Source organism: Lingula anatina, chromosome 9 (genome assembly GCF_051362555.1).
Source record: "Lingula anatina isolate TDL-2025a chromosome 9, LinAna3.0, whole genome shotgun sequence".
Taxonomy (NCBI): Eukaryota; Metazoa; Brachiopoda; class Lingulata; order Lingulida; family Lingulidae; genus Lingula; species Lingula anatina.
In genome coordinates, this window is record NC_141775.1 from 10,236,201 (window position 1) to 10,451,430 (window position 215,230).

Below are 215,230 nucleotides of genomic sequence, written 5' to 3' on the forward strand. Positions count from 1 at the left end.
CCGAGGTCATTGTCGAGTGCGGAGACATCCGAGTAGTTCCGAGTGATAGAATTGGGTCGATCATGTTTGACAAACCACAGGCAATACCTGACTATTTGCAGTATGTCTGAATTACACTGTAGAAGCATATATAAAAAGATGATTCATGCTGCACTAAAACATCTTCGTTGAGGTGAAAATGATTTTCAAGTTTAAAGAATATTATTTAAATAAGGTGCATGAATAATGAGGTGAAAACGTGTTGTGATTGCGTTTTGTTGTGCCATTGTGTTTTTATGTTCGTGCATCTAGTCATGTCATTGCGGTGTAAAGACAGCGTTCAGTTCATTCTCAGATAAACTGGCACCGTAAAAAACTCTTCATTTTCAGACTCTGGTTGAGAAAATTGTAATGAAAATAAGCTTATACTTTATCAAGGCGAGTGTAAAAGTAAACCCAAAATAATTTACATATTCCTAGTGCCTTTTTGTTTGTTTATCTTAAAGCACCATCGTGTAAATATTTTGTGTTATGTCTTATACGTTTTTATATTCACAAATGGCTACATAAAATGTTTTTATTATTTCTCATTCTGTCTTGTATAATTGTATGTACTTATTGCATGTACCCAATTAGCTAACACCTGCGAGGCATTTAAAAAGATACAATGGCAATGGGATTTACCAAAGAAACTACGTTACATGAGGTTTTCAAAAATGATGTGTTACAAGTCTATGTCTTTCAAGCCCACAGTGCAATTGATTAGAAAATAATTGAGGCCTGTCCTTATATTGTATTATCAGTTCTTGACAGATTTCATAAATGCAAGGTTTATTTTCGACTACTTTGTGGTAATTGGAAGACCATTTCATGTACTACCACTTAGTGTATTTCATGTTGTGGGGATAGTATTGAACACAAGATTTAATAAGAGAACATCCTTATATCTTTACCTTTCTTTATTCTTTACCTTTGCAGCTGAGATTTTGTGGCAACGAGGAAGGAAAACGAATAGACACTGAGGCCTATTTTTAGTGCTACGTTTAATGGTTTAACAGAGCTAAGGTGCTTCTCGTCTTCTCGCCAACTTTTTCAGCATTGCGTTTGTTGAATGCGTGGCAACGTGTCTATGGACCAAATCGCAACTGCAGCATTTGACAAAAATGTAGGCAAATGGGCATGAGTATGAATATGAGTAAAATAATAGCTGAAAAAATAAATAGAAAACCTAAACCCTATACAATAAAGTTATGTATGAATGAATAAAAAGAATTAATCTCAGTGAATATGAATGACAACTACGTGCAACTATTATGCATGAAATTGTATGAAATTCGAAGTATGTGGTGAAATAACAAAAAGTTTCCGAATTGTTGCCAGGAAACATGTGCAGGGTTTGTATAATGGTCAGGTAAAAGGCGTGAGTTGAAGCTTTAAGCTGCTTCATGGGTCTATGGCATTACATGGATGGTTGCACCATTTTTGTTCAGTTAAATACATCACAAGAATGCACAAAATGTAATCGTTTGTTGATTTAGGAAGATTTAAACACCGAGTGGGCGACAGGCCTTTTTTAAAAGATTTTCGGTCAACAAACTCACCAAAAGGTCTTGTTTTTTGATAATAACCCAACCGCTGTTTGCACGGACTGGCAACACAAACGATAGGTGGACGAATATACCTGTAAATTACGCGCATTGAATCATAAAGATGTTGTGACAAATGACGCGCGGGATTTATTATTCATTGGTACCCGTCGCAGTGCAGTGATTTTTTTTTCACAATTTAAATACGTTACTCTGGACAGTTTTATAGCGTTGGGGGTATTATAGTAGTCAGAAGCAATATTCTTTTGTGGAAAGGTTCAATATTCTTAATTCTATTAAATTTACAAATGAAAACATGCACTTGAAATACGTGGGACGGACCAGGTGTTACTTGACCCCCTCTTGGTCGCAAAAACAAACTATTCTTGATGATTTAAGTTTACCTAGACAGTGGAATGGGCATGGAAAACTGGTTTTAAACTTTATTAGGGAAAACATGGAGAGTAGGCATAAAGAGATCAAAGTATAAAGAAAATAAACACGCAGACTTTAAAAACATGCAAATACCCTCACGACAGAGCGTTACGCTTACATTGATAATATGTAATTGTTGAAACTCAATCAAACATTTCCTCAAAGAGTATATATGTTGTTTTGATACAGAATTGAGTGTTAACAAGCAGAGTATCTTAACTAGCCATCAAAAGTACTAACATGCAAATACAACGTTTTTAATGTGGCTTTGCTCATTCTGTCAACGTAGTCTAATTAAAAACAAGGTCACGCCAGACATCAACATCTTCTATAAATTCTACATTTCATACCACAAGATTATAATGTATTTTGTTGTTTACATCTTAATTACGGATCTCAAGCCAGTTTAGATTTGTCTCAGTTGAAAAAGTGCATAGACGTGTGTGAGTTGTATTGATAAAAATGTCACATTTAAACGAATAGTCTCTTGTCACGTATTTTCAACATTTAGCAGAATAGTTGCCAGGGAACATGTGCATATGTTTAAACGGTGCTAAGTAAAAAAGGCGTGAGTTGTAGTTTTCAGATGCAACATCAGTCCACGATATCACATGAGCAAGCGCACAGTGACGTCACCCAACTGAAAACCGTGACGTCGGCAGTCTTGACTGATTAACTGCATGGGCCCAGGTCATCAATCTTAACTGACCCACTGCGAGCATTCATGCCGTCATAGATCCCCTCCACGCTGTACTTGTAGCTGTTGCCGTTCGCAAGGTCGATCTGCATGTTAGCCTTGTACTCCGTGTCTATGGAGTCGGCGTACATGGTACCTGTGGCATACAGCTTCCGGTTTGGAGGGCACTTGATCGGCCATTCCCACGTGCGCTCTTCGGTGTTTGTAGTGGACCTCCCGTATGAGGCACTCGCGGTGACCTTCCAGGTTGAGCTGGCCTCTACGTCTGCAACCTCTGGGATACCTGCGGAGACCGTTGTCTGCAAAGAGTACTCCAAACCGGTGGTAATGCTCCACTGTCGCGTAATAGTGACGGATCGGGTACCCTTCACGGTGTAGGTCTGTTCTACGGACGATTCATTTGTGATCCTCTGGTGGACAACGGTGTCTGGGACCGTAGCGACAATCTCCATGTCCAGATTCGGGTAAGTCACGTCCACAAGGCGTGCCTGCTTAATTGGATGCAATATGGCAAACCCCAGACAGTCGACGTCCTCGCCCCCGGCGCCGAACATTCCGCAGACGATGCCGGAGCCCACGTCTGGCCAGTAACGGCCGTCCTCATCCAACCAGCGAGAGAAGATTCCCCAGTCGCGCCCTTTGTCCGTCTGCAACCAGATGGCACCGAGACGATGATTCCCGCCTGAGCTGGTCTCTCCGCTGGCCTGGATGTTAAGCTTGGTCAGCTTCTCGCCGGTGTTCAAGCGGAATTCGCTGGAAGATCCAGATCGCTTTCCAACAAGGTGAGACTTCCCATCGCTCATCCACATCTCCACTCCACGGATACGCCAATCGTCTTTCCAGGCTTTTAGCTTGGTCATGATGGCGCCATCGTCCAGCCTTACGTACGTGAACGGCGTTCCCCCATTTCCACCAGAGGCCTGAAAAAGTAAGTAAGGGTTCAGTTCTTAAAACAAACTAATTTCATTTTTGGTACTTCACTTCCGGTGCAGCCCTTAGCGACCGACCACGACTGAGCATTTTAAACACCAACGACATCACTACACATAACAATGAGTGGTGATCCGCACTTTAGGGCCGTAGCCTCCGGGGGGGGGGGGGGGGGGGGGCAGGGGATTTGAGGTGTAAAAAAAAAAATAATCGCAATTTCTGACTTCTGATTGAGCAATAAATAACAGTTAAAATTCACCAGAATGCTGTATTATACATACAGATTTTAAAAATTTTCCACATCGTGGGAGGGGGACACCCCCACCCTTCCCCATCGGGGGCTTCGCCCCCTCGTGTCCGCTTACTGCCCCCCCTGGCATTTTGCTCAGGCTACGGCCCTGCACTTGCACCAGTAAGGTCAACAACCTGTTGATAACCCTGCCTTCACCATTATCGAGCCCCTGGAATGGGCACAATATGCAGAAAATAAATTCATTTGTAGGCCCCAGAGAGATACGCTCCTCTTGAAGTTGTTTTGTTTTAGGTCTTACCTTTCTATTATCATAAATGGCTCTCATTTTTTACTTAATTGTCAACTATTTTTTACTTAGACCTTAGGATTATCCCGCCAATTTTTTTTTTACTAAATATAAGCAATTTGCCCTTCTTGCAAATCATTGTTCGTTCCTCTCCTGCACTAAAATTCGATGTTTTCTACAATGCCTAATAAAACAATTTAGTTCTGAAAGACTTCCTACTTATTTAGACTTTATTCTATCTTCCTAAACATTTAAATTAAAGAGGAAATATAAGCTTTTGTTTTATCGTTTAAAGTGTCTGAATTGGGATAATAAAGTAGCTATGTAGGGTATGTAAACACAGAAAACATGAGATAATTTCAAATGCATACTGCATATATTTAATGGTCTTGTTTTAACAGACTTACGGTAACTCAATACCGAAAACCAGAAAAACTCATATTGCCCGTTTAGTTCTCGTGCCCAATGCAGAAGCATCTCCACTTTTCGTAAACTTAAGCTTTTCAGCAGAAGGGGCTAGAAATTCTATTTTTGCAACAGTTTTTGACTAGAAAACCTTTAGATTTGTGGATTGTAACCGTGCTTTCTTTTTTCAAAGTGAAAATTGTGCAGTGTGAAAAAAAAAGCGCAGTGCCTTGGCTAAATTGCCGTTTCATAATAGCTACAAATTATGCAAGGAATAAATACACAGTGGCATTTTTCTTAAAGACCAATTTTTGCGAGACGCACCGATAATTAAAATACATAGAGTGTGGCAGTGATTACATACCTGATTAGAAGTAAAGTATCTCTTGTCAATGTTACTGAATTCTCTCAAGTGAGGCATCCTGAAGTAGGTATCTGTTGTGCCTTGGTACTGGGTGCACTTGGTGTCTTAACCGAGCAGACAGCGTTCGAGGTAGGAAGATATGAAGGAAGGCGTTTGCTTTTATACATGGCTTCCCCGCCTACCTGTGTACAAAACGCACTCTGATTGGCTGCGTGGGTTGGCGTTGGCGTTTTGACTGTTGTGTCTTTGGCGTATCTACTCTGTTGTATTGAGCAAAAAATATTCTGATCACCATGTTTTCAACCTCTTTTTGTTTATATTTCAGGTCACATGTTAAATAGGACATCAAAGTGTGTGTGTGTGTGCGCGCAGAAGCCTTAATGCAATGAATCCGTCATCCGATAATAAATAAATAAATAAATAAAAAATAAATATGGATCCGCTTGTTAATAATTATACAAAAAATTACTTACAATAGAGTTTTTTTAGGGGAAAATACCGTGCGTCTCATAGAAAATACCCCTATATTGTCCTAATACCGTGCATACTGATTCAGTTACTTGCCCCCTCCTCTGCTTGCCCCCAGGCACGTCCATGAAGAGTGACGGAAGAGGTTGGGTAACTCTGTTCTATCATTTCTATTAGTTTTGCCCCATGCAGTGTTATTTTGGTCTCTTTGGACTCGGAATTGGTCACGCCGCAGGTGATTAAACTTAGATCTGAAATATTGCATTAAAATGCATATACTCATAAAATATTTATTCAACACAATTTTCCATATCAAATTTGGTCAATTTCGTACTAATCTTGGTTAGCAGAAGCCCCGTTAAATAAATAAAATGTCCCTTACAATTTGAGGTTGAAACTTATTGAGGAAGCGAATGTGGTAAACACATTTAGCGATGAAGACCAGGCAACATCATGTCAAATTTTGTCGAAATGAACATCCCAGATGAATGTTTATCAAATGCAAGTGAACGTATAAGACGTTTACGTTGCAACGTGTCCATAATGAACCAAATCGAGACTGCAGCATTTGACAAAATTAGAAGATAAATGAAATGATATGAGTTAAATGAATATAAAATATTAAAACTTAATACAATAAATAAATATATGAAAAAAAAATTAACCCCAACGCCTGTGAATTACAACAGTAAAGTTTTTCATGCAAGCAGTGCGTTTTAAATATAAAATAAGAAATAAATAAAATGCGAGGTTTGTGTTGAAATAACGAGAGGTCTCTGAATAGTTGCCAGGAAAACATGTGCAATATTTGTATTGTGAAAAGGTAATAGGCGTGACTTGTAGTTTTATGCTGCAACATGGTCTATGACATTACAAGGATAGTTGCACTGCAAGACATACAGTGTAACCCAGAAACACCCACGGTCAGATTTGTTTAATAAAATAAATAAGGCATAGTATGTAGTCGTTTGTTGATTTTAGCAAGGAGTTTCACTCCTTGATTTTAGAAAGATTCAACTACCGAGTGGGCGGCCGGCTCTTTTTAATTTCTTTTAAGATGTCCAGTCAACAAGTTTATTTAAAGGTTTTATTTATTTATAATGATCCAAGCACTGTTTGTACTGATTGAAAACGATTTAGAAGGACAGGTGGGTGAATTTTTCTGTTAATAACGTGCATGGATTCATAATAATGATGTGAAATGAAGCGCGGACTTATTTTTCATAAGGCCTCTGTGGGCAGTGCAATGTACAATTGAATACACAATTCTAGGTATCTTTATAACGTAGGTGGTAGTATACAAAGCAGAAACATTTTTCTTTTGTGGAAAGGTTCAAAACTCTTCATATTATGACATATACAAATTAAAAACATGCACTGAAAATAAATGCGTGGAACGGGCCAGGTGTTACTCTGACCCCGCCCACAAGCTAAGCGTTCTTTATGGTTTAAGTTTACCTAGACAGATGCGTGGGTATGGATAAACACATGACCGGTTTTTAAACTTTATTACGGAACGCATGGAGAGTGGACACAAAGAGATCAACTATTAAAAAAAATAAATAAACATACCTTCCCGACAGAGCGTTACGCTTACAATCATAATTTGCAATTGATGAAACTCATCCAAACGTATATCAAAGTGTATGTATGTTACTTTGATCTTGTCACAAACTTAAGCGCTTACAAACAAGGCATCTTGACAGGCCACCAAAAGTATTGACATAAAATGTTTTAAATGTTTCTTTTTTCATCTTTTCAACGTGGTTTTATAAACAAGTTGTTTACATTTTAGTGATGCATCTTAAACAAACTTATATTTTTCTCAATTGAAGAAGTACATAGACGTGCGGGAATTCAAGATAAGTTCCTTTGTATATTGTATCCCGCGAGGCAAATATGATCGTTGCATTAGTCTTTTTTTTTTTCAATTTTACCTGTAAGAACAAGGCAATCCTATCAATCATAAACAAAACACAATAGTATTTATAATTGCAAGTTGCCATTGTATTGTAAACAAATTTGCCCTTATAATTAAGCCAAATCGAAATTTGAGCGTTCACAAAACACACAGATCATTAACAATGAATGACCGCCAATTGAAAAACTGAATGCAACAAAAATCTATAAAGAAATAATAAAATTGTTCAAGCGCTATAAAATATTTGGATATGTATGTTAATGCTTGAACACGCTGCTTGCGTACTTGTTGACCTGCTGAGGTTACATGACACAATGACATTTTTATTCAGTTTTCTAAGTCAAACAGAGAATGCCTTTAAGCGAAGCGGTATGCCGCTTATTTGTATTAAACAAGGGTGGTCCCTTTTATAAGTTGAAAACGTTAAAGTATTAGCTTACAACAAGGGGGGGGGGGGGGTACGTATAAGCAATCAGCAAGAAATAACATCCACAGCTAGATAAATCCCAACCTATTACATATATATATATATATATATATATATATGTGTGTGTGTGTGTGTGTGTGTGTGTGTGTGTGTGCTTTACTACACTAAACTGTAGTCAACATTCACCAAAACACCATTCACATTCAACATAACCATCATCTACGTCCAGTTGTGTCCTGTAGGGCAGTCTGCACTATTCTTGGTCATCAAATACTTCAACATAAATCAAATGTCATTATGTTTATATGGTCGGAAACTGCATAAAATCCCGAACAAGGTTAATATTTATGGGGGTGACCAGGCAACATTATTAATCAAAATGAACACCACAATGTGAAAGAGGCATAACTGTTGACCAGTTGTGAGATTCCAGAACATGTTTTCATAGATGTTTGGAAAATAAGATTCCTCAAACTTCGTCAATGCAAGTCAGTCAGCCTATAATATTTATTACCGACATAAGGTCTGCTTTGGTGCTACGTTTCTTTGTGTATCGATTATTGGGTTCTCTTAGATTCCCTCGATTTTTTTCGCCATTGCATTTGTTGTCGATTGCGTTGGAATTTATCATGTTTATCATATGGACCGTGCCTCAACTGCAGCATTTGACATATTTCATGGATAAATGAAATAATGACAAATAAAGGCTTTTAATAGTGAATGAATACAAATAATAATCAAAATAAAAAGAACATATGATAAATAGATAAACTGATACAAAGAATGAATTCAACAGACACAATTCTGAAAACAAAAAGCAATTTGCAAAGAGGCATATAGTTCGTAGACACGCATTATGTATAAAATGCATATAATCAATCGTGTGGAGTTAATCACAAAATACATCATATTTAAAGCTTCATGTGCTTTTATTCTACAACCAAAGAAGAAAAACATTAAAATATTATTTAAATATGAAGTGTACCCTATATGTTAATTTTTCATGTACTCAAAAAGATAAAAATGACATCCCTGCGCCTTTTACAACATAAAGAAGCATGGAATCACATGGGGGTACATTTGACTTTTTGTTCTGTCCAATTAATTGATATACAAAGAGTTTAGTACCTATTATGTACCTCTGATCAAGCCAACGTGTCCTTTGCAAATATATATATATATATATATATATATATATTTTTTTTTTTAATGTAAGATCGTCCTCAATTATATGAAATCGTAAGTGGGGTCATGGATACAGTTTTCGATGTATAATAAAGCTGAATGTTCACATTTTCTAGTTGATATACAGGCACTGGAAGTTCTTTCTTTACGTCATTGGTACCGTTTTGGCTAATAGGTTGACAGTCGAAAGATAATGACGTCTCCAGGATTCGGGATATAGCCATCAACTCCTAGAATTCAAGAAGAAAATAGCTTAATTGACTCGTTTGCTACGACACGAGTCGTATGCACCACATCTTGCAAGGTAAATTAATTTTGTCATTCATCCATTTATACCTGACTTTTATATCTATATTTTAAAATTAAATAAAAGCAACTACATGTGTGAATCAGACGCCAATAAAACATAAAATATAAAATAGCTAGAGGTTTTTAAAATATATTATTCTAAATGATTGACAAAATATTAAAAACGTATGGATAGAAGCATAGTAAAGGCATTATTAAATCAATCAATCAAATTTATTGACTATGCAAACAAATAAACGAAGCAATTTCAAATAAGCTAGATAAGATTAATTAAGGAATAAAGTTATAATTGAACCAAAAATTATAACATACTATGAATTGATCACAAACTAGTGCGGGTGCAAATATTTATAAACAAATAGCATACATACCCACTTCCAGTGGGGTGTCCGGTGCCTTAAGAATTTGCCAATATGTTCTCTTCTCTGGATCCTCCGATATGCCGTTAATCTCGGTGATGTAGTGACCAAGGGAGGTGTCCTTGGCCTTGAAACTGAAAACAAGACCGACGAGATTAATTATTTACCAGTGTGATCGTTGATCGCAACCTTTTTTTCGTCGTAATTTTTAAAAGATGCATTATTTGATATCATTGACAGAGTTATAAACTTATATCAATTTAATTGACAATTTTTTGACATGTATAAAGTCCAGATTTATTACGCACTGTGCAAGTTAAAGTACATTTCTGTAAAACGAAAGGTTTAAAAGCAAAAGGTTTAAAACCCAAATGAAGGAATTTGTTTTTGTTATTTCGATATTTAATTAGCCTTGGAAAAAGTGAACGTAATAGAAATATTGGAAAATCAAGCAGCCTACCTGAAATCTGATACACTGTCCTGAAGAATACCCATGGAATCGTACAAGGATGATCCTACTGGAACGGTCACATAGTAACTCTGGTTTTCACTGTGTCCTTCTATATTAGCAACTACCTGGATGGTGAATGTGAGTTGTGTGGGAGTTGTGGTCGTAGTTGGCGGAGCTTGAGTAGTAGTGAGCTTCTGACAGATATTGATGTCTCCCAAATCAGCGTATGATTTGCCAGCAAGGGCGGGGAGAACCTGATTGGCAGCTGTCACTCCTCCAAACGATCCATCTGGCTCTGTTAAATTCAAGAGTGCAAGTAAGCTGTCCATTAGCTACAATTATAATCTTTACTTATGATCTAACATAATGCCTCAAAATATAAATAAATTCATAAATAGAATAAAATAAAAAATATAAAATAAATTGTCACATCTCAGTAAAATGTTTTATAAAATACATATTTTTACCCCTTATGCATCAATGAAATAAGGAAAGTCTTTACTTACGTTGATAGGCCAAGAGGGTAAGTTGAGCTTTCTTCTTGATCAGTTTTCGACTGTTTTCATTATCTGCGTACAGAGCCTACAATAGCAAAAAATATCAATATACATTTACATATCATTACGTACATGTGACGTCACAGCAACAGCAGAAGCAGTGGACTGACTCCGTGTCCGTGGTGTCTAAGTAAAGGCTTTTTTTGCAATAAAATTATCTTGTCGTTTAATAGTATCAAAACAACCGCCTGGTTCGATATTTTAAAAAGTTAAAAACTATTACGACCTCGACCTTTGCACTGTATTGCCTTACAGGTAGTTCTATACCTGAACAGCCAGTCCGGTAGTGTATTGGTTGCCAAATGAACCATCCGGTTTGATATTAGACAGAATATACTGGACCCCAGTATTGATGGCAGGTATGACGTCAGATGCCCCAGTCCGGTCTCTCACACAACACAATGCAATCACTGATATTGCAGCTTCATCTGGAAACAGAGACAGACAACGGAAGTGAATCGTTTGCCAAAGAGAATTAAAAAACGAAAGTGAAAGTGTATGGAAAAAGGTCAAGACGGTGGCTGAATTTAAACATGTAAATCAATTGGTTAAGTAACCAAACAACCATAAGAACAACAACAAAAAAGAATAAAAGAAAAATGACTATCACAACAAATGTTAAAAAGAAAAAAATATGATAAAAATATGACATTACCAACTCCGAAAGTATAATTCCCCGCTCCATCCAGAAGACGTTTGTAGTACGTCTCGTTTATAGCACCAGAGTTGCACAGAGCTAGCACAGCCCAGCTGTAGGCGAAATTGTGGTTAAAGTAATACTTGGGAAAGTTGTTCATTTGGTTCATGAGAAGTTCTATAAGGTTATGGTCATAGAAATTTGCCGGGTTTTGACAGGTAGACACAAGGCCGTTGATGAACTGGCCAAGTTTTCCGCCATACCAGGCGGCAGTGTCCAATCCTGGGTAGCTGCAAGAAAAAATATTTATCATTCTTATTATTCATTTATTTATTTATTAGCTAATCAATTAATTAATCACTTAAAATAATTCTTATTATTACTAATTAATTATTGATTAACGCAGCATTATTTGTTATTAGACAATAAACTAAATATTTAGCCAATAAATTGACTAAGCAAACCCAAGTAAATCCCTCCATAACTTTTTGCATAATTTTGCTAACAAACACACAAATAAGTAACTAATAATTAACAAAAAATTAATAAATGGTCATCACCAAAATATTATCAGTTTTCAGCCCTTTTCAGATCTAGCCTGAAATGTCATCAAAACCCAACGATATATCTTTTTGACTTACTAGTAGACTCAGTAACTGGCCGACAAATAAACAAACGGAGGTAAAACACTTCCTGGACGAAGCTTACTACCCAGTACAAACTGTTACTGGTCAGATATCAACGTACTTGCTAATAGCTGCCAGGAGAACCAAATTCATTTCTTTGACGCTGGCGACGGTGTTTGGCTTATCGGGATTATACCAGCCACTTCCTTTAGCCAACTGAAGCGCCGTGATGGCCTCCGCCTCACTTCGCATTCCCCAACCCCAATCTTCATTTCGGTTCTTCAGCAGCCATCTTATTCCTTTCTCTCTCACTTTGAATTTGTAAATATTGTCGAATTTATCTTCATGTAAATGACGAGATCATAGTAAATTGTAACAATAATTGAGTGAAAGTTTGAGTCTTGGAGTTTATCAGTTATTGGAAAACGCATTGCCTCCTTATGACATTGCTGGTTGGCCGGGGGGGGGGGGGGTGTCGTGTTTTTTTCCTTACTCCTTTATGTCAGTTTTAACATCCATATAACTTATCTCACCCGAAACATGCTGTTATGTTCCATGTGTGATATGTTATATGGATGATTATTGCGTTGAACAGAAATGACGTGGTCTTCAGTGGACGCAGGTGGCAAAAAGCTATAGATCAACAGTTAATTACGCTTTTCATTCGAACTTTAAAATATTCGATGCACTTGTTGTTAAATACCGCGGTGATTAAAACACAAATGCTAATAAGACTCTTCAATGATATTTGAAAATACATAATTTGGATAGCCTAAACAATCAGAACTAACTACATCCTGTTGTAAAATAGGTCGGTTTTATATATAATTAAAGTAAAAAAGCGAAATGTAAATCATACATTTATTACCTCGACTTATGTAAAAATGTTATCTATGGTAAATCCTCACTTGAAAACAAAGCCATTGCACGCAAATATTTTATATAAGTCAGATATCAATATCCACGGTTTGCAGTAGTGCAACTAATGAAAATGACTTATGAATATCACAATATCACACTTTACTTACCACCTAGGCAATGCACGGATACCAAGGTGCATAAAACTGCATACAAGATCTTCATGGCGTTCCGTTTTCTTTTCACGTTGGTTCTTTACCTGCAAGATTCTAGAGCCGTAACATACGTAGACCACTGAATGATTTCCTTTTATACCTTACGTAGGCCTAAATAAGGAGTCACCTGATGTCTTTATCATCAGTTAATTTAATCATATTTTAAAGAAGGAAGTGAACTCTGAACTGTATATTAAATGCGTATGGATTCAGAATTCTTGAAATGAATCGAAGGATATTCCTTCCTACGTTTCTTTCTGTCACAGATTTTAGTTGATTGTTGGGGGAACATCCAGTTGCTTCGGTTCCATCATCTTATTGGCTGGCCGTGTTATTACGTCTGATCGTGGAACATGGACTCATTTGATTTGTGTATAATGTAGATATTCCTTTCATTATATCGTAACTGACAGGGTTTCTTGTCGTTCTCTGTCAGTCATATGGCAACTGGCTGCGCGAATGAAGATATTCAGGACAGATCGAGTGAGCTGAGATGACTTCGAGTTTGCAACCTTTGCGGGAATCCAAGAATTTGCATTATTTTAACCATAACTGCCTAGAACAAAATTACAATATAGTACAGACTCCATTACTTCATCAATTCGATTTAAAACTCAGTGGAATAATCTTTGAACAAGCTGCTTAAATTGACTTGAAAAACATAACAATACGCACTGCAATATAATAAATCTAGGATCGATTCACATAACCTAACTTCTATATTATGCTAAGAATTAAGAGACCAAGTAAATTTCTTTCTGCTCATTATTTCGAACTTAAATCTCCTTCCCTTCTTCAGTCTTCATACATTATTAAAGTGTTTTCATCATTTGCATATAAAGCATCATTGCTTTAAATCATGCAGAAGAAGAGATTTACATGTATATCACCATACTTCAACACATTGAAAGGCATCAATATTTCCTCTCTTATCATTAAGGCCAATTTATTTTGGAGAGAATAATTGAAATCTCACATATCATTACATGTACCTTGCATACTTTGTCAAAGTCACTTAAGCTATCTGTCACTGTGAAAGCCTATTTGTGGTCTGGGAGATATTTATACATAGCAACATACTGGAGTGATACCATGGAAAATGCATGCTCTTCTATTATTGTGTAATATTTCAGTTGCAAAGCTGATATGAGTTGAACTGAAAGATGTTGCATTATTTTATTTAGTAAATTCTTTAAAATGTCTTCCCGAGCAAATGTAACATTTAGCATTATAATTCAAATAATTCTGAAAGGTTTAGTAAATCAAAGTATTTCATTTAAACTCCTTCTGTGCATGGTGTGTCAGTATGAAGGTGGTGTGTCAGGGAAGAAAGACAATAAAATGTTGGGTTTCCAAAAAGCTGAAATGATAGTAATAAGAAATGAGTATTCATTTTGCATCTTTTGGTTAAAAAATTAAATTTTACAAGACATGTTCTAATGTGCATATCAGTCGGCCTGCAAATAGTTTATCTTGCCAATCCACAGTGATGTAAGCCGTGTGGGAATTTGCTCCATCTTGCTGGAACCATTTGTCCCCTCCCCACACGCCACAACGGGTAACAATCCCCTCCCCCCCCCCCAAATAATTAAGCACCGGAATGTTACCCTCTTTATTGACAGTCACTGTCTCACCAACACCATGCTGAAATCAAAATAATCTGATAATGACCTTTATGTCTCCTCCATCCCAGTGCATCACAAACTTGCATAGTCCCGTTCAAAGCAAAAGAGAATGCAACAAATACTATCGGATGTTCGTGATTTGACCAAACAAGGCCGCGTTTATTATATAAACTCACTATCCTAATAATTTTAACAATAATAACAATGTGGCAAATTGTTGCCTGCATTAAATGTTATGGCCTTAGGGATAAAAATTAAATATGAAATATTAAATAAGACTCCTCATCCTAAAAATAATGATGTGACGAGTCAGCAAAAGTTATCATTTCCAAGCAATTTTGCAAAAATTTCGTTTGTGGGGTTGCAAAGAGGCCCCCACCGACCTTTTTTGAGGTTGCAACCCATGGGGAGAGTGCAATAGCATCTGAAGAACTTATCTGGTACTCCAAATGGAGTTCTTTCTGCTGACCTGTCCCGCAAGAAGATGCAGTAGTATCGAAGTAGCAAAGAGGCATTAACGCAGTAGTGGTGTGGAGCATATTTGCAGTAGAAATGCAGCATAGCCTACTGCTATTCTACTTCAAAAATTACATAGGGTTGTACAGAGGAGGAGCATTAATGCAGTAGATTAGCAGCATGATAGAAGCATGTTTCAAATATGCTAATTAGCTCCCCAATCGAAGCAGATTTGAAGCATGTTTGCAGTATGATTGCAGTAGTCTACTGCGCTGGAGTATCTACTTCGTTATCGTGAGGGGACCTAATAGAGTGAAAATGGCTTCATCATTGAACTGCACATTCTGGAGAAAAAAATCTGACATCTCTTCAGTCTCGTATTCGAACCACATTAATAACATATTTTTTAAAGTTATTTTTTAAAACGAGATACAGATAGAACACTCATTTCAATTGTTATTATTTAAGTCTTTAAGAAAAGTCAAGATTTGATTGTCCTTTATTTCTGGTTCATAAGCCATGAGTGTGTATAGATGAGTCACATTTATACCGACACATCTGTATAGGCCTAAATTTTACAGAAATGCTGAGTAACAGAAATGTAGCGGCTCTGGCTGATTGAGCTGAGGCTCTGACTAGATTGGCTTCAGGGACAATATGTCACTAACTGAGTTCAAAGTATCACAAATTACACAACAAGTTAATGCATACTGAAGTTTACACGTGTGACAGCATTTCCACCGGCGAATCTAATACATGTACGTAAAGAGAAGGATGGGCCTATTTTAGACACCTTTCACACTTACTCCCTACAAACACCAGAGTAAGTGGAGCTCAGGTCAGACTGCCCCTGAAGAAGGCCAGCCCTGAACTTTTTGAACCAATGGACACATCATCATCATCATCATTAAAAATAAAAATACACTGAGAAATAAAATGGCACAGGCGTCTCACGTGCAATAAGCTGCATATAAAATAAAGCTGTCGTCTTACCACAAACCTAGGAGGTCAGACAACAGCTGATGGAATTAAATCAAACTACACTTGCCAATACTCCAGGCACTCTCTAGATACTTAATATTGCGCAACAATTTCATATAATACCGAATAGTAACAGTAATTGTTTATTACTTAGATAAGAAAATGTTCATCCGTGTAGAATCTTATTTTGTAAGTCTTTGCCACTAACGTTACCGACATGTGCGTGATTACCACCCAGACACTCTGCTATAATTCGAGTGTAGCAGTGCCTGTTTTCAACGGCCATATGTTACCAGCTCTGTTTTCATCGTACTCTTTTTTCCATCTGAAGCTTTTTGGTAACCGTAGGTAAGATATGATGAAATTAGCTAAGACGTCGCATATTTAATGAAGTAAATGAACCGCAAACCTTCTATTTGCAAAGATACTTTAAACATAAAACCCCAATACTTAAATAATTAAATCAGCTACTATTTCTTTTCCTTATGTCAAGACGACAAAAATCAAACACGAAAAGCATAACGCTGTGTATAATGGTGGATGGACTATTTGTTAAAATTATTTCAGTAGCAATATATTATTTTCGAATATAATGAACCAGAAAAGCAAACCGTTCTTCTTTTAGTGAATATTTTCATTTACAAATGGGCACCATGTGCCTTCAAGCTACATGTGCCTGTTCTCGTGTGCTAACAGCCGCTGTTTTTTTTAACTAAAATTTATTCTCCATTTCAGAGTATATACAATTAAAATAAATCATGTTGATAGAAAAAATACCACAATATAAGATTTTTTTCTTCTCTAAATTCATTTAGATGAATGGTGGCCAGGGAGAAATTTACCAGTAGCAACATACTCCAGAACAGTGCTATTATAATGAATACTATTTATGAGGCTGATGAAATGAACTGAATACTATGATACTGCTCACCTTGTGAGCACTTCAAACTGGTGCATATGTATATGAATGTAGTATTAGTACCTTTCGGATTACTGGGGAAATATAATAAACCAAAATGGATTATTTTATTGATAAACCTTATGATAAAATTGATATTTTACAGAAATAAAAATATTGTTACATCAAACTGATTAGACTGCGTTTGGGACCAATGTTGCAGAGTATTACGTCTAAATGAATTCCTTTAGATTTGAAAATTACTAGTGTCTTCTATGCTTGCTCCTAATAGCACTGTATATTTAGCACTACGAGTGTACGTGTACATACAGACACTATTTAGTGGCATTTAATCTTCTTCCTTCCAGATAAGTTCGGTATTAAAGCCTATAAAATTAAATAGCACAAGGTACCTCAGGACTTCACCCGTGCATGCGTGGCAGGTGAATATGGCCAATTAGTATGCTGTCCCAAGCCGGTTCCTCTCCTGGTGCCGTACATACCCAGGTGTAAACGAGAGTTTACTGTAGGAACCTTCATCCAGAACTATGAGAGAAGCGCTGCCCTCTACCTGAGGTCATGGACGTTTAAACATTGGCTATCACCATAATATATTGAGTCTCACCATATAAATCAGCAATTGCTGCTCCGTAAGATTACGATAGATGGTAATTTACATTAAAAGAAAGTAAAAATACAGACTATAAAAACATGGACTTGCACGTTTAAAAGGGCAATTTAGGATGAGTGAAATACACACAAACATTTTAATGATTAGTATAATTTATTCGATAATTTCACACTAAAGGTGCTTATCATATGAACCAAATCTCAACTACAGCAATTGGCAAAATAAAAACATACACTGTGTAAATGAAAAAATAGGAGTTGATATGAAAATGAATAACTAAAAAAGTAAAACAGGATATGAGAAAGCTATAGATGAATAAATATAAATAGTGAAATAGCCACAGTTTTGAAAAAAAAAACGTGATGACTTTGATATACAAATACACCTATGTCCCCAAAGAGAGAGAGAGAGAGAGAACCAATTTTAATTTTTTTTTTATTCTTTTAATCTAAAGCCAAGGGAGAAATAGGCCTACATCATCTACATGTATGTATATATTATTCATATTTGACTTACACTCAATGTCATGCACTCCATATAACAGTTGAAATTCCTGCGGCTTAAAAAAAGAGGAGAGCATACACAAATAGATACATTATTGATACACGAAGCATTTAGACCTCGGATAGAGCCAAAGTATATGTGTTTCGGGGGAAGTCAAAATTCAAAAGAAACGATCCTCAAATTCAAAATACCCCAAGACAAGGTCACGATACTATTTGTGCTGTGCAATTTTTCATGAACTTAGCATGTTTTTCATATACAGCAATCTGCGTCGTTAACCACTGGTCCTACGCCCATGGCCAGTAAATTTTTATGGCTAGTAGATTTTTCAGAATATGTGAATTAAGTGGCCGGACATGACTATAAGAATCTGAAGTGTAGCTGTCGCCTAATATTTCTGAAAAAAAAACTTCAACAAAATCAACGTCTTGTCATTACAAACATTCATGCAGTAATGGAACATGTCCCTGTCTGATTGATGTTTTTAATCGGACCAGTGAATCATGATTTGGACCAGTAGATTATAGGTAAGTAGTGGTCCGAAAGACCATTAAGTTCAAAGTTTATGGCACAAAAGAGACTGAATACAGGCGCTGGAAGATCATTATTACATATAACACTTTGGCAAATAAATAAATAAATATCGTGGAGAGTCGAAAGATAATGAATTCAGTGGGTTATAGCCGATGTATTCAATGTCTAATTGATATACAGGTACTTGATGATCTCTCATTTTGTAATTAGTACCAGCTAGCTAATACTTAGACAGTCGGAAGATAATGATATCTCTGGGTTTCGGGATATAGCCGTCGACTCCTAGAATTCAAGAAGAAAATAATTAAATTATAATTCGTTCGACATAAACACCAGTGTATGCATAACTAAATATAATTTAAATGATTACTAAAATATATAGAATGTATGGGTAAAAATACATGCATAAATAAATCCATGGAGTAGCAATTGATTGAATATACAAACAAATAAATGAGGCAAATTCAAATCAGGTAGAACAAATAGATAAAGAAATACATTGACAATTGTACTAATACCTATTACATATAAACAATGTATCCAAAATTAGCACGGGTGCAAATAAAAAAGAGATAACATTTCGGTTACATACCCACTTGCAATGGGGTGTTCGGTGCCTTAAGAATTTGCCAATACGTTCTTTTAACTGGATCCTCCGATATTCCGTTAACCTCGGTGATGTAGTGACCAAGGGAGGTGTCCTTTGCCTTAAAACTATAGGCAAGATCAATGAAATTATTAATTTACCAGCTTGATCATTGATCACAAAATACTGTTTCGTCGAACGCTACAGTGTTTCGATGCCAATGCATTATTTTTATTTCAATAACGGACTAATTAACTCATTTCAATTCAATTCAATTACACGTAATTCCTGTACTAGTGCATGTATTTTGTACGCCATACATAAGGTCCAAATGTATTACGACCTGTTAAAATTTTGGTACATATCTGTGGAAAATCGCAAAATAGTGTAAAGATTTCACCCAAATGAATGGATTTGTATTCTCATTATGCTGTCATTAGCCGAAAAAAAAGTGAATTTCATATAAGAAATTTGAAAATCAAGCAGCCTACCTGAAATTTGATACTCTTTTCTGAAGAATATCCATAGAGACGTACAAGGATGATCCTATTGGAACGTTGACGTGGTAACTCTCTTTTTCATTGTGTCCTTCTATATTAGCAACTGCCTGGATGGTGAATGCTAGTTGTGTTGGGGTTGTAGTCGTACTGGGCGGACCTTGAGTAGTAGTGACAGGGGGCGTGGCCTTCTGACAGATCTTGATGTCCCCCAAATCAGCGTATGATTTGCCAGCAAGGGCGGGGAGAACCTGATTGGCAGCTGTCACTCCTCCAAACGAACCATCCTGTTCTGTTAGAATCAAAAGGCACAAATAAGCTGTGTATCATGCTACAATTTTAATTTATCCTTACATTCTAACAGAATGTCACAAAAAGTAGATAAAATAAATTGTCAAATATCAGTTTAATGTTATATAACATATATATTATTCAGGGGCGAAGCCAGAGCTATTTTCTGACAGTCTTCCAAATTATCTTTGTTGATCCATGTTCCATTTTTGACCGTACTTCCGACAGAAAAATAAAATACCGGTAAATGCAAACTCGAAAAACTGACCGTCTCCCGGAAGACCCAGAAGACGGCCTCAATCCGCTCCTGTTTTTACCCCTTATGCATTAAGAAAGTCTTTACTTACGTTGATGGGTCAAGAGGGAAAGTTGAGCTTTTTCCTTGATCTGATTTCGACTGCTTTTATCATCTGCATACAGAGCCTAAATAACAAAAGATTTGAGCATTCAGAGCACAATACTTACTAATTTTGTGCATGAGCCCTGACAGGAAAAGGCCTTGGGAAAATTCCGTATGATCTGTGATATCCCATTCAATTATTATTTGCAATTAGATTAGTTTGTCTTTTACTGGTATTCAAACAACCATCTGGTTGAATATGAACATTGGATTAATGTGAAACATGTCATGACCTCGTCATATTTTACACTGAATAGTTTTAGCTGTATACCTGAACTGCCAGTCCAGTAGTGTATTGGTTGCCAAATGAACCATCCTTCTTGATATTCGACAGTATATACTGGATCCCGGTGTTGATGGCAGGTGTGACGTCAGCGGCCCCTGTCCGGTCTCTCACACAAGACAATGCAGTCACTGATATTGCAGCTTCATCTGGAAACGGAGACAGGAAACGGAAGTGAAATCGCTTGCAGAAAGGGACGAAAAATGGAAAGTGTAAGTGTAATAGAAAGCAAAAGATTAAGAAGGTGGTGGATTTGAACATGTAAGCAAATTTATTAATTGAACAAGCAACCATACGACCAATAAGGCATAAAATAAAATAAAAAGACAATCATGCACAAAACGATATTAAATGGAAAAATATATGATAAAAAGAAGATGACATTACCAACTCCAAAAGCATAATTTCCAGCACCATCCACAAGACGTTTGTAGTACGTCTCATTTATAGCACCAGAGTTGCACAGAGCTAACACAGCCCAACCGTAGGCGAAGTTCTGGTTAAAATAATACTTGGGAAAGTTGTTCATTTGGTTCATGAGAAGTTTTATGAGGTTATTGCCATTGAACTTTGTCGGATTTTGACAGGTAGACACAAGACCGTTGATGAACTGGCCAAGTTTCCCGCCATACCAAGCGGCCGTGTCCAAACTTGGGTAGCTGCAGAAAAAGTTACGCTTGATTCATTTATCTATTCATTCATTATTTATAAGTACGTGTATGTTATACAAATTAAAGCAGATACTATATATGGTGAATGTATATATTAAGAAGGCACTCAGAGAACGCAGACCTATCCATGGCAGCTAAATTCGTATTCTCGTTAATCGCTTATTTATTATCCAATCAATCAATCAATCAATCAATCAATTCTAATTAGTACTATTTAATAATTGATTACCTATTTTATTAAGTCAATTCTAAGAATTATTAATTATGTGACAATTAGCTAAATAATTAGCCAAGAGATTAATTAAACTAAACCACCAAAATATAGCGCAATAAATTCCTCAATAACACTTTGTATAATTTTGGTAACAAGCACACAAATAAATAACTTATAATTAACCAATATTTGATTGATGGCTCATCACAAAAATCTTGTCAGATTTTAAAACGTTAGGCCTTTCTGACCTTTTCTAAAAATTATCATCAATATCCATAGATTTAACTTTTTGAGTTTGGCTGGTAATAATGGACAAGACATTTAAAAAGACAAACGGAGGTAAAACAACCTCCTTGACGAAGCTAACTACCCAGTACAAACTGTTACTGGTCAGATATCAACGTACTTTCTTATAGCTGTCAGGAGAACCAAATTCATTTCTTTGACGCTGGCGACGGTGTCCAGGTTGTTGGGACCATACCAGCCATCTCCGTCAGCTAACTGAAGCGCCGTGATGGCCTCCGCCTCACTTCGCATTCCCCAACCCGACTCGGCGTTTCTGGCCTTTAGCAGCCATTTTATCCCATTCTCTCTCGCCTTGTCAATGACTGAATTGGTAAATATTATCAATATACGATATGCAATTTATGTTCATGTAAAGGAAGAGATCACAGTAAATGTTAACAGTTACTGAGTGAAAATCTGAGCCTTGCATTTTATCAGTAAAAGGAAAATACATTGTCTACTTATGTGTACCAACATTGTTGGTTGGCTGGGGGGGGGGGGGGGGAGGGGGGGGGGCTTTCCCTTGTTTTTTCACTATACTAATGATGTCAGCTCTGACATCCATATTACTTATTTTGTACGAAACATGATGTTATGTGCCATGCTTGGTATTTTATATGTATAACGTTGAACACAAATGACGTAGACTGAAACGTCTCGGTCGACGACCAAGGCAGATGACAAAAAACATATAACAACAATTAATCAGGTTTTTTATTTGAACACAAAAATATTCGCTGCCCTTGTTAAATAACGTGGTGACTCTAAAACACAAACGCTGAAAAGACTTTTTAATGATATTTGAAAATATAAAATTTCGCCTAAGCAACCAGGAACACAGTTATCAGAATTAACTTCATCCTCTTGCAAAATGGGGCGCTTTATATATATATATATATATATATATATATATATATATGATTAAAGTTAAAAAGAGAAATATACATTATAGATTTGCCACCTCGATCTGTATAAAATTGGTATCTATGGTATATCCTCACTTGAAAACAAAGCCAAATATCAATACCCAATGTTTGCACTAGTGCACCTAATAAAATTGAAATATGAACATCACATTTTACTTACCACTTTTACACTGCACGGACACCAAGGTGAATAAAACAGCATAAAAGATCTTCATGGCGTTCTTTTTTTTTTTTTTCACGTCGGGTTTTGCCTGCAAATATCTTTGCACAAAGGCCTGTACACGTACATAGACCAGTGAATGGTTTCCTTTTATACTTTTTAAATTGGATGTGCAAATGAGGAGTCACCTGATGTGTTACGTATATATTTCAGAGAAGGAAGTGAACTCTGAACTGTGGCTGAAACTGTGTGGATTGAAAGGTTTTCAATTCCTAGGTTTCTTACTGTCCCAGCGATTAATTGATTGTTTGGGTGAATGCCCATTGGTTTTTGCTTGATCGCCTTAATGGCTGGCTATATTTTTTCCGTCTGAATGTGGAGCATGAACTATAGTGATTGGTGTAGACCATACCCTAGGTTCTAGATTTCGGTAATGCCACCCTGAGCTTCAGAGCTGACTTGACACTAACCTTTTCACTGTAGCCTATCTCCATCGTGTCAAGTAACCTCTGACGAAAATAGTTTGACCTATTTTATATAAGCCAATCGAATCCATGTTTCAAAATTTTTCACCAAAGTTTGGTGAAAACGCTGATTGGTTGATCGTCAATCGGCAATCCTCGGCTGATTCCGCAAGCTCCATACTAACAACATAGTTATTGTCGAGTGCGGAGACATCCGAGTAGTTCCGAGTGGTTCCGAGTGCATAACCGTACACAAAGAAAGCATGGAGTATATCGGAATATTGAAACCAGAGCAGTATGATGCCCTGCATCATTATCTACTGAGGGATGATGTATTTTGCGTGCTGCCCACAGGTTACGGCAAGTCCCTGATATTCAGCCTTATCTTTGATTGGTCCGGATTTGAACAAAGCGCGCTTTGACTCGTTCGCGTTCATTGGCTAGATCGTTCAATGAGTCATTGAGTGCGGGCTTTAAATTTGATTGGCGGGCAGCGGGGGCACTCGAATCTGGTCAGAGGTAACTTGACACGATGGAGATAGGCTACAGTGAAAAGGTTAGTGTCAAGTCAGCTCTGAAGCTCAGGGTGGGTAATGCCAGCTCGATCTTGATTTCAAATGTAACCTACATCAGCAACACCGATTCAAGCCACCACTTGCATACTGGGGGCGTGTTAGGAAAATTTTTGCCTGGGACACTTCCATATTTGGCAGTGACATGTCTTGTACTTAATAGCTACGTCCAGTTTTTAGCTGCCTTTCCCGCCTTGAGCTGCCGTCATCTCGTCAGATGACACAAAGAACAAAGAAGCAAAATGGCTGATTCGGAGTTTGAAGTTTGAACTAAGAATACTTGCAGTCGGAAATCAATGCCACATTACAAGCACCTTTCTGCTTTAAAACCTTTTGGGTGTGTAGCCATTGCGTAATTCTTACACTGGTATCTGCCATAGCTGTCAAACTTGACAAACAGCAAGCCCGTGATAGATATAGGGAGCAAGCTAGCTTTTTAGTGCTCTGACAATCAGGGTAGTAGACTATAGATAAGAGTAAATTTATCTCGTAACTCACAAGGTTTGTTGTTGTTCTCTATCAGTCATACGGATACTGGCTGCGCATAGAAAGGTATTCAGTACAGACCGCAGGCGCTGAGATGACGTCAAGTTTGCAACCATTTTGTAAAATGAAGGCAACTTTCCAGATGTTTAAATAGCTCCTGAACCCACATCCCCAAGAGTTCCCACAACATGAACTCCCAGTTTCAAAGTCAGTATATCTAAAACGAAGAAATGATATTTGATTTTACCAAATCTTCTTAAAATGAAAAAGTAATCTCCTGAGAACATACATGTATGAAGAAAATCTGCATAATTAACCCATTTTAAACTATCTGATCTATTCATATTAGTATCATTCATTATGTGATAATACAATTTTTAACGTTGTCATATGTACCACAAATTGCAACTCTAATCAAGATGCGTTTATCTTGGTACTCCCTGCTATCGGATAAGTTATTCTCTATACCTAGTGCATTATTTATAGGTGATAAGATTATTGCATTGTTTTCAATTAAAACAACACGATCATTTGTCATGATTCTCACTATCTCGATCAGAAGTAGCAACCAAGCTAATTCGGCCGTAACGAATACATTTCTGTGATAAAATTGTACTACAAAGAACAATGCAAAATTCGAATTTTAGGCCACTAAAGGGGGGGGGGGGGGTCAGAATAAGATGATATAAAAAGCATAAAATGCATAAAACATGTGACAACAAAGTAAAAGATGCTTTAGAAAGGGTCCGGGGTAGTCAGTTATATGTAGATTAATGCTGTTTCATCTGAAGCTTTTTGACGGCATTTTAGGAGCTGTTATTTAAAGTATGAGGGAAACATTAAAGTCGGTGCATATTCAACAGAGTGACGCTGTGATGCATTGTCATTTGTTTCTTTTCATTTGCATATAATTGAACTGTTTCACAAGATAACACCGCTATTTAAAGCATAAGTTTCTATTTCCATGCCTGTTATCATATCCCTTCTGATTTTATGTCACTCGTATTCAGTTTACCTTTTTTTCAGCACCCCTTCACACATTTAAATATTTCCCGGTTAATTTTTGTACCGTTTTTTATTTTACCGTGCACTGGGTCGCACTCACCCTGGTATTACATTGTGTAGCTTCACATTTCGAGTCTTACTGAATCTCCTTTTAGCAATCTAGGTAATAGCCGTAGTTATCACGTAGACTGGACAAGGGTCATAATTTGACACTGAATTATTGTGACTTTGAAATAGGAGTCCTTTTTTTTTGCACCGAAATATCTGGCGATTTTGGCCATCGTTGACAACACGTGTTAATTTTACAGCTTCTCTGAGTTCAATCAGACGTTTATGACATACAGGATAGATTAGCAAAGTCTAATTTCAATATTTTGCTAAAAATTAAGAAATCAAGTTAAATTCTTTCTGCTCAGAATTTCTTCAACTACCCATTTTTCTTCCCACGTCCCCATAATTTTTTTGCTCCTTTATCATCATGTAGCCAGCTGATAACATCGTGAAAACGTTATTTGTTATTTGGATTATTACTTAATAGGCCTATTTTAAATAATCACACGTTACTGCAAGGAAAGACACAACAGCCTCCAACAGCTCCATACATTTACAAGGGGAAGTGTTAGGCCAAATTGTTGAGTCTTGTAAGAAACTTGTTATGGGATCGTATACATGGGGTCGCAAAGCATTTTTTCTGTGACAAGTTTGAACAGCTAAACGTGGTGTTCAGCGGCTCCACGCGTTTAGGACTTCTACACCTATAGCAGCTCCATATGTTTAGCAGCCTCACGCGCTTAGCAGGGAAAGTGCTTAGCCAATGTGCTTAGCTTGTGATAGACTTATCATAGAATCATATGCCGGTGAAGCTAAACACATAGCTAAACGTGTAACACTGCCACTTCTGTGAAACGCTTGAAAAGCTATACATGTTTAGCTTTTACACATATTTCTAAATGCGTATAGGTGCCTAACGTGTGTTGTATGTATTTAAATGCTAAACACTGTTTTTACAGTGTGTATTAAATAACAATAGTGTTCTTCTAGCCAGCAGAAAAAAATTACATGTGCATGTATGCAAATAAAGTCAAACTCTCTTTACTTCATGCCACCCTCGTAGTCATTATACGTTCCTTCAACAAATAGCACTTTATATATATATACCCCCTCTTGTCATTAACGACCATTTGTTTTAGAGAGGATGTTTGAAATCTAACATGTCACAACCTTGTGTATGATTTTCAAAGTCATATAAGCTATCTGTCACCATGTTGACCTATTTGTGGCCTGGGATATATCTTACATAGCAACATACTGGAGCGATACCGTGGAAAATGCATGCTCTTCTAATACTGTGCATTTGCTAAGCCGATATGACTTGGACTGAAAGATGCTGCTACCTTCACTATGTAGATTCTTTAAAATGTTTTCCCTTGCAAATGCGACATTCAAATAATGCTGAGAGGTTTAGTAAATCAACATATTTAAATTAACATATTTTCATTTAAACTCCTACTGTGCATGGCGTTTCAGTATATAAAGCTAACTCATCTACACACTCATGACTCAGGAACCAGGAAAAAAAAAGACAATATTTAGCAGCATTATATCTTCAAAGCCTATTAAGTTAAACAACACAAGGTTACTCAAGGGTTCAGTACGATAGCACTTTTCATCTACCAGTAGATTACTAGAAACATTTTTAGTGTGAAGGTCTACTACGTTACATAATGAAGTAGAGAGAACAAATGCTGCACCAATATCACGTGGGACGGGCTAGGTATTACATTGCCCCCATCTCAGTTCTTCAGATAAATCGTTCCCAATTGATAAAACCCACCTAGACAGGTTAATTGATAGGGGATTAACACAAAGAACCGATGCTTGAATGTCCGAATGGAGTGTGTTCTTAAAGAGAAACTGAATATTTAATCAAAATAAACCCACTTAAAAAGTAACTTATTTCTTATGTAAAATCTACTGAATATTTTTAATTGATTTTTGACTTAAGATAGAATTATTATTATTATTATTATTATTATTATTATTATTATTATTATTATTATTATTATATTAGTAACTGAATGTTAGAAAAGAGAATTTGGGATGATTAAAATAAACCCAAACATTTTAATATACTATACTAGAGTTAATCGTGTTGCAACTAAACGCTATTATTGTATGAACCATATCTCAACTGCAGCAATTGACAAAACAAAAAACTAAATGAAATAAATAGGAGTTCATATGAAAATGAATGAATAAAAAATTGAAATTTGAAAACAAACGACTGACTTCTCAATATATATGAGCACACCCTTTTGTAAATTGTGTGTAAATTTGGTGGTTGGTAGTGTCCATTCAATTTAGTGAACATTTCTTTGCCTCTTTGGAAATCTCAGTAAAATATTGGATTTGAATAAATGGTATAAAAGTGGATATTTTCACCGCTGTTTTGTATTTTCTGCATGATTAATCATCTTAAATATGGTATATATATAATAAAGAGCACTGATCTTGACAATTTACATCTCTGAGGTGACCATTTGTAGACAAAAGCATATGAAATGGGGGTGGGATAACCTTACTGACCAATGCTGTATATTATTATTCATATTTGATTTATACTCTGTATATTTTAATATAAATTAAATTAAAATACCACGTACTCCAAAACAAAGTTTCAAAATACAAATATGAGGATATCATACATAAGGATTTTATTTGCTCTCTACTTTATTGATGCACAAAGCGCTAAATCCATGTATCTCTTCTCAATATATATGAGCACACCCTAATGTTAATTGGAGCAAGAAAATATGTATTTATAACATGGTCCTCAGATTCACGATACTGTAAGCGCTTACGCATAGACAAGGTCTACATTATGCTAATGATATGTTTTATATACTCCATGTGTAATTCATATACAGCAGTTTACGTCGTTGATCACTGGTTTTATGCTCACGGCCAGTATAATTTTGTTTTGACTAGTAGTTTTTTCAAAATATGTGAATTTAGTGGTCCGACATGGCTTTAAAATTTTTCATTTTATTTTTGTGAAATCTAGCTGTTAAATTATGTCACAAAGATCTTGTTATTACTAATATAAATGCAATAGTGGAAATATCTATGTCCAGTGCATCGTGATACATTTTAGGTAATTATCGCCCGTGAGCCAAATGACACAGATCAGACTGTATACAGGCACTGGATGGAAGACTTTTATTATCAATTTGGCTAATACGTGGAGAGCCGAAATATAATGACATCTCTGGCTTTTGTTACATTCGTGGAGCCGATGTATTCAATGTCAAATTGATATACAGGTATACATGTAGACGGTTGGAGAGTAATAGTGTCTCTGGGTTTCAGGATATATGTCTTATTTATTTACAGGTACCGGGTGATATTTCAGTTTGTCTAATACTTAGACAGTCGGAAGATAATGACATCTCTGGGTTTCGGGATATAGCCGTCCACTCCTAGAATTCAAGAAAAAAATAATTAAGTTAACTACTTAAATCATAAACAATAGTGTATGCATTAATTCACTGAATTATTTATAGTAAACATTTACCTTTTTATCCAAGTATACCTGATTTTTTTATGAAAAATTAGTAAAGAGATCTACAAATATGAGACAGACACAAACTAAATATAAAAAAGTTCAAGTAGCTATACAGGTAGGTACTTATCAGATATAATTTAGATGATTACTAAAATATACAGGACATACAGGAAAAACATAAGCATTAATAAACCAATTAAGTAATAGGCCTAACTAATTGAGTAAACAGACAAATAAACTAGATAAATTAAAATCAAGTGCAACAGATTGATAAAGAAAAAAAAATTGATAACTGAACCAACAACTATAACATATAATGGATTAATCCAAAATTAGCACAGGTGTAAATATCAATTAAGAGATAAAATTTCGGTTACATACCCACTTGCAATGGGGTGTCTGGTGCCCTAAGAATTTGCCAATACGTTTTCTTATCTGGATCCTCCGATATGCCGTTGATCTCGGTGATGTAGTGACCAAGAGAGGTGTCCTTAGCTTTGAAACTAAAGGCAAGATCAACGAGATTAATGAACGAGCTTGGACATTGTTCGCAATTTTTTCGTCATGATTTTTTAAAATATAAATGTGACTCAATGCCATTATACATTATTTGATTTCATTAACAGACCAATAAACTTATATCAATATTATTCACTTCAAAGAGCACACACAGAACAGCTGACTAACAGATCCGCGGTTCATATATTCGCTTCAATTCATTTATGAATTGGTACATGTATTTAGGCGTGCATAGGGTCCATATTTATTATGTCCTGTGCAAATTAAAGCAGTACATTTCTTTAAATGTATATGTTAAAAGACAAAATATTTAATCCAAATGAAAGAATTTGTTTTCGCCATTAAGCTGTCATAAACCGTGAAAAAAGAGAACTTTATATTAAAAAATTGAAAATTAAGCAGCCTACCTGAAATCTGATACTCTTTTCTGAAGAATTTCCATGGAATCGTACAAGGATGATCCTATTGGAACGGTCACATAGTAACTCTGGTTTTCACTGTGTCCTTCTATATTAGCAACTACCTGGATGGTGAATGTTAGTTGTGTGGGGGTTGTGGTCGTAGTGGGCGGAGCTTGAGTAGTTGTGACAGGGGGCGTGGCCTTCTGACAGATCTTGATGTCCCCCAAATCAGCATATGATTTGCCAGCAAGGGCGGGGAGAACCTGATTGGCAGCTGTCACTCCTCCAAACGATCCATCCGGTTCTGTGGAATTAAAGGGCACTAGTAAGCTATGTATCGAGCTACAATTATAATGTATCCTCGCAATGTAAAAGGTTGTCGCAAAAAGTTAATAAAAGAAAGAAATTGTCACAACACTGTTAAATGTTATACAAAAAATACATTTAACCCCATATGAATTCAGAATTCAGAAAAAATCTTTTCTTACGTTGATGGGCAACTAGGGTAAGTTGAGCTTTCTTCTTGATCTGTTTTCGACTGCTCTTATTATCTGCGTACAGAGCCTACAATCACAACGAACATATAAATACACGCGCGTGAGCGCAGATTCAGGCATTTATAACACAATGCTGGCTGATTTTATACATGAGCCGTGACAGCAAAAGCGCTAAGAATTACCATATGTGTGATAACCCATTCAATTTATTAACTGAATTCAGATTGTTTTGTCTTTCACTGGTATTTGAACAACGACTTGGTTCAATATTAACATGGAAGCAATGTAAAAAATGTGGGAACCTCGTCATATTTTACACTAAATAGTCTTAGTTGTATATACCTGAACGGCCAGTCCAGTAGTGTATTGGTTGCCAAATGAACCATCCGGTTTGATATTAGACAGTATATACTGGATCCCGGTGTTGATGGCAGGTATGACGTCAGCGGCCTCGGTCCTGTCTCTCACACAAGACAATGCAGTTACTGATATTGCAGCTTCATCTAGAAACGGAGACAGGATACGGGAATGAGATTTCAAAGTAGAATAAAAAACCAAAGTGAAAGTGTATGAGAAAAGCTCAAGACGGTGACTGGGTTTAAACATGTAAATTAATTGCTTAAATAATCAAACAACCTTTCGGCCAACAGAGCAAAGAATAAAATGAAATAAGACAGTCAAGCCCAAAAATGCTAAAAAGACAAACATGACAAAAAATGCCATTACCGACTCCGAAAGTATAATTTCCAGCACCATCCACAAGACGTTCGTAGTACGTCTCATTTATTGCACCAGAGTTGCACAGAGCTAGCACAGCCCAGCTGTAGGCGAAGTTCTGGTTAAAGTAATACTTGGGAAAGTTGTTCATCTGGTTCATGAGAAGTTCTATAAGGCTATGGTCATAGAAATTTGCCGGGTCTTGACAGGTAGACACAAGGCCGTTGATGAACTGGCCAAGTTTCCCACCATACCAGGTGGCAGTGTCCAAACCTGGGTAGCTGCAACAAAAAGTTTTATTGATTAACGTATTTATTTATTTATTTATTTATTTATTTATCTGTACTTGTCAACCCTGTTTAAAAAACAAACCAGGTAGAATTATATCATACAATTTATATTTTAATAAAATAGTTAAATATTAAATATTAGTTAAAACTACCCAGTATATACTGCAGGAAATGTTGCACTTTATTGATCAATTTATTTCTAGACAAGTGAATAGACAATTAAAACCAAATAGAATCTTAGACCATAAATAAACCACCCAGCATTTAAAAATTATTAAAAGTTGGTTGTCAGATATCAACGTACTTGCTAATAGCTGCCAGGAGAACCAAGTTCATTTCCTTGACGCTGGCGACGGTGCTTGGCCTTTTCGGATTATACCAGCCATCTCCGTCAGCTAACTGAAGTGCCATGATGGCCTCCCCCTCACTTCGCATGCCCCAACCCCAATCTTCATTTCGGTCCTTAAGCAGCCATCTTATTCCTTTCTCTCTCGCCTTGTCAATGTCTGAGTTGGTAAATATTATCGATGTATTATATCAACTTTATATTAGTTTAAATGACGAAAATTTAGTAAATGTGTGCGTGTGCATGTGTGTTTGTGTAAGGATTTTTAGATACATGTAGCATTAGGCGCATGGCAAAGTCAATGGTAAAAATTTTCTTAAGTGTCACTTATTGTGCGTAGTCATTCTGACTAAGAAAATAGGTATTTTAACGTTTGGTTGCAAACGAGTTTTCACAAGTCATATCACTCAAACTAATGTTTAGCACTACTCTTATTGATGATAATTCTATTCAGTTAATACATATATAGAGAATAAATATGAGATATCTTAAAGTAAAATAATAAGGTTGGGCCGCAGTGTCTGGAGGCAGTGTTGTTGATGTTAGTTTTTAAAATTGTGCATTCCCTGATTTGAAAGTACAATCAGGATGTCATCAAAAATGTTAATTTTTACTGATACATGCAAACTTCCGTCAATTATGGCATAAAGAGAAAATAAGTTATAGGTAGTCGTCGCGTAACTACACGCAAGAACGTAAAAATATGCTAGTAAGCAGTTGTTTAATCTTTACTCTAAATGTGCATTCTTTTCCATATTATCAACGAAGACACACGCCTGATTCTCATTTCAAACACCTTTTGATCATGTATCCCAGCTGTAACATCTTAATATTTTATCCGAAACACGATGTGTATACAGATGTGTATAGTATGTAATAGGAACGTGCTACTTTGTGAAAAAAAAAACACGTGGCCTGGGAAGTCAAAGTCACAAATGTAAACAAATGTGAAAAGCCGTATACCCTCAATATATATATATATATATATATATATATATATATATATATATATATATCAGGGTTTCTTTTCGAACATCATAGAATTGATCCACAGGCAAAAAGGACATGCATTAAACGTTCCTTAATTAACTGGTCTGTTATACAGTATTGATATAGAATAGCATTTTTTCTTTCCCACATATCAAGATTTTCATTAATTTAATGTCATGGGAGTGTACATGTACATGTAGTGTTTGATTAGTTCTCCAGCTCAGCGGAATCATCGTGTTTTATTGGTAAATGATTACCATATATTTACGATTTCGGGCCGAAATCTGTTTTTTAAAGAACGTGGTGAAAAAATTCAAGTGTTGAAAAGACTCGTCCACGATAATTGAAAAAAAAAAAAATAATAATGGTAGCAAAGAGGGGGCAGTTACTAGTAGTTGTTGTATCCTCTTGTATAACGGGACATATTTATACAGTAAAAAGAAAATGTAAAGGTATATGCATTATATATCATAATTTTGCCACATCGGCTTTCATACAATATTTCTTCCTGTGGTTCATTTTAGATTGAAAAAATAAAAAACACTGCATACAAAATATTCGATTTATATAAATTAAATATCAATATTTCTGATTTAAAAATTACGGTTTGAACTAGAGCGTCTTATTCTTCTTACCACTGGGACAAAATATGGTGAATCCCAAGGTGCATAAAAGTGCGTAAAAACCCCTCATAATGTTCCACTTTTCTTTAACTCCGGGTATATGCCTGCAAATATCTACACTCAAAACACTGACGCGCGTTGATCGGTCTGTAGCTTTCTTTTATACCTTTCAAAGAGGATATGCAAACGAGGTGTCACCTGATGTGTTATCTTTTAAGCCCCCTTTACACTGGACGGCGTCCTTTCTGCGTCCCTTGGTACGGCCCCATTTGAGAGTAAAAAACATTTTTTGCGCCAACAACTGGCCGATCATTGAGCATTCATTCTGCAATTGCAACCAAAGGGATGCTTGTGCCTCCTTTTTACGACCATAGTGATTCCAGATTCATTGTCGCACAAAGGACGCAGAAAGGGCGCCGTCCAGTGTAAATGGGCTTTAAAGGAGGTTTTAGAGAAGGAAATGAAGTCTTCACTTTGTCATAAACGTATCCGTATTCAGAATTCACTCAATTATAGGCGGTGACAAACAGTTTTGCTTCAATTTTTCAATTCTTACTCCAGCAGCTATTAATTGATTATTTGATGAAAAATCAATTAGCTTGGGCTTGATTACCTTGACGACAGGCTATGTCGTTGTAATCGATATTGTTTCGATCAGTCTGACCGTCATGGGAGCATGACGTGTTGATTCGTGTGGATATGACTTGCATTATATTGAAACTAGCAGGGTTTGATGTCGTTGTCTTTATTCCACTGTCTGTCCATCTTTCTATCCACTTATCTGTTTATCTGCCCTTCCAATTACTTACCTTACCAACAAACCTATCTACTCATATCTATAGATCGATCGATTTATCTATCTTTTTATCAATCCATTTACTCAACCATTTATCTAACAATTTTCTCTTTCTACATATTTGCACTCTGTCATATAATTATTGTTATTTTAAAGAACATCACTACAGATAATGGCCCTTTTTATTTCGCCGTCAGAAAAGAAAATATATAGGCATGATTTCATACAGAACATAGTAATTTCATAAACCACACAGTCGATTCTTTTTATTTTAAGTCGGTCGGTGTTAACGCAAATAACACTAACATGTTTATACGACATCGTTTGGAATATTTCTTTTACCGCATCCCGGATCTTTGAAGTCACAGTTCCACAGAAATGGATCACGTTTAACAAACCACAGGTAATAATCAGCTATTTTTGACTGAATTTCAAGGTGAATAATTTATATAAATATATATGTGATTCATGACATACTTAACATTTTTGTTGAGGTGATAATGCGTTTCAAGTTAAAGAAAGAACTATTAACAAGGTGCATAAATAGTGAGCGTGAATAACGTGTTGTGATTGCGTTTTGTTGTGTCATTGCATTTGTTGTTTGTCGTGCACCTGGTCATCATCATCATCATCAAGTGTCAGGCCTGGTGGAGGCATCGACGATCATGGTCCTCTATATAGTTTACTCTATTTTCAGTCGATTGGATGATCTCGTTATTGTACAGTTGTTGATTTGTTGCGAAGGCATTATAAAGACCATAAATGTATGATATTCCTCGTCTTCCTCTACTTCTTCCCTAAATTTTGAAATGGCTTAGAGATTTCATTTGTCTTTTTCTGATTATTTTGATCAATGAGAGTTGTATTCCTGCAAGTTGTAACCCTTCTTTATTGGTCTTTCTTTCTGTCCAAAATATTCTCAACAATCTTAGTAATTACCACATGTCGGTAGCTTGCAACTTCTTTTTAATTTTGATAGAGATATCCCAGTATTCACAACCAAACAAGAATACTGACTACACGAAGGATTTCTATGGTTTAATTATTGTGTTGATAGGGGTGTTTCTATTTTTAGTATTGTGCTAATCTTGTAAAATTTTTGCATTTTGCATCTGATGACAACATGCATCTGAAATATTTAAATTGGTAAACTTGGTCATGTCATTGTGGTCTCATTCGCGTAACTTACGGATACTAATACGGTAAAATAAGGTCCAAGAAACTGGAGGTGAAATTTCGCATTTTGTCTAAATGTCTAGTACTTGTGTTCGTCTTCACTTGCTAGAAACCCTTGTATGCCAGAGATGCCCCTTACTTATTCTTGTTTTAATTTCTGAATGCTTTTTACAATCAAATTACGTCGCGTATTCTCCCTCAGATGCCTCAAAAACAATTGGAAAGCATTTTTAAAAGGCTTTTGTGGTGTCTTTTTTTCATCGAAACCAACTGCAAGATTTGAAAACCCCATGTATTATAGACTTTTGCCTTGGGGTGAGCAAAAAAGGTCATAGTAGTTTAATGTCCAAGTTTTCTATACAATCGTATGTTCTCTGTTTTAGGTGCATTTTGGTTACACGTTTGCATTAGCTTGGGAAACATAACAGGTTGAGTAGTATCGTTCAAGTTTTCGGTTTTGGAAACCACCCTCCCCATATTAATGCCGTTAAGAGAAGGTAGATCTAACCCCGGGTGCATCCAGCATGCTGTGTAGCGACAAACTCTGTTTATTAAGCTCACAGAATCAAGCGTCCACACTATTTAATAATAATATGTATTTATTTGCAACTTAAAAACTTAAATTAAAAAAGGATTTTACAATGAAAACAAATAGACGTGAGATGCACAATCTTGAAATATACTTGTAAGTGTTAAAATGATTTGATACACATTAAAAGTTCGTAAAAACCTCAGTTCTTAAAATTTGATAAAGCCCATGGGATAAAAGTATTTGTCGATCATACAGTCCTCAGTTTTAGCACAGTGTAATTATAAACCCGCGCAAAGTGTAGAAACTTTCATTTACCTTTGGTAGCAAATGATGGATTTTGTGTCCTTCAGAGTACATGTTATGCAATAATGTTTTAGATAGTTCATCTCTTCTACAAGCAAGAGTGATAAGTTTACATGTTTCAAGTGACCCATCATAGGGCAGCTCTGGGAATATAATCTTACATGCTCTAATCAGGATCGATTCAATTTTATCAACTTGTTGTTGTGTGAGACCTGGGTGCCACACCTGACATGCATATTCTAATGTGGGTCTGATTACTCATGTGTAAAAGCTTACAAGTTCATTGGTTGAAATACCCGCTCTTTTCAGAAGCTTAAGATTGTGTAGCCTTTTACTTGCTTTTTTACAAATATCACAGATGTGACCTTCCCAGCTCAAATCACTACTGATCCTAACCCCTAAGAAGACAGCAGACCCACTCTCTCAATCCTTTGATTATCTACCAATAAGAGTGTAGTTTTGTGTCCTTTTTGGGAGAAATCAAATATGATCTCTTTGGTCTTGGTAGTATTTATTGTTAGTTTATTAGCATGGGACCAGAGAGGAAGTTCTGTTGTTGCATCAGTGAAATTGTCTTGTATTTTGGTATTCCCGTAGCTTAGAATTGTGGTATCATCTACATATTTGAATGTGTCACATTTGGTGCTCAGATCGTTAATCATAATGACAAATAAAACTGGACCATGTTTTGTGCCTTGTGGTACACCAGCATTAATGCATTGCCAGTCTGATTTCACACTGCCCATTTTCACTATTTGTTTCCTCCAGTTATAAAGCTGTAAATCCAGTTTGAAATAATTCCTAGGATACCTAATTCAGACCGTTTTTGATAAAGCAGGGTGTGGTCTATTCTATCGAATGCTTTGGTATAATCAACCAAAAGCATTCTGGCATATTGTCCTAGAGTGTCAGTCTGCCTTGCAATAAGGTCAAAAGCTTCGATCAGTGCGTATGTCGTACAGCTCCCCTTCATGCTGCCGAACTGGACAATATTATTGGTCACAATGTCCCAAATCCATTTAACTATAACACCCTCCAATAACTTAGGGAGCACTGGAGTTAGAGATATGGGTGTAATGTTTGTCTCTATGGTCTTTGGGGGAATGCACTTAGGTAGTGGTGACACATATGCATGTTTCCAGAGTGGTCGGACACATCCTTCACGAACTGATGAGTTGCATATAGCACATACTGGGGCAGCTAGGTACTCTGCTAGGTCATGTAGGATACAGTTGGGAATTTCGTCGGGACCTGTGGACTTGTGTACGTTTACCTGGAGCAAGGCTTTTTCGACATCTTGTTTTGTGATGATATATGTGGCTGGTACAGGGTCTGCTGCTTCCACGTGTTTCGGTTCAAGTGGCACAAAGCCATTCGTGACAGATTGAAAGAAAGCGTTTATTTTCTGGGCTAATAAGCTGAAATCACCATTGCACTCGCTGTTAGCCAAGCCCAGTAAGGAATTATTTTGTGTTGTTTGCCCTGTAAGCAACTTAATGTCTTTCCACCACTGCCTTGATGTACCGTCAGACAGGACGTTCAGTTTCCCTTCATAGAAGCTTTTCCGAGTTTTGGTAAGTCTGTTTACTCTGTTTCTGTCATGTTCTGTAGAGGTTAGTCTGATTTCCCATCCAAGCACGTTGTCTCTTCTTAATTAAGTTCCTAAACTGATCATTGAATCATGGCTTTTCATTTATACCGTAATCGTTCATTAAATAGCATTACAATATCATTAAATATGATTAAAATATCTGCACTGATTTCAACTATTTTTTACTGTGAACGCTCATGGACTATTGTGGTCACACCCATTCTTTCTGTTATCGTTCAAAAGGCCAATATATTAGTACACAACATGTTGTTTTGTAACTTAAAATACACCCCTTATCAATCATTTTGTACACAATTTAGTTTCCGTCTGTTGCCTCGACAGACACGCTGCTTTGATCAGACGGAGATTCAATACTATGGCCACTCACCAAGCTTCTTCCGCTACCACCGAAAATATGACTGTAGTTTTTGTCCTTTCTTAGAACTTTCATGCAATCATCATATTTAAGTTCTTTAAAGATTTTAGAGAGTTTAACAGCATCTCCATTATACACGATATTGAATATCGTGTCTATAGTTTCCTCTTTCGTTGACCTGTCATCAGTGCATTGCTTGAGAACATGTCCCAAGCCATTCTTTTCAGCCAACTCGATATATCTGTCATCTTGAGCCAACTTTTCTTGCAACTCCTTTATTATTGTACCCTCCAATGTTGTTACTTTGGTGTCAAGCCTGGGGTTCGATTCAGATAGTGGCTGTAAAAAAGTTGAAATGGTGAAGATTGGTCATTATAATACGTAGTGAAGGTTTCAACACGTTGCATCATTACGTTGTAGTGACGCAGAGTTTAATGTATCAAATACGATAAATTCCCTGATGAAGTCTGTCAGGAGACGAAATATTTGCTGGTTAATCTCGCATAATATTTTGCAGTTACTGACAACCGAAACTTAACCTGTTTTTTTTATTTTTAATTTAAAAATAATATATAGCAACTACGACTGTTTAACATGACAAATGCCATTTCCATTCCAGGTGATGCTTTCATAAGAATGGATTAAATAAGGTTTATATTATAATAATGTACTTTTCACGATGCAAAGATCCATATCCATATAGAGATTTCATGAAGAGGAAGAAAGAAAATCCACTCTAAACTCTCTACCCTCATATACTTTCAGTGGATATTAAATAAACGTTACCTCGACAACACCGCTGTAAAGGAGAGAAACTATGACGGGCTGAACTGCTTTGTCTTTTTCGTGTTGTATTGATGCAGTAAATTCAATTTTGTTCGCACTGTCAGGAAGACTGGTAAACGTGAAGTTTGCCTCACAAATAGTGATAAGCCTGAGAAGGCAATAGTTTCTGATGTACATGTACAGTTAATTCGTGGTATGTACGCATTCGGTAATAGGCCTACAGATAAGGATTCAACCGTTAAAATGGTAGGAAAGGTTTTATTGAATTGTATAAAAGGTGGTTAAATATTCAATATGTAAAACAAAGAAAATAGCAGATGCATTGGCTATGAGAATCTGGTAGATGGTTGTAATTTGAAAGTGTGTGAAGTACAGATAATGCGTGGTACGTACGCATTCTGCGACGCAGACAGGCACGCAACAGCTCATACAATGTATCAAGGCCACGTCACATTGCATTTTGTGGCTGTGTACACATTTGGACGCTTACAATCGGAAATTTAGCATAATAACAACATTGAAATTTACCTCTGTTACATTTTTTACAAAGCTCATCGATATCGTCGGCAAGGCAATGCAATTTCTTGGAGGCTTCTTCAGCGCTTTGAATGAGCTCGCGATGGCCATTTTCCAACTCTTTAGCCAACTCCAAAGGGTCATCAAGCTCCATTTCTACATCAAACAATTCTTTATCACTACCTAGCTTGGCAGGCTAAAAGGATCAAAACAAAACAAATAAACAACTACAATTACAATACATCGGGTGTCTGAAAAAGTTACAAATTTAAAAGTTCAACAACTTCAAAATTTGTTCTTAGTAAATGCCCGTAATTTCATGTCAATTTTCAGTTTTGGCACACCGAAAATATGAGAATCTTTACCTCCGCCAAGGAGGTTATGTTTTCCCACCTGTTTGTCTGTTTGTTTGTTTGTAATCAACATAACTCTAACAGTTATGTCTGTGTCCAAGATTTAAGCGCTGTGTTAGTGTCACGGCTAGGAAATAAAAAAGTGGACAATATCCCACAAAACAGAATTGTAACCCGTGTTGAAGGCTTGTCGCGCCGTCTACAGGAAATAATTGCAGTACGCGGTAGACACACACGCTGTTAGGCACGTGATCTTTAATAAGCACACCCTAATGCTAATTGTGTGTGAATTTGGTGACATTTGATGGCGTCTTTTTAATTTTATAGTCATTTCTTTACATCTTTAGAAGTCACAGTGAAACAGTCGATTTGAGGGGGTACCTCTTATAAATTTTACTAAATGGTATAAAATATGTATATTTTCACCACTATTTTGTATTTTTTAAACCATTTATCATGTTAGACACGGTATACGTAAAAAAAAAACACTATTTCTAACAATTAACAGCTGTTAGGTGATCATTTGTAAATAAAAGTACATGGAAATGGGGGTGGGACAACCTTTTTGACCAATGCTGTATATCTGCTAACAAACTGACATCTTTTCATCCTTTTGTGTGTTCATGCCCTACTACAGATTTCGAAAGTGGCCCATTTCAAAGAAATTCGATCCATAATCCTGTTCGCCTGTGGTAAAGTACAAGCCTTGTGTGATCTACATTGTGTGATATCTATTAGCTAGACAGTAGTCTGGAGAACCTGTTAATGTAAGGATATTTAAGAGGACAAATCTTTGCTCTGGTTTTTTTTTTTGTGGTAACAATAATTAAGAACTACTATATGTAACGTTGTAAAAATCGTACATGTAACTCCAGATATCAGGCCTACCCAACTACCAGACTCGGCACCTAAGGATCCTGAATTAACCGGTATATCGGACCACGCTACCCGTTTTCAAGGTGTGTGTCAGATTGCATTTCGGAGTATCATACCCCAGAACAAATTTTGCAGCACGACTGCGGGCTCATCCACGCTCGGCTGAACAACCTTTAACTGTACTCTTACTTTAGAGTACTCTATTTTATTGTCTCTATGGGGATATATGGGGACTTTACGACATTCGGTTTGAATGTTTTAACCACTTTTGATAGGGCTTTTTTGCATTGTATTAGATTAATGTGGCAGTCTAAGGTTCATCTAGGTGGCTTTCAAATTTATGCACCCGGTTTTAAAATCATATAGCGATTTTACGACAATCGTTTGCTATCCACTCAAGGTGACAGCCGTGCATGCCAGGGCTCATCCTGTCGGTGTTCTGGCTGATACTCCGAAATGCGATCTGACACACACACCTTGAAAACGGGTAGTGTGGTCCGATATACCGGTTAATTCAGGATCCTTAGGTACCGAGTCTGGTAGTTGGGTAGGCCTGGATATGAGCTAATTTTTGATAAGTTTTTAGACCTGCACACATTGCATCCAGCCCCGTTTCTAAACCGCATCTACCCAGCAAACACTTACAGAACAGTATAATTATTACGTTACTATTACGAAAATCTTTTTGGGCTGTTTTCAATTTTATAAATCATTAAACTGATAATAGTCACCTGCCTCGAAGACGTCAACAAGTTATTATAGTGTTGTGTCAGCAAACGATAAGTGCAATACAGATTGATGAACAACCAACTCAAAGATAAAAACCACGGGCCAATATACCCTTATCATATTTATTTGACTCTTTGTGTGTATTAGTAGGTCAGTACTGGTGATTTGACATTGAAAACTATGAACGAAAATGCTACCGGAGTTCCTTAACATTGCATGGGTGAATGGAGAGATCTCCGTTCTAAATTTAATTAATTTCAAGTGTTTAATTGCAATCACTCTTTTACAAAAAAAAAAAGTAATTGTATCTCATTTTCAATGAAAAAAAAGACCATTAATAAACTATTTACTTCATGCATAGAATATATTTGGGACCCGTGATCACCCAGTTATGTTTCAGCATAATAATGCTACTCCACGTGCAGCCAATACAACATTTAGATTTCTATATTTACGTCTTTTATAATTTTTTCCCCGATCAAGTGAAGGTCTTTTTTGGCGTCTTCATTATCTTGTCCTGATCATGTGAAGGCGATATTAGTTACAGCGTTCTTATAACCCTTTGTCGGGCAAATAAAGCCGATAATAGTCTTTATATTCGTTTTCCGGTCAAGTAAATGTGATTTTAGGTACAATGTCCTTTAAACATTTACCCGGTCAAAAAAGGCAATTGCAGTTACCTCTTTATTACTCTTTTACGAACAAGGAAAGGCGATTTTAGGCACAATTTTATAACCCTTTTTATCTAAGCTAAGCTTTAAGCTTTAAGCTATCCAATTACTTATCTATTCACCGTGTGTAAAAAGCCCTCACCGAAACGCCACAGAACTTTTGATTCCATGCAAAAACACATCAGTTGCGTCCTCCAGAACAAAATTTAAAATATTCTGAAAATGCTAAGATGTGACTTTAATTTCTCTTTTCTTATTATAGCTAGCTTATTCAACAATCATTAACATTTTGAGAAAAAAAAAACATCTTAGATGTTGAATAAAACTTTGTTTATTGTTTGAATATCTGCATCTCTTTATCAGTGCATGAGCGTTAATTGACACGCTTTTGGTAAAGGAGTATAGCTACTTGAATCAAAGATATCAAGAACGTGTTATTATCAGTGATGATTACCTCCTACTGGTTAAGGTCTATAATTTGGGCTCACGTGTTCAACTCCAAAGGGCATTTGGGCGTATATAAATATGATTTAAATATAATGTCGGGACAACTTTGAACACGAAGGGATGTTTTCGACGAATCGCAAAGTAGGTTCTTCTGGCTCAGGGAATAACGCTGGTTAGCATTGTTTCAGCCTGTCTATTTTCCAGGTCCTCATATATTTTATCTCATTTCAAGGAGCATTGTTGAAGTAAGCTGTACTCAGGAGGCCTACTTTGAAACAATGTGAGTGTATGATAGTAATTCTACTTACATTGTTTCTAAGTAGGCCTCCTGAGTACAGCGTAACTACCACATGATAGTCAAAAGGTACTCGTAAGTGCCATATTCAAACACAACCAAACGGGAAAAGTTTTACATCAGAACAATCATTATGTATCAATTGGATCGTTGATTATCAAAACTATAGATAATATCTTGTACGACAGTAAAGTAGTTTATTTTCTTGTGACCAACAATTAAGAAGTTCATTGCTTGTTATTACCTACATTGTATTAAGCATATGCATACATTTTTAATGAAGTAATTCTCTTTGATTTCACTTTCCGTTTGGATTATTTTTTTCATTAAAATGGAAAATATGTCAAGTCCTTATTTTAGCTTAATAGTGCATTCTCAAATATGTCCACTTACAGGTTATTTTTTGTCTGTTGACAGTCATTCTGTGTCAGGGAGGTATCTCTTGTTTGTCCTCTGGCTTTAAAACCCAAATAAACCATAGATAATATACCAGTATTATTTAAAAATCCAAAACAGCAAAAACGTCAAAAAAAAAAAAAAAAAAAAAAAAAAAAAAAAAAAAAAAAAAAAAAAAAAGCTAATAAGTACAGCACTTAAATATAGACGTATTTTAAAGTTTAAAATATACACAAATCTTTAAATAAAACTCTTTGCTAAATTTTTAGCCAATGTGACTTTTTTAAAGACTGGAGTAATATTTATGATTTTTTTTACTAATCTAGCTGTGAGTACTTGAATTAATATTGAGTTCTTTAAATTATTCTCACTCACTCCAAAAAGAGCACTACTACAATAGTCAAGATTTGAGGTAATAAAAGCATGAACCAATTTCATGGTTGTTGCTATAACAAAAAATTATCAATCCTACCAATCTTCCATTGTGAAAAAAGGTGCTTACATACGGGTATTGTTTATTTGCTTCTCAAAAATGTTCCAGCTAAATGATAAACAACCTAACTTAATCTCTCGCACTCTGACTTAACGATGCCCTTACTGACAATCTTTCAACACAAATATTTGTTTTTTGTTGCACAGTCATTATGGTCTTTTCAAAAAAAGAAGAAAAAAAACAGGCAATTTCAGCTTTACTGTCAAACAAGCTAGCAAATAAAGTTAGCAGAAGATTATTTGGATAAACTATAAGCATAATGCTAATTACTAAAAACATCACTATAAAAATTAAACACTGAATTTCCTTTCAATAAATCTATTTAGAAAACTGTTCGTATCTTCAATATTGAATTTGTCATTCGCAATTCTAATTTAAACCCATACAAAACACATTTGGTGTCAATAAATATGATTTCATTAATACAACAAAATACTTTGTCAGGCGTCCAAATGCTTGTGAGATATCAGTCTAGATGTGAACTCTCACTAAAACCATAACTAATTTCAACATTTGTCTCGATTCGAGTAGGCCATGCGACTGATATATGGAATATTAAACCCGCCTGATATCATGAATCAACGAGCTTGTCATTCCCTCTTTTAAAGCAATATGCCCCAATACACTGCAAACTTGGCCTATAACCATTAAGCAACGCTATGCAGAATTAAAGCATTGTAGTAAGTTGTGTGTCATATACTTGTGGGGCAATTAAGATATCACAACAACAAACCCGCTGAATTATGATGGAAGTTCACCTGTGTAATTTTTAGATGATGTTATTTGTTTAAACTTTCCAATTTCTACACTTATTTGAGCAAGAACTAAGGAACTAGTTAATAATGCTCAATCGCATAGTAACACACACTGATGGAGGTCACAGCAATGTTCAAAAGCTTCGTTAGGTACAGCTTTTAAGTACAATTATAAAAGTGTATACGTATTACAATACCCGCTGAATGTTCGTATACTGTAGTAAGTGTAGTAAAACGTATAGTAAAACTCCTAAAATGCAACCTGTTCTATATTTGTCAATATATTATACAATTATCTACTTTGTCTGAGATTAAAATGTTGTTTTGCTGACTTAAGAAAAGTGTTATTGACCAGTGTGCAGCCGAGAAGATATTTTGTTTTTTGGCGACGTCAGGAAGGTAGAAATGTAGTTGTACTACATAGAAAATTTCCGGCTATAAGATTGTTTTGGTTATCAATTATATTACAGTTATATATATTGATATATACTCTAAACCGAACCAGGAAATCTCCTTATTCGGGCTGATTTTGATCCGTTGTCCCTTCAAGCACATTGCTGTTATCGTCAGTCGGTGTTCCAATACTTTTTCCACTTGCCGAACTTTTCCCCTGTTCAATACAATAATGACTGAAGTTTCTATCCTCTTCTATAGCCTTTGTGCAGTCATCATATTGAAGAGCTTTGAATTTTTCAAAGAGTTTGAAAACATCTCCTCCATACAAAACAAGGAGAATTTTTTCTATAGTTTCTTTTGTAGTGGCACCGGGGGTAAGTTGTCCCCATTCCATACTGCCTCTTAACTCGAGATGCCTGTCATTAATACTCAGTAGCGTGCATAGTTTTTCAATTGTTGTTTTTTCCAATGTTGGCGGTTTCTTTTCCAGTGTGGAGTAGCGTTCGTGAGATGACTGTTAGGATAAAAATATTAAAAAGATTAAAAGGTGAAAATTACAGCGGCGGTTGCAACACAATCCGTCACCAGGGCCCAGCTTCACTGGATAATGCTATCCTATGGATAACACTATCCATTGAATACAAATGTTTTTCACTGGACAGTAATTCTGAAAATAGCAGCCATTTTTATCCTTTGGAAAGAATTTTTAGAAACCAAAATATATATCTAGGGTTTACCCATATGATACCTAACCAGAGGAAAACAATATCATCTAAAGTGTTGATGAAACCGGGCCCAAGTTTAAAACATTCTATACTTATAAACGGTTTAAAGTAAAAAATTCCAGTGCATTCCGATCTGTTAAATCATAAGCACGCACAAAACAGACATGTCTTGATCAATCACAAAAATGCACATATTAACCCTGGGAAAACAAGTAATCATAACACTGACAATAGGTAGCCCTGTGTATTTATACAAAACAGTGGTCTCTAACAAACATTAAATGAAAAATTATAAGGTTGGGATTACCATAACAGAAATGAAAGATCCAGCCCCTTTTTCCAAGGCGATGGGAGAAAAGTGTCCCCCCCCCCCACACACACACACACACACAAACCTCTAGTGGACTTTAAATCGTACGCTACCTCATCACTGTCAGCAGAGAGTGAAACATTTCCCAACTCAATTTTGGGTTTGTCTTTTTCGTGTTCTATTGTAACAAAAAATTCTACCACGTCCGCATTGTGGTTGGTAAACGTAAAGTCCGCCTTGCAAATATCAAAACTTCTGCCGTTGTCGAAACATCTTTCCGTTAGTATTTTCTATAAAGAAAATAATTAATCACAAACCAAATGCATGATAAAGAGGAAGTCATTCATTAATTATAAGCTTATTCTGACTTTAAAATCATGGTTCTATTAATTCCTCGTGGAACTGAAACGGATATGAAGGTTTTGATATATATACAATAGTCATTGAGGCAAAAAAAAAAACTGTTAAAGGTGAGATGTTAAGCCATACATGCATTTGATATGAAATATCATAAAACCGAAAAGGTTTGACGTTTCATTTTAATCAGCCTATATTAGCGACTAAAATTCTCACCTGAAAAATGGTTACGTTAGCTTTCATCCGAGTCAATACACTTTTGTTACTTCCAATTGCCATTTGTACATGTTTTTTGTAACTTTTATAAGGTAAATAAAAAATCCAACCTGTTCTTGAGAATGTTGCATCGTAGGTATGTCCATTTTGATGATGATGGTCTTCATGTCAAATGTACCGTGGTAGTCCGTATTTAACAAACATATAACGTGCTCATTCTCCCACTTCTCCCTTTTAGTATCCTAGGTGATTGAGGAAAAATCCAGTTCCAGTAACAGCCGACTGGTAAGACTACAGAGTACAGTATATTAGATTTTCAAGATATGTGCCACTTTTCTACTCTAGCTGTCTCTAAATTTTAGCAAAATTACCTGTCAGCTCCATACGTTTGACACAAAATGCGGTGATAGAATGATTCACAGCTTTTTGATTATATCATAAAAAGTATTTAACTAGTGTAGCATACGTCATTTGCTTTAACACAGTAATACTTACTTTGAATCTTTCTGTGGGAACTAAGCACACTTGGATGTTGTTACCAAGTCTTTGCAGTGATTTTGGTCCAAATACTGCCGCCGTCAAACTGATTCTACTCCTGCTTCCAAATGCAGCCTGCATTTCTTGCTCACATTCACTCTGGCCACCACTAAAATGTTCCAAAGCGATATTTTTCATGTCTCCATTAATCACATAAAACAAATTGCTTTCTTCCCATTTATCCTGTTCGTACAAGCTGGTATCCGTCTCCCGAAAAATAGAGTAGCCGTCTGTCGGAAATGAAATAACTGCAGCACGATTTAACTTTAGACCATGTGGTCCATATCTAAAATGATATCCCTGTCCTGGGCCTCCTTTTACGTAAAGATAGACTAAGTACAAATCATCAGTTGGCATTGAGTCTGGTGGTATGTATAAACTGACCAGGCCTACGTTGATCTGAGCGCCTTCTTCTTTTGACACAATGCATGCACCAAACGACCGGTCATCACTCTTGTAGACTACTTTTCGGAAGTCGATTGGTAACCAACCATTTTCTCTAGAAACTTCAGCCTGTTCACATACATCTAGAATGTGTTTGCATAATTGAGGGTAAGCTAATCGGCTTTTGGGATCCTGCGCCTCTCTTCGAAGATCTGACGTTTTCAAAAGTTTGTGGTCGTTTTCGTGTGTTAAACTAAAGATAGATACAAATTGTTGAAATGTATAGGAGGTATTAAAACGTCAACAAAATATTAAGAAACTTTTTAAAGTGGACTTGCCAAAAACTATACATTCACAGCATTTCAATGAACCAGGTTGGGAAATGTTAATGTTGTTTAAATAACTCACCACTGAAAAAAAGATATTTGGCAAATCCCAAGACCATATGGATAGCAATGCAATTGATTTAATTTTCAAGTTCCAATTGTTAATAGGGCATAACGATAGCTACGAAAGAAAAAAAAAACAGTTAAGTAGGCTTGAGATATCCAAAGGACAGGGTTCTTTTAAACGGTCTGTCTAACTGTAAAAACCTGTTTACCTATTTTATTGATGTTGTTGTAAAATTACTAACGTTATGCCCTTATTAGAATTTTATAATTCATGGGCCTTCAATTGGGCTATTTTAATAGCTGACAGTTCTTAAAGCCATACATGTAGCATACCTGTTGTTATCATCAGTGAACGAAGCAGAACCGGTGTTGTATCCTACAGCAGAATCGGAATCAGCCTCGCTTCGACTGTCTATACTTGAAAAAACCGGCCATGTTTCCATAAACTGCTTTTCCTTGGTTATTGCTTGGAAAAAATAATGCTCATTAGCTGGGACCACCTGGGCATTTGAAAGTAGTGTGGTGCGTTCTGTTTGACCGATGAACATATCTGTTGTGTCATTTGGTGTACTGTGATCTTGATTATTGTCATGGATTCGACACCCGACTTCCGGCAAAGTATCAAGCAAATCATCCCCCGAAGTATCTGGCAAGGTGTCCGGCAAGGTATTCAACAAAGTATACCCTTTTTTATACCGTTTTGCTGGAATATAATAATGTAAACGTGAAAATGTTACGTTTGTTGTATTATTACAAACCGGAATACGCTGATGTCCCCAAAATGTTGGTACATACATGACCCCACTTGGTCATTTCAGTCAGTAAAATTACTTGGTCGCTTGAGGGTAAATACTCAGGTATGCATGTACATGTATTTGTAAGAATATTTCATAATGGTAGCTCCGCGTCTCAATTCTGTGAACTCATGCGAATCCTTATATGGCTAAGTAGTCTTATATCGGATTTCCAATGCACCTGGCATATCTGGCAACGGGGAGCAATGTTAACACAAGCAGGAATGGGTAATATTCCGTGCCGCGCTCCCTTGTTGATTAATTTTATTGCTTTTTTTATTTTCAACGTTTTTCATAAGACCTTTGAAGATTCATTTCAGTAGAGAGCAACCGTTCCCAGTATCTAGCTGTAGTGATCAGTTCAGCAGGTGAGATATTACGCCACTTCAGGTTTACTTTAAGATTGGCTTTGACGCGATTCCTTGGCCTCTGTTTCTCTTCAAGCTACAGTGATTTGTGGGAGCAAAGAGATTTGAAAAACGCGTATCTATCAATAAATAAACATTTTCCACGCATCACGGTGACTTAACGGTCAGGAACGCGTGCTTAGAATCGATATGTAGAGTGAAACCAAGAGCGAAATTCCGTTAACTTGAAAAATGACTACAAATAGTGGTAGACGTTCGAAGTCGAATTACACCAATTTTTGTCCCTCACATGTATTGTACAAATGATATACAATGAAAAAGGCCATCAATATTGAAGGTACATGTAAATGCCCTGAAAAAGTCTAAAATACGAAAAATCATGATGCACTTGTATCATCCTTTTGATGCAAAAGTGTATAAAAAATTGTTTAAAACTGTATGCCACTGAACTGTATATAATATTACGCTACACCGTGCCTCCAGTACCACAATCCCGAGATGACCTTGAATATTATCAGGCATTTTAAATCGCAAATTAAGCTGTTTATACCATTTCATATTGCATTTAATCATCCACAACAAACATCTTTTCAAAAGCGGCCTCAAATTGATCCTTACCTTTACAGCGTACAACCACAGCATACAAGACAGCAAAGAAAAGAATCGCTACAAAGAGAGCAATGTACCCAACGTCGCTTGCAAGAGCTAAAATAAAAAACACAACGTCTTTTATAGTGCGATATTGAACTCCAAATTATTACAAACAACATATATTGTTTAGAAAATGATTCAGACACGCATAGGTTAGCGTACTTTATCGAATTAACAAAATATTTTGTCAAAAACATAAGAAATACTGTGTATTGTATACAATTAAGCTAACTTTGAATATACCATTACATTATTTCACTTGAATTATAATAGCTATAATGTAATATGTTTATTCACAAAACAGCATCATGAAACCACCAATTCACCTTTTACGTCCGAAAACTTTGCCAATCTGGGTAATAGCATACACGGGTCATAATTGTCAAGTCTTAAACCAAAGTAGAAGTTATCTTCATCCCTGCGTATGTAAATACAAACGTTTTATTAATTCAGTAAACTGCAATATAAAATGTTCTTATTTAAAAGTGTCCTGGACACCAGCACATTCACAATGGATTATATATATATATATATATATAGAAAGACAAGAAAACTGTTATCTCCATGTTGATTAATATAAGGCCCTACAGCCGTGTTCTTGTCTTTCTGTATCAGATACCCATGGTCCGTCATCATGGGTAGAGCACGCTTCCAAAGTGAATCGATTACATTTTCCGTGATATATATATATATATATATATATATATATACTCTTGCTCAAAATGGCTGGAACAAGGAAATTCTGGGATGCATTTCGCCCTGTTTCTTTCATTATAATTGTTATTACCAATATTATACCGTTTATATTGTTTTTAAGCAAATTAAAATATGTGAAGCTGGGGGATTAGCAAAGTTAAAGAGAAACAAATAATGCATATCTAAGAAAAGCATTAATTTATTTAGGGTTTTTGCCTCATGCCCTCAAAAATGAGTATTATTTACACAAAAGTTACAGGTAAAAAAATTAGCATAAATTTGCAATGTGATTGACAATATATATGAAATTTGGGGAAATTGTCATGAAAACCCTTCACACTTCATTATTAATCTCAGTAGCGGGGATACTCCACTGCGAGTTTGGATTATGACCACCAGACGGCGTGGCATACTGTGATCTAGAGTTACAGCTCTTTATAGAGGATTTCTGGTCCATTCAACTTGAATGGCGTCTCGAAGATGATCTAAATTTGCAGCGGGAGGGTTTCTCCTTTAAATTACACTACCAAGTTCGTCCCACTTGTGCACAATTGGGTATGCATTTGGGCTGCTTTCTAGCTGTGGCATCAGCTGAATGTTGTTTTGGCGGATATAGTTGTCAATTAAGCGGGTTGTATGGGGAGTTGCATGATTATGGTGCAATCTTCAATTGTGTCTGTATATTCCTTTAGAGAACGGCTACAGGTTCTGTTGAAAAAAATGTCCCTGTATCTGGCAGTGTTAATGTTTTCATCAGGAGGAAGCAATGGGCATATGCCGTTGCTGCAAATGGCACCCAAACATGTACGGAACCATCTCTTCCAGATATTGTTTCTTGGATATTTTCAGTCAAGGAGTCTACGCACTCTCATTCTTCAATCTGTTGGATACAGTAGAAAACGGGACTCATCTGCAAACACCACGTAGTTCCAATGTTGGACCGTAAGGTTACGGTTCTGCCGCGCCCGCTGCAGCCTGCCTGCGGTTTACCGTCTGGCGAGACTATCGAGCCAAACGTCGGGCCTGTAGCTTTGGTCCGCTCTCTTCTTGCCAGCTCGATGATGACACAATCACTTCTGGTTTTTGTACTTCGCGGTCATTAGTTCACATCTAGTACATGTTACCTAATGTCGTGCCAATTGGTTTAATGACTCTTTTTTCGTACCAAGTGTTGCGTTTTAGAAATACGAATAAAATATCCCATTAAGTTATTTTCGACGTGTACCAACCATTTTTGGCAATTATATATATATATATATATATATATATATATATATATATATATATATATATATATATAACATTGGTCAAAAAGATTGTCCCACACCCATGTGCATTTATTTATAAATGACCACATCACAGGTGAAAATTGTTATAAATAGTGATTTTCATTCCGGATACCACAACTGACATGGTACAGAAAATACAAACTAGCGGTTAAGATATCCATATTTAATACCTTTTATGCATATTTATCACATGTACCCCCTCAAATGGGACGTGGCACGAATTGTTGCAGAAACCCAAGGTTGTGAGGCTGCAGAGACCATCTTTGAGTCCTGCTAATAAAGCTACTGAGCACCCGTGGCACGAATTGTTGTGTGCAATCTACAGGAAAACCAAACTCCAAATAGTCCGGACCAATTCCTTCAAGCTCTTTAGGAAACATGGTACAATATCCCACAAAACAGAATTGGTACCCTTGTTGAAGGCAGCGGCGCCGTCTACAGGAGATAATTACTGTATGCGGTAAACCCACACGCTAATACACAAATGATCTCTAACAAGCACACCCTAATGCTAGATGTGCGTAAATTTTGTGACATTTGGTGGTTTTTATTTTTAATTCAATGAACATTTCTTTACATCTGTGGAAATGACAGTGGAACATCGGATGCGAGGGGGTACATGTGATAAATGTGAATAAATGGTATGAAATATGGATATCTTCACCGCTAGTCTGTATTTTCTGTATCACTAATCATGTAAGTTACAGTGTCTGGAATGAAAATCACCATTCATAACAACTTACCCCTGAGATGTGATCATTTATAAATAATAGCACATGAAACTGGGGGTGGGACTTTTTGACCAATGTTGCATATCTACAGTGTATCTCTCTATATATAAGACGTGTAATAGTAATTACAACCGCCAAACCTCGATTTAACTCCTATTTCAAAATTGATATATCCACATATAAGGCCTTCACCACATCATATAAATAAAAACCCCTGAAGACGCAATGAAACCGGTCGGGGCAAAATAACTGCTGTTCTTTATTTCTTTTATCATATATAATAATAATAATAAAAAAATTATTTTAAGTCAACATCCATTTAAAATGTTCAGTAGACTTTACATAAAATATCATAAATAATAATACATAAAATATCATAAATAAAATCTAGGTAAAACAGCCATTATTCCATACAATTAAATGCAATTAATACAAGATTTATAAAACCAATTAAGAGTTAATCAAAATATTTCCTAAAAAGGTATGTTTTGATTTCTTTTTTTAAATGTTTGGTAGACTGAATTGCTCGGATTTCCAGCGGTAATAGATTCCATTCCTTTGGACCTGCAGCTTTAAAAGATATATCACCGTAGGTTTTTAATCGCATTTTTACTGGGTTGAGTAGCAATTGGTCTACAGACCGCAGATTTCGCATTGGAACATAGTGACTGACTAATTCATTGATGTAGATTGGTGCCAATCCATAAAAAGCATCGTGAGTAAAAACTAAAAATTTGAATAAAATTCTGCCTTGTATAGAGGTAGCCAGTGTAAACTTTTTAAACTGGGGAGATGTGTATGCTTGTGGATGTCCGAGTTAATAATCTGGCCGAAATATTTTGAATGCGCTGCAGTCTGGCAATTTGTTTCTTTGGACAACCGTATAAAATGAAGTTGCAGTAATCTAATCGAGATGTAACTAAACAATTTATGACTGTGGCTGCAGCAGAGTCGGACAACTGATTGCGAATTGCACTTATGTTCCTAATGTTAAAAACCGCTGACCTGCATACACTGGCAATATGTTTGTTCATACAAAGCGATCCATCTAAAAATACACCAAGATTTTTTGCATAGGTTGTTGGCTTAATAATGCTTGATCCAATTTTGAGCTGAATTTGTTGTGCTATCATACGATTATGTGGCTGACTTATTACCAAAAGTTCAGACTTTCCATCGTTAATTTTCAACTTATTACTAATCAGCCACCTGCGAAGATCGTCAATACATTTAGACAATATATCAATAGATATATAAATATATTACCCAGCAAAACAGTCACCACATATTGTGTCTCTGGTTAAATTACAAGGCTCTTTGGTTTCTCTGTACAAGTCAAGACAGTCGGTGCAATTTCGCCATGACATTTCGTCGAAACTGAAGTATCGTTGGAACTCGCACACCTGTGTATCAAACAAAAGACCGTTTTAAATTTGATAATTTGGCATCAATACCCCAAAAACAAACTATCAGCTTAAAAAGATGAATAATGTGCACTGATATCTTAATTAATATGATCCGCTAGCCTAACTAGAAAACTGCCTTATATGGTACGTTCTAGTTAAGTATAACCATACAAGTTATGAAAAAGCATTACAAACTTAACAAACCGTGCAATGACCTCGTCATCTAAGAACAGAAATTGAAACCCAACAAACAGTGCTTTTAACTGTGCATGTGAATTGATTTCAGACAAATCACTGTGTGTTGGAATATTCGATTTGTTTTTTTTTTTATCCAATTCATTTTTTACAAAGATGTGTCTGTACATATAGCCGTCAACTGCGTCTGTCGTCGCCGTCGCCGCTGTCGTCGCCGTCGCCGCTGTCGTCGCCTTGCACTTTCACCGATAAGTGGAAAACCTGTTTACCTTTTGGCTTGAAACATACAGCGCTGTTGAATATTCATAATACGCAGGTCAAGTTAAAAAAAATCAGCATGACCGGGGCATTTTCATAAAAGTTATGCTGTTTTTTTTTCACTTTTTTCAGTATAAATGCAAAACCGATAACACGATAAGTAGAAAACCATTTGAACTTTTGGCTTGAAACTGCAGGTCAAGCGCGAAAATCAGCATGATCAGGTGATTTTTTTAATTTATGCTTTTTTTTCAGGATAGTTACAGGTACTTACATAATTAGTAGATAAATAATTCCAATACGAATCTTACCGTTTGATTTAGCAGCGTGACGAGACATATCATTATTATCCGACCAGTCTTCACCATTGCGAGCCTAACATAAAAAAGAACACTATCAGAAGCATTTCGCTATAGCTAGATGATAAAACAGTTTGCAAAATTGCATAATAGCACAATTTACCTTAAGGCGTATAAATGCATTCTCTTCTAACATACGACTTCTTTTGACATGGTAGTTAAAATTGCAGTCTCTTGTAGGTGCCAATACCTCGGCGATTTGGTGGCAGTCAGCCAAAGTTTCTTGCTTTTGTCACGTCAATAATATGCTAATTGGTAAGTGAATGATGTAAAAGTTAAATGTAAGTATTAATACAAGATAATTAATGTTTATATATTGACGCTGTTTGATAAAATCTTAAAGGAACGTACATTGGAGACTTTTAAGTATTTTAAAATATGCATTAGACCTTTTTATATGCAGCAAATTAAAAAGCTATCCTTATTATTTCAACGAAAAATGCCCTTTCCAAAACTTCTCTTTAAAATTAAACGTTAAAAATTTATGCGTAATAGGTGGATGGAGGCGACTATTTTAGGATTGTAAACATGAATCCTGTAATAAAGCCTGAAATACTACGTTTTATAATTCATATATATTGAACGGAAAAAAGTGGTGATCATTTGCCTATATGCCAATCGACTCAAACGTTTCACTGGCGAAAAACAACATTAAAAAATAAATACACCTAATTTATATCATAACAAAAGTAACCTTATCAGAACTAATTTACTTACACTCTATTCCAGTGCCTCCAGTTTCTTCGTGAAACAGACAAAGCAACTAACTCCGTTATATTTTCAAAGGTCTCAATGTTTCATGGGCTTGGGTGGGCAATATGCCACGATAAAATCAATCACATTTGTTATATTTGTGTTAAGGTAAATTGTAACAAGTGACACGAAAGTAATCAATGAGCAAATCAGTCATTTATTGATGATTTTTTGAGCAGTTTTTCTATAATGATTTGTCCATACATTTTCTCTTAGTGGAGTAGTCACTCCTATGCCCCAATAAACCAAGAGATTTTTGTTATCATGAAGGTTTTTTAATTGGGGCTCTCAACTGAGGTTTAACTTTATTCATCGGGATTAAAACCGAATATAGTGCCTGTCATATGACCTGAGTTCACAGCTGAATAAAGGTTAATTTAGTATTTAAGAAAATTAATAATAATAATAACGACATATTGTATAAATTGATATGTTGTTATGGCTTTGGCAGCCATCTTGCATAACTGTCAATAGTCTCAACTGTTTCATATAACTTCATTGTTGGGATCTACATTGTAAATCAGCAAAACATTTTAAATTTGTAGTTAACCCTAAAATTATGTCTGAAGAGTGAAACTATTCAATGTATTCAGCAAATTTCTAGTAAATGGTTGGGCTGAAATAATGGTCTTATAGCCATGATTAAAGGCTTTTCATATGCAAGGATGTATATTTTGATTGGAATGGAGGCAATATGGAATATTAATATTGCCAAGGTTGCACAAGTGGCAACCAAACTAAATATGCTTTAGGACACCATGGAAACCAGAATCAAGAAAAAACAACATCATATAAAAAATGTCCAGATTCCGAAAATATTCCGCCTGTACTGAGAAACAAAGCGCAAGGTTCTCGAAACTACAATTTGATTATATCGTAACAATTTCTTTTCGCAGTCTAGACCTTTTCCAGATGTCAAATTCGTAGTCCTTATCAAAGTGCGAAGTGTATTGAAACCTGTCACGGAGTTACAATGAAACTGGCGAGAGGCCCGTTTATTATTGCTCTTATAAGGTCTTGACGCAGAATGTGCATAGTTAAGAAAGCCAATATTGTATCCAAGGATATTCGTACACATGAAACATGATCAATAAATAATGAAAATAAAATTCCAAATAAAGGAAACGATTAATCAACATGGGTGACGCACACGTTTCTTTTTTTTCAATATCTATGTTGTAAGCATGCTTAGGAAGTGCTTATTGAGTGAGTGACCAATATACGAGTTCCTCGTCTAGCATGTTCTATATACATGTAACAAAGCGTTATTTCACCAAGTGTGTGTGTGTGTGTGTGTGTGTGTGTGTACTAGTAGAAGGTTCCATAGTTTGTGGCGCATTAAAAACAAAATCAACTATTATTCAATTTTTCCTATTTTTGCGACATTTATTCAATTTATTAGAAGCAAACACACATACGCAGTAATAACTTTGATTAAGGAGGTAATAAACGTGCAATTATTTTGCGACAAAATAGCTCAAACTGTCCAGTGTCGTAATAGAAACTTCATGTAATAATTCAGATAAACTAATGGTATTATTCAATACTAAATGAAAATAAATTATATTTGTTAAGCCAAGCACATAACTAATGATTACTAAATTTCCATCACCCACATGAACACCCAGTTCAAGTTTAACTAAAGCTGAATGTAGCGCAACTCAAGGAAGTAGAGATACCCTAAGCATCAGGCACGATGTATAGCAGCTTCTTAATTATCAAACCTGTATCTGTGCACGCTTATCGCACTCTGACATTCAGTGGCAACCTTGATTGAAGTTCACCATTATCAAACGCCCATTGGGTATCTGAATTCCGTTGTCCTGTTGAAGGGCTGGTGACTTACATTCAATTAGCGCATTCAGAACAGCGCACTAACAGATCCGCGGATCAAATATGGCCGACCCCAGGCCCGTAGCCAGCAATTTCAAAAGGGGGGTTCTTTTTCTGAAAAAGTGGACCTTTTACTATAAAGACTCCATGTACCTAGATCAAATTTTACCCACTCCGAACCCCCCCCTGGCTACGGGCTTGGACCCACTTGAATACTAGTTGCGTATTCCCCGCTGGGAATCTATTCAGTGTCTAATCGGGAATTAAGCAAAAAAGGGTTTAGTGAATCGCAATATTTAATCCGCAGATTCGTTAGTCCGCTGTTCTGAATGCGCTTATTAGTAAATATTCAAGTCTTGCATTTCTGATTGGTGAATTCAATAAAACACCACAGAAGTTCCTAGGAATTTGAAAATGAAGAAGCTGGAATACATCACCCTCTATCAGGGTCACAAATCGATATTTTCGCTAGATATTCACAGATATGTGTCTGGTTAAATGATGGCTAGATTCTCTGTCGTGATGAAGAAAAATAGCCGTGAAAATCCGTGGCCCTGGTAGAGGGTAGAAACCTAATTCTCAGGCTAGGAAGTGAGGTTGGTTCCGAGCAACAATCCGCCTTTCACTTATGTTATTCCCGAGAATGGTGGCCAGCATAGTGAACAAAAGACAGGGTACATGACCTTGACCTAGATAATGATGATGAACCATATCCATATCATCTACTTCCTGGAGTTTGCTTTGTAGGTTTTGGTTAAACCTGTACTGGGTGCATATTATATCATAATTTATACCACTTAAAATTTGAAGTCAATTCTCAAGGGAGCTCTAGTATTCTATCACACGACAGATACAGTCTGTCCCTGCTAGGCCTGCATTTTGTTTTTAATGAAAATTGTACAACTGCGAACTCTTTATGATTAACTCAGTTTATGATTAAAAGTTGAAATTAACTTATTTTAATGAAAGATCACCTTATTCAAGGCGCAGAGCTTGTTTTACAATACATAAGAAAGCAAGAAAAAGTCCTGTCGTCAAATTAAAATGCTAGAGCTCCTTTAAAAATAAAACAGATGCCCCTTGGGGGCTTTATACTATCTACAGTAGGGTCTTTGTACAGTGCATCTACCGAAACGTTTGTAAAGTCTCCTCATTCGATAATATTATGATAATTTTAAAAGATATGTTGAGAATATTTAGATATACATGTATATATATTGGGATAGCCAATGATATGCATCTTTGATTTCGTAACTGCTTGGATACACGGTCCTTAAGTAGGCCAAGTTAAACACAGATGCAAACACACATACACGCACACACACTTGAAGGTGGTCACACATGCACGCACATAATGTATACAAGCACACACTTTTAAACAAACACAAAAGCAAGCTAGCAATTACATACATACAAACCAATGAACATTTAATTGTATTGTATGACTTAGTCATACCATCCACTCGTGGAACCAGGGTTATGCTTAACGGGGAGGGGGGGGGGGTAACAAAATGGACGAGGAAAATACACGTATAAAAAGATACAAATGGATGCTTTACATGTGATATGCTAGACTTGATTGAGTAGGGTATTAAACGATATTTCTGATCACTTACCCGTTAGCAATGTGTTGTCTTGGGAATTATTCCGTTGGCTGTAATTTCTGTCGTTATACTTATTATACGTATTATACTTTTTTGGGACCTGGGTCAGTCATTCCTAAAAATTGATAGGTGTTCGATACAAAACATAATAAGCTAAAGACAGATATGGCATCGTGAGCCCGTTACAACAAAATCTGATGTTTCTTCTTAAACCATGTAGTCTATGGTACAGCCTCATATCTGTTACGATTAGGGTCACTACTCAACTTCAAACTATCGATACCGAGACTTGCTTCCGCACAAATTGGTGGCAGAGCTGGCGGCGGCGGCGCAGGTGGCGACGGCGGTGGCGGCGGCGGTGGATGTCCATAATTGCCCACTTCCCCAGTGTTGCCCGTGGTGTTATTAAGTCTTTTGACAAAGGTACGGGAGTCTCGTCCCGACTCGTTCTCTGCAGAAAAATTACCTTTCGCAGTGGAATGGTTAGACGCCGTGCCTGCCACGGAATTGGGAGCTTGTGATGTCTTCTTGTCAGCTTCTCGATCCTCAGTACATTCAGTCGGCTTTTTGTAGCTACCCGATGGGGTGTCCGTGGAATTTCCCGGTTGGAAGGTCGTGGAAGGTCCCGGTTGGGCGGTCGTGGGATGTAAAGATTGGGTGGTCGTGGGATGTCCCGGTTGAGCAGCCGTGGAATGTCCCGGTTGAGCGGCCGTCGGATGTCCCGGTTGGGGGGGCGTGGAATGTCCCGAGTGGGCGGCCGTGGGAAGTACAGATTGGGCGGCCGTGGGATGTCCCGGTAGGGTGCCCGTGGGATGTCCCGGTTGGGTTTCCGTGGGAGCTCCTTGTAGAATTTCTGTAGTCTGTTCTGGTGGCGTGCCTAAAATGAAAGCACTACTTGTAGTTTCATATATGAACACAAAACGTCACTCAGTACAAATAGCCTACGCTCATTTAATCTGATAATTAACCAAGTCTGTGGTTTTGTTAATAAATGTAGTACTTATTTCAAAATATAAATGTGCATGTAAAGTTCTCATATTATAATTTACAAAAATACAGCATCTCTTAAGAAACCAGATTGTTACGAATTTTACTTTTCACAGTGAACATTAAATATACAGGCACGAAAACAGACAGCTTAACTTACATGTAAGATATTTTTTTACCTGTGTCAGCCACAATAACGACAGCTAATGCAGGATGTTTCTCTCTCTTACACCTCCTCTCAATATTTCGCTTCTTAAGACAATACACAATGACTCCTGCCGCAGTTATGGCCACCAAAATAGGTAATACTATAGGTACAATGTACCAGTCATACCAAGACTGATCGCTAGTAGTGTCATTGGCAGCGTTCTTACAGAAAGATACGTCTGAAACAAACAAACAAAAAAAAAGACATTTGAAAACAAAGTTGTCTCGTTGGAAATTACATGATTGAGACAAAACTAAGGCTTATTTGACGGGGTTTATTATTTATACAATGTATAACACACTTTGAAAATAAAGTGATATATGACACACGACAACAAACCGAAGATGGTCGTTAAGAAAACATTTTAATGTTTTAAAAGACATCACGTACATATACAGGGCTATACAATAAATTTAAACTGTATATCTAAGAAATATCTTAAAGGGGAAAAACTCCTCCGTTTGGCGGGAAAATAAAACGGATTTTCCAGGGTAAACGACGATTTTCCAATACTTTCAATGATAATGAATCCGTTCTTTCTACGTCCTTTGTGCAACCATGAAACTGGCATCAGTGTTGTCGTAGAAAGGAAACACAAGCATAGCTTTGGTTGCAAAATGAATGCTCAATAATCGTTCAGTTGTCGGCTAGTAAGGTATTATCTCTTCTTTTAACTCTCAAAGGACGCCGTGCAGTGTAAAGGGGGGTTAAAAGATGACTGACAAACGAAAAAGGCAAGCCCCTACCTGTGCTGCACTCATTGTCGTGGGTTATGTTTCCCTCCCTTTTTGTACATTTGCCTTCTGCGCTGCAACTGTAACACATCAACGGACAATTTGCAAATAATAATAATAATAATAATAATAATAATAACAATATGTAACTGTTTCAAATGCGAAATTATTTCAATAAGAGATACGCAAAGCGTTCGATAAAATATAGTCGGAACTGCTCGTAGGTTATCAAGAAAAGGAAAGGGACAAACATTTTTGATAACAGAAAAAAGTAATAAAAAATAGGACCTAGTAGTCTTAAAGTGTGGTATTAAACGAAGTCTCCCCCACAAAATAATACTCATGAATGCATTGTTATAATAGGACTATGTGTATCTCCGCATGTAGGCCTACCAGTCATTAATGAAGATAAAAAAATTGAAATATTTTTGGAAAATTTGAAATAAAGTATGGTCCAAGTATATAATAATAATAATAATTATTATTAGTAGTAGTAGTAGTAGTAGTAGTAGTAGTAGTAGTAGTAGTAGTACGAAGCAAATGATTGAAGTTAATCTGTAAAAGAAGAGCTTACTTCGTTCTTTTCTTACACGGCAGATTATCCAATGTGGCAGAAAAATGCTTTGAACTACAGTTCTGACAGCCTAAAATAAACAAGAACATTTAAATAAGCTTAAAAATCACATGCCGCAGGCGAAACTTTTAACTTTTAAAGTTTAAATCTTTCATAAATCATAAAACAAATATAGTAAAAGACTAACTGCATGCTTGTGACAACAATGCGTGAAAAGGGTTAACTTGCTAATAAAACTGTTAAGTGATATTCATTACAAAAAAGTGATTTTGTTGGTTATATCCAACAGACTACATAGCGGAAATTTTAGCACTCTTACTGAAATATTCATTCATTTTTCTTTGTTATATGTAAAGTATCATGTAAACAATTTGTATGCGTTTCTGCATAAAAATAAATGTTAAAATCTCTAGGAAGTTAATTTACAGATCAAAATTTTTAATTATCCGTTCATTAATTGTGCCCGGTAGATATATTACCAAATATTTTACATTTACTTTTTATGTCTCTCTTTAATTAATAAGACGTTATACATGAAATATATGTCAGCCAATCAAATCTGAAATACTCGGACATTTTCGCGAGATCTAGACACGGAAACGACCGAAAAGCTCCGACTCACTTACCATCTCGTTTCGGTTCCTGTCCTGGCGGACAGTTATTTACCAAACACTCCTTTGTTATCAGCTGGTTGTTGGCATTTTTATAGCCGGGAAAGCAGTCGCCACACTCAGAGTTTGAAGTCGAGTTTCCTGCGAATTTGGTGACTCTGAAGAGCTTGTTGCAGTCAACGCTGTAAATTATACATTATAATAAAAAATTATTCACATCATTATTATAATTACTCACTTAATTTAGTTTCTAATCGCATGAGATCAAACTTCACTTGATCTGCTAGTATAAATAGTTAGAATATAAACATAAGGCCTGCTAGTAAATCAATTTAAAAAACCATACAAATCGAACAAGGCAATAAACTTGTTTTACCAACTGCGTAGTGTTTATAGATTAAACACAGGTGCATAGCAGGGCAACATATAAATAATTCAAACCCAAAACATACTGTAAATGATCGACTTTCGTATTAAAATGGATTTTTTTTATGTAAAAAGTAAGACTTAGTAAAAAAAATATACAAATTTTATGAAAAAAAAAATACTTCAGTATGCAGCTCCCACCGCCCATTGCCAGTGAAGTCCATGCCTCCTGCCTTGTGCCCTTCTCACATGGGTCACATGCTGAGGAATACGGGTCGCCCTCCTCACAGGCCACTGCCTTCTCTCCTGAAAACAAAAAAAAAAAAAAAAAAAAAAAATCCACAAGCTTAAAGTCGTGGAGGGACAATTTTTCTTAAATTGAACTTGTAACTTGAACATGTAATTTTATTGGTAATTATTTAAATATCGTCACAGGCATCTGCCTTCTGTCCTGAAAACAAAAATATCCACAAGCTTAAAGTCATCGGCACCCATTTGTCTTTAATTAAACTTCATGTAACTTTGTTGGTAAATATCGTCAAAGGCAGCTGCCTTCTGTCCTGAAAACAAAAATATTCACAAGATTTAAGACGTGGACAGAGCATTTTTCTTAAATTGAACTTCATGTAACTTTATTGGTAATTATCTAAATATCGTCACAGGCATCTGCCTTCTGCCCCGAAAACAAAAATATTCACAACCTTGAAGCCGTGGGGCGACCATTTTTTCTTAAATTGAACTTCATGTAGCTTTATCGGAAATAATCAGCCCATTACATCGAATATCAATGGCGAGCCTTTTATGCAGCAGGTGGGGCCGAGTTTTATTGATGACACACGGAATTCAATAAATGAGTAAGCTAAAGCTTAGGCTGACGTACGGAGAAAAACAAAAAGAAAAAAGAGAACGCAATCAAATTAACGTCATGAAAATGTTCATGTTAATAATTTACCTGTGGAGTCTTGAGAGGGATCAATTTGGAAAAAAAGAGGAGGGGTATTCGTGTTAAAGTATGATGATTTTATGGCTGTTGGCTAATATATGACTTAATTACAAAATGTTTTAATTATAGAAAATAACCAAATTCATTAATAAACTGTTTTACCAGGGAAAAGGAAAAAAGTAAACTGAGAAAAAAAATTAATATTCCCTTTGCTCTACCTGAGGCCCGTCTAGCTGTTTAAATCGGTTAACTGAGTAATAATGTGCAAAGCTTCTCAATGTAAAGTGCTCTGAATAAGCCAGGAAAATATCTGTGAATCTGGGGTGCAAAATCGAAAAAAAAAAATTGATGTCTAAAATAATATTAAGGTGTCATTTTGGTATTGGGTGACACCGCTGAATATCTAGTTAAAAATGAAACTGTGCCTTGATCAGAGGCAGATCCAGGATTTTTTTTAAAGGAATGGGGTCCGCGGATGCGAAGCCGACCCTCCCCCTCTAAATCCGCCCCTGTTGGTAAAGGGTTACAAAATTGGTTTTAAAAAATGACTCTGGTAGAGAGCAGATTTTGGCGTGCAGAGGGTATGAGACTCAGGTTGCCCTACCTGGACCACAAGTTACATCTTGACAGCAAATTTGTATCATGGTTATTTCATCTCCGACCCGTCTCTCCCTGGTCACCACCACGAAGCCATTCTCACACTGTAGGCCGCCTACCCCAAGAACGGTCACAGAGAACACCGTGATAGCCAAAATAAAATCCTAAAATAAACAAACAAATTAATTTATTACATTGTCCAATATGTACATGTATGCACAAACAAATTAAGAAATAAATAAATTTAAAATGTGGATGTCTGAGTGAATAATTATATAAGATGATTAATGCCGAAGTGATTGAAAGATACTTATAAAGTTATAATTATTATGAACATCTGCCTTTGCTCAGGAATTTAAATATTTCTGTTACAAAAAAGTTTGGGGCGAGATATATTTAACTCATCCGATAAAGATCAAAAATCGAAACATTAAATAAATTGAAAGAAGAGAATAAAACACGTTTATTTAACCAGGTTATACTATTTTACCACTCGGATATACCATAGCATAGTGGAATTCTCGATAAACATGGGTTTTCAATAGTCCAAATGTCCATAAATTATTCCTTAGAGATTCAAATCTCTGTTCAAGCAAGACTTGCCTTGAAGGAAATTTTTTCATTGTTGTTTGAAGCCATGAAAGGGTGGCCGTTTCGATCTATCTCCAACTATATAGTCTTAAGCGGAGTGTTCGATGCACTGGAGGGCCGCACGGGCCGCGAATCTCTGCACGCCCCTGAAACTTAAATAATTCACACTCATGTTCTTTATGTTTTATTATGTACAGAATATGCAGCGACTCGAAGAAGTTGCTTTAACCCTGGCTCTTTCTATATTCTGCGTACTTATCACTTTAACTATGTTGCCATGGAGAAAATATGGTCACATGGCTAGTGATAATCTATATCTTCCTAAATTTATTAGATAAATGAAGTAAAAAAGATAAAACAAACAAACATAAATTCTCTATACCTGTGTAACGGTTACTACACTAAGTACAGCTTTATTTACCTCGGGATTATGATTTTTAAGTTTTACTTTGCAACTTGCTTTTATGCGTAAAAAAAAAAATTAATAATAATAATAAAAGACTGATCATGTGCACAGTCTGGACACGTGCTACCGCTGTCTCTAACACATTGTGGGTACACTAAGGCCTATATTACATATTTTACATTTGTTCAAACAGTCATACTCTAGCACTCCCGTTATCTAATTAATATTATATTCATTCATGAGTAAGCCTGGAAATTTGGTGACAAACACTGGTGTGACTGTTGTGACTGAATACGCCTACTCGTCTCTGCTGCAATGTACCTGTACATATACTCAGTGTTGTCACCAGTGTCCAAATAACCCACCAAACACATATCGCCATTTACATAACGTTACCATAACGTTTTTTTTATATATAATAATGTAACAATGTGGTAACGTAATCAAAACGCTATGTGTTTGTTGCTGGGAACAGTAACACTAGTGTCATCATGCACCATGTCATCAACTCTCCAGGGTATAGGCTTACTGAATAACCCGGAAGTGTTTCGTATCGATAAATGTAAACCCTTTCTCCATGGATAGGACGTAATATATAAGTCTCCGCATGAATATGTTTCTCCCGGTATTGTGTAGTATGCTTTAAGAGATATTTGGCAAATCCTACAAGAAAGATATTAGAGGTGATTCTGCTAAAACCGAGCGACGAGTCATTAAATCTCAGAGATCATACCATGCTGTCGTGTTTTATTAACACCCTAGTTGGTTACGTTGAATACCCCCCCCCCCCTTTCCCGGTTGACTCCTCTCAATATAGATAAATAAATGAAAGTAAATAAATAATTATCTCTGGTGAACACAGACAAACACACAGTACTAAGATATGACCATTTGAACTTATTTAACTTTATCACCAGCAAGGAAATGAAATGACACACATGACATTGATCAAATACGCGCCGAGGTGTTTCGTACATGTTTCGGATTACACTTTCTTGTACTTACTTTTCTCAATCTTTATCTCATGAACGGCCTTATGTAAGCATAACAGATAAAACACTTTCAGAAATCACCGAATTGGATGTCCTATGCTGCTTCAGCAAATAAACCTTTGGCTAAGATGGCGGATACATGTAGGCCTTTATTGGAGGGGATTTTTTTAATCATTCTATTTTTATAATGGCAGGTGGAAATATATGAAGCCCATCGATACAGATGACGTTAATCTAATGTGCATGACCCCAGATAGAACAAATCAGATTTGTGTATTAACTTGTTGAGTGACTGTTTAATCTGATTTGTCAGTGTAGATGTTTAGGGGAGGGGCTAGGGGGAGTTTTTGGAAGTCAATAATATAGATTGTCCTAGAAAATTGACCCGAGACTCCAGATCGTTATCTTTGTTTTTTTACTTGCGTACATGTCGACAAGGGCTTAGCGCGTAGATATAAAACCTATTGCTGATATGCCACAGATGAACATTTTGATAATGCTGAAAAGATGAAAAGCCCGGGGGGGGTGGGGGGTGGGGGGGGGGGGGGCATGTACGTATCTCCGAAAATGTGCCATTTCCAATGCAAGCGTTTGGTTAGTTAGTTAGCTTTAAAAGAAAAATATCAAGTGAATACATCAAAACTTGAAGAATTAATTTTTTTAGGCAAAAAGTGTCTACGTAGACTTAGAATTTGCGCGTGGGGCTATTTGACTGATTATCCATTGGACATTCAAAATTTTCTTTAAACAACAGCTAGTGCATAGCACACCAATTTATCTACTTCAACCTTTCCAAATATAACAAGCATTGACACCGCTTTGGGAGTCTTAAGTTTTTAATTTTAAAAATTCAAACCAAGAATTCAATGTGTGGTAATCTTAAGCATCGGTGTATATACTGGTTTTTCAACGAACATGCTTTAATGTAATTAAAACTTATACTCAGACATTAATAACATGGCAAAAAAAGTATATACATAAAAGCACCAACTGCAGTTCTTCACCAGTTCTTGAATTCACCCAAGAAAGGACATTGTATGTAAGTCAACTTTACCGAAGTACCAGGAATATTTCTTGTCATTCTAGTTAATAGTAACTAGCTTTCACTTACTGGATACAGCTCAAAGGGAATACTGTTAGAAGCACATGACTGGGCAATAAATATGATTGCTTTTTATTTAAATTATAATTTATTGAAAGAAAGAGAAAAACAGCAAATGATGTCGTTGTGTTTTTATTTAAATCACGGCAAAAGCTGACATTTTGTTCATTTTGTGCATACCTCAACTTTGTTAATACTTAGAACGTTATAGGTCACATTTCACACAAATACATTTCTAAAAAATCTTTATCTGGCCTGTAACAAAACTGAGGGTTCGTGTAACAGAAAGTCTGCTCTCCATTTAGTTATAATGGTTAGGGTTAGCCTGGACTAAGTGGATCAAAATCTGGAGCAAGGCTAACCTATACAAAAATGAATGGGAATAGGACTCTTTGTCATGTCACACCATACAAATGCTCATATTAATACTCACGGAAATGTAAATACAACTAATGCATTAGTCACTTGAAAAAGATGGAGCATATTAAATCATAACTAAAATGCTGCATAGTATTAATGACCAAATTATCTTGTAAAGCAACAAAAGCAGACATCATTGTACATCAGGTCACAATATAATACAGTTGAGAATAAGTATAATGCCAATTACTACTTCTTATGCATTGAAAAAATTAAAATCATATAATAATGTATAAAATCTTAAAATAATATAGTATAATAATATATGAAAGTTAAAGAGATATTTTAGTAACAGTATGCATAGAACAATAATACAGTGGAGAATAAGTATAATGCCAATCACATAATATATTGAAAAATTAACTATATTTTGATGAGATAAAAAAAAATCATAACAATCTATATACTATATAAAGTACTGCTTATTAAGCAATATTTTCCAACCATGTAAATAAAATTAAAAAAAAACTATTGATATTATTTACTAATAAAAATTTAGATAAAAATAATTTGAACATATGGACTCATTCTTTTTTAAGAACATCACAGTCATTTCTTTCTTCCAGCTGTCACTCTTACATTTATGAGCTTGCACTTGCAACCTCATGAAGCAATGCAACTTAGGCACCATTCAGAATAGGGGACTAACTAGTCCGGGAGTCAAATATGGCCATCCACTGCAAAGCTTGCTGTCTAAGACCGCATTCACAATGATTTGAGCCAGGCTTTACAAATCCTGGGACTAAATATGGCAGACGTACATGAAAGGAAAACTGCCTAATCTTTTAATAGTCTCTCCGCCTCTCACACGCCTCTCCACACGTCATCCCTGTGGGGTACAGTCATTAAATCTCGGCTCCGTTCACCGTGTGGAAGCTACCTGAGAAAAAGAAATGAATTGGCCTGTAGAGCAGCTATGAATTGGGATCAAAATTGTGAAAACACCCCCCCTTCCAGTTCGATCAGGCGTAAGGAACAAGGCAAACATCAGTATCAGAACGAACTGCGCCCTCTGACGAGACTGCATATGCAAAAATTCTGCCCTCCTCCTCCTCCGTCTACTGGGGCTAGGTATCTCCGTGAATATCTCTGGTGACATTATCTCCGTAGATAGCCGATTCATTGCTGCTCTATGGGCCAATTCATTTCTTTTTTGTCTCCTTTTTGAAAGATAACAGAACAGAAGAGCTTTTTTCCTTCGATCGCCTCCATCCGCCATGCTTTCTTCACCTCGAGTTTAATTGATGAACATGCGCACTTAATATTTCTCAGGTATGTTCCGCATGGCGAATGGAGCCGAGATTTAATGACTGTACCCCGAAGGGACGACGTGTGGGGAGGCAGGTGAGAGGCGGAGAGACTACTAAAAGATTAGGCGGTTTTCCTTTCATGTATGTCCGCCATATTTAGTCCCAGGATTTGTAAAGCCTGGCTCAAATCGTTGTGAATGCGGTCGTATAAGCTAATAGGCCCTGAATAGATATCCCATGGGAAAGAACTCAAGTGGGTTGGCCATATTTGACCCTTGAACTAGTTAGTCTCCCATTCTGAATGGTGCTTAATATGAAACTTTTCTCTTTCACAAAAAAGTAAATCGCCCATAACGCATGCAGTTTCTAACTTACTTTTGATATGTGGAGAAAACTGTTTCTTGGAATGTATTCAAATATCTATTAAGTACCCAAACTTAACATCAGTTAATTTACTGTTATGACTCATTTTTTTTTCAACTGGGAAAATTATCAACCTTTCAGATAAATCATATTGGAATGATTAAAAACCATATTCTAAGTAGCATGACATTACTGTAGAGAACAGAAGTACAGGGAAACCAGCTTAAAGGGATAATAACTCTTTTTATGAGATCTATATTTCACAATAAAAACATTGTGAACAACTCAAAGAAATATAATATATTGATGGATTCATCAACTATTGTAAGTATGTGAAAATTGTAGTTTACTCCAGGAAAATTCCATTTTTAGCCAAAACAAAGAGTTATTATCTCTTGAATTGCTATTATTTACAAGGAATATTCTAATTACACGCATTTATGACTAAAAGTGCAGTCAGAACAGCAGATTAACAGACCTGTGGATTAAATATGGCTGACCCACTTGAATGCTTGTTGCCTTATCCCTGTGGGGGATCTTTTGAGTATCTGATCAGGAATAAAGTGGTAAGCGTTAAAGTCGTTCACCATATTTGACCTGCGGATCTGTTAGTCCGCTGTTCTGAATGCACTCTAAAAGTACACAGTATCTGTAAAAGTTAATAATTTTTCCCACTGAAAACTGCATTAGACCTGTTGGGTGAGGCACATTTTGTAAGGAGTGACTTTCCACAAGGAGTGCTTGATCACTGCAAAAATTTGATTTTTCAGTAGTATCACAGGCATATTCGGTGGTAAGACAAATATCAAACAAATTATAGACTACATTTACCAGGATGCGAAAACCTATTGGTTTACTTAGAAGTTCTTTTTATCCATGGAAATGTGTTAAAATTACCTTAGAGATGGAGTCTTTGACTGCCAATGTTCTATAGTTTTTCTCAGTTCTATTATCCTAAGTGTTTCGCTACCACTGGGAGGTGGAGGGTTCAAATTAACACTATAGATTAGGTGAAAATGATAACTTTAAAGCACTGAGAAAGACTACAGATGAATGAATAAAGCACTCTAAACTTGCTACTCAAAGATAATTCTATTGATAACATCTTGAATTGCCAATTATTTTTGACGGAGAAAATAAATCTTTCTATCAAACAAAAATAAACTGACGGTGCAACTGGGCAGCCTTGTGAAAGTTTCTCGTCACAAACTGTGCTCACCATAAGTCAGTGATATGTTGACACTCCACGGGTTGGAAAATATTAAAATAATGACTCTACCTTTTCATTGGGGAAAATTCTGTTTTTTTAAGATTGATAATTTTAGAATCATTAAAACATATTTCTTTGTTACGTCTGTGGTGGTTTGTTTGTTTTGAATATTCCTATAAGGTACACGTAGTATGCTTTTCAGTTTAGCTGAAACTATTCAATACAAATCTTCTTATTTCAAGACTTTGACTTTGAAAAAAATATAGTATCTGTAAAACTGTAAACTTTTCCCCACTGGAAAGAATGAGCCACTGCTCTACCTTGAATATAAATATAACCCAGCAGGGTATAAATAATTCTTCCTTACAAATAATTCAATAATGACACATCCTTGGCAAAAACTTACCCTCTACCAGGGCTACAGATGGACCTTTCACTAAATATTCGCATACATGTCTCTGGTTGATTCGAGACAAAATATTACAAAATGTTTCAGATTATTAGCTAAAGACAACTGGCAGAGCAATTAACTGCACTGATTGCTGTCACAGGGACTTGGCAGTTACTTCTAAAGTGGAAGTGCCCGAGACATAGTTATATAAAGAATTACAAGCCATGTAATCATATTTGAGCTTTCATCACAGGGTCACAGTGCAGAGAAGTGCCATCAATTAACTAGTGACATGTCTTTGAGTATCTAGTGAAAAATCACGCAGTAGCCCTGGTAGAGGGTGGCAAAACCTAACCTTATGGCTTACTTTGGGATCAGTTTAGTAGTTCTGGAAAACATCCACTGCTTAAAAGAAGTGCATGTTACATGCATGAATCAAGTTGAGTTCACACTTTTAGACTGACACTGCATTATGTCTAAAAGGTCTATATTCATTTGTTTGTAATTTGTATTTAAAGCAGCTTAATTAACATATTAGTTAATGCCAAAAGACACGACCAAATGCCATGCATGTTTCCAAAATGTATAACATAAAATAATTTAATATAGATTTCTTTACATAATTTTCAAAAAAAAAAAAAAAAAAAAAAAAAAAAAAAAAAAAAAAAAAAAAAAAGAGGACATTTGCACATTTTCTTATTCTTCTTACTTTCTGGGCTTTATGGATTGGAGGAATAAGTAGGTCAAATTTTTACACAACCAGAATTTGGAGGAGGATCAATGTGCTTTAAACCAGAGGCATTTTCATATTAAACCCCATCAAAATACACTCCAGTATATGAAATAAATAAATAAATAAACAAATAAATAAATAAACTAGTGGATCAGAGAGGCGATACTGCCTCCGATTATTGTACCACCAGCTAAAGTAAGAACATTCGTGAAGAAATCAAAAAAAGGGACACTACCTCCAGTGTAGTGCTTGACAAGCTCTTCAAAATGCAGTACATAAGAGTCCTCAAGTGTAACATCTTTTCATAATATAATAAGTTAGGTCTGTGTAGTTTCTGAAAATCGGCACAAATACCCTTTTCTTTTTTCAAAATTCCCATTAAAATTTTTTGGCCTGTTTGACCTTGAATTGAAGGTCAAGGGTCAAATCCAAGGGCATATTTGAAATCTCCACACATGACTTTTGATCAGACATCAACACAAATTTTTCCAATAATTCCTTCAGTTTGGGAGATCTTTCGGATTTAATTTTGCAAATTTTGGAATTAAATCCAAGAGATGGGTACGCAGGCTCTTGTAGTCTAGAAGAAGCAGCAATAGTGAGATGGTGGCGGAGCCGGCAGATACAGTGGATGAGACAGGTTGGAAATAATACCATGTGTACTGCCAGCGACAAAGCTGGTGGTACAATAAATGAAACAAATTCAAGAACGTGTCATAGCTGTAAGGAAGAAATATTTTCCCTTGTTGTCATCTAGGACTCAATGGGTATCGAGTCTTAGTTGTCATCCAGGTTTAAGACCGTATTGCATGTAATGTTCACAAATTATATTACTAAGCTCTATTAGTAACATATCAAATACTGCTTTCGCTCTATATGTTATACACTATTATCATCAACTTTACAATGAGGTTTAAAAATGTCACTATCATACAAATAACTTGAAATATCCAGGATAATTTTCAGGGTGTAAAATGAATTAGATTTTTGTTCTTATAGCTTATTAATAACTTTGTCACTTTGGGTTTATCAGATCAATTTGCTTCATTGCATTGATGTGCTATCAGTGGAACACAACTAAATTGGGTCAACATGAATTAAAATATCTGATTTGATATTTTTTCATCTTTTTATGCGGCAAGCTACAAATGCCACCTTACAATTTTGTAATAAAAATAATAATAATAATAAAGCTGATATGTTATTTTTTTATCCACATGCAAAAGTTCCTTCAAAAGGATTATGCTGGCCAAAAAATCCCTTATGGAAAATTACTATGCCAACACAGATATATTAGAAATTTTATCATCTTTAAAAGCATCCTATCCAAGATTCTCCTACCAAAACAAATCATCCTCAAAATAAAAGCAACTTTTTCCGACTCACAAACCACTGCTCATCTTGTCCCTGCACTTAAATATGATGTTTTGTACCATTTTTTTAATTACTAAATAATTTGTTCTAAATGTTTGGCCAGTATTTTAGACGTGGCCACTGTCTCTAGACCACCTTTCTGTACATTTCAAAAGGAAACATCAACCTTAATACTTTTGAGGTGTTTTAAGGTATAAACAGATTCATTAACAATTGGTAAGTTTGGGGAAATATTGTTGTTTACCTAAGGAAAATCCATTTTTTGGCCAAAATGAACAATTATTATGCCTTTAAATATCATAATTGTCACCACTATTCACTTTATTGCTCTCCAAACGTTCATCAGTGTATGCATACACAGGTTGAAGCCCCTCACTTGTAGAGGAAGGATTTTCTGCTTCAAAAGTGTTTCTGAAACGATTATGCGAATTCTGTCTGTTCTCGTCAACAATGGTGTCCTCGTTATCTGGCTTGCTTTCATTTGGTCGAACATCCTCTGTTCTTGCATTAGAAACTGATGCACTGTTGATGCTGACAGGACCTTTGCGTGGAGTCTGCGAATCCAGGTCCTCATTGTTGACAAAGAATGTCTGGGACTTGTACCCTACCTGCTTGTACTGGTCACCTGGTGAGCTGGTGTCAGACTCTCTGGTCCTTGACGGGGATGGGTTACTCTCTTGAATTGGTCGATGATAACTGACACCGTTACTACTGCTGTGCAGCGACTCAGAGGAGCTGACATGTTGCTTCCCTGAAAAAAAAAAAGAGACAAGGTATCACTGTCTGATGTGAAATTTCAGTTCTACATCAAAACACCTGCAGATTGATTTGTTCCCAAAGGAAATTTAAGTGTAAGTCTTATATAAAAAAAATAATAAGAGAGAGAGAGAGAGAGAGAGAGAGCAAAGCCACCAGGAGCATATACTAAGTATAGAAAAGCAATCTTCTGAAGATACCACTTACCTGATGGTGCAGGTTGGCCTGAGGTGGGCCCAACATCTTCTACAAGACAAAATCAAGCACAAGATAAGATGATTTGTTTTGTTTTTTGTTTTGTTTTACTCAATAATTAGGACTACTGTGAAGCTGCTACCTTTCTCATTATCAAAAAATTCAAATGTTATTAAACATATAATATAATATAATATAATATAATATAATATAATATAATATAATATAATACATTGTTACATGGTCATGAATATTGACATGCTAACCACTAGGATATCATTACTTCTACCAAATGTTATCGTAAAAATCGATTTACTCATCCAATTTGGACAGTCAGTTTTTCTTTTTCTAATTAAGCTCTCAATCTGGATCGATCTAACTCCCTGGGGGTCCCACTAGATTGCAATCAACTTACCGGCTTAAGTGTCTGTCTCGCCTACCGAATAAGTATAAATAACTAAATTTCTCAGCTTGCCAATGCAACTCACTGATTATATAACTTTGGAATCTCTGGGGAGCACTAAAAGGCTGATTTCTCCACTTCAATTGATGGCTTCAAGAGAACGATTTAGACCAGTGTCAAAATTAATTAGAACTCTCAACAGATAAAAACTGGCATTCATTCGTTAGATCTAAGGTTTGTCTAAAATGTGTGTCTGGGATTTCATAACATCAGCTCCGTTTTCAACTTACACATGCTTTAGTTAGGCTAGGGGGTCTTGTTGAACTGGAAAACTGGTTTATTTTGATATCATTGGTAATTCAACAGATATCGCTTATTTTAGGCGCATTCTTGTTGATCCCAAAGAGGGCTCACGAGTCAAGCTGTTTACACATGTCCATTTGTAGTGGACTTCTAGTTTTTAAGGTATATAGATCATGTTGAGAACACCAATTAAGCATTATATCTCATTACATAACAATTACATAATAAAATAAGGATATGAAATGAAAAGCAGTTGAAATAAGCTTTCTATTGATATGTAACATGTTGGTATATCTTGGTCGGTTTAGAAGATAGATACCCCTGTTAATTACCTTAAGCCGGTCAAGTTGACATCAATTAAGTTAGAGATAGATCGATCCAAATATCTGTGGGAATGGTCCCTAAAACTACATAAACTTCTCACTGTCACTGAGCATCCCACATTTCCACGACCAGGCACACACTAACCCTGCTGTCACTATATTTACCTGATGGTGCAGGTCGACCTGAGGTGTCAACATCATCTACAAGACAAAATCAACCACATGCTAAAAGGATGTCACCAACTTATTTTGTTTTTATCAATAATTAGGACTACTGTTAAGCTGCTACCTTTCTCATTATTAAACAATTCAAATGTTAACATATAATATAATATAATTTAATATAATATAATATAATAATACATTGTTACATGGACATGAATTTTGACATTCATGAAGTGGTCGAGATCAGTCACATTACCACACAGCACAGTGACCTTCTAGCTGGGGAGTATAGGTTATGGTTTTTAATGGAAAAGGCCTTTCACCAGGGATACGGCCTGGGTCCTTCTGCTTTTATGTTCAGCGTGCTAACCACTAGAACGTCTTCACTCACCAAATTTGGACAGTCAGCTTTTCTTTCTCTAATTAAGCCTCATAATGCAATATTATGTGTTATTCACCCTCCTTTTAAGCTTTGTTACAATAACAGAGCAATGTGAATATTAACTGCACCAGTATCAGTACACCCTTCAAAGTATCAGATGCAACACCACTCTTGCCTAGTACGCAATGTGATAGTGATGATTCTCAGCGGGGTTAGAAAGTAATGCACCTCATCTCAAAATTTGTTCTGAGGTATGATATTGTAAAATGCATACTGACGCAGACCTTGAAAACGGGTGGTGTGGTCCGATCTACCAGTGAATTCAGGATCATTGGGTGCCGACTCTGGTAGTTGGGTAAGCCTGATCGACTTTCAAAATGCATGGGCTGCATTCAGAAGACCGAATCCTATTCAGAGCATCCATCAAGGCTTATAACAAGGCAGCAGCATAAATAGAAGTAAACCCTCAACTGTGTCAAGATTTCAAATTCACGACCATGTAACAAAAGAGTTAAAGACTGTGTTTTGGGCATCTAGACAAATTTTTTGTCGAGATGACCTCAACCAAAATCAATAATTGTGTAATATGATATACACACTGTAATATAACAAGTTACACTGCCATGCAATATGATATCGATTTATATTAGCAGTGTATCAAATTGCTTTCTAGACTGACACAATAAAACAATATACCTGATTGCCCACCAATTTCAATGTCTGTGAGGTTGGATCCAACTGTAGAGGTAGCATCAGGATTCCTCCTCATCGGTACACACTGCTGGATGGTCACATACAAAAACCCAACAATTATTGATAGACCAAGTGGTATACCAACACCTAGCCCTACAGCCAGTCCCTTATCCCATTCCACAGGAGATGATAGTGTGAATGCATCTACTGTGACAGCATCAGTTAGCTCTACTTCCCAATTCCCTTCATCAGGAAATGATTGTGTGGGTGCATCTATTGTGACAGCACCATCACTGGTACTGCATAGAGAAACATCTGAAAAGAGAATTTGTTCCACTTTTTTTTAAAACTAGAGGATCAGAGAGGCGATACCGCCTCCAAATATTGTACCACCAGCTGGAGCAAGCGCATTCGTATAGACCCCCACATACACAAAATAAGGGACACAGCCACCAGTTTTGTGCTTGACAAGCTGTAAAAATGCAATCAAGAAGAATTTTAAAACTATTGCAAAAAATATATATGGTACAATCAAATTTAAGTTCTTCGTAAGGTAGGTCAAGGGTCAATTTCAAGGTCACAGTAAATTGCCAGTATATGACTTCCTATTCAAGTTCAAGAGTAACTATGGACCTATCTCTGTCAAGTTTGAAGTTAAAAGAGAAAGAAATTAGCAGAGTTCAGTTCATGATAAAAAGTAGGTCAAAGGTCAATTTCAAGGTCACACTTAGATTGCCAGTATAGGACTTCCTATTCAACTTCAATAGTAACTATGGACCTATCTCAGCCAGTTTTGGAGATAAAAGGGAAGCAAAATTTGCAAAATTCAGTTCATGGTGAAAAGTAGGTCAAAGGTCAATTTTAATGTCACATATAGATTGCCAGTATATGACTTTCTATTCAAGTTCAATGGTAACTAGGGACCTATCTCTGCCAGTTTTGGAGATAAAAGGGAAACAAAATTTGCAAAGTTCAGTTTATGGTGAAAAGTAGGACAAAGGTCAATTTAAATGTCACATTTATAATGCCAGTATATGACTTCCTATTCAAGTTCAATAGTAACTACGGACCTATCTCAGCCAGTTTTGGAGATAAAAAGAAAGCAAAATTTGCAAAATTCAGTTCATGGTGTAAAGTAGGTCAAAGGTCAATTTTAAGGTCACATTTAGATTGCCAGTATATGACTTCCTTTTCAAGTTCAATAGTAACTATGGACCTTTCTCAGCCAGTTTTGGAGATAAAAGGGAAGCAAAATTTGCAAAGTTCAGTTCATGGTGAAAAGTAGGTAAAAGGTCAATTTCAAGGTCACATTTAGATTGCCAGTATATGACTTCCTATTCAAGTTCAATAGTAACTATGGACCTATCTCTGCCAGTTTTGGAGATAAAAGGGAAGCAAAATTTGCAAAGTTCAGTTTATGGTGAAAAGTAGGTCAAAGGTCAATTTTAAGGTCACATTACGATTGCCAGTATATGACTTCCTATTCAACTTCAATAGTAACTATGGACTTATCTCTGCCAGTTTGGAGATAAAAGGGAAGAAAATTTTGCAAAGTTCAGTTCATGGTGAAAAGTAGGTCAAAGGTCAATTTTAAGGTCACATTTAGATTGCCAGTATATGACTTCCTATTCAACTTCAATAGTAACTATGGACCTATCTCTGCCAGTTTTGGAGATAAAAGGGAAGCAAATTTTGCAAAGTTCAGTTTATGGAGAAAAGTAGGTCAAAGGTCAATTTTAAGGTCACATTTAGATTGCCAGTGTATGATTTCCTATTCAAGTTCAATAGTAACTACGGACCTATCTCAGCCAGTTTTGGAGATAAAAGGAAAGCAAAATTTGCAAAATTCAGTTCATGGTGAAAAGTAGGTGAAAGGTCAATTTTAATGTCACATATAGATTGCCAGTATATGACTTCCTATTCAAGTTCAATAGTAACTACGGACCTATCTCTGCCAGTTTTGGAGATAAAAGGAAAGCAAAATTTGCAAAATTCAGTTCATGGTGTAAAGTAGGTCAAAGGTCAATTTTAAGGTCACATTTAGATTGCCAGTATATGACTTCCTATTCAAGTTCAATAGTAACTATGGACCTATCTCTGCCAGTTTTGGAGATAAAAGGGAAGCAAAATTTGCAAAGTTCAGTTCATGGTGAAAAGTAGGTCAAAGGTCAATTTCAAGGTCATAGTAAGATTGCCAGTATATGACTTCCTATTCAACTTCAATAGTAACTATGGACCTATCTCTGCCAGTTTTGGAGATATAAGGGACTAGATGTTATAATTTTGGAGTTACCATAATGTGCCTTAAATTTCGTACAGAAAAAATTAATTAAAATAAAGAAAATGTCATTTTGGTCAAAATTCTTGAAATAGGAGGTGCTCTGAAGTTTCAGAAGTTCAAATTTGATGAAATAATGTCATTTTTGAACACAAGTTGTCTGCTTTGCCAAGCCTTATGTTTTATTTTTCCAGAGTTCAAAATTTATTATCCATTACCGTACTGCACATTTTGCTTTTACCACCAATATGTACTTTTTGATACAGCGTAACTCAAAAACCGTATGGAATACAAAAAATCTAGCATTAACGGTTCCCGAATTAGAGACAGTTTTCAGTTTCGGTATCTTATGGCCGCTACTCCCGTGAAAATGCACCAATTGACCCCAAATTCATGGTGATGAAAGATGACCTGAAGGGTAACACTTTCCAATAAAATTATTGGTTAAGTCTGTGTGGTGTCTGAATAACAGGGAAAAAAAAATTTTTTTCGTAAAAAATTTCATTTTTTTGAAAATTTTGGCCCATTTGACCTTGAAGTAGAGGTCAAAGGTCAAATCCAAGGGTATATTTGAAATCTACACATATGACTTTTGGAAAGCCGTCTATAGAAATTTTTCCCATAACTCCTTCCGTAGGGTAGATAATTAGCATTTAATTTTGCCATTTTTAGACAAGGGTGCATTGCAATGAGTGCCACACCCAGACCCCAATACCGACAAAGCCCAAATTTTACGTGGAACGAGTTGAGATTATAGGTGACCTAAATCCATGAGATGGGTACGGGGGCCCTTACCGTCTAGGAGGAGAAGCGGTAACGGTAGCCGTCCGGCGTAGCCGGCAGAGCCGGCGGAACGATCCGGACGGGACCGAAACCATGTGTACCGCCAGCGCTAACGCTGGTGGTACAATTAATATTATGATAAGGTTTATTTGGGTTAAAAGCTGAAGGACTGTGAAAGTATTCTATTCACACACGTACTTGAATGAAGTCAAAAGTTAAAGATGTGTTGGCTGCTTTCATTAGGTCTGTGAAAGTTATCTTCAAGAGTTTCTTAATTGAAAGTAAAAGAGATAAACACGAAAAAAATGTTATTTTGGCTAGCAATATGTAACAAATATCTGATCGAAAATTGAACAAAGCAACATTTTCGATTTTGGAGCCGAGACAGCAGTTCTGTTGCTTTGACTTCATTCAAGTATGTGTGAATAGTATACTTCCACAGTCCCTCAGCTTTGAACCCAAATAAACCTTATCATAATATTATGTTATTTCAACTATCATGGTTTAAATTTAAGTCTATTTATAGTTTAAAATCCTCAGTAGTAGTGTAAAATATGACTGGACATATTGAGTAATCTCCACAGTATCTACATACAGAAGATGACCACCTTGTTTCAAAAAAGCTTTTGTTTTTCCAGTACTTTAAATAGACAAACATGCTAAGGGTATTGTAAGCCTTTATTAGATAGTATATTAGTAGATAAGGAGCTTTTGGCAAAGGCTAGCAGCATCCTTAGCCTAAGGCACAGATAAATATTTAAATATAGATGATCAGAAGTTTAGTAAATGCCACCATTCATAAGGAAAACTGTTACTAATAATTAATTTTTCCATTTCAAAATTCCCAGGGCACTCTGGCAGTAGGTACCTATGACCCTTCAAGAAAAACACACACACACACACACACACACACACACACACAGATTACAATGGAATCTACTTAGAGACTGAATCTATTAAAGGAAACACACATTTGTTAATATGTGCATTTACATGTAAATAGAAGAATTGGTTGAAGCTCCATACCTTGACTGCATTTGTTATCCATCGTTTCATTGCCCTCGATCAACATGCATTCGCAGCTGGAAAATAAAGAACATGTAATTAAAGAAATTGGTTTTGTCATAACAACACTGCAGACAGGGATGTCGCCTCTTTGTTATATTAAAAATAATAATAAAAAACAAAACTGTCATTATTTATGAGTACAGAAAATGAACAAATTGACTTTTGAGGTAGAGTTCATTGCCTCACATAATCCTCCCTTCTCACTTCAGTGTGTGTGTGTGTGTGTGTGTGTGTGTGTGCATGTGCATGCATGCGTGTGTTATATATTACATTACATTACATTACATTACATTACATTACATTACATTACATTACATCATATTAAAAAGTATTTTTTTCTCACATCTGATCTCACCCCCATGGATTCCCAGAAAATGAAACAATCATTTTTCAACAACAGAATGAAAATCTACATTAACTAACGAAATAAAATCATATTAATCAATTCTCACTGTTATTTGATAGCAATTTTATCCACTTTATTAACTTACATTGTTCTTTTTTTGCAGGGTTTATTGTCCTCTTTGTCTGAAAAATAGCCCACACTGCACCATCGGCAACCTAAAATATACATGCCACTATCAGTAATATGTGCCACAATTGAGAGATAAAACTGAATCTCATTTGTTGAAAAAATGTACATTTTCACTTAATATTTCAGATAAAAGATAAGCTAATTTTAAAAATGAAAATTAAGAAATAAAAAAATTCCTACTATTTCCTTCAGGTTCCTGTCCAACAGGGCATATGTTTTCAATGCATGTATGGAAACCAGTTTCTTTGAATCCCTCCAAGCATGTCCCACATACTGACTTTGTGGTAGAGCTCCCTCTAATGACATATTCCTTGTGGTTACTCGTACAATTCAAACTGAAAGAAAATGAACATGAATCATTCATCTTTATTTACCTAATATGAATTCATTGTCAATTTAAACAGTTATTACTGCTGTGGGAATTTATACTGTGCATTCCACGTTAATAAATGATTTTAAATGATTTATGATTAAATCATAAGTGAAGTATCTAAATCTAATGGTTGTCTTACAAGATGTAGGACAGTACAAGCATCAGTCAACCCTCCACCATTCCCTTTTCACCCACCCTTTTTCTCTTGTCTCTTATACTGCACATACAGGGGCGGATTTAGGCCGTCTTCTGGGTCTTCCGGAAGACAGTCAGATTTTCAAGTTTACATTGACGGATATCCAATTTTTCATGTTGGAAGATGGTCAAAATTAGAGGGTGAATCAACAAAGATAATTTGGAAGACTGTCAGAAAATAACATATGTAAAAAAGCTGAATCCTTTTTAATTGTCATTATCAGGGATGGATCCAGTGATACTTTCTGACAGTCTTCCAAATTTTCTTTGATCAGTCCACCATTTTAGACTGTCTTCTGACAGAAAAAAATAGTTACCGTCAATGTTAACTTGAAAATCTGACTGTCTTCCGGAAGACCTAGAAGACAGCCTCAATCCCCCCTGATTATACAAACACAGTTCTCATCAGTTTTCTAAATCTTATCTTCCCACAATCATGCTTTTGTTACCGTCCACAAACTCACTTCACAGTACAAGCTACGCGGTCACTAAGAGTAGTTTGCTGAGATTGAAAGTGGCCTTCAGGACAGGGCATACAGCTGGAAGATGATGGGTCACCTGGATTGCAGGGTTCGGCTTGGGTCCCTGAAAGTTAAGATTGGAAAGTATACATGTATGCTAATAAAACCAATAGCAATTAACATTTTATTTACATATTCTGGTAGCTAATGGGGGTAGTGCTTGACATTACTAGCGTGATAATGATAAGTGAAATTTCTATTCTTCGTAAAATGTGCAGGATATGTCAGCAGCAGGTGTGATATAATACTAGTAGGCATACTGGACATGTCTGATACTATGCCAGGCAGGGGTGGATCCAGAGATATAATCTGACAGGTTTCCAAATTATTTTTGTTGATCCATCCACCATCTTTGACCATCTTTCGACAAAAAAAATTAGATACCGGTCAATGTAAACTTGAAAATCTGACAGTCTTTCGGAAGACCCAGGAGACGGGCCTGAATCCGCCCTTGCCAGGTGTGTCAATTTTTTGACAAATTAACAAGGAAAAAAGGCTGGATTTTCATACAACCTCCTAATCTGTCTATTACGCACACATAAAAACACACAACCATACGTACAGAAACAGAGAAAGGGAGAGATTGAATTTGAAATTAGGAAAGAGAGAGATAGCTAGAAAACAAAGTCCTACTAGTACCTGGTGGACAAGTTATGTCCATACAGCATACTGGCTGACTGCTGCCAGGTGGTAAAATCTCTGTTTGACCAACCCCACACTGAAGACCACCAACATTGATTATCTGACCGGAGATAAAAATGAGGAAAAGCGTTTCCTTCCATGAAATTCCGAGTACCTGAAAATTGCCAAAAGAATTGCAGATGTAATGTGAGCCCAGTTGACTTGATTCCATATGGAATAGTTTATAATAGCTTTCCTAGCAACAATTTATGTTAGTTCTTTTCAACTCCTGATTTACAGCTGGTGAACAATTAACTAATTTCACATAAACTGTAAGTCCTGCCATGGCAATGAGAACCCCATTACTGTTCATGACTGTATAAAAGTCCCATTCTAAAAATAGGTTCCTAAAAATGGCCTTTGCCTTACGTAGGTACGCACTCACGGACAAGCGAGAATGCAGAATTCGACCCCTCATTTCCTGTAAAGGCTTATAGCACAGTTTTAAATCAAATTAAAATTTATGCAACGTTATTACTAATGATGAGCGAAAAGCATTACTGAGTACTCATGCCTCTTTGATGCCCCCTCATTGCGGTAGGTGTGTAAGATAAATGTGTTAAGAATTAGATTTCACCTTTCACAACTTTAGTCTCCTTCTCTCTCAGTCCATGTTTATGGTTGAAATAATATCTACCTGGTGGATAGTCTGCATAATTTACAAATATAATGAGTTGAATGACGATGCAATTTAAACAAAATACCAAACATACGTTTGTCCAGTTTTCTTCTTTCCGATGTTTCCTTACATTTTAGAACTGTTTCACAATAATACCGAAAACATATAGAAATATAACAAACAGTCGAACAAAGTAAATTTCAATCTCTTATTTCAAACAAATTTCAGTTTTTATAAGTTTTCGACCGAAGACCCGCATTAAACAACTCTCGGTCGTTCTATTGGGTATTTTTTAAATTGGGTCAAGGCCACTATTCAGGGTTATGGATGACTACATGGAGCAATTATTACTGTTATCGATGTCCTGTAAGCGAGATTGGACTGATAAGATTTACGCTTCACACCACCAAATACTTCACGATGCTTTAATGTTTTACTAACAACGCAGGTAGGTTTATCAGATCGTAAAAAAAGGTCATTTTTACCGTTCATCAAAACAGGTGTCCGTACGCCGTCTTAAATAGCTGTGAGTTTAGCATAGTGTGCGTCATGATTTATTTACAAAAATACTTCAGCCCCTTGTTTTTGTGTTTACGGACCATTTAGAAGAAGGAATGAGATATAGTGAATACATTTCATTTTATTTTTATTTTTTATTCTGGACCTTTGAAAATACTAGGAGTCACATTGGATACCTAGGAAGTTTTTGAGAGAGTTGCCCTAGTATTTCTGGGATGGCTTCAATTTAAGCCTTTGCATTGCACATAAATGCAAATAATATATTTTGTGTTGTTGTTTTTGGTGGCTTGGATTCGTATTAATGTTACAAATAATCAACAGAACGACTTCCTGTAGTTAAAGTACATGTAATAATTATTACCAGTGAATGTGATGTTTAAGAGGATGCAAGTTATGTATATACAGTGTATGGACAACTAACAGGAAGGAAACCATTTAGATAAAGTACCTGATGACAAATCGAAATTGATCACCTGAATGTAGTATACGATGAGGAGTGCTTTCAGTCCTTTCATTAGACAATTACACATACTGTAAAACACCTGTAAATGATGATAAATGCAGTAATTGGTTCATCCATATACAGCATTTCCCCCAGAGGTGAGCACTGCATGGTCTCAGTGAAAACATACCTGAGGATCATACCTGCCTTTTACCAGGGCCACATTGAGATTTTATTTCACTTACTGGTATATATTTACACATATATCTCTGCATGGTTTATTCTGTGTACATTTTTTGTACCTGGAGAAAATTACTAGAAGGGTTTCAAATGCCTCCCCCCCCCCCCCCCCCCTCAAAAAAATTATAATAATGAAAATATAACAGAATGGCCCATTGTTTTACCAAACTTGTATGGATAGAGACAGACAAATATGCATGAAGTAAGATTCTTTCTCCTTTTCTTGTTATAAATCCAGCATGATCCAAAGGCTGTAGGGATATCAAAATCATGACAAAAGTCATTCAGGGGGTAGGATATTTTCTTTTCTATTTTATAATATATTATATAGTACTTTATCCTTCATTGACTGAGCTGGCCTTGGGTTTGACAGCCTCTAAAGACTCACCTGTACAGCCAGAAACATCTGGTTAGTTTTAATTGATGCTTAATAAGGGTATAAACTAGAGAGGTTGAGGGGAGAGAGGGAGGGAAGGAGGGCAATCATCATTCTTTTTGAACTGTGGATGGTAGAGAAATAGAGGAGGGTCATTGTAAGGGTTAAAACTACTAGCATAGATTAAGGAGAAAATGCTGGGTAAAGTCAGACATAGGGAAACTGCCTGCCCGGCCATGACTACTTGAAATACCACAGCACCTGCCAGATTTTTAGTTAATATTGCAGGTTCTCTTAACTAACAAAGTTAATGTAAACAGTCACAAAGTTTATGGAAAAATACAATGCATAATAACGAATGACATGATGATGCAAACAGAGACTAACGAGGACCTGCAGATCTCTTGTAGGGCAGGTCCTCATGACTTTCAATGCCTCCACAAAGTTTTCACTATGTCTGGTAAATATTCTGAAATTCAGTTTATTATAGACTGACAGAGTACAACACAAGTCACAAATGAGTTTGAATGTGATTATAAATTCACTTAGTATGCCTTTTTTGCTTGACAACTGTTTCGTGCAGCTACTAATAAGTACATTACTGAGATGTGATAAGTCGTTGTAATACAGTAGCTGCATGAAACATTTGTGAAGCAAAGAAAAAAAATCCAGTACTTGTAATTTGACTAAAAACAGTGTCAGTCTTATACTGTAAATGCGATATGGTTCTGACAGCTGATTTTGTCATTGTCTGGAGTTGACAACAAGGGGAGAATAAGCTTCTTTGTTCAGGGTCTAAATATTTATGTCCGTATATCGTGTAACACATATCAAGAGCAAGCATTCTCTTTTAAACACGTTTTTGCTTTGTTTTGGTGAATGCTGAGCCATTGATCTGGGTATTCTGAACATTTCACTGTCTGCTATTGCATTTAAAGTTGTTAACATGGGCCTAGTTAAAAAAAGTACAGTAATTAAATTATGAGGATGGAGCTGGATTTCCTGCTCCCCCCCCCCCCCCAAAAAAAAAAAAAAAAAGGAAAAAAAAACTGTTGTTAGATAGCCTTAATACAACCCTGGTGTGTTTTCTCAAAATAACTGTTGACCAAAAATTGGTCCGAACTTTAACTTTAGACCAAACATTTCAGTCCAATTTATTTTTGCATAAAAAATTATAGTAAAATTGTGATAGTAAATTATTTTATAAAATAGATATTTTTTTAGCTAGGCATTTCCTTCTTTTTGTAAACAGGCACTTTGAACATTCATTTAAGTCTTAAAGTTGGGACCAACCTTCGATCTAAAACTATTTTGTGAATTGGGTCCCTGCTGTCTGTGTCTGCCCTTGGTTTCTCATGTGTAAGACAGAGCATGAGGAGATGTAGTATTAATGATATATAGGCTAATGACGCCCCTTGGGTTCTCTATCACATCTGGTAGCAATCTTAGTCATTGGGCATGTTCACTCAGGACACAGATGGATCGTTCTTTGTATTGATTCTGAATATTATTGGTTCTACTACATTTTTATGAAAGGCTAATATGACCTAACAATTATATACACTAACAATGATAAGGTATGCCAAATGTTCTTTGAAGGTGGTAATCAGACCCTTAGACATGTTATAAAATTATTGTACTTATTGCGTTCCTGTGAGGTGTACTTAGCAGTTTGTGTCCAATATGCTTTGGGTTATAAATACTTGAAACTTTTGAAATCAGAAGTATTTGAGTGAATCATCTTTATAATTAGTAAAATGGTTCAATTGTGTGATGTTTAGATCAAAAGTACAGATGATATTTAGTAGTGTCTGGGGTAGCGCTAGCAATTTTTTTTGCTTAGCCAAATCACCAATTTTTTTTGTCAATTTGTTATCAAAATGGTTATAATTTGACTAAAACAAGTCAAATTAGGCCCTTTTTCTTTAGCCACTTTAAGTCAGTTTTAGCATTTGGCTAAATTGGAGAGTGTTAGCGCTACCCCAGAGTGTATATAGCTGAGAAGAGTGAAGGAAAATATTAAGTGGGGAGAAAGAGAGATCAATAAATTAATTAAATTGTTATGTAATATCAGTTTGGTTGTAGATTCAAATACTGGATCGTTTTTGGTTTGGTATGAATGCATCCTGAGGTATTGTTTATGTCTTCTTGCCCCAGTGCTCAAGATACTGAGGTCCTGGACTCTCTCTTTTTTTCTAGCATTTTTTTTTCTGCACAGTAGTAGTATAGTTAAATATTTACTAGTAAATATTTTGAACACTGTAGTATCACATTTTTAATTAACAGATTGATCTAATTAATTTTGGACAAATTTGATGGTCACATCGACTCACATGCTTATTTACATGACAGTTATTGTATTATAACATTTTTACCAAACACTGTTAGTGTTTTAATTGTTGGTTAAAAAAAGAAAAAAAAAACTTGCAAAATTGAAGAGGGGATTTGACATTAAGTGATAGTGTAGCTTTAGAGTTATGCATCTTTGGCTACATTATCAAGTGCAAAATTACTGTAAAATATTAGATTAATTAATGATTACAGAATGACAGCAAAATAAAAATTAAAAAATCGTAATAACAATGAAAGCAATAAACATTGTAAATATTATTCACAAAATGTAAAAGTATAATGGTATGGTATGATATAAAGAGACCATTAAATAGGAAGGCAATTCTAATGGAGTTAACACTGTTTACTAATTGCTAGTGTGAACGGCCTTTAGGTCTTTGTGTCTTTCTGTCTATTGATCATAAATTAGAGTTGGAGATGGGCCTCCATGGTGGGGGGGGGGGGGGGGGGGGCATACAGACATTTATTTTGTTATATTGGGGAAAAGTGAGTGCTGCTCATATTTAAGTGCTTGGGGGTAGGGGGTTGGTTTAGTTTGTGTATGAGTGACAGTCAATTTTAAATTGCATATTTCATTTACTATATATATATTCGTGTTCCATTTCTCTTTGCTTATCTCATGATAGGGCAACTGTCCGTTATCTATTTTGTTTATTTAAGCTGATAAAGCAAGCTTTAAAAACATATTGACTTTATAAATGTATGTTATACGACAGTCACTTTCCGTAGCTCTCTACTGATTTTTTATATACAGGTATGTACAGTATATAATACTAGTAATTTCAAAGAAATGTGTGGAATGAAAGGGAGGGGGGGTGGGGGGGGGGGGAGAGCTGGGCAGGTTAAGAACATAATGGGCTTTTCACCCAATACACCTTTCCAGAGGACTGTAAATCAAATATGTCAAGGAGAAAACAATGCAAGTATACAACATGTATAATATATTTAAAAGGAAATAAGTCAAGTCTGTTGTGTAATGATAAAGCCTTTAAATCTTTCATGTCTGTGCACTCTAGGCCTGTTTCACAAATGAAATTTGGATCGATTGTTGGTCTAAACATGAAGTCAAAAATTTGGTCGACTTTGAACCCAGGATGAATTTTGTCTTTTTGTAGCAAAAAATGATGTCACATCAGTTTAAGACCAATAGTCTTTCTGATCTACTAGTATTTGACTACTGTCAGAGTTATGAGTAAAACTTAGTGTAAAAGTTGGGACTGAGTTTCTGTCTAAAGTTATGTTGTGACCAACCCGGCTTGTTTTGTCATAACATCCATACATTTAGTACTGCGGCTATTCTATGAGGAAATGCATGCAAGAACAGATTAAATTTTCTTTCCTTTTGTTTATAATTTACAATACATCATTTAAAGGCATTATTTTTTCATTCATATTAGTATGATTGTCTCCTGAAATCCATTTACGGGGGTATGTATTTTGTACTTCAGGACACATAAGAATGGACATCATTGAAATTTTGAAGTTTATTTCAAGGTTGTTTATGATATGTTATTATCATGTATACATTCAGTACTGTGGGGCTGATAGTTTCAGTCACATCATTAAGTTATCTGTGTTCTGAATCTCAGGTGCACATGATACATGTATGGTAATTGTCCAATAAATTTGTACAACAGATAAATGTCCTCTTTCCAAAACTATCTTAGGCATAATTTCAACAAGTTTTATTAGAAAAATCAGAAAATATTCTGAACATAGACACCACAGAGTTGTGGGAACCTACATATTATGAAAATTGATCTGATAACATCTTTGGAAATATTAGGGTGTGTGAAATTTATGATGCACTACAGCATATCATCTCTCTCATCAGGAAGTATGTCAGAGGCGTCCAGTCACCCGTCCACACCTCCTCACTCCAGGCTGCGCTCTCGACGCAAGAACTACCAGTACGTCTCCCACTCCATACGCACCAAAAACGTCTACCACGGAAAGCGCGCCAGTCCCATGTCTCCGCCTGGTCATGTGACCTCTCCATCTCCAGGGGGATCCAAACCAGCGCTGAAACCAAAACCAGGGAGAGTTAGTAATACGGTGGAGGGGATGGAGTTTAAGTTTGACCCTGTGTTTATTGCTAAGCTGAACCAAGCAGGACTTGGTAATAGAGGAAATAAAAGGAATAGCAGGCCTCCTATCAGTCCCAAACCAAGGTATGGTAAAACTTTTTGTAAAAAAAAATAATAATAATACTGATAATTATTTTATTTGTTTATTTATTTTGCTTCTCGTTACTGGCAAAAAGGATACAGGGCTTTAGGCGATATTGTGTAAGGAAGGGGCAAAACATTTTTTGGCCAATTCTGACCCTCCACCTCACCCAGTACAAACAAACAAACAAACACAAAACAAAAAAAAAAAAAAACATAGCAGAGGTATATGAACTTCAGAAGTAAGGTAATGTGGGTCTCATTGTTATCAATGTTATCAATAATGTGGAGCTTAAGGGTGTAGGACGGACACTTAATTTGCCTTTTAAAAAGTGATGGATGGGTGGGGGGATAAGATATTCTTGGCTTTTGGATGAAATGATTGAAAATTAAAGCAATGGCTTTTTCCTGGTATGCTCCCCTGACTTTTTATATATTGCACAATGAAGTAAATATCAGGGGCATGCAGATTTAGATAAAAATACAATGCACAGACACACACTTTGTAACCTATAAAAATTACATGTGACAATGCACTGACACTGTTATCTAATATTTTGTTTTTATCAAGTGCTCCCAGTACTTCATTGCCATGCATAACAAGACTGAATATTTATCTATAGGTTGTGATTGTATAAGCTCTGAAAGATAATTGAAAAGAGTGTTATATTGCATGCTACTTTGTAAAGCTACTGCTTGAATTTATATCCTTTTTGTATTGGGATGAGTTTTTCTTTTTTTTTTTTTTTTAATTCTGTAATAGGTTATATTTACAGAATTTTGTTCACAAAAACATCTTCACAAAAGAAGGAGAAAAAAATAAGTAGATCATTTTATATGTATCACTAAATTTAAACGTTTTTTTCCTTTCTAAAAGGAAACAATTTGATCCTTCACGCTTTCATGATGCAGTGCACTGGATACCAACAAACATTTGATCAGTGACTCTTTGCAGTGACATGTTTTTGTATTCAGCCAGTACTTTGAGCCCTGATATTAATTCTCATTTCAGGTTACTCACTGATAACAAATCTAACAATGCACAGGCAGATGGTGAAAAAAGATGCAGCATTACAGAGATTAAAGAAATGTTTGAGGGAGACTCTGCCAGGAGTTCGCTGGAAAGAATAAAGGAACAATTTGAGAGCAGGACCGCAGTAAACACTAAGAGCTCTGCAGCAAATCAAGGGATCTCTAATAGGTCCAGTGCTGGTCCCAAGCCTTCAGTTAGAAGAGGAAAAGTGGCATCGAAATCTTCTGACCCTGAAAAACCGAGGATAACGTCACCAGTGTCAGAGTTTAAAAATAAATTTCAAATGGCTTCTGTGTCAAATCAAGCACAACAAATCGTGAAATCTGCAGGTTCAGGTGATCAGGTTGGAGCTGTGTCAAATTCTACTGACTTCCACACTACACACAAGGAAGAAACACACGATTCGTTTTCTGGCATGAAAAGGGTTCCTGTTGCAAAGCCCAGGAACTCACTGCACAAGAAAGAGCCCTTAACTCAGGCAAAACTAAATATATCTCTAGATCCCAAGCTTGTTCAAAAATTTCAGAGTCAGGAAAGTAAAAGCAGCGCTGCAGCAGTGAGAGAAAAACCCATTTTAAGACCTAAGCCAAATGGAAATGACATCAAAGCAAGAATAAGTGATTTTTCAAGGAATAGTTCTGACAGTTCAGGAGCTTCTAATACTCAGAAAAACTCTTTGACAGATATGGGATATTGTTCTAGAAATCCTACAGTAAGCCAAGTTAGTCAGCTTAAAGAACAGTTTCTTCAGGGTGCTGCTCAAAAGCCTAACATTCCTACAAAAACTAATAACATCATGTCTAAAAACAGTGGCATCACAACCAAAAACGGTGACATCACGACCAGAAACAGTGACATCACAACCAAAAACTGTGACATCACAGCTCCACCTAGTCACCAACATTCCAGCCACTCACAAGACAAATCAAAAACAACCACTCAACCAGCAAAGGAGAGCCAGAGAGACGGTGATAATAAAAGAGAATCCAAAACATTCCATGTGTTGCCAAAACCACACCAAGTGAATAGATCTCCCAGAGACAATAGCTATGCCTATGACGATGTGGTGTTGACATTCCCCACGAGGTCCAATCCTGAGGAGGTACAGTCCAGGAATGGGAGGTTACCCTTCACCATGGATAGAGAAAGGGCAGACAGTTGGTCAAGTGCATGTTCAGATGATGGACGGCCCTTCACAGCCACCTTTGCCCCAGGAGGAAAGGACAGCGGTGAGTATTATTATTGTATGTTTCATCATGTAGACTTGGACTGCGTTCCCATAGATTAGATCGACCTACTTTAGATTGACCTAACTCCCTGGGGGTTCACGCTAAATAGCTGTCAGCCGGGCGGACACGAAAGTTAATTATCCCCTTACAGCTTGTAGTAGGCGGGACGGACATTTAAGTCGGATTATCTGAAAGTAATCTTGTGAGACTCCCCGCAGGGATAGATCGATCTAAAATCTATGGGAATAGAGCCTTGGACTTTTTCTCATAAGCTAATCATACTAGCTGAATGGATCTCTCTCTGCTGGGCTTCTCGCTTTCAGTGTAATAATCCTAATTGTCTGGCAGGTCATCTTGAATATGTAGGGGTAATTGACTAGCGTTAATTACCCCCAGCAGCTTGAGAAGGCCTTTAAGCCACTTACATTGAATGCAGATTAGTGAGAATCCCCGGAGAGTTTTAGCAATCCAGGTAGTAAGATTGGTTTATGGGAACACTCCCTTGTAGCGAGCATTAATATCAGGTTGTAGCATTATTGTTTGAAGGTTAGAATACTTCCTAGAGCCAATAATGATATTGAGCAGTCTTGTATCCTTTATTATTACTTGTCTTATATTGGATATTCGAATATCTTAATTTATTTTTTAAGGATCAGACAATCAGTCCCAAGAAGCAGATGAAGGTTGGATTGATGAGGAGGTCATTGAAGAGAATACAACCATGCATATACTGCCTGTCACAAGGTAAGTTTATGCCCACTGTATTCAATGTGACAGTGTGTTAGGCATGCTATTGTGACAGATGTGACAGTGTGTTAGATGTGACAGTGTGTTAGATGTGACAGTGTGTTAAGCATGCTATTGTGACAGTGTGTTAGGTGTGACAGTGTGTAAGCATGCTAGTGTGTTAGATATGAGTGTGTTTTGTGTGACATTTTTTCGAGGTGTGAAAATGTGTTAGGCATGTTTGGACAGTTTTTACCTTCTACAGCTTCCTAATGGAACACATTCATGAAAAACCAAGGTTCAAAATTAGTGGAATATGAAATATCAAATTCATGACTCAAGGTTTTCTTGTTTCCCCCTCTGCATCATTCTTAATCGATAAATTTCTGCAGAATTTAACCATAATTTCCACACTTTTCATTTACTAGTACCACATAGGTCTTTGGAATGCCTGCACATAGCTATTATACTGAATGTTTTTCTTTTGGAGATGATTTGTTTCTTATGCTGAATCAAGTAGCTATTTCCAGATGACTCACTGTGATTATATATATACCACACAAAGGGCATTTACAGCAACCTGTGTTATTTTCATGGTTTAAACATGTAGGAAAACACACTTTGTAGTGTCATAAGTCGGGTTCATATTGAAGCTAGGCCCATTCTTCTCTCTACAATGCCTTGAATGTGGGCTGTACTGTCCAAGCAATGGTCTATAGATAGATCTGTGCACCAGGATCTTTTAATTATTTAAATTTTGTCTAGAGCATTGGTGTGATTAGGCTAAGCATGTTGCCCTCAATGTTTATAATTAGAAGAAACAGCAGTCGGGTTCACATTGAAAATAGGCTGATTCTCCCTGGGAAGTATCCATCACAATGTTACATTTGTTTGATACCCTACAGTAGGTATCTGTGACCTTAATCACTATCTCTGTGATTTGTTTGATTAAGCTAAGTTCACAACTAAGGTTGCCGGTAAATATTTCATTTTTTTTTCTACTTCATCTTTTTGAGGGATATATATGCCATGGGTATAGTTAGGTGATCTGTCTATAAAGAGCTTAGTTTAGTAATCTGATGATCCACAAAAGGTAATGAGATGGGACGTTCTGTTTTCAATGTGAACACTTACTAGTACTACTTAAGATAGTATCTACTCCAAAGGGTTGATATCCTGCTCTATTTTAACTGAATGTGGTTTTTATTCCTGTTTTAAATGTTTTTTACATGTCATCAATGCTAAGCATGTGGTTAAGACATCTCCGCCTCGTCAATAATACAACTCACTTTTAAGTGCCCTGTTTCTTAAAGGTGAATTTCTATTCCGAAAAGTAAAGTACAGTTGTGAAGATGACATTTCATACCCCCTTTCCCACTGCACCTTTTGTTATGATGTTGAAACTTGGCTAGGCATATATATTTTGTATAATATATTGTCTGTGATTTCTTTGTCTATGGATGAGAAAGACTTCCTTTACCTCACAGACAAAGCTCCTAATCTTTAAATATAGGAAGTTTTTGACTCATTTATATGATATAGCTCATCTCTCATATCAAGATAAACTTTTAAGAATGAAAGCAAATGCCCCCCCCCCCCCCAAAAAAAAAAAAATCAAATGGAACCATATTTTCTTTCCCTTATCTCAACCAGATAATATTTTTTAAAACAAAGGGCTACATTTGCCCAACATTTGCCAGTTCATGCTGATGACAGTACTAGTAGTGTAAAATACGCCAGTCTGTGTTGACAGTGAGTCATATGGAAGAAGTAGACTCTCATCTCATCATCACTCTGTGACACCGACCTGTTCTGGCCATAAATCTTGTCGCCAATAATATAAGTGTCCCACTGATAAATTATAGTGGGGTTATCTAATTTGTAGTTTTTAAGAAAGGAAATAAATAATGGGGTTATCTAACGGTCATTTTATAAGGAAGGGCGAGAAGTGGGATAAATAACAGTGGAGTGGTAATCTTGTCTCTTGACTGGGCTGAGACACTATAATTTTCATGCAGTTGTATTAACTTACCTTGTGTTTATTTTGTATACAAGTGGTTATGCTGTATTTGTGTGTTGTTTACATATTAAACAGTATGCTTTTTGGGTGAGATGCTGGTTTAACTGTTTTGTATACCTAGCATAAATTGGAATTCTTTCTTCCTTTGTGTATGTTGGTATTTTTTAAAAAGGCTTGACTGCTTGTTTGTCTGTGTGCTTGTGTTTTAGTGTGGTTTGTGTTACTTTCATGTTTAATATGTGTGTATGTGTTGTGCCATTTATATTCAATTTCAATTCAATTTATTTATGTACTGGTACATAGATTATCATGACCTTGTACAATATAATATTTTACTAATGACAATACAGCTGGTGTGTATATGCATGGTTTATATGGGTGCATTTGTGATTGAGTGTGCATCAAGTTGAACATAATAGTTCTTGGATTGATGCATTTTGCTTATCCATGTTTTGTGCCAAAACACATTTGACTATATTTGTATTTGCACCACTGAAATATTCATATTTTACCAGGAAAAAGAAATCAACCACCCTAAGAAGGCGTGTCTTGAAACAGCTCCATCTACAGTTCGAAAATATCAACCAGAGGCAAGCAGTCTTATGAGTGCTGTGAATGCTTTCTTTAACTTTTAATCATGATAGTTGCATTTAGATACGTTGTCACCTTTCTTTCAATCTTTTCAGCCTTGACAGTCACATTCCTGAGCACATCTGTCAACTAATCACTTTTTTTTACTGGCAATGCCTAAAAGAAAGTATTCTCAGCTATTAGAGTTTTGCCAAATATCTTGAGTATTAGTAAGCTGGTGGATTACATAACATCTGGGTGGTGTAAAATTGTCATAAGCATAAATTATGTGTTGAATCACTTCTCTGCATGACAAATGTTGTTGCTGAATTTAGCTTATTAAAATTGAAAAACAATATAAAATGCAGTTTAAAAAATGAAATTTGGCCCAGCACTGTTATTACTGATACTTACCCGGTACTTCATTTATTGTAGCAAACATTTCAAATGAACAGTTGGATATTTTTCATTGACATTAAAGCCTGATATTTTTTTCGAATGAAGAAGACTGACTGTTCTCCCATTATAAAAAAATTCCTGTGAACAAAGGATATACTACACTATTTCTATGTCACAATTTACATAATCAAGAATTATGAAATTTAGAACTTCATTTATATTTGAACATTACATAAAGTCTCTCTGGAAATAATTTGATAGTAAGGCTGCAGAGAACATTTTTCCTGAATATTTTCTCTTTTATTATATCTCCACCAGATGTGTTGCTGCCACCCTGGTTTCACCATAATAGATAGAGCAGCTTTAGCCTGCTTGTTGGTCCAAAACCTCTAGAGTGAAAAAAAAATGATGTACTTCAATTTTTTTTTACTTCCATAGTATAGCTCACTAGTTGCTTTAAGACATTAGTCCTGCTTTATCTTCATGGGCTTCTGCTGAATCTTACAAAGTCAAAGTAAACCAGAAATTTTGGTTTAAAAATAAAATTTAGAAACAAGCTAGCTAGTAGTAGATGCTGATCACTTGTAGCTGAGAACACTTCAGAGTCTTGTTATTTTTCAGTTTTCCCCTGTACATATACAGCTGTATATATAAAGTTTCTTTAATATCACTTCTAACTACTACTTTCTCTCATCATAAGATACCATCTATGAGCTAATTTTTTGGACATCTCTAATAATTGTTACTACTGACATTATTATGCTCACACAAAAACTGATGAATTATGATATTCAAAACATTTGAATACCATAATCAATTGGGATCGATGAAACTGAAATAAATAAGTAGAAAGTGTTATCATTATAATTAGAATCATATAATAATGTTTTTCATGTTGGAAATAACATTGTTTGAGTATCTGAAGATTGAGGATGTCGGCAGTATGAAATATAAGGGTGGTGTTTGAAGTCTATGAGAAATATAATAACTGTGTATCCATTTTAACAACCATATGTCACGCAGTGTCATTATCTGAGATATTCCTTTGATAAAATACACTTGAGGGATTTCATGCCCTAATTCTAATCTGATGAAGTACTACACTTAGTCATCTACTCATTCACAGTATCTTTACATATTTAAATGTTTTGTATGCCTAACTCCTTATTTTACCACTGATCAAATGAAATGTAAAACTATTATATTCATATTCTCACTTAAATAATATTAAACTTTTTTATGGAATTCATACTTTTTAATCTGATTCAAAAAAGCAATGAGCAACCCCCCCCCCCCCAAAAAAAAAAAAGAAAAAAAAAACTAGAGGTGACTGTGGCAGTAGCAGTTTTATACTATGTTAGCACATTAACAGATTCTTGTCTCTCTTAACCTCATCAGACTATTACACATCCCACAGTGATGTTGTCATCAGGCTGAGACACATAGCTAGAGGGGGACACTTAGAGTGCACTCAGCTCACACGAAATACATCTATAATGAAAAAATAATTCCGTTCACAGCGAAACTTGTGCTAGGTAGCTAGAACCAACTCTCCGGGAACACCTGCTGAATACAATCAGATTAACAGATTAGCATGCCTCCTTATGTTTTACTCGTTATCACCAGCTTTTCGGTATTCTACTCAATGACAGAAGGCATGTTAATCTGATAACCTTCAGCAAGAGTCCCCACAGACTTAATTTGAAATTCCTAGTATGATAGTTTCATTGTGAACACAGCCTAAGTTGGTTCTGATGCGAACACATCTTGAGTATTTCTGCAGTAAAAACTGTCATGTCACCAACTGATACCAAAATACCTCTCGTGCAGACATTTGTCCTTATTATAGGCTATTTAATCTATAATTCATAACAGTTTTAAAGAAATACTGCTGAAGGCAGGGGATGTGTGAAATACATTTAGATGTGGAATTTGTATATATATTAATTCATTAAATTCACCATATTTTGGCTGACGTGCAAGTATACGCCCAACCCTGAGCAGTAGTGACTGTATAGGAAAAGTGAATTTATCAGATCTGTTTAATTGATAAAATGTGCATACTATATGTACTGTTAGAAATAGTTACTGCATTGAAGAAAAGACATTTGATGAACCATCGGTTAAATTAATACTTCATTGTTGGAAGAGTAATTAAAATAGTGAATTAAACTTTATTATCTCTTGAGTTATAAATAACTCTGGCTTGTAATATCAGGGCTACGTGTGCATGTTTTATAAATGGCACACCAAGCTATAATAAAACTATTGCTCAAGGCCTTTATTTTGTATTCTCATCTCCAGTGATAGAGTCAAATTAAAGTGCTTAAAGATAATGTTTAATTTGAATTGCTCAGTGTGCTAGTGCCAGTACTAGTCTATATATACAAATGATTTTTGTAGTGACAGTGATATTTTGTATTTTAGTAGTAACCATTTCTTTTATCAAAATTCTTTAATTGAAATAATGTATGAAGCACTATCTTGGGGAATTGCAATCAAGCTGCATTTAATTCTTGATTGTCCCCATTTTGAATTAGGTAAAATTGATGATAAGATTATTTCTTTTATTTCAGGATTATTAAGTAAATGATATATAACTGTTACAATTTTTCATCTTAAGTGATAAAAACACTAGTCTTACTTTTGGAGCTTCAGAGACATGCATATATTATAATGCTCTTACTTATATTTTACAGAAAGCGAGCCTCATTAAATCGCCAGAGTACAAAGACCAGAGAGTGTCGTAGAAAGTCTCTGCCCCGACAGCGTTATCTCTCGGACCCGCTGAAACATGCACAGAGCGAGACCGTGGTTGTCGAGGACATTTACGATGATAATGAAATTGTAAGTACTAGCCGTATCACATGTTTGGAAGGGAAGAGCCTCCATTTTAATGTACTTCTCATATGTAAAGAAAGTTAAAAAAATTTATATTTAGCTAAAGTTATGGAAAGGAGGAGGTGGTTGCTTTTTAATTTTTGAGAATTTTCTCTCTTTATCTTCGGCTGCCATTGGCAGGGACTTATGATGATGATGAAATCACAGGTACATGGACTGTTCATAGAAATTGTTAAAGATGTGTATTTAAGTCATGTCCTTACTAAAAGACAATTTGTCTGGTCAGTGAACTTTCACATTATTACCTTTCACTTTATTTCTTGAAGGTGGCTCTATCAGTTTATGAGTTAACAAGCTTCAGAGTATATGTGTTGGTTGCTGCTAACTTATTCCATGCCTTCTTTTATTATAAGATATCCCTGGCAGACAAAGTAAAATTTAGCTTCAGGTGACAGGTATAATAATTGGTCCACTTAACATACCCCATGCCTTGTTTTTTGGATACCCACCTAACATACTCCATGCCTTGTTTTTAGATACCCCAAGGTGAGGAGGAGTGGGAGTCGGCATCAGATGATGGATATGAAGAGATTGATGAAGAGGATGGTCCTGTAGAACTCACGGGATTTAAAAAACTGACAAGTTACGATGGACGCTCCGAAACCTCTGAGAGTCGCATTTCAGAGGAAATTGTACTGTTGCCAACCAGAAAAGAGACTGCTAAGGTATCTCCAAAACTTATGTCAAAATTCAAGAGTAAAATTAATAAAGCAGCATCACATTTTACAATTGCTACAAAACATTTAAGGAAAGATTTGAAAATCAGCTCTGATGACTATAGCATTGGTATAGGCAAACAGCACAACAAACACCTCGAACATAGTCACAGTGTGGCTTGTCTTGACAGTTGGGAGGAGTCACATGAAGTGGTGCCACCTGAACAAAATAGTCCCGTGATAATCGTACCACATAAAGGCCCCATATCGCCTCCCATACCTCGAAGAGTGGAAAAACCTAAACCAATTCCTGCGTCTAGAGGCAAACCACGCTCAGATTCTGATACGGATCAATACAACACATTCCAAGATTTCACTGCAGGATCTGCTTCTAGTGATATTTCCGGAAATTTTGACTCAAAGGGTGTCCCAGATATTACAGGGAGTCCCCCTGTACCTCCTCGACTCACCAAACCCAGAGGGGTCACCATGGCAACAGTGCATGGTCATCTTAATAACCAAGAAACTAGGTCAGTATTTTAACAGTATGATAGGGTTGTTATGATATAGTTTGATTATTTGAACAGAAAATTATATTGTTCCGCTTTTGTGTTTTTCATTTAATGTAAAGGGGTTTACTTTAACCTTAGTTTGTTTCTTTTGTTCTGTTACTATCTTTCAAAAAACATGCTTTATTTTAAAGTTGATTATTTTATAGAGCACATATTAGATATTTTTGTGTAATATGCCTTCAAATAATTGTCAGTGTTTATTATTGTTGACATCTTAGAAATAGCCGTGCCCAGTCGTTTGATATAGATTCCAGTCACCTAAAGGCCTCACATATCGGGGAGCAAGGCAAAGCAAGGTCTGCTGAGGATATAGCCACACAGTACGACACTCGCCCTCCACCTCCCTTGCCCAGGAGTGGTAAGTCGCACACACATGTGCACACACACACACACACACACACACACACACACACACACACACGTAGACAGAGAAAATACACTTGTGATTGTGAAGCTAGCTCTTTCTCCCTCTCCTCTCTCTCTCTCTCTCTCTCTCTCTCTCATAAGTGTGTTGAAAATTAAAAGATAAATAAACACATGGAACCCCTCAAACCAAAACCAATTACATCTTAAAGCTGCTGAACATAGATCCAAGTCATGTGACAAATTATCTCCATTCTACAGCTTTTATGTACATTATACGGTAATAACATCATGACAACATGATGATATGGCACTGTATAAAGGCAGTTAATTACATATTTTATAAATCACTTTCTCCAATGCCAGGGCCTCAGAAGCCCCCAAGATTAGACCAAAATGAGGGTAATTTATCCATATATCCCCTAGAAGTATCTTGTATTCTTGTCTACATACTGTGTGGTGTGTTTTTGTGCTTTCTGTATGTTAATGTACTAGTAAAAATCAAGAGTTGTCCACTATAGTATAAGCAACATATAAGAGTGTTATTATATTGAGGTGCTGCCAAGATAGATATTATTTACTCTTGTACGTTGCATAGAGTGGACAACAAGTAGTTGTAACTGACTTATCCCATGGTTGATGTTTCAAATAATTATAGGATGATTGCATTTGTATTTTGCTTGGAATGTATACATAGTGAAGCATATTAAAATTCAGGCAAGGGTGTTAGTGAACCACAAGTGCAATTACTCTGTTGTTTGAAACCCTAACCATAGGATATGAACTACTAGTAGTTAAAAAATGAGTAACCCACTGTATGCAATAACAAGAGTGTGGTTATTGCAGTGTGCCAAAGATAATTACTTTTTTTACCACATACAGTGGGTAAACCATGTAACTAAGAATTACCGACTTAACCCAATACTGGTACTTCAAAAAATAGGCTAATGGCACTTATATTTCACTCACAAGATGTTTAGCTGTGCCCGTATTTACCCGTAAACGAGCTTTCATGCATGAAAGCATGATACACATTGAAGGGTATTATAATATATCTCTTGTAAACAAAAATATAAGCAGTGCAATTTATCCTGTCATTTGAAGAACCAGCTATGGGTAAGTAATTTAGATCAACAAGATGCCCAGTGTTATTGCACAAGTTGTGAACATTCTTTCACTCTTTATGTAATTTATAGTACCAAATATGTACTAACAGTTTGATGCTTGATTGAGGGGAAAAAGCAATGTTGAGACCAGGATCATTGGGTATTATACATTTGGAGGCTGCATGTTAAGATCAGTTTCCAGTGAAGATGGGTTGGCTTATCTAATTGAATTTTATAGCGGGACAGTGTAACTCGATCACTGGCCTTTTTGAGAAAATTAATTTTAAGTTGGACAGGCACAGGCCCACTGGAAATAGACTTTAAGGTATAATAGTGGTGATATTTAGGTCAACTCACCAAATTACACCTTTAAAGTGTGTTTTCTTGTCAGAGTTTGTGGATGGGTTTCACAAAGCACATTTTATTTTTTCCCCTTTGTGTGTCATTTCCGAGTCCTTTGTGTGTAATTGTGACTGAAATATTTAACATCCTCTGTTTTTATTTCTTGTTAATTCAATATTCTGAACCATTAACAATGCACAAAACTTCTCTTAATGCTTAAATAAGTAGCTGATATGCTGATATGTCAGTGGTGATATTGAATGTATACTCACGGTTATGTATGTTTTCGTATCATTCATTTTATTTGTTACATTATAAATGGTCATTTTGTTTGTTAAAAATATTACCAAAAATATATCTTAATCAAAGTGAAGCAAATTTTTTGTATTAACTGTAATAATTACAGGTGGATGGTAATATGACGAGATACAAAATCGCACTTGCCACATAGGTCAGTCACATGACTAGTCACGTGATTAGTCACATGACTTACTGATGCATGCTTGTTCTGCAATATATTTCAGAAGCTAACAATTTTGTAGCTGGTGGTGGTGATAGCTCATATGCGGGAGTAGATCGCGATGGGTATGAGCTGGTGACTCTGCCTGCGCCAGGTGCAGTGCGCATGCGGCATAAAGCTGCTTTGATAACCAAAGATGAAAGGGCGCGTTTTTCCTTCCCTGCTGCTCGTAGCAGTCCTTTGGGTTAGTTAAATGCTTGCTAACATTGATTTAGCAAGAATGGCTTACTATGTTACATAATTATAACAAGCATAAAGTAGTACATCATATTGTACTTATTCATATGTATTGGGGCATAGACTTGAGTAACATGTTTAATTCTTTATTCATTTTCTTATGATTTATTTATCTATTTTTGTGCATTGACTTTTCAGTTTTAGATTTACTTATCTGCTGAAGCCTATCTGTAGCTTATTTGTTTGTAACCATGCTTGTCTGTCAATTCACAAAATGACATCGGTGGTCTTTGCAATTGATAAGCCTAGGTTATATTCCTGTCAATGAAAATAATAGCATGCTAGCCTAAATATATATAATATACACATGTAACTGTGAAATACCTAACAATCATTAGAAGACTATCTTAACACATCCAGGTAAGTCTGAATATGGTTAAGTTCAAAGTGTTGATGGCCTTGACCTTTGCATGACCTTGACCTGATGACATTAGTGAACTTAATCATTGCAGAAAACAAAGAAGATAAGCCCAGAGATGCTGACTCCAGAGGCAGATACGTGAAAAAAGAGAACACGAGACCAAGGTACAGAATCCAGTGTGATTATTAAATATGTGGAACTGATGTGTATTTAAAATGTGCAGTCTTGTGCAGTCATGTAAAGTTACTCAAATATCTGCAACTACTACAATATAGCAACAGTTTTATTAGTAAACAAATATAATTTAAAATAGTCAAATATCTTCAGAACTGACCTAACAAAATTGCCGTCTTAGTATGCATATGTCACCATGTTTTTAAGTTATTAAAATTTTCTCCGGGAAGAAAGCACCACACAATCACATTTCAAACCCTGTCACCTTTGGCTAACTGATATATCAAACTCTGTCACTCTCCAATTAATACTTGGAAATAAATTGTAAATTAACAGTTCAAGGCCCAAGCTGACCAAACATGGCTCTGATCTGTCCACCACATCTTCGGCCAGCTATATCACCGAGGACGACCTGGCAAGTGTTCCCGAGAGGCTCCAGGAGTTTGAGGATGAACGGAGGATCAGTGAGACAGGCAGTGCTAGCTACCTTACTCTGGTGAGTTAAAGCTGTCAGATATATAAAGGCAGATAACCAGTTTAACAGGTTAAGATAGCAAATTTCTATATTATCCAGGAAGTTTTTTGTGAATTTTTTCCTTTTATCACCAAGGTATATATACCTCACTGAGTTTTTTTTTTTTTTTTTTCTGAAGTAGTTGGAGTTGACCTCCCTCTCCTCCCTAAATGTTTTTTTTTTTTTTGTTTTGTTTTGTTTTATAACTGTGTCTTTGGCAGACTGAGTGAAGTAATGTAAAGTTGCAATTTAAAACTGAATACGATTGATATTTGTCTAAATAATTATGCACCCATCTCTGCATTTCTAAATTTTTTTGACCCATTTCAGGAATCGGACCCAGAGCCTCGTCCTCTATCTCGCAGCCGAGCAAGTTCTCGGTTCAGCTCAGAGCCCCTTTACCAAATGTACAATCAAGATTTTATTAAGCGTAACACTTTGGACAGGAAAATGAAAATGCCAACACATGGTAATGATAAATTCAAGTGCCACTATTCTACTTTATTTTAATATATAACTTAAAGAGCATATCGTGGCTGCTGATATTATTTTTGGACAGAAAATGGAGATTTCAAGTACGCAGATTTGAAAGATAATGTACATAAATTTTCTGCCAATTGCAAATGTATGTTATATATACATATTTGAAAATATTAGCCTGAAAGTTACCTTAATGCCATGTTATTTTGTTATTATTCCAAAATAATGTCATTTTCTTTGATTTAAATGATACGGCTTGGCAATCAAAACAAAATATTCAATATTAAGTAATTGGCAGTCAAAGAGTGATTGCAATTTTTTTTGGACACACTGTTCATAATATTAAAATATGTATTAGAATGAAACATATATTCCTCCCTTTTCAAGCTGAAGAAGACAGTGACGAAGAGTCTAGTGATAACGACCTCTACGATGACACAGAGATTGGGCCCCTATCCCACAATTCATCAACCTCCGAGGATGTGTACAGCTACGATCAGGCGGAGGATGTAAGGAAATCTCAGGCTTCTGAAAGCAGTCAACACACGTCGAAGTTGTATGCAAAGACACCAACAGGAACTAGAACACTTTGGTGCGAGATGCCCGAGGTAGGTGTCACATCTGTAGCTGTGTCACTTCCCAATACAATTTCACATAAAACACATTGTCACACCTAACACATTATTATACAAAATCCAATGCATAAAAAAAAGGTTGATTTTACTCCTGATCAGATCTTAATATCTAATACAACTAATATATGAAATATAATTTTATGTTTGTATGGCAGACTATTATCATTATTATTATTATTATTATTATGAAATAAAATTATATTCCCAGGTTAAAAACAGCGGGGTCCTGGAGCGAATGTCTTCTACAGAGCGAAAATTGCAAGAGGTATGTATTTTGGTAGGAATGTAGAAGTTCAAATAATTTTCATTAAACCTTTGTTATTTTGCCATTTTTAGCTCTTTCTTAGTCATCTAAAATCAAGCAATTTCCTGTTGAGTTTGAAATTATTATTTAAAAAGTATATATCTCATAGACAGAGTTTTATGGCCATCCATTGTTTCAGGCAATTTTTGAAGTGATCACATCAGAGGCATCATACCTCAAAAGTCTTGACCTCTTGGTGGAGCACTTCATGAATGCAGAAGCCTTCAACGCAGAGCATTCCATGAAGTGCGTGCTTGAACGGCGCGACAGACACGTGCTGTTTTCAAACATCAAGGCTGTGCGGGATGTCAGTGAGAAGTGAGTTAACTACCAATATAATAAATATTACAATCAGTAGATCAAAATAGAGGTGTGTTCATAATTTTTCTAATTTAAACTAACACACATTAGAAGTTACTGTATTGATCAGAAATTAAAGTGTAAAAATGAGAATTGTAATTTTGGGGAGGGTTTTTGTGGTCATAACTGGGGTCTGTAGACTAGCTGTTGCTTAGTGATGTCATTTAGAGTGTTTTGGATTTAAGTTGAAACAGGTCAGAACACGTCTTGTATCATGTCATAATACATAACAGCACAATACGTTTTTGTTTCAGTAACAATCACACAGCTAACATATGTACACTGCTGATAATACTGTTAGATATTAAGGAATTTTTTTCTTACAAGCACACTATAAACATTAGATCTTTATAAAGTAGTAAAGAAACTGTTTTTTCCTGGAAATTTCAATACTTTTTCCTCAGCAAGATATATTCTATTAAATATAATTGAAATTTCCAGGAAAATTATTTATTTATTTTGCTATATAAGGATCAAATGTGCCTTGTATGCTTATAACACAATCATCCACATTTTTACCACTTAGCACTCTCTTCTGTCACAGCAAGCACAATTTCAATGCTGCACGATGTAATGCAGTCTGGAACTTAGTACATTCTTTTACACAAACAGCATTCGAAATCAACATACAGACATTAAGGAATTAGATGTCTCTCAACTCATAGATGTCTATATTAAACAGTATTGTAAATTCAATGTTTCAGGGGCGCTTGCCTTCCTACATACTTGACTTTGATATGCTCTTTAATCTTTCTTCTTTTAATATGAATCTTTACCGTATTTTATTCTCAGTATTTTCTTTTCTCTCTGACACTCCTTTGCAGATTTCTCAACGAATTGGAACCAAAAATGATAAGCTATATGTCCTCGTATGTATGATATAATATATATATTTTCCTATTATATATTCATGTAACAGTGACTGTCAGAATGCTTCCCTAGCTTGGCTTGCTTGCATATCAAATGTAGTAAAATATATGTAAACTTACCCATTTGATAATGGCTTTATCTCATTTAAAATCCAACAATATGTGTGTCTATTTTGAGTCTGTGATAGTGTATGTGTAACTCTTTGCTCGATGTCTATATCAAAAATGTACAGGGTTTTAGCTACAGGGTGGATAACTTAAAATGACTTGGGGCTCATTTCCAATGAAATTATCATTCAACACAGATCGATTCAACCCTGTGGGGACTCTTGCTGAATCCAATCAGTTTAGCAGATTAACACACCTCCATTTGTTTCCAAAGTAGTCGTATAACCACCAACTTTTCTGTATTTTACTCAACACCAGGAGGAGGAGTATCATTCAGTTAAGCTTGTTGTACTCAGCAAGAGTCCCCTCAGAGTTGATATGATCTACTAAGACCAATATTGTGAATGGGAATTGGGCCCTAAGTTCTTTTGTGAACTCATAGGCGTTTGTATCTTATTTGTGCATGTATGTTTGTGCCTAACTTATGAAGGTATGTATTGAGATGGTTTGTCATGTCATTTCTCACAAAACCGGGTGGAAAATCTTATTACTTGAAGAATTTAGCAATTGAAAATGTTTGTGATTTATTCAAATGGAAACATTTTTATGCAGTAATAATTTTTGAAAATAAAATGGCTTGGAAAAATTAGTTATGATTTTCAGAGTCCCATCCCACTCCTGCTGTCATGGTATATCCTCTGCCTTCTAATGACATATATTTAAGCAAATTAAAAAAAAAGATAGATTTATTTGTTCATTACAGCTTATGTGCAGAATTATTATAAATGACCCATTGTATGTATAATCTGTCCTGCTGTATGTTGTAATTGTTGTGCTTCTGTGGACCCCTTGATTTTTGGATTTTGAAGAAAACTAACCATTAGGAATGTCAGCATGTTCATAGATAATGTTCACCTAGCTTGTAAAGTCTTAAATTCATGTGCTTGATGGGTTTTGTGCTGAAAACATTAAAGCATGTTAAGGGCTTGGTTTTTGGCTAATTGTTAATTGCTATAAATACTTGATATATGAATAGGTCAAGAAAAGGTATAATGATTGATTAATTATACGTCATCATATATACTAATACAGTGTATTTCTGTGCTACTTTTAGCTTTTTAAATATATATTTTTTAGATTCTAGTTTTTTATCCTTTATATGTGTTATTGCTTTGCAGTATTGTCTAACTTAATGGTTTTGGATGAAGTCTGATTGATTTGGTATAAATAAACCTATGTATAGATAAAACAAATAATTGTGCTTGATTTTGATACCTTTGATCTTTGGCATGATTGTGGCCTGAGTTTCAGTCCGAAGGAGGAAGCTTCTATACTTTGAATCATTCTGTTAATTTGGATTGATATTTTCATTCTTGACTTTGAAAATTAAAATGAAGAACTTGAAAATGGGTTCATAATTTCATAATGATCATAATTTTCTCAGTAGTTTTGGATAGGGTAGATCTTGATCTTTTATAGGAAAAAATGCTGAAACTCCTAGAAAAAATCATTATTTTTCTATATTCATGTGTAAAGTACACATTGTTTGTATTTAAAATCAAGTTTGATGTTAATAATTTAGTGGCATTCTTGTTTTAATTTCAGATTTATGGAGGATCTGGAAGACACCTGGAAGAAGAGCATCCATCTAACAGATCTGTGTGACGTCATCACTCATCACGCTGAGAAAAACTTCCAAGTCTACGTCACTTACTGCAGTAACCAGATGTACCAAGATAGGACACTGAAGAAATTACAGTACGTGTGTGAACCTGTGTGTGTGTGTGTGTGTGTGTGAGAGAGAGAGAGAGAGAGAGAGAGAGAGAGAGTATTTGTGAACTTTAGTGTGTTTCTCCTATCAACCAGCTTTACTCTGTGATATATTATACATAATGCTCCACTTTTGGTAGAAAAATACTTATTTTTATTGTTGTTAAAAAAATAATTTGGACATGTTTTTTTTTTTTTTTTTTTTTTCAGAAAAGAGAACCTTGAATTCGTGGAAGAGTTGCGGAGGTTGGAATCGGACCGTGAGTGTCAGGGTTTGAATATGAATTCCTTCCTGCTCCTCCCCATGCAGAGAATCACCAGACTTCCTCTGTTGATAGACGCCATACACCACCGCATGGAGAGTGGGACAAAGGAGCACCAAGCCGCCCTACATGCACATGGGGTGCTCCAGAAGGTGACCAAAACCAAATTCAATCTACTTGTTATGATGTTTTAAAGTTGATTATTTAAATTATGTGTGTGAGTCAGAAGTTATCTCGTCAAGTAGGATAGCTGCCTTTTTTAACCACTGGTAAGCAATATCAGAGACAAAAATAAGTATCTAGTGTTTAGTTAACATCACTTTACCCACAGGATAATTGCCCAGAGGATAACATTTTTTGTTGTAATGGGTAGTGTTATCCAGAAGATGGTGTTATCCAGTGTTGAGTTAAGTGGGCCATAAATTATAATATTTACCTTCACCTTTGATAATCTATATTACAGCTGGTAAAGGATTGCAATGAGGGAGCAAGAAAAATGGAGAGAACGGAAGAAATGTGCAACATCAGCAACCAGCTGCAGTATGCCAAAGTGAAAAAGGTGCAGTATTAAATGATTTACCTTTCTGCCTGCATTGTCAACTCTTGGTTCTGTTTGCCTAGTAAGCTCTTGGAACATTGTCATGTGTGTGCTTGTAAGAGTATGTGTGTGTGTGTGCATGTTAATAAAAAAAATCTTTATTGAAACTGCAAATAACATCAGTATTAAAGATGGATTGAATTTTATGAAAATATTATTTATTTATTTATTTATTTATTTATTTTTTTTTTATTTATTACCAATTTTTACACTTCCAGAAGCTGGCCCTAATCTCCACCTCTCGTTACCTGGTAAAACAAGGCGATCTGGCACGTATAGTCTGGGAGCAGCCAAGTCGCTTCTCCCTTGGCAAACCCAAGCCTACAAAACAGACCCTCTACTTCTTCCTGTTTAATGATCTTCTTCTGGTCACCAAGAAGAAAGGGTAGGTTCTACTGATATTACAGGCCCGTAGCCAGAAATTTCAAAAGGGGATTTTTTTTACTGAAAAGGTGGACCTTTTACAATGAACCCTTTCAGTACCTAGCTCAAATTTTACCCAGAATGAACCTTTTCCTGACAAAAAGTCCTTTTGAAGCCCCCCAAACCCTCCTGGCAATGGGACTGTGATAATGTTGCCAAGAGTTTTACCAGCAATCTGTGTACTGATAGTTACAATCATGATAGTTCCTTCAGTAGTAGGATAGGGGGAGGGGGTTAAAAGGGCAGGGGTCTGATTACACATCTCAGGTTAAGTCCACAGTGGTACTTGTCTGTGCTGTTAGCAATGGCCCTACACCAAGTACCTGTAAATTTGAAGCAGGGCCAGTATGATATGAATTTGTTTTATTTGTTAATGTCATACAACTTCTGTAAGTACTGCTGTCATTGATAATAATAGTAATAATATTATTGATAATTGTAGTGATCATAATCTTGATATTTAATAATAATATGACCAATATGACTGAGAGGATAAAACAGACCTAAATATGCTATCGTATGGTCTTCAAGTGTTTATATTCATCTTTATTGTCTCTGTATTCCAGAGATGAGTATTCAGTTATAGATCATGCTCAGAGGAGTCAAATCCACCTGGAGGACGTGCAGTTAGACGCCATGCAAAAGGATCACCGTCTTCCCTACGGAATTCCCGTAGGCTGCGACCACTTGTTCATCCTGGTGCTGCTCTCTAATCACGAAGGCAAGAATGTGGAGATGGTCATTTCTTGCGAGTCTGTGTAAGGGCATTTTGATGTAAACTCTTTATGTCATAAAGTGTCATAAAGTTGCTTACTTTGAGTCGCTTGAACCTAGCAGCTACATATGAATTCAGAAGCGGCATGCTGATGCTGATTTTATTTGCGATAAGTCACTGAATTTACGATTTAAGTCTTTGAATAACGGTTGTTTTATGACGTTTTCAAAACACTACAGTTAAATACTGAGGACCATTTTAGGGGAATGCTAGAAAAATATTTCTGTTGTAGGAGTGAGAAGCAGCGCTGGATGGACGCCTTGTCATCATCACATGACGAGTGTGATGATGAGAAAATCTACGAGGCCTGGGGTGAGTATTCCCAAAATTACGGTTCAGATAATTTTGATAAAACATGATTTTTTTGTTTCCAAAACCAAAACAGTGTACAATATTTTCCCCTTACATTGTAATTGGCTGAAAAATATTTTTTTGGGAAAATAAATTAGTGGTAATAATTAATGGGATAATTTATATTCACACTGCATGGCAATATGATGAATTGTCATGTGAATAGAGATAATTACCTCCGCCAAGGAGGTTATGTTTTCACCCCTGTCTGCTTGTTTGTTTGTCATCAACATAACTCAAAAACTTATGGACCGATTTTGATGAAATTTTCAGGGTAGGTCAGAAATGGGTTAACTTAGAAGTGATTAGTTTTTGGTGGTGATCCAGATCAATAATCAATCAATAATCAATAATAATCAAAAATCGGTGCCTTGGCGGAGGTTTGCGCTCTTGGAATGCTTTTCTAGTGACGGTAATATTTTCCTGTTACAGCAGACTTCACACTCAACAAACAAATAAATAAATAAATAAAAAATGGTGAAAAAGTAATAAATTCTTTTCTCATTAGACTGTCCACAAGTTCAGGCTATCCATCCCTACACAGCCCAGCAGCATGATGAATTGACCTTGGAAGAATGCGATGTCATCAACGTCCACAAAAAGATGGCAGACGGTAAGAATATTATCTTTCATTGGGGTAAATTCTCTCTAAATTTGAACAAATTTGATTAGTGGCATCTCCAACTTCAGTGTTTGGACTTTAAATGTCCATGAGAAAATGTAAAACATTCAAATAATAATGTAATTTGTGTTGTGGTAAGTTTTTGTTAAATTTGAATGAACATTGATTGAAAGTATCTCCAACAGCAGGGGTTTTACTAGTTATGGGTCAAGTTACAAGAAAATGTCAGATGGAAAGAACATAGTTATTTACCCGACTTAATTCTCCAAATTAGATTTGTGCAGAAGTAAATGGTAGCACCCCTAACTGCATTGTTTTCTTCATGAGTGAAATTTTAATCCAGAAATTCAGAATTTTGAGCTAGTTTGGAATTGGAATTGTAGTTTGGAAATGGAATTGTCATATCTTTGATATTTAAAATTCATGTTTTTTTTCCCATCTACTAGGCTGGTATGAAGGTGAACGAATACGCGATGGGGAGCATGGCTGGTTCCCATCCTCATACACTATGGAAATTGTCAGCGAACATCTACGTGCCAAGAACCTCAAGATGCGTTATCGCCTCATGGTTGTTTCCAAGGCTATGTATGATGAACAGCACCAGAAAGAAAAGAAAGACAAAGATAAGAAAGACAAAAAAGGGAAGAAATGATGTACAGCTTGTAATTGGACCAAACAATATGAGGAGACTGATTTATTATGTCATATACAAGTATGTGCCCCATATACTCGAAGGCTCACTGAAGATACATTTTTGCTTGAATAGATAAAACCAATCACAAGAGCTGATATGAAAAACTTTATTAAGCAAAATGTCCCAGTTTAGTAGGCTTGTTAAGAGGTCAAACGCTGCATTTTATGGTACAAATGTCTAACTTGGCATAAATGTTCCTTGGGCCAAAAGAAAATTTTTTATCCAAAGAGACGCCCTCTATCGCTACATTAATTAGCATTAATTATGCAAATTAGGTGCCAAAATATATAATATTTCATATTTCCATTAATTTTTGGCCTAGAAACATTTATAGATTATCAAACCTGACTAAATTAGGGACAAGGAACCCATTTTTGATCATTTGGAAGCAATTGGTGGCCATTTTGTGCCTCAAATCCAAGATGGCCGCCACCCGCCATTTTGAAAGTGGACATAATTTTGCTATTTTATGTTGAATTTTGAAGCGTTTGGTCTATATATACTTGATATATATATCGATTCCTACTATTTTGGGGGTGAAAAAGTCATTTTTGATATTGTTTTGGTGATAGTAGGTGATTTGAAGGGACAAAGAGGGTGTTTTAAGTGCCTACCAAGATATGTGTGAACACTGCAAAACCATGGATATTGATAACCCGTATTCAAATACATCTCAATGCGATTTTTTGTTATATACCATTGCTATTGGACTATATTATGAGCAAAAAAAACACATTTTTACCATTGTGGAGGCCATTGGTGGCCGTTTTATCCCTCAAATCCAAGATGGCCGCCAAAACCATTTTGAACATGAGCATAATTCGCTATTTTGAAACTACATGTACTACATCTTTGTAAATGAGTAATACGTCGTTTTATATTATTTCCTGGTGCAGAATACATTATTTGTTTCTTAAAATTTGTGCCTCAAATCCAAGATGGCCCTCATACGCTATTTTCAAATTGAACATTATTCACCATTTTGAAGCTATCACACCTTCATAAGCGTGCCATACGTCATTTTTGATTATTTCCTGGAGCAGAATGCATTTTCGGCTTCATAAAATGTAAATAGAAACTTTTATAAGCCTCCAAATAAATATAGGATTCAGTTGCTACATGGACCTGCAGTTTATATGTACAATGAGTAATCCAATTAGTACAAAAATGCTTTTGCCGATCTATAAAACAAGTGTCAGCAAACAAAATGGCTGAATTAAAGCAAAAGAATACATCTTTGACCGCATGAGGAAAATTGTTAGCCATTATTTTGATCAAAACCAAGTGATGGTTGCTTGCCGCTATTTTAATAATTTGGTGTTATTTATAATCTTTGAACCGTGGGACCCTCATTCGCTTGTATTAGGTAAAATGGCACTATTCTTGGGGCTCAAAAGTAATTTTCCAGTGCTAATTTGGTGACAGAAGATAATAAAAAGGTAATATAAGGTTGTAAAATAAATTCCAAGATGAGTTTCGTTGAGTCTGTTACAAAAATGTGGAACCCAAACCACATGCTCAAATATATCATCTAGATTTATCTTAAGTGACCATCCACTAAAAGATACTGAATACTCAAAGGAAAGCAATAAATATATATACATAGTGGTATTATATTATTAATCTTTTACTGGTCAATGTGAACCAAAAAGCCACATGCACATTTATGTCCCAGTCACTGGGGCTTGCATTCGCATGTTAAATATAGCCCAGAAGATTTGAAGGGTGAAAAATGTGTCGTCTTATAATACTATGGAACTTGGTTAGTTGTGTTGATGTGTAAATGTCCGTGAAAGACAAGCAAATGGACTTTGCTTTGAAATAGCTCTAGATCTTGTCTGCAAAATCATCCAGCAAGACAGCAAAAAGAAACATGCATGATCAGCTCTGGTAGGCCAATAAGACAACAGCTAGTAAGAATTGAGGTTTTGTCAGTGTCCTATGAGAAACAGCCAAACAATATATTAGAATCCAGTTTCCAGAGAAACATTAATGCATGAGAACATGTCGCATCAGAGGAAAGTGGTATCTTTACACAAAAGAATGAATCTGCAAAACCAACTAGAAAGCAGCAGCTGCGCAGGAAAAGAGGGATAAAGCAAAGAAGTCGAGGAAGCAGCCTCTTTTCCTAGTTGACAGTGCCAGTGATCATTCCTAGCATAATTTGGCCAGACAAGTCATCTCACTACCAATAGAAATCCATAAGGCGACTACATAGTTCTCATTGTTTCCAATGGACGAACAAGCACAAAACATCTACAGTATATGACAACTACAGGAATATTCATCTTGGAATCATCTTAAAACACCTTATGCCTTTTTTATTATCCTCTGTCACCAGAGTAACACCAGAAATTAATTATGTACTTCCAAAATAGTAACAATTGATGTATTACGATCATATGTAAGTCCAACAGCTCAAAAAAGGTAAATTATGCCATAATTTTAAAATAGAGACAGGCTCTTGGATATGAACAACAGAATAGCTAAAAGTAGTCACCATAAAGTTGAATCCACTATGCTGGTCTCTTGCACTTAATCTATGTCTGGCAAAACCATTTTAAAATTGTTATATTACATATTTTTGCACAAATTTGACTTCAAGACGTATACAAGCGAAGGTGAAGACGTAAGCCTGTATTGGTGTTGGAGCCTTTTAATATTTTCTTTTTGTATTATATCTCAGAAGAGATAAGACACATGACTTCTACAACCCAAATGATAAGAAACGATGTATAACATGCTAGTGTAAGAGCAATAGCTTCAAATTGATGAGTTATGCCTTATCCGTATTTCAAAATTGTGACTGGCGGCCATTTTGGATTTGAGGATCAAAATGGCTTCCAATTGTCTCCAAAGCACCAAGTATGTGTTCTTTACCTTTAATTAAGCCATTTTGGTCTCTTACACTTGTTTCAAGCTCTTTATGATTTTATAAAACATTTTGTACTAATTAGACTACATGGCACATGTAAGTCTATTTGACGACTTAAGCCTACATGCATATTCGTTTTGGAGAATAAAATAGTTTGTACTCACATTTTATGAAACAGATAATGTATTCTGCACCAGAAATAATATAAAACGACGTATTACTCATTTACAAAGATGTAATACATATAGTTTCAAAATAGCGATTTATGCTCAAGTTCAAAATGGATTTTGGCGGCCATCTTGGATTTGAGGGATAAAACGGCCACCAATAGCCTCCATAATGATAAAAATGTGTTTTTTTTTGCTCATAATATAGTCCAGTAGCGATGGTATATAACAAAAAATCGCATTGAGATGTATTTGAATACGGGTTATCAATATCCATAGTTTTGCAGCGTTCACACATATCTTGGTAGGCACTTAAAACACCCTCTTTGTCCCTTCAAATCACCTACTATCACCAAAACAATATCAAAAATGACTTTTTCACACCCAAAGTAGTAGGAATCGATATATATATCAAGTATATATAGACCAAACGCTTCAAAATTCAACATAAAATAGCAAAATTATGTCCACTTTCAAAATGGCGGGTGGCGGCCATCTTGGATTTGAGGCACAAAATGGCCACCAATTGCTTCCAAATGATCAAAAATGGGTTCCTTGTCCCTAATTTAGTCAGGTTTGATAATCTATACATGTTTCTAAGCCAAAAATTAATGGAAATATGAAATATTATATATTTTGGCACATAATTTGCATAATTTATGCTAATTAATGTATCGATAGAGGGCGTCTCTTTGGATAAAAAATTTTCTTTTGGCCCAAGGAACATTTATGCCAAGTTAGACAGTTGTACTACAAAATGCAGCGTTTGGCCATTTTTTGGTTCTTAACAAGCCTACTAGTTTGATATTATTAAAGAATACAGGAGATGGTGATTACAATATTTGGAAGCAAAAAGATGGCATGCATTCACTGAAATGAATTTGCCACAAAATGTACAAAGCTTGTCAGTAAAGGACACCCTCTGCTTACACAAGTCTCTAGCTTAGACTTCTAAGAAGCTGAAAAAAGCATTCCCAAAATTGTCTTCCAACAGTCACAGATGGTGTTATGTCTGTGTTGATTTGTCTGAGAGAAATGGTTTAAAAAGAAGCATTAACTAGTAGTTAATTATTTTTTAGAATTTTTTCATGACGTCTGATAATTATCTCTATGTGGTTATTCCATTCACTGCCTATCCCCACCCTATCAGTGAGTTGATAAAACAACTATTATGTAAATAAAAAATGAGATTGTTGCCAATTGTACATAAAATGGCTTAATTACATGCAGGGGTATCATTCCACTTGAGCTTTGTGTAACATATCTATTTGATGAATATATGCAGTGAAAAGTACAGCTTTAAGTATATATCTCTATTGAACAGTTATCCTGTTTGAACAACTGCTGGCCAGTGACATCACACTCGTGGTAGATGTGATGTCACACAGGCAACATGTTTTTAAAGCTGTGACATCACACTTGTAATAGATGTGATGTCACCCTGGCATCATGTTTTGTAAGCTGTGACATCACACTTTGGTAGATGTGATGTCACACTGGCATCATGTTTTTGTTAGCAATGACATCACACATCGGTAGGTTTGACATCACAGATGTGATATATGTGACATCATACTAGCGTCATTATTTTGTTAGCAATGACATCAAACTTTTGTTTACTCGACCGTCATAGATGCATCAAAGACCCAGTGTATATAATTACTTATAACTATCAGTGCTTTAGTGAGCCTTTAATGTGAGGTACCGTAGCTTTTGCCACATGTATATATAAATGTTTTGTATGGTTAGAAACACTTCATGGAATTGGTTTTAAAAAGATGCTCATAAACTTCTTTGTTTTAGTTTAAGTTGTAGATGCTTGTAAAGTTGATTTTAAGAAAGCATCGCTTATTTTGTATGTTTGTCTTGAATTTGAACCAAACATTCTGTTAATTAATTTCACTTAATATAATTATGTTTATGTGTACCAAACATAATGTTCATCCATTGTTAATAGTGCTTAGCTGTTTTTAGAAACAATTTATCTTTAATGAGCATGATATTTTGCCTAAAGTTTTGATTACTCTACATGTGTTATATATATTTATATTAGATGTAAAAAAAGTGGAAATAGCTATTAGATGTAATATATAATTATATTTTGTGTTGTATTAAACAGCCCTAGCAGTGCCTTTTTTGCAGATTTGAAAAAATATTTTGCAAGTGTAAATAGTTTTGAAGAAGTACAATCATATCTTGTTAATTAGTAATTGGTTTTTAATTTTACAGGCACAAAACTTGCACTATTTCAAATGATATATAAATGTCCCTAACTATATGCTACAGTCCCAGTTAATACATGTATTCATGAAATCTCTTATATTAATTTATTTTTGAATATAAGAAGTTTAAAAACCATTTTTGAACTATATTTTTCTTTCCCTTCATTTATTTATTTTTTGTATTTAATTATAAAAATAGCTTCCTTGTTATGGTAGGGTTTTGCTAGAAATATTTTTTTTGTGCAGTGAATGTTGATAGTTGTGAAGTAATGATACAGGGTAATTATTAATTGTGGAGCATATCTTTAATTTGAACTTATCACATTTTTATCAGATAATTAGTGTTTCGGTGAACAGCGCATACTGTGGATTCAAGAGGATATTTTATTGTGTTAGTATTTTTTTTATTGTCTCTTTCATTTCTCCAACATTAAAATAAAATCAGAAATATATATAACTCAATTTAACCTTGAGTTTCACTTGTCTTATAAAAGCAATTCGGGATGAGATTTGAATTGTGGAATACCTGGGCGAAATTGTATTTAATGCAGTTCACGAAAGACCCGAATTCAGAAAACAAAAAATAATAAAGGCATTTTGAGGAAGTATTACGTTTTAGGGCAAATTAAGTTAATTCAAGTAAAATATTTAAGAAAAAGACAAACGTAGACAAAAAAATAGCTTAAATGATTTGTCTTCAAACGCTAAATTCTCTGACGCAAGTCCTATTTGATTTTCAGTTTTTGAGAAGCTCAAAATGAATGTGGATACTTGAACCCATAATCTGAGCCTAAATTGTACAAATATCACAACTATTATTATTATTATTACTTTAATAACATCATTCCCACGACATATTTTCCTATACATTTGAATATTGAAGATGTTTGACTTACAAAAAATTTCAGGCAAACAATATTTTATTAAAACTGGGCTGTTGTCGATAATGAATCACAAGAAACAAATCTCATGTTCGAAAAAAAAAGTTTATTTCTTTAAAAAAAAGGCCAGAATAAAATTTGCACTGGGAATTGGTCTGGACAGAATAATCTTCATTGCGGATCCTAAAACGAGTGGCATACTGAAATGATAATAATAAAAAAAATAAAATAAAGGTATAAAACACTGTAGCACTGAATGTTACATCTTATTTTAGATAAAGCAAATTACTGGTATAATAAGTCCTCTGAAACAAATATAGGTGGCACTTTCGATTCCATTTCATAAATTAAATATCCAATATCAACTTCATATATTATCTCTCTTTAAAATAGCATCTAAACGTGTTATGATCAAAAGATACTAATTTATTTATGACGAAAACATGCCGTTTTCTTATAATTTTAATTTATATAGTAAATATGTAAAGGATTCCATTACACATGAAAGCTGAATTTGAGGAGGAATTATCATTTTTATTTCACGTCCGAAGTACAGAGGACAGTATTTATGGTATAAGTTTGAGAGTGCTATAGAGTATAATGAAAAAGAAACCCCATAAACTGGTAACATTCACTTTCTATTACTGAAAATGAACAACGCTCATATTCACGAATTAGACAAGTGAGCAACGTACCTTAGTCCAGTTTAATATTTGCCGTAACCAGCGTTGTATCCGTATCCGGCACCATATCCAGCACCGTAGCCGTATCCGGCGTTGTAACCGTATCCAGCACCATAGCCGAAGCCGGCATCGTAACCATAACCAGCGCCTAAACCAGCGCCTAAACCAGCACCAACAACGGTACGCTGGACGGTGTATCCTCTCACTGGGACTGGGACGACGTTCTTAACGGTTCTGTAGCCGTGGACTGGGACAACATTGACAGTTGGGACCTGGACGGTTCTGTAGCCGTGGACCTTTTTGTAGTTCACAGTTGGGACCTGAAAGGAAAAATGCATGTATTTAAGCTTTCTTTCTGGAAACCTTATACATTAAATTTTGTCTTTAAATCTCTAGTAAAATTTCATTTAGATTTGATATCCTAGATCACTTGAAGCCGACCTGTGAAGTATTTTACAATATTAACTCCAGCTCTCTAACTCCATTTTCGGATATAAAGTAGAGTACAGATTTTGAGAACACAAAAATATTCTGAATCTTACCTGGTTCACAACAACTTTGTTCTTGAAGGTAGTGAAAGGCTTGACGTGGGTGGCAACCTTTGGGTAGACGGCGGAGGCCACGGCCACGAGAGCAACGAGAGCGATGAGAACCTTCATGTTGGCGAGGTAGAGGCGCTGGAGTCGTCAGAGATGAGAACTGATTCTGACTGAGAATCTGCGGTCTTTTATACCTACGTGGTCTCCATTGGGATGACCGAAGATTAAGAGCGCGTTTGTTCCAGAGCCGTGAATTTTATGACTATGAGCATGTCACTCGTTAAGTACTCATTAATATTGACCCACAATGAAACGGCACAACTGAGAACGGTTATTGTGACGGGTCATGAAGGAGTGAACGTTTGTGAATTGTGTTTTGTATTAGAGTCATGACACGCCTTACACGGTCATTTTAATGTACAATACTGGACATTTGGACTACTCATCTTTTGGACAGTCAATGTATCGGCGCACGAAGGAGGTGAAACGGAACGTTGTAACAGATGATAGCGTAATTTTCATTTTCAAGTCATGGCACGTCATAATGTTGTACAATAGGTCGGCACATTCTGGGACAGTTTACGTGACGGGCCATGAAAGAGTGAAGGCGGTAACGTGTTTGGCAGGTATTAGCGGCTTAGTATCTGCAAGTCTTAAATGCACGTTTATTTGTGGCTAGTTTTTGTGATTTAATGATGACATGTCATGTATAACAAAATGCAGTTCTACGACATATGCTTGTGTCTGAAGTAATTTGATAGAAAGGGTTGTTTCCTAGCCTGTTCCTTTCTGATCTTTTTCATCCTTCTTTTCCTCTCTTATTTTTAGATTATTAAGTTTACAAATAACATACATTACAGACAATGTAGCACATGTTGGTCATCATTAAATCTAAAAAAATAGCCATAAATAAACGCGCATTTAAGACTTGCAGATACTAAGTCGCTAATACCTGCAAAACACGTAACTGCCTTCACTCTTTCATGGCCCGTCACGTAAACTGTCCCAGAATGTGCTGACGTATTGTACAGTATATTGTATAGACATGAGCCTGTGCGGCGCGTCACGACTCGAAAATGATAATTCCCCCAACATCTGTTACAATGTTCAGCTTTTACCTCCTTCGTGCGCCGATACATTGACGGTCCTCAGAATGTGCCGTCCCAGTGTACAATATTGTACGTTAATGGCCGTGTAAGGTGTGTCATGACTCGAATTATCTAATACAAAACACAATTCACAGGCGTTCACTCCTTCATGACCAGTCACAATAAGCGTTCTCAGATGTGTTGTTTCATTGTGGGTCAACATTAATAAGTAATTAAAGAGTGACATGTTCATAGTCATAAAATTCACGGCTCTGGAAAAAACGCGCTCTTAATCCTCGGGCATCTCAAAGATGACCACACGAGTATAAAAGACCGCAATTTCTCAGTCAAAATCAGTTCTCATCTCTGACGACTCCAGCATCACTACCTCGCCAACATGAAGGTTCTCATCGCTCTCGTTGCTCTCGTGGCCGTGGCCTCCGCCGTCTACCCAAAGGTTGCTACCCACGTCAAGCCTTTCACCACCTTCAAGAACAAGGTTGTTGTGAACCAGGTGAGATTCAAAATATAATTAAGAGGCTCGGGGTTTCTACTGTGAGGGGAAAACGGGTCTATAAGTACACGTAATATTTATACTGCCTCGTATGGTCTGAATGTTATCTAGGCTATTCAATCCAAACAAGATCTATAACATAGAGAATAAATTAATACAGAACTAGTTGATTTCCATTTAAAATAAAGACAGTTCAACATTTTGCTAACCTTTTCCCTTTTCAGGTCCCAACTGTTAACTACAGAAAGGTCCACGGCTTCAGAACCGTCAAGGTCCCAACTGTTAATGTTGTCCCAGTCCACGGCTACAGAACCGTTAAGAACGTCGTCCCAGTCCCAGTGAGAGGATACACCGTCCAGCGTACCGTTGTTGGTGCTGGTTTAGGTGCTGGTTATGGTGCCGGTTATGGTGCTGGTTATGGTGCCGGCTATGGTTATGATGCTGGATACGGTTACAACGCCGGATACGGCTATGGTGCTGGATATGGTGCTGGATACGGCTACAACGCCGGTTACGGCAAATATTAAACTGTCCCAAGGTACGTTGCCTTCTTGTTTAATTTTAATTACGCATAAAATGTATACGGGCGTTTCTTTATGTTTATAGAAATAATGTTACGAGCTAAAAACAACTAATAAACCAGCGTGTGTTCTATTGTCTTTATAGAACTTGCTAGTTCTTAAACCATAATCAATGTCCAGTATATTTAAGTCCATGTAGCAGAATGAAATTAGAATTTTTGTTCGCTGGAATTCGGTTTATATAAGTAGCCTGGTCTTTTTTGTAGTACTCATACATGGACAAACATACACTCTTTAATAAGAAATTAGTAAAAAAAAAGCATTTTTTTTTTTTTTTTTTTTTTTTTATTGCATATCTCAAATAAGTACAGATTTCAGCAAAAAATACAAAATTTATAAATAACTAAATAAAAATCACACTCACTCTCTCACTCACTCACTCACTCACAAAGAGACACTCAGTCATTTGCAATATATATATACATATATATAGTTACTGTGTCATTTAATATATATGTCAACAACGATATATTGATAACCTATTAGTAAAATACTTAATAATACTTAATAAATAATATGATCTAATACAGATAAAAACAAATATGTGTTTTACTATCAAATATCGGCAGGGGAACATACGCAGATAGAAGATATCAGTCCAGGAAGAGAGGCTGCAGCTTTTTCCATTTTTCATTAAATTTATCTATTGTCATGTTTCTCAGACTTATATTTCTCTCTGCGATGTAGGCCTGTCTCCATTCTATTTTAATATTTAAAAACATAGAAAAAAAAGCATTTTAATTAAAATTGTTTATGAATACTGGATATTACAGCAATGGAATTTAAAACCAAATTATGTTACAAAGGAGTAAATATCACCAATAAACGACGATTTTGTATCTTTAAAACAATAGCATAATTTAGTATTCATGTGCTTAGTGCCTTTTACTTTTTTCTTTCAGAATGCATCATTTGGGTCGAGATCCGTAAGGAGATATATAATGGAAAATAATTCCAAGAGAAAATTCTGTTCCTTTTTTTTAAAAAAAGAAAATAAAGTAATCATTTTTTTTCAACCATATTGTTTGTTGCTCTATTCAATGTAGACAAACTCTTCTACTATATTAACACGGCTTCATGATATGAAAAGATGACTTGATTGAAGCTTTTGGAAATCAAAAAATTTCAATATTCAAACGTACTTAAAATATATTAAGACATAAAAAAGTAACGGGGATTCGCTAAAATTTTTAATACTACACATTTCTAAGACTACACATTTTATTAATAGGCACACAGGAAAACAAACTTTAAATTGTGTTATCTGGTTAAAATTATTAATAATGTAAAAATGTGTTTCATAAAAGAACTACACTCACTATTTCTCAAATATTTGTAACGTAATTGCAGTTTGCACTTTAATTGTGAGTTCTTAAAACTTCAAAACATCTTATTTGTATCGACGTCTTGGGGCACATTCATTAGTTATATCAAAAGGATTACTCCTAGTGCAAAATCTTTAAAATTATCTGATCTTGTCTCCGAATTAATTTACAAATGATATTTATTTTCGAATTAGCTTTTGATTTTTTCTTATGTTAGGTGCAATGAAGTACAGAAATAATATTGATGATGTTGATAAGAAGAACAATGAAAGTAATGCACTATAATTAAATAAACTCTTCTAGGCACTAAGGTATGCTATGAAAAACAACATGGCAAGCATGTATAATGCGAAAAGCTTCATAATTTTCCCTTTGTAATCAGTTTGACAGATGAGTAAAGAGGAAAAAAATTAAAAAAACTGTGTGATTCCCCTTGTTTTTGTGAACAACCAAGTATTGCATACAAAAAAAAAACTATTTGTTTTTTAATAAATTTTTTTTTAAATTTTAATATTTATTAAAATAAATAAATAGATGTCACTCATTAAGTACTCATTAATGTTGAACCTACAATAAAACGGCTTATCTGAGAACGGTTATTGTGACTGGTCATGAAGGAGTGAACGTCTGTGAATTATGTTTTGTATTAGATTATTCGAGTCATAACACGCCTTACACGGCCATTAACGTACAATATTGTACACTGGGACGGCACATTGTGAGGACCGTCAATGTATCGGCTCACGAAGGAGGTATAAGCGGAACAGTGTAACAGATGTTAGGGGAGTTATCATTTTCGAGGCGTGACACGCCGCAAACACTCATATCTGTACAATATTACACATTCTGGGAATCGTTAATGTGGGAGGCCACAAAGGAGTGAAGCCATTACGTGTTTGGCAGGTATTAGAGGGTTGGTATTACTGCAAGTCTTATATGCGTTTATTATTGACTGGTTTTTGTGATTTAATGATGACCAATATGTCATGCATACCAGAACGCAGTGGTACGACATATTCTTGTGCCTGAAGTTATTTGATTTTTTTGTAATGTTCAAAATATAAATGTGAAACCAATTATTTGATTCGTTCGTAAAATTTTTCATATTTCTATTATATAAAAAAGCAAACTAACAAGTGTTAGATTACAAAATGTATTCACCTTTTAATTCCTCCGTTGGTGTTGGACTAATAAACTTATTGCATGACGAAAAAGAGAACAGAATTTGAGGAAAAAACTCCAGGAGGGGAACGGTGGAAAAACACAGAAGAATAAATTAGGGTGCGTGCAGCGCCAGAGAGAGTATATTTGAAGGTACGTTTATGTATAATAGTCACACTCAAACTTAAAGTGAAGATTTGAGATTAGATTCACTATGTTTACGATATATTGGCAGACTATTGCTAAGACAATGACGTATTACCAAATCTATATTATGGCTGGGAATTTGTGTATATTTGTATATATAGTGACAGAGAAGTACTATCATATGCTATTTAATAATAATTGATCATTGTTATAATAATAATAATAATAATAATAATAATAATAATAATAATAATAATAATCTCATTTTCTTAGTTTCTAAGTTAGAAGTAGTAGTAGTAGCAGCAGTAGTAGCAATTTTGCAGGCATAAACCTGTTTTCACATGTTATGCAATATGCCTTTCTTTAATTGTAACTTGCTGTCCCAGTTGGTCTTTATTGTTACTGTTAGTTTAAAGCAACTTCAATGAGATGAGATGGTGCAACGTTTCATTTTCTTAGTTTCTAAAATTTTCCGGATATTTAAGCTTCGAAATATGACTTTGGGGCATTTTAAAAAGCGAAGAATATTTCTCAAATGTGAAAACAGAGAAGAAAACTGTTCAATTATTTTCTCTCTCATCTATTCATTTATGAATATTAATATTATTTTTGGCATGCGTACCTATAGTTCTTCATAAAACAAAAGGAATCTCATAATTTTAATATTTTTCCAATATTTTCAGCCATCTGTCATACTGTTGTCAAACGGAAACTCGTTTATCTGATGGCGCTTCATACCTTGTTGTTTTTCAAGGCATACATTATATTAAATTCGAGAAGAGTTCCTTCAATTTAACTGCATTACCTTCATGGTTCTTTTTATTAACATTATTAATATTATATTTTTTTAACTTCATTGCACTCAACATTAAAAAAACACAAATATTAATTCGAAAATGAATACCACTTGGTAAATTAAATAGGAGACAAGATTAGAAAAATGTAAAGATTGTGCACTAGGAGCACTAATTTTGAATGTGACCTAAGAACCTTCGATACCAGGAAGACGTTTTGAATTTTTAAGAACTCACAAAGTGCAAACCGAAATTACGTAACTAATATTTGTTCTCTCATGACGCGCATTTTTATTTTATAATTTTCAATTTGTTTTCCTGTGTGCGTATTGATAAAATGTGTAGTCTTAAAAATTACCGAATTCCCGTTACTTTGTCATGTCTTAATAATTTTTAAGTACGTTCGAATATTGTAATTGTGTGACATCGAAAAAGCTTCAATTAAGTCACTCTTTCATATCATGGCTCGGTGTTTATATAGTAATAAGAAGAATTTGTCTGCATTGAATGGAGTAACAAACAGCATGGTTGAAAAAAAATGATTACTTTATTTTCTTTAAAAAACAGGAAGAGAATTTTCACTTAGAATTTTTTTCCATTAAATATCTTCTTTATGGATCTTGAACCAAATGAACCATTCTGGAAGAAAAAAGTAAAATGCATTAAACACCTGAAAACAGCATTATACTATTGTTTTACAGATACAGAATGGCCATCTATTGGTGATGTTTACTCCTTTAAAACATATTTTAGGTTTTCAATTATATAATGCCTTATTAAAACGTATTTTCGCAGAACAGGACTATCCATATTAGCCGCATTCAAGCGGATAAATATTCTAATCTAATTTGGCTATTTATAAATACAGAGGACATAGATTATTAATGAATTAAGAAATTTTGGGAGTTATAAAAAAGGGAAAAAAACACTCATTGAATTGCTAGTTGTTTATAGCTCGTTACTTTTCTATTAGAATTAAAAACGCCATTAATTAAACAAGTACGCAACGTACCTTAATCCAGTTTAATATTTGCCGTAACCAGCGTTGTATCCGTATCCGGCACCATAACCAGCGCCGTAGCCGTATCCGGCGTTGTAACCGTATCCAGCATCATAACCATAACCAGCACCATAACCATAACCAGCACCATAACCGGCACCAACAACGGTACGCTGGACGGTGTATCCTCTCACTGGGACTGGGACGACGTTCTTAACGGTTCTGTAGCCATGGACTGGGACAACATTAACAGTTGGGACCTTGACGGTTCTGTAGCCGTGGACCTTTCTGTAGTTCACAGTTGGGACCTGAAAAGAATAAAATTCATATATTCAAACTATCTTTCAAAAACTCCAAACGAGTATCTATTAGTTGTTACATTAATTAGTAGTTCTTTTTTAATGATAAAAAGGTTCGAAAAAATTGAACTGTCTTTATTCTAAATGGAAATTAATTAGTTCGGTATGAATTTTTTTCTCTATTTTATAGAAGTTTTTTCCCATTGGATATCATAGATAACATGCAGACGATCATAGGCAGTATTATATGTGTTCTTTTGGGTCGCTTTCGCCTCTTAGTGGAAATTTCGAAGGCATTAATTACATATTTGGATCTTACCTTGTTCAAAACGACTTTGTTCTTGTAGGTGGTGAAAGGCTTGACGTGGGTGGCAACCTTTGGGTAGACGGCGGAGGCCACGGCCACGAGGGCAACGAGAGCGATGAGAACCTTCATGTTGACGAGGTAGAGGTGCTGGGGTCGTCAGAGATGAGAACTGATTTTGACTGAGAACCTGCGGTCTTTTATACTCGCGTGGTCATCTTTGCGATGCCCGAGGATTAAGAGCACGCTTGTTCTAGAGCCGTGACTTTTATGTATATGAACATGACACTCGTTAAGTAGTTATTAATTTTGACCCACAGTGGATCGTCACATTCTGAGAACGGTTAATGAGAACGCTCATGGAGGAGTGAACATCTGTGGACTGTGTTTTTGTATTAGGTGAATAAACATTTTTAGTCATGTCTCTTCTTAAACGATCATTAATGTACAATATTGTACATTATCAGAACTTATATATGATAATTCCACTAACATCTGTTACAATGTTCTGCTTTCACCTCCTACGTGCCCCGATACATTGGTGGTCCCTAGAATACGTCGTCCCATTGTAACAGATGTTAGTGGAATTATCATATATAAGTCCTGACACGCCGCACATGCTCATTTCTGTACAATACTGTACAATAGGGCGGTGCATTCTGGGAACCGTTAATTTGGCAGGGCACGAAGGAATGAAGCCATTGCGTGCTTTGCAGGTATAGGTGGGATTAGTAACTTCGAGCCTTAAATACGCTCTTATTAATGGGTTGTGTAGTTTTAACTATGATTTTAAAAATGATGACCAATATAACATGTATAACAGACCATGGTGGTACGATGTATGTCGTTTCAGTGTCGTCGGCAAAATTTTGTTTTGTTTTGTTTTGTTTATTTGTGCACAGGCCCGTAGCCAGCAATTTCAAAAGGGGAATTCTTTTTCTGAAAAAGTGGACCTTTTTCCATAAAAACTTCATGTACTTAGATGACATTTTACCCAGAGTGTACTTTTTCCCAGCAAAAGGGGCGGTTCTTTCGAACCCCCCGAACCCCCGAACCCCCCCCCCCCCCCCCCCCCCCCCCCCGGCTACGGGCCTGGTGCATGTTGTTTGTCTTGTTTATTTTGTGTTGTCATCTGGGTGTGAGTGGCGCCCTCACATGTTGGATGATTGGTGTTCTGTTGAGTGGTAATTAAACGTCACCATGTATTGGAATGGTTGGAACACGCCTAGTACTGTATGCGAAAGAGTGGAGGCAGCATTGTTATATACGTAATTTTAGTTATTTAATGTATGTGTTTTATTGTAGTTTCTTCATTGTGGTATTTGTATTATGTTGAAATTTATATTTGTGTGGTCTTTTCCTTTCATTTGTTTCAATTATATTTCGGTTCACCGTCACGATATTGTGTTTAGACGAGTGTAAATAAATGTTTATTCCTCCACCGGAAATTTTGTTTTGACATTCGCTACTGATTCACACAACAGCATACCTGACCAGTTTCTTTCTCTGTTTCTGTATCCCTCTGTCCTTGTCTCGTTTTTAAACTGCTCGATTATAAAATATTCTAGATTGCAGACAAGTTAGATGAGCAACCCTGGTTGAACCATATATTGACATACTTCTAGAAAGATGCTAGAAAAGGTAAATAAAGAAATAAACACAACCTACTTACTCGACTTCTAAGGGTTTGTATAAAGTTAACTTCAATCCATTTGTTTAATAAAATTCGACATATTTCTTTTACATAAAAAAGCAAAAGCGCCGGTTTTAGAATAAAAATATAAACCTTGCTCTTATTTTTCTCGCTTGGGTTTTTAAAGAACTTATTTAATGACGAACTAGAGAACGGGAAATGAGGAAAATATTCTAGGAGACTAACTGAAGCAACTAGGGTGCATCGCCAGAGGAAGTATACTAAAAGGTTTGTTTTGCTATGAAAGCCAGACTCAAACTTTAATTTGATCGTTAAAGAAAAAACAAACAAACAAACGGATAAATAAATTCATTTTATGGCTGGAAATTAGTGGAATAACACCTGCAAAGGAATGATTTTAGATGTCCCCTTTGTTGCATGAATTCATGGATCAAACCGTTTTGCCGTGTGGTATTCCTTGTGTTAAGCTGTTGCTGGTCCCGGGCTAGACATAACTATTCTTCTTCAGTAATTTTTATTTCATTTAAAATATATTTCTGTATGCATATGGTGACAAGGAAGTACTATCATATGCTATCTATTACTAATTTATTATTATTATTATTATTATTGTTATTATTATTGTTATTAAGTAGTAGTGGTAGTAGTAGCACTATTGAGCAGCAGTAGCAGCAGCAGAAGCAGCGGCAGCAGCAGCAGTAGTAGTAGTAGTAGCAGTAAAGTAGTGGTAGTAATAGTAATAGAATCAGCAGCAGCAGATCACGACCATGGGGTCTGACTGGAAAGTAAGTTTAGAAATGAGCATGCTATTCCGTTTTTGTGTGTGTGAAATATTGAGATATTTACAAATTCCAAATGTCCCAAAGTGATCACTTTTGGGTCTGTATTAGCAGGTTACATATTTCTTGTCAATGTGCTAAATTTGATCATTTAGTCAGGATTTATTTTCCTTTCAATGTGGTAATTTGGCCAGCCAACAGGAGCAGTCAAATTGCCACTTACTTTCTTACTTTCTTGTGACCTTTTTATCATACCAAAAGTAGAAGAACGTGAGTGAGTAATGCCAAGAAACCATATCAGTCCCTTCAAAAACGAAAAGGTCAAATTACTTCTTTTTTTTCTTATTAACGTCATTAATATTATTCTTGTACTTCTTAAGACCCGACATAAAATTCGATAGCGAATACCACTCGATTTGTTGATATATTTTGTGGACAAGATCAAAATATTTTCGAAGTTTCAGCACAATGAGTAATCCTTTTGGGATAGCAATTCAATGTGACATAAGACATAAGAGTTTTTGATTTAAAAGAATCAAAGTACAGACTGCAATTGCGTTAATATTATTTGAAAAATAATTACAATGTAGTTCTTTCACTGCACTCCTTTTAACTAAAATATGTCCTTCTGCATGAGAATTGATAAAATATTTTTTTCTAATGTTTAACGCATTCCCTTCACTTCTCCGTGTCTCAGTATATTTGAGATGCATTCGAATATTGAAATCGTGTGACTTCTAAGGGCGTATTCCCAGAGCTTTTAGATCGATCTATCCCCGCGGGGAGTCTCACTAGATTGATGTCACATAATTCGGCTAAAATGTCTATCCCGCCTACTACAAGCTGTAAGGGGGTAATTAACTTTCGTGCCCACTCGGCTGACAGCTATTTAGCGTGAACCCCCAGGGAGTTAGGTCGATCTAAAGTAGATCGATCTAATCTCTGGGAAAGGGGTCTAAGTTCACAATCAAGTCACTATCTAATGTTTAAGCTGTATTTATGTAGTAATGCGAGGAGTCAGTTTACATTGAAAAGAGTAACAAACAACGTTGTAAAAAATGATTACTTTATTCTAATAAATCGAAAAAAAACTGGAACAGAATTTTCACTTGGAATGAGCATCCATTATGTATGATATCTTCTTTGTGCTTCTTGAACCAAATGACGTGTTCTGAAAGAAAAAAATTAAAAGGCACTAAGTTCATGAACATTGCATTATACTACTGATTTGTAGATACAAAATAGCCACCTATTGGTGATTCTTACCCTTTTAAAGCATATTTTGCGTTTTCAATTATTTATTTTCTTATAAAAACGTATTTATTTCGCAGAACAGGACTATCATATTAGCCGAATTCAAGCGGACAAAACTTCTTATTAAATTCAGATGCTTATAAGTACAGTGGTTGATGGTTTAAGTAAGTTTGAGCGTACACTAAAAAGTGAAAAAACACTCATTGCGTTGGTACTTGTTTATAGCTCGTTACTTTTCTATTGGAATTAAAACACCGTTAATTAAACAAGTACGCAACGTACCTTAATCCAATTTAATATTTGCCGTAACCAGCGTTGTATCCGTATCCGGCACCATATCCAGCACCATAGCCGTATCCGGCGTTGTAGCCGTATCCAGCATCATAGCCATAGCCGGCACCATAACCATAACCAGCACCATAACCGGCACCAACAACGGAACGCTGGACGGTGTATCCTCTAACTGGGACTGGGACGACGTTCTTAACGGTTCTGTAGCCGTGGACTGGGACAACATTAACAGTTGGGACCTTGACGGTTCTGTAGCCGTGGACCTTTCTGTAGTCAACAGTTGGGACCTGAAAAGAAAAATAATATATATTTCAACTTTTCTTTCCAAAATCTTAATACATTATTTAATTCTCTTTTATTTTCTGGTAAAATTACCTTTCGATTTTATATCCTATATCACTTGATTCCGACCCATGGCGGTCTAATATACTGCACAACACGTATTTACATCTCTATAGCTGTATATTCAACTAAACGGTTGGCACTTTGAGCGCACAATAAAGATTTTGAATCTTACCTTGTTCAAAACGACTTTGTTCTTGTAGGTGGTGAAAGGCTTGACGTGAGTGGCAACCTTTGGGTAGACGGCGGAGGCCACGGCTACGAGGGCAACGAGAGCGATGAGAACCTTCATGTTGGCGAGGTAGAGGTGCTGGAGTCGTCAGAGATGAGAACTGATTTTGACTGTGAACCTGCGGGCTTTTATACCTGCATGGACTTCATTAGAATGTCGGAGGATTTGTTCATTAAGGATAATTTTTAATGACTATGAACATGACACATATTACTCGGCAATAATGTATAATAGGGCATTCTTGGGACCGTTAATGTGGCGGCCGGATCACGGCGGAATGAAGGCGGCAACTTGTATGACAGGCAGCCTGGCTATTACACTATAGCAGAATTAAATCAATTAACAATGAACAAACTATTAACAAGTCTGACATACGCGTTATTCAAGGCTGCTGTGATTCAATGATGACCATAATTACTGATATCATGTAACAGAACGTAGTGGTACAATGCATAAACGCACACGTGCCAGGAGGAATTTGATTTAGAAGGTGAGGTGATAGTGAGATGATTAAAACAATATTATATTATATTATATTATTATTATTCTTTTGTCACTTTCAGTGTACATTCTCCTATCATTTAAAATGCATTTTCTATGTAAATTTGAAAAATAAAGGCAGGAAAGTCTGTTATGCATATCATTATATAGAATATAAAGTGATGCACGACAAATTAAAGGCAGAAAAGTTTGCTGTGCATATCATTATATACTGTTTATTTCCAGTTAAGATGAGGTCGGTGAAAAAAATTGAGTAAATAGAGAAATTCATAAATAAAACCTTCTGAGTCTCCTTCCAGAAATGTCATTTAAAAATTCAATAGATAAAATATGTCACTTAAACATACAAAAGCGAAAACACAAGTGTTAAAATCAACAGGTATATTTTGTTTTAAATTCTCTTTGGAAAAAAATATTTGTTATGACAGATAATAAGGAAAACTCCAGATGGCCAACGGTAGAACTCCAGTGGAAGTAATTCACGTGCAATACAACAAAAAATGTATATCTAAGATGTGCTTGATGACAAGAATTAGACTTAAAGTTATAATGAACACTCTTGATGGACCGTGAATCAAACGTGTGTATAATCCATTAGATGCCCATGGCTAAGACAAGAACAGATATACAAATTATGCAAACTATGCACCTGAAGCCATTACCTGTGTCTAATGTCGCCATGCGCTTTCCTAATTAACACCTTATAAGAATGGCCTATTCAATCCTCAAAATGCTTATTTTTTTATTGAACTCTTTCATGGCCCAACACATTAATGGGTCCCAGAATGTGTCGTCCTACTGTACACCAATAGCCATCTATCAAACGCATTCTTAATCCTCCGACGTTCCAATTAACTCTAATGAAGACCATGCAGATATAAAAGACCGTAGGTACTCAGTCAAAATCAGTTCTCATCTCTGACGACTCCAGCACCTCTACCTCGCCAACATGAAGGTTCTCATCGCTCTCGTTGCCCTCGTGGCCGTGGCTTCCGCCGTCTACCCAAAGGTTGCCACCCACGTCAAGCCTTTCACCACCTACAAGAACAAAGTTGTTGTGAACAAGGTAAGATCCAAAATCTTTATAGTTCGCTCAAAGTGCCAACTGTCAAGTCGAATACAAATCTAAACTAGAAAAGCACTCCGAGAGGGTAGACCTCCGCCAAGGCAGCAAATTCTCCACCCATTGCCGTTTCACCCCTAAATTTTCATTTTATAATGATTTAGTTTATTTTTTTTAGTATTGATTATTGATTGATTATTAATTGATTATTGATTCGGATCACCACCAAAAGCTAATCATCTGTTCCTTAGCCCACGTCTGACAGTTCCTGAAAAATTTTGAGTTATGTTGATGACAGACAGACAGACAAACAAACAAACAAACAGGGTGAAAACATAACCTCCTTGGCGGAGGTAAAAAACGTAAATGCACGATGAAATATACTGGCACGGCAAGTGATCTAGGGTATCAAATCGAAGAGTAATTTTATCATAAATAACTACTAATTAATGTAACAACTAATACATACTCGTTTGGAGTTTTCGAAAGATAGTTTGAATATATGAATTTTATTCTTTCCAGGTCCCAACTGTTAACTACAGAAAGGTCCACGGCTACAGAACCGTCAAGGTCCCAACTGTTAATGTTGTCCCAGTCCACGGCTACAGAACCGTTGAGAACGTCGTCCCAGTCCCAGTGAGAGGATACACCGTCCAGCGTACCGTTGTTGGAGCTGGTTTAGGTGCTGGTTATGGTGCTGGTTATGGCGCTGGTTATGATGCCGGCTATGGCTATGATGCTGGATACGGCTACAACGCCGGATACGGCTATGGTGCTGGATATGGTGCCGGATACGGATACAACGCTGGTTACGGCAAATATTAAACTGGACTAAGGTACATTGCTTACGTACCTTATTCACTTCCAAGGCGCATTTTATTCTCAACAAACAAGTAAATAAACAAGATTTATAATTGTAAGCTTAGAGATGGTCATTTTTCATTATAGCACTCCCCGATTCAATCTACTACTTAACTTACAATTGAAATTAGAATATATACTATTTATCTGCTTGAGTGTGGCTAATATGGGTAGTCATGTTTTTTATGCATTATTTATACAAGCTTAAGTTTGAGTAACGGACAGTCATTATAGATCATGCAATAAAATTGTTCTTTTTTTAATAAATAGGGGAATTATAGAAATTGAATTGACAACCAATATTTTTCAATGGATTACTCATCACCATACATTTACTTTTCTGTATCTCAAAGCTGTAATACATGTACGATGCAGCATTCCAGAGCTTGATGATTTTTTCATTTTTTTTCTTTCAGAATGCGTCATTTGGTTCAAGATTCACAATGAATTTATTTCCATGGTGTTAAATTTCCAGTGAATTATATTCCTATTTTCTAAGAAAAAATAAACAATTTTTATTGTCAATCATGTTTGTTGTTTGTTTAATCTTTGTAGCCGAATTACGTTAGGTTGAACACGGCTCTGTGCTTTGAAAAAATAGCATACGCGCAGTATTTGGAAGTCACACGATTTTTAGGATTCAAACTTATGTGAAAATATGACACGAAAAAACTGACGGGGGCAGGACAAGAAAGAATTGACATTTTTACCAACAATCAAGCTGGAAAAATGAGAAATAATAGAAAAAAACAATGCCTTGAAATCGAACACAGTACACAAAAAATCTACCAAAGCAGCGAGTTATTCCATTTTCCATCAGAATTACATTGATATGAACTGAAAAACAAGGAAACAAAGTTGTCAAAAGGATTAATGACAGGATGGAATGAAGAATTGGCATGAAAACAGTCTAAAATGACAAATATACCATTTAAACGATAGATGTGCTCAATATGGTTTGTGTGAATGTCTATGTAATGTAACGTAAACTTAACTTCCGTATAATCACCAATTCTTAATAATGTGTAATGTAAGGGTGGATATACATGTAGTCAGAAAATGTGGGCCGTTTGAGACCCATTAAAATTCGGACAAGCAGATAGAAAATGCGAAATAGTGAAAATGAAAAAAAGTCCATGTAGGATAGTTTTCAAACTAGAGGTATATTTTGTCAATAAATCATATGTACAAATGTTAGAATAAGTAACAGAGTTATCTTTTATTGTTTTTCTATTTACATAGTGTGACTTTGAAACCCTGTGCCAGTAACAATCTCAGTGTCCACAGGTGACAGTAATACAGAAGTTAATATCGTCGGAGAAAATGTCCGTAGTTCTGTAGTTAACTGTTACGCAAATGCTTGAGACCTTTCATAGGTTAGATATGTAGGCGATATGCAAAATTAAAACCGGACATGATACAAAAGACCGACCAGTCGGCAAATTGGTGTCCGAGTAAGTAACTTCCGTTTGCAGAGAATAACTACTAAAATTCTAGTTGTCCGACAACAAAAATCACAACAAGTAATTTGAAGTAACGCTTTTTTTAAATGGGAAAAACCCCTGTATCACGTAAATCATCGAGTTCCGTTTTGCCTAGACATGCATTACGTAACATCGACAGGGATGTACACTACTTTGCACCTAGGTGAGAAACCGCCCCTCACTGGCAAATATATGTCTGACAAGGAACGCGTTCCTCTTGATTGCTCCAAATATCACAGGGTGATTTTCAACATTTTTTAACAGAATTTTTGCGCACCCTGTGGTTAGAAAATATAGTTACATAAACTTGAAGTGTCTTATATTCATTTATTTTTGATTGTACCAACTTCGATAGCAATGCATTTTAAAAATGATTTTCTAACGATGACATATAGTATAATTGACTTCATTAATAAATTATTTTATTTATTAATATAATTAGTTTTTTCATGTGTGTATAATCAGGCATACCCATAGCATTGCTGGAATATGCACTGAGTGTAAATAGTTGAGAGATCATATTACAGGGTAAATATTCAACTCATATTACATCTTTGATTTCAATCTAATGACATGCTTATTACAAAAGCAAAAACATCTTTTACTGGTATGTGTATATTATACACTCTGTTGGGCTACAAATTATACGTTGGATTCATTAGTAGTGTATTATATTATATTGCCAAATTATTATTATTATTATTATTATTATTATTATCATTATTATTACGTTTGCATATGGTTGATTTTGTCTTGCATTTCACGTTTTTACCATCCAGTTATAAGCTTTCCAACATATTGAAAAAAGTGCGCCATGCTCCATTCCATTTAATTTTCAGCGATTGTCCCTCACTTTCTTTCATTACAAATCTTCATTATAGTGCGTGCTACTAAATGCCCCCCTCTCCAAATCCTACTTTACAGAGAGCTGTGTTTCTATAGTTACACCAAGAGTGAGTTAAAGACTGAATAAACAAACGAGCAGAATAATGGAATAATGATCGATAAGTTTATTTTCTATAATGAAAGAGAAACAGAATTTTCACTGGAAACTGGTCCCGTGGGAATGACTTCATAATGGATCTTGAACCAAATCACGAATGCTGTAAGAAAAACATTAACCATTTAAACACTGCATGACACGGAAAACAGAAAATTATCTTGTTGGTGATATGAAATTCTGCGGAAAATGTTTGCTTTTCAATTTCATTTCTGTTTTTTTTTTTTTTTTTTTTTTTTTTACATATTAAAAATATTCAATATAAATTCCATGGTTTCTATTTATTCGAAAACGTTTTTCAATACAATCACTTGATAACTAATGAAAATAGCTTTCTTTGAAATAATTTTGAATACATTACTATTGATGAACGCATAACAAAAATGGGTAAACCATAAACCCAATCCAAGCGGACGATCCGATTTTCGTTAAGATTATTTAATACAAAGGACTTTGATAGCTAATGTTTAAGGTAAATTGAAGAGTATAAGAATAAAAATAAACCACTATTATCTGTAAATCATTATTTTAATTCTGATGAATGTTATTGTACATGTATAAATGAATAAGTCATGTTAACAACGTACCTTAGTCCAGTTTAATATTTGCCGTAACCAGCGTTGTATCCGTATCCGGCACCATATCCAGCACCGTAGCCGTATCCGGCATCGTAGCCGTATCCAGCGTCATAGCCATAGCCAGCATCATAACCATAACCAGCACCATAACCAGCACCTAAACCAGCTCCAACAACGGTACGCTGGACGGCGTATCCTCTGACTGGGACTGGGACGACGTTCTTGACGGTTCTGTATCCGTGGACTGGGACAACATTGACAGTTGGGACCTTGACGGTTCTGTAGCCGTGGACCTTTCTGTAGTTAACAGTTGGGACCTGAAAAGAAAAAAAATACATATATTTAAATCTCCGTGTTACTGTATAACAAGGGACAGACATTCACTTGTTCTTTCTATAGTCAAATTTCAATTTTTGATAAAACCTTTTTTCGATTTGATGTTCTGGATCACTTGCAAGACTATCCTATGCATTTGCACTGTATATTATACCTGCATTGGGTGAACAATGGAAAGGATGAACGTAAAGTACGTTATTGTGAACTAGTATACTGCCCGTGCCAGTATATTTTATCATGTATTTAATGCTTTTTAGATTGGTATTCGACTAAATAGTTGACAATTCGAGCCCACTATAAAGATTTTTCATCTTACCTTGTTCAAAACAACCTTGTTGTGGTAGGTAGTGACTGGCTTCACGTGGGTCCTAACCTTTGGGTAGACGGCGGAGGCAACGGCCACGAGGGCAACGAGAGCGATGAGAACCTTCATGTTGGCGAGGTAGAGGTGCTGGAGTCGTCAGAGATGAGAACTGATTTTGACTGAGAATCCTCGGGCTTATATACCCTCTTAGTCTTTATGAAAATGACCGAGGATTTAAAAAGTGCTTTTGTTTCAGAGCCGTACCATTTAATAACTATGAAAATGGCTCTAGATGAGTGGTCATTATTGGCATATAATGGACAGGAGGGTCATTCTTGGATAGTCAATGTGGCGGGCCATGAAGGAGTAGAAATGGACCCTTGTTTGCTGGTTAAACGGGCGTTTGTTCTTGGCTAGTGTGGTTAAATGTAGTTCAGTGGAACTGGTGCATGGACGCGTTAGCTGATCATAAAAGGGTTCTTTATACACACACTGGACAATAGAAGTGTCACCTCTACTGAACCAATACTTTGGGGGAGATAAATGACTTGTGGAATGATGTGCTCATGGTATCATTTTAATAACATCAAATTTCACGAAAAGGCCAACAATACAATTCCATGGTACGGCGGTTTTTTACTCAATAGCCACATTATAAGTAGACCAGGCATTATAACTTTGATTACTCTGATTCAGGGGTTGACACTTCTATTGTCCAGTGTATGTATAATGGCGTGGACGTGTAATTCTTAGAAAAAGTTACATAGCTGTATGTTTATGTGCAGTCTCCTTAAATGCTGATTAACATTTCATGTAAGTGAATGGGACCTGGAATTATTTTTTATCTTGTTAAGGGTCTTTTGTTGAGAAAAATCAAACAATACTGTAGCATTCCTGTAACTCTCTCTCTCTCTCTCTCTCTCGCCATTTCATGTTTCCCTTTTAAAATATAAAGTATAAGATTTGGAGTTGATGTTATACAGTAAGGTGTTCATAAACGTTCACCAAGTATATGTTTATCCTTTAATTTTTTCTCAAGTCAACAAAAAAATATGCTTCCTTTATATTTCCACTGAGCTACTAAAAGCTAATATAAGTTAAAGGGATAACAAGTTAATTCACAGGGAATTCAAAATTCCTCAATAAATACATTGTAAACAACACACAGAAATATAATAAATTCTATTTTACCATAAAGACGGCAGTTTTAGCAATTATTCTGAAATCTGTGCTTGTCATAGGACCACGTGGACCTTCATAGAGAGCTACCCTGGCTAGATTATTACAAAAAAAAATCGTTTGACTTACTTTGCACGTGGGAACGGATTCAAGAACTATTGGAAATTATGAGTAAATAGTCGTAATTGCGATAACCGCCGTTTTGGTGCTAAACTAAAATTTATCATACTTCTATGTGTTGTTTACTTTGTTTTTATGGCAGAAATTTGAACCTCACATGAAAGAGTTATCCCTTTTAAACAACAGGGATAAACAAACCCATTTTATGACGTTGGGTACAAACAAAATAGCAAACATAAAATTTTAGATGACCTCTGTCAAGCGTAGGTCAGCAGATTTGGTGACGACCCATTTTACCGGCTACCTGTACATTAAACCCTGTCACTGGCCATTAGCTGGTTCACGCAATATTAATAATAATTTCGTGACGGTGCTGTCGTGTCCGATACGATGTAAGATGATCTTGTGGCTTGTTATGATATGAATGATACACAGAAGCACTGTGTAACAGTCATTCTCCGAACGGTTAATTACACCACTCACGATGGGGGACTAAAGTCGACTCCTTGATTGTTCCGAAAATGGTATGGCAACATGTATGTGGTAGACGGGCATGGCGCCGCCATATACAATGTTGCCGCACTGGAGTAAGTTCTCTACTTCTTGTTTATTTATCTAATCATTTTTTAAAATAATTATTCAATTTATGTATTTGGTTGTTTGCCAAATGATCATTTCATTAATTAAGTTTTTGTCAATTGGTTAATTAATCAGTGTCATTTTCTTATAAATTGCTTGATTGGTTGACTGTTTTTATTTGTTTAATTTATTTATTTATTATATTTATTTATAGAACATGGTCATTAATTTGTTATAGCTGTTTTAAGATATTCTCTTCTGTATATAAGTAACGTTTCTTTTTAGCATTTCAAAATCGTCTATTATGGGAATTAATAGAAAAGAATCATAAACTCATTGACGTAAAGTAGGGTGCAGACTCTTGTTCCCTCTCCTATGGGTCTATTCCCACAACTTTAGATCGATCTATCACCGCGGGGACTCTCACCAGACTACCGTCAGATAATCCCCCTTAAGTGTCCGTCCCCGCCCACTACAAGCCGTAAGGGGCAATTAACTTTCGTGTCCGCTCGGCTGACAGCTATTCACGTTAACCCCCAGGGAGTTAGGTCGATCCAAAGTAGGTCGATCTAATCTATGGAAATGGGGTGTAAGATTCAAAAGATCCTAAGATTTTTGCTTGCTTTCCAATCTCTCTTCCATATGTAATACAGGAAATCTTTGGAAAAACAAGTATCGAAGACGATCACCATCATTTCAATTATATGATAACATCTTTATTTTCATTCGTGTGGGAAGATTAATGTAACACAGTATCACTAAATTATCCATTAATTTGTTTATAACTTTTAAGTTTAAGTTTTATTTATTAAAATGAATGAATAGGTTCAATTAATAAAAAGATAGATGTAAACAAAGCCATGGACAAACATAAAGGAAATCGCTCTCTTTAAGGGAAACATGGCTAGATGAATAGATTCATTGGTGGCTATGAAAACAAGAGATATCTGGTCTACTGTAATGATTATAAAGAGAGCATTCACCTCTCTCTGGTCAGATAGGTGCAAGAGTGTGACAGGAGCCCGTGACGAGCTGCGTCAGGTAACAGCGTGTTTGATGTTGTCAAGCACTGGTGTGACATTGTAGGATTTTTTTCCAAACAAACACATTAATAGCAAAAAAAAAAAAAAAAAAAAAAAAAAAAAAAAAAAAAAAAAACAGTAGGGGCCACTCCCATAACCCTATCTAAAATGCCATTAGTTAAAGCGTGCCTGAAGGTCAATTACCCCCCCCCCCAAGTAGCTTCAGTGGGCGTGACAGACATTTAAGGCGCTTAAACTGAATGCAATTTAGCGAGAATCCTCTCAGAGTTAGATCGACCCTGTTAGTGTAATGAGATTATGGGAACCCGGTCTTAGTCTTTCAGTAATTATATTAGAATACATTCATCTTTGCTTAATTATCTCATACAAATGTGTATTACATTTAACGCCCCCAACTGCACAAATGACAGATGTCATGCAGATGGCTAGTTGCTGTCAAAATATGCATATGATGGAAGGGGCATTGGCACATTCTCTCCCACAAGGCCATTCTCGGGCATGCGCACTGTGTAACCGTTATGGAGGATAACATGTACATGTATGTCCTGCTCTCTGTAGATAATGCAAATGATTGAACAATGGCACTTACGCTCCATTCTATACAATTATGCCATTTGCGAAAAAAAAAAAACAGAGATTCAGATGCTCATATTTTGCGTAACTATGTTTGCGTAGTTTTGACTGCCTCATATATTCGTTTTATACTATATAACCTCTTTCTCCCTATTTTTCATTATTTTTATTTTTTGTAATAATGTAGTAATAAAGAGACGGGCGTTACTGATAGTTGGCAAATTAAATAGCTGACAAATTCGTTTATTGTAATTTAATATTTAGCAGATATAGAATTATGCATTTTCAGATGCTTTTTTCCTCAATAAATAAATGCAGAAAAATACTAATCGCTTCTTTTGTCTGTGTAAAAGAGTTCCCTCACGCACCAAAGTCGATCTTTGGGTGTAAATCATGGTTAAAATAGTACCATTATGTTTTAAAATGAAAACTAACACCTAATAATTTCGGAAGATGTGTTGGGTCAGACCAGGATGACATTAATCTCTGTGGCTTGTACCCTTTCACAAATAATTTAAAAGCTATTTCTTCTTGGAATGCGCCTTGCTAAAAGTTAAACGACCGCATTAAGACAACGGAGACAAATCATCGGCCTGTTAAGCACTGTCCTCCCTCCCCGCCTTGTTAATGGGGCCATCAAAAGCAGCAGAGATACCGATTATATAAACATAATAATGATAGCCGCGCTTCATGGTCGTCTTAGGGCAATGGGACCTTCGCGATCTCGACCCAAATGATTTTTGCAAAGCGGCGCTGATAACATATATGTGCATAAAACACTTACTGCACACTGTGCAATTGTGCGAAGCAAAGAAAGAGCTGTTGTGCCCTTCCAACCATCATCTACATGTATATTTACACGATTTTAAGGTGCAATCAATAATTCTGCCTAAATGTTCTTAGAGAGCATTCTCAACAAATTTGATCCGCGGACTAACTAGCTAGTCTGCGTATGAAATATGGCGCGTACTTGACAATGGATTCCCGCCTCCGTCGGCAGATCACTTGTTGTCCTTAGTTGTCGCACGGTGAAAGAAAATATGTGGAATGTCTTCCTCAGCTACACCATAAAGAGACCAGTTGTCATCAACTCCAATATATTCAAATGTGATTTTACTTGCAAGAGCTTTTGTACTCTAGGGTACTGAAACCACTGAAGTTTAGACTCCTCTCTCGTTACGAAGTAGTTTTAGCAGACATATTTTGAAAATTTAATTCTGCGTTCCACTTTTCTTCATTTGTCATCCGTGTAGCTGTATGATTTTTTTAAAAGAAAAGAAAGGAAATATCCTTTCTGGAATCTTCCTCCGAAATCAAATTTTCCTACAGAAAAAAAAAAAAATTCTACTCACTAATTGATCTGCCCCTTCACTTGGATTAGGTGTTACATACCATTAACCGCGTGGTAATGTAAAAAAAAGACCCGCCAAATTGCAATAACACGTGTGAGAACGGCAACATCAAGCTAGCCAACCAGTTTAAGTACCTCAGGTTGGTACACATCTGTCCACATGCCCAACCTGTTATGCGAGTTAATCCCGGGATAATGAAACTGGAAATTCGAGATATACAGCATACGGCATGAGCGACCTAAACCCGTACGATGTTCAACCTAGAGAGTGAAATAGTCCCACTGCAAAATCTGCATTATAAAATCTGTTTCACATGTGTCTCAAAGTTTTCATGGCACTTTAAAATCAATAATACTCTGATACTCACAAGGTCCGCTAGCGGTCTGTTACAAAAGTTTCGTACCATTTAAAAATCTGCCATATTTGATCCGCGGATCTGTTAGTTCGCTGTTCTGAATGCTCTCTGTGATTAGTTATTTTATAGTTCCTTACAAGACAGCGCAACTCAACAGCTTTCAAGTACTACCTGGTAGGATGTTAACTGCTTGACGCGAATATAATTTTATATACAGTTTATTTTCTGGAATGAAGCTAAATGCTCATAAAACACAGCGCATTCCCTATTTTGCGTATACCTTATAAGGAGATTCCTCCCCCTTTCTCCACATATTTCTCCTTATTAAGAAAAGTCAAATAAAACATGTATGTATTTTAAAGAGAAGCATGTTTATTCAGCATATTTTTTTCAAATTTAGAGATCATAATTTCAGTGTGCCGAACTGCATCGTGCTTGCTTCCATGTGTACCGCGTCACATTGTCATTACCTGCCGATAGATGTCACTGTAATGAAAGAAACATCTGCATAAGAATATGTACTAAGAAAAGTTCGATATATTTGCTCTTTTATGCGAACAGAAATTATAAGTGACATGTTAATTAGTTTGAAAATAAGTTTAGTTTGCACCAAATATATTCACGAAAACCTTTGTAAACTTGACAATGAAAAATTGACACACAAGTTATAGTTTCAGTTTTTTTTCATACATCATATGGAGTTTGGTGCTCCAGTAAAGAATTGCAAAAATGTCTACTTACGTATGTCCCGTTTAATATTTGCCGTAACCAGCGTTGTATCCGTATCCGGCATCATAGCCGTATCCGGCGTTGTAGCCGTATCCAGCATCATAACGGTCACCATAGCCATAGCCGGCATCATAACCATAACCAGCACCATAACCGTCACCAACAACGGTACGCTGGACGGCGTATCCTCTCACTGGGACTGGGACGACATTCTTAACGGTTCTGTAGCCGCGGACTGGGACAACATTGACAGTTGGGACCTGGACGGTTCTGTAGCCGTGGACTTTTCTGTAGTTAACAGTTGGAACCTAAAAGGGAAACATAGCTCAAATTTTAATTGTCTGTTCTAAACACAAAATGTCTACAGCTGCGATTATCTCTTCTTTAGTAGATATAATTGTTTTTTTTTAAATTAATTTGTGGTCAACAATCCCTCTATGAAATTTCCATCCGTTTATAAACAATATTTTTCCAAAAGTACAGATATTGCGCTTAAAAAAAAACAACAATTGGTGATTTTGGTTATAAAAAGTGCCTGTTGGCCTATATTGCCCTGGATGTTTAATTATTTATGTTATGTGGTACTTCCCTTAGTAAACTTTTCATTGTTTCGAGAAAACAATATATTACTGTGAACTTACTCGGTTAACAACAACCTTGTTGTGGTAGGTGGTAACTGGCTTCACGTGGGTCCTAACCTTTGGGTAGACGGCGGAGGCGACGGCCACGAGGGCAACGAGAGCGATGAGAACCTTCATGTTGGCGAGGTAGAAGTGCTGGAGTCGTCAGAGATGAGAACTGATTTTGACAGAGAATCTGCGGGCTTTTATACAACTCACCGGGACTGATGAAATTCCTTGACCACACAGGTCCGATTGTCCGTTACCCTGGATTGGTGTCCAGGTAATAGCGTATAGCATGCCATGCAATTAGCTAAAATAGTTTTGAACGTGCTTGCTGAATTTACCCTGCGCCAAAAGGGCACGTGGCGCATATTTAATTAAAAGCGCGTTTTAATGAGACCCGCTGCTCTATGTGGACGTCAGTGTATCGGGAATATATCTCCACGTTGAACTGTTAGTTGCATCAGAGTTAAATTATTAAATATCTCATTCCACATCTAAATACTACTATCCCCCCCTCTCTTTTCTAACACACCTCATGACTTATGGGTTAGTGTTTAATTATACTTCTTTGCTCGAACTTGTAACATCTCTAAAATTTCTCTGTTATATTTATTTTTGTTTAACCCACATGCACTAGTATCTTATATTCACAGTAGAACTTACACTAAATATTTCGTTTTTCAGTCGCCATTCTTGCGAACTCAACTTTTTATTGAGACCTTGACATGTTCTGTTTTCGTACACAGGACATTTAACTTAAAAAAAAAAGAAATTACATAAAACCAGGCATTCATGGTGTCTTTGATTTCTATCAAAAGATGCATATAATGCACAAAAAATATTGGCGACTAATTCATTATAAATGTGCCACAGGGCAATAGCGACAATAGGTCTCGTCTCGCTAGCACCCCGGTAATTTTTCTCTATTTGTTTTTTTTTTTAGTTTTGATTTTATCAGTGGCAGTTTTAGCAAGTTAGAGGGAGAAAATAAGTTTTTATTATTCTGCCAAAATAAAGTTCCTTTCTTATGCCTTTTTAAAATCCTTTTGATGTGATTCATTTACCATTCACGACATACTAGTCGACTATCTTTGCAACTGAATTTGCGTCATAACCTGAGGAATTTGGCAACGGTTCTCAGTCTAAGGGACCACCGTAAAAAGACGATAATTGTTCTAGATTAAAGGCTATTCTTTTATTCTCTCTTCCACCCACCAGAAGGTAAATAGCCAAAATAAAAAAGATTTGATGTAATCTCTCCTAGCATGCGAAACAGATATTCTTGATACTTGTCGCACGTAAACGTAGCATTACGTTTACAGATTGATCTGTAAAATGGGCCACATGACGACCTTAATTTGAAACATAAAACCGTCTGTGGTCGCCAATGAGCCCATATACACCTGACACTTCACAGAATTGGGGAATCGTTATCAAGAAAGGGAAAAACATGAAAAAAAAATTAATAAAGACAATAATAAAAATTAAAGATAAAATAAAGAACGAGCATCTCATACTGATACGGTGGGGCGCTGGCACACCATAGGGAATGTGTCATTGTAGCTTTACCAAACTCAATAAAAACAGCCCAATTAAATTGCTTAAACAACACCAAAATGCACAGCGAAACAAAGGGCCTTTTTGTTGTTGATAGACTTAAACGCACTTTTATCACTACATCAGTTACAGCCCGAAATTTTCGTAAATGATAATGAAAATTTTATTTGGCCATTACGCCGTAGTTGCAAGTTAGGTAGCGTCACCCAGGCGGGGAGTAATTTGATGACCTTCAATGAACTTGTGATAGGATTCAAACAGGTGTTTTTCTATTTAATTACTTGTGGCATGATATGTTTACTAACTTTAATTAACATTTCGCCGGAGCGTGCGCGGTCAACATCCCCATTCCGATAAATATATACGGGTTGGAAATGAACGCCAAATAAAATTCCTCATTCAAACAAATAAAAATGGTCTTATAAGGCATGTTGAAGAATAGTTCTGTGCGTTTTCAATTTCCAAAGTGGCCACTTGTATCAAGTGTGGTATTTTGAAAGGCAATCGCTGGCATTTGTTGAACTCTAATGTCATCAAATATGGTGCGGCACGCACTGTACTACGCAATTGGTAATAGGTAAATGAGAGAGAGAGAGAGAGAGAGAGAGAGAGATCAGAATCAGAAATAAGGAGGTGCAAAAGAGAAGGAAAGAAAAAAGAGAGAGGGGGAAGTTACATAGAGAGGGGGAGAGGGGGTCAGAAGTGGAAAAAAGGGGGAAGAGAAAAGAGAGAGAGAGAGAGAGAGAGAGAGAGGATATGGTAAAGAAAATAGACGGAAGGAACTAAATAAGGGGAATGAAGGGAGATGGAGGAAGAAAGGGTATAGAGAAAAGGGTATAGATGGAAGGAGGTAAAGAGGGTAAGAGCTATGATCATAAGAGGGAAAGAGAGAGATGATCATAAGATATGATCCGAAATTACAGACGTGGGTGAGGTGCCGTCAAAATCAACAGTTTTTTGAAATATTTCATAATAGGATTTGCGAGGCCCTGATATACCCATTAAAGCCACATAAATGAAATAAAAAAAAATCATGATGATACCAGGGAATTGCGATAAAAGGGTTAAATTACACTTAATCCCGACCGCGTAGCATGATGTATCTCATTGAAAACCAATAAGTCAAAAAGCAGTGATGAAGACATCCAAATTATCCAGTTGATGCGGCTTAATCAGGTAGAAAGTTGTATATAAAAACCGCCGAATTTTCACTCAAAATCAGTTCTCATCTCTGACGACTCCAGCACGCCGACATGAAGGTTCTCATCGCTCTAGTTGCTCTCGTGGCCGTGGCCTACGCCTCTTATCCAAAGGTATCCACACACGTGAAACCTTTCACCACCTACAAGAAGAAAGTCGTTGTGAACAAGGTGAGTTCAAACATATGTTTTCTTTTTCATACAATAGCACATACCATTATTGGTTTCAAGGACAATGCACTTGGGGGAAGTAAAAATAAAGAAAGAAAGAAGTCGCAAGACTGATAAAATAGTATCTATAGCCTATATTTGATTAATTCTAGCTGACCGACTGAGGTAATTAATGACACCTAAGGACCATTTCCAAGAAATATTTGCATCGATCTAATACCCTGGAGAGTCTCACTAAATTGCTGTCAACTTGGCCGGCTTCAATGTCTGTCACGCGTAGTAAAACTGTTAGGGGGTAATTATCTTTACCCCTTGCTGATTCGGTAGGCGTGACAAACATTTAAGCCGGTTAGTTGATAACAATTTAGTGACACTCCCCAGGGTGTTAGATCGATCCAGATGGATCGGTCTATGTGTGGGAACCCAGTCCTAGTCAAAGTCCTCTGCCACACCCCGTAAGCAGCCTCGTCTAGGCCCATTTCCAAGACTTCTTTGTTTTATTTGACAAATTTCACCTTATTTGGTTACAAAATGTTGCTCCCTTTCTTGATGTTCAAACTCTGAGTTACAAGTGCTAGATGTCCTGAATTTGGTCCAATTTTTTATCATCAGTTTGATGCAAAAGAATCACTCTCATCTGTGGAACTCTTCATCGCTCTTGATTTGTTTGTCATATTAAATGTAATAAAAAATTTGAGTAGAGTAGGAATAAAATATACGTACCATGTACAACATCGCTAAATAGGGAAAATCTGGTGGGATCTTTTACGACCCTAGCACTTTTTTATTTCTACTAAGATAACAATTAATGATACCAAACATGGGAAGATATCTCCTGAAAACCGATAAAATATGTAACAATATCCTGAAATTTCATGAAAAAATAATGAATAATAATAATAATTTGAAAAAAAAATCAGATATGCGTCTGGATATGGTTAAGAATTAAAATCTATTTCTTTTGAATTATTTCAGTTTTGCAAAGAAAAAAAATCAATGAATCAGCTTTGTTATATTCACCAATTAAGATTATTTCCAATATGTTTTAAAACTTAGCGCTCTTTGGCTTTTTACGTAGTTAAGGAATGCCATCTGCAGCCCTTTCTCAAAACAGAAATGTCCTGTTTCGTTGTTGTGGCGCAATTTCTAGCCTTGTGGAAAATCGTTTATAAAGAAAACGAAAGAAACCATGTCTCTCTGATTAATTTTCAAAGACATTTTTATCAACTGAAAAGGTATAATTTGAATCTAAAGCAATTTTCATATAGGGCAGATGGTTGGGATTAACACTAGTATTTCGTTTTCAGGTTCCTACTGTTCACTACAAAAAGGTCCACGGCTACAGAACCGTCAAGGTCCCAACTGTCAATGTTGTCCCAGTCCACGGCTACAGAACCGTTCAGAATGTCGTCCAAGTCCCCGTGAGAGGATACACTGTCCAGCGTACCGTTGTTGGTACCGGTTATGGAGGTTATGGCAGTGGTTATGGCGGCTATGGCGATGGTGGATACGGCTACGGCCAGGGAGGCTACGGTGGTTACGGAGGCTACAGTAGCGGAGGCTACAGCAGCGGAGGCTATGCTGGCGGAAGCTACGGTAGCCATGGTGGCTACGGTAGCTCAGGTGGCTACGGTGGCTACGGTAGCAGCTACGGCAAGAAACATTAAACTGCTATAAGGTATTTGAATTTGGTGATTAAATTGACTAAACAATTATAAAGCTCTAAAATTCCATTGACAAAGTCTAAATTACAAGTACACTAGCCAAATATTTTTTAAAAATTAATATTAATAAGTAATAATAATAACAATAATAATAATAATAATCAGCTCCGAATACTTATTATATACATACACATGTTAACGTGGATGTTTCTTTGTTTCTATTGCAGTGCCATCTATCGCCAGGCTATGACACTGACGAGATTCAGTTGAAGGCCAATACGGTGTAACGCAGTGAAAATTTTGTCTCGAAAATTTTCAAAATGATGAATAAACAGTCATGTGCTGTGAATACTGGCATTCTTGGTGTTACTTTTTACTATTTATTTTTACACTTACTCGCTTTTTTTATTCATTTCACGGAATGCAAAAGTATTTCCCCTAATAAAGCAAAGGAATGGCCTCACTATTGATAAATCAAGAGTGTAATAAATATGGTTTCAAGTGACACTGTCAAATTTAACATAGTTGAAACGTGGCATTGACAGAAAAAAGATGAAATCCTCTCCGTTGCATTTGACATTACACTAACAATCTAAAATATCTAATGGATTTTAACGAGGATTTGTATTATATCTTTTCGTAATTTCGAAAAAAAGCAAAAATAAAAACGACTCACTATTTTGTTTAATGCACGTTACCTTTCAACAAACACGCGATCGTACTGGTCTTCAAAGTTTTTCATAGATGCCTACATTATGAAAATTTAATTTGTGACATGATGGAATTAGAAATATTTCATTTGAAGTGATTTTGTTTTCTTAATTGAATTTAGAGAAATTTAATATTCAATCTTAACGTAATTTTAAAAAATATATATATATATAAAATTAAATTAAAAGGAATCACTATCTCCAGACTTTTTTTATTGGAGGTAAACTATTTCAAAATTAAGCTGTTAAATGAAGAAAAATTACTTTATTCTTCGTATCACTATTTTCTTTAATGCACGCTGCTTTTCAACATTTCCTGAGTACATACGTTTTAGGAATTTAATCAGTGACAACCTGGAATCAGAAATATCACATTCGGTGTGATTTTTTCTTTCTTCGGTTTAAAAATGGCGACGTGGGGAAATATGCACTAAGACTTGCAAATGTGTTCCGTGAAATAGTTTTTGTTCAAGTGTCTCTTGCATAATGGTAATAACATTGGCTCGTCCCCAATGTAACTATCATCCTACGCAGTTCGATCCAACTCCGCGTGGTCACTGGACTCTCGCTGAATGCAATCAGATTGACATTTAAACACGTCTCATCCTGGCTTCGAGCAGAATACAGAGAAGCTGGTGATTATACAGGAGGAAGCGAGTTCATCTGTCAATGACAGCTCCAAATGTGATAGTTGTGTCATTAATACAGCATCAAATGCGATAGTTGCGATATGCTTACAGCTCTAATTGCGATAGTTGTGATATGAACACGACGCTCTTTGGCATAAACAAAGTTTCAATAAAATAGTACTCCTACGGAATAAAGTCACACTTTCTAAACAAACTGAGGACTCGCAACATGTCATTCGGTGCAAGGAACGCTCTTCATTTTTGACTGACAAAAGATCTTGATAGAAAAGTTCCTGGTGATTCTATCAAGCAAATAAGAACCTTTTTGAATTCCACAGTGCCCCGGACTCGATAATATAAGTATGATTTTGCTAGTGTTGCCCCTAATTGAAAATGTTTGTATCAAGCATAACCAGCATTATTTCCTTTCCTTAGACTAATTTTTGGTCAACTCATGCGAAAATTTTTGTCTGAAATTTTGGGTTAAAATTCTCGTCTTAAACACGAGAAGGTGGCATCTATAAATCTGGTCAATGTGAGTCGCCTCACCATCAAGTTGGCTTTCGGTATTGTCATTTATAATCACTGTCAGCGTCTGTCTTTGCTGCCCCCCCCCCCCCCCCCCACCCCGTTTTCTTCTCTAGACAATGCGTACATAGGCAACCGATTTCAAAGTATTTAGCTCATGGCCTTTATCAGCAATAGTGTGTGGCAGACAGACATGTCAAAAATAAAACAAGGGAGGCAGAGGAGAATAACTTCTTCAAAAGAAACATATACAGCTAGGTTTGTCCTTTGTTTGACCAAGCGCTTTGCCTAATTTGATACCGAGATGGTAATTTAGATTGCCGGAATGTTAATGTAGATGGGTTCACGCACACTAAGACACGTGTGAGAACTCATAAACCAATTGTAGGCAGTCGTTAAGAAACAACGCTCATTCAAGTCTAATTTGAATGTACCGTTGATGTTTCGCATAAATGATTACTAGAATGCTTATACGGGGACAGAATGCACGATTAACAGGTTTAGCTCGAGGCTAGTTACAATAGTAACAGTGAGAAAGTGGTATTTATCGTACATACATGTAGCTTTAAAAATATTTTGACATTTTAGTAATATCTATTTCACCTGAGATATGGCTATTGTTTTTGCGTTTATATGTTCCATGTTGAACTTCGCCACGTCTACGATTATTTCAAATAGCCATTTGTCTTCAAAATAAAATCTTCATAAGAAACTAAACTCAATAATGGGAAGGGAAAAATCACAATACAGTGGTTAAAATTTTAATAATACATTTAAGAGATATTTAGAAAATGGAATGAAAAATATACAAATCTTTGAGGATTGACAAAGGGGAAAAAGTAGATATAGGCCCTAATATGTAGAAATGTCACATTTTTTTTTTTTTTTTGTTGTAATTGGACAGAGAGAGAGAGATTTCTGAATACTTATTTTTGATATAATGAATAGCAATTCAAATGAATTAGAACATCATGTCTTATGATGTATTGATTTGCAGCGTCCTGAAAATAGAATGAGGACCTTGGAGAAATTATTTTAGGAAGATTGAGTCAATGCCATTTGTGGTATCGTGTAATGTTTTGAAGATGATAGATGGAGTTTGACACTTTTGCACTTGTATAGAATTGTGATAAATGTTTACTTCAAAGAGGAATTGCCTGCCGTTTTTTTGTTCAAGTTAATTGGTTATTTAGAATGTATACACACAGTCATGGTTTACAGAAATGCAAATACTACTAATTGTGAAAGGGCCCACGCATGTTTGCGCTTGTGTATTTGCATGTATGTAGAATATACCGAATTTTTATTCTATGGTGGTCTGATAAGTATATAAATCGGCCTTGGTGAGGCCTACAGTGCTGTTTATAAAATAAAGAAGCAAATAGTTCACCTGTCGATTATACATTTGATTCTTTCTTTGCTTTTCATTTTAGAAATATCCCTGACTCTAACTGATTTTATTTCATTTGAAAATAATAGTCAAAAAATGTGTATGTATGTGTGTGTGAGAGAGAGAGAGAGAGAGAGAGAGAGAGAGAGAGAAAGAGAGAGAGAAGAGAGAGAGATGTGTGTGAGAAGGCGAGAGAGACACAGAGACATTCAGAAAGAGAGAGGAGGACTTGAATATCATTTGCATTCAAAACCTTGCACGTCAACTCTGCCAGGGATGTGCCGTTGGTACCATTGCTCGTAACTGTGACCAAATGGGTGTCATGTTCATCATCATTAAATCATACTGCATAAGAACACACCCTTAATCCTCTTACATTTAAATTAGGGAAAACCATGTATAAAAGACCCGCAGATTCTTAGGCAAAATCAGTTCTCATCTCTGACGACTCCAGCACCTCTACCTCGCCAACATGAAGGTTCTCATCGCTCTCGTTGCTCTCGTGGCCGTCGCCTCCGCCGTCTACCCAAAGGTTGCCACCCACGTCAAGCCTTTCACCACCTACAAGAACAAAGTTGTTGTGGACAAGGTGAGTGTATAACCCTGGTGGAAATAGGTTTCCGTTGGAGGGGGAGGGGGGTTAACCAATAATCAAAGTCTAAGACAATATTAATAGAGCATAAAGTATAGGTGGCGGTAATTCTGCTGAAAAACGTTGTAATGAAAAAAAATCGGTTTTTTCTTTTTTGTCGTTTTTAAATTTTTTATATATATTTAATATTTTGATTGCAATTGGGAGGAAACAATTAACGACATAATTGCAAAATTAGGTATAGTAATTATAATTCAGCCTCATATATAAATCTGATACATACTCCAGTGGTAAGCTTCCAACTATTAACAGCTAGCAAGGATTGAATATTTACGGGATGAAATCTATCGATATTCCCCCCTTTCAGGTCCCAACTGTTAACTACAGAAAGGTCCACGGCTACAGAACCGTCAAGGTCCCAACTGTCAATGTTGTCCCAGTTCACGGCTACAGAACTGTTGAGAACGTCGTCCCAGTCCCAGTGAGAGGATACGCCGTCCAGCGTACCGTTGTTGGTGCTGGTTATGGTGCTGGTTATGGTTATGATGCCGGCTATGGCTATGATGCTGGATATGGCTACAACGCCGGATACGGCTATGGTGCCGGATATGGTACCGGATACGGATACAACGCTGGTTACGGCAAATATTAAACTCAATCTGGTATGTTGAAAAATATTTTGTTACTGTTCCCAGTCTCAGAAAAATAAAATAAACTAGATAAATGAAGGAATAAATAATTAGATATATAAAATATTACGTTCACATTCTTTCTTTACAACCCATCCAAAACTCGAAACTATAGTAGATTCACCAGAACATTCCCCATTCTTTTTAAAGTAGATGTTTACCGTGATAAATGAACGAATTGCTCTAATGTTTTTTTTTTTCTTTTTTCTTTGCAGATGTAATCAACAAGCTCATCTCAGTAATACGCAACGAAAGCGCCTTCGCCATTTCACATAATTTTTTTGATATTTCTGTTCATCACTTCTTTGAAGCAATAAATATGAACTTGCTCAACACATTATCATTCTCGACTTATCATTTTCTTGATATCTCTTACTTGATGGACAAAATATGATTTAGTTTTAAAAAGTTTAATAAGATCTAGGAAGTATTGACTTACATTTTAAATTTATCAAATATAATCTAATTTAATTCAATTATTACTATTATTTTTTTTGCGCAGTAAACGATCTCCCGTGTGATAACAACTACTAGTAGTTCATCACTGATGTACATTGTTGATAATATGGTCATAGCTGGCTAGTAAATATGACATGTAATAACAGTAGTCAACCAAGCGCTGCTATTAGGCATGGGGACATATGCCACTCATGACCCAGTTTCCATATATGTATAATTGGTCCCACCCACTTCTTTGATAACCCCGCCTCCTTTGCCGATGACAGAAATATATATCTTGCCGTATCAAAATTACTCATTTACATTTGAAATGGCTAATAATTATTTGGGACTTGCTTTTTAATGAAGACAGCGTAGTCGTTCCGCCAAGTACACAAACTGTAAGACATTAAGCCTCATGTTGAAATAATTTTATGCAGTTCTTGTACACAGAGTTATAGATTTATAACTGATGCAATGGCCATATAGCTTGGTGGAGGATTTCGATTTCTGGTCCCCTCTTCAAATTAGGATTTTGACTAGCTAAATCATAGTTCTAAATCGTACAAAATGGCACCGCTTGCGATCTAAAATACCAAAAAGTTTCCCCACGCCAAGTGGAAGGGGGGCATCGCATCCGCGGACCGCCCCTTCAAATAATCCTGGATCCGCCCCTGTAGCTATTGGCAATTTCAAAGTACTTGGTATTTATCGACTACAAGCCCGAAATTAAAATATGAAGATAAAATTTGAAGAACACAATATTTCGTTTGCTTTAAGACTAGCAAACAAAAGAGATGAACACGAATTAACGCGAGGTGCATTTGTGGCATCTAAATTATGAGCAAAGAATAATCATATGTAAGCGGCCATAGACAAAATTCATTAAGATAGAAGGATGTAATATATTCAGCATAATCCAGTAAGAAAAGGGAAATTTTCACAACAACAAAACTAACTTGTCATGCACGCCTTTCTGCAAATTTTATGTTCTTTTTTAAGGACAAATCTATCAAATTTAATAAATGAATTATTTAAAGCTGTTAATCAATTCTTCTTCATAATATGATTCATTCCCATTTTACACATTGAAAACGGCCCATTCTTCAAAGTTTTATTTTTTTTGTGTGTACAGGGTGTAGATTATAGCACAAACATTTTCCTTAATTACACACATTTAAATATATTGATCTGCTCACGGCTTTGCCTCTCTTGCAGTTTTCGGATGACTTTTAACAAAATATTTTCTACCGGTAGGTAGACAGATAAGTAGATAATTTATTCCAACGTGAGCAGAAAGTACAAAGTATTTTCACAAGCTCAGAATATACATAATGTATATACAATCAGTGTAACAAAAATAAATTCATAATTATACTCAAGTTGGTCGAGGCAATATGGCCTTAATATATGTTAATAAAAAGATAACATAATGTTAGCATTAGGAAAATAAACAATTTACAGCATATCAAATGATACACATCGTGCATAGGCCTGCCTCTCCAAGGATTTTTCTACCGAGCTAAAATCTAACGCAGGATATTCCTTGCGTATAGAGCTTGCCACGGGACAAAAACACAAAACATGTTCTACTGTTTGGATTTCACCGGTACCACAGATCCACTTCCGATCCTCTAAGATACATGCTTGCTTGTCCCGGCCAGGTTGCTGGCAAATGGTGTCATTGACACGTTGACGTGCGAGTTTGGTGGACGGGTGAGGCGGAGAGACTGTCCTCTGTTTGCCCTAGCTATTGATTACGCAACGATTTCTTCTTAACAGCGCAACGAGACTGCGCACGCTATCACGTGACCCTTTGAATGTAGATCTCGTCTCACAAACGCAATCTGCGTGCTTCAGTCGATTCTTAATGTCAAGCGGTATTTGTTCCCTAATGACAATTCATAAAGAATATGACATTCATTAAATGACAAAAGAATTTATTCATTGTCCCTTGGGATGGGTTTTAATGGCGACGAGTAACTGTCTTGAAATTGATTGATACAAATTGGCGAAATTCCGAGAGAGATATGGCACTGAATATAAAAAAACGGTATGAAAAAAAAATAATAATAATGCATTTTAGATATATTATAAATATTTTTCAATAATAAGTGATAAGAAGATTTAACGCCATCTAAACCCTAATCATATCAGCATATTTTGCAACATATTTCTACTGGGTGGGGGCGTTTATAATACACATTGCTGGTGAGATATATTATTGTTCTATACTAAGTATTTTCAGACATAAATTAGCTCGATTAAATAATGTACTTTTTTCAAATTAATTATTACTTTGTTTATAGTCCTAGTTTTGATGATATATCTAAACAAAACTAGCACTGTGCATCTCTATCAGTCACCTTTAATTGATAAAAACAGTGACAAAGCTGCAATATGTTTTAAAAAATAAAAAGCTTTCGCTGATTTCCAATGTTTTACTTTTTTCTCTTTATTACCAAGTTATTTCTACATTTTCGTCTTAAACAAAACAATATAAAGAAAGGTTTAGGAAATGTGACATTTTTATAACTCTCCACTTTGTCTACTTTCCGTTGATTAAATACATGTACAATGGTCTCGGCCAAAGCGACAAGGAACTTACACTGTAAGGGTCGGTTTTTTCCCTCTTAATTTTGGACCTAAGTGATACAGTTTGCTTCATTTGATGGAAAGACTAATCAGTATTTAAAATAATTTGAAAAATCAAGGCCCCTTAAATCCTACCCTTCCAACCACTATTCTCTGAGCACAGGTGCGCTAGTAGGCTGTTACAAAATAAGTGCATCGCATGCTTTAATTTGGATACCCCTGATATATGAGAGTACCCCACCCCAACTCCCATTTCATCTCCGTGCTCCATTGCCGTTATATAAACCATAATTATGGATTGGCATGAGGAGCGTCATCATTTTCCCATGCATAAAATCAATATAACCAAACGTGCCAGCAAGTCGTTAATTTCAGCAGCGTCCTTGAAGCGTGAAGGTGTGGGTATAAAAGGATGCGACTGCCAGTGGAATAGCAGTTCGCATTTTGACGACTCCAAAGGACGACTTCTCCAGCCGACATGAAGGTTCTCATCGCTCTCGTTGCCCTCGTGGCCGTTGCCTCCGCCGTCTACCCAAGGGTTAGGTCCCACGTGAAGCCAGTTACCACCTACCACAACAAGGTCGTTGTGAACCGCGTAAGTCCATCTCTTTGCTTCTTATGTATCTATCCACGGTAAAAATGTGAAAACTTAGTCGGTCTTGAAAATTTTGTTGGAAGAAGATTCTTCACCGATACAGTTATTTTTTTTTTCATTTTCGAAATTGTGTCTAATTTGAAAATGGGCCTCTCGATTATTTTGAAAAGTTTGTCGCTTATATATTCGTGTCGGATTCATTCATTTTAAAATATTGATAATTTTTAATGACGAAATTTTCAAGTTTTTGCTGTATTTCTATATTGCAACCACATTCTTTTCAAAGAAATCGTTTGGTAATTTTACACGAAAAGAAAATAATAAAGAGCTGTACAAAAGACGAACAGCAAAAGCATAAAATTTGTTCATTTTCATCGGTGTTGTTTTTAAAATACGCCAGTTCAAAACTTTGTTCGCTCTTATCGAGGTTTAAGTGAGCACTTATCCAATGGACTAGTCGGAGAATCAAATGATAGGTTTTTAAAGTTTTGTATTATAAATCTTATCTTAATCTTAAGACTAACCAGAATAGAGGACTAACTAGTCCGAGGGTCAAATATGGCTGACCCACTTGAATACTTCCCCACGAGATATCTAATTATTGTCAATTAGCGGCAAGCTTTGGACCGCGGACTAGTTAGCCCACAGTTCTGAATACAGCTTTTCTTTCTCCACCTAAAACGCTAATTTATCTCAATCCGTTTATCCGCCAGGTTCCAACTGTTGACTACAGAAAGGTCCACGGCTACAGAACCGTCCAGGTCCCAACCGTCGACTACGTCCCAGTCCGCGGCTACAGAACCGTCAGCAACGTCGTCTCTGTCCCAACCACAAGATACGCCGTCCGCCGCACCGTCGTTGACGGATATGGCTACGGTGCCGGATATGGCTACCGTGCTGGCTATGATGCCGGATACAACGGATATGGCTACGACAGTTACGGCAAATATTAAGCTGTGATTTGTTGATTGTTTGCTATCTTATGTTGCCTCGCAAATGTCAATAAATGCGAAGTGGCTTTTAAAATTGTAAACAAGTTTGTTGTTTTTTGTAAGAGAGAGAGAGAGAGAGAGAGAGAGGTAGTGAAATATTGAAATGGTGGATGAAATATTTAACTCCCGTCATGCCGAGTGTTCCATTTTAATAGATGTTGTATTCCATTAGCAAAATGAGGATATAGTTCCGAGTGTTAAATTACAACAGAATAACCAAGGCTCAGGGTCATGGCCTCTGGTTTAGGGGGGAAAGATTTAAAAGATTAAAGGCTTTGAAAGATAAATATAATTTGCAATTTCTCCACTGCATGTAGCACTCCCAGTCAGACTCTGGTGTGTCAAGGGCACACATGTAGACTTGGTGTGATTGCACACACACACACACACACACACACTAGTATAAGTAGCGAGCGATTGCGCGGAGGTGTTGTAAATTGGCACACCTAACACATTCAATTCTCCACACCACACCACGGAGGGGGAGTCGCAGCATTGTACCTGTAGTCTTGGATCCCAGGAATAAACACAATGGCAGATTTAGATTTCCGGTCCCCTCTTGAAATTAGAATTTTGACTAGCTGAATCATAGTTTTAAACCGTACCAAATGGCACCGTTCGCTCTCTAAAATACCAAAAATTTTTGGGGCCCTTCGGCGGCCCCGAACCCCACGCCAAGTGTGTGTGTGTGTGTGTGTGTGTTGTGGGGGAGGGGGGGGGGGTCCGCTTCGCATCCACGCCCCCCCCTTCAAATAATCCTAGATCCGCCCCTGAAACACAGTCCAATTTCATGGCTCACACGTCTCATAACGCAGGGTATTGGAAGATAGAGTTAATTTATTGATGACACAAGAAGATAAAAAAGTTTACAGTTACACGTAAATGGATATTTAAAGGATGCTATCTCGGTGAAAGTTTTAACGTCATCTCTTGTGTTTCATACTCATTATGAGCGCTGTGTTTTTATATTCTGTCAGTGGTTCACCTGCCTCATTCGTCAATAATTGAATGTTGGGGTCTTTTTTCTCATGGCATACTTATATTTGATTTTTTTTTTTTGGGGGGGGGGGATAAAACACCGAAATGCTCATTGCCATAAACTGCCCTTCGCATCCAGAATAACTAATGCAGTCTTAAAAATTTATTCAGCCCTTTTTGAACTCAAAACTGCTGAAAGTATCATCGATGTACCTTACATATCAAATTAAGTCACATTCAATTTTGAAGATGCCTCCAGTCGAGTAACTTCTAGCCTTTAGTTAGACCATCAGATAAACGAAGCAGGTGGCAGGATGCCCAGTAGCAAAGGTACACTAATTAATCGGCTTTAATCTTACTCGTACATCTAAGTAAATTCAAACTGCGCATGTGTATCACTGGAAGATGCGTTTTGCATCGTTGAACACGGGACCAAACACACGCGAGACAGGTGTGACGTGGCTCGAACGCTACGCGATCAGACCGTTGTTTAAAGACTGTCTTAGAGGTCTTTTAAATTGAACTTTCCTCATGTGGGTTGGGGGGGGGGGGGATTTATTTTCAAATAAAACTATTTTGGTATGACTGCATTACAAGATATGTTAGAACTATAGAAAACCAAAAAGTGTATTTTTATGGACGAAATATGAGGACAGTACCAGTAGAAGTAGGCCTACTAGAGTTAAAGAAAGGTTATAATTAAAAAAAAATCAAAATTTCAACCTTGCAAAATTATCGATTAACACGTTTTATTCATTGGTTGAGATCGCATATTACAGTTACGATGGTAAATATTAAAAACAAGGTATTAAGAAAGCATGAAAAGACTATGCAATTTTTTTTCGACGGCCTGAGCTCGGCGACGCTCCGAGAGCGTGACGGAGGACGTTCCAGTTGCCGCTTTTGCACACAATACACAGGTATTTACGAAGAGACTGACTTCGCGTGCGGAGGGATCCTTGTTACATATAGGTGGCTGTCCTACTGAACACCTCAGTTATATATACATACTGGGGCAATATATTCGTACCGAGGCTAGGCGCATATGCGTCCCTGGTGATGATGATCTATTCTATACGCTGTACTCGCTTATGTACATGTAATTGCATTGTAATGACATGCAAAATGTACCATTAATAGCTTTATCTATTAGTGTATGCCACCCACACTCTCTGGCGGGGAATGAGTAGACCGAAACGGGTCGAACAACATGAACTTAGTACATTCATGGACACCTGTGGTGGAGAAATGTCTTTCTTTTAAGTTAACCAGTGCTTGATACACCACGCGGCTTCAAGGTAAGTCGCGTCGACCTTATGTTACAATGTAAGGCTATCAGACGCACGTGAATACTTTGAATAAAATGGCTCCACTGGTAGAGTAGAATTAAGTAATAGAATTAATTAACAAAAAAGAGATGTGGGGTTTCCATGGTATATAGGACTTTGTTCTCAATCTTGATTCTCGCGATTCTTCATGTACTCCCGAACAAAAACATATACATTGTACATGTAGCTATAATATGGCCTAGCCTCACGTATATGCCCTGTAATATACAAGTAAGTAGTAGACCCCCGCGCTATTAAAAGGGAGCACCGGTTTTCATGTCGAACTTTAAATAGTGTCATATTTATCTCAGCTTTGACATTATGCTACACTCTGCTAGGTTGGCAAAACAAGGTTCTCTCATAAAACTTGAACGTCTTTAATGCTACACTGATAATGGTAGCCCGTTTCGCGAAAGGACTTGCAGGGAAGCCCAGTGTTTGTATACTATATACTAAGGCCCCTAATATTCTTGTGTGCGAGATAACACACTGTCACCCCTAGCGTTACATGCCAGCACATCTCGAGCGACAGGTGTCCAAGGCATTAAATATAGCGCTAGAGGGTGGCAGTGTATTATCTGACATACATGTAGAAGGTGCATTTCAACGAAAAACGCCCCTAAAAACGAAAATACTGAATAAAGCGTATATCACCACGGTTACCTAGCATCCTAACATCTCTTCACGTATGAAGGAACTTGCTTGTATCTGCTTATAACCCACAGAAAAGATCCGGGTTAAGAAGAGACCCGGGTTTGGGTTAAAAATGAAAAAAGGAATTGCAGCAACCTAAATATCCTCAGTTAAACTGAATAAATTTCAGCACCATACCTTCTAAATTATCATGGCAAGTTATTTTTAGACGAAGGCACACTGGTTGATTCTCGATTTTGCTTACAGAGGGGAGGGGTGCAGATTAATATGAGACAGTAGAAGATGACAATTCGACTGTAATCTTTAAAGCAAAGCGATGAGGAGTTGCTTGCATATGTCACTTTGTCTCGATCTGGATGTTATTCCGGGTTTTGATGTTGGAGGGTCACTTGCCCATTATGAACCCCTGGAGGCGTGAAATAGCTTCTGGATCCATTTGTTTTGGAATACCTATCCCCCTAGCCTCAATTCAGTATAAGCTATCTGATACGTTTATTTTACAAATCGGTGATTAATAAGTACCTAGGTATGGGTAAGTCAACATTGGGTCTAAAATATGATGAATATCTCGTGCGTGGTTTATTGTAATTGGCATTAATAGCCACGTATTCGCCACTGATATGATATTATAATGTGGCCCCCTGCCCCTGATTTCAGCATCGCACACAAAAATGTCTTCAAGATGAGTGTGATAAGCGAGCCATGAACACTGGTACTGTAGAATCAGGATTTGCTAAAGGAGGCCACAAGGATAAAAAATTGTGACTCGCTCCGCTCGTCAAATATAAAGCAGTATTCGAGGATAGTAATTTGAGTTACGTAGGACAAAGGGATTTAAAAAATTGCTTGTTTTTTTTTTTTTCTTCTTTCCTTTCTACACGTCTGACAGGAGGGGGAATAGGGGAGAATTGGGGTCCTTCTAAACCTAGGGATAGGGGGGTGGCATCCAATCAATCTTTTACCCCAAAACGTTCGATCCTGCCACCGCTGTCTGTCCCAGTGAGATGCATGGTAGAGAAAAATAAATATGAAAATGAGATAAATATGGTATTTTTGGAGTCTAAAGTGCTATTTTTGTCTCGAAAATAAACATCAATATTATGGGTTTATGGGTATTATGGGTCTTTTTTATATATATACTTATATATATATTTTTTTCAAAATACCTAAACTGCCGTTTGAGATTATTGATAATACCAGCCAACACAATACCAAGTTATTTATGTATTTTTATAAATTGTCTTACATGTCACTCCCCCCCCCCCCCCCCCCCCCCGTCCTGTTTATGCCGAGCAAAGTCTGCGACCTTCCTATTCAAATTCCGAAAACCGGTATTCGTGCCTACATGATATGATATGAAAGATGGGGAGAGATATGGGTGAATAAATATCTATCCCGATGGTAGGGTCGTTTAGTGGAGATACCTTTATTGTAGGTTGAACGGATGAGAGATATTGTTGTGAGGGTTAACATTGTGCGCGCCACTTAACATACAAAGAGGCGTGAGGTGTTCTTCAGTTACGACTCTCTTGAACCCATTTCGATGACCGGCGTATTTTCTGTGTCCTTAGTGCAACCAAGAAACTGGCATCGCTGAGGTCGTAGAAAGAAGGCACAGGCAACGCTTTGGTTGCAAAATGAATGCTCAATGATCGGCCAGTTGTCGGCACGTAATTTTTTTTACTCTCAAACTGGACCGTACTACGGGACACAGAAAAAACGCCGTCCAGTGTAAAGGGGGTTTAGTTAGGTCCGTGGGCAACCGAACCCATTAAGTGTGGCAGCCATAAGCAAAAAGTAAATGGCAAACGAAACATCTAAATGACATCTTGGCGTTTGACTTTAAATTTTTTGCCAGGGTTAATGCATGGCAGACTACATTCCTTGTAAAAGATTTTGATGTTTGATAAACGTGGAAATAGGGATTATTAAATGAGAAGAGTGAAATGAAGTGATAGTTTCAGCTCCTTTCGTTGCCTTTAACGACCAATTTTTCCTTTAAATTTACATGCTTTTATGATTTGAGCGTGTCACATATATTTTATACATGTATGGATAACTAGCTCTGTCTATACATCATGATTACAAAACGTGAAAAGTCAAGGAATGCATGGCTTATCAGTTGGCTTTTGCTTATTAAAAAAAAACAAAAAAACAGTAAGTCATAAAGCAAATGTTCAAAGTTAAAGACCGTAAGGTAACTTTTTTTTTCCTTTAACGCGTGGGTATCTTTTTCTTTTGAGCAAAAATTCCACGAAAAAAACCCTTTTGGACTATTTCATCAACGGAATACTTTCATTTCACATAGGAATGCATTTAGCAATTGCACTTGTACAGGAATGGAATTAAGTCCGTAGTCACTAAGAGAAAAGTGAGACGGAAATTAAGGAAATTAATTTCCCGTAATTTACCGTTTTATTTATCCGATTTCACGGTTCATAAAAGGCTGGTGTTATTAATGGTCGGACTTCGTGTGAACGCTCATGGCACTGGGTGTGTGTGTGTGTGTGTGTGTGTGTGTGTGTGTGTGTGTGCTGGTGAGGGAGGGATGTGGGCGGGGGGGGGGGAGGCGATATCTTGGATATGACAAGGGGAGGTACAAGTAGACCTGTGTAATAGAAAAGCATGACATTGTAAAGCTGGTTGAAAACATTACAGTAGTTAAATGATATCACAAAATTATTTTAAATGGCTTTCTTCTGATTTTATAGACTTTCAGTGGAGTTTCTCAATCTGATAGCTTACAAACGAGCAATATCGTTGACAATCTCACATATTCATCCATAGGTATATACTTCTTAAAGATTTGATTAGGTTGATTAGGTATGAAGATATGCGTAAAACCAATAAAGATTCAGGATCTCGTCAATCTTGAAAGTTGAAAAAAAACGGCGATAAACGTTGAAATGCAAGTTTACAATCAATACAATAGTAAACACAATAGCTAACGGATTTATTTTTTCGGTCAGATAGATGATTTTCTGCAAAACGAGATAAATTTTCATGATTATAAACACCCCCCCCCCCAAGGATTCTCTCCTTTCTTCCACTTCACCATAACTTCCCATTAACTTTCTGTACGTCGCACAAAGCCTCTTATATCATGCTTAGGCATGCTCTATGTATTGTGGAACTTATTTGTATTATATGGATGCCATTTATCTTATAAAGTTACCACAAAGCTGCTAGAACCGCACTCGAAACAAGCCACGCATTATGTATTGCCATATTAATGAGAGATGGTTACATATAGTGTATCTATTAATGAGAGCTGCTAAAACCACAACTCGTAAATATATAATATGTATCCCGGGTCAAATATTACTATTGAATACCTGTAGAATTCTAAATACACGTGTCCCAATATATAATCAGTGATGTCATTATAATATTGCCGGTTCTTCCTTTGGTATGGGATAATCCAAGGTGGCCAAAAGATGAAATATAACGATGAATTTTGTTTGGAGAAATGTGCATTATTGTTTTCTATTTATATTGTTTTCTTTTTAATTTGTAGTATTTTAGAAATAATTTATTGTTTTATAATTTATAGTTTATTGTCAATTTTCTTTTAAACATTCTTTGTACAACTTCAACCTTAGGGTTGCAATTTTACCTAATAAATTATTATTATTATTATTATTATTATTATTATTATTATTATTATTATTATTGTCATTGTCTTTCAGGTATTGTTAAGATGCAAATGGGTGTCTTCTATACAGCGGCAAAGCAAAAACGAACGGAGAATTCAATGTCGCATTGTGCCCAGTGCAGGATATAAAGTTGCGATCTAAAGGATACACGGCTATCATGTGAACTCGGAATTGGATTTAAGTTGAAAAGGGAGTTGAAGATTGTGCACACGTTACTCGTTAAGGTTTGGCGTATTGGGCAATGCCCAGTTTTGAACGAGCGCACAACATTATCACACTCTCTCACCAACCTCGAGCGGATATTAAACAATTCGGAGTCTTGACATTAATTAATACATTGTGGGTGTTAACAGTTCCAGGCTATCTTCATTGAAATGTTTTATTTGGATATCGATTTATGACGCAACTAGCGATATATGGAATTCAACCTTTGGGGATATTTAGACGAAAAAGGAGTTTTGCTTATCACATGCTCGTTGTGGACGCGAAAAACGTGATGTCTGTTGCTCAAGAATTTAGAAATGTTCTAATAATCAAACGAGGCTCTCTAAACAAATAACAAACCAGGCGGTTTGGTACCCCAGGAAGTTTAGAGAAGACGGGAATGGGGCAATACATTTTCAGTAAGGAGTGATATAGCATCAGCGGCACAGCTACGCAGCATTATTTGAACTCATACCACAACACCAATCCCCACCAAATATGAAGGCTATCGAGAATCTTTGTGCTAACTTCATGCGGGTCAAGCGTCTGGACCACGACTTGCTGACCACACCTCTCTTGCGCTGTCTGTCCACTATGGAGCTCTATTTCTTCGGTTTGGGGTGCATGATGGCAGTAGGAGTGTACGTTCTCAACGGCAGTATTGTGAGCTACGACGCGGGTCCCGCCGCTTGTGTGTCGTTCCTCATTGCGGGAGTGGGTAAGTGTTCCCTCTTTTTTTAGATAATTCCTATTTGCATAAGTAGATTTGGTACAATTCACTTTCATAAAACGAGAAAAAACATTGTGAAATTTCTAAGCGGGTGGATATGTACTGCTTCACTGTCTATATTTCCTGTCTGCCAGTCTGTTAATTCATCTATTCATCTATCGATCCGTCCATTTTTTGTCTATCCTTTTATCGATCCATTGATCCATTGATTTTTATCCCTCCGTCTGTCCCTCGTTTCCTTTTCCATCCATCCATCCTTCCATCCGTCTCTTCAGTTGTCTTTTTATTATTTCATACGCCCATTTTTTCATCTAGTCGCCCATCCGTTCTCTCGCTTTATAAACACACTCGACCCAAAAAGTTCGAAAAAAAAATTGAATAATTACAAAATAATATGGCCTAAGGTAAATATTTGAATCAAGCATTAGTGGATAATGCACCCACCATTCTTTACTTTTTATATACACTGAATATTTTCCCACTACATTACATACTGTAGTTTCTTAATTATTGAAAAACAATTTCATTTTTCCGAACGTTTCCGAAAGTTTTTGTTGATCAACATGTTTTTTTTTCAGCGGCCTCCATGTCTGCCCTGTGCTATGCGGAGTTCGCAGCCCGTATTCCCAAGGCAGGCTCCGCCTACATTTACTGCTATACGACAATAGGGGAATTCTGGGCATTCATCGTGGGCTGGAACATCATCCTCGAGTACCTCCTGGGCGTGGCCGTCCTCGCACGTGGCTGGAGCAGCGTCATACGTCACTTCATATGGGGCTCGAATGACGTCTGGAAATTCATGTACTCTTCGCCAGACCTTTCCAAGTCCAAGGTGTTCCTGACACATCCGGATTATTTCGCTTTCGGAGTCATTCTCCTTACGGCCCTCGTTCTGGTCAGTGGCGCCAAACCTTCCATTAGGTTAAGCAGCATGATGACTGCTGTGAATTTAAGCATCATCTTATTCACGACGATACTATCGTACTGTTATGGCGATATAAAGAATCTTACGCAGTCTCGTGACGGTCTGCCATACTTGCCTAAAGGTGTAGAGGGAGTACTAAACGGCGCCGCCAAGGCATTCTTTGCTTACATAGGATTTGACTGCATTGCTATAGCGGCTGAGGAGGCTAAAAACCCAGCGTACTCGGTTCCTCGGGCAATTCTGGCAGCCCTAGGGACCATACTGCTCGTCTACTTTGGGACGTCTACTGCCTTGGCTTCACTACTGCCCTATAAACTTATAGACCCGGCGTCTGCGTTCCCGGCTGCTCTGGCCGTAAATGGACTGCCTTGGGCAAGGTGAGCTTCAACAGAGAAAATTAATTTTAAGTAATTTAGACCGGTGATGATACTTTAAAGGCATACAATGTATGGTTTGGAATATGATATGCCCAGCGACTGAGCAGAAAGCATTGAAATTTCCTGAATATTTTAACTTTGCTACGCAAATATTTGGCGATGAATTTGTCCCTTTAAAGTAATGATTTCTTTGCTTTTGCTAACGTCAGTGAATATCCTTAGCTTATTTCAAGGCAATTATAATCAAGCTACAAAAGATCGATGTTTGAAGCACTTATCAGGAATTTCTAAAAACGCACAAAACGCATTACTTTTTTTGGCGAAAGCAAGATTTCCCTGAAATTTCGGTAGTCAGCATAATAAGTTGTCCTTGTGATATACTTTTTGGGCATAATCTTTCATTTATTGTCATTTTGATTCATACCATTTTCACCATGTTTTTACTTTCCATTTTGATAGATACATGGTGTTGGTCGGCTCGCTGTTTGGCCTCTCGACCGCCATATCAGGACAGATGTTCTCATTGCCTCGTGTTATCTTCGCCATGGCATGCGATGGCCTATTCTTCAAGGTTTTCCGGCGAGTGGGCACGTGGGCGCATATTCCCTCATTGGCGCTACTGGCAAGCATACCGGTTCCCGCCATTTTGGCCTTAGTCATGGAGACCGAGACGCTTATCCACTTCCTGTCTCTAGGGACGCTGATTGCGTACACTTCCGTTTCCGCCAGTGTTCTCTTATTTCGATATCAGCCTCTCTCTGTTGCCGACGTTGCCACGCTACAAGATTACGGATTGCTGAGTCCCAAAAGGCCATCTAGTTCTGGTACCCGGAAGCAAAAGACTGCCCGTTTACGAGGGGAGGATGAGCACCAGTCTTCGTTGCTTGAGCCAGGACACGAAGCTACAATTCACAAGGACACTAAGCCCGAACACGTGGTAAGTCATTTGGACGGAGCGATCAAAGACGACGCTGTGTCGGACACGGACACCGCGATGTCCAGTGAAACCGCTTCCACCGTTACCACCGTAGAGTTAAACAGTGTTAAGGACACCAAGGAGGTCCCGAGGGAAGACGACAAAGAGACATTAAAATGGGATTATGACACTCAGGAACCAGAGACCGACCAAGATGACCCCTGTGAGGTCCCGAGAAAAGCAGACGTTGCCTCATCGGAGGCAACAACCGAAAAACCACGCCGGAAGCCCAAAAAACCTTTAGACAGTTTAAAACATATTGGAGCTCTTAGGTCCAAATTTACTAAGATCCCGATACTGAAGTCTTGCAAACCAGGACTGGCGGTGGTTTGCGCTGTCATACTTCATTTGGTGTTCTCCGGAAGCCTAGCAGGGACCCTGCTGTATATGAGGGATGACCAGTGGCGCTATGATTGGATGGCGATCCTGATGATTGCCGTCTCTGTGCTCGGGATCATTTCCTGTCACGTGACCATGGTCGTGCACAGGAGGAACGATAAATTCAAGACATTCAAGGTACGATTAATTACCGATTTATTACCGTTTAGCGAGAGACGCTTTATTCCAGAAATTCAAGTTAAGTTTAAATACTGTTTAAGAGGAACGATAAATTCAAGACCTTCAAAATAAGATTTTAATTGAAAATTACTCTTTAGCGTTCAGTGAGGAACGATTAATTCAATTATTTCAAGGTAAGATTAATAACTGCTTGTTGTTTGAAATTTGAAGGCCACGAGGAACTCTCTGTCCTCATGCATGCATGTGGGTGGAAGTCCATTCATCCATCCACCCATCCATCCATCTATTTATCTATACCAAGAACGTACTCCGTGTAACTCTTTGCCCTTTCACCCTGAATTATAATTCAGGGGAGGATCCAGGATTATTTGAAGGGGGGGGGGGAGGGGGCTCTTGGCTCTGGGTTCGGGGCCCGCAAAAATTTTGGTATTTTAGACGGTGAACGATGTCATTTGGTACGGCTTAGAACTATAATTAAGCTAGTCAAAATTCTAATTTCAATAGGGGACAATTGGTGTTTTTTTTTTTTTTTTAAGAAATGGAAAGAGGGGTCAAGAACTCCTGGCACCTCCCTAAACCGCCACTGTAATTATTTTTTCATTTTTTGCATTAATTCATTCACGTGTTTGTCTATCTATTTGTATTTTAGGTGCCCCTAGTCCCGTTAATTCCCAGTTTCAGCATGCTAATCAATGTTGTACTTATGCTGCAACTGTCGTACATAACCTGGCTCAAGATGGCCGTTTGGGTGATACTTGGTGAGTATAAACAAATATTGCAAGATCTTGTTGTACTAAAAGAAAAAGGTAAATAAATGATAATAATTTTAAAAAAACATACATAGAATTTTTGCCTAAGCTAAATGACCGTCACGCGACTCTCTCATGCAAAAGTTTAGCTGTTAAGTTGTTAATCTCCAAAGTACAACCTTGCAGCTGTATTCCTGAAGCATACCAATCAGTGTGATAAGGGCTTTACATTAACCTAGTCGATACAAACAAATGCAACATATGTAAAACATATGTGAAGGCGCCCCTAGAAATTTGACCAGCATGCATACCCGTTTTTTCAGGTATCATCATCTACTTTGGCTATGGGATGCAACACAGTGATGAGGCTCAACGACCCGACGTCCCCTTCCCGTATAACCTTTTAGAGACCCACTCAGGCGTTTCTTACTCCTCCCTGGGACAGACACTGATGTTACAACAACCTCCTAATAAATATCAGTCAGGTCACAGCCACGTGGACAAAGACCAGGGTCTCACTGAGTCGGACTCCATTGACGACATATATGACAACATTCAGGGCCCTGAAAAGCCTATTTTACCCCGAGTTGAGAAATAGTTATAACGTCATACAGTTCAAGGAAACTATTGTACGTCATGGTGTGTGGTAATTATGACGTCAGACAGAGTGCGCGGAGTCTATTTTACGTCTGTATGTGAGATAGCTATGACGTCACACAGTGTACTCGGAGTCTATTTTACCTCTGTATGTGATATGGTTATGACATCAAACAAATTCCGAGGAGTCTATTTTACCTGTAACTACAATGAGTAGACTGGACCTCATATCTAAGACTGGGAATGTAATCTACATGGAACTTGAACAAATCCTTAAATTGTGTTTATGCAATCTGGATAGAAAATGGAACCCAGACTTTTCTCCCTTACCTTTTTTTTCATATTTCGTTATTTATCAACGTAAATGAATTGTTAGACGATTTAAAAACGTGCTCATTCAATATTTATGTTTAAAAGGATGATACATGCATACGTAGCGTAATCCAGTGGTTTAGCAAAAATATTGCGTTAGATGAGACTGATGTAAGAATTCCTCTAAAAAGCATTGGACACTGCAGTGCAATATTGAAATTTTGGTGCAACTGACGTCGTCCCGTGGGGTAGTGCAATATGGTGTGCAGCAAATCCGTAACGATATGTAACTTACGCTATTTGTCTCTCTTAAAGATTTTATACTTTAAGGTCTTGCCGATTTATTTTGTCGTGTAGAAAGTTTGAGTATTCTGTAGTATTTTTTATCGTGTATCCATCATCATTTTATTGTGGCCCTTACTACAAATGACCTATAAATTAATGATTCAAGACAACTTATATTCTGTCATATAGGATACATTTACTTTTTGCCTGGCATCACATTTAGGGACCAGGGCTCACCAGGCCTCATTCCAATTGAAGCGTAGACAGGGCCGTAGCCTCCGGGAGGGGGGGGGGGGGCAGGGGGGGGGGCAGCTTCCCCCCCTGGAAATTGGGGTGCAAAAAAAAAAAAATCGAAAAGGTAAAAAAAATAATTGCAAAGTTGGTATCAATTCTGTGAGAAAAGGCACTCATGGCCACTAGACAATCATTCAACAATCTGTTTACAAAGGTGTACTGTTTTAGCCAACTCAGTTCATGCCAAAAAGCTCACCCTCCCTGAGGGAGCTATCCCCCAGGCCAATTGGAGTGTTGTGTTGAAAATTGACTGTACTTATGGCAAAATGAACCCACAATTTCTGACTTCTGATTGACCAATAAATAACAGTTAAAATGCACCAGAGTGCAGTATTATACATGGTTTCTAAAAAATTTCCACACCCTCCCCCCTCGGGGGCTTCGCCCGCTCGTGTCCGCTTACTGCCCCCCCTGGCATTTTGCTCAGGCTACGGCCCTGGTAGATCGGTCTACGTAGAACGACCCAACACTCGCTGAATGCAATTAGATTGACAGATCAACACCTCTTCTCTTGTTTGCAACGTACCCGTAATCACCAGCATAACTAATCAGCATAACTAATCACCAGCATAACTAATGTGGACCCCTTTGCAATAGAATATAACGGAGGGGCTGGGGACGCGAGTTTGGGTCGAAAGTCATAATACCTTTTCATTATTAGAAGGAAACTCTCGATGTAAATTCAATAATCTATCTTTATTAAGTCTTTCTTTACACTCATAAAACTTGATAATATCAATAACATTACAAAAAGTAACCCGCACTTTGAATTTGGGCTCGTCGCTGAAAAATCACATACAGGTGTATCTTACAATATGAGACTAACAAAAAGTAAAAAACAAAATTACGGAAAACAAATCTTTAGCAAATCTGATTTCAAATGACGCTAAATTAATAAAATCGCAAGTGAAAAAAGGAAAGAAATTCGTAAGTAGCTTGCATCATTTGACCTAAGACTTTGGTCTATCAGCTCTTCCATTTCCACACATGAACCATTCAGTGACGTCATCAGCGCTGTGACGTGAACATGAAGTCAGTCAAGCAAAAGTATCCCAAATGACATCATGTGTCCAGCTTATGGCACTTGGGAATCTTCAGTGGTCTCATCTCCAGGAGACTGTGTGACGTCAGGGGCCTCTGTGGTTGGCTCTGGACATTCAGCTGGTCTCAGTTCTGGTGTGGCACATTTGGCTTGCAGAAACTCGCAACTGGAATATGTTTACGGTATATAAGTAAAGGTATTCAATACGTCTGATCTTTCTATGGCAAAACAAGCGGAATTTACTGGACATATCAGCGATTTTTTCTTTTATCACCGTAGCCGTATTGTTCAGAGGGTCGCGATTTTTTAGCCTATATTCAAGCTTCACATTTTTAAACTTCTGCTTGTACTGTCTAGATAGTTCACCAATTCATATTCCCACTAGCTTAAATAAAGTTACTTTAAATGTGCAATTTTAAGTAACTTTAAGTAATTATTATTATTATTATTATTATTATTGATTTAAGGGGTTGGGTGCAAACTGGTTGATTTTCTGTATGTGGCATTCCCTCCAAAAATGATTACAGAATAAGTGACTGCAAATACTTACATATTATTATAGACACCTCCCACGTTGTCACAAATCTTCCTGGGGGGAAGAGCAGGGTCGGAGCAGTCGGCATTCTTGATCAGCACACACAATTCCCTCTTGTTAGGGAAAAGCGGTCCAAGGTCTGGGCGTTCATCTTCATCTTCATCCTCATCTTCGTCTTCATCTACCGGAGTTCCATCAGCGTTGCAATGGAAAGGCTTTTCTGCAGACTCCGAAAGAGGGCAGTTCTTCTCAAGATAGGCACAACTAAACAGAGAAATCAATTATTTATCGTTTAGTCATTACATATTAAATTTGTTAAAATTTCCTGCCATGTTAGGTTTTTTTTTCTACATAAGAACTGATTATACGGGTGAGGAAAGCAGATGCTTATAGAATTAGTTGGAACTGCCATAAATACAGGAAGATGGCATTATTTTGACTTTAAGAATCTTCTGGACCTAACAACGGTCAGTTATGATAAAACGTGTATTCTGGATTTTTCACAAAACCTTTACAGTGGTTAAAACTCAGTTTTTTAAAGTATTCCGTGAACTTAAGAAGTATATTAGTAGAAACATATGGTGAATATAATTGAACCTACTAGTTTCTATACTGTTCTCCATCCTCGTCACAAAGCAGTTTCCCTTTGAGCGCGCTACAATCTACTTCACCGACATTATCACAGTTGAGTCTAGGGAATCTTCCCAATCCTTGTCCAAACCCACCGGGTCTGAAGTTTGGCTTTGCGGCAACAAGTGCAATAACTGGAATAATAGCCATAAGCGTTAAATATTGGAATGGACAAATCTAGATACTTTATGGAATAAGAAATTTAAGAAGGTTACATGCCTTAACGTCCCCGCACCGATACATCCCCGCACCGATACTCCCCCACAGTTACAGATATACTGAGGGGGAGTATCGGTGCGGGGAAGTATCGGTGCGGGGATCTATCGTTGTGGGGTCGTATCGATGCCCATAATACAAAAAAAAAAAAAAAATACTAAGGGGGATTATCGGTGCGGGGGAGTATAAACATGACCCCTTTATAGTTACATTTAAACGTATTTTATGCTACTAATCACTGTATTTATAAGGGACTGAAACGTACCAAAAATAACCATTTCAAAATTGCTTATGCTTTTTATGATAAAGAACCCTGTTAAATTCCTCGTATCTGTCTGCATCTGCATGTTGCCTAAACAAATAAATGTCATTTGCATCTTACTTAAATGCCAGAGATTCGATACAAATACAATGGTAGCTTTCCCATCTGACTAGGATGGATGTTGTTTTTGAACGAACGTTAAACGCCAGAATAAGAGCATGTTACCACAAAGAACTAAATAAAACGAATTAGAAAAACTCTTACCACTGAAAACGGCTACAATGGTCAGTACTTTCATCTTGTCGGTATGGAACTAGCTTAAAAAGATGTTCGATGTTGGTAGTCTTCTGCGCTTTCCCTCTTCTCTTTCTGTAAGTACTGAATTGAAGTTGGAACCAGCTATTTATACAGAAATTGGAGACATATATTTAAAGTCGCTTCCGGATATTTTCGGAACGAGTACAGATAAAATCAAATTTGCGCCCAAGCCATGAAGGAGTGCTCGTCACGACACAATAGACATGACGTCAGCTAGGGAGATGAAGATATTGATTTCATAGCGTGAGAAAAGGGGGTTTTCTGGCATGTAGAGTGGTTCAAATGTCCACGTATTTTGTCCATATTGAATTATATTGTTCACCTCTTGAAAGCACATGCGGAATGATGAAGATATGTTCATGAAACACTGGTAGAAACAAGATTGCTAAGGATTGTTGCTTTCGGAAGGATCCACGCATGCCCCTTGTAAATGTATGTAAATGGATCTTATCTGTGGACTATATTTACTGCACTATGGCGATCAAACTTTTGATACCCCCTATAATACGCGAACCGTGACTAAAACAATCCGCAACGAGCCGTGAGAGCATAGGGACGTCGAATGATGTGTATGACAGCCTGCGCGTGCGTCTTGAAACAAAACTATGACGGTAGGGTATTGTCATAAACTAAATGTAAAAATACAAAATCATATCAATAACAATATGTGTTTTGGACGATGATTTACCCAGGATGGTTTTGTTATGATTTTCGTGTCGGATGAAACGTGTGGGATCACTGAAGAGAAGCTTTCCTTTAATTCTTCATGTGTTACAATGCTGTATTTAATGAATATTTTATATTTTTAGATAATACAAATGTTGTAACAGCTCTTGGTCCGCTGTTGTCGCACTTATAGCATTATTTCAACTATCCAGTAAACAATAATAATAATAATAATAATAATAATAATAATAATAATAATAATAATAATAATAAATTAATAAATAGATAAATACAATTAAATTAAATAAAGACCGCAAAAAATAATCAGTTTATCTCTTAAAGCTGAAAATAAAGCTGAAATATGGCCAAAATGTCAGGAGTGTAACATTTTTCAGCTGCAAATGATTTCAACCTTATTGATATATTACATTACTTATATATCGTCTTAGCTGCTTGCTAACTAACGTTGTCCTTGCTGTTCATTGGCAAGAACTTTATTCATTTATTTTTATTTTTAATATTATTATATATTTATTTATTTTTTATTTTTTGCGAAATTGTTATCTTTATATAACCGATTCTAAGATAATCTTTTAGAGCACAGAATTTACACTTGCACCAGAATTGGTTATGCCGGGTTGATCAATCACACCCACTTCCCTCTTTTACCCCTTAGTGATCAAAATGCACTAAATGCACAAAATGCACTAAAAAGACTGGGAGACGACCGTGCAGTGACCCTGTGTTTCTCCGACACAAAAATCAGAAAAAATAAACAAATAAATAAAAATTTAAAAAAAATGTGTAAACCAGGGTTCAAATCACAGCTTTTTATATTTAAATTCATTGATTGTCATAGCACATGATAAAAAAAACCGGCTGTCCTTGTTTCAAGACGCGCATGCAGGCTGTCCTAATTACATGTAGATGGCCACTGGCCTTCACGGTTCGTTGCAGATTGTTTAACAAAGGGGGCATCAAAAGTTTATTCACCTAAGTGCGGTAAATATATTCCTATAGATAAGATCCATATACATATATTAACCTGAATCCAGGCCAAGATCATCCTTCTTTCTATAGCAACATTCCCTAGTGATATTGTTTCCGCTATAGCTTTATGAACCTAACTTCATCATTTTGCATGTGCCCCCAAAAAGTGAAAAACGGAACATAGGCAAAACAGGCCTACCCAAATACCAGAGTCGGCACCTAAGGATCCTGAATTAACCGGTATATCGGACCACGCTACCCGTTTTCAAGGTGTGTGTCAGTTCTCATTTCGGAGTATCATACCCCAGAACAAATTTTGTAGCACGACAGCGGGCTCATCCACGCTCGGCTGAACAACCTTAAACTGTACTCTTACTTTAGAGTACTCTATTTTATTGTCTCTATGGAGAAATATGGGGACTTTACGACATTCGGTTTGAATGTTTTAACCACTTTTGATAGGGCTTTTTGCATTGTATTAGATAAATGTGGCAGTCTAAGGTTCATCTAGGTGGCTTTCAAAATTATGCACCCGGTTTTAAAATCATATAGCGATTTTACGACAATCGTTTACTATCCAATCAAGGTGACAGCGGAGCATGCCAGGGCTCATCCTGTCGGTGTTCTGGCTGATACTCCGAAATGCGATCTGACACACACCTTGAAAATGGGTAGTGTGGTCCGATATACCGGTTAATTCAGGATCCTTAGGTGCCGAGTCTGGTAGTTGGGTAGGCCTGCAAAAATGGTAAACATTTGACACTGCACAGCGTCGAGCTGGGGCTCCCCTCTTCGTCGTTAGTTGTTAGATTGCAATCTCAATATATGTACATGTCTCTCTGACGTCATGCCTCGTGTTTCAGGACTATCACTGCTCCACTTCTTGGACGCAAATTTTATCTGAAGTCGTGACCAAAAGGTATCTATGTATCCGTCTGTGTATCTGCACCAAAAGAGAACAGTACAGAAACTAGTAAGTTAATTATCTTCATCCAAGGTTTCATTTTAGATACTTCTAGAGTAAACGGAATACATGGGAAAAAACTCCAGTTTGTTGCGCAACGTGAAAAAAAATCTTTTTGTTCCGCAAAGTTTACTGAAACGTATCAACGTAGTTTTGGACAGACAGAAAAGTAAATATACGGTATATACTGGTCGATACTGGATCCAGACAACAACTGACATCAAACATGGTTCCCTTGGGTGGGTGGGTTGGGTGGGGGATATCACAGTTTAAGGAAATAAAATCTTCAATTCGCAAATCACAGTAATTAAACCTTAATTCATAAATCATTGAAAATGCAGGAAATATGAGTTGAAAAGAAAAGAAAAAAAAGAGAAAAACGGCTTCGTTTCACGAAGGGCTAAGAATAGAGAATGAAGAGCCGCATTTACGTGTCATGGGAACGGGGTGCTAACCTTTTAGAGACCCACTCAGGCGTCTCCTACTCCTCCCTGGGACAGACACTAATGTTACAACAACCTCCTAACAAATATCAGTCAGGTCACAGCCACGTGGACAAAGACCAGGGTCTCACTGAGTCGGACTCCATTGACGACATATATGACAATATTCAGGGCCCCCGAAGAGCCTATTTTACCTACTCAAAGCCAGGAGGACGCTTGTTCATTTCTTAATCTGATTTCATTAAGCGATAGTCCCCACGGTGTCGGACCGATCTACATAAATCGATTTACGTTTCATTGTGAAGCCCAATTAAGTTACTAAAACTAAAGTTCTTAATTTTAAAACTTCAATGGATGGTTACGTGCATTGCTTGCAGTTTCATTTATGAGAAATATAGCGTTACCTGAGAAGGCGTTCTGTGCCTTGGGAGGCATGAAAACAGGGAATTCCGGACATGTGAAAAGCGGAAGATATTAAAAAGCAAAATCATAAATAATGCGGACCCCTTTGCAATAGAACATAACAGATGGGTGCCGCGAGTTTGGGTCTCGCTCGGGCAATTATTATTTAATAATTATTTAAAGTCATAATACATTTTCATTATTAGAAGGAAACTCTCGATGTAAATCCAATACATCTACCTTTATTAGGTTTTTATTTACACTTATAAAACTTGATAATAGCAATTACAAATAGTAACCCGCACTTTGAATTTGGGTATGTCGCTCAAAGATCACATAAATCATACAATATGAGATTTACAGGAAAGGGAAAAGGAAAAAAAATCGTAAGTAACTTCCCTCATTTGAAGTAAGACTTTGGTCTATCAGTTCTTCCATTTTCACACATAAAACATTCAGTGACGTCATCAGCGCTGTGACATAAACATGAAGTCAGTCAAGCAAATGTATCCCAAATGACGTCATGTGTGTCCAGCTTATGGCACTTGGGAATCTTAAGTGGTGTTATCTCCGGGAGACTCCAGGAGACGTTAGACGTGACTTGGAAACTCCTCTACAGCAGTGGACACAGCAGTTCAATATTGAAATGTGGGTGCAACTGACGTCGTCCCGTGGGGTAGTGCAATATGGTGTGCAGCAAATCCATAACTATATGTAACTCAAGCTATTTGTCACTTTTAAAGATTTTGTACTTAAAGGTCTTGCCGGTTGATTTTGTCGTGTAGAAAGTATGAGTATTCTATAGATACTTTTTTGTATCAGTCATCACTTTATTCTGCCTCTTACTACAAATGACCCATAAATTAACGATTCAAGACAACTTCTATTTTTCCATATAGGATATATTTACTTCTTGTGTGCCATTCCATTTAGGGACCAGAATCAGGGCTCATTCCCAAACGTAGATCGGTCTATGTAGATCGATCCAATACTCGCTGAATGCAATTAGATTAACAGATTAACACCTCTTATTTTGTTTGAAATTATCACTAGCCTTTTTTATTCTGCTCAAAGCCAGAAGGACGCATTCTCATCTCTTAATTTGATACCATTGAACAATAGTCCCCACGGTGTTGGATCGATCAACGTAGACCGATAGTTGCATTGGGAATCGGCCCAAAGTAACTGTACTAAAAACAATTTTTGACATTTTACAGCTTTAGTGGATGGTTACGTGCATTTCTTGCAGTTTCACTTATGAGAATTATACCGTTACCTGAGAAGGCGTTCTGTGCCTTGGAGGCATGAAAGCAGGGAATTTCGGACAAGCGAAAAGCGAAAGAAATTCAAAAGCAAAACCATAACTAAGGTGGACCCCTTTGCCATCGAACATAACAGAGGGACTAGTGACGAAGTATTAGACGCGCAAGGACAATAATTCCTTACAGTTATAAAAAAGTCATAAAACATTTTCATTATTAGAAGGAAACTCTCGTTATAAACTCAGTGCATGTATCTTTATTTCGTCTTTTCTTACACATATAAAACTTGATAATATCAATTACAATGGGTTATACAATATGAGATTAAAAGAAATTAAATACAAAATTAGGGAAAACAAATATTTAGACAAGCTGATTTCAAATGACATGCTTAATTAATAAATGCGCAAGTAATAGAAGGAAAATTTCATAAGAAACTTGTATCATATAACGTAAGACTTAGATCTATCAACTCTTCCATTTTTCATAGATCAAACATTTAGTGACGTTATCAGTGCTGTGACATGAAAATGACTTCATTCAAGCAGATGTATCCCAAATGACGTCATGTTTGTCCAGCTTATGGCACTTGGGAATCTTCAGTGGTCTCATCTCTCTGGGCATTCAGCTGGCCTCAGTTCTGGTGTGGCACATATGGCTTGCAGGAACTCGCAACTGGAACATATGATGGTATATAAGTAAAGGTATTCAATGCCCGTCAGATTTTTCTATGGAAAAACAAAGTTAATTTTACTGGAAATATCAGCGATTTTTTTTTCTTTTATCACCATACTCATATTGTTGAGAAATTCAAGGTTTTTTTAGCCTGCTTTCAGGCTCTTCATTTATAAACTTCTGCTTGTAATGTCTAGAATATTCGCCAATCCATATATCCATTAGCTTAAAGAAAGTGAAAATATGAAAATTTAAGTAATTTTAAGTAAATATTTTTGGGTGAGAACTGGTTAATTTTCTGTATGTGACATTCCCTCCAAAAGTGACTATAGAAAAAGTGACTGCAAATACTTACATATTATTATAGACACCTCCCATGTTGTCACAAATCTTCCTGGCGGGAAGAGCAGGGTCGGAGCAGTCGGCATTCTTGATTATCACACATAATTCCTCCTTGCTCGGGAAAAACGGTCTGCGATCTGGGCGTTCATCTTCATCTTCATCCTCGTCTTCATCGTCATCTACCGGCGTTCCATCAGCGTTGCAATGGAAAGGCTTTTCTGCAGACTCCGAAAGAGGGCAGTTCTTCTCAAGATAGGCACAACTAAACAGAGCGAGCAATGATGTAGTTTAGTTTTAACTAAATTTAACTAAATTAACTAAATTTAACTATTTAACTAAATTTAATGGAGTCATTTTAGATCATTTTTAAATTAAGCTGATAAAACTACCATAAAAACAGACAGACGGCGTTATTTTGACTTCAGTAGTCTTCTGGACCTAACAACGTTCAATTATAATAGAACGTGCTTTTTTGGATTTTTCACAAAACCCAATACAGTGGTAAAAGCTCAATTATTTTAAGTATTCCGTCAGGTTAAAAAGTATATTAGTAGAAACATATGATGAATATAATTCAACCTACTAGTTTCTGTACTGTTCTCCATCCGCGTCACAAAGCAGTTTCTCTCTGAGGGCGCTACAATCCGCTTCACCGACATTATCACAGTTGAGTCTAGGGAATCTCCCAGATCCTTGTCCAAGCCCACCGGGTCTGAAGCCACGTGGTCTTTTTGGCTTTGCGGCAACGAGGGCGATAACTGGAATAATGAGCACAAGCGTTAAATATTGGAACGGACAAATCTAGATAATTTTAAATTGAATAAGAAATCTAAGAAGACCCCCATATACCCTCTGATTTTTCCTTTGGATAACGCTATCGGTTCTTAGAAATCGTTTCCGCCGTGTAGGGACATTAAAACGTATTTCATGACACAAATCACTGTATCTAAAAGGGTCTGAAAGGTATCAAAAATAAAAGTCCTTATGCTTTTTATGATGAAGAATCTTATAGAATGCCTCGCGTTTTATCGGCATCAGTTGCCTCAACAAATATATGTAATTTGCATTTTACTTAAATGCCAGAGATTTGATACAAATACAATGGTAGCTTTCCCATCTGACTCGGATGGATGTTGTTTTTGAACGAACGTTAAACGCCAGAATAAGAGCATGTTACCACAAAGAACTAAATAAAAAGAATTAGAAAAATACTTACCACTGAAAACGGCTACAATGGTCAGTACTTTCATCTTGTCGGTGTGGATACTGGCTTAAAAAGATGATCGATGTTGGTATTCTTCTGCGCTTTTCCTCTTCTTTTTTTGTAAGTACTGAATTGAAGTTCGAACCTGCTATTTATACAGAAACTTGAGACATATATTTAATGCCAGATCCGGAATTGTTCGTAACGAGTACAGATAAGATAAATTTGCGTCCAAGCCAAGGAGGAGTGCTCGTCACGACACAATAGACATGACGTCAGCTAGGGAGATGAAGATATTGATTTCATAGCGTGAGAAAAGGGGGTTTTCTCGCATGTAGAGTGGTTCAAAGGTCTGCGTATTTTGTCCATATTGAATTCTATTGTTCACCTCTTAAAAGCACATGCGAAATTATGAAGATAGGTTCATGAAACATTGGTAGAAACACGATCGCTAAGGGTTGCTGCTTTCGGAAGGATCCACGTTTGCCCCTTGATCCATGTTCATATATGTAAATGGATCTTATCTGTGGACTATATTTACTGCACTATGGTGATCAAACTTTTGATACCCCCTCTAATACGCGAACCGTGACTACAACAATCCGCAACGGGCCGTGAAAGCATAGGGACGTCGAATGATGTGTATGACAGCCTGCACGCGCGTCTTGAAACAAAACTATGACGGTAGGGTATTGTCATAAACTATATCAACAAAATAATATCATTATAACAATAGGTGCTTTGAACGATGATTTACCCAGGATGTTTTTGTTATTATTTTTTGTCGGATGAAACTTGTCGGATCACTGAAGAGATGCTTTCCAGTTCACCTAATAATTTCCTTTACTTCTTTAATGGACATGTGCGTTACAAGGCTGTGTTTAATAAATATTTTATATTTTTAGATATTACAAATGCTGTAAAGGTCTTGAAATGTCGAACTTATAGCATTATTTGAATTATCCGGCAAATAATAATAAATAAATAAATAAATAAATAAATGAATAAATAAATAAATAAATAAAATAAATACCGTGTATCTCTAAAAGCAAAATAAAGCTGAAAATATGGTGAAAAATGTCAGGAGAGTAACATTTTTCAGCTGCAAATGATTTCAACCTTATTAATATATTACATTATTTATATATCGTCTTAGCTGCTTGCTAACTAACGTTGTCCTTGCTGTCCATTGGCAAGAACTCAATTCATTTATTTTTACTTTTTTATTATTTATTTATTTATTTATTTATTTATTTTATTTATTTTTTTTTTTTTTTGCGAAATTGTTATCTTTATATAACCGATTCTAAAATAATCCTTTAGAGCACAGACTATACATTTGCACCAGAATTTGTCATGCCGGGTTGATCAATCACACCCACTTCCCTTTTTTGGTAAACATATGAACCGCACTGGGGCAAGTCGGCCCTAGCGTCGGGGCAAGTTTGCACCCTATACTAAAATGAAGTAAGTATCCCATGTAAACGCCTTGAAATACCCTTGATGCCTATACATATACTATATTCGATCAAAAGCTTATGAAAATAGATTTAAAGTCTCTTTAATAAAATTATGGAGCCTACTCTAAGATGCTAAATTCTTTCATGTGGACTCATTGCCTAAATAAAACTTCTTTACGACCGACGCTTTCTAAGCATTATTATCTATATTGGACATGGTCACTTTACTAAATGATGTGATCAATTTTTACCCCATAGTAACCTTTTCATAAATTGTTGGTGGTGGTGGTGGTGGTGGTGGTGGGGGGGGGGGGGGGGGGGGGGGGCAACTCACCACGGGGTCCAACTAGCCCCGGTATCCCCTATATAAACGTATCGTTCAATCAATCAATTTTTTTCTATATAGTTCTGCCTATCTTGAGAAAAACTGCCCTCTTTCGGAGTCTGTAGAAAAGCCTTTCCGTTGCAACGCTGAAATAAACTCCTCTAGATAAAGATGGACATGAAGAAGAAGGTGAAGAAGAAGATGAAGACGATCGCCCAGATAGCAGGCCGTTTTTCCCGGAACAAGAGGGAATTGTGTGTTCTGATTAAAGATGCTGTCTGCTCCGACCCTGCTCTTCCCGTCAGGAAGACTTGTTACAGCCTGGGCGGTGTCTATAATAATATTAATAATATGTAAGTACATACAGCTCATTTGAAATGATAATCTTGCAGTCACAAGCAAAGACACAGCCACACGTAGTAAGTAAATTGTCAAAATCTTAAAGTGGTTGCTACCACGGGCGGTGTGAAGAGTGAACGCTCGCGTGAACATGAGAACATGTGCTTCCGTTTCCGGGGATTGAGGGGAGTTGTTATTTAATTTTATGAGCCCCTTGCAAATATTAATTTATTTATTTCTGCTGAGGTATATCTTAATTTTGTGTCTTACCGCTCACCCCATTTAGTTGAGATATTGGTAACGATTACAACACTTTTAAGTGAACAGCGATGTTAGGAAATTCTTTTCTGTAGGTGCAAGAGGCTAACACTTATACATGGAGACAAGGCATGGAGCAAACGTCACCCACTCACTCACTCACCCCATCAATTTCAGTTATCTTCTTTTACATCAAATAAAGTTAATAAACCCAATCAATGTTTATTCGCCCGTGAGCATGAATACCCGACACGCTTTCTAGCGAATTGTGCTGGTACATATCTGTGCTCCCTTCATTGGCTCAGTTACGGTACTTTTCCGAGGAATCTTCCAGCTTCATTTTTTCAACTAAATTCCCGCCTTCTTGATCCTGTTATATGCGCGTCATGATTTGCTTTTCCTTTTTTTCCTGGAGGGAGGGGGGACACATACATTCAACCAACCAGAACCTAAAACCTACCACTATAATTGACAAGTTTCGAATTATAAACTCTCCTAGGGGAGAAATGAATTTTACTCGTGACGGTTGGATTGTAGAAATTGAAAGCAAAGTCACAGAACAGGATTTTTTCGTGAGTTTTGGATGTGGTGATAAAAAGAAAATCTATTTTGTTTTCCTTTATTAAGTTCTGACGGACATTGCATGCTAATGCTTATAAACCATGAAATATTGCAGTTGCGAGTACCTGCAAGCCAAATGTGCAACAATGGGACTGAAGCCAGCTGAATGCCCAAAGCCAGAGTCCCCTGACGTCACACAGTCTCCTAGAGATGAGACCACTGAAGATTCCCAAGTGCCATAAACGGGACACTCATGACGTCATTTGGGATGCATTTGGTTTAGTGACTTAATCTTCACGTCACAGCGCTGATGACGTCACTGAATGTTTCATGTGTGAAAATGGAAGAGCTGATAGACCAAAGTCTTACGTTCAACAACGCCAGTTAGTGTTATGGTTGACAAGATTTATACATTGATCTCAAATACGTCTCTCTTTTTAATCAACGTTGCGAAATAATCGTTATCCCAGACTTGACATCTTATTTGGTTCTTCATTCTGTTAATTTATTGTAATTTATGATTTATGTAATTTTATAGGGACATGACAAATTCAAAGTACAGGCCAGTCTTTGCATTTGTTTATGTAATGGTTTTGATAAGGGAAACAAAGAAATAAAGAAAGAGTAATTGGATTTATGGCGTTATTTATCTTTAAATGGTGAAAAAAGGTTTATGACTTCTTATGATATTGAGGTAAAGAGGTGACTCATGTTTTCTTTACCACAATTCACCTTTGTTATAATTTTGCCTTTCTAAATAAATTGCTTTTTATTGGACAAAAATTCCATGCCTTCATTCAAGAAGTTGTAAAGAGACTTTACAACTTATGGCTTCATTCAACTAAGGCAAACGACACATTTCAAATAAGGCAATATATTATCTTTAGTGAAATTGCAAAAATTGTACGTATCACAATAACTTTGAATTCATAATAATTACCACGACAAACGGGAGCATAGTCATCTATAGAGGTCACGTGGTCCAATGACAAGCACAGATGTCAAAATAATTGCTCTAACTGCCATTTTGTGGTAAAATAATAAACTGTATTTCTATGAGTTGTTTACAATGTATTTATTGTGAAATATAGATCTCATAAGAAGAGTTGTTATCCCTTTATGATTTACAGAAGACTAGATGTAACTACCGTAGACATTAATCTACATGTATGTGCCAAGGCACACATAATTTTATAAATTTTAGATGGGAGATTCCTTCAATTTCATATGGCATTACGGTCAGAGACAGCGAGGCTACCAACTTGTCATCATGCATGTATCATGAATTTAAACACAAATTATACAACTTTACAGGCACCTTTATTTCACATTATTCTTGTTTATTTATTTAAAATTGTGATCAACTCGTCACTTTATTACAAAAGACAGCACTTTGACAATTATCTGTTATGTTGTTAGCCGCACCCTGATACACAAACTATTAAAGGAGTTTTTAGGAGTTTTGTCTTCTAAAATTGATTCATTCTCAAATTTAGAATAAAAATGCAGGGAAACTCTTGGATTGCACTTCCACGCATTATGTTTGCAGTTCAGTCCTCTACCTGGTGTATCTCCCAGCCCCAGTTTCACAAAAAAAAAAAAAAAAAAAAAAAAAAAAAAAAAAAAAAAAAAAAAAAAAACTAAAGCCAGTTCCCTGGCTTAGTTGACTAGGGCGAGTATGGGCGAGTTATGGAATCGAGACGCTTGCACACGTGCGCAACTTAGCGATTTCGAACCTTTCGAGATACGGAGCCCAGGGCAACGTTTGCAACGTTTCCGTATAATCAACAGCTTTTTTGTACTCTACTCAATGCCATGAAGGCGTAATCTCTTCATCTGATTGCATTCATCGAAAGCAGGGAATTTCGGAAGAGTGAAAAATTATAAATCAAAATCATAACTAATGTGACCCCTTTGCACTAGCGCATACCAGAGAGGCTCTTGGCGAAAGTATGGGTCGCGCTCGGGAAATATTTGCCCAAAGATTATAAAAAGTTATAAGACCTTTTAATTATTAGAAGGAAACTCTCATTATAAATTCGATGAATATGTCTTTATTACTTCTTTGCTCACACGTATAAAACGTTTATATCATCAATTACAAAAAGTGACCTGCACTTTGAATTTGGGCACGTCGCTCAAAATCATACAGATCATACAATATGACACTAACAGAAGTGAAAACAAAATTGGATGCACATTTTTAGGGATAACGAATCTTCAGCAAAGCAGGTATTAAATGTTATCAGTCATGTTTCAAATTTCATGCTTAAAACAGACAAGTGAAAAAGGAAAAATGAGTGACTGGTTTCATTTAACCGTAAGACTTTGGTCTATCAGCTCCATTTTTCATACATCAAACACAAGTGACGTCATCAGCTCCGTGAAATGAACGTGAATTCAGTCAAGCAGATGTATCCAAAATGCCGTCATGTGTGTCCAGCCTATGGCACTTGGGAATCTTCAGTGGTCTCATCTCCAGGAGACTGTGTGACGTCAGGGGCCTCTGTGGTCGGCTCTGGACATTCAGCTGGCCTCAGTTCTGGTGTGGCACATTTGGCTTGCAGGAACTCGCAACTGCAATATATGATGGTATAAAAGTAAAGGTATTCAATACCCGTCATATCTTTCTTTGGCAAAACAAAATGAATTTTACTAAAAAATACCAGGAATTTGTTTTATCACCATACTCATATTGTCTAGGAATTTTTAAGCCAGCTTTCAAGCTCTGTATTTCAATTGTTCTCTTTTACTGTCTAGATATTTTCACCAATCCATATCTCCGCTATCCTAAAAAGAGTTACTTAAAATGCGAAATTTTACTTGTCAATTATTCCTTGTCAAATCAATGGCACGGTCAAGGTAGATTGGGGTATATTTTGTAAAATCATTATTATATTTTTTATTATTATTTAAAGGGTTTGGGGTTGGGCGAGTACTGGTTGATTTTCTGTATGTGACATCCCCTCCAAAAATGACTATAGAATAAGTGACTGCAAATACTTACATATTATTATAGACACCTCCCATGTTGTCACAAATCTTCCTGGCGGGAAGAGCAGGGTCGGAGCAGTCGGCATTCTTGATCAGAACACACAATTCCCTCTTGTTCGGGAAAAATGGTCTACGATCTGGCCGTCTGTCTGGGCGTTCCTCTCTAGCTAGGGGACTTCCATCAGCGTTGCAACGGAAAGGCTTTTCTGCAGACTCCGAAAGAGGGCAGTTCTTCTCAAGATAGGCACAACTAAACAGAAAATTCAATGATTTATTGTTTAGTTTTTACATATATAAATATCTAACAAAACTTTCTGATGCTTATAGAATTAGTTGATAAAACTGCCATACAATCCGGCAGACGGCGTTATTTTGACTTCAGTAGTCTTCTGGACCTAACTACGGTCAATTATGATAACAAGTGTTTTTCTGGATTTTTCCTAAACCTTTACAATGGTAAACATGAAAGTACAATTCCGTCAACTTAAGAAGTATATAAATTGATACCTATGATGAATATAATTGAACCTACTAGTTTCTGTATTGTTCTCCGTTCTCGTCACATAGCTGTTTCTCTTTGAGCGCGCTACAATCCACTTCACCGACATTATCACAGTTGAGTTTAGGAAATCTTCCCGATCCTCGTCCAAACCCACGTGGTCTGCCGTCACGTGGTTTGTTTGGCTTGGCGGCAGCGAGTGCGATAACTGAAATAGTTACCAAAAGCATAAAGAAAAATAAATGTATTTAATACGAAATTTCACGAGACCCCCTTATATGTAGGCTTACTCCCTGTATTTTGCTTTGGATATCACTTTTGGATTTTACAAATCGACATTGCCACACGGGTACATTACAAACATTTTATAATACAAAATCACTGCATATAGAAGGGCCTGAAACGTACCCAAAAATAACCATTTCAAAAGTCCTTAGGCTTTTTATGGTATAGAATCCTATAGGCCTAAAGGGCTTCGCGTTTATCTGCATCTGTAACCTTATCAAAATACTTAACATCTTACCTAGATGCCAAATATTAGAAATATGCAAAATGGTAGCACATATTTCATCTGTCTATGATGATTAGAGTGTATTTGAACGTCAAACACCAGAAGAAGAGCATGTTACCACAAAGAACTAAATAGAAAGAATTAAAAAAAAGAAAGAATAAAAAACGTACCACTGAAAACGGCTACAATGATCAGTACTCTCATCTTGTCGGTATGGAAACTAGCTTTCTAATATGATCGATGCTGGTATTCTTCTGCTCGTTTTCTCTTCTCCTTTCGTAAGTACTGAATCGAAGTTTGAACCTGCTATTTATACAAAAACTTGGGACATATATTTAATGCCACATCCGGAATTGTTCGTAACCATTACAGATAAAATCAAATTTGCGTCCAAGCCAAGGGGGAGTGCTCGTCACGACACACGAGGAGTGACGTCAGCTAGGGAGAAGAAGATAGAGATCTTGCAACGATCAAAGAAACAAGGGGTGTCCCAGTTTGCAGAGTGGTTCCAAGTTTTTTGTATTTTGTCCACATTGGATTGAAGACCGTACAAAGTTCCAATTCTCTTCTGAAATAAAAAAAAAATGACATTGGATTTTCAAATTTTTTGTAAAATTTTGTAGCTTTCAAACAATTCAAGAAACGATGCTTTAGGGATGGTTGACTACTGGACTCTTTCTCTCTTCTAATTTTATTTGTTTGCCTATGTGAGAAAGAGCTAACAAAAATAATAAGAAATATAATCATATGTAACATCATTTTCCCGGCCGGGGAGACTGTAGGTGATATACTGTATAAATAATGTGACCCACTAAAAGTCATAATTCGAATTTTTTTCAATGCATATCTCTAAGAAAGAATGGTGCATGTGTCCGTACTGAAAGAAAATGGGGGTCGAGTAGCGGTGCACGGGGCAAGCTGATCGATGCTGAGGGTTTTATGCAGAAATCAAGATTTATACGAGTCGAGTAGTACAATGTAGCCTAGAAGTCAGAGAATAAATATTCAGCTGTGTTATATTATAAGAATAAATATTTTTCTAGTGTGTTTTGATGACTGTTTCTATACTATTTTGATTTTATTAACCCGTAGTCGCGCGTTCTTTTTCGCAAGCATCTCTTTGTACAACAACTCTGGCGTACAGTGCATCCAATTTAGCGAGTTTCTTTACGTGATTCTTAAAAAAACAACAACAACTACAACAACAACAACAAAAAAAAAAAAAAAAAAGACTTTGATCAGCTAAACTACGTTGTGACACACAATTTTGCTATATGTGCCTTTTAGATGAATCAATCAATTACGATGACAGACGACCGTTCAGTGATCCTGTGTTTCTCCGACACGAAAATCAGAACAAAAAGTCAGGGTAAACCACGGTACAAATCGCAGCTTGTCATATTAATATTCATTTATTGTCAAAGCACATGATTAAAGAACCGAGTGTCATAGTTTTGCTTCAAGACTCGCGTGCAGGCTATCATCATTTATTGCCCTCGGGCTTTCACGGCTCGTTGCGGATTGTTTTAGTCACAGTTCGCGTATTACAGGGGGCATCAAAAGTTCGTTTACCATAGTGAGGTAAATATATTCCCACATATAAGATCCATATACATATATTTACGTGGATCCAGGGGCAAGACCACCCTTCTTTTGATAGCAACAACCCCAAGCGATATTGTTTCCGCCAGTGTTTCATGACCCTATATTTTGCATATGACCTTAAGACTTGAAAAATAGAACAAGGACAAAATATGTTATCATTTGAACCACTCTGCACCGGGCTAGGGTACCTCTTTTCGTAAATCGTTGTTAGATTGCAATCTCCATATAGGTTTATTTGTGTCTCTCTGACGTCACGCTTCGTGTTTCAGGACTAACACTCCCCCACGTCTTGGACGCAAATTTTTATCTGTTGTCGTGACCAAAACGTATCTATAAATATAAATTATGTTCACAATTTCTGTATAAATAGCTAGTTCAAACTTCAGTCCAGTACTTACAAAAAAGACGAAGAGAAGAGCAGAAGAATACCAGCATCGATCAACTTTATCGGCTAGTTTCCATACCAACAAAATGAAAGTTCTGATCATTGTAGCCGTTTTCAGTGGTAAGCTTTTAATTATTTATTTTAAACTATTTATTTATTTATTCTTTTATGTAGCGTGCTGTTATTCTAGTGTTAAATGTTCGATCACAACGTATTCATCCTAGTAAAATGAAAAAAATATACATATAGTTCAACTCTCAAACAGCTTAGCAAAATGCAAAATATTTTGATGAGATGCAGATGGAACGTGACGTATTTTCAATCATACAAAGTTGGGAACGTTAAAAATGGTTCTTCTGTTGCTCTTCACGCATAAGACCAATTTAGTCACATTAATTTATATATTCTAGAATACTTTTAAATGTGTTGATATAGAAATTGCGAATTGAAAAAAATAAATGAATAAAAAACATATATGCAGGTCTTATAAAATTTATATTACATAAAAAATCCAGATTTGTGCACTTGATTTTTTTAACCTTTGTGCTACTTTTTCCAGTTATCGCACTTGTTGCTGCAAAGCCAAACAAACCACGTGACTTCAGACGCGGTGGGTTTGGACAGGGATTGGGAAGGTTCCCTAAACTCAACTGTGATAATGTCGGAGAAGTGGATTGTAGCGCGCTGAAAGAGAAACAGCTTTGTGACCAGAACGGAGAACAGTACAGAAACTAGTAAGTTAATTATCTTCGTCCTATGTTTCACTTTAGATATTTCCTAAGTTGACGGAATTCATAGAAAAAACTTCGTCTGTTGTACAACTTTTACTATAGCATTGTTCCTAATTAATGAACAGTCAGAAAAGTTAATTTACCATTGGCTATTCGATCCAGACATCAACTGACACCTAAATGGTAGGCCTACCGTTGGGTGGGTGGGTGGGTGGGTAGGTGAGGGGTAATGGGGTGCCTCACATTTACCACGATAAATAATATAAACGTTTCACTTATCTCTGGAAATAAAGAAAGTTGCTTTCATGGGTAACGAAAATACCCAGTGGGACTCTCTTCAACATTACGTCGAGTGCAAATTTTCTGGCAGTTCTTTTAAGTGAATTCGGACGTATCTTCTCCCCTTTTGTCAAGCTACCTTAAAAAGACCTAACATGACTCAGACAATTTTGAAATGGTTAAATATGAAAATTTAATAACACATCGTTCAATCGATCAATTTTTTCTGTTTAGTTGTGCCTATCTTGAGAAGAACTGCCCTCTTTCGGAGTCTGCAGAAAAGCCTTTCCGTTGCAACGCTGATGGAAATCCCCTAGCTAGAGAGGAACGCCCAGACAGACGGCTAGAGCGTAGACCGTTTTTTCCGAACAAGAGGGAATTGTGTGTTCTGATAAAAAATGCTGACTGCTCCGACCCTGCTCTTCCCGCCAGGAAGATTTGTGACAACATGGACGGTGTTTATAATAATATGTAAGTATTTGCAGACACTTTTTCTATTGTCATTTTTGGAGGGAATGTCACATACAGCACTCTCCCAACCCCTTAAAATAATAATAATAATAATAATAATAATAATAATAATAATAATAATAATAAACAGCCCAATCTACCCTGGCCGAGCCAGTGATTTGACCCGGAATAACTGACAAATAAATTTCACATTTTAAGTATTTTTTTTTAGCTAGCGGAGATATGGATTGGTGAATTTTTCTAGACAGTACAAGCTTAAAAATGTAGAGCCTGAATACAGGCTAAATATTGTGACTCTAAACAATATGGGCATGGTGATAAGAGGAGAACTGCTGATATTCAGTAAAATCTATTTTGATTTACTATTGAAAGATATGACGGGCATTGAATACCTTTACTTATATACCATCATGTGTTCCAGTTGCGAGTTCCTGCAAGCCAAATGTGCCACACCAGAACTGAGGCCAGCTCAATGTCCAGAGCCGACCACACAGTCTCCTGGAGATGAGACCACTGAAGATTCCCAAGTGCCATAAGCTGTACACACATGACGTCATTTGGGATATGTTTGCTTGACTGACTTCATGTTCATGTCACAGCGCTGGTGACGTCACTGATTGTTACATGTGTGAAAATGAAAGAGCTGATAGACCAAAGTGTTACGTTAAACAATGACCCCTTCTTTGGTTTATCTTTTTATGTATATGCACTTGAACATTTACTTAAAAACCAGTGTTCCTACAGATTCGTTATCCCAAGCCAACTTTGCATAATTTCTTTCTTTCTGTTTATTTTCGTAATTCCTGATTTATGCTATTTATATGGACGTGCCAAATTCAAAGTGCAGGACACTCTTTGTATTTAATGCTGTTAAAGTTTTATAGGAGCGATAAAAGAAAAAATAAAAATAGAACAATTAAATTTACATTATGTGTGTTCATTATGATGAAAAAGCCCTATGACTTTTTATGATATTTAGATATATATGGCTGGAGCGAAATACGTACTTTTGTTACCGCCCTTCTATTATATTTCAAAGAGAGCACATTTCTTATGATTTTGCTTTTTTTCAATCTTTCCATTTTTAAATGTTTTTTGTGACCACATTCAACGAAAAGAGCTTGGGCACCGTGTAACATTATAACTGAACGTCTGTGTGTGTGTGTGTCTGTGTTTGTGCATTCTTAGCAGTTAAAAAGTAAAATAAAGTTCAGTTCCACATGCGTCTTAGCGTGGTTTAGACGCCTGGTCACTTTTGGTCCTGCTACGGACTGGGTGTTGACGTTCTAGACCCTCTTCGTTTCGCATTTAAAGGGCATGGGGATATATTTGTGTTTGGACATGCAGGCCCATCTATCCATCCATCCATCCAAACTTACATACATACATACACACACACATACATACATACATACATAATACGTACATTTTTTTTCCCTGTTAAGGACTGGGTGTTGACGTTCTCGCCTTCTCGAGGAGGGAACAGCCCAGCTGCTGTATGTAACGAACCAGCTTCAACCCCAACGTGCTTAGTGCCATGCAAGCGCAGAGGCAGCAAGTATCGTTTTGAAATAACTGATATGTCCCCGCTCGTCGTTGGTGCTCCGTAAGTGGAACGCCATCACTGTGCAAACGTTACAGAACTATTTGATTCCATGCACAGAAGCGTCAGGTGCGTCCTCCAATAGAGGATACTGCACAAAATACCAAAATGTAGCTTTGATTTTTTTTACTATCGTTAGCTTATTAATTGATTGTACGATCAGTCAATTGTTGTGAAAAAATCTTTTAGAAGTTGAAAAAAGAACACTGATTCATGACGTGATTTTCTGTATCATTTTAAGCATTGCGTTAGGGATGACACTTTTTTGGTTGGGGAGGTTATGTATGTATGTACATGTATGTATGTATGTATGTAGGCTATAGGTTAATTCAATTGGGTTGAAATGCATCAACTTTTTTGCAGCTATTTCTTTTTTGGGACATTTCAAGTAATAGGGCCTCCATACTGAAAGTCCTCTCTTTAATGATACGATAGCCTTTCAGTGACAAAGGGTCAAAAACCTGTGGTGCTGTGTCAGACGTACAGGAGCAGGTGGATCGTACACAACAGACACGAAGACATCTTACAATATATAGACACATCAGCTTTCATAAGCCTATCTGGCACATTACTTGTATAATATATGTGCCAGGCTAGGTGCAAAGATAAAATGATATTTTTCTTCACTTTAATTGTTCAAGAAACTATCTACATCTGTTGGTTTTTCATAAGGCATCCAGCTTAGCAATATTAGGGACCAGGCTTCAGCACTGGTCGTCTCCATTAGCGTACAACCATGGCGATCAAGGAGATGATACCAAGATCGCTGTATCGTGTCTTTGTCAATTCATTTGGGCATTATTTCCAGTCAGTGAGAAAGGTGCCGTAATCCATAGCTAGGATCCAGTAAATATGCATATTGTCCCCTAGGGCATGGTTAGCGGTAGAGAATCTTGACAGCTAATCTCCATTTTGTGGCCTGTATGAATATTGCCAGAGGCATAAATATTACAGGCATCAATGTAGCTGTTACACAAAGCACACCACACCATAATTTTGAAGTTTGTGTACTCGAGAAAATTGAAAGATTTATTTATTGTATGCTATCATTTGTATGTCAAAAGGTACATTTTTTTGTCAAATGGGTCCTGAGGTCAGGGTGACATTTGCTTCCAGTGGTTATAAAGTTCGATATTATTGTTGTTTGAAGGGTTAAAATCTTTTCATATTGGCCAAAAATGGATTTGCCTAGGGTAAGCGTCAATTTCTCCATACTAACAAATATTCTATGAATCAGTTCCAACATCCAAAGTTAGTCCCTGTTTTTTTTAAATATTATTTTTAAATAATTTCTTCAGATATGATTACAGGGACTTCACCCCCCCTCCACCCCCCCCCCCCCCATAAAAAACGCAGTTTTGTTGGTAAAATAGAATTTCTAATATGTTAATGGGTTGTTTACAATGTATTTATTTTGAGACATGGACTTCATATGTAGAGTTGTCGGCCCTTTAAAAGTAAGTCTAGGTATTTAGACCACAATCTTAGTTTTCTTTGACCAAATATCTATCTGTACTTGTCAATTTTAACGGCACTCTGTGTCCGCTATATATCAGGTACAAGAAAGATCATTCTCTCTCTCTCTCTCTCTCTCTCTCTCTCTCTCTCTATATATATATATATATATATATATATATATGTGTGTGTGTGTGTGTGTGTGTGTGTGTGTGTGTGTGTGTGAGATAAAAAGAAATTAAAAAAAAACAACAGAGATAATCGCAGTACGCGGTAGACGCACACGCTGTTAGGCACGTGACCTTTAACGAGCACACCCTAATGCTAATTGTGTGTGAATTTGGTGACATTTGATGGCATCTTTTCAATTTAATATACATTTCTTTACATCTGTAGAAGTCACAGTGAAACAGTGGATTTGAGGGGGTACCTCTTATAAATTTTACTAAATGTTATAAAATTTGTATATTTTCCCCACTATTTTGTATTTTTTTAAACCATTAATCATGTTAGATACGGTATCTGTAATAAAAAGCGCCATTTTTAAAAATTTACAGCTGTGAGGTGATCATTTGTTAATAAAAGTACATGGAAACGGGAGTGGGACAACCTTTTTGACCAATGTTATATATATATATATATATATCACCAAAAGCCTTTGTATAACAATGGCCCACGGCACCTTTGTCACGAGGTAGGCTAGAGATTTTGGACTTCGTTCACCGCATGACATCGCAATGGAGACGAACTGGGCGATACCACCACCTACACAGTTCTAAATTGTGAGATCCCTTAGTCAAGACAAACAGTCCAACCGATTGTCCACTGCATAAACCAATTTGCAATTTACATGAGTTATTGATGTTAGGTCGACGATGGGGTGTAAGGTAAATGAATTACATCAATGAGAAACTGGAGTCAGGGGCGGATTTAGGCCGTCTTCTGGGTCTTCCGGAAGACGGTCAGATTTTCAAGTTTACATTGACGGGTATCTAATGTTTTCTGTCGGAAGACGGTCAAAATAGAGGATGGATAAACAAAGATAATTTGGAAGACTGTCAGAAAATATCTCTGGATCCGCCCCTGGGAGTGAGTATCATTTCGGTTCGACAAGATGCATAAGCCCGTGAAGGCATTAAATTGCCTATCGATGCCTCGGTTTCATACAAGAAAGAAATATGTATTTTACACGTGCATTTTATCGATGGCAATGATCGTGTTTTACTGCTGCCTAAGCGATGTGTTCAGTACAAAGAGCGTTTTTTCACCACGCGGAAAAAAATCTTCGAATGGAATATTACAAGCTGTGCTGAAAACGGATTTGAATGAAAACACCGCAAATCCAAACTATCTCATCGTTCATAGGAGAACAAAGACAAAATGGGCAGATCACTCTCAAATTAGAGAATATGCAAACAGTTCAGCCAGAAAAACAAAGAGTGTTTGGACAAACGGACACCAATCTATGCATTTCAACGAAAATATCACCACTCAAAAGAAATCAAGAGGGAAATATCCATCTTTTATTTATGAACATGTGGGCGGATATATAGGCAACGCAAGCTCCATGAAGCCAACTGATTCACAAATTTGTGTAGCCAATAACCACGTCATGTTTTTGAAAACACATAAAACAGCATCAACCACGATTGCCAACATTTTGCACAGATATGCTTACTCCTCGCATCTGACTGTAATGCTTCCAATAAAGGGTCTTAAAACATGGACGCCAGCATGTAAAAACAAAGAGGACTTCGTTATGCTTAAAAATTTTACTTTTATTGGCAAAGTGTCAGAATCGGAGAAATACGATATTTTTGCCCGGCACTGGATTTACGATTCGACATTCATAGAAGACAATATGCATAAAGATACATTTCGATTTACCATACTCCGAGAACCTTTCTTCCGTTTTAGATCCAGTTTTCATTATTTCGGCTTTGCTGACAAATTCAAATACACAAAATACCGGGACCCTATGTATGCATTTTTGCTTGATCTTAGTCATCCGCAGCATCAAAAGAGAATCCTTCTCATGCAAAAGAAGTTAAATATACGTTATATTCCAAATAGAATGATGTATGATCTTGGCTTTTACAACTCCGACTACAACTGCACCGGTGACGCCTTTGAATATATAAAACGAATTGACAAAGAATTCGACTTGGTGATCACGACGGAATATTTCAATGCTGGAATGGTATTATTGCGTCGCCGTCTCTGTTGGGATCTAAAAAACATCCTGTACTTGAAACTTAATGTACATAAAAAACCTTATCACCATTACAATGCGGCGAGCGTCGAACTGGTAAAAAAGCGGAGTAACTTGGATTACATGTTATATGACTATTTTCATGCAAAGCTAAAAGCTTTACTGGATAACCAAAGTAGAGATTTCTATGATGAGGTTCGATACTATGAATTAATTCAGGGTCGTGTAGCAGTTTTTTGTAAAAGCAAAATGCAAGACGCTATGAAGGTTTCACCTAACAAGTGGACGAAAGGATTTGAAATAAACCGAGAAACCTGCGCCATGATGAAGATGAAGACTAAACATTTTGCTTCTTTGCTAACGGAAAGGTATTACGCACGTCTGACTAAACAACTTTTAGATAATTAGCCTTATATCGAACATATTTTTCCCATTTACATGTGCTTGTTATATTGGTCTTTTTGCAGATCAATTGATAGCCCCTATTATTTATTTTTTTCTACAAAAACAGGGAAGTTCAGTTGTGCCTGCAGACGCCAGCGTTTGTATTATCTTCAGAATCACCAGGCTGAAGACTGTGTATAGAGGAAACTGTTGGTCATGGTGGCCCTGACCCCACCCCACCCCTCCCCCGAATCCGACACTGTGTTATATGGTTTAGAGAAAGCGGTGCAGTCCAAATATGAGAGTGAAAGGGGGCTGTTCTGCAGGCCACCATGACCAAAAGTTTCCACAGTCTTCAGCAAACCTCTTGTGACCTTGTAAGTGGTCACAGATGATGGCGCGGGGACAAGATGTCCCCGGATGTCACCGGGATGACACATTACCAAACCTGCTCTGGGTCGCCTGCAGTCACGTTGAGTGTGCTGCAGGCTGCTACAAAGTAAGCACGTGGGATGTTTTTACTAATGATATACGAAGTGTTACAGGGACAGATCCAGGATTATTTGAAGGGGGTTCGGGGCCCTTCAGCGGGCTCCAAAATTCTTAGCATTTTAGAGGGTGAACGGTGCCATTTGGTACGGTTTGGAAGTCTGATTCAGCTAGTCAAAGTTCTAATTTCAAGACGGAACCATTGGTGTGATTTTTTTTAAGAAATCGAAGGGGGACACCCCCTCCAAAAAAAAAAAAAAAAAAAAAAATCCGGCACTGTGATATATGGTTTAGAGAAAGTGATGCAGCAATCTTAGTGTTGACTACCACAAAGTAGGCCTACCGATGAACTTTACGCTACCTCACCCAGTCTGTAGAATCCAATAATTTAATCTGAGCCTGTATACGTATATTAATTAAGGAAGGCTTTTTTCATCCTTTTGTGTCGCAGTATTTAATTTCAGGAGTGTAGGACCTTACCTGGAGTTTTAGGTATACAATGGGTACGGTCTTATTACGTTAAACCATAGATGTGTATTAAGTATACACATGTATATTATTAGGTTATAGAGTCTACTTATGGTAAAAAATGAATAATAAGAATAATAAATATGTAAATGAATAAAGATATTTTCGTGAATTCTACTTTTTGTTATTTTTTTGGTGACAGAAAGTGATAAATCTGGCTCTTTGTTTAAAGCATTGGATTTTTTTTAATTCATGCATTGCTAGTCTGAGAATTCTATTATTCAGTAACGAAGGTTTTAGCCTATTTTAGTAATGTAAGTTTTAAATCTAACAAACCTTTTGGATATCAATCACACGTTATTGATACTCCAGAATTAATTAAAGGGGGATCCGAGGATGCGAAGCCGACCTCCCCCCCCCCCCCCTTTGGCGTGGGGCTCGGAGCCCGCTGAAGTGTCTAGGAATATTTTGGTATATTTAGAGGGCGAATGGTGCCATTTGGTACGGTTAAAATTATGATTCAACTAGTCGAAATTTTAATTTCATGAGGGGCCATTGGTGTAATTTTTTGTCAGAAATCGAAGGGGGTCGTAAATAAATAAATTTAGACTGCGTTAAAAGGGTATTACGAGATGCATGCGTACATCACTGACCCATTTTGTCCTCTACTTCAATTTTTTTCACAGTGCTTGGAAACGAAGGCTTTGAAAAATTTTTTTCTTTAGGATGCAGTTTGCCGTAATTCGCGTAAAATATTTGACTGTGTCCTATCACTAGACCTACATGTATATCGTCTTGCTTATAATTGATGTAACTGAACTGAGAAATTCATTAATGGCTAAAATATTGGAAAAAAGTCAAACAACTAAAAAAAAATGATCTGCACCAAAAGACGTAACAAAGTTTGTTTTTTTCCCAATTAAAAAAAACCTGGCCACACCATGAAAGTAGCTCCAAGCTACCTTAATTTATTGATTTATTTGAAATAAACATTCTAGACATTTTCTTAGACGTTAGACACCATACTCGCTTCCTGACAAGTAGCAAATTTTCTTATTTAATAAAGAGAAACTAGATCCATTGGAGAATGTGAGATGGTGCTACGGTCGCAAATAAGGGAGTAATTTAATGAATATGTCCCTTTTTGAATTTTGTGTGAGAACAGATAAATCTAGTAATTATTATTTTTATTTATTTATTTATTTATTTATTATTATTATTATTATTTATTTTATTATTATTATTATTATTTTTGTTCCTAGGCATTTTTAAAATTTTTTTCCAGAATGTATTCGATTGAGCAATTATAAATTATATAAAGCATACACAGTGGACTAGACAGACCATTCTCGTACAGGCAAATATGCATCTATCTTTGCACAAGAAATCACTGCCACGCATAATGAATAGCTCAGGAAACAAAATAGCCTCCTTTTTCAAGACTAGTCCTTGTAGTTTTCAACACAACAATTTACTTTTTAAGTGAGTAATTATACATTTTGAAATATTATATGAAAAGAAAAAAACGTAGCTCTTCCAACTGTGTTAGATGTGACAGCAGAAGTGCGCATGCCCAGTAATAAACAGGAAGTAAACATTCAGTCGAAATGGCAGACGAAGATCAAGCAGACGGAAAATTTATGGACGACGAGAACGAAGTTGGTGAAAACTCTGCGTCAAAGGATGGTGCGTAGACTTAAGTGTTAAAGTTATTTATATCCTTCTGCAGGCCTCTAATGAAGCCAATTGACAATGGAAAACGTGTTGCCACTTCCTTAGTTCGTCAGTGTATACGAATCCGATACTAACAGTACATGTAGTAGTTATGAGATTTAACAGGTGTCCGTTCACTGATGGCAGTGCAGTGTAAATAAATAGAACTGCGCCACATTTCACCATACTCTTTTTAACGTAGGGAATATTTATCGAAAAAATGAAATAAAAAATACCGACTTCTTTATTGATAAACACCTTCACATATAATGTACAATTATCAGTTGATGGAGACTGAATACGTCTAACTACATCAAGTAAATAAATAAATAAATATAGATAGACAGATAGCAGCACAATTACATAGAATACATATGAATTAAGCATTTTATTATCACACGGTGTGTTAGGTTTGATCCACTCGCCAAGTCACTTGCTTACACTACAGTGAGTGGATGGCACCCAAACAACAGGGGTTATTAGAATAACAATGGCAAAATGATACACAGTAGTGATAATAAAATGGGAGTGGTTACTAAACTTAAGGTCAAATTTGAGTATTACTAGGAGATATGAGCTGGGCTATTTTTTCCATGCACGTTTGGATGAGTATAAAAAGTAGCTTTACTATGTGTCCATTTCCCCAGATCCCTTTAGCCTAACAGTTGAAATACAGTACAGAAAATGAAATGTTACCAAAAGTAACAACTTTTAACAACTAAACTGGTTTATGTTTTATAGCACCGCCCCTCTATGATGAATGGATTATGTTTCATGAATACAGTGCATGTTTGCTCACTGTGTTACCTTCAGACAATTGTTTGATTACTCACTACAGCATGGAGTTGTCAGCTCTAATACCTTATAATTATCGCTGTTTACAAGTGAGTTGCTTTCGGTAACAAAGGGTAACAAACATATAACAGTCTGGAGCATTCTTTCTGAGCTGCCACCTTCAGGTAGATCTACCTTGACTAGAAATCAAACACATTTTTATCTGAACAAATGTACATGTATGATAGCAAAATATGTGATACCAGCACAGTATGCACAGTTTACAAGTATCGGACATCCTATAAGATTACTTTCTTCAGTATTTGAGGCCATTTTCCTACAGGGTTCTATTTGAAATTGTAAGAAAGGGATTAAACCTGATAGAAGCTCAGTGTACCAAGTACCGGTAGTGCACTTCCTTAATTAATACATTTTACTAATTTGAAAGAGGATCTAAGAATTGAGCCATCATCCTCGTACTTCAAGTTAAACCTAGGACTCAGTATGCAGTCCTAGGTTTAACACAAAAGGAATTATGTTTTATTTACATTCCTCTGTTACCCACCCTTTATTCCCTGTCACAAGCCCCCATGTTTCCCTCAGAATTAATCCTGTTCACTGACCGTGTTAAAAGCAGAAGGAGGGGTGGTGGTATCATAAAAGTACTAGTAGCTCTTTTATACTATTTTCAATTGCTTTGACTGGTGTAATACAGATATCTTTATTTATTTATTTATTTTTTTTAATTTTACTATTATTTTTTTTATACCATAGGAGAACCAGAGGTAGAAAACCCAGCAACATTGGCTGCAGCAGCTATGGTAGCACATAGTGACGGAGAACCCATACAACTAGAGAAAATCCTCAGTAGTGCAGGGCTCTTCTCCTACTCAGGCCTGTGTGCTGTCTCATTGAAAGTGATGTTTGAGACAGATTTTGACAAGTAAAAACCTTAATTTAATTGAGAAGAAATAGATGATTTAAAATAAATACTGTAGTTTGTTAGAATAAGTGCTCATTGCTCTGTGATGCAGCTTTTTAGCTACCAGAAGTAGTGCTTTCTTGTGTAGCATTGTGTCAGTTTACTTTGAACACAGCAGAAACCTGGTATGCTAATGTTTTAAGAAAAGTTGAATATTGTTGGCATGTGTCTAATTTTTTTTTGTCACAAATGTTTGAATCTTAAATTTGACTCAAAAACAAAAATTATTCTGAATTAGCAGTAAATTTTTTCCAACTTGTTGAAGAAAATACTCACTTTTTCATTGCCAGTTAGTCTAGAGGTAGGGAAATATATAAAACAAGCTTGTGTGTAGAGCTTTATACTGATATAAAAAGGATATGAATCTGCCAGTGTTGTTTTTTTAAACCGATGTATTTTTTTTACTCCTCAGAAAGTTTAGGATGCAGTTCCTGCAGTCTGTAATAGAAAGACTGAAGCAGTCAAAACAGGTGCATTTTAAATTATACCAAAGTTTTTAGTTAAAAAATGGAAATGTGCAGTGTCTCGGGTATTTAGGTTAATCTAAATTTAATTGATTATTTTATTAGACAGAGTGTGATGTTAGACTGAATATGGAATTTAATTAACATTTTATGCATATCTACCTTAATAGATGAATGAATAATATAATTACATATAATAATTGGGAGAAAGTGATGATATTGTACATGTAATTAATATTTATGATTCATGATTATGATAATGATGATGATAATAATAAATTAATCCTTTTACAGTATGTTGACATGAAGACCTTATTGCGTCTTACATCATGTTTTAATTCTTAAAATTACTGTCAGTAAATCATTATGATAAATCATAAGAATGACACAGGCTGTAGAATTCAGCATGTTCTCCACCAAGGTTTCAACCTCTATGTTTGCGCTGATGGAGGGAAGCGAGCTGCTTGAAGAGGCGGACCCTTTTGTGAAAACACTGCTAGAGGAGGAGGTCATTCAGGGTGATCCATTACTTATACCTAAAGATATGCTGGCTCTGGCATTAAAGGAAGGTAAGGTGCCCTGCATGTGTGTAGAAAATAAATCAGTATATTGCATGTAATTTACTACTGCAGTTCTTCGTGTTATGCTGGCTATGGCCCAAAAGAAATGTAAGGTGCTCCTGCACATGTATAGATAATGCTTCGGTCATGTTGCAAATTAACATCAGCACAGTGCCTGTATACTGGTATAATATGGTTTACATTAACATTTTAAATTAGCAAGAATTCAGGTCTTTTAAATTATTTATCCTTGCAGCATCACAGGAAAGCGCAGTTAGCTGACCTGCAGTTATTAAATATGAAATATCTTTAAAGTACAGTAAATGAAACACTTTGTGATCTCAAAGTGGATATACTCTTATATTTTTAATAAAGAGAGAGAATGGAGGTGAGAAATAGATGCATGTTTTTCACAAACACCACTCAATTGCTTTAAATTTTCTGATATCTCATTCTCTCTCTCTCTCTCTCTCTCTCTCTCTCTGGGACATTTGTTCTTTGTTTAACAGTGCCAGTTTAGGGGAATTGGTTCTGAAAGATTTTACATACGTTACATCATTGTACAAGGCAACAAATTTTATCTCCATCTTTCATCGGCTGTCCACAAGGCAAGAGTCCCCAGATTTATGTGCAAATGCAGAGGACATATGGGTAGTTCATAAATTAGTGGCATGTGCCTGATAATTAGTTATAAGGGTCACATGGATGTGTCATTGTTATCTTGAGGACATTTGTCACACACCTCCGATGGCGATTGGTCACATAAATTTGTCAATCATGAGGACATAAGAACTTTGCACTGCCTGGTAGACCTATGGTTTTGCTAAAGGCAGGGTGAAAGGGGGGCACAAGGATAGAAAATATTTTATGAAATATGAAAATGTTCAGTTGTTAACTGTACTCATATAAAATTTGAAATATGAAAATGTTCAGTTCTTAATTGTTCTCATATAAAATGTAAAGGGACAGGAATGGAAACATTGCTTGGTTTTGTGGGTTTGCTTATTTTAATATCTGATTTTACTATTTTCCCCCCAAATTTCTAAATATGTGGCATAGGCACCAGTAAATGATATTAGCATGGGTAAAACTTTTCTTGTTTGTGCCAGATTTCCAGTAAGCAATTTGATTGTTGTGGGGAGGGGTGGGGATCAGCTACATTTTTTAGGATTTAATTTGAATTTCTCAGTTTTTATAGATTTCAGCCAGCATGTATTACATGCTATTAAATAGTCTTAAGAGACCATTGTGACACCCAAAAGGGAAATAAACTTATTATTGAATTTTTTTTTGGTTGAATTACTGAATCGAATTGTGACTCTGATATCCTAGTAGAATATTAATGAATACTTGACGATATGAATGTTCAACTTGATATCTTGTTGCGCTATGAGATATACCAGTATATTAAAGGGATAACAGCTCTAGATATGAGATTCAAAATTCCACCCAAAAAAAAAGTTGTAAGCAACACAGAGAAATACAATAATTCCATTTTGTCCACCATAACAACTGCTATCCTTCAGTTATTCTGAAATCTGTACTTGCCATCAGACCATGTGGACCTTCATAGATAGGTAAACCTCCAAAATAATCTCACAGGAAATTATTACAAAAAACACAATTTAAAGAAAATCCACTAACTTTGAATGTGGGAATGGATTCATTAACCATTGGAAAGTATGGGAAATTGTCGTTTATCCCTGGAAAGTCTGTTTTGTGGCACTTTTCCCACCAAGATGAAGAGTTGTCATCCCTTTTCAATATAATGATATGATAGAACAATAATCTTTTTTTTTCTTCATTATTGTTCATTTAGTCATGCAGAACAGAGGTAAAATAATCTATTTATATATTTGCTACTTATACGTTTTGATCCCATCCTTAATAATTTTATTTTTGCCTACAGTACTTACTATGGAAGCATATTACTGTTATGTTCGGTGGTGTTGCTGTGCAGTTTGTATGGTCTTAATATTAATTTTTTAAATTTATTTTTATAAAAATGTCACCATGTGTTCAATCTCAGTTGTGCATTATCGCTTTGATCTTTAAAGGAATAGTTATTATTTTTGTTTTATTATTTGGAATAGAGAACACCAAGTTGCTTTTATGGATTGTTGAATGATATAGAGATTCTTTTTATGAATGATTTTACTGTGCCCGTTATGAAGTTTTCAGTTTTATATTATTAGTTAGTTGAATTGATAGATTCAGGAGTGAATTGTGAGATAAAATATGTTATAAAATTTGTTTAGTTTATGTGTTTCCTTATTTAAATTGGTTGATGTTCATTATTTGATTGTTAATAATAACATTTATTTATTTATTTATTTATTTATTTATTTATTTATTTATTTATTTATTTTATATAAGATGACAAGTTCATTGATATTGTTTTTTTAAATTATTTTTAAGGTTTTTATTTGATTATTTAATTAATAATTTATTTATTTCACTTATTTTTTATTATGAGTTAAATAATTATAAACATCAATCTCAGAATGGTTTATATTAGTTTTTAATATCATTTACTTTTGAAGAAGTATGAATTGAATTTCCTTTTTGTCGCATATGAAAATAAATAAGATTATCATGTAGTGGCTCTCCTTGAGGCATCTTAAAGAAACTGAAAAAAAAAATAGATATTACCAGACAAGTAAAATCATGATACTACAATCAGACCATTTTCACAACTATTTTAAGTGAACTTAAAAAGACAAAGTTGAACATTTTTATTGAATATTATATGGCTTCGTTTTCACCTAATTACCATGATATTTCTGATAACTACAAAATTGTCTGACATTAGGATATTATGATGCAAGGATGCGGGTTCTGATCCACCATATTGCCTGGCTTCTGAAGATCAAGTCCGAGGCTGTGGAGAAACTAGAAGATGCAGTGGTAGAAGAGTTGAAAGCAGTTCACAAGATGTCTGAGTAAGTAAAATTCCTGAATAAACCACATTATATATTATGTCAAGTTACAGTAAGTATTGTGCTTTTCTGGAGGTTCCATGATTTTGCTAAGGAAAATGAAAAGGTTGAAAGGTAAGAAAATGAAATAGTAAATATAAATCACCTAGCAGTAGTAGATAAGGGCAATTTGTCAATTAATTACTTGTTGGGCGCAAAGATGTTATCAGTCACAAATGTACCTCACGTGTAGCTTTTTGAGAAAAAATACAGTCATCCTTAAGTTGTTTAAAATTTCACCTGATATTTTATTTTGAAAAGTATTTTGTGAAAATTTTCAGTTTTTTTTACAGTAGCATTTTTGCATTAAATTTTTTATAAAAAAAGAAAAAAAACAACTTAACTTTTCTAGAGATGAAGTGAAAGAGAAGCAAAAAAATGCCACTAAGAGGAAGATAAAAAGATACGCCCTAATTGGCTTAGCTGGAGTAGGAGGAGGGGCTTTGATAGGATTGACGGGTGAGGAAACAACAGTTTTGGTGGCCTGTTAGTTTTGCTTACAGAAATTTATAATCACACACACACACACACACACACACACACACAAAGGTGAATTTTATTTCATTTTCAAGATACCCTGCACAGAAATAGTAAAAACCTTGAAGACACTGAAGGTCCAGAGGACCTGCAGTACAAAAAAATGTGCAGGTCCTCTCAGTTCTCTGCAGGTCTGAGTTAATGTTTTATTTTTGTTAGTCTATCTTAATATGTGATATCTGGGGTAGCGCTAACACTAGCCAATTTAGCCAAATGCTAAAACTGACTAAAAATGGCTAAACAAAAAGGGCTTGATTTGACTTGTTTTAGTCAAATTATAACCATTTGGATAACAAATTGACAAAAAAGTGGTGATTTGGCTAAGCAAAAGAAATTGCTAGTGCTACCCCAGGATATATTATAATTGTGTATTGTTTTATCACAAAACCTCGCCAGTCCAGAGGACCTGTGATAAGAAAAAATCTTACAGATCCTCTGGCATTTCAAGCATCTAGATAGGTGCCACAAACTGTACCACAAACTGTACCACAAACCGCAACTGCACCCTTAGCAAAATATCAGGCCTGCTGCAAATTTGCTGCAATATTGCTGCAAACTGCAATTCCTTCTTGCAAGTTTGCAGCAAATGTGCTGAAATATGGATGCATATTAGCAGCAATAACATTTTTCTTGCAAACTCATTGCCACAAACTTTTCATTTTGCCAAGGGTGACTAGCTAATATGTACTAATGTTGGTCCTCACCATCCAAGGTATTTCTTTCCACCATTGGCTCTATATTCTCACTTTCTGTATAAAAACATTCATTTTAAGATCATTAATTCTTAGATCATATAATAATATATATCTGTAGATATATATTTCACTTTTTATTTCTTTTATCTCCAGGTGGTCTGGCAGCTCCATTCTTGGCTGCCGGAGCAGGTGTTATTATAGGTGGCGCTGGTGCAGCAGCCCTGGGGACAACAGCTGGTGTCGCTATCATTGGGTCTTTGTTTGGCGTAGCAGGGGCTGGTCTCACAGGTGAAATGATGCTCCCGTTACAATTAATTACCATTTTATATGTTGATGTGCTTGCATGGTCATTTTTTCGTAATATTTTGTTATTTCTTGGAAACACGGCTAAAAGTTACTTTGTAGACATGCAGTGTAGACATTACTAGTATGACTATGGGAAATTTTCAAAAACATGTTGATACAGTGTAAATTTAATTTTTAAGAGAAATGCCCCAATCAATAAAATTGATATATTTTGATATGACAATGGGCATCTGTGTTTTAACTAAATCTACACACAATATTAATTATAATAATATGCTTTACATAAAAAGAGCAGCCATGCTTATTGAACCAATTATCAGAAGTTTTATTTACTATAACTTCATTATTACTACAGGTTATAAGATGAAGAAGAGAGTTGGTGCTGTGGAAGAATTTCTGTTTGAGCCACTCTCACATGGCAATCAGCTTCACATCACCATAGCCGTCTCTGGCTGGATTACACAGAAGCAACCAGGTAACAGTGAGAGCATTCAGAACAAGTTGATCTGCGGACCAACAGATCAGGGTATCCATCATGAATCCTATAGGATTTTATAGGAAAATGGCCAAATTTCCCATAGAATCCTATAGGACTTTTTCATAAGGGATGAAATATGGCTACCCACATTAAAGCAGAACACACTAATCTGCTGATTGTCTACCTGCCTTCGCAAGCGCTATTAAACACATAAAATCATGGCTTCGAGGTTTAATATCTAGACCCCTGCAGGGACGGCATGTGTGGTCGGCTCTGCTTTAATGTGGATTGGCCATATTTGATCCATTGATCTGTTAGTAAGCAGATCAACTTGTTCTGAATGCCACTTCATACATGCACTCATGTGTTTGTACAAGTACAAGTGCATGGATCACACTATTAAAACATGTCTGTCACTGTCATGGAAGCTGGTTGGTATGAACTAGTATACAACTTGCAGTCTGCATATACATGTATGAAATCAAATGTTATCATAGTACTGGCAGTCTACCTTGTCAAAGTGTTGTGTAAGTCTCTTTCTCTCTCTCTCTCTCTCTCTCTCTCTCTCAGAAAAAATCACTAGTTTATTTAGAATAGGATTTGCATGTAGAGAGTGGTTGCTCTGCATTTTCATATTCATGTAAACTTTGTGGCAAGCACCTGTCTCACTATTGGTACATGTACCCATTCATTTGATGGTATTGCTGGCTTTCACCTTATGAATCATCTTTTGCAGTACTAGTACATGTATGTCTACTTTTGATGAAATATTTCAGATTACAAGCACCCGTGGCTCACTTTGAATAATGGACAGGAACAGTTTAGCTTGAGATGGGAATCACAATACCTAATGCAGATGGGTCAAGCTATTGATTACTTGGTCAGTGCTGCAGTAAGCATGGCCGTACAAGAAACGCTGAAGACTACCATTCTGGCTGGTATGCTTATATTCAATTCAATTCATTTCTGTACTGGTACATAAATTATCATGACCTTGTACAATATAATATAACATAATAACAGCAATACAATTGGTACATCACCATTCTCTAATTGGTAATTATGTTGCCAATTTGTGAATGAAAAAATATATATATATTTATATGATGAACATATGTACTAGTTAAATTACACATCAAATATTCAAGCTAAGCGATGAGGTATAACTTTCTGGTGTGATTATAATGTACACATTTTAATGCTCAATAAAATTATTATTATTATTATAAATTTACCATAAACACAAATTGTGAATCTTATGGCTACAATCATATGTTACACAATATGGAGTTGTTCAAATTTACAAGGAAGGGAGGGAGAACTACAATCGCATAAAGAAACATGTATATATATTGGTCAAATACAGGATTGTGTTTCTTATTGCATTTTATCTTGGCAGAGGTCTGTGCTCATGGAGTGTGCTCAAATTGACCATGTCCTAAAAACAATCTCATTAAACTGAGAGAAAAATGATTTGACACCTTTCTGTACAAAGAGAGTGTCCACTGCATGACCAAATTAGTAATTCTTGTGCCGAAAGGTATGGGACCATTTCTCTCATGTTTGGTTACAGTGTACACTAAAGGCAATTCCATAATTTTATTCTTGTCTCTTGTTTGAATATGACAGCTGTGTCCTTTTGTTACACCGTCGTGGTCAAGTGTCTTATAAAAATGACACAGAGAACTGACTAGAGAGTTTTCAGCATGTAACAGTGTAGAAAAGAGAGTGATTTATTCTGAGTAAGTTCAGATAGTACACGTTCACCTATCAGAGCAAGTTTTACAATGAACAGATGTACCTATTAGTTACCAATCCGGTAAGATCATACAATGTTACAGAAAAAGATTGTACACGACTCTTAAGAGATTATTACAGAGTGTAGCCGTCTATGGAGGTCACGTGGTCCGATGACAAGCTCAGACATCAGAATAATAGCTGTAACTGCCGTTTTTTTTGTTTTTTTTTTTTGGTAAAACAGAATATATTTTATTTCTATGAGTTGCTTACAATGTTTTTATTGTGAAATATAGATCTCATACAAAGAGTTATTATCCCTTTAAGCGGCTCTTACTCTTACTATTGCTTAGTAGCTTCAGTGGGTGTGCCAGACATCTAAGCCACTTAAGCTGAAAGCAGTTTAGTTAGAATCCCCTCGGAGATGGAACAATCCTGCTAGAACGATCTAGGTATGGGAATGAGGTCTTAAAGAGACATCTACTGGTAGCAATACAAAACAATCTCAACTAACACAGTGCACAAACTCAGCCAACACTTCAAATTTCAGGTATCCTCACCGTGGCAGCATGGCCATCAGCACTGATCACAGTGGCTGGTAGCAATACAAAACAATCTCAACTAACACAATACACAAACTCAACCACCATGTCACATTTCCAGGTATCCTCACTGCAATAGCATGGCCATCAGCACTGGTCACAGTGTCAGGGGTGATCGACAATCCTTGGAGCGTGTGTACTAATAGAGCTGCCGAGGCAGGTCGGCAACTAGCAGAAGTCCTGTTGTCAAGGCAACAGGTAATTTAAGCAGAATCAGATTTGATGTCAGCATACTGGCCAAAAACGTAAATCAGTACAAATTTGAGTTCAAAAGAATGAGAGGTCCTCACATGAAATTCTATTCCCATAGGCACACAAACACAGTCTTGTATGCATACTATAATATATTCAATGTATGCTTGCTGTAATGTATTTTTTAGTTATTTTTTTTCAGTCTGAATAAATTTAAAATAATGAAATATCCTTCATTTAGAGTAACTATTCTTTATTCATTTGATAAAACTGGTTTGGTGTTTTAGGGCAAGAGGCCAGTCACCTTGATTGGGTTTAGCCTGGGAGCACGCTTGATATTCTGTTGTTTAACAGAGCTAGCCAAGAGAAAAGGTAATACATCTCTCTCTCTCTCTCTCTCTCTCTCTCTCTCTCTGACACACACACACTGAAATGCAATTATCACACTGAGACTGAAAAACATTTCTTTCCCTCTCTCTCTCTCTCTCTCTCTCTCTCACACACACACACACACACACACATGCAGAGAGAGACACACTTTTCTTTTCCTCTCTCTCTTTTTCTCTCTCTCTCTGACACACACACACTGAAATGCAATTATCACATTGAGACTGAAAAACATTTCTTTCCCTCTCTCTCTCTCTCTCTCTCTCTCTCACACACACACACACACACACACACGCAGAGAGAGACGCACTATTCTTTTCCTCTCTCTCTCCCTCTCTCTCTCTCTCTCACACACACACACACACACACACATGAATATCATCATTATGTATATGATAATTTTTGTATTTATTCAAAAAGGTTAACAACAGGTGAAACATTGATTTAAGCCTTGCTGATGAAGGGAAACAGTTAAACCATAGAAGCTGAAGTATTAGCATAATTAACATGAAGTACGGAAACTTATTTCCCCACTCTCACTACAGGAAAAAAATGACCAATATTCTGATTTAGTTTGTGATTTTTTATGTATGCTAGCATTATTTTAAAAATCTATAGAAATTGTCTGTTAATGATTGCATTATATTGAAGATGGTGTCTTTTCTAAAATTGAGTTTTTTTTTTTTTTTTTTTTTTTTTTTGTACCCCCACAAATATTACTCACAATTGAATATTTTTGCACAGCAATTAGGAAAAGTTGTTCCATTTTGATAAAGGTAGTGATATTTCATATTTATAATAATCATCTTTGTCCTTATTATTTTATGATAAAGGTCATGGAAATTACATAAATTATTGTCCAAAAGCTCTGACAAAAACATCAAGATTTTAGTGCTTTTTATTGGACAAAAACTGAGGTCAAATAAAATAAAACAAATAGATTCTTAGGTTGTTTAGGATATTTTAGTAATCAGGATATCCAAGTTATTATAAATCGAAGATCTGGGAGAACAAAATATGCTCTAGTAAATGAGACCATTGAACAGTTAAACTTTGTTTAATCAATAATAAGAAATATAATAAGTGATAATGCACTGTGAACACCAATAATGTTGTTTTGAGGATGAGGATTTGAAGCCGATTTCTGGATTTACACCTTTTTCAAAAGCAGCTAATTGTTCACACTGTATGTAGAAGTAAACTAATCAAAGGAGATATAACATGAAAAATTTAGAGATGCAAGTTTATGTAAAAGGAAAAGCACTGAACTTGTTTCACTAGCATTTTCACCCCTTTTGAGACTCATAGAGTTACCATTATAATTGATATTTCTTTTATCCACTCACACAAACACACATGCACACACACACACACAGACACCTGTGCACTGATTTTAATTGTATATAATGCAAGGAATTATGTACATATGCACAATGACATATTGCAAAAAAAAAGAAAAGAAAAAAAATTGAGGAGAGACAACTTAAAACATTCTTTTACATGCACCCTTTTTTTATGCAGATATGTATCTCTTCTATAGAACCAATTTGTATTCAAAATAACAATTATTATAATTATAAAAGGAAGAGGCACATGGTTCACACTCTTACTCTGTTAATTAGTATGATATTATATGCATATATTTTTTAATTAATTGTTCTAAAAATTAAATACTTTTTTTATTGATATTTCAGGATGTGAAGGTATTATAGAAGATGTAATACTTTTGGGAGCACCTGTGTCTGGGCATCCCAAACACTGGGAGCCTCTCTCCAGAGTTGTGGCAGGGAAAATTATTAATGTCTACTCCAGGTGAGAGGGCATAATTAGAGTGATCCATATCTGTTTTCTTAAAATGTATTTGTAATCCAAATTGGAGGGAGGGTGGTATTATAAGAGGATGCACAAAAATTGTGTGATTGCTTTAAATGCAGAATCATAGTAACTTGTTTTTTTTTTCTTACTCTTTTTATATTATCACTTTTTTAAAACAGGTTTGTTTGACAGTTTATTATTATTGTTGTTGTTGTTATTATTAAATAATACTTTTTAAAACAGGTAAAAGTGACTGTTCATAATAATAATAATTATTGTTATTATTTTTGACCATTTTCACAGATCTGACTGGGTGTTGAAGTTTCTCTACAGAACAGCCTCTGTTCAGTTCAGTATAGCAGGTCTGGCACCAGTGAAGTGGCACAATAGAAGGTTGATGAACTTTGACCTCACAGATGTGGTAAGGGGCCTTAACCTGATGTCTGCTCTTAGCAAATGGAAAGGTTTGCTTAAAGCAGTTAGCAGGAGTTTGCGAGAAAATATTTATTGCTGCTAATTTGCAGCAAATTTGCAGCAAATTTGCAAGAAGGAAATGCAGTTTGCAGCAATCTTGCAGTAAATTTGCTGCAAACTCGCAGGCCTGATAGTTTGATAAGGGTAATACAAATGATCGTGGTGATGGTGTTGAATCAGCAATTATGTAATTTTTATTATTTTTTTGCTTGTACCTCAAATTTTTATATTTTAAGACAGGACACATTTATCAGTATATGCATGTGTACTAGTACTAATATGTAATAATCATATTATGCCTACTGCTATTTTTGATTATGTTTAATATCAAATCTAAATATTTACATTCCATGTATATATTAGGGTTATGTTTCACCCAAATTATGTTTCCAGTAGCACACAAATGACTGAAATGTTCACACTGTCCAATGCATGGCGTCATAAACTTGTATGTAATTCATATATGTATTAGATAATTTAACATCTTTTAATCAGGATTAAAAAAAACTGTTTTAGTGAAGGTATTTCGTTTGCTATGAAAATATGCATACAGTAGCATACAATATCACTGTGACTCTTCATGTGTTAAAGGGATAATAACTCTTCGTTTTGGCCAAAAAATGAATTTTTCCTGGAGTAAACAACAATTTTCCCATACTTACCAATGGTTAATGAATCCATTTTTACATTCAAAGTTAGTCCCTGGTTTTTTTCTAAAAAGTTTGTTTTTTTGTTAAAATCTCTTAAGAGATTTTAACAGAGTATAGCCATCAATGGAGGTCATGTGGTCTAAAGACAAGCTCAGATATCAGAATAATAGCTTTAACTGCCATTTTTGTGGTAAAACAGAATATATTATATTTCTATGAGTTATTCACAATGTTTTTTTTGTGAAATATAGATCTCATACGAAGAGTTATTATCCCTTTAATTAGTCAACTTTTTTTTTCCATTAGGTTAAAAACCACATGGACTATCATAAGAAAATGGAAACTATTCTGAAGATCATTGGAGTGAAGACCAGGCCACAGAAGATTGGCAAACTTTCTGTTGGATTGGTTCAAAGTAGCAGCAAGTCTCTTCCAGTATGTCAAGTTTTTATATATTATATATTAGTACATGACATACTATACCCAGTACAGTAAACTTCTGTCCATTTTGTCATTTACAGGTTTATATGCTGGTATAATTATGTATGTCCGCCCATGGAAAGGATCGTACAGATTTTTTTTTTTTTTTTTTTTTTTGGTGTGGGGGTGGGGGGAATGATATGACCCCAATAAGGTCAACCTTCAGTAATATGTAATAGGTGCAATGAACCACAGTGTTGTTTTGTGGGTTCTATGTATGTAGTGCTTAACACCATTAATATTATTTAAATTTAATACATCTTCCGAACAGAAATTGAGAGCATATTGACAGGTTAAAAAAATATACTGATCTTTTCAACACAAAATGCATTAATGATTTTGAGATACCTGCAATTTCAAATTGGAATATGTGAACTAGCTTCTTATAATTGTCTCTGATGGCCCATCATGCACACATTTTTCCTATAATTAGGTGAAAGAAACAGAAGAAAGTTCTACCTCGTCAGACAGCAGTGATAGCCATTCCATCACTCAGCATTCTTCTCCAACGTCCAGCAACACATCTGCCAGTGGTGGAGAAGAAACTGGGAATCCATTGCAGAGAGACATAGATGACACTATACTGCCAAGAGAAGCCAGTGAGACTAATACGTCAGATATAGATGGCGCCACCATAGGTTCAACAGAAGCTGAGCCCCAGGATGTGTGCAGGACAGATACAGGGAATGGCCATGAGTGCTTAAGTTCAAGAGCCAGTGAAAACAATTCGGCTCCTGTGGAGAATGTAGAAGATACAGCTCATTTGCTGCAGAAACTCCATACATCTGAAATAACCCAACAAATTGCAACTGAAGGTGGCAGCACATTATCAAGAGGAGACCAGAATGGTGAGGATGTGACACATAATTGTACAAATGGCAGCTCATCAAGTGAAGCCATTCCACGTTCTTAAGGGAGTTAATTGACTTCAAATTGTTATACCAAATAAATATCAGCAAAAAAAAAAAAAAAAACTCCATCATCAATGTACAGACACAGTACATACTCATAGTTACATAGCAGTTTCTCCTAACATCATCTCTAGTTCAAAGTTATTACTACTGCCATGTCCACCTGCACTCCTAGGCATAGCACTTGTACTAGACTGGGTATACTTAATATGTGCAATATCATCTTTACCTGACCAAATGATTTTATGAGACATTTATATATTGGAATCATTGTTAGCAGTCATACCTGAAAGTCTTGAGTTTAAACTGTTGTTTGTGGTAACTATTATTTGAATTATTTCAGTTATTTGAAATATCATGTTAACATAAAGGCTACGTTCACATGAAAAATCTGTTTTCTAAAAATCTATTTGCGGCATCTTGTGATCACGGTCTGTGCCCTGAATACCCCACGGCGTAATTACTGGCAGCGCCGAGAATTAATTACAGCTTTGGAAGTAACTGGCTCGCGCTGCCCATAATTACGCCGTGGGGTATTCAGGGCACAGACCGTGATCACAAGATACCGCAACTAGATATTTAGAAAATAGATTTTTCACGTGAACGCAGCCAAAGAGTGATTCATGTGATTGCACAGGGTTGTGGTGACTCATATAGGAGAGTATGTATATGTGTACTGGTATATTGTTCACTGTGTACCAATGGCCTCATTTCTCTATGGTAAGGTGGAAGAAGAGGCACTTGACATTTAATCAAGAGCCCATTACCATGAGCGCATTTCCAAAATGTTCGTAATCTTCCTAAACGAGCCTCTAAGAGACTTTTTATCTTCACAGATGTTTTCATTTCAGTACCTACGAGCTCACGAATTTTTTCGATTAGCAAAGCAATAATGAATAAATTATTTATACATGTAATTCAGTCTACGATTGTTACATTGAGTGCTTGGGGAAATCATTTTTATGAGTGTAATTTCCACATTTTTCGTCACAAGAAATCATCAGCTTGAAACTGTTCTGAAGTCTTTTTTTTAGGTACTAGGTTATTAAGGGAACGGCCACCGTAGTAATACATTTAATTGCATAATTAAAGATCACACTCATGACATTTACTAGAACGAAGCACACTGTATAGAGATTGAGAGTGTAAAACGGCATGAGGGCGAATTATTGTCACAGATTACCTTTTTTAAATGGATTTTGTTCACGTTTCTGAGATGTTCCCGTTCATTCTCAAAATGTTGCATGTTACTTCCACTGAAAAATTTTTTCGCCGTATTAGTTCTAGACTATGTTCCTTTAGTTTGGCAAGTCACTCGCAAATCTCTCGCCAATCTCAGTATCCGTTGGTACCATGGCAGCGTCGCATTTGGGAGGGGGGGGGCTGTTGACAATCTTGAAATGTAAGCAATTTTAAAAAAATATTTTATTAAAATAAATGAAAGAGAGTTCATACAGAGAGTTGCTGGAGTCTGGGTGAAATGTAAAATCGGATCAGTTCAGGGGAACTAAAGATCCATTTATTTATTATTTATGCTTATACATGTATGTATAAAGGTATGTATGTATGATGATTTATTTTTTACTCGTTCATTCTTTCATTATTATTATTATTATTATTATTATTATTATTATTATTATTTATATATTTATTTATTTATTTATTTATTTATTTTTATTTTTATTTTTTTTGTATACCATGTTCTCATCCCAGTATTTTATGTTGTGATCTGGGTGTAAGCCGACAATCTGGAGTATTCTATTTGACATTGTTTCTTAGAAACGTGATGCTATGGCGTGCAGTCAGCTAAGTACGACCATTCAAACATGTCATAAAGATTGATAAAAGCAGGCTTTCTTTGTTTTAGGCGTATATTACAGGTTGGTCTCATTATTGAAGAACGGCAGTTTGTTTCCGTAATGCCTATTACTACAGGTTAATTACGGGGCCTGGTGCTTTGACGAAAGCAATATTATACCCATAGACTTGAAAGCTTCCCATAGTTGCCATGCTCTTGCTTTCTAACTTAGACCCCATTTCCACAGATTTTAGATCGATCTATCCGTGTGGGGAGTCTCACTAGATTACTGCCAGCTTAGTCGGCTTAAGCATCTGTCCCGCCTACTAAAAGCTTTAAGAGGGTAATTAACTGTGGTGCGCGCTCGGCTGACTGCAATTTAGCGTGAACCCCCAGGGAGATAGGTCGGTCTAAATCTAAATCTCTGGATCGATCTAAATCTCTGGGAATTAACCCTTAGGCCCATATCTGGTAACGTTTTGAAGCTTTTGCAAGTATAAATGTATCTTATATCAATAAAAAATTAGATTATTGTATAAACATTTTTATAATAAGATTATTAAAACAAACTGATGAGGTTTTAAAGCTGTTGCAAGTAAAAAAATTTATTAGGAAATAAATAAATGAAATTAATTAATTAATATTAATAAAAAAAATATTTA

The 215,230-nt window shown here is 36.3% G+C and overlaps 25 protein-coding genes and 1 long non-coding RNA gene across 43 annotated transcripts; 10 read left to right on the forward strand and 16 right to left on the reverse strand.

The window, feature by feature from the left end:
* Positions 1 to 1,995: 1,995 nt before the first annotated feature.
* On the reverse strand, positions 1,996 to 5,079 carry LOC106169416 (aerolysin-like protein). Its single transcript, XM_086996301.1, has 2 exons — positions 4,936 to 5,079; positions 1,996 to 3,617 (listed from the first exon to the last, which is right to left on the reverse strand). Exons 1-2 carry the CDS (start codon positions 4,990 to 4,992, stop codon positions 2,673 to 2,675), a joined length of 1,002 nt encoding a protein of 333 aa, XP_086852427.1. The 5' UTR covers positions 4,993 to 5,079; the 3' UTR covers positions 1,996 to 2,672.
* Positions 5,080 to 8,446: 3,367 nt separating this feature from the next.
* Positions 8,447 to 13,521, reverse strand: LOC106157399 (cobalamin binding intrinsic factor). 2 transcript variants are annotated; one of them, XM_086995876.1, is made up of 9 exons: positions 13,198 to 13,521; positions 12,904 to 12,992; positions 11,997 to 12,186; positions 11,268 to 11,539; positions 10,880 to 11,040; positions 10,562 to 10,637; positions 10,065 to 10,350; positions 9,617 to 9,738; positions 8,447 to 9,166 (listed from the first exon to the last, which is right to left on the reverse strand). In XM_086995876.1, exons 2-9 carry the CDS (start codon positions 12,956 to 12,958, stop codon positions 9,105 to 9,107), a joined length of 1,224 nt encoding a protein of 407 aa, XP_086852002.1. In that variant the 5' UTR covers positions 12,959 to 12,992; positions 13,198 to 13,521; the 3' UTR covers positions 8,447 to 9,104. The 2 variants fall into 2 exon arrangements, with proteins under 2 accessions (XP_086852002.1, XP_013388488.2); XM_013533034.2 differs by lacking the exon at positions 13,198 to 13,521 and having other exon boundaries at positions 12,904 to 13,140.
* A 4,138-nt stretch (positions 13,522 to 17,659) lies between these two features.
* Positions 17,660 to 24,596, reverse strand: LOC106169417 (cobalamin binding intrinsic factor-like). Of its 2 annotated transcripts, none has more exons than XM_086995874.1 (8): positions 24,425 to 24,596; positions 21,926 to 22,127; positions 21,022 to 21,293; positions 20,623 to 20,783; positions 20,299 to 20,374; positions 19,655 to 19,952; positions 19,170 to 19,291; positions 17,660 to 18,859 (listed from the first exon to the last, which is right to left on the reverse strand). In XM_086995874.1, exons 2-8 carry the CDS (start codon positions 22,054 to 22,056, stop codon positions 18,798 to 18,800), a joined length of 1,122 nt encoding a protein of 373 aa, XP_086852000.1. In that variant the 5' UTR covers positions 22,057 to 22,127; positions 24,425 to 24,596; the 3' UTR covers positions 17,660 to 18,797. The 2 variants fall into 2 exon arrangements, with proteins under 2 accessions (XP_086852000.1, XP_013404329.2); XM_013548875.3 differs by lacking the exon at positions 24,425 to 24,596 and adding an exon at positions 22,891 to 23,323.
* Positions 24,597 to 28,108: 3,512 nt separating this feature from the next.
* On the reverse strand, positions 28,109 to 33,536 carry LOC106151448 (cobalamin binding intrinsic factor). The gene is made up of 8 exons (XM_024074666.2): positions 33,378 to 33,536; positions 31,711 to 31,912; positions 31,126 to 31,397; positions 30,742 to 30,902; positions 30,391 to 30,466; positions 29,909 to 30,206; positions 29,364 to 29,485; positions 28,109 to 28,896 (listed from the first exon to the last, which is right to left on the reverse strand). The coding sequence occupies exons 1-8, from the start codon at positions 33,433 to 33,435 to the stop codon at positions 28,835 to 28,837; spliced, it is 1,251 nt and encodes a 416-aa protein (XP_023930434.2). The 5' UTR covers positions 33,436 to 33,536; the 3' UTR covers positions 28,109 to 28,834.
* Positions 33,537 to 44,970: 11,434 nt separating this feature from the next.
* Positions 44,971 to 50,068, reverse strand: LOC147759885 (uncharacterized). Its single transcript, XM_086995595.1, has 7 exons — positions 49,913 to 50,068; positions 49,554 to 49,640; positions 48,107 to 48,476; positions 46,956 to 47,634; positions 46,571 to 46,702; positions 45,965 to 46,177; positions 44,971 to 45,366 (listed from the first exon to the last, which is right to left on the reverse strand). The coding sequence occupies exons 1-7, from the start codon at positions 49,950 to 49,952 to the stop codon at positions 44,971 to 44,973; spliced, it is 1,917 nt and encodes a 638-aa protein (XP_086851721.1). The 5' UTR covers positions 49,953 to 50,068.
* Positions 50,069 to 52,698: 2,630 nt separating this feature from the next.
* On the reverse strand, positions 52,699 to 55,461 carry LOC147759886 (uncharacterized). Of its 2 annotated transcripts, XR_015331262.1 has the most exons (5): positions 55,238 to 55,461; positions 54,624 to 54,768; positions 54,473 to 54,536; positions 53,569 to 53,705; positions 52,699 to 52,872 (listed from the first exon to the last, which is right to left on the reverse strand). It is a non-coding gene; the product is annotated as an uncharacterized LOC147759886 (long non-coding RNA). The 2 variants fall into 2 exon arrangements; XR_015331261.1 differs by having other exon boundaries at positions 52,699 to 53,705; positions 55,238 to 55,459.
* A 1,178-nt stretch (positions 55,462 to 56,639) lies between these two features.
* On the reverse strand, positions 56,640 to 65,883 carry LOC106169421 (uncharacterized). The gene is made up of 9 exons (XM_086995999.1): positions 65,733 to 65,883; positions 64,334 to 64,473; positions 63,738 to 63,894; positions 62,373 to 62,496; positions 61,840 to 62,006; positions 61,214 to 61,283; positions 60,652 to 60,719; positions 59,877 to 60,083; positions 56,640 to 59,587 (listed from the first exon to the last, which is right to left on the reverse strand). Exons 2-9 carry the CDS (start codon positions 64,367 to 64,369, stop codon positions 58,932 to 58,934), a joined length of 1,485 nt encoding a protein of 494 aa, XP_086852125.1. The 5' UTR covers positions 64,370 to 64,473; positions 65,733 to 65,883; the 3' UTR covers positions 56,640 to 58,931.
* Positions 65,884 to 66,937: 1,054 nt separating this feature from the next.
* Positions 66,938 to 80,788, reverse strand: LOC106178293 (uncharacterized). The gene is made up of 7 exons (XM_086995052.1): positions 80,627 to 80,788; positions 80,403 to 80,472; positions 79,870 to 79,925; positions 75,786 to 76,097; positions 74,708 to 74,743; positions 73,526 to 73,564; positions 66,938 to 73,313 (listed from the first exon to the last, which is right to left on the reverse strand). Exons 3-7 carry the CDS (start codon positions 79,913 to 79,915, stop codon positions 72,853 to 72,855), a joined length of 894 nt encoding a protein of 297 aa, XP_086851178.1. The 5' UTR covers positions 79,916 to 79,925; positions 80,403 to 80,472; positions 80,627 to 80,788; the 3' UTR covers positions 66,938 to 72,852.
* A 681-nt stretch (positions 80,789 to 81,469) lies between these two features.
* LOC106162268 (uncharacterized) lies at positions 81,470 to 83,101 on the reverse strand. 4 transcript variants are annotated; one of them, XR_015331004.1, is made up of 3 exons: positions 82,930 to 83,101; positions 82,175 to 82,331; positions 81,470 to 81,599 (listed from the first exon to the last, which is right to left on the reverse strand). XR_015331004.1 is itself a non-coding variant. In XM_086995058.1 (3 exons), exons 1-3 carry the CDS (start codon positions 82,632 to 82,634, stop codon positions 81,475 to 81,477), a joined length of 315 nt encoding a protein of 104 aa, XP_086851184.1. In that variant the 5' UTR covers positions 82,635 to 82,737; the 3' UTR covers positions 81,470 to 81,474. The 4 variants fall into 4 exon arrangements, 1 of the variants encoding a protein (XP_086851184.1); XR_015331003.1 differs by having other exon boundaries at positions 82,794 to 83,094; XR_015331005.1 differs by lacking the exon at positions 82,930 to 83,101 and adding an exon at positions 82,718 to 82,759.
* Positions 83,102 to 83,126: 25 nt separating this feature from the next.
* On the forward strand, positions 83,127 to 112,518 carry LOC106178290 (uncharacterized). 5 transcript variants are annotated; one of them, XM_086995053.1, is made up of 25 exons: positions 83,127 to 83,283; positions 88,599 to 88,935; positions 89,945 to 91,194; positions 91,845 to 91,938; positions 94,456 to 94,530; positions 97,609 to 97,756; positions 98,287 to 98,996; positions 99,257 to 99,396; positions 99,768 to 99,803; positions 101,374 to 101,553; positions 102,059 to 102,131; positions 102,478 to 102,637; positions 102,986 to 103,124; positions 103,523 to 103,743; positions 103,979 to 104,035; positions 104,214 to 104,392; positions 105,259 to 105,303; positions 107,017 to 107,169; positions 107,392 to 107,596; positions 107,908 to 108,003; positions 108,261 to 108,427; positions 109,032 to 109,223; positions 109,473 to 109,552; positions 110,100 to 110,204; positions 110,660 to 112,518. In XM_086995053.1, exons 2-25 carry the CDS (start codon positions 88,604 to 88,606, stop codon positions 110,863 to 110,865), a joined length of 5,043 nt encoding a protein of 1,680 aa, XP_086851179.1. In that variant the 5' UTR covers positions 83,127 to 83,283; positions 88,599 to 88,603; the 3' UTR covers positions 110,866 to 112,518. The 5 variants fall into 5 exon arrangements, with proteins under 5 accessions (XP_086851179.1, XP_086851181.1, XP_086851180.1 ...); XM_086995055.1 differs by lacking the exon at positions 105,259 to 105,303; XM_086995054.1 differs by lacking the exon at positions 99,768 to 99,803.
* A 4,620-nt stretch (positions 112,519 to 117,138) lies between these two features.
* On the reverse strand, positions 117,139 to 127,037 carry LOC106178278 (uncharacterized). The gene is made up of 4 exons (XM_013561401.2): positions 126,977 to 127,037; positions 118,278 to 118,412; positions 117,748 to 118,055; positions 117,139 to 117,252 (listed from the first exon to the last, which is right to left on the reverse strand). Exons 2-3 carry the CDS (start codon positions 118,392 to 118,394, stop codon positions 117,759 to 117,761), a joined length of 414 nt encoding a protein of 137 aa, XP_013416855.2. The 5' UTR covers positions 118,395 to 118,412; positions 126,977 to 127,037; the 3' UTR covers positions 117,139 to 117,252; positions 117,748 to 117,758.
* LOC106178294 (uncharacterized) lies at positions 119,693 to 121,469 on the forward strand. Its single transcript, XM_086995920.1, has 3 exons — positions 119,693 to 119,876; positions 120,101 to 120,414; positions 121,360 to 121,469. Exons 1-2 carry the CDS (start codon positions 119,760 to 119,762, stop codon positions 120,401 to 120,403), a joined length of 420 nt encoding a protein of 139 aa, XP_086852046.1. The 5' UTR covers positions 119,693 to 119,759; the 3' UTR covers positions 120,404 to 120,414; positions 121,360 to 121,469.
* On the reverse strand, positions 124,413 to 130,169 carry LOC106178301 (uncharacterized). 2 transcript variants are annotated; one of them, XM_086995805.1, is made up of 3 exons: positions 129,983 to 130,165; positions 124,897 to 125,192; positions 124,413 to 124,523 (listed from the first exon to the last, which is right to left on the reverse strand). In XM_086995805.1, the coding sequence occupies exons 1-2, from the start codon at positions 130,097 to 130,099 to the stop codon at positions 124,908 to 124,910; spliced, it is 402 nt and encodes a 133-aa protein (XP_086851931.1). In that variant the 5' UTR covers positions 130,100 to 130,165; the 3' UTR covers positions 124,413 to 124,523; positions 124,897 to 124,907. The 2 variants fall into 2 exon arrangements, with proteins under 2 accessions (XP_086851931.1, XP_013416877.2); XM_013561423.2 differs by lacking the exons at positions 124,413 to 124,523; positions 124,897 to 125,192 and adding exons at positions 128,970 to 129,091; positions 129,457 to 129,752 and having other exon boundaries at positions 129,983 to 130,169.
* Positions 130,170 to 131,422: 1,253 nt separating this feature from the next.
* On the forward strand, positions 131,423 to 132,992 carry LOC106178307 (uncharacterized). Of its 2 annotated transcripts, none has more exons than XR_015331258.1 (3): positions 131,423 to 131,606; positions 132,126 to 132,496; positions 132,881 to 132,992. XR_015331258.1 is itself a non-coding variant. In XM_013561428.2 (3 exons), exons 1-2 carry the CDS (start codon positions 131,490 to 131,492, stop codon positions 132,426 to 132,428), a joined length of 420 nt encoding a protein of 139 aa, XP_013416882.2. In that variant the 5' UTR covers positions 131,423 to 131,489; the 3' UTR covers positions 132,429 to 132,439; positions 132,881 to 132,992. The 2 variants fall into 2 exon arrangements, 1 of the variants encoding a protein (XP_013416882.2); XM_013561428.2 differs by having other exon boundaries at positions 132,126 to 132,439.
* Positions 132,993 to 134,935: 1,943 nt separating this feature from the next.
* Positions 134,936 to 136,369, reverse strand: LOC106178303 (uncharacterized). Its single transcript, XM_013561425.3, has 3 exons — positions 136,179 to 136,369; positions 135,536 to 135,843; positions 134,936 to 135,051 (listed from the first exon to the last, which is right to left on the reverse strand). The coding sequence occupies exons 1-2, from the start codon at positions 136,293 to 136,295 to the stop codon at positions 135,547 to 135,549; spliced, it is 414 nt and encodes a 137-aa protein (XP_013416879.1). The 5' UTR covers positions 136,296 to 136,369; the 3' UTR covers positions 134,936 to 135,051; positions 135,536 to 135,546.
* Positions 136,370 to 137,958: 1,589 nt separating this feature from the next.
* Positions 137,959 to 147,670, forward strand: LOC147759887 (uncharacterized). Of its 2 annotated transcripts, none has more exons than XM_086996153.1 (3): positions 137,959 to 138,052; positions 146,957 to 147,327; positions 147,541 to 147,670. In XM_086996153.1, exons 1-2 carry the CDS (start codon positions 137,987 to 137,989, stop codon positions 147,314 to 147,316), a joined length of 426 nt encoding a protein of 141 aa, XP_086852279.1. In that variant the 5' UTR covers positions 137,959 to 137,986; the 3' UTR covers positions 147,317 to 147,327; positions 147,541 to 147,670. The 2 variants fall into 2 exon arrangements, with proteins under 2 accessions (XP_086852279.1, XP_086852278.1); XM_086996152.1 differs by lacking the exon at positions 137,959 to 138,052 and adding an exon at positions 145,214 to 145,649.
* On the reverse strand, positions 141,718 to 142,924 carry LOC106178306 (uncharacterized). Its single transcript, XM_013561427.2, has 3 exons — positions 142,738 to 142,924; positions 142,109 to 142,404; positions 141,718 to 141,853 (listed from the first exon to the last, which is right to left on the reverse strand). The coding sequence occupies exons 1-2, from the start codon at positions 142,852 to 142,854 to the stop codon at positions 142,120 to 142,122; spliced, it is 402 nt and encodes a 133-aa protein (XP_013416881.1). The 5' UTR covers positions 142,855 to 142,924; the 3' UTR covers positions 141,718 to 141,853; positions 142,109 to 142,119.
* A 3,312-nt stretch (positions 147,671 to 150,982) lies between the features above and the next one.
* LOC106178308 (uncharacterized) lies at positions 150,983 to 152,186 on the forward strand. The gene is made up of 3 exons (XM_013561430.2): positions 150,983 to 151,159; positions 151,530 to 151,824; positions 152,067 to 152,186. Exons 1-2 carry the CDS (start codon positions 151,043 to 151,045, stop codon positions 151,812 to 151,814), a joined length of 402 nt encoding a protein of 133 aa, XP_013416884.2. The 5' UTR covers positions 150,983 to 151,042; the 3' UTR covers positions 151,815 to 151,824; positions 152,067 to 152,186.
* Positions 152,187 to 155,296: 3,110 nt separating this feature from the next.
* On the forward strand, positions 155,297 to 156,512 carry LOC106178280 (uncharacterized). The gene is made up of 2 exons (XM_013561403.2): positions 155,297 to 155,479; positions 156,193 to 156,512. The coding sequence occupies exons 1-2, from the start codon at positions 155,363 to 155,365 to the stop codon at positions 156,430 to 156,432; spliced, it is 357 nt and encodes a 118-aa protein (XP_013416857.1). The 5' UTR covers positions 155,297 to 155,362; the 3' UTR covers positions 156,433 to 156,512.
* Positions 156,513 to 158,446: 1,934 nt separating this feature from the next.
* On the forward strand, positions 158,447 to 168,931 carry LOC106178309 (cationic amino acid transporter 4). The gene is made up of 6 exons (XM_013561432.3): positions 158,447 to 158,747; positions 163,121 to 164,009; positions 164,600 to 165,323; positions 165,783 to 166,815; positions 167,468 to 167,576; positions 167,891 to 168,931. The coding sequence occupies exons 2-6, from the start codon at positions 163,790 to 163,792 to the stop codon at positions 168,163 to 168,165; spliced, it is 2,361 nt and encodes a 786-aa protein (XP_013416886.2). The 5' UTR covers positions 158,447 to 158,747; positions 163,121 to 163,789; the 3' UTR covers positions 168,166 to 168,931.
* Positions 168,932 to 169,732: 801 nt separating this feature from the next.
* Positions 169,733 to 172,195, reverse strand: LOC106178299 (uncharacterized). Its single transcript, XM_013561421.2, has 4 exons — positions 172,005 to 172,195; positions 171,234 to 171,396; positions 170,648 to 170,896; positions 169,733 to 170,263 (listed from the first exon to the last, which is right to left on the reverse strand). Exons 1-4 carry the CDS (start codon positions 172,036 to 172,038, stop codon positions 170,131 to 170,133), a joined length of 579 nt encoding a protein of 192 aa, XP_013416875.2. The 5' UTR covers positions 172,039 to 172,195; the 3' UTR covers positions 169,733 to 170,130.
* A 92-nt stretch (positions 172,196 to 172,287) lies between these two features.
* On the forward strand, positions 172,288 to 182,582 carry LOC106153837 (uncharacterized). 2 transcript variants are annotated; one of them, XM_086994816.1, is made up of 4 exons: positions 172,288 to 172,669; positions 174,578 to 174,687; positions 180,873 to 181,144; positions 182,065 to 182,582. In XM_086994816.1, exons 3-4 carry the CDS (start codon positions 180,963 to 180,965, stop codon positions 182,189 to 182,191), a joined length of 309 nt encoding a protein of 102 aa, XP_086850942.1. In that variant the 5' UTR covers positions 172,288 to 172,669; positions 174,578 to 174,687; positions 180,873 to 180,962; the 3' UTR covers positions 182,192 to 182,582. The 2 variants fall into 2 exon arrangements, with proteins under 2 accessions (XP_086850942.1, XP_086850941.1); XM_086994815.1 differs by lacking the exons at positions 172,288 to 172,669; positions 174,578 to 174,687 and adding an exon at positions 179,367 to 179,690.
* LOC106178300 (uncharacterized) lies at positions 177,027 to 179,212 on the reverse strand. The gene is made up of 4 exons (XM_013561422.3): positions 179,019 to 179,212; positions 178,386 to 178,560; positions 177,816 to 178,064; positions 177,027 to 177,460 (listed from the first exon to the last, which is right to left on the reverse strand). Exons 1-4 carry the CDS (start codon positions 179,050 to 179,052, stop codon positions 177,394 to 177,396), a joined length of 525 nt encoding a protein of 174 aa, XP_013416876.1. The 5' UTR covers positions 179,053 to 179,212; the 3' UTR covers positions 177,027 to 177,393.
* Positions 182,583 to 183,987: 1,405 nt separating the features above from the next.
* LOC106153835 (uncharacterized) lies at positions 183,988 to 186,315 on the reverse strand. Its single transcript, XM_013527944.3, has 4 exons — positions 186,124 to 186,315; positions 185,476 to 185,650; positions 184,957 to 185,193; positions 183,988 to 184,526 (listed from the first exon to the last, which is right to left on the reverse strand). The coding sequence occupies exons 1-4, from the start codon at positions 186,155 to 186,157 to the stop codon at positions 184,394 to 184,396; spliced, it is 579 nt and encodes a 192-aa protein (XP_013383398.2). The 5' UTR covers positions 186,158 to 186,315; the 3' UTR covers positions 183,988 to 184,393.
* Positions 186,316 to 187,871: 1,556 nt separating this feature from the next.
* On the forward strand, positions 187,872 to 190,349 carry LOC106153836 (uncharacterized). The gene is made up of 4 exons (XM_013527945.3): positions 187,872 to 188,063; positions 188,503 to 188,677; positions 189,188 to 189,424; positions 189,846 to 190,349. The coding sequence occupies exons 1-4, from the start codon at positions 188,030 to 188,032 to the stop codon at positions 189,958 to 189,960; spliced, it is 561 nt and encodes a 186-aa protein (XP_013383399.2). The 5' UTR covers positions 187,872 to 188,029; the 3' UTR covers positions 189,961 to 190,349.
* A 7,186-nt stretch (positions 190,350 to 197,535) lies between these two features.
* On the forward strand, positions 197,536 to 213,687 carry LOC106153832 (transmembrane and coiled-coil domain-containing protein 4). 4 transcript variants are annotated; one of them, XM_013527937.2, is made up of 16 exons: positions 197,536 to 197,721; positions 199,297 to 199,465; positions 199,917 to 199,974; positions 200,390 to 200,537; positions 202,348 to 202,362; positions 203,341 to 203,470; positions 203,859 to 203,965; positions 204,892 to 205,026; positions 205,400 to 205,519; positions 206,299 to 206,460; positions 207,923 to 208,059; positions 208,341 to 208,425; positions 210,135 to 210,252; positions 210,559 to 210,676; positions 211,686 to 211,814; positions 212,293 to 213,687. In XM_013527937.2, the coding sequence occupies exons 1-16, from the start codon at positions 197,643 to 197,645 to the stop codon at positions 212,770 to 212,772; spliced, it is 2,190 nt and encodes a 729-aa protein (XP_013383391.2). In that variant the 5' UTR covers positions 197,536 to 197,642; the 3' UTR covers positions 212,773 to 213,687. The 4 variants fall into 4 exon arrangements, with proteins under 4 accessions (XP_013383391.2, XP_013383393.2, XP_013383394.2 ...); XM_086994814.1 differs by lacking the exon at positions 197,536 to 197,721 and adding an exon at positions 198,621 to 198,881; XM_013527939.2 differs by lacking the exon at positions 202,348 to 202,362.
* Positions 213,688 to 215,230: the final 1,543 nt, after the last annotated feature.

Bases quoted from the DNA above. Each gene is read 5' to 3' on its own strand.
- LOC106169416 (XM_086996301.1), bottom strand. From the start codon at position 4,992: ATGCCTCACTTGAGAGAATTCAGTAACATTGACAAGAGATACTTTACT. The intron at 3,618-4,935 runs GTATGTAATCAC...TTACTTTTTCAG, and splicing joins GATACTTTACTTCTAATCAG to GCCTCTGGTGGAAATGGGGG.
- LOC106157399 (XM_086995876.1), bottom strand. From the start codon at position 12,958: ATGAAGATCTTGTATGCAGTTTTATGCACCTTGGTATCCGTGCATTGC. The intron at 11,540-11,996 runs GTACGTTGATAT...TTTTTCTTGCAG, and splicing joins CTCCTGGCAGCTATTAGCAA to CTACCCAGGATTGGACACTG. The intron at 9,167-9,616 runs GTATGTATGCTA...CTTGAATTCTAG, and splicing joins GGACACCCCACTGGAAGTGG to GAGTTGATGGCTATATCCCG.
- LOC106169417 (XM_013548875.3), bottom strand. From the start codon at position 22,945: ATGAAGATCTTTTATGCTGTTTTATTCACCTTGGTGTCCGTGCAGTGT. The intron at 20,375-20,622 runs GTATACAGCTAA...TTTGTTATTTAG, and splicing joins CTACTGGACTGGCAGTTCAG to GCTCTGTATGCAGATGATAA. The intron at 18,860-19,169 runs GTATGTAACCGA...CTTGAATTCTAG, and splicing joins GAACACCCCATTGCAAGTGG to GAGTCGACGGCTATATCCCG.
- LOC106151448 (XM_024074666.2), bottom strand. From the start codon at position 33,435: ATGAGGGGTTTTTACGCACTTTTATGCACCTTGGGATTCACCATATTT. The intron at 31,913-33,377 runs GTAAGAAGAATA...TTACCAACTCAG, and splicing joins CACCATATTTTGTCCCAGTG to ACATTGACAAGGCGAGAGAG. The intron at 31,398-31,710 runs GTACGTTGATAT...TTTTTGTTGCAG, and splicing joins CTCCTGGCAGCTATTAGCAA to CTACCCAGGTTTGGACACTG.
- LOC147759885 (XM_086995595.1), bottom strand. From the start codon at position 49,952: ATGCTATTACCCAGATTGGCAAAGTTTTCGGACGTAAAAG. The intron at 48,477-49,553 runs GTAAGGATCAAT...ATTATATTCCAG, and splicing joins TGTGGTTGTACGCTGTAAAG to CAAAACGGTATAAAAAAGGG. The intron at 46,178-46,570 runs GTTGGATTTTTT...TTTTCTTTATAG, and splicing joins TGCAACATTCTCAAGAACAG to AAAATACTAACGGAAAGATG.
- LOC106169421 (XM_086995999.1), bottom strand. From the start codon at position 64,369: ATGGCTTCAAACAACAATGAAAAAATTTCCTTCAAG. The intron at 60,084-60,651 runs GTAGGGGCTTGC...TGTTTGTTTCAG, and splicing joins CGACAATGAGTGCAGCACAG to ACGTATCTTTCTGTAAGAAC. The intron at 59,588-59,876 runs GTAAAAAAATAT...CTTTCATTTTAG, and splicing joins CGTTATTGTGGCTGACACAG to GCACGCCACCAGAACAGACT.
- LOC106178293 (XM_086995052.1), bottom strand. From the start codon at position 79,915: ATGTTGATCGAGGGCAATGAAACGATGGATAACAAATGCAGTCAAG. The intron at 76,098-79,869 runs GTATGGAGCTTC...TTCTCTTTTCAG, and splicing joins GGATAACAAATGCAGTCAAG to ATGTTTCTCTATGCAGTACC. The intron at 73,314-73,525 runs GTAAGTGGTATC...TTTTTTTTTCAG, and splicing joins AGGCCAACCTGCACCATCAG to GGAAGCAACATGTCAGCTCC.
- LOC106162268 (XM_086995058.1), bottom strand. From the start codon at position 82,634: ATGAGGGGTCGAATTCTGCATTCTCGCTTGTCC. The intron at 82,332-82,601 runs GTGAGTGCGTAC...GGCAATTTTCAG, and splicing joins TTCTGCATTCTCGCTTGTCC to GTACTCGGAATTTCATGGAA. The intron at 81,600-82,174 runs GTACTAGTAGGA...CTTAACTTTCAG, and splicing joins GGACATAACTTGTCCACCAG to GGACCCAAGCCGAACCCTGC.
- LOC106178290 (XM_086995053.1), top strand. From the start codon at position 88,604: ATGTCAGAGGCGTCCAGTCACCCGTCCACACCTCCTCACTCCAGGCTG. The intron at 97,757-98,286 runs GTAAGTACTAGC...CCTTGTTTTTAG, and splicing joins TTTACGATGATAATGAAATT to ATACCCCAAGGTGAGGAGGA. The intron at 101,554-102,058 runs GTTAGTTAAATG...TAATCATTGCAG, and splicing joins TGCTCGTAGCAGTCCTTTGG to AAAACAAAGAAGATAAGCCC.
- LOC106178278 (XM_013561401.2), bottom strand. From the start codon at position 118,394: ATGAAGGTTCTCATCGCTCTCGTTGCTCTCGTGGCCGTGGCCTCCGCC. The intron at 118,056-118,277 runs GTAAGATTCAGA...TTTTCCTTTCAG, and splicing joins ACAAAGTTGTTGTGAACCAG to GTCCCAACTGTGAACTACAA.
- LOC106178294 (XM_086995920.1), top strand. From the start codon at position 119,760: ATGAAGGTTCTCATCGCTCTCGTTGCTCTCGTGGCCGTGGCCTCCGCC. The intron at 119,877-120,100 runs GTGAGATTCAAA...TTCCCTTTTCAG, and splicing joins ACAAGGTTGTTGTGAACCAG to GTCCCAACTGTTAACTACAG.
- LOC106178301 (XM_086995805.1), bottom strand. From the start codon at position 130,099: ATGAAGGTTCTCATCGCTCTCGTTGCCCTCGTAGCCGTGGCCTCCGCC. The intron at 125,193-129,982 runs GTAAGATTCAAA...TATTCTTTTCAG, and splicing joins ACAAAGTCGTTTTGAACAAG to GTCCCAACTGTGAACTACAG.
- LOC106178307 (XM_013561428.2), top strand. From the start codon at position 131,490: ATGAAGGTTCTCATCGCTCTCGTTGCCCTCGTGGCCGTGGCTTCCGCC. The intron at 131,607-132,125 runs GTAAGATCCAAA...TATTCTTTCCAG, and splicing joins ACAAAGTTGTTGTGAACAAG to GTCCCAACTGTTAACTACAG.
- LOC106178303 (XM_013561425.3), bottom strand. From the start codon at position 136,295: ATGAAGGTTCTCATCGCTCTCGTTGCCCTCGTGGCCGTTGCCTCCGCC. The intron at 135,844-136,178 runs GTAAGATGAAAA...TTTTCTTTTCAG, and splicing joins ACAAGGTTGTTTTGAACAAG to GTCCCAACTGTTAACTACAG.
- LOC106178306 (XM_013561427.2), bottom strand. From the start codon at position 142,854: ATGAAGGTTCTCATCGCTCTCGTTGCCCTCGTGGCCGTCGCCTCCGCC. The intron at 142,405-142,737 runs GTAAGTTCACAG...TTTCCCTTTTAG, and splicing joins ACAAGGTTGTTGTTAACCGA to GTTCCAACTGTTAACTACAG.
- LOC147759887 (XM_086996152.1), top strand. From the start codon at position 145,533: ATGAAGGTTCTCATCGCTCTAGTTGCTCTCGTGGCCGTGGCCTACGCC. The intron at 145,650-146,956 runs GTGAGTTCAAAC...TTTCGTTTTCAG, and splicing joins AGAAAGTCGTTGTGAACAAG to GTTCCTACTGTTCACTACAA.
- LOC106178308 (XM_013561430.2), top strand. From the start codon at position 151,043: ATGAAGGTTCTCATCGCTCTCGTTGCTCTCGTGGCCGTCGCCTCCGCC. The intron at 151,160-151,529 runs GTGAGTGTATAA...CCCCCCTTTCAG, and splicing joins ACAAAGTTGTTGTGGACAAG to GTCCCAACTGTTAACTACAG.
- LOC106178280 (XM_013561403.2), top strand. From the start codon at position 155,363: ATGAAGGTTCTCATCGCTCTCGTTGCCCTCGTGGCCGTTGCCTCCGCC. The intron at 155,480-156,192 runs GTAAGTCCATCT...TTTATCCGCCAG, and splicing joins ACAAGGTCGTTGTGAACCGC to GTTCCAACTGTTGACTACAG.
- LOC106178309 (XM_013561432.3), top strand. From the start codon at position 163,790: ATGAAGGCTATCGAGAATCTTTGTGCTAACTTCATGCGGGTCAAGCGT. The intron at 164,010-164,599 runs GTAAGTGTTCCC...TTTTTTTTTCAG, and splicing joins GTTCCTCATTGCGGGAGTGG to CGGCCTCCATGTCTGCCCTG. The intron at 165,324-165,782 runs GTGAGCTTCAAC...CCATTTTGATAG, and splicing joins AATGGACTGCCTTGGGCAAG to ATACATGGTGTTGGTCGGCT.
- LOC106178299 (XM_013561421.2), bottom strand. From the start codon at position 172,038: ATGAAAGTACTGACCATTGTAGCCGTTTTCAGTG. The intron at 170,897-171,233 runs GTAGGTTCAATT...TTCTCTGTTTAG, and splicing joins GGAGAACAGTATAGAAACTA to TTGTGCCTATCTTGAGAAGA. The intron at 170,264-170,647 runs GTAAGTATTTGC...AACATATTCCAG, and splicing joins GGAGGTGTCTATAATAATAT to TTGCGAGTTTCTGCAAGCCA.
- LOC106178300 (XM_013561422.3), bottom strand. From the start codon at position 179,052: ATGAAAGTACTGACCATTGTAGCCGTTTTCAGTG. The intron at 178,561-179,018 runs GTAAGTATTTTT...TCATTATTCCAG, and splicing joins CATTGTAGCCGTTTTCAGTG to TTATCGCCCTCGTTGCCGCA. The intron at 177,461-177,815 runs GTAAGTATTTGC...CATATGTTCCAG, and splicing joins GGAGGTGTCTATAATAATAT to TTGCGAGTTCCTGCAAGCCA.
- LOC106153837 (XM_086994816.1), top strand. From the start codon at position 180,963: ATGGACATGAAGAAGAAGGTGAAGAAGAAGATGAAGACGATCGCCCAG. The intron at 181,145-182,064 runs GTAAGTACATAC...GAAATATTGCAG, and splicing joins TATAATAATATTAATAATAT to TTGCGAGTACCTGCAAGCCA.
- LOC106153835 (XM_013527944.3), bottom strand. From the start codon at position 186,157: ATGAGAGTACTGATCATTGTAGCCGTTTTCAGTG. The intron at 185,651-186,123 runs GTACGTTTTTTA...TAACTATTTCAG, and splicing joins CATTGTAGCCGTTTTCAGTG to TTATCGCACTCGCTGCCGCC. The intron at 185,194-185,475 runs GTAGGTTCAATT...TTTTCTGTTTAG, and splicing joins GGAGAACAATACAGAAACTA to TTGTGCCTATCTTGAGAAGA.
- LOC106153836 (XM_013527945.3), top strand. From the start codon at position 188,030: ATGAAAGTTCTGATCATTGTAGCCGTTTTCAGTG. The intron at 188,678-189,187 runs GTAAGTTAATTA...TTTTCTGTTTAG, and splicing joins GGAGAACAGTACAGAAACTA to TTGTGCCTATCTTGAGAAGA. The intron at 189,425-189,845 runs GTAAGTATTTGC...CATGTGTTCCAG, and splicing joins GACGGTGTTTATAATAATAT to TTGCGAGTTCCTGCAAGCCA.
- LOC106153832 (XM_013527937.2), top strand. From the start codon at position 197,643: ATGGCAGACGAAGATCAAGCAGACGGAAAATTTATGGACGACGAGAAC. The intron at 205,027-205,399 runs GTGAAATGATGC...TTATTACTACAG, and splicing joins AGCAGGGGCTGGTCTCACAG to GTTATAAGATGAAGAAGAGA. The intron at 210,253-210,558 runs GTGAGAGGGCAT...CCATTTTCACAG, and splicing joins ATTATTAATGTCTACTCCAG to ATCTGACTGGGTGTTGAAGT.